This window comes from Canis aureus, chromosome 2, assembly GCF_053574225.1.
Source record: "Canis aureus isolate CA01 chromosome 2, VMU_Caureus_v.1.0, whole genome shotgun sequence".
In the NCBI taxonomy this organism is placed as follows: domain Eukaryota; kingdom Metazoa; phylum Chordata; class Mammalia; order Carnivora; family Canidae; genus Canis; species Canis aureus.
The window spans coordinates 40,367,233-40,605,408 of NC_135612.1; the positions used below are offsets into that span (position 1 = coordinate 40,367,233).

A 238,176-nucleotide genomic window follows, 5' to 3' on the forward strand; every position below is an offset into this window, starting at 1 on the left:
AAAACTAAAAGGCAACCTACAGAATGAGTGAAGATATTTTCAAATAATATATCAGATAAAGGGCTAGTATCCAAGACCTATAAAGAATTTATCAAACTCAACACCCAAAAAACAAACAATCCAGTCAAGAAATGGGCAGAAGACATGAACAGACATTTCTCCAAAGAAGACCTACACATGGCCAACAAGCACATGAAAAAATTCTCTACATCACTTGCCATCAAGGAAATACAAATCAAAACCACAATGAGATACCACCCCACACCAGTGAGAATGGTGAAAATTAACAAGACAGGAAACAACAATGTTGGTGAGGATGTGGACAAAGGGGAATCCTCTTGCACGGTTGATGGAAATGCAAACTGGTACAGCCATTCGGGAAAACAAATTACTTCTGTTTATACCATAAGAAGTACAAGAAAGAAGAACAAATTAAATTCAAAGCAGAGACCCCTGGGTGGCTCAGTGGTTGAGTGTCTGCCTTTGGCTCAGGATATTGTCCTGGAGTCTCAGGATCAAGTCCCACATTGGGCTCCCCTCGAGAAGCCTGCTTCTCCCTTTGCCTATGTCTCTGCCTCTGTGTGTATGTGTGTCTCTCATGAATAAATACATTAAAAATCGGGATCCCTGGGTGGCGCAGCGGTTTGGTGCCTGCCCTTGGCCCAGGGCGCGATCCTGGAGACCCAGGATCGAATCCCATGTTGGGCGCCCTGCATGGAGCCTGCTCCTCCCTCAGCCTGTGTCTCTGCCTCTCTCTCTCTCTCTCTGTGTGACTATCATAAATAAAAAAAAAAAAAAGAAACATTAAAAATCTTTAAAAATAATAAAATAAAAAACTAATAAACACAAAGCATAAGAAAAGAAATAATAGAGTTAAAAGTTTGATTAAATGAAATAGAGAATAGAAAAAAAAAATCAGTGAAAGCAAAATACAATCAATAGAATTGAGAATCTTCTTGCCAACAGTGTCAGGGAAAAAAGGGAGAAGATACAAATTACCAATATCAAGAATGAGAGAGGTGACATAACTACAGACTTTATAGATATTAAAAGAAAATTAGGAAATACTATTAATGATTTTATATTAATCAATTCAAAAATTTAAATGAAAAAGACAAATCTTTTGAAAGATGTAAGCTATCAAAACCCTCCCAGAGAGAAATAGATAGCTATAATAAGGAATAAAATTCTGATACATGCTACAACGTGGGTGAACCTTGAATATTTTAGGCTAGATCAGTGAGCCAAATACAAAAGGGCAAATATTGTATAATTCCACTTTTATGAGGTACCCAGAATGGACAAATTCATAGAGAGGAATAGATTACCAGGGACTGGCTGGAGGCGGGGAAAAGGGTTTTGCTGTTTAATAGGTATAGACTTTCTGTTTGGAATGATAAAAAAATATAGATGCATAGATAAACATAGATTGTGATGATTGTTAGAGAACATTGTGAATGTGCTTAATGCCACTTAATTATACACTTAGATGTTTAAAATAGTTAATGTTATGTTATGAATATTTAACACTATACAAAATTTTAAAAAGAAACAATCTGAATCTGAAACAGATCATCTGAATCATAAATACATCATCTGGCTATGAGTAGACCTATTAAAGAAATTTCATTCGTAAGTAGAAACTTTCCCCAAAAGATGACTGCAGGCCCAGATGGCTTCACTGGTATAGTCTGCCGTACATTTAAGGAAGAAATAATACCAGTTATACACAAGCTCTTCTACAAAATTGAAGGGAAGGAAATACTTCTCAAATCTTTCTATGAAGCCAGCACCACCCTGATACCAAAACCAAAAATGAAGAAGTTGCAAGAAAATAAAACTACAGAAAATTGCCCTTTATGAAAATACTTAACAAAATGCTTAACAAAAATTTAAGATACTTAACAAAATTTAGCAAACTGAATCTAAGAAAAAATTGAAATAATGCATCATTGCCAAATAGGGTTTATCCCAGGAATGCAATGTTTAACATTTGAAAATCAACCAATGTAATTCATCACATTGGCACATTTCACTAAAAGAGAAATCACATGACCATCTCAATTTATGCAAAAAGAGTATTTAACAAAATCCAACAACCATTCCTTTTTTTTTTTTTTTTAAGATTTTATTTATTTATTCATGAGAGACACAGAAAGAGACAGAGGCAGAGACAGGCAGAGGGAGAAGTAGGCTCCATGCAGGGAGCCTGACGTGGGACTCGATCCCGGGTCTCCAGGATCACGCCCTGAGCTGAAGGCGGCGCTAAACTGCTAAGCCACCAGGGCTGCCCCACAACAACCATTCCTGATAAAAACTCTCAACAAACTAGAAATAAAAGAGAATTTCCTTAATCTCATAAAGTGTATCTATGAAAAGTTTGTAATTAATATCAAACTTAATGGGAAAGCAGAGTACTTAAAATGAGATACTACTACACACCCATTGGCATCCAAATTCAAAATGCTGACAACAGCAAATGCTGACAAGAATGTAAGGTAATAAGAACTTTCATTCATTCCTGGTGGAAATGCAAAACGGTACAGCCACTTTAGAAGACATTTTGGCAGTTTCTTACAAAACTATACATTTCCCATATAATCTAGCAACTACATTCCTTGGTATTTATTTATGCAAATGAGTTGAAAAATTATGTCCACACAAAACATGCACGTGGATCTATAATAGCTTTACTCATAATTCAAAACTTGGGAGCAACCGATGTGTCAGCAATAAAAAGAAATGGCCTATCAAGCTATGAAAAATGAAACACAGGAAACTTAAATACATAGTACTAAGTGAAAGAAGCCAATCTTAAGAGGATACTTACCATGATTCCAACAATACAACATTCTGGAAAAAGCAAAACAATGGGGACAGTAAAAAGGCAGTAACAAATGTGCCATTCTGGTGCAGGATGTTGATAGTGGTCAAGGCTGTGCATGTGTGGGCACAGGAGGTATAGTGAACTATGTACTTTCCACTCATTTTTGCTGTGGACATATCACTGCCCTGAAAAACTAAAGTCTATATTAAAAAAAAGGAAAATAGGTACAATGCGAGGTTTCAGTATGATGTGTTTTCTTAGAAGACTTCACCTCACCCTTACAAACTTTCTTTGCTTTGCTTTGCTTTTTTTTAGAGAGAGAGTGTGTGAGTGTGAGTGGGGGTGGGAGGGCAGAGGGAGAGGGAGAGAATCTCCAGCCCAACATGGAGCCTGATGCAGGGCTCTATCTCATGACCCTGAGACTGTGACCTGAGCTGAAATCAAGAGTCAGATACTTAACTGACTGAGCCACCCAGGTGCCCCAAAAAGTTTCTTTGATGATTTTACTTTGTGCTTCTAATAAAATAATCTTTTAAATTAAAAAAAAAAAAAAGGAATGCTTTCCCTCTAAGGCTAGGAACAATTCAGGATGTCTGTTTTTACTACTTCTTTCTGACATTGTCCTGGAAATTATAGCCCACTTAATAAGGCAAGAAAAGGAAAAAAGCCATCCAGACTGGGGGGAAAAAAAAGGAAAAACTGTCTTCCTTTGCAGACATGATCATCTACACGAGTCTACAAAAAATCTTCATGAGTCTACAAAAAAGGTACTAGAACCACGAAGTAATTTACAAAACTGTAGGATGTAAGATCACCATACAAAGAAGTTAAATGTGTTTCCATATACCAGCAATGAATAACTAGAAATTGAAATTCCAAAAACAATACCATTTACAGTAGCACCAAGAATATAAACTATTTAGGAATAACTTTGAGAAAAGATAGGCAAGACCTTTATACTGAAGAAAACAATGCTGAGAGAAATTAAGGAAGATTGAAACAAATGGAGAGATATGCCTTGTCCTTGAATCCGAAGACTCATTATTAAGATGAAAATCTTTCCAAATTGATACGTAGATTTAAAACAATCACAATAAAAATCCCAGAAGATTATTTTGCAGATATTGATGAGCTATTTCTAAAATTTATATAGAATTGCAGAAGACCCAGAATAGCCAAAACAACTTTGAAGAGAAGAACAAAGGGCTTTCACTACCTGATTTTAAGACTCATGATATAGTTACAGTGATCAAGTAGTATAGTGTTGGTGTAAAGATAGATCAATGGAAGACAGTACAGAGTCCAGACAGAGACTCACACATACACAGGTAATTGATTTTTGAAAAGGATGCCAAGACAATTCAAGGGGGAAAGGATATCTTTTCAACAAGTGGCACTGGAACAGTTAAATACACATACGCAAAAAAAAAAAAAAAAAAAAAAAAAAAAAGGAAACCTGACCATTGGTTCATATTAGATCATAGACCTAAATATAAAATCTAAAACTACAAAGCTACATGAAGAAAACATAGGAGAAAATCTTTGTTAGCTGAGTCAGGTAGAGATTTCTCAGATAAGGCATCAAAAGCACAATCCGTATAAGAAAACACGGATCAGTGTCGCTGCATTTAAGTTAAAAATTTCTTTTTTTTTGAAAGATGTTAAGAGAGGGGCACCTGAGTGGCTCAGTGGTTGAGCATTTGCCTTTGGCTTTGGTCGTGCTCCCAGGGTCCTGGGATTGAGTCCCACATCAGGCTCCCCACAGGGAGCCTGCTTCTCCCCTGCCTATGTCTCTGCCTCTTTCTCTGTGTCTCTCATGAATAAATAAACAAAATCTTAAAAAAAAAAAAAGATGTTAAGAGAATAAATAGAAGAGCCACAGACTTGGAGAAAATATTTGGAAGTCCGTATCTGATAAAGATTTGTATCCAGAATACATACAGCGGTCTTAAAGTGTGATAATCCAAGAAACAATCCATATTTTTTAAATGGGCAAAAAACTTAAGAAGACACTTCACTAAAAATGAAATGTGTATGTGTATATATGAATATTCACATACGATAGAAAATAAGAAATATATATGCAGATAGAAAATAAGCACATAAACGATGTTTAATAGGAAATATATATTAAAATCCCTATTAGATACCAATGTACACTTTTTAGAATGGTTAATTAGAAAGTTTGATGATTCAAAATGTTGGTGAGGACAAGGGCAACTAGAATTCTCATATGCTTCTCTTGGGAATGAAAATGATACACCACTTTGGAAAACCGGCATTATTTTGACAGGGTTCCAAATGATCCCCACTCCTGGCTGTCTAGCTTCATGTAATTCCTCCTCTTAACCAGTATAATGCAACAGCATGGAAGGGATGTCACTTCCATGACCCGTGACTAGGTTATAAAAGATTGTGACTTCCAATTTGTTAACAGATTCTCTCCTTTGCTGACTTGGATAAAGCAAGTCATCATATCAAAGAGGCCTATGTGGCACGGAACTAAGAGAGGTCTCCAGCCAACAAAGAATTGAGGCCCTAAGTCCAACAATCCTCGAGAAAACTGAATCCTTCCAACAACCATATGAGTGAGTTTGAAAGCTGATCCTTTCTCAGTGAATCTTCAGATGAAACCTCAAGGCTAGCTAACACCTTGGTTGCACTCAGCTAAACTATGCTTGGATTCCTGACCCACAAACATTCTGAGATAATAAATTGTGTTGTTTTAAGCCAGAGAGTTTTGGGGTAATTGGTTATATAGCAATAGATTATGAATACTGGCAGTTCCTGAGAAAGTTAAACACACACATCTACCCTATGGTATAACCATTCTACTCTTAAGTGTTTACCCAAGAGAAATAAAAGCATATGTCCACATAAAGTCTAGTACATGAATGTTCATGGTGGCTTTATTTATAATAGCCTAAACTGGAAACAAACCAAATGTCTCTATCAGCAGGTAAATGGGTAAACAAATTGTGGTATAAGCAATATACAATGGAATACATAGAGCAATTAAGAAGAATGAACTATTGATACATAGAACATGAGTGAATCTCAGAATCATTATGCTAAATGAAAGGAGCCAAACAAAAAGAGTACATTCCTCATGATTCCATTTATATAAAGTCCTAGGAAGTGAGAACTAATCTACAGTGACAAAGAGCAGAATAGTGATTATCTGAGGATAGGATAAGGGCGTCCAAGGGGAAGGGTGAAAAGTATTACAAAAAAGCATAGGAAAAATTTTGTAAGTGATGGTATGTTTATTATATTGATTGTGATGATGATGGTTTCATGGGTATATACATATGTCAACATTTATCACAATGTACATCATAAATGTGGACAATTACATATTAATTATACTTCAATACAGCTGATAAAGGAATGTTGCTATAGAAAGGAATATTTAGAAAACAAAAATAATTTTGGAACTTAAAAATTAAAAAGAAGAAATGAAAACTTTAGTAGAAGCCTAGAAAGAAGCTGGGAAAATCTCCCAATAATTAGAACAATTACAACAAAGAAATGGAAAATAGAGGCTAAAAAGTAAAAATAAAAAAAAAAATCGGACTAGATGGGAAGTAGAAAAGTTTAAAAGTTTATCCTATTGGATAGGACTTTCAAAAATAGAGAAGAAGGAAAACAGAGCAATTTGCCAAAGAGACAATTCAAGAAAACTTCCTGGACACAAAGAACATGAATTTCTCGACCAAGGGGTTCACCAAGTGCCAGCACAATGAATAAAAACAGTCACACAAAACACATCAGTGGAAAGTTTCAAAACACTGGGGACAAAGAGAAGGTACTAAAGCTCCGAGAGAGAAAGAATAAGTCACATACAAAAGGCTTAGTATTAGTTCTGCAGTAGACTTCTCAATAGCAATTCTAAAAGCTAAATGATAATGGAGGAAGATCTTCACAATTCTTATTGAAAATGATTTCTAACTTAGAATTCTATATCCTCAGTCAAACTCTGAACATGCTGTTAGGATAGAATAAGGACTATTGGACATTTTCAGACATGTAATATCTCAAATTTTTAAAAGTTGCTCATGTTTTCTTCCTTAGGAAAGAGATTTTCTCTTCTGTTGAAAAGTTTGGGGATGGATTTGTGACAGATACATTAAAACACAAACTATGCAAATAAAAAAAATTGCAATGAAAACCAAAGAATGTGTAAGAAAGAAAAGAAATGTTTAATTATTATTTATTATCTTATTATTTAATTATTTATAGGGCTACGGCATAACTATAAATTCTAAATATTAATTTGTTCAAAAATTATGACATTCTTTTAGAAGAATAGGAAGTTAAAAAATATACTTAAGGGTATGTAACTGGAGTAAAAGAACTAGACCCTTATTGTCCATTGACTGAAGTAAGTATATTTAAAACGAAGACACACACACAAAAAAAAATATAAAATAAAAAATAAAACGAAGACACAAATCAATAAACAGCAGTTTAAGTATGCTATTTAGAAATATGAGGCAAATATCAGAAAGCTACAAGTTTTGAAAGTAGTGGCTTCTGGGAAGGAAACTGCTAACTTCACTGTAAGACTTGTGGAACTATTTAATTTTTTTAATCATGTAAATGTACAGCTATTATTAAAATGAAAAGAATGATGACATGACAGAAGAATGTTTCCCAGAACTGAAGAAAGATAGTTATTTCCGGACTAAAAGACCCTCCAAGTTCCAACTAGGTGAAGAATAAAAGAATCACGCCTTGATTCAAACTCAAATATTTCAGAACATGAAACATAAAGAGAAAATTCCTAAAGCTTTCAGAAGAAAAGAAGAGTAAAAATAATACTGGCTTCAGACAAATTATCAGGAACTTTGGATAGTAAAATTCTGAGAAATAGAATTTAATTTTTTTAAATTTTTTTAAAATTTATTTATGATAGTCACAGAGAGAGAGAGAGAGAGAGAGAGGCAGAGACACAGGCAGAGGGAGAAGCAGGCTCCATGCACCGGGAGCCCGACGTGGGATTCGATCCCAGGTCTTCAGGATCGCGCCCTGGGCCAAAGGCAGGCGCTAAACTGCTGCGCCACCCAGGGTTCCCGAGAAACAGAATTTAAAACCCAATATTCTATACCAAGAAAATTGTTATGCATGTAAGCAAATATTTTTAGATTTATAAGTACTCAGAAAATTTGTATCCAAAGCACCTTTTCTGTTATTGCAAGATATAGTCCAGCAAAAGGCTTCTGAATATAGTATGATTAAAAGGTTCATAAAAGGTTTGTAAAAGGTTTGAAGATCTAGTAAAGGTATGTTTCTTTTCTCAACAAACAAAAATTAAGGCAAATAAAAATCCCAAGAAAAACAAAAAGTTATGTGAGAAACTCATGTTTGTCTAAATATGAAGGAAGCAAAAATGTGGCATGAATTTAACAATTGGTCCTTCATGGGACTTATAGTTAATGAGACTGGACCCACAGAGAAGGAAATAAAATCCTACCGTAATGATTGACTTTGATCAAACAATACATACTAGGTCACAATAGCATAAACAATAGTTATTGCTTTTAGGTTTTTAGAACCATCCTGTGAATGAAACATGAAAGTTAATTATGTTCGTAAAATAGTACATAAAATGATGAACTCTAGCTAAGTAAAAGTTGTCGTGGTATTGGTGAGAGAAATTAATAAACTGTCTGAAAATAATAGAACAAGAAATGAGATTTAGGTGTAAGATTGAAACATACAAAGGTAACCAACAGAATAATTAAAAATAATAACTGTTAAAATTTAGAGATGCTGTAGTACAAGTCAACTAAAGCCTCATCCCTAGCAAGGGGTCCATAGCTAGTGCCTAATTGGATATCAAGATACAGATATAAATACACCATTTAGAATTAGGATGCTAACCATCAGAAAAGCCAAATGGGGGAATGGTTCATGGTGGTGGCCTCTGAGACTATATGTGGTGAAAGAGAATGGAGTGGGTGATTTTAGTTTTTCATCCCATGTCCTCTTCTACCATGCGCATATTCAGCAAAACATTTTAAAATTCTTTAAATGAATAAAATAAACATTGAATTATAAATATATCTATGTTCTGAAAACTAGGTTTAAAAAAAGGGGTTGATAGTGAAGTGTAACTTCCTAGACCATCAGGACACGAGTGTATTCTGTATCTGTCATATACTTGTCATCAGGCTCCAAGATGGTGGCCTTGCCGTAGGTAGAAGGGACAGTCTCTTCATCATTCATGAAGTATTGCTCTGATGGCCATGTATGTGTGCATACACACACGTGCACCAGGCAGATTACATGAAAAGGTGAGGTGTCCAAGTTACCAATCAAAATTGCCAACTTGGTTTTTAATATGCAACATGATTCAGAAGACCTAAAAGAAGGCTCAGCATAAATGAAAGTCCATTATTGAGACTTATCATGCTATAGACAACTGCCATCGAGGACCCACTATTCTCACAGATTTCTACATTGGCCTCTGGTCACAATGAGAGTCCCTTATGTGTTGGTCTTATGAAAGAATCATTTAAGAAAGCCTTCCTTAGTTTAAGAGATTGGGACCATCTTTCTGTTTTCTATTTCCATAACCATGTGACCACCTCTGACTATAACAGACAGACCCCTGTTGAGCTACTTCGTTGACCTTCCACTTGGTAGGTGCAAATGGCTTCCTATTCTCCCAGTTCTCCCGCCCCTTTAATTGTGGGAGGAAGTTCCTATTTTGTATGACTTCCTACACGCCAAGCAAAACCTCCCATGGGCCATGTCCAACAGTCCAGATCATGGACACAGTGTCCCGTTGACTCTGAAACTGTGGCCATACGGGCACAAGCCCCCGGAGTGATCTAACTCCCCATGATCACACCTACCACCCCAATAGGCAAGTTACATGAGGACAGTGTGGGCCACCTGGGGGACCCCTGACTCTCAGTATCAGTGAATTCTCTGGACTTTCCATCAAATCTGGTGTTTCAGAGTGATGACAAAATGCTGAAGATCACTTACATATTATACATGGAAAAATTCTCACCTGGCCGGAAATGCAGGCCATCTGACTACTAATTCCTTCAGGTTATTTTCATTGCCTTCTCTACTAACACTTAAAATTTTACTGTAATTGCATTTTTCTTTGTTTTCATGACCACTTGGGTATTCTTTCCTTTGGGACTGTGGGCTGGACCTCTTGCCTGGCATCTATAGGAAAGGACCTGAGCGAAGTGTATTTGCACGGAGGTCAATGATGCATTGCTGCATCGTGTAAAATAAGAAGCCACACTGCCTTTACATGAGGCATATAAAAGGAGTAAGAGCAGAGAGGTAAGAGCAGAATCACAACTATGTGAGAATTATTGGGGCCAGGTAGGCTATTAATACTTGATCTGAAAGGTGCTCAGACACCCACTGGCATGACACATCCTAACTACTTCTCAGGCGCTAGGAATAATCCACCCTGTCAGAATTTGGTCCGTGTCTCCAGCAATGGTCAGCAGGGAGTCTCCCCTTGCCTGCTGGAGTGCAGGTAGGGGAGAATGTCACTGCAGATGCACTTGGCTGGAAAAGCATTCAAATGATGGGCTGGTAGCAAAAATCTGTGACATTTCGATAGTTCTTTGCCTTTTTAACATTGCTCATTTGGGGTTGGCCGGGTACCTGCTTCTCTGCCTTGATTCATCATCTGGGCAGAAGCACAATATAATAGAGAATAGAAAGAATTCTGGATCCCAAGATGGCAGGTACAGCGAGATCTCTGCTAACCTGACAACACACAGATTATTCAGACCGTGTGATTAGCACATTACTGTGTACGGCAGACATGAATGACCAATTTTTAAGTAATTAGAACACAGTTCAATAAAATACTCTATCATGGATTCTATTTAACTCATGACTCAGACAGCCCTAAGACTACTTGCCACCTTGACATCGATGTCCTGAACATTGTCATTATTCTATAGGTCTTTAAAAGAGCTGGTTAATATAGAACTATAGTTAATTATCCATAACCTAAAAAGAAAAAGAAAAATTGTCCACGACCCTGCCTCTTTCCCCTTTCCTCCAACAAACTAACGTTTGGAGCTAGAAGACAGTGCGGGTGACATTTCCTCCATTGTGCTGGACTCCTCGTTGCAAAGGGCAATGTGTGTCCCCATGATGTCCTGCCTGGTGTTTAAGCTGCCCTAACAAATTGTTTCTCACATGCTAAGTGTTCTGGTGCTAAGTGTAGCACATGGGTGCTGCAGGGCAGCAAATGGCTATTCTGTCTCTATCTGCTCCATCCAAATCAAGTTCACGGAAAAGTTCTTACAGGACAGAAAGGTTGACGGACTAGGATTCCACATTGGGTTATACAGAGAGAATAAAATCAAAACCTTTGCCTGACATTTCTTTGTAAAATGTTAGCAATACATTGCTCTCCCCAATTTCAGTTGGAGCATTTGACCCCCACCTGGGGTTGCCAGATTTAGCAAATAAAGGTACAGGATGGCCAGGTAAGTTTGAAGTTTAAATGCATAACACATCACTGTATTAACATAGGTATATGCCAAAGATTGTATGGGATATATACTCAAAAAATTTTTTTCATTGTCTATCTGAAATTCCAACTTAATTGGGCATCTAGTATTTATCTGGCAACTCTGCCAATTAATCCCTCAACCATTCTGTGAAAACATTTAACGCTGCTCTCGTATACAGGAGACACATTTAGCTATATTTATTGCCTAGCAATTATCCGCATTATCTGTTCCTGATGTGCATGCCTGTCTGTTGGGATGTATGCAGGTATATCTCAGGTGGTGAGCTCCCATAGATACCCTCCTTCTGAGTGGTCCTTAATATGCTGCCCTCATAGTGGGGGTTAATGGGCAGATTGCTCTCAGAAGGTGGTGAATCCACAGGAGGGAAGGATGTGGGGTGCACACCAGCTTTGTCAGAGGCAGGGATGGGGTCCCTGGGAGCAAGATTTGGCACTGCTGATGCGGAATTCTGGATTTGTGCAGCTGGCCCTGGGAGTCCCTGGGACTTCTTCACCTTCTTGGAGGGTAAAGGAGGCCTCTCTTCAACATGTCCCACAGGTTCCCAGCCCCCGCACCCAGCCTTTTGTGAGCCCCTTCTAGTTCAGGGGGCAGACCACCTCATAGGCAGCACACCACGTATGGAAGCAGCGCTACCTGTTGGCCTATCCCACACCATCTTCCAGCCAAGGAAAGCCCAGCTCAGAGAGGCCAAAGGAGTTTCCCTCAAAGCAGGGAGTTCTGAAGAGGCCTTCTGGTCTGGAAACCTGCTTCGTTTCCACTGAACTCTGCTCTTGCTCTCTTGCTTTCTTGCTGCCTGATAGAAGGCCACAAGCATCTGTTATTTTTTCATGTCAAAAAGGACATGTGTCCTAAAGACATGAGTTGAGACTGGGCAAGGGGTCCTACGTGTGTTTTTTGGGGGGTGAGCCAGGAGAAGCAGAGTGGGGCAGCTCTGGCAGGTGACGGGCATATAATTCTGATGGTCTGCTCCCTGCAGCCTGCTGGCCTGTCAAAGGAAGAAGAGTGCAGTGACTGACAAGAGCCTTAATTTTCTCCAGTGACAGAATGGCTCATAATTTACAGCCCGCTGAGCCAGCTTGCACCACATCAGTTGAGTCTTCTTTTTGTAGGCAGTAATAAATTGTCTTATCACCGGTGCTGACATAACATGCTCTGTTTTAAGTGCATCATAATTTTTATTTTTAAGGGAATATTCATATTTGATGGCAGAGCTCATGGGCATCTGCATGCTACCCTGGAGAGAGGACTTTTTCTCTTTTTCTTTTCTTTTATTTCTATCCTTTTTTTTTTTTTTTTTTTTAAAGAAGGTATAATTCAATACTGAAATGTTATTGGCAGGGGAAGCCTTGGCTTCTCAACAGACACTGGGGGGCAGGAAGAAATTTCTAGACTCTTGATAAACAGAATGACTTATCCCTCAGCAGGGAGGTATCAAAAGGATGAAGGTAAAACACTTTTAATAGTTCAAGTTGGGGGATCCCCGAGTGGCTCAGAAGTTAAGGGTCTGCCTTCGGCCCAGGGCATGATCCTGGAGTCCTGGGATCGAGTCCTGCATCAGGCTCCCTGCGTGGAGCCTGCTTCTCCCTCTGCCCATGTCTCTGCCTCTCTGTGTCTCTCATGAATAAATAAATAAAATCTTTTTAAAAAATTCAATCACAGACATTGACTTCCAATAAAATATATATATAAAAAATAATGGTTCAAGTTGTCTTGAGTCCTGGCCCCATCAGAAAGTATTCTGAAGTTTTAGATCAAAACCTTAGCTTGGCACTTCTTTTTATTTATTTATTTATATTAAAAGATTTTATTTATTTATTCATGAGACATAGAGAGAGAGGCAGAGACACAGGCAGAGGGAGAAGCAGGCTCCATGCAGGGAGCCCGATGTGGGACTCAATCCCAGGACCCCGGGGTCATGCCCTGAGCCAAAGGCAGACACTCAACCGCTGAGCCACCCAGGCATCCCTTGGCACTTCTTTTTAAAATATCAGTGATGCATCGCCCTCTTCAATTCCAACTTGAGCACTTTGGTCCCCAGACTTAGCAAATAAAAGACAGCCAGATAAGTTTGAATTTTAGATAAATAACAAATCATTTTGTTAGTTTAAGTATATCCCATCTATAGTGTAGGATATACTTATACTGCAAAAATATTTTTAAAAATTTTGTATCTGAAATTCAAATTTAGCTGGGCACCTAGTATTTATCTGACAACCCCACCAGCTAATTCCTCAACCATTCTATGAAGTCATTTAACCCCAGACTCATAGCCAATGCATGTCCTCAGATGTGGCCATACCCCTACATCTAGAAGAGAGTGTTGGTGTATCCCTGGTCTTTCTTTTCCAAAGGGGCAGTTTTGCCACCACCCAAGGGACTTTCTCGAGTTTTCCCCGACAGGGAGGTCAGAAGGGTGACGCAGACAGCCAAAGCAGCTCCTGGGTTGGCAGCCTACCCAGCTTGTTTCTACCTCATGTGCCCTGGACTCTCTCAGGGGTTTCAGCAGCCTGGGGAGTTCAGGCACTGCTTTTCCCTCCTTCTGTATCCTCTAGGGGGTGACAGTACAGCCTCCTGATCCCCAGGGAACAGTTCTGGAGGGACTCCAGGGGGTCCCAGGTGCACAGCCCCAGGATGGCCATGCCACTGATGGTCACTGATGACCAGTGACTACCCTGGGTCTGCTCTCTATTTCAACTGACTCATGGGGAGATCAGTTCCCCTTCCCTCAAGGCTTCTTGTGCCTTGAAAATCTAAGGATTTCCCTTGCCGTTTGGCCAAAGAGATAGGGACCTCTGAGCTACTACTCGGCTTCCTGTCTTTTGCCTCCTGCCTTCACAGCTACCTCCTCAGCCTCCAATGAGAACATTTGCTAGCTCACTTAACTTCAAGGGGTGAGAGGCCTTAGGCAGGGCCCTTCTTCCCTGAGTCCTCCCTTTTTTATCTGTTAAAAAAAAAAAAGAGGAAGGATCACCACTGCACAGGGTGGGTTTTTGTTTTGCTTTGTTTGTTATTGTTGTTGTTGTTTTTGCACAGGGTGGTTTTAAAAACAAATGAGACACAGATGTACACTAAAGCCTTACAGAGGCCTCAGTAAATAAATGACAGTATGTTTCTCTTTCTGGGCCATTCCCCTCTCTCCTCTTCCTTGCCTGGATCCTCCCTTCTTATCATGCACATATCAGGAGAGGGAGCTGATGCTGTGTGCTCCTGCTAGGGCTGGGATGTGGAGCATCTCTTCTGGTGGAGATACAAGGCTAGCCCTGTGGGGCTGGCCAGCCAGCCCAGAACTCATCTGTGCTAACACAGCTGCACACACACAGACACTTCTAGCACCACCTACGTTTACAAGGAGCAATCAGTTATTGCCAAACCTCTGGTCTTATGATCATAGTTCTTACACAATGCTGTCTAGGTGCAAGGCCCAAATCAGAGCACTTTACACCGATTCATGCTAGGTGCCCATTTTATGCGCGGTTGGGAAAACTAAGGACCAGAGAGGTTAACCAATTCGCCCAAGGTCACACAACAAGGAAATGGCAGAGCTAGAATGAAAACCAAGATGGCCAGTTCAAGAATTTCTGCTCTACTCATAGTGAATGCTACCTTTCATATTCCTGCCTGGGCACCCCTACTCCATTCGGATCACTCCCTGCCTATTCCGTGGGACAGGACCCAAGCACCACCTCCTGTCACCGTGGCCTGTTGTGTGCCATGAGTCCTCCATAAGCTTTGAGAGGCACAGTTTGAACAGGAGTGAGAAGGTTCCCAAGAGTGAAGAATGAATTAGGTTTCCCTCTTAACGACAGTGGCCATCTACGACCCGTGTTGGCTACATGCTCAGGAGGAAGCACACTGCTCCATTTCACTGGTTTCTAATGCAAGATCAAGTTTATGGGATGGAGGGTAAAAGGGCTTAGAAGGAGGCAGAGAAAGAGTAAGAATAAGAGACTTGGCTTCAATCCAGAGGAAGAAGAGCCAGACACAAAATCATCCAAGCCACAGGATGTTGTTTGGTTACCAAATTCCCCACCTTTAAAAATGACAATATTGGATGGCAGAAACTTGTAGGGCCACTGGAGTTCATAGGTATGGGAGGAATGGGAGGGATGGCAGGTACCCCTGCAGTGTCAGGGTGGCCGAGCCTGTGAAGGGCAGAGGAATCCCAGGTCTCGCTCCTTGAGGAAACAGAGTCAGGGGCTTGTTGGGGCCACGGGTCACGTGGCTGCCAGTGAGCTTGGGTGGAGAGAAAACACAGTGGGAAGGATTTTGGCTGGGTTGGGGATTTGGGAAAACTGGGACTATAAATAGTGAAGAAGATGTAAAAAGCCTCAAGTGCATTTTGGAAGCCGTAAACCTACCACATAGATCCAAGCAAGATAACAGGGACCATTTAGGTTTTAGTAACATCTAAATGTAACTCGGCATGGTGCCCGACCGCCCCACGCTTCTGCTGTCACCACAACCCCTGCCAGCATCTGCCAAGCTGAGGATACACATCTTGAGGACGTTGGCTGCCAGTATGCGAGCTGCAAGGGCTGCCCTAATCTTACACGGATGTCCTCACTCACTCTCCATAAAGAGGTACCGCTTTAAGTATCGAGAAGGATGGAGGGAACCAAGGCCTGGAATCATAAGCCACCTGTCCAAAGTGACACAGCCAGCAAGAGCCAGGCTGGATTCCATGCTTCGCCCAGAGCCCACACCCCTAAACGATGCCCACCATGCCTCAGAGACTCAGTGGCAGAGGCCCACACTCAAGCAATCCCATAGGAAGTAACAGTAAAATCAGCAGAAAAATCAAAGCAGCATGTGGAAAGGAACAGAAGCCTCTGTCTTGCTTCTTGGGGTCTGTGGCCACCAGCCTTCTCTCGTCTACACAGAGCTTGTTTCACTTCCTGCGTTGACTTGTCATAAAGTCCCTCTGTGCTCCCATGGTCCCAGCTCAGCCAGCCTGAAGCCTGTCCTGGTCACAGTCTGTCTGGCACCAACCGAGACCCAGATCTTAATGCCCTTGCCCTATGTCTGCTGCCAGCTCCTGGATTAGCTACAATTGGGTCTTCTGTTCTTGACTCTTTCAGGAAAATGCTGTCACCTAATATTGAGGGAAGGATAACCTGGAAAGGGTGACATTTAGGATTATAGCTGGCTATCCCATTTGTAGAAAAAAATCTGGGGTTCTAATTGATTTTTGTTGTTGTTGTTTTTTTTTTTTTTTTTTTTAAACCTATTGGATTCCCTTCTGAGCAGCGCCTACCCTCATCAGATGAGCCAATCCCTTCCCCAAGGTGCTGGAAGAAGAAAATCCTTGGACTAGATCTGAGATCCTGTCTTGTTTAAACAAGGGTAGAGCAAGCCCACCAGGACTAAAGTTTCATCACACCAGTGAAAAGTGGGGGCAGCCCAGGGAGCCCCACAGATTGAAAAGCAGCTGCTGAGGCCCAACTCCCAGCTGGGCAGTGAGCTGGGTGTGAGAGATCCCGTCACCAGTCATTATGGTTGGGCCACAAAGCATAAGGCAATATACCCAAGGTGAGCAATTCTCCCTGGGAACAAAGATGGGGAGGGTTGGCACGTGGGAGAGGTACTTTTGGTTACAGAAAGCTTCACAGAGGAGGGGACCTGTGGTGTAGGCCTGTGAGCGTGAATCTGAGTGTGCAGGAGAGCCAAGAAAGGCATGCCTCAGGAGGAAGTGGTGAAAGTCAAGCTGCCCGGGCCTGAATGGCTAGTCCAGGTGGGAATAGTATTCAGCCTCATGGCAGGGCAGGAAGAGCAAGAAAGAGCACCTGCTGGCGAAGGCCATGAGGGCTGTGTCCCTGAGTGTAGGTGTCACCCTCTCGGCTGCAAAGACTTGAAATGGTCTAAGGAAACTGAGCCTCAGGTCAGTGCACTGGGGGGGACCACAGCCTGGGGGCAGATTCACCATGTGGGAAGTGTGAGGCATGACGACGGCCTCGGCAGGGCTGGGGATGGGAAGGAAGGAACGGGAAGAGAGATCGGAATCAGGTAGCAACTATTTGAGGTTGCTGAGAAAGTGGCACTTCTGTGAACACCTCAGGGGACCTCAAAGCCAGGGTCTGGGCAGGTTGGAAGTGAGAAAGCTGATGAAGGTCACTCTATGTTTAAGGGGCTGGAGACGGTGATGATGTTGAGGAGGAAGATAAAGATGCGGGAACCAAGGTGTGGCCCTCTGAAGACAGGAAGGCTGCATACAGATGCAGGCTTGAGAAGCACTGAGGAGAGGCTGGTTGGAGCAGTGGGTGTGTTCCTCCTCAGACTTCCACTCCTTTTGGGATCAAGTCCAAATTCTTGCCAGGGTTAACGAGGCTGTCACAGCCCAGCCTCTGGCTGTCCTTCCTGTCTCCTTTTAGTCCTTTCCCTCTGCCTTTTCTACCACACCACCTTCCTCTAGCCTCAGGCCCTTTGTACACGCTGGCCCCACTATCAGGTACACTGCAGGGAGGTGGGTAACACATCTAGGGATGGGGGAGACTTGCTAATCTCAGCTTCTCTATTGTCAGCGTCACCAATTCCCTTATTGTGAATGGTGTGGTTTCTAGCTTCCCGCTTAGACCTGACTGATGGTCCACTCCTCCGGGTATTTTCTGTTTATTTCTTTGAGCTCACCTTAGAAATCACTTCCTTCAGGAAGCCTGAGCCACCTGGTTCAATGCTCTTCTAGAACTGACAGACCCCATGGGGTGTGGTAGTGGGAGACTGTCTGAGATCTTGGGGGCTTCCTAAGGACTTTAATTTTGCTCTGCGTGAGACTGGAGGCCTTGGGAGACCTCTGAGCCAAGGAGCTGCCTATCTGACCTTCATTTTCATGTCATCCTGTGCTGAGGCTTGTTTCAAGGGGCAAGGGGCCGAATAGGGGGGCATTAGGAGGCCACTGGATTCCACCAAATGAGGGATGAGAGTGGTAGCATTGGGAGTGGTGACAAGTGGTCAGACTCTCCTCGGATTTCCTTGGTAGAAATAATCGGATTCACCGAGGCCCAGGAGCAAGTGTGAGGGGAGGGGTCAAGGAGGCCTACAGGCTTTGGAGCTGCCCTTTACGGTGACAGGGAAAAGTAGGGGTGGGGTGGGACAGGGAAGATAAGGAGCTCGGTTTTTGTGATGTGCCTTAGATATCTTGGTGGAGAAGTCATCAGCCATCTGGAGCTCAGGAGCTCAGGTCAAGCCAGCGACTCACGATGGGAACTATCAGCATGTAACAAGTACCCACAGTTACAGGAATGGTTAACATCACTGGGGAGTGAGGGGAAGGGAGAGGGAAGAAGCCCTAGAACTGGGCCTTGGGCACTCAATGCTAAGAAGGACCGGTCAATGGGGATGGGGAGGGGTAGCCACCGAGCTGGGAAGAGAAGCAGGCAGGTGGTGAGGGGTGTCCTGAGGGCCACAGGAGGAATGATTCAGGGGCAAGAGGAGCTCTGCAAGTCAAATGCTGCAGGAGGGGCTCCTAGGACCAGGACTCAGACCTGACCACTGGATTTAGCAGCTCAGGGAATGCTGGTGATGGTGACAGAGCATTGGGGTGTAGCCTGCTTGAAGTGAACTCAAGACAGGACCTTAGAGAAGCTGAGAGTGCATGAAGGCAGCTCTTTTGAGCATTTTGTTTTGCTATGAAGGGAAGAAAGGAAATTGAAGGGTAGCTTCCATGTTATTTCTAAGGTTTTTTTTTTTTTTTTAATTTTTAAAGATGGATAGAATACCAGCATGTTTGTTGTGAAATAGGGAATTTCTTTTTCTGTAACCTCTCCTGAATTCAGCAGGAGAAAGTCAGCCAAGAGAAGTGCACAGAGATAATCCAGCAATTGGTGCAGGGACCCCCTTGTGAGATAGGGTGGGGTCGGGCAAGACTAGAGTGGGTTGCTCTGAAGGAGAAGGGCGTGCCTATCTACAGCAAGCAGGGGGGGTGGGGGAGGGAAAGGCAGAACCACAGGGCAGGTGCAGGGGGGTGGGGAAGGTCTCTCCTTGGAAGGAATTAATAAGGAAGCCAGCAAGGGAGGGGGGTGGTGTGTGGGTGGGAGTTGCAGAAAGAAGGTAGATACTGCCATTGAGAACAGTGGGTTTTGGTTTTCAGTATGATTGCAGAAGTGTGTCATGAGGAATGTCAAAGGAGACCAGGGTGGGTTTGTTTCTTCTCCAACTGTGGTCTGTCGGTCGGTCGGTGGGTCAGTCAGTTGATTGATTGGCTGCCACTTCGGGTACAGCTGCTGAGTCAGGAGGGAGCTGAGTCCAGGGTGACACTCAGGTGAAGACTGAAGGGACCTTTCACAGGACCTTGCTTGTGAAGAAAGGAGGAGGGAGAGAGAGATGTTATGAATGGGCAAGGGGGTGAGGGTGCCTTTATAGGGTAAATATGCTGCGGAGGGGACAATCTGGGGAGAGGAAGAGATGACTGGGTCAGGAGTGTGGGCAACTAGCAGAATAAGATCCACAGAGGGAGGACCGCCATAGGGACCAGGCAATGGGGAGGGGCAGGAGGACAGAACAGTGGCAGTGTTGGTGCCTTCTGGCCTTTGTTTCCTTGCAGGAAGAGAGAAGCTGGAGGGTGAGATCTGCTTTCCAGGAGGGGAGCTTTCCAGGGAGAATCTAAACGGCCAATTCCCCACCCTCTGCCGCCAGGCTACTTCATTTGCGTCCCCTGGGATGCACTTTCCCCACTATTTCTACACCCAGGCTCCCAAGTCTAGAAGGGACTCGTGTTTAGCTCTTCTTCTCCTTGGCCTGTGACTGCAACCCCCCCACTCCCACCTCATCTTCTGCCTCGCTTCATTTGCCGTGCCTATGAAGGGAGCCAACTCCTAATTTATTCTCACTCAGGAGAGTACTTAGGCAATGAACCCGAAACTCATCCTGGAGTCAGAGTGATGTCTCCACACAGGAAGAAGATCTCTATCTTGCTGCTGATGTGCCAGACTTGGGTAAAATCCACCGTGATCCCGAGGGTCCACCTGGCAAGAGGGTGGGGGGGGTTTGGCTTCGGGGGCAGCCCCACCCCCTTCCTTCCATCTTTCCCTCCTTTTGATAAATATTCATTTGTAATCCTGTGTGAGCAGGATCTACAGGAAGGTGATAATAGAAACAGAGAAGGAGATGGTAGACCCGCTGGGTGCCCACCCAACAGCCTTCTTAGAGCAGCCTCTTGCTGCCAACAGATCTCTGGTTTTGCCCAATCTGGGGCAGTAACGTTTCCCCAGAAGAAAAACCAAGGCTGCTACAAACCGACCCGGGTAACACATTCACGTTGCCGATGATGACTTGGCAGATGGGGGGGTGGGCTTATGACCCAGTTCTGATCAGGAGGACCTGACGGAGATGAGCTGGGTGTCCCGCCCTTCCTTCCTTGGATTCTATCTTGAGAATCAAGTGCTCCAGTCTGAGGGAGTGGTTTAGGCACAGGAGGAGAAAGCCAGGCAAAGTACAGAGAAGCTATCTTGAGTCCTGGTATCACTGAGCTGCTGAATTAACAACTCTGGATCCATCTATCACCAAGATTCCTGTCTGTCAAATAAGCCATCCTTACTGTCCATGGTCCTTTTAGTTGGGTATTCTAGTACTTAAAACCAATGGTATTCTAACTGCTGTGGTGAGGAGGAAATAAACAATTGTGATTTTCTATGACACATGACTCTGAGTCTCCTGGAAGCCAAGGCAAAAAGGGAAACTAGATCAGTTGCAAAGCTCTCACTGTTCATCGGGACGAGCTTCACAGGGAGTTTCTACTTTTTCTGCTCCTAAGTTCCTTGTTTGACACTAAATTTCCATGTGGGAGTTTATGAAAGGAACACTAAGATACGTAATTGTGAGATAATTGTTTTGCAGGAGAAGCAGTTTTTACAAGGCTCTTTCTTAAGACAATGAGGATCTAGATATAAAGGGAAAGTCTAACCAGGGAGGCAAAGAGTGGGAGGGCGTGGAGTGGGCTTTGTGTTGCTGCATCTCCTTCCCCACCTCAGATGGTCAAACCTCCCCCTGAGCCACCTTGCCGCCCGCCCCTAAAAGTAGTAGAGTCTACCATGAATACAGAGCCTACCATCAGAGGAAGTGACAAGATATGTGGGCATTAACACAGAGTGTGAGGCAGGGCTCTGAGAAGGATGGAGAAGGGGAAGCCCCCTGACCCCACCGCTCAGAGGGAGCAGCTGTGGGTGGGACTTGGGATGGATGAAAAGGAGAGAAAAGAGAAGTGTGAAAGGGAGAAAGTGGAACCAGCTGGGGACTGCTGGTTCGTTGCAACCCGGGGAAAGGTTTCTCTGGGACTAAGGTGACAGGGTGGGAGGCAGGGAGAGGTCTGATCTTTCTGAGGCCCTCCCTTGTTGGGGATACTAACATTTGAGAAACAGGCAATGGGTAAAGGGGAGAACATTATGTGCCTGTGAATTCCCCAGAGGGACACAGTGTGCAGCCTTGTCCATTCCATCCCACTCACTCTAGGGTTCCTGGTGCCCAACAGCAGCATGGTCACCATTGTCACCACTGCTGAGTGCTTAGGAGCAGGTGCAGGACAAGGAGCTCTATATGCATCAGCTCCTGTTGGCCTCCCAGTGTGCTGCCCAGGGACAGCAGCATTACTGCCATTTCCAGCAGAAGACACTGGGAGCAGCTCTCCTGAGGTGGCACATGAATCGCAGTGAAGCTGGGCTCTGAGTGCAAGCATGTTCTTCTCCAATATCCTGAAGGTGGTGCCCATCAGACATTCTTTGAGGGATTCCACCCTGGCCCACGGAACCTAGCACATTTCCAGAATGCAATTTATCAGTACAGTGTTTATTGCTTAAATGGACACAACATTTGCATCAGATTCTGCTTCAACACACCCCAGGAGGCTATGGGAAGTCTTCCTCCATCCGTAGTCCTGGCCATACTGGGCATTTCTTGGCCCCAGCTTTGCCATCCTGTACTTGCTCTGAAGGGGATCAAGTGTGGGCATGGGGACACATAATTCAATAACAGCTTTCCAGTGATGACCCCTCCTCTTGTCCAATTTGGGAAGATTCTAGTATAAATATCACATCTTTGTATTAGCATTTCTAAAACTTCTGAAATGTGACCAGATCCCAATAATCTTTCTGGTCCATGTCTTGTCCATTTCCAGGCCATCTGGCGCTAGGGAAGCAGGATCAGCCCTCTCACCCCCATCCACCCTGGCCCCTACCCCGAGTTGTGTGACCCTTGAGGGCCATTTAGAGAGCTGGAGTCTATGTGAGTAAATCCCCTCCTGCAGGAAGACCGCCAAGTTTTATTACAGATCCTATCACAAGGCAAGGGCTGGTGATTGAACTAATCCTGTCACTGTGTAAATCAATAAGAAACCCACAAGAGGTGACTTGATTTAGGAGGTTCATTTTGGGAAGCTGGTCTCCCTATAAACATTGAAGCCAAGACAGTGCCCGGGCACTTTGGTGATAAATGCAAAATTTAGTCCAAAAGGATCAGATCTGTTAATAAAAATAAATTCAGATCCCACCAAATAAAAATTCTGATGCATTTTAGCCTCCTCAGTTCAGTGGGCTGAATCCCTTAATCTACCAAATTATTATGGAAAAACCCTTATCTCTGCCTGTCAAAATCACTGCTGTCTTGGGGGGACTCTTGGGAGGGATGAGCTGGTTCATAATAACTTAGATTATGTGCAGTGTAGCATTATCTTAAAGAGGGCCACACGCTTGAAAAAGTATAACACAAGATCTGGGACAGAGCTGAGACACAGTCCAGGTGACAGGTGTTGCCCAGATGTATTGTTGGTAGGTGACAGAGTGAGGCCTCTAATCCAGCCCCTTGACTCAGTCCAGTGCCCCTTCTCTGTGAACAGCTAGAGTGACCTTGGGAAGAGAGAGGCTGAGGGTTCTGATTATGTTTCTGCCGGATGGGGGTGGTGTACCCTCCTCTAGGGCAGCGTCGCTTACCCCAGGGCTTCCTCCTTTTTTTTTTTTTTTTTTAAAGATTTTATTTATTCATGAGACACACAGAGAGAGGCAGAGATATAGGCAGAGGGAGAAGCAGGCTCCCCACAGGGAGCCCAATGCGGGACTCTATCCTAGGACCCTGGGATCACACCCTGAGTCGAAGGCAGGTGCTCAACCACTGAACCACCCAGACATCCCTGGCCTCCTGTCTCTTAAGTTGGGGGTGGGGGTGGGGGGACAAGTGTCCAGGCAGTCTGGAAGAGGGATGCAAGGGGCCTGCATCTTGCAGTGTGGGGCAAGTCTCAAGTATCTGCCTAGGGAATAGACCCCATTTGGCCAGGGAAAGGAAGGTGGGAGAAGCTGCATCTAGTGCAAAAAAGAGAGAAACATGTAGGAACTCAGTCCTCTGATTCCAAGAGGGGCCCCTGGTAGGAGCCCTTGTGAACAAAGATTTGGCTTGTCCCTGTTGGGCCTCCCACCACACCTCGGTTCTCCCACCTCCATTCAGGGTGACTCACGCCTGCAGAAAGGATGAATCATGTGGGTTACGAAACCAGAGGGCTCCTGAGAGGGAGGCTGGAAAGGACCTGAGGACGCCACCTCCATGAATCCTGCTTTCTCCCCACCCCTCCTGCCCCTCATTGCCCAACCTCTACCTGCCAAGCCACAGACTCAAGTGAGCTCTATACAGGAATTTCTTCTAGAAACCGAACACCACATCAGTGGTTTTGCCTTCCCACCTCGAGGCATCCTCGGCCTATGTTTTGTTTCCTCTCCTGTATAAATGGGGGTAAAAGCTTGCTTTCCACAGGAGCCTGGTTGGGACCAACAGGTCTTGAAAGTAATGGGAGAAGAGATTCTAAAGGGGTCCCTGCCTCTCACCATTTGCTTGTTCACAGTATGAACATTTCTGTAATTCTCCAGGGTGCACCAAATAATTACCCAGAGCATTCTAGGTTGCTCCTGGCAATAGGGACAAGCGTGATTCAACTCACTTTCCCACTGACTCGTCCCAGCTCAGTGGGAGCTTTTAAGAGTCTACGCAGACGAACACCTACCGTGTGCAGGCCCTGAACTCGTAAAAAAACAAACGTTTATGGACAGCTTACTGCGTGGCAAGAGCTCATGTTATCCTCAAAACAGCCCTACGGGATAGATACTGTTCTCATCCCCATTTACAGGGGGAGCCCTGCTCTCAGCGAGGACAGCGAGGACAGCGAGGCGCCCGAGATCACAGCCTGCGAGGTGGGGAGGGGGGCCGCTGGGGGATTCACCTGTACCGCCTGCCTCGGGGGTGGGCCATAGCCCGGGGCTGGGCGGCAGGTTTCTCCTGCGCACTCCGCGAACCCGGCTCACCCGGCAAGTGTCTTTGCCCCACTTGACCTGCCTCTTCAATCAGGCCTCGTTGGGACGGGGCCGTGACAGCCCTTCCTTGTGGCTTCTCTCCCCGAGAGCCCAGAGCCCTTGCGAGCTCAGCACGTCACACGGAGATGAGCGGGGCCGCCCTGCCAGGAGATTAAAGCAGAGCTGGTGGCCGGGGCTTCCAGGATGCCCGACGGTGGGAGGACGTCCCCTCGGCCGCCGGTCTGGACTCACCTGAGCGGCCCCGGGCCCCGGGGGCTCCCGGGAGACCCTGCGGGGCCCGGGCCTCCCGGCCGGCCTGTGCCGAGAGCCCCCAAGGCCGGCGAGAAGTTCCCCGGTGGGGGGCGTCTGGGGCTCGCCGGGCCGGGGCCGGGGCCGGGCCCGGGTGCGGCCGCTCGAGCGCGGGCCCAGGGGCGCCACCCGGCCGCGCGGGCGGGAACGCGCCGCGGCCGCCTCCGCCTCCCTCGCTCCCGCCCGCAGCGGCGGCGGCGGCGCTTCCCCGGCGCGGAGCGGCTTTAAAAGGCGGCACCCCACCCCCCGGCGCACTCGCCGCTCGGGCGCCGCGCGAGCCTGCCGCTGCCATGCCTCCGCCCGCGCCCCCCGCGCCCGCGCCCCGGCCCCGGCCCCCGCCGCCCGCCGCCGCCCCCCCCGCCGCCCCCGCCGCCCCCGCCGCGGACGCCGCCCCGGGGGCAGCCGGCGGGCCCGGGCTCCGGCCGCCCGCGCCGCGCCCCTGGCGCTGGCTGCTGCTGCTCGCGCTGCCCGCCGCCTGCTCCGCGCCGCCGCCGCCGCGCCCCGTCTACACCAACCACTGGGCAGTGCAGGTGCGGGGCGGCCCGGCCGAGGCGGACCGCGTGGCCGCGGCGCACGGCTACCTCAACTTGGGCCAGGTGAGTGCGCCGGCCCCGCGCGCCCGAAACTTTCCCGGCCGCCGGGGGGCGCGGCGCGAGGGGCGCCTCCTTCCGGGGGCCGAGGGTCCCGGCGGGCTCGGCCAGCGCGGTCGGGGCGGCGGGCGGGGGCGGCCGGGGCGCCGGCCGGGGGGCGCGGGGCGGGACCCCCGGGGACCTTGCGGGGGCGCCCGGGGGGCAGTCGGGCGGGCCTGGGGCTCGGCGCGGGCACCTGCCGGGCGCGGCGGGGCGGGGAGGGGCGGGGCGGGAGCGGGGCTCGCCGGGCGCTGTCCTCAGTGGCCCCCAAGCTCCTCCACGCCGGACCCGCCGCCCTCCACGGACTGCGCGGGGCTCGACCCTGAGCGCGGCCCCGGACGTCCCGCGGGGGCCGGGCGGCGACAGGACCTCGGCCCGGAGTCCCGGTGTCCGCGCTTCCCGCGGTTCCCGGAGGGGAGGGAGGGCAGCCCGTGCCGGAGCCTGGAGCCTGGAGCCTGGAGCCTGGAGCCTGGAAGCAGCCCAGCCGTCGGAGGCTTTGGGGACAGCTCAGGACTCTGCAGCCGCGCGGGGCGGGGCGGGGCGGGGGGTGGCGGCTGGAGGGGGGGGGTCCTGCGTAGAAAACCCCTCCGGCAGGGGGGGAATTGGCTTTGTTTCTAGGCTTCCGATGGCAGCTCTCCGCATACTAGCCATATGACCTTAGGCAAGTCACTTCCCCATCTTCTTCGTGTGTAGCGTCGGTGCCCGCGTGTATGGGCTGCAGTTGTTGAGAAAATCCAGCATTGGCTGGCAGCAAAACCCAGGGCCAGGGCTTGACCCTGGTGGGTGAGCCCAGGGCCCTCCCATGGCCTGGGCTGTCGCTGGTACTCTGTTCATAAGAGAGGACAAGCCCTGGGCGCGAAGGTGGCATAAGTCCAAAGAACTGCTGGGGCAGGTCCCCTTTCCCTGACCCAACCCCATAGGGTGGCAATGGGGCAAGGGGTTGATTTATGGCAGGTGGAGGGGCTGCAGCAGACCCAAGTGTGCCATTCCAGCAGGGGACCTTTCAGTGTGCAGTTAACAAATCTCCTACAAAACTATATGCACTTTAGAGGATCAGGCGAAACGGCAGGGAAGCGCCAGCTCATAACTCAAACTGTAGTGTCGGGCAGTGTTAAATTTAGTTTCATCATTATCTGTGACAGAAGCCAGCAAAGTGTGATGTGGCCCTAATGTAAATGACATTTCTTCTGGATCCTGAGTCCTGCACAGATGCTGCTAATGGGAGATGTGTGGCCTCCTGGAAAAGTAAATTCTGCCGCTTGCTCTGTACTTTTACATGGTGGGTCAGAGTGTTTCTGGGAGAGTGCCGTCCTGTCTTTTGTGTATCTATAGCTATCTATATCTATATTGACAGCTCGGGTCTCTTCAAACACCCTGTGATTGAAGATTTTGCCTTTGGGGAGCACTGGCTTCGTTTCTGCCTGTGGTTCCTAAATCTCCCTGGCTGATGGTCCAGACCGGGTTCCATCCCCATTCATTGCCAGGGCCCCCGGCTCCAGCTATACTTCACTGCTCTGCCCAGGTGGCCTGGCAATTTGTCTTCCGCTAAAAGTGACTCTTAAGCTGCACGGTAAATTACAAAGTGCCTGGGTTTCTGGCTCCTATAATTAAAGAAGCAGGGGGGAACTGAAGTTGAGCTGTAAGGCTCCGGGATGTTGCCACGGGAGGCACACACAGTGATTCCCCCATCAAAGCTCTTGTCCAGCAGAATCAAACATGCCAGGGCTTTGAAGACCACTTCCGTCAGGCTCACTGAGTTGAATATCATATGCAGAGTTTTGCTGTTCTCATTTTGCCCGTTGGGGAGGTTCCTTCAGGTATGTAGCTGCCCGGACCTGGGACATTCTGGAGAGTCTCTCAATGTCTCCTCAGCTCTGTCCAGGGCTGCCAGGGTGGGCTGCACGTAGCCCTGTCGCCCAGCTTGGGAGGCAGGGCACTGGGGGAGCCACCTTGGGGATCTTTGCAAACGAAGGGATTAGTTGGTTGGGGATCCAGGGTGTGTGAGAGATTACTCAAGGAGAGCCTATTACTCTTTATTCCAAAACCAGCTTTTCTCCCTCCCTCCCTCCCCCAAGTGAACTACTAATGTGGAAAAGGCCTGGAGCATTCCAACCTCTACCTACTCTATAAGAACTCTTTAAAAACCTTATTTGCCTTTTTCAGCCAGGAGAATTTGTGACTCATAAATATGATGTAGATATTATTAGCTTTGATTTATGGACAAGTAAACCAAGGGGAAGCAAGGCGTGGAAGCCGTTTGTGTCTACGTGGTGCGTGTCGCCTCCGACAATTACGCTCTCTGCTCTTTGTTTCCTGCTACATTCTCTGGTCTGAGTGTCCTTTGTGTGACTCTTTCCCTTACCCTTAATGGGCAGTTAGTGTTTTGCCTGATACCTGCCCTGAACTCACAGCCCTCCTTTTCTCCTAGGTCTTTGCGATGCTCTAACTCCTGGATCGATTGTTTTAGTTTCTTTCATGGCAACTAAGAACCTGATTCCGTGTATTTACATACATGTACACAAAGGTAATTGAGACAGGTGGTTATTCACCTTTCTTGGACACGGTAGCCTTTCAGATTGATCAAGGCTCTGGATCTCCTGTGAAAAATATGCATTGTCAGGAAGCGGAACTATGAGCCTCATTTTTACTCCTTTATCACAATACTTGAGGTCCCATATAATGCACCACAATGTAAAAAAAAAAAAAAGAAAGGATGGAAGGAAGGAAGAAAGACAGAAAAGTTTGGAAGAGTCATGTCATTATTGGCAGATGGTACAACTAACTGTAGATAATCCAAGAAAACCCACAGGCTGTTATAACGAGTCATAGACTTGAGCAGGGTGCATGATCGACAGTAGCAACCTATTCAACAGCAATATCTGAGAAGATAAAAGAAATCATAATACACTCAAGCATAAAAGCTGTTAGATAGCTAGGAATAAATTTTTGGGGGAAAAAAAAAAGGTGAAACTTACCCAGAGAAGATTATAAAATATTTGAAAGATGTATTCATAGGTCTGAAGTAATGGAGGGATAAGCCATGTTCCTGGACAGGAGAACCGATTATCACATGCTCTCCCCCAATTAATCTCTAAATTCAGTGTAATTTAGTTGACATGCCAACAGGGTTTTATATGGGATAAGAAATCGTACAAACGAATGCTAAAATTCACATGGAAGAGTAAGTTCCCAGAATCCCTGAGACTACTCTGAGAAGGGAGGAAGGAGGAAAAGGAGGGGAGTGTGCTCTGCCAGAGAGCAGAACTTCCCATGAAGCTGGGGTGATCATGACAGTTGGACATTGGCCCAGGGATGATCCCATCCAACAGTGGAAATCACTCAAACCCAGGCACGTATGGGAACTTGTATATGCGAGCAGAAGAGTTATGTGAGCAGAAGAGTTACAAATGCACGGGGAAGGATGGGCATTTCAATTAGTGGCACTGAGACAGTTGACTCAGGAAAACAATCAGATCCTTACCTCATCCCCACACTACACAACAGTAAATTCCAGCTAGAAATAACCAGAGTGGAATACCTTTATGACATTGGGACAGGAAAGGATTTCTTAAACAAGATCTGAAAAGAACAAATAAAGGAAAAGATGGATCCGTGAAAAGTTCTGAATAACAAACACATAAACATAACAAACACGTAATCATAAAAGAATTTAAAAGCTTACAATAGACTAAAAAATGTTAATAACATATAACACACAGGTTAGTGCATCAATTATTTAAAAAGCGATAAATCAATAAGCAAAAGAGAAATGGCAGGTAGAAAAATGGAGAAGTATATGAATAGAGAATTCAGTGCCCGATGTGAAGCATCCACATCAAGTTCAGGTTGTAGTAGCCTCTGAGAAGGGAGAGAAAGAAGGAAGAGACTAGGAGATGGATGTCACGTGACCAGTAAACATGAGAAAAGCCACTTAGCCTCCCTGGGAGTTATGGGGACAACACAATATGAGGCAGTAACCAGACCACTGCACACCCTCAGATTGGCAGATGTGGGCAAGTGTTAGTATCAAGTGTTGGCAAGGATATGGAGCCATGGAACTTCCAGATGCTGCTGGTGGGAGTATAAATCGGTAGAACTACTTCAGAGAGCAATTTGGCACTTGACAGTGAGGTAGGTAGAGTTGTATCAGCAGGTTCACATCCAGGCTTCTACTAGAGAGAAGATATTGCACAAGAGCACAGGGAGCCTTGCAGGGTGACGTCACAGGGGCATTTTTTTAAATGAAGGGAAATACAACCTAAATAGCCATCGGTAGAAGAATGGAGAATTAAATCAAAATAGTCACATGATAAAATGCTATATAATAGTTAGGAATTAACCAGATATGCATCTGCATAGAGAAGTCTCAAAAATGATGTTGAGCAGAAAGGCACATTGGAGATGCACAGTGTGGTAGTACTTATGTAAATTTTAAAAAGCACACTAAGTAATTTTAAAGCTTTTTAAAAAAAATTATTTATTTATTTATTTATTTATTTATTTATTCATGAGAGACACAGAGAGAGAGGCAGAGAACACAGGCAGAGGGAGAGGGAGAAACAGGCTCCATGCAGGGAGCCCGACATGGGACTCTATCCCAGGTCTTCAGGATCAGGCCCTGCACTGAGGGCTGCGCTAACCCACTGAGCCACCCAGGCTGCCCCACACTAAGTAATTTTATGTTATGTATGAATGCTTACACATGGAGGAAGCATCCAGCTCAAGTTCAGGTTAGTAGTAGCCTCTGAGAAGGGAGGGAGAGGGGAGAGACTAGGAAAAGAATGTCAAACTTTATCTGCAGTGTTCTAATTCATAATATATATAAGTACAAATCTGTATATATAACATATAAATGATATACAAAATTGTGTCTCCGCATTTTGTGCTTTCTATCACGCGTGTATACATGTACAGACACACATGTATGTATACATGCATGCACATATATACACCTACACACACGTACATACACGTAGATGTAGATACACATGAAATGTTCAAGGGGAAAAAAAGAAAAGAAAATTGCACATCATACACACATGTCCTGGTGTTCCTGTGTTGCCTGAAGCCTGTCGGTGGGCACACAGGTGCCTGTGGGCCTGGGGTAAGAAGCCAGTGCTTTAGACTACCTCCAGAGCTGGGCCAGTCTGCTTGTGAAGCAATTGGTGGCCTGGGGAACCAGAATGCTTGGCTTAGATCATGGGGCTGTTTGGATAGAGCCAGACCTAGAGTGCTGGAACCCTCCTACTAGGCTTCTTTCTCCTTCAGAGCATCTTCTGCCCACCTGGCCCTCACTCTAACCTATGTGCATTGCAACCTTCGACAGTGATGGCTCCAAAAATAGACAGGTTGTCTGTGTGAAAAGGATGGCAACAGGAAATTCTCACAAACCAAATCATGACATCTCAGCATCTTTAGCTTTTGGAAGTGATGTTTATCTAAAAAGTGGCACTCAGACACCATACTTTCCCTTGCATTTTTGCTTTGCCTGGGGTATTGAGCTAATTTGTTGGTTCTGAATCTGAACATAAAAAGGCAGGCTGGCTGCCAGGGCCCCTAAAACATCTGAGAGCCTTAAATGATTTTGAACTTGCCTTAAATAGTTTTGCTTAAAATAGCTACCAAGTGGGACATACCTGGCCCAGAATTTCAGGTGGGCCTACATAATTCACTTGTCAGCAGAGGAAAATTGTCATGCTGCAGGCAGCTTGTTCTTACAATTTAAAAAAGAAGAAGAAAAGAAACTGAAGCTTTAGCCAGGTGTTAAAATAATGGGCCAGCATTTGTTCCACCCAGAGTGCTGGGGGCTTGAGATGGACAAGGAGAAGCCCAGACTAGCAGTCACCTGTGACCTAGTTATCTGGTTTTGATTTTCAGTTTGAGGCTGCCTTGCCTTTATGCTCTGAACCAAGAGCCATGTGCACGGCTGGCCTGGGAGCAGAAAGGAAGAGGTTCCGGGTATGAGGTGGGTGGGTACAGACATGAGTGGGATTGTGAAGCTGGAGGCCTCACACCCTCACATTTGACATCTTTCTTTAGTTTTAAGTAGGTGGACTGCCCTGGTAAGTCACCGGGGCTGTGATAGAGAGAGTTGCCTGGAGCTGAGTACCTATGCATGGAGCCAGGTGACCAGGCGAGACTCAGAGTCAGGCCAGAGCGGATGGCTCAGCTGACTGGTCCCCTGGAAGACTTTGGGTTTCCCTTGAGGCAGAGGTCAAGGATGCAAAGAGAAATAGAGCTCTTGACCAGTGGAAATCCCCATCTAAGAAGAACCTGTCCGAGGCCTCTGTCTGGCCTTGGTCTTTGGGTTGGCAAGAGGGCCACATGGGACTGTTCACATGCTGGGCAACATCCTGGGCTCTTTTGAGTCTCTGAGCCTCTGTGCAGATTTTGCCTCTACAACATACTTCTTCCGATCTTCCATAGCCCAAGCCAGGTGGCTGCTGCTGCGTCTCCCTCTCCTTCTCCTGGGGCCCAGCACATGGAGGGCTTCTGAGTAATACTTACCGTGACTGCCTCTCTCCCTTCTGGCTCTTGGATTATGGCTTTTGGCCTTGGCATTGACCAGAAGCCCGGGCACGTACTCGTGCCAGCCAGTGTTTCTTGTGTTGGGTGTTCTTGCTCATGGAGCCTTGCACCGACCCAGCAGAGAGGTGTCACCAGGCCTGCTTCACCACGAAGAGAGCTCAGGTCCAGTTAGGTTCTGACTTGTGCAGGTCACAAACCCATACCCTCCTGACCCGCCTTCCATTGTCCTCACCCTTGGCAGATGGACCTCATCACTGTTTCTCAGAGAAGGGTAAGCCACCAGGCCAGAAAGCCTTTCACTTCTCTGCTGCCATTGACAAAGAGCTTACGTGGACCCCATTAGCCAGTTTCTCCTTCTTTCCATGTGGCTCACACGCACACACACACTGCTGCATATCCACATTGTTCCATCTAGAAGAGTTGGTACTGGCTCCTTCTCATCAGTATTGAACTTACACCTCACTGGGGCTCCTGGGCAGCTCAGTTCGTTAAGCATCTGCCTTCGGCTCAGGTCATGATCCTGGGGTCCTGGGATCAAGCCCCATGTCAGGGGGCTCAGTGGAGAGTCTACTTCTCTCTTCTTCTTCTTCTGCCCCTCCCCCTCTCAAATAAATATATGAGTTAGATTTAAGAAAAAAAAAAAGAAAAAGAAACATATATCTCTCCATTTCGGAGGGGAAAAAAAACCACTCCAATTCCTCCCACTCCTTTTAGGACAGATGCTACACTCAATTGCTCGAACTCTGCACATTATCTACCAGACTAATCATTCCTTGCTGCAGACCTCCTCTCTGGGTGGTCCATGTCTACGGAAGAGATGGTCTGGCCTGGTGTCTGAGCTCAAAGCCCGGAAGTTACGGCTGCCTCCCCCTGCCTCCATGCCTCCCATCTGGTCTGTAACTCGGCTTGTCTCATTGGTCTCCTGGATGGCTCTCAGGTCCCCCTACCTTCTTGCTGCTGCTGCCCAGCACAGGCCAGGACCTCTGTCACCCCTTGCCCGTCTGTCCAGCTACAGGGCCTCTTTCCACCCTGGTTCCAGCTCCAGCTCTGCCGAGCCACTTCATGATCCTGCTTCCATTCAAGCGGCCTCACACTTCCTGCTACCCTGGAGGCCCCTCCCACCCCCTGGCTAGCCCCTCATCCCTCCCGGCCATCTGCAGGCCTGCCCAATTTCCCCAGCCCTTCTGTCAGCCCCGTTGCCCTGACATTGCCCATTGGCTTGTCTGCTTCTGCCCGTGGGCTCTGGGCTTCCTGGGTCTGTCAAGCCACAGCTGGTCCTCCAGGCTGCTCTCCAAGATCAGTCCAAGTCCTGCCATTTCACTGATGGTGGAGGGGTCACTCCAGGCCAGCGAGAGGACACGCACTCATTTACTCAGAGTTTGCCGGGTGCTCTCATTGGTGTTGGGCCCTCAGAGATAAGAGACGTGGCTCCTGCCTCGCAAGAACCTCTTGGTGGAGGAGGTGGTGAGCATTTGTGAAGGAGCAAGGTCACCTCCTAGGTCTCCACATCGGTTGGATAAGCCATCGCCACCCCCACTTTTTAAAATTTTAATCCCTTTCTTTTGGGAGTCACCCAGCCGACTGGCGTCTCCTGGGTTTGTGCTTGTGTTCGTACCTGGGGACCACCCTCCTTGTGATGCTATAGTTTGCTTCTCAGTCAGGGCAGCCACATAGAAGCAAGGCCCAGCAGTGTCCTGGAGACTACCATGGCTGCCTCAGACTTGATGGGTCCTGTCAGCCCATCTAATCCCAGATCTTCCCAATGCCCTTGTGCTTCTGCTGGTGGAGGATTTTGGAGACCCAGCAGCAGGCACAAGGCCCTCTGTCCCGCGCTGCGAAGAACAGGGATGAATAGCCATCAGCTGTTGGAAGGGAGCCTCATGCTCCACGGGATGGGATCAGCAGCTCAGGTTCCCATGGTAACAAGCCCATCAATGCCCTCAGTGTCAAGACGGTACCACTGCTGAGAGGAAGAAACAGTCTTATTGTCTCCCCTTTGGTTGCTTGGGTGCAAACCAGCTATGCTCCCCGCAGGGCCCAATAGCCTCTGGGTGTTGCCCCCCTGCAGCATCTGACCTGCTTGCAGAATTGGGGCCAGAAAGCAGCCATCCTTGGGGCCTTTGAATTGCTGTCACTGGCTGAAATCAGTCACTTACAGAGTCCTTGTTGGGTGAATCTGACTTCTCAATGGGAAGAAACAGCCCAACTGGATCAGGCTCCTGAAGCTCTGAGCGATGAGCCAGACGGCATTTGCCACAGGGGTGGATAAATCTCTGTCCAGTGGTGGCAGGCGGGGTTTTGGCAGGGCCCTTCATTTCCAGACGCTCTCCTTTTTGTTTCAGAAACTTGTGTTGATGCCTCCTGTGTTCATTCAACCAGAATCTCTTTTTTGCCCACGAGGGGAGGGGGCCCCGAGTACCCCCCATCAGTGATCTCGGCAGACTCTCCAGGGTAAACAGGGTGGAAGGGGCGGACAGAGGGGCCGGCAGGGCTACCTACTTGCCAGGTGAGGGCCTGCAGTTCTCCCTGGCTAGGAGAAGGCTCGCCCTTTCTCATCCTCTGTCCTCCAAGCTGGAAACTGGGACCAACCCACTGGCTATGGCCCTGTCCACTCTGCCTCCTGGCTTTTCCCTTCCAGCTCTGCTGGCTCCTGACACACTCACATTCCCTCCTGCAATGCCTGGGTCACTGCCTCAGTATTCTCACTGCCTCCCTTCCCAGCCACTTCCCACACCGACTGGCCAGGGCCTCAGCAGCAAAGACCTCATTCCATCCTTTCCCAGCTTTGAACCTGGCAGGTGCTCCTGCATGTCAGGGCCTCACCCTTTTGGCCCTTGGGGAGCCAACTGTCCCTCTCTCCTGTTCCAGCCTTAACCCAGAACCCTTCCCTTTTGTGTTCCAGCCACTCCTTTGCCATTCTGGAAACTTTCCCTATACTTTTTCTTTCTTTTGCCTCCACTGTTAGTTGCAGTTGTTCTCACCTGGATGCCCACTCCCTGTATGGTCACCCTGGAGAATGCTGCTCTTCAGAATTAGTCAATGTGGCATTTCCAGACCTATCTGCTGCCTGGCAGGCCCGAGCACAGTGTTCTCAGAGCTCTGTGGAAGGTCTCAGCTGGACCCCTACCACCCACCACATGCACAGACATGGCACGGGAGCATCTTGTGGTCCTCATCTCTGTTCATGTCTGCTTCCTAAGGTCCTTGTCCCACTCACTGCCCGCAACCACCTCCCGGCTGTACCTTGTGACTATGTTTCATTAGAAAGGGTTACTGAGTCACTGTGTGCTGGTACTCCCAGCATGACCACCGCCAGCAGACTCCTATAGCATTGCCCCAATGATGAAGAAGCTCTGCTCTGATCATCACCCCAGCGCCCTAGGAGTGACCCAGTTGAACAAACAGGCTCCAAGCAGCTAAGTGCCTTAGTGCAGCTTTTGTAAATTTCGGAGCAAGGCTTTCGGCTTGGACCACTTTGATTCCTGGCCTTACTCACCCACAGTCCCCGTGTCCATGTTAGGAAAGGCTACAGAGAGCCGATGACACCTGACCTGGCCACGGAGCTTGAGGTGGGGTTCTCCAACTGGTAAGTCCAGACAGATGGAGGGCTGAGGTCGACGAGGCACCCTGGGGAGGCATCTGCGAAGGCCCATCCCAAAGGAGAGTGGCTGTCCTGTAGGACCCTCACTTCTCATCAGCGCTCTGGCCTGGGGCTACACTTCAGAGGTTTATCTCCACAGGAATGAAAGCTGCCCACAATATTCTTGACTTTGAAGTCCAGGAGTCTCAAGGGCAGGGAGCTGTTCTTGGACACCCTTCCCCCAGCCTACCAGAGATCTAGGTGTTTCCCACCCTGGGAGGATAGTGGAACACTGTGGAACCAGATATCTGACAAGGAAACTGGAACCCCATGAGGAGAGAAGGGGCTTAATGAGGGCCCAAGGATACTCAGAGGGTGGCACAGCCTAGTTATTAAATTGTGTCATTACTTAAATTTTCTTAGTGCTATATAAGAGGAATGAATACACATCAGTAGAATATTTAGAAAACACAAAAAAGAACAAAACTCCAAAAATCATTTATAATCCTCCCACCCAAAGATAATCACCATTAACATTTTGGACTATGTCCTTTTATTATTTTTGGTTTTAAACTGTGTGTGCATGTGTGTGTGCATGCATATATCTGTATATGAGTGTGCACATATGTGTATATGTATGCACACACATGCTCACACATACATGAATGTCTTCTACAAATAGGAGTGTGCAATCTGGCACCTTGCACCTCCCAAGCTTGGAACTGCTTACTCTATGGTGCAATTTTTAAAAAGATTTTATTTATTTATTTATTTATTTATTTATTTATTTATTTGAGAGAAAGAGAGGGAGCGTGCACGTGCAGTGGTGGGAGGGTCCAAGGGAGAGGGAGAAGGAGACTCCCTACCAAGTAGGGAGCCCCACACAGGGCTCCATCCCAGGACCCCAGGATCATACATGACCTGAGCCGAAGGCAGGCGTGTGACTGACTGAACCACCCAGGTGCCCATCTACGGTATAACTGTTAATAGTTGCTCAGTGCATCGTTTAGTGTCTGGCCCATACTTGATTCATCTTTCCTCTGACATTTTAGGTTAGTGGATTCTTTGCGACTTGTTGGGGAATCTGGTCTGGAATGTGAGCACCATCCCGGGGGGTGAAAGGGGTTCTGTTACCGCCTTGTCTAGCGCTGACATGCCTGGCGCCCCTGGGCACAGTGGCCCGGCACATTTCCCTGTGTCTCCCCATCCAGCCCTGCGGGAGGTCCAGGACTTGATACCATTTGTTCACTTCATCCCACAAGGATTTCATTGAGCATTTTTTTCTTGTTTTATAAAGTCACACATGTATTGTATATTCTCCCATTGAAAAGGATTCAAACAGTGCAAACGTATAAGGAGCAAAAATCCAAAATCTTCCTCCTATCGCCCCATCTTCAATTCCCTTCTTCCCCCAGACGCCACTATACTTTCACATAGGAGTGTCTGTTTCAGAAACATACATGTTTGTGAAGGTTTTGTTGTTTTCTGTAAATGGGATCATGCTAAACATGTTTTTCTGCACCTAGCTTTTCTTAAGTCTAACTATATATCCTGGAAAGCTTTCTACTCTAGTACATAGAGATCTACTCCATTATTTTAAAGTCGTTTTAAACTGTTTTACAAGTGTGACATTTTGTTACATCATTAACCTATTAATGTTCATTGATTTGCCTCTGGCTTTGTTTTGTTTGTATTATAAACAACATTGTGGTGATCATCTTTATTCATGCCTTTCTTTGCACACATATGATAATTTCTGTACGGTATATAATAACAAAACCAAATAATAGTTATAATAATAAGTAATGATCACGGACATCTATCTAGCCCTTATTATGTGCCAGGTAATTTTCCAAGTGTTTTCCTGGTATTGACCCATTTAATCTTCTTAGAAACCCCATGAAATAGGTGCTGTTCTTAGGCCCATTTTACAGACGAAGGAGCCAACGCACAGAGAGGTTAAGTAACTTGTCCATGGTTACACAGCATTTAAGTGTCAGAGTCAAGATTTGAACCAAGATGATCTGGCTCCGGAGATTGGGAGGCAAAGCATATATACATGTTATGTGGTATTAGTCATCGGCAGGTGGCTCTCCAGGAGGGCGGTGCCAACTGACACTGCCCCCAGTGGTGTATGAGCAGTTCTCAACAATCTTTGGAGATGGTTCCTCCAGGTGAAAATGAGATCTCACTGTTGTTTTAATTTGCTTTTTTCTGATTCCTGTTAAATACCTTTTCATAAAGTTATTAGTCATTTTAATTCTTCTCTGAATTGCTTATTTGCATTCTTTGCCCATTTCTCAATCGGGTTGTTTTTCTTTTTATCTTAATGATTTGTAGGTGCTGTCTCTGTATTGTGGATATTAATCTCTTGTTTGTAAATACACTGCAGATATTTCTCCCATCTGTCACTTCTCTTTGAACACTGTTCAAAGGGTTTTGCTTGCTTGTTTTCTGAAGTAAAACCTGAAGTTCCATTTGTTTGCGAGGCTTTGGGCTCATCACTAGGTATAGTGCAGTGATTATAATCTGTTCATTCGGGTCCTTACTTACAACAGACAGGCACCTACGTGAGGAATAGTGAAATTAATGTAGAGATGGAAGCCAGATGCTTTAGGATAATAGAGGAGAGGAGAGCTGCTTTTCACCTGGGAAGTTCAGGGAGGGCTCTGAGCCAGACCACAGAGGGCCCACTGGACTTTTACAGAGAGAGAAGCAAGGAGTGAATGTTTCTCTGCAGGTGGATCCTGAGTGAGTGCATCAATCTGCATCCCGTTGGGGAACAGCTCACCTTGACTTGGGTAGAGACTCTCATAAGGGGCTATTTATAGAGATGTGAGTGGGGATCAGGGAACGAACAAAGGGTATTGAGGCACCTGGAGAGCAGAGCAGCGGTAGGGGAGCTATTACTCAACCTTGAACGGGAGGGACCAAGGGAAGGACCAAGAGAGAAACCTGGCTAGCAGAGCCCTGCAGGACCTGGGGCTCCAGGGGAGGCTGGCTCCTCCTGGCTCCACCCATTGGCCATCCAGAAGTGTGGTCCAGGTGGGGGTTCTTGGAGGGACACAGGGCAAGGCAGAGAAGGGACACGAACCAGCACGGTAAGGATAAAGAGAGAAAAAAATTGGGGCACAGTAAGAGCTCACCTAGCACTGTGATGTTTTTAGAGGGTAGAGGAATTCATTTGCCTCTTCTTTTATCCAGCAGGCATTTATTGGGTGCTGGCTCCAAACCTGGCCCCATGCAGGGTAGCAAGTTGCAGAGATCCGTCAGGCTGGCTTCACATCCAGGGATGTGTGCCTTAGTGCCAGTTTTAGCTTTCCACACGTCCTCTAGGAGGGTTACAGCAGAGGCGTGTGGTTTTGTTGCTGTTAGACCCCACGTACCTGGATCTGTGCCTCCTTGTTCCAGAGGGAGTTTATTTAGGTGTGTCTGTCTGAGGACAGCCTTTAACATGGAAAAATACGTCCACTTCTGGCCACCATTGCCCTCAGTCTAGTATACATCTTGATCTTCTACTGTTTTCTTAAGCTTGAACAAACAAACAAAAAACCCCTTATTTGTGTTCCTCTTAATAAAGCTAATTTCTGCAAAAAACAAAACAAAACAAAAAAACACCTTATTTCTGTCCTGCTATCAAAGTAACTGTTCATGACTGAGCTCATTAACAGTCTTTTTAACACACATCTCTTAATTTCTCATTTGCAGGAATATGACACTATTAGCCAGGAACAAGAAGCAGGATTTGTTTCAGTGGCTTAAACAAGTTTATGTACCACAACTTGCCAATTCAAGACCCTCACAACCCTTTCTTTTTAGCACAAGATGCAAAAGCCCATTTGTGAGAATGAATGCTTTCTGTTCCTGCAGAGTTTCTGTTCTTGTACAAAAGAACTTGAACTCATTAGTATTTTCTAGGATTGTTTTTGCAGGGCTGGGGTGGAGGTGGGGGTGGGTGGGATTTACTTTTACAAGGAATGTGATTTTCAACCTTCCTCTGATATTTGGCCACACCAGGAACATTGTAAAACCAAATTGATTCCTTCTCACACTAAATAGTCCTTAAATCCAAACAAAGCCCCAAAGGTAGATCTGCGAGCTCTAGATGATTCTAACCATCCTTATAAGGCTCATGTTGTGGGGGCCAGGACTAAGCACCCCACATAATGGTGAGCCATGCCTTAATGGCATTCCTAGTCTAAGTACCTATCCAAAACCTAAGTAGGATAATCTCTCTACTTTTCCCTTTTGATATTCACTCATGAAAGGTACTGGATATTATTCTCTTTTCTTCTTGGGTTGGAAGTACTGTGGCTACATAAAACTACAGAAAATCCTATCTACAAGCCAATTTCTTAGTGTTACTGACAGTTGGCTTTACTTTCCAGCAATTGGTTCCTTTCCTGAAGGGAGTCACTCACGGGGCTTTGTAGTTGGTCTGTGCTGATGGCTGTGCCAGCCTGGGCTTGTCTTCCTGCCAGGCAGCCACTCATCCTCCTACCTTGAGCTGCTCCTGCACACTGACCTGCTCAGGGGAGTCTTTCAGTGACCAGGTGCTGCCACCAAGAGATCTTTCTCCCACCAAGCCCTGGGAAACCTGTTTGTGGACTCAGCACTACTTTTCTCCTCTCAGTGTGTATGTTTTATTTGAATTGTGTGGTCAGGCTGCATGAATTAAGTTGCAAGTCTCAAGGCAGGGCTGTGTTTCTGCATGCTCTCTGGGCACAGAAGTGATGCTCAAAGATCTTAGAGATGATGGGTGCAGCTGGGTGGGAGCCTCCATCTTGTTAAACCTGACAAGTCCATTTCAAGTGGTATGTCCTTGTCCTGTGGTCTTTTGGGGAGATTCCTTAGTGTTGAGCAGTTTGATTTCTGCATCAGCTTCTGCAAAGCAGAAGATAATGCGTTACTGCTATGACCAGGCCTTCCTATGGCCAGGTAGAGCCGGTGCTGTGGCTTCTTCAGCAGGTCATGGTGCTTCAGTGAGAGAATCAAACCAACAGGTGCTTGCATTAACACAAGCGTGTCCGCAGTCTGCCTATCACCCTGTCCAGAGATTCTCTGTAATCTGGGGTGCTGTGTCTGTTGGGCTTTTTAAAATTTTATTTTTAAAAATATTTATTCATTCATGAGAGATACAGAGAGAGAGAGAGAGGCAGAGACACAGGCAGAGGGAGAAGCAGGCTCCTCAAAGGGAGCATAATGTGGGACTCGATTCCAGGACCCCAGGATCATGACCTGAGCCAAAGGTAAACGCTCATCCACTGAGCCACCCAGGTGGCCTTCTGTTGGGCTTTTTTTCCCCCCAGAGGGTTATGAGGTTCCCTGGAACATTCAGCTTGTTCTTTAGGTCCATTAATAAGAGAATAGATAAATAAATGTGGCATATTCATATAATGGGCTCTCTTTACTCAGCAATAAAGAGGAGCAAACAAACCAGTAACACCTAACAGTGACAAGCTCATAGACATGATATGGAGTAAAAGAAACCATGCACTGAAGAGCTATCTGATTCCATTTATAGTACGTTCTGGAAGAGGCAAAACCAATCTGTAGTGGAATAAAAACTAATGTGCAGGGGTGGAGATGGGCTGGGAAGGTGCATGGGGAAGCCTTCTGGGGTGCTGGCTATGTTGTACATCTTGCTAGGGCTTTGAGTTACAAGGTATAAATATCGATCAAAACTCAACAAATGTATAATGAGCGTTTGTTCATTTCATCGTATGTCAGTTTTCCTTCAAAGGGGAAAAGCCATCAGCAAATATTGAACCTTCTATAATGATATGTATGTTGAAGTATTTAGGAGAGAAGTATATTGATGCTGCAATTTACTTCAGAACACACCAGAAATAAGGTGGATGGACAGATGGAGAGAGAGACATGGATAGATGAAGAGAAATATGATAGGGTAATTGTAGTAATTATGTTAATGGTAGAATCAAGGCAGTGGGTATGTGGGTGTTTCCTGTACAATTCTTTCACCTCCGCTGTATGCTTGAAAAATTGCATGAGAAAATGTTGGGAGAAGATGATCCTTAGGGTAGTGGTGGGCATAGGATGGATTTAGGAGAAATCTACTGTCCTTGGAGACATACTTATAAATTTGTGTTTGAAGATGAGAATTAAAAGCCTAGAGATTTCATGGGGCAAATGAGGTCATCAAAGAAAGCCCCACAGGATCTGACTTGAGGCGGGTCATAGACTTTTGTAAGGTGGGTTCTGGTCACCCCGGCATCTGAAAGGATTACTGAGGCTCCCTGAGCCCCTGGCTCAGTTAGTTTTCCAGGGACCGAAAGATTCAGCCCTGGGGAGAAGCATCCCAGTAAATGTAAATGAGCGGAGTCCTGCAGTTTAAGTACCTTTCTGCAGAGGAAAGATAAGCCTGCAGCAGATACCTGTGGCACAGCCATGGTAGTCTGGGTTGCTTGCCTACTAATTATCTTCTTGTCTTGCTCTGCAGTGGTTTTCTAGTTTCAGGATTTGAATTATTGACTTTATGTACAATTTTCAGCCTCTTGTTGTCGAACTGAAGGGCAGGAGTAGCAGCCATTCTGTACACAGTCCTCCTGGTTGAGTGTCCTATGCCAGCACCTTACCCCTGTGCTCCCCAGGGGGCTGGTCCCAGACCAGGAGCATCAGAGACACAGCCATAAGACTCCTTGTAGGAGAACCTCTGAGAAGGAAGCTCCTGGTCTGCTGGTAAATTTAGGGAATTTGTGAGGAGTGGGGGTAGGGAGAGGGGAGAAGAATGAAAGCATTATTCTAAGAAGCTGCTTTTATTTATAGATTCTCCTAATTCTATTAAAATGAATGCCAGAGGGATATAAAACTTGGAACATGTAACACATAATAGAAATGAAAGGACGTTAAGCTAAAATAGGGAACAATGGTAAAATGAGAAGAGAGTCTCAGTACCGAGAGGAAGATGTGACATTTTTCCGACATAAAATCATCTTCAAGCACACAGCGCAGGGAAAGTGAATTAAAAGAAGGACTTGGTTAGGAGAGGACTTGGAAGGAAACATGAAAATATTTCATAATGAAAAGGAGAAAGTGTTAAACTGACTCAAGGGGAAAACAAAGACGGAGATTATACTAATTACATTATAGAGACAAATAAATAAAATGTCACTGTGGTAAGAAGAAATAAAACTAATTAAATACTTAACACACGTTAAGAGGAGTTGGTAAGGGATCCCTGGGTGGCGCAGTGGTTTGGCGCCTGCCTTTGGCCCAGGGCGCGATCCTGGAGACCCGGGATCGAATCCCACGTCAGGCTCCCGGTGCATGGAGCCTGCTTCTCCCTCTGCCTGTGTCTCTGCCTCTCTCTCTCTCTCTCTCTGTGACTATCATAAATAAAAAATAAAAAATTAAAAAAAAAAAAAAAAAAAGATTCTTGTAAAAAAAAAAAAAAAAAAAAAAGAGGAGTTGGTAAAATAAAATGTATCAAATTCGGTAAAGTATGTAAATAGCCATAATTTGCCAGTGCCTTATTTCCTGCGTATAAAACGAGAGATTTTTGATTCCCTGGATAACACGCAAAGTAAGGGGCCACGTACATTAGATGGGCTGGAAGCAGGCAAGCACTTTCAAAGGAACAAATTGATGAATGACTGGGGATTCCTTAAAGCAAGGAGTTGAAAAACGCGCACTCAAAAAAGCAAGAGACAGAACTACCCCCTAAAATGAAAGCTTAATGTGTTAAGGCACAATAGAAGGCCTCAGTAACTCAATCTCACTGTGCCTCAGCAATTTCTACTGAAAAAAAAAGGAAAAGTTATCAGCACCTCCAACAATCAAATGCTTAGCACAGCGCCAGGCCCAGAGTGGACTTTTGGTGCATATTAATACTAATAATATTATTATCATCATGGTGATTATTAATACCAATACCAAAAGGGAGGGAAGTAACATGTCCTTTCAATGTCAGGCATTGGAGGCAGGCTAGGAACTAAGAGCTAGCAAAAGGTGACCTGGAGGTGATTGCAAATAGGGCGCTTCTATTACCCTTCATCTTTTTAGGGGCAGGAGGTACAGGGAGAAGATTTGCTGATGTGAAAAGTTCAAGATGAGAAGAGTGGGAGGTACCGGCTAAGAAAGAGCCAATGAGCCATAGTTTACAAAGCCAGGACATGCCAGGCTGCAGGGCATGCTCACGGGCTTGCTCCTAGGGAGGTGCCTGCTCTGGGAGTCGCTGCAGCCCCGGGGAAGGTGCCCCCTCCTCAGCTCCTGGCATGCTCAGCTGGGCTCATGCCCACCACCACCGATGCAAAAGAGGGCCCTCTTGCTTGGAATTAATGAATGATCCTCTCTTGAGGATAAATAAAATAAAACTTTGGATTAAACACAACTTTCCATGTCAGTTAGCCTATGCGGGCATCTGGGAGCCACATAAAGCTTATGAAGGGATGGTCTGTTGCCTGAACGTGGCCAAATAGGGCCTGGAACAGCTCTCCACAATGTGCATTTGCCTATTAATTATAGCTGACACATGTCTGTGTCTGTCCCCAAAGGAGAACTGTGCGTCTGGAGATGCTGGATTTTTATGCATTTTTCCAAACTTTTCTTAGCCTGGATATCACTCAGGATGGATTGTACAGAACACTGACTCTCCTAATTAAATGAGCCAGAGGCATAATGGGACTCTGGAAACAAGGAGGCAGGAGATGGGTTGTTTTTTCTCCTCTTGCTCCTCACTTTGCCCCCCAATAATAGCCAAATTTCCCGATGATACATGAAGGCATGCATGCATTTCATAGGGCTATTTTGATGGTAGCTCTTGCAGACAGAGCCATTGGCAAAAACATAGACTTAGAAATTAGAAGAGACAGATTCTAATTCCAACACCTTTGACTACAAGTTGGTCAACAATTGGCAAGTCTCTTAATGTCTCTGGATGTCAAGTCCTATATTCATCTGTCAAGTATGATTGTAATGATGATTACCCAAGTCGTGTTCTCATCTAGCTGTTGGATCATAGTGTAGACTTAAGCCTCTGTGTAACTGAAGGGTCAGTTATTATTATTGTGGATGTGAAGTGACAGACACTCTGTACAGGTGCTCCAGTGTGATACCTAATGCCATCTATGCTGGGGCCACTGACCCAGGGCCCAGAGGGTGGTGGCCACCCCTATTTACTAGAACCTGCTTCTGCCCTCTCCCTCACATTTTGCCTAGGTTAGTGCTGTACTGGATTTTGGAGGTGCTGTGGAATGCTGGGTACTTGTAGGGCCCTGGAGTCACAGCCCGCCTTCTGATTGAGAGCTGAAATTTGGAACGATCAAAGTGCGGTAATCTAATTAAATCAGTAATCTATAAGCTCCCCTTCTGAGAGCGGATAGTCTGCCTTCTGCTGGGGAATAATACACCCTGTGCCACCAATTTCAGAGCAGTATCAGATGGTCACAAGGAATGCATTTAGATGCAAATCCAGAAGATGATGGCCAGGGTCCTTTTACGCAGCAGTCCTGGAAATGGGCCATTCAGGGTTGGCACTGTGCCTGGTGGTGTCTTTGTCTGCTCTGCTACACTCAGCAGGAGGTCTCTGTCCTTGTGGCCGTAGCATGGTGGTTGGGGCACCTTCAGGCCTCATGTCCAAGTTCCAGGTAGGGTTGAGGGGCAAAAGGTAGAAAAGCATAGGTCTTTCCCTTTTTGTTCAGGAAGGGTCACTCATCCAAGGATTTATGCGGACATCTCATGGGGCAGAACTATGTCTGTGGCCCTGCTAGCTGCAAGAGAGTCTGAGAAGCCAGGATTTTAGATTCTAGAACCTCTCTGGAAGGGGGTGGTGGGCAGCCGAAAAATTGTTGAAAACAGGTAGGGTCAGCCAACCACACATCTCAATGACTGTAGTATGCTCCTGCTATCTTATGGATGATCAGGAAGGAGAGAGGGAGGAGAGAGCCTTGTGTTATCACAAGAGAGAAATTACTTCCCAATGTTACTCAGGTTAAGCAACAGTTCACTGTGGGGCAGGCCCTGACCTAGTTGCTGTGGGGAATGCTGATGGGACCGAGACAGGCCAGCTCATCCCATCCCTTGCTCTGTAGCAAGGGAGGTACCTGTACCAATAACCATATAGCAGTAGAATGTGGTGAATTACCCAGTAGGGATGCAGGTGATACTGGAGGACTGGGCAGTGGGGAATCACTTCCATTTTCCAAAAGAGAAGGAGGAGGAGGAAGAGAAGGGTAAAGAGAACGATGAGGATAATGATGGTGATGAGAATGGTGAGGGTGACCATGATGATAGGGATAATGATGGTGAGGATGATGACATTGACGATGACAAGAACAGTAAACTCTTACTGGGCTAGAAATCCTCATTTGCTCCCTATAACAACCCCACAAAGTGGGTGCCCCTCCCCACCCGCCAGGTAGCAGATAAGGAAACTGAGGCATGTAGCAGTTAAGTGAATTACTCAGATTAGACATGGCAGAGCCAGAGCTGACAATACATGTATTTCTATTTCATTATCTTTAAAACATGTTATTTAATACATATAATATAGTTCCCATATGTGTTAGTTAGAAAAAGTATAATAGCAGTTGTGAAGGCACTACCCAGTCCAGAAACTAGACGATCATCAATATTACCTATATATTTCTCTTCTATCTTGCCACTGCTAAAGGTTAACTGAGGCATATTACAAATTTTAAGAATTTATTTGAGCAAAAATCTGTTTGAATCGAGCAGAACCAAACCAAAGTGGTTAGGAGCACCCTGTTGATAGGAGCAAGAGAGAAGAAGATGCCAAAGCAAGGAAGTGATTTGATTGACTGTCGCCAAAATGGTTGTCTTGTTTGGGAAAGCCTTGTTGGCTATTTGTGATTGGCTCTCCCTGGGTTTTGATTTCTTAGCCTTGAAGCATTTTCAGGCTTAGGTTTTGGTTTGCTTATGTAGGCTGCTAAGGAATTAGAGCCACCTCAGTCTAATGGCCTCCTTGTTTAATTAACACCACCCTGCCACACCTGTCCAGCTCCACAGGGTATATAACCACTGTCCAAATGGTGTGTCACAGGTTGGATGTTCTTAGACAATGCATTCATTGCTCAGTTTTGTTTTTGAGCTCTATGAAAATGATGTATGAGGGTCCTGGACTGGGACTTAACTTGGTTATCTTCCTTAACATCTTGCTTCTAAGATTTAGCCACATTGAAAAAAAAAAAAAAAAAAGATTTAGCCACATTGTAGCTACCCTGTTTAACTGTGGTTCATTTATATTCACTGTTATACAATATTCATTGGCCAACAAATTGCAATGTATCTGTCCATTCTCCTGGCGATGAGTGTTTATGATTTTTATGAAGAACAATGTTTCTGAGAATAATCTTGTACATGACTTCTGGTGCTCATATACCAGACTCTTGGGTACTTGCCTAGAATTAGGATGACTGGATTCATATATTGTGGATATCAACCCTTTGTCTATTACAAATGTAAGAAATAGCATTTTCCAGTATTTGAATGTTAAAGAAAAACTTGTGTAGGTGTTTTCTGATTAAATAGGAGAGTTAACTTTCAGGTAATTGTATTATCAATCTTTTCTCTTTTTTTTTATAACAGTTTTATTAAGTTGCAATTCACATAACATATGATTTACCTATTTAAAATACATAATCCAGTGGTTTTAGTATATTCACAGAATTGTGCAACCATCACTGCAATCAATTTTAGAGCATTTCATTATCCCAGAAAGAAACTCCATACCCATTACCAGTCTTTCCTCATTTCCGCTCCACAGCCCCAGCCCCAGGCAAATATTAGTCTACTTTCTGTCTCTATAGATTTGTCTTTCTGGACATTTCATGTAACGGAATCATACAACAGGTGGACAACAGGTCCACTTAGTGTGTTTTCAAGGTTCATTCATTTTGTAACATGTATCAGTACTTCATTCTTTTTATTTCCAAATCAAATTCCACAGCAGGGATGTACCAGTGGATGGATGCTTTGTCTATCAATCAATGGACATTGAGGTTTTTTCCACTTTTTTGACTATTATGAATTATGCTAGTGTGAAAATTCATGCACAAGTTTTTGTGAGGATATATGTTTTTACTCCTCTGGGATTATATCTGGGAGTGGAATTGCTGAGTCATATAACTCAGTGTTTGACCTATTGAGAAACTGCCAGGTTGTTTTCCAAAATGGCTCCACCATTTTACAATCTCATCAGTGGTATATGACGTGTCCAATTTCTTCACATCCTTACGAATACTTGTCATTTTGTCCTTTTTTATTATACCCATCTTAGTGCTCATTGTGGTTTTGGTTTTCATTTCCCTGATGGCTAATGTTGTTGAGCATCTTTTCATGTGCTTGTTGGCCTTTTGTATCTCTTCTTTAGCAAGCTGTTCAGATCCTTTACCCACTTGTAATTGGTTTGTCTTTTATTATATATTCTAGAGGCAAGTCCCTTTTCAAATATGTGATTTGCAAATCTCCCCCCCCCCACTTCTGTAGATTGTTGTTTTACTTTCTTGATGGTGCCCCTCGCAGCACAAAAGCTATTGTTTTTCCATCCATTCTTCCATTCTCTTTTAATTGGTGTATTTAGATCATTCACAGTTAAAGTAATTGTTGACATTAGGTTAATATCTACCATGTTTACTGTTTGCAGTTGTCCTCCCCCCACCTTTTCTACCTTCTCTGATTATAATGGAGCCTTTTAGATATTTTCATCTTATCTTCTCATTTAGCATGTCAATTATACTCATCATTGCCTCCCACCCTCCTTGCCTCTGATCTGCCACTGGCCTCTACCTCTTAGGATCCCATGGTTCCCATTGATTGTAGAGAAGGAGCCCAGGGCCATTGGAGAATCCCTTGAGCATCCACAGGATAGAGAGGGCAACCACCATGGAGCTCTTTGGGGATGATGTTGCGCCTTGCCCAGGAATCTTCTTAACTTCTTGTTGAAGGGACTATTGGTAGGGGTAGCATAGCAGATTTCACATAACACGTCTCTCCAACATTTCCATTCTCCCAATTCCCACCTGACCACCAGTGGTGGCATCATTTAGGATCACATTAGAGATGCTAGTTCTTGGACCCTGCTACATACCTACTTCCTTAGAAACTCTGGGAGCAAGTCCAGAAATGGAGGTTTAAAAAACCCTCCAGGGCATTCAGTGTTTGCTAGAGCTCCATAGGGATCAGGAAATTCCAGCAGGTTGGCCTTACCAGCTATGGTTTTTGTTCATTCTTGATGTTGGCTAGACAGTCTCATAGATGGTAAACACCTCCTAGGTATTTGAGTTACACATGAAATACTCTGATGGTGGGGAAAGCACCCATGTCCTCAAATTTGGCCAGACCTGGGCTATTACATTATATCCCCCTTCTTTGCACAGTCATCTAACTTACTCCAACACATAGTCCAGGCTCCTGCAGGACATACTAGCCCTCTTCTCTGAGAGCAGATGCTGGACCTCTAGAACCCGGCTCATTTTATGGGCCTGGAAAGTGAGGAATGTAGGCTGGGTCATGAGGAAAAAGGACAGTGGCCTAGTAGCAGCCATTGGAAGGCTTTTTCATAGAGGTCTTGTCCCTCGTATGTGGCCAAAGAGTTGATAAAGACAAAAGAGTTCAGAGTTCTCTGTTGTAGCCCATGTCTGCCTGTGTCTAATGGGCCCAGTTTTCCCCCAACTTTCCTAATTTTAAGAGACCTAGAAATGTCAAACATTTCAACACCTTTTTTGACTCTAAAACCTTAAAATCACACTCTGGGGGCTGTCGTGGGGGCCCTTTAGTTGTGAATGTGTTCTTAATTGATTGTTTTTAGCTTATTTCTCTTTTTCTCCTATATAGGCTCTGTAGGGCTACATGCAGAATCTACCTGACCTTACAACCTTTGCAGTCGCTGTTGCCACACCCGTGTTCTCCCAGTGCCTCACCCTCCTTCTGTACTTCATTCCCAGGTATCATTATGTGTAATCAAGAATGCTCTGGTTTTGCATATAATCCGAATGCTGTGGATTACTTTTATTCACACACACACCCCTGCCCTCAGCAAGGGGATGATCCCAGTGCTCTCAGAATATATGCACAACCCAATTCCAGAGTCCAAGTTTGAGGATTTATTTTAAGATTACTTCTAGTATAGGCAGCCCAGGTGGCTCAGCAGTTTAGCGCTGCCTTCGGCCCAGGACGTGATCCTGGAGACCCCGAGATCGAGTCCCGCATCAGGCTCCCTGCATGGAGCCTGCTTCTCCCTCTGCCTGTGTCTCTGCCTCTCTTTCTCTGTGTCTCTCATGAGTAAATAAATAAGATCTTAAAAAAAAAAAAAAAAGATCTAGTAACAATGAGTTTATATGTCAGGGTCTCAATAAGAAAGGAGGACACAGTCAACTTAGGGTACTTTGAGGAGGATTAGTAAGTTTTTCAAAGGTGTGGACATTGTTCCAAGAAACCACTACGGATTATTAATAGAACTTTTTCCATCCCATAGCCCCCATAGAATAAAAAGAGGAGACACTGTATTGACAAGGTGCCCTAAGAAGAGCAGTGGCCTTCAGGGAGAGATACAGCTAGTCTGACCTAACCCTGTAGGGAGGATCAGGGGAGTAAATAGGCCACCTTCACCCTCTACCCTCCCTTTGATCTTTTCCCAGGGTAGTTCATTACCAAACCCAACCCACCGCCTGAGGGCAAAGGAACCCAGTGATGAAGTCCATATTCCTGGGGCAGAGAGCCAGGTAGAGGAAGTTGATTTAAGTACTTACCCTAGCTCAAGTTTGTTTTTGTGTTTGATGAAAAGTAGGAATGTAATTTTTTTCTCCATAGGAATTTCCCAGCATCATCAGATGATAAGTCCTTCCTTTCACCCTTGGTGTTCCATTGTCAATCAAGCTCCGAATTTGCACAGGTTTTGTCACTCTCTTGTTCCATGGGTTAATTTTTTTGTCTCTGACACAATGCCTCCCAAACTTTAGTACTGTAGCTTTATAATAAGGCTTGATATCTTAGAGTAAGTATTATTCTTTTTCAGGAGTATCTAGACTATGCTTGGCCCTTTGTTCTTTCATATTAACTTTTTTTTTTAAGATTTTATTTATTTATTCATGAGAGACAGAGAGAGAGAGAGAGAGAGAGAGAGAGAGAGAGAGAGAGAGATGAAGAGACACAGGCAGAGGGAGAAGCATGCTCCATGCAGGGAGCCTGGGAACCTGACATGGGACTTGATCCCGGGTCTCCAGGATCACACCCTGGGCTGCAGGCGGCGCTAAACTGCTGTGCCACTGGGGCTGCCCCTGTCATATTAACTTTGAGACAATTTGACAAGTTCCACAAGACAAAAGCTCTGTCAGAAATTTGACTTAAATGTTATTTAATATATAAATCTATTTGATATATCTGTTATATCTTTGTGATATGAGGTCTTCATATCCATGAATATGGTATATTTATTTAAGTCTCCTCTTTAATATCTGTTAGTAAAGCTTAATAATTTACTATATATAGGACTTATACATTTTTGTTAAATGTATAGGTACCTTAAGCTTTCTAACAGTTGTTGCTAGTGATGAGGGAATAGAGGACTAACTGAGGACAAAACATGAACCTGGGGCAGTACATTGACAAGTCCTTGAAACAGGCAGAGTGACATTACTCTATGGACTGAACTGCCTCAATGTTAATACTTTGCTGAGGGCAAAAGGCAATCTTAGCCAGATCCCCAGGATTCTGTAAGCCTACTTTAAGTATACAGATTCCTTAAAAATTTTCCTTTATCTCTACCCACCAAAATACATGTTGGCAATCATCCCCCAAGTACATGGCCCACTGACATACATCTGAAGGTCTCATGGCTCAGGTTTTATTAGCCTGTAATAAGTGACCTTTTCCCAAAAATAGCTAGCCCCCTCAAGGGTCCTGGAAACCTTGCTTCCAAAATTACTTAGAGAGTACTGTATCCCCAAACCCTCCCAAACTCCCAGGTGTATAATCAGCCATTCCTCACAGGCCTGGTGCAGCCTCTCTTCCTGCCCATGGGTCCTGTCCCTGGGCTGTAATAAAACCACCATTTTGCACCAAAGACATCTCAAGAATTCTTTCTTGGTCATCAACTCTGGACTTCACCCCACCAAACTTTACCTATATTCCAAAACTGCATCACTGGTATAGAAATGCAATGGATTGTTTTTAATATTGGCTTATATCCAGCCACCCTGCTATAAACATTCTTATCTTTTCTAATAACTTGTCTATAGATGTTATGATTTCCTATATAGTCTTTTCACCGATGAATAATGTTAGCTTTATTTCTTCCTGAGCAATATTTAAGCTAATTATTTAGTTACTGCTGATGGTGCTGGTTAGGACCTTCAGTATAATCAGCAATAAAAGCATTGCTTGTAGATAACATTCTTGATTTTATAGGGAATGCTTTCAGTATTTCCCTTTTGAGATTCATATTTTCTATTTGATTTTTATATAGATAAGTCTTTAATAGGTTAATGAAATTCTCTTCTCTTTCTACCTGCTAAGAGTTTTTCACTAGATGGGCTTTTAATTTTATCAAAAACTGTTCCTATATTTCTAATTTGTTAATGTAGTTAATTACATTCATTGATTTTTCTAGTATCAAAATACCCTTGCATTTCTGGAATAAACTCAGTTTGGTCATGGTGGATTATCTTCTTTACTTACTGCTGAATTTGGTTTTCTAATATTCTAGTTAGGAGTTTTGCTTTTATATTTATGAGTAAAATGGACTTAAAATCTTTTCTTATACTGTCCTTGTCTTGTTTAATATTAAGGATAATCTGGCCTCATCAGATTTTACTGTTTCTATTCTCTGGAAGAGTTTCTGCAAGATTGGGATTATCTACACCTTGACATTTTGGTAGTTTACCTGTAAAACATGTCTAGGCCTGTTTTGTGAGAAAGAAAAAAAGATGTTCAACTAGTGCTCCAGTGTCTTTAATGGAAAGTCTGATTAATTCCATAAACATTTCTTCTTTGGTTAGTTTTCATAAATTATATTTTCCAAGGATCTGTTCATGTTGTCTAAGTTTTCAAATTTGTTAGCTTAACATCAATAGTGCTTCCTTAGTATTTTTAAATTTTCTGCTTTATCAGTAGTTGTATCTCTGTTTTTATTTTATAATATTACTTCTTTGTGTCTAATTTTTTAAATCAGTGTTGCCATGGGGCTGCCTATCTTGCTACATTTTTAAAGAACTGCTTTGGCTTTGTTTAGACTTGTTATCATAAACTTATTTTCTATTTCATAGAGTTCTCCTAACCTTATTATCTTTTTTCTTCTCTGCTTTATTTATTTATTTTACTTTTTTGTAAGACAATCTCATGAATGTTCAGCATGTCTACTCCTAATATGAACACCTAAGATTGACACTTCCCTTCTAGTTTTATGGTCATTAATGCTCATGAGTTGTCATATATAGTGTTTTCACTCATTAGGTTTTGAGTATTTTTAAATTTCCAATATGATGCTTTATTTGACCTATGAGTTATATATACATGTGTTTGTTAATTTCCAAATGTGTGAGATTTTTAAATTCCTCTTTGTATTATAGACTTCTTACTTAATCACACAATGATTGGAGACCTATGCTGTCCTGGAAACCAGTTCTTTGATACTCTGAAGAAATCGGTTATTTGCTTTTAGACCTGTCAGGTTTTTTGTTTTGTTTTGTTTTGTTTTGTTTTGACCTGTCAGGTTTTTAAAATGTCCTGTGTATCTGGAGAATAGTATCGTCCTCTGATGTTAAGTGCAGAGTTCTAAGTCTGCCAGAGGACATCTCTGGATAGAGCGACTCAGGTCTCGTTCACCACCATTGACATTTTGTCTGTGTGACCCTCTGTGCCTTATGGCCTCTGGAGTCCAAGAACTTGTTAAGGAGGAGCAGGTATTTGGGCTCCCTGGAGAATGAGAGAGACAGTAGGTGGAGGGCCTAGACAGAGGGAGTAAAATAAATACTGGTGAGAAAAGGGAGTGGCGTAGCCTCTGGGGAGAAAGCCAGAGCGTAGGGAGGTGCCTGGGGCAAAGACAGGAGACCCTAGGAAAGGCTGTTCTTTAGCAAAGAGGCAGGAGAGAATTGTCTGAGGGGTGAAGACAGAAAGGAGAAGCCTGCGTGGTTTGAGCTGTGTGATCCTGATGTGGTAATGGTATAACTGAGTGATAAGGATGTCCTCATCCATGCCTGGGGATTGGAAAAACAAAGGTGACCAAAGGTGAAGGGACAAACAATGTGGGGTTCTAATGAGAGCATGGTTGAGACAGCTACCCCAAAGGCCCAGGACCAGCTAGGGCAGGATGGACCAAGAATCCAGAGTGCTCAAGGTCATGATAAATGGGAGGGGAGAATGGTGAGGGAGGAGACTGGAGTCTAGGGGCCTACCTGGAGCCATGCTCCTGGTTGCTGGAATGGACTGGGGGCAGCAGGGAGAAGATAAGGGTACTCAGGAATTTTGAGGCCAGGGCATTAGGTAAATGACCTAATGGGTGTCAAAGTCATGTGTTGGTGGCAAAATGGTGACAAAGGAGGAGGGTGAGCTCCTGGATAATGGTAATAAGGAGTATGACAAAGGACAAGAGTGGTGATAGCAGGTGGTGTGTCGGCTTGGGAAGAAGAAACACAGGGCTTGAAAGTTTGGAGATATCCTTTCCTGGGAGGATGAGCATGGCCACAGAACTTACCATTCAGCCCAGATGTTTCTAAGAGTGAAAATAAGAGCCATAATACTTATACAGGAAAACAAGGGTGAGAAAAACTGGACACATTCTATTTATTAGGAAAAGTTATCAGATAAGAGTTTTCAACCAAGACAAGAGTGTATAAGCAAATACCAAAGGGGGTAAAAGAGTTTTATATTTGTTTGTTTGAGGCCTTTAAAAAAAAAATGCCTGTGGTAAAATACACACAGCATAAGATTTACCTCTTCACCATTATTCAGTGTACAGCTCAATGGCATTAATTACATTCACACTGTTGTGCATCCATCACCACCATCCATCTCCAGAACTCTTGATCTTGCAAAACTGAAATTTTTTATTTGGCACTAACTCTCATCACCCCAGCCTCTGGAAACCACCATTCTACTTTCTATCTCTACAGGTTTGACTACTCTAGGTGCCTCATTCAGGTGGAATCATAGTATTTGTCTTTTATGACTGGCTCATTTCACTTACGTCATGTTCTCAGAGTTCGTCCATGTTGTAGCAGATTCAGCATTTCCTTCTTTTTTAAGGCGAAATAATACTCTGTTGTATGTATATATCACATTTTGGCTATTGATTTATCTGTCAATGAACACTTGTTGCTTCCACCTTTTGCTATTGGGAATAAAGCTGCTATGAACATGGGTGTACATAGATCTCTTTGAGATCCTGCTTCCAGTTCTTTGGGGGCATATACTCAGAAGTAGAATTGCCAGATCATGTGGTAAACTTATGTTTGCCTCTTTTGAAGAACCACATTGCTGTACCATTTTATATTCCCACCAGCAGCACAGGGTTCTAGTTTCTCCACATCCTTCCCAACACATGTTTTCTGTTTTGGGGGGATAGTAGCCATCCTAAGATGTATGACATGGTATCTAACCTAATTTCCCTAATGGTTAGCAATGTTGAACATATTTTTATGGGTTTATTAGCCATCTGTATATCTTCTTTGGGGAAATATCCGTTCAAATCATTTGCCCATTTTTAGATTACTGTAGTTGTAGGAGTTCTTTATGTACTATTGATATTAACCCTTTTCAGATATATGATTTGCAAATATTTTTTCCATTCCGTTTTTACAATTTTTTAGATAATAGCAATCTCTATAGGTTCAGTGGGAGGAGCTAATAGTGGAGCTTGGTGAGGTGAGGCGATTTGGAGATGGTGGGTGGGAGAGGTGACTCACATATGGGTAGCTGGAGTGAGGGAAGTCGGGCTGTTACATTGGACGGGCAGAAGAGATGGCTGGCTGGCTGAGCACCTAGTCGGGCTGGGGGCTCCCAAGCATGCTGATATGACTTGCAGGCCAATTATGCTCTCAGATATCTGGATGCCGATAGCAAGGTAGAGACAGTTTCTTTGACTTGGATCAAGACAACCTCTCAAACAAGTTGAATTTTAGGTTTTTTTTTTTTTTTTTTCACCCATGATCTTTTCTTCTATTCCAATGCCTTTCTCCTTGGCTAGGAAAAGCCACGTACACAACTATTCTGTTGAGTATGTGGCATGCAGAACCACAGCAGCAGAACTGCCGGTAGTAAATAGCCAGGTGCATCAAAGAATTCTTGAGAAAAGATTACATGGGTTTGTCGGGGGTAATCAAATGAAATGGAAGGCAATTTGTTCTTTTTCAAGTAAGACGGAGATATAGGAATTATGTAGAAGCTGACAGAAATATACGAAAAGCAGCTAAACTTAGCCTGGGTTTGGAAAAGAAAGAGGTTAGAAAGGTGATGTGCTGCGTAATTAGACCCATCCTCGAGAAATCCGAGTGATCATTTGGCAAAGTTTGTGTCTATACTTGTCACTGGGGAGAAATAGAACAGAAGTCTTTAAAAGGAGGCTGTTGACCGTGAACTCTAGAATTTTTGGTGCTTATGAAACACACTGTGGGCTGCTGGAGTCTGTTTCTGGCAGAGCAGAGACTCTGAGGGGGGAATGGGTCATGAAATGCACAGGAGGGCATGGTCCCTGGAAATGGATGATGGTCCATAGATGGGTGAGACACCATTAGCCAGGAACCTTGCTGAGGGTGACGTTGAGGGTGCTCCAGGTCACTTGGTGATCCAGGGATAAGTAGCCCCCCGCCCCCAGGTGTATTTTATATTGACTAGAATGTTTTTAGAAAGTTGGATGGCTCTCAACATTTAAACTTTGAGAGATTTCAGATAGGAATTTGAATTTCTAGCTTCTCTTGAAAAACAGGAAGAACAGGCCCTTTCCCTACAGGGCCACAAGCAGGGCAAGGGGGAAAGTGACCACAGAGTGCTGGTGTCCTTCCTGTTGGGTTTCATGACACACATTCCCTCTGCCACACCCTAGCTCAACCTTCCAGCAACACCTGGTAGAAATAGTGTTGCGTGAAGGTAGGGGAACACAGTGGGAATTTGCCGGTCATTCACTGGGAGGTTGCGGATAGCAGCCCAGCCATGTCAGGTCTGTTCACCCAGCTCATGAAGAGTAGCCGCTAAGCCCTCTGAGAGCAGGTGTGTAGCCATTGCATTTCGAGTCACCCCCAAAATTGCTGGATCTAGTTCGACCTGTCAGGGGGATGTGTCCTCTGAGTATCTGTAGGTGAAGGTATGCATTGAAATACCAGTTCTCAGCTTTAGTAAGTGGTAACCATAAATCAGACAGAAGCTCACAGTACCTAATGAGTACATCTCTCACTTGAAGTGAATTTATCTTTGCAGACTTGGGTACATGAGTGATGATATAAGGCACGAATTCATTTTACAGAATCAGAAGTCTAGAACCTAAGAAATGTGTCAGCCCGGAATCAACCATTTATTGGCAGCTGTGTTTTATAACAGCTGAGAAGAATGAAAGAGATGACAGGAGTTAGTTTTGGGGAACTGAAAGATCCAGTGGACTGGCAGATATGGGACAGTATCACGTGCCACGACATGGTAGTAGGGGCTGCATGCGTGTGGCGTGTGGTGCTGCTTCCCCACAGGCACGCATATTCTAGAGTGCCCAGAGCACCGCTCCCAATCCCACATGCCCCCCAGGTACAGGCCTGCCAGCAAGGTGATACGATTCATGCTAGGACTGATAAAGAAGTCCACTTTTAAAAAAAAAAAATTAGAATCAAGGGGCAGATGGGATTTGTTACTGAACCAACTTTGCATTGGCTTTGTGGCAAGTGAGATGCACTCATGTTCTTTTCTTCTAGAAGTCATGTGAAAAGAGCTATCTGAATGACAGCTTGCCATGTGCTGGCCCCAGTTACCCTCCCAACAGCCATAGGGACAGAACACTTGTCCCCATTGCATGGAAAGGGAGTCAGAAGTGAAGAGAAAGTAAGGCACCTGCCTAGGACCTCTTCAGTGAAACAGAAGAGCTACAGTTCAGATCTGGGCCACCTGGCTGCAAGGCCCAAGAGGGCCACTTAGAGTCCCATCAGAGTGTCCCCTGCAGTCCATGCAAGGGGATGACTGGGGTTCCTTTGCCACCTGCTGACTTGGCCTTCCATCCTCACCTGTGGTGTCCTCCCTCTCTCTACTGGCCCCCGTCTTTCCTCGGAAGCCAGGTAGAAAATGTTTGCTCCACCAGCAGGACGCCAGCCATTCAGAATGCTGGTGCTTATTTCTATCTTATGATGCATTGCGGCAGGTCACTGCTCAGTTTGCCATCCAAGCACCAGCTGGGCAGAAAGTCTTCCTTTGGGTCTCCGCCCCGTACCCCTCGCCCGCCCCCCACCCCTTGCCATAGGGAACTCACTCCTATTGGCCTCTGTCCTGGAGGCAGGTCCTGCACTATATGTAAGAGCTGCTAGATCCCCCCACTCCCACCCCTGTGTCTAGAGTAATGCCTGGCTCAAAAAGCTGCTCAGATACTTGCTGAGAGAATGAGGGGGTGAATGGGCAGCTGCCCAGCAGCCCATGTGGGCATCACTAGCAGTAAGTATACAGCAAGGTCACTGCAGAAAAGCTGGTGACCATGGGTGGGTGGTGTGCATCCAGTCCCCTGTTCACAAGGCACTGTTGCATGCACTGTCTTAGGGAATGATGGGCCAAGGTGAGAGGGCAGCCTGGTGATGTTTTCTCTAACCTTCCTTCCAACAGTTACTCGTTGCCTGTGAATTAGCACTTCTGAAGTTTGACTTTGAATACAGAAGTTCTGTTGAAATTTTTTATTGCCAAATAGTCTATAAACCATAATGTGAGCATGAAAGGGAGAGAAAAGTGAATCCAGCCCCCCCCTTGAGTGAGGAGGAGCTGCGGCTGGTGAGGGGCCAGAGATGGGCCACCACCATCTGGGTTGCCTGATTCCTTAGCACAGTGGCTTGCTAGCTCCAGAAGCCCCAAATGCCACACTGAAAGGGCTAACCTGAAAATTATTGCACGAAGCCCTGTTTTTAGTTTACAAACCAGGATGTGCTGTGCAACCGGGAAGGGGTGTCCCTCAAGTGGTGTTTTGGTGAAATCATGACAGCTGCTTCATCAATAGCTTCTTCATTTTTAATCACTGGCTTGGGGTTGAGTCACAGAAGCCAAATGACAGAGCATGTTTCTCTTTACATCTGTTTTTAATTGGCATTATTGAGTTTGGGCACTAATGCAGTTCGACTAAAGTTTTCCATATCTTCATGTAACGTCAGCTGCCTGTCTCAGTAGGGCAGGCCCCTGAGAGGTCAGTCTAGGGGGGTTAATATGTGGCCTGCCTGGTCAGCAGACCTTCAAGGCCATCCCTTGGGCTGGACATCTGGATAAGAGGAAGCTGGGGTGATGGGGGTCAGGTGAACTTGGCCAGTCTCCAAGAGCACTGTTGTCTCCTCTCTGGTATCCTTTTGCTCTGGAAGGGAAACCACATAATGGAGAGAGACCCAGGAGGGGGATGCGCCACCTGGAGCCAAGAGTAGTTAGTAATTACAGCTGGGCTGCATAACTGGACTCTGCTGTCTGTTCTCTGCTCCTTGAGGCTGGCTGCACCTTCTCTCTGGTGCACCTCCAAATGCCTCTGTCACGGGAGCTGAGGTCCCCAGCACCCTGAGTGACATGGCAGAGGAGTCTGTTTTAGGACAGGTGGGGAGAGAATGTGCAATATTATATTTTTACTGTGGTAAAATATCCCTGGTAAAATTTGCCTTCTTCATCGTCTTTAAGTGTGAGTTTGGTGTCATTAAATGCCTTCCCAGTCATGCAATCATCACCACCATCTATCTCCAGAACTTTCTCATCCTCCCAAATTGAAACTATAGCCAGTACACACTAACTCCCCCTTCCACATCCCTCAGTCCCTGGCCATGCCCGTTCTACTTTCCATCTTTATGAACCTGACCACCCTAGGTGCCTCACCAAAGGGGAATCATACAATATTTTTTTCTTTTGCGACTGGCTTGTGTCACTAAGCATAATGTCCTCGAGGTTCGCCCATATTGCACCATGTGTCAAAATCTCCTTGCCTTTGAAACCTGAATAATATTCCATGGTATACACAGACCCCATTCATCCATTGATGGAAGCTTGGGTTGGTTCCTCCTCTTGACAATTGTGAACAGTGCTGATGTGTGCATGGGCGTGCAAATATCTATTCAAGTCCTTGCTTTCACTTCTTTGGGGTATAGGAGCTATTTATTTTTAAAGTGGAAAATTTGAAGATTAATTTCTCGAAAATCCTCCTTAATTTCCCTTAGGATAACTGCTCTCCAGTGAGAGTGTTTTAGATATTAAAGTTTGAATTTTAAACATATCTCTCATCAGGACAAAAATCCCTTTCTTTTTCCGCCCCCCCAAACCTTGCAGCCTTCTGACCTTCCTCAGTTAAGCATCCCCAAACAAGCCCAGTGCTGGCCTCTCTGGAGATATCCAGATGGACCCACTTGGTTTCCTTGGGTGCTTAGTGTCGCTTTTCTCTTGGATCTTCTGCATAACCGGCCTGCCAGATGCACTGTGCGCTATCATTGGGGCCAAAGGTCACAGTCATGCTTTACTCCATTCACAAGCTGAGATGCTTTTTGCTGAATGCAAATCTGGGCATGTCCAGACCTGCTCTTCCGTGGTGCATTTTACAGATGAGACTTTCTGAGGATAAGGCCATGGCTCATGTCTTGCATACCCAAAAAGAGAAAAGTAGGCAGCGGGCCTCCAAAGAGTGAGGGAAGTTTAAGTCTAAACCCAGTATCTGGATCCCTCCATTGCAGGGACCGTGGGTTCCCTGAGGCCTGTAGGCTTCACAGTGGTATTAACATTTTAAAATTAATTTCTACCTCCCTGCTTCCTCCCTGTCATGGGATCCCTGCCTGGGCCCTGTGGGCATCAAGGGTACCTTTAGTAACGGAGACCAAACCTGCACAGAGCACTTAGTGGGCAGCAGGGACACATGGAATGAACCTGTCCTCACTATCAGATCACCACACAGGTGGTAGGGAACAGCCTTGGGGGCTGGGGTGGGGAGCTGGGCCCTGGATACATGGAGAGCAGGCTAGGGGGCAGGGCTGGGTGGGCCTCAAGCAGCCTCTCAAACCTAGCGGTCATCTGCCCTTGAAACAAACCCCACTGGCCTCTTGTCTCTTTTGCGAAGTTGTGGGCCGGATGGGTTGTCCTTTCATGGGAGAGAGGAAGGCCTGGTCCCAAGGGCCAGCTCACCAAAAAGTCAGTTGTTGAAGTGATTCAGGTACTGTCTTCAGTTCCAGACTCTAAGTCCTTTAGGCTTTATTTGGGAAAGTGTGGAGGGGATTCTTGTTACCTGGTTGTGTTGCAATTTAAATATTCTTTTTTGAAAATAGCGTAATAATCACGAGCTTTTAAAAACAGTTGGGAGTGCAGGATACAGCTTTTTCCTCAGCCACTTGAGAGTACATCCCTGAGTTGACCTCATCACCCCTCATCCTTCTGTGAGTCTTTCTTCATAAACAGGGCCAGTCTCTACAGAGCTGTGGCAGCATGGAAACCAGGGGACTGCAGATGCTCTTGCACCATCAGATCCACACACCTCAGTCGCTGTTGCCAACTGCCAAACAGTGGTCTTCACAGGAGAGCGTCCTGTTCAGAGTCAGGTGTTACACATTGCTGTTGGGACTCTTTCGTGGGGTCAGGCTGAGGGTGAGGAGGGGGGAGGTACTCACCTGGCACAAGCCATAAGAGACAGATGCCAGAAGAAAACTCAGTAATCAAGGTAAATAACATTTTAATGCGATTTTTAAAAATTTGAAATGAATGAAATCCACAGTGACCAGAATGTCAGAAATTTAAATAAAGGTAGGCTCAGCATGATTGATTTTTCCTTGGCCTTGGGCTCCAGTATGGCTTCACACAACACCATTCCTTCCTATCGGGTTCTAGAGTGGTTCCTCAACATTCTCTTGACTTTTGTGGCCTTGACACTTGCCAGTGGCAGGCCAGCTGTATTGTGGAAGGTCCTTCCATTGGGGGTTTGTCTGCTGTTTGCTCACAGTGAGGTTCGGGTTCTGCACTTTGGGCAAGAGTCTCACAGGAGTGACACTGGGTTCTCACTGTGTCCAACCCCATGGCCCCCATTTCAACTTGCCTCATTGCTGGTGGTATGCTTGTGGATCACTTGGTTAAGGGGCTTTGTCTGCCTGTCAAGTTTCTCTTTTCCCCTTGACAAATTAGTAAATAAGGGATTATTACTTTGAGACTATGTAAAAATAATTGATTCAGGGGCACCTGAGTGGCCCAGTCAGTTACGCATCTGTCTTTGGCTCGGGTCATGATCTCAGGGTCCTGGGATCAAGGCCTGTGTCAGGCTCCATGCTCAGTGGGGAGTCTGCTTCTTCCTCTCCCTCTGCCTGCTGCTCCCCCTGCTTATAGTTTCTCACTCAAATAAATAAATAAAATCTTAAAAAAATAAAAATAAGTATAAATAGCCAATTTGTATACTGCTTGGGATTTGTTATTAAGTATACCTGTATAGACTCATGGTTTCCTATTTTATTCTTGGATTGTAACCTACCAGAGTGATTATTTATTTTGATTCTCAACTGGCCCTCTGATTTGGCCTGTGGGGGCCTTTCAAGTCTGGCTTCTGTGTATGAGTGATATGTCTCTAGAGTTCTTCGAACCGTTTCTTGCTCTCTTCCCAAACATGGTATTACAGACTCCACTTGCACTTTCCCTGCCCTAACTCTGGAGTCAGCCATTTCTCCTGGTTCCTTTTAGTAGAAATGGTATTTAGAAGCCAAGACCCAGGCTCTGGGTGGGTTCACTGTTGTTGTGTGCTGCTGCTCACAGGCCTGTCCAGTAGGGAGAGATGGGTGTGTGTGTGTGTGTGTGTGTGTGGGTGTGTGTGTGTGTCTATCTAGCTATCTATCTAGATATCTATCTTGAAAACTAAATTCACATGGCTATCCAATTCCAATCCAACACCACAGAGTTCTTTCCAGTTTTCTTCTCCCAACAGTGAGAAATTGCTCCCAGTGCCCCAGCGTGTTAATAACTATATTTGATCTTTCTCCTTGTGGGGAACCAGTATTCCATGTGTTTCTGTCTACATCTCACCGTGTGGGACATACTTCTCACCCACACTTAGGCTCTGATACCCAGACAGGGCCGCCTCCTCCCAGCGTGGACAACCTCCCCTGCCACCTGCTCTGGGCTGCTCCAGGTCTCCTTCCATGCCCTCCCCACATACCAGAAGCCATGCTGTGCCCACATGGCTTTAGGATTGAATTTTTTCAAGGAGGATGAGTCTTACTTCTTATTTTTCAGTCAAAATGAAACACAAATAAATACAAAAGGGAAGGTTGGGTTTAGAAATCTAGTAACCTGACTAATTCCAGACAGCCATAAAGAAACCTTTCAACAGTGAATGTTTTCAAAGGAAGATCTTCAAAGTCAAGATTGTTGAGTTTTCCAGATGTCTGTTTGTGGACGTTAAAGATATAGGTTGAGACCAAATATAGAAATGAAACCTCCTCATAGGAGGCCAGACCACTTGGTTTGGCAACTTCAGGGAAAAGAAGTGAAGGTTGCTAAGTCAAAATTAATGATTTTTCAGGAATTTGTAGGAAGTCAAGCAGCTTAATTGCAGACTCTGGGTGGATATGTGTTGAAGAAAGCAATTTTAGGAGACTAGGAAATTGTGCAATAATCTTAACTTGGGTCAGAATTGTAATTATTGCAGTAACAGAATGTTGCTAAGTGTATATGTGACTGAAATGGGAAACAGGGTTTTCTTTTTCTTTCTTTCTTTCTTTCTTTCTTTCTTTCTTTCTTTCTTTCTTTCTTTCTTTCTTTCTTTTTTTTTTTTTTTTCTTTAAAAAATAACAACAAAACGTCCATTCTCCCTCTCTGGACTTCCTTAATTATAAATACTAGGTAACTCAGTGCTGGCTAAATATAGGTTCACTAGCCATCTATATTTATAACTTTCTTCAGGTAGGAGTCACCAGAGCAAGACAGAATTAATTTGGTGTGTAGGTTTTTATAGGCTTTAATTAGTTATGTTTTTCTTAAGCAGACCAAGTGAGATCAGTAATATTATATAACTGAACTCTGACGTCCATGGCTTTTAAACATAGACTCTTCTCCCCAAAGCCAAAGGCCCCTGGAAGATGCCAGCCGTGAGAACCAGCAGCTCCAGAAGCAGGCATGCTGCAGCTGCAAACTGACAGAACTCGAAACATCTGTTCCAGCCAAGGGCAGGTTTTGCAAGTGATAAAGTGAAGACTTTTTTTTTTGCACAGTCAGAAGTCTCATCTACAGCCCATTCATTTCTGAGACCTTGAATTGTGACATTTCGTGGCTGCTTATCAGCTGTTCCTGTGAGGCAGATTTAACTGTGTGAGCCTGGAGAGGTGGGGTGGCATTTTTGTGCACTGACCAAAGCATGCACTTAGTCAACCCCCCAGCACCCCCTCATTCCCCGCCCCCCAGGCCAGCTTGCTGACTTGAGGGCTTAGGGAACTGACTGCACCTGCATCTGAGGTCACATTCATTGGCAGGCCGAGTGGGCGGGTGGACCTTTGGAACCCTCCGATGTCATTTGGGGTGGATTTGGCATGCTCGTCAGTGACTCTGCTGCAAATCAAATGTAATAGATTAGATGGGGCTCTTCTCCACCCTGCCTTAGGAGCTGCAAAAAGTGACAAGTCATCTTTTTCGTCAGGAAGGCAGTTTGCACCCTAGCTGCCAGCACCCACAGATCCCTCAGACCTCACACCTGCCCTATATTAGCAGGGAGGTGATTGAAAGCTGGTTGTACTCAAATTTATAGGGGGAAAAAGAAACAGGACAAGAGAGGCTCTTCCTGTAAACATCCCCAGCCCAGGCCTCTCCCCCACTACACTTGGCTCCTGCCCCTTCCTTGTTTGGCTTTGTGAGCTGTTTACACTCATCCCACCTGTAGTCCCCGAGAGGCTTCCTCTCCAAGGCCGGTAGCTTGCCATGAGTGAAGGGTGCCAGGCCACTTGGATGGAGTGCAGAGTCATGCATGGCCTTCCTTGCTCTGCCTGCACCCTTGGCTGTGGAGCTCAGAGGAGCCGCTTGGGGCCCAGCCCAGGCCACACAGCTAGTAGATGGTCTGCCTGACTCTACAGCCTCAGGACTGTCTGGGAAGGGGGCAGGGCAACAGTCACTGGGCTGGGAGTCATGGGGTCTTAGCTGGTCCCAGGGCACAATGGACAACTCTATGTAGGGGGAAAGAGGAAGATGTGTGTGTCCTTCCCATGTCATTTGAAGTCTGTTCATTTCCCTGAACATTTTTTGAGCTCCTGCCACCCTCCTTAGACTGCCAGGGCCTGAGGATTTATAGACAATTCCTGCCTTTGAGAGCTTACAGTGGAGGGAGAGGTGGGGTAGGTTGTGATAGCAACCAGGGCAGACCTGGGCCTTTGAAGTCCAGGAGGGCTTCATGGAGGCAGTGATAGCTCAGGTGATGGTTACAAACAGAGTGGGAGGTGGTCTATTGGTGTGAAGGGGCTGGCACAGGCGGGCTCTGAGGTGTGAGACAGCAAGTGACAACAGAGTCCCTCACACATAGCAGCATCGCTGGAGGACAGAGGTGACGCTAGCAGAGCCAGGCCCTTGGCCAAAGAGGTAGCATGGCCCAGTGGTGGAGATCTTTATGTGCCCTGTGAGGGGATGAGACTTCATCCCCTAAGAGGAGGCAGAGTGAGGTGGGTGTTTACACAAGAATCACAAATAAATGGCTCTGAAGTACAACTGGGCAAGTCTTTGGTTTCCTCAAGGCCAGTAGCTTGCCATGAGTGATTGGAAGCTGGTTGTACTCAAATTTACAAGGGGGGAAAAGAAACAGGACCCACTTCCAGAGGGTTTGGCAATACTGGACACACGTGGAAGATGTGGGGCCATTCACCAAGACAAGGGACTCCTTGGGAGGAGGAGCAGATCTGGAAGATGAGGGTGGCAAGAAGACACTGACATTGGGATGGCTGCTCTGGGTGTGGCAGGAGTCATCTGGGACATGCACCTTGAGGGCTGCTTCCCCCACTACCCTCTGCCAGGAACAAGGAGACAGAGTTGCAAGGGTAAGGCCTGGGCCCTGGAGGACTCAGCCTGTAACAGTACAAGTACAAGTGTGCTGGGGACCCGTGTGCGTGGGAGAGGCTTCACAGAGGAACTGGCGCTGAGCTGAGCCTGGAAGACCAGTGGGAACTGTGACTGGGCAAGGGAAGGGTACACTCAACACAGCCCCTAGATGCAGCTCCGCAATCTCCTGGGGAGAGTTTTCAGAGTCCACATGAACAGTGTCCTGGACCCTTGGAACCAGAATTTTTACCTGGGGGTAGGCCCACCCTAGGCTGGTATGCTCATGCTATCAGCTGACCCTGACCAATGTGGTGGCCACAAATCCAGAACTTCTGAATGAGGGCAATTAGCAGCGGGCTCAGGAGGTCCACTTGCATATGAAGGCTGTGGGGAAACCAAAGGCTTGCCTGGTTATGCTTCAAAACCATTTATTTGTGAATCTTGTGTAAACACCCACACACAATTATATACCTACACACATACCTGAATACATACATACTTGTATATATACGTGCACACACATTCATGTGTATGTACATACACACTCATACCTCGTTGTATATACATACCCACACGTTATCTGCATGCATACATATATGCACTCACACTTGCACATCCCTATACATACACGCATACATGTACACACATATTTGAATACATACATCTATAGGCACACTCATGCATGCATATACATACATGTATATGTGTATATAAATACATAAAACATATCCATACATACATATGACACACATATGCTTCATGGAAGAGATGCATGTGTGGAACATAATGTATGTCTCGCATGACTTCTGCTTGAAGTGAAGGAGCATGAACACTTGTGGAGCCACTTGGCCCTATGTGGGCAAACCTGCCACTGAGGATGAGAACCATGGCAACTGATGCTGTAAATGTGTCAACAGGCAGAAGGTATAATAGTCATGAATGTGAACTCTGAGCCTAAATCCTGGTGGTGCTACTTACTAAAGATGCACTTTTACTTAACCACTTGGTGCCTCAGTTTCTCCAATTACAAGATGAGGATAATCACAACATCTACCTCATCAGGCTATTGTAAGACTCAGACAGGTTCATGCATCTAACTGGGATGCAGTGAGCTCTCAGCAAGTGTCAGCTCGTGAGCCTGGAGCACCCAGTAAAAGTTGGGGATCCTCTGTGGCTGGGAGACAGGAGAAGGAGGGAGAATTGCTGTTCCTCCTGTACTGTCCATATTTTGTACCATATGCATACATTATCTAGATTTTTTAAAAATGTCTAATAGAGTACCCAGTTACGGAGAAACCACGCTCAATTATTTTCACTATGCGTTCTTTGATCTCATTCCTTCCAGTGCTCTAGCCCAGAACATTTAGTAGGGTCTTTAATGATATTTTAATGATGTTACCAATTTTATCAACTAATGTGTATAATTACATATCAGTGTTGAGTGAAGAGACATGAGCATTACATATTCAGCAGATTGTTCATTTTCTTGGATGGGGTACTAAGGGACTGGCTCTAATTAACGCATTGTGAAAATACACAGACAAGAAAGAGAAAAGGCACTTACTGAAATTTTGTGTTATGACTTACGAAAAAACATACCTTGTAGACTAGAGATCAGATTCATCAACGGAGAGCACATTGAGGTTCTGGAAGTGCTCAGAGCGGAGCAGGACTGGGAGATAGCCTGATATTCTGGGGGAAGAATTTCTTCTCCATTCTCAAGGAGGGGAAGGAAGTGGGGGCTGCCAGAGCTTTCGAGCAGCAGTAATCCCATGGAAGCCACTGTACCCTGTGTTTATAAAGGCAGACTGCTTCCATATTGGCTCAAGAGGTGGGGCCCAGAGCATGTGAGTGGTGACCACTGGGGCACAGTGAGGCCTGGCATAAAAACTGCCCTGGGATAGCAGCACAGAATGGCCAGGGCTGCCCAGCCAGGAGTAGCTCCTTAATATCAGTGCAGAAATCAAATCAAAATTAGGGTATTTCCTCTGTTAGGAAATTGCTTTAATTCAAAAAGTATTTAGGCTGCCCCTATTTTTCTGTCCATTCTTATGATTCCAGCTGTGGTCAGTTTGATTCTGAAGGTGTACCAAAAGCATTGCAGTAATCCCAAATCCTAATTTGTGTTATCTCTATGTCATGTGGTGCAGAGCTTGTCACCTGTTCATCTGTGGGCAGTGAGGGGAAATTGCTGGTTCAGGAATTGGGAAACTCAGAGGGTGACAGTTGGGCTTGACTCCCTGGGCCTGTTTTCCCATGTGTAGAAGAGGGCCATTCCCATGGTTCTTTCCTATACCCTTATCTGTAGGTCAGGGCCACGGAACAGTTAGGTGTCCTGTGAGTTTAACCAGGCCAGTGGCCATGTCCCCAGGGACTCTACTGGAGAATGGGGGCTTTCCAGGCTATCACCCTGAATATGCCCAATCTCATCTGATCTCAGAAGCTAAGCAGAGTCAGGCCTGGTTAGTACTTGGATGGGAGAATAGGGAATTCCTAGCCATCTTGTCTTCTTAGTTCATAGATGCACCCAGAGATCTTAAGGAGTAGCTCCCCGAGTTGGGAGGGGCATGACTGGGGTCGACAGTGCTGTGGCAGGCAAAGTAAGAACCAGAGAAGGACTTAGGTGGGGTGGGGGAGGAGGAGGGAGCAAGACACAGCTACGTCGTAATGCTGCATCAGCCAAGCCAAGATGACTTTCATTGGGCTGTGTTCCATGACAGCCAGGTACAGCCATCTCCTGCTCTGTCACCCCTTGATCCTTTCTGACCTCTTGCCCATGATGTAAACCTCATTCCTGACCCATGCCCTATGCCAGGGAAGAGCCATGGAAGAGGGCAGTGTAGCATGAGTCAGACTGATGGGAGTGACCTCCTGGGTCATCTGACAAGGAGGGTTCCCGGAGAAAGGACAGCTCAATGACCAAATGAGGCACTGGTGCTGGCATAACAGCTATGCCTGTTTCTAAGCAGAGCCCCTCAGTGTGTGCCCTGGTGGCCCCCAACCTTTAGAGAAGCCATGTTCATCATCAGAGACTTTTCTGGACTCCCAAAATACACCCAGCAGCAAATGCTCTGAATTATACAATGGCAAGCTCTTTTTGTAAAGTCCACATATGAAATGTTTTAGGCTTGTGGGTGGGCCAGAGGGGCTCAGTGGCAACCACACAATTCTGCCATCGTAATATGAAAGCGGCCATGGGCAGTAGGTCAGTGAATGAGTGTGACTGTGCTCCAATAAAGCTTTATTGATAAAAACATGAATTGTATATAAGGCCCAAAGCATTGAAAGTAGGGTCATGAACAGATATTTGCACACCCATGTTCATAGCAGCATTATTCACAATAGCCAAAAAGAGTAAGCAATCCATGTGTCCATTAATGGATGAACGGATAAAATGTGGTATACATATGCAAGAAAATGTTATTCAGCCATAAAAAGGGAAAATCTTGACAAATGTCATGACATGGATGAACCTTGAAGACATCATGTTTAGAGAAATAAGCCAGTCACAAAAGGGCAAATGATTCTATTCATATGAGATATCTAAAACTGTCAAGCTCACAGGGAAGAAAATAGAATGGGGGTTGTCAGGGTTGGTGCAGAGCAGAGAGGGAGAGTTAATGAAATGGGTGCAGTTTCTGTCTGGTGGTGGTGTTGGTCACACAATACTCAGTGCCATTGAACTGCAGGCACACTTAAAAATTGTTAACGTGATCAGTGTTCTATTAGTGTGTTTTACCACAAAAAAATAAGATAAATAGGAGGCAGACCAGATTTGACCCATGGGCCATAGTGTTCCAATCCCTACTGTGAACTGTTATTAACCACAGCTTTGGGAGGACAGTTGTAGCCATACTTTGGGGGCACCATGTTAATCTGTTCTGCAGACAGTGGGTGCATACTAGGGAGTTGACTCAGAGGCTTTTGTGGTATCTAGATTCCCTCCTGAAGATCTGGGCTCTTCTTCCTCCTTTTCTTATCCTCACAGTAATTCCAGTATCAGGTGACCCTTTCTGTCCCATGCTGCCCTCAGTGACACTATCTGGCCTCAAATCTTTGGTTGTGAGGAAGGAATGTGGCTGCTCCTCATGCCCTGAACCCTCCTCCATAATTACCAAGGTGGTGGAAGGAGGTACACAGAATCTCAGAGGGGACCCTTTGCTGCTTTCAGATTTATGAACAGCCAATGACTTGACCCCCTTGCCTTTCTTTTTTTGAAACACATTCCAGCTTCTTCTGCAGCCTGCTTTGTAGGGGCAAGAAGGCAGCCTTGGCTGGTATCCCCTTCTCCTGTGCTTCAGGAGTAATCAGTCCTTCCCAGACCCTCAGCCCCCATGCTGGGCTGGACATAAGTTTCTAAACATGTTTGGCATTGGTCACTGTTGCTCTGCCTGGTCAGCCCTGTGGGAGAGCATTTCTTCTTTCCATGGATTCCTCAAGGAGAAAAGCTCTTGTTAACTCAGATCCTTTGAACGGTTGCTAAGGATGGTCATGGTGGCTCAGAGGCAGGGAGGTGGATGGCCTTTGGGTTGGCTGCCAGTGGCCTGGCTTGGCTGCCCTGAGGCCAGGTGCTGCCCCGATGGCTTCCAGGGCCGCCCTGATATGGGTTTGCTTAGGGTCAGCAGCTCTGCAAGTCATTTATCCCTTTGCCAGCAAATTCGATTTACCTCTTAGTTTCTCCATGTCCCCGAATGGGAATTGACTTGAATGCCCAGAGTTAAAAGACCGGAAGTTGTGAAACATCTCTCAGGGATGGTGGCAGGGATAGAAGCAAACAGGCTGATTAAATACTGTTCCAAGTAAAGACTCCATTATTGCTTCTGGTTCTAAATCTTAGCTCTGGCACACATTAGAAGGATGCTTTGACACATACGGCAATTACCTTTGTTGAAGAAGTGAGCGAGGTGACTTATCTGTAGGAGAAATATAAGTGCTTTTGTGCAAAATAGGGCCGAAATAATGAGGTTTATGATGGTAGGAAAAATGTCTTGAGGTAGAAAATGAACTGAGAATCTTCATTGCAGAAAACCATTTATTGAGCACTTACTACCTGCTGAGCACTCTGCTAGCTCTTTCTAGATTTGTGTAATTTAAGTCTTAGAACAACCCTTCATGTAATTTAAGTCTTAGAACAACAGTAACGTAGTTACTGTTTTCACAAGGCAACTAAGAGAGGGTCTGAAGCCCAGGTCACCCCACAGGAAGGGATCAAGCTGGAATGTGGACCTAGATTTGGCCAAAATCTAAAGCACCTGGTCCCAGTGAGGGGCATGGAGGCACCGTGGAGAGGAGCCAGACAAAGAATCCCACGCAGCTCCCCACACCAACCAGTGTTTGTTGACATCCACCAGGTTCTAGCACAATACAAATGATACCTATTTAATCTTCATGACTATCCTAGTATTCAGTGTTCTATCGTTGTAAATGGCAGGAATATATGGCAGTAAACCTAAGTGAAAAAGGAGGATATTTGGGGCACCTGGGTGGCTCAGTGGTTGAGCATCTGCCTTTGGCTCAGGTTATGATCCCAGGGTTCTGGGATCGAGTCCTACATCAGGCTTCCTGCAGGAGCCTGCTTCTTCCTCTGCCTATGTCTCTGCCTCTCTCTCTGTGTCTCTCATGAATAAATAAATAAAATCTTTAAAAAAAAAGAAGAGAAAAAGGAGGATATTTATTTTAAGGACAAATGGGTATCTCCTGACACTCAGGAATAGGAGACAGCCAGGCTGCCCAGGATTGCTGGAAATGAGAAGTGCTGGAGGACTCTTGCCTTGTGGAAAGATGTGGAAGTGGCCATTCAGAGTGTCTGTCCAGTGTCTCTCCCTGGGCCTGTTAACCTTTATAGGGTCAGGTCACAGCAGACAGAATGGCTTGAGTGAGGCGGGTATAGCCAAAGGGATGGTTGTGAGTTGTGCAGACTCTATTCCTTTCTTTCTTTCTTTTTTTTTTTTTTTTAAAGATGTTACTTATTTATTCATGAGAGAGACAGAAGCAGAGACATAGGCAGAGGGAGAAGCAGGTTCCCCCCAGGACCCCGGGGATCACGACCTGAGCCAAAGGCAGACACTCAACCACTGAGTCACCCAGGTGCCCCCACTTTAGTTATTCCTAACTCCAATGGTTAGGTAGTTTTATCCCCATTTTATACGGAAGGAATCAAGATTCACAACATTGCAAATGCCCTTGCAAATGCAAATGCAAGGTCACATGGCCAGTAGTGGTGAAGGGAGAGAGCAGAGTTTGAACCAGGTTCCTATCAGAATCACCACACATGTGCCACTCTTGAGTACAAATGGTATTAAATTCACTCTTTGATCAGAAGCTGGAAGAGAAACTAGGATGGTTTAAGCTGAGACGGGTAACTTGAAAGTCTATATAATATTTGGTCCAGCCTCATTTAAAAAAACTCTGCTTTCAAGGACGGTGACCAACAAGCCAGTTTCAATAACCAGTGAAAGTCAGAACAAGAAACAGGTCTTCTGAGAACAATGTCCTGATACTCAAGGGTCACTGAGGCAGGAGGGCTGCCTGTCCTGAAGGCCACATCCATTGCTTCTCTTGGTTCTGTCCAGCCCTCAAGCTGAAATCTGTCTCGACAAACCACCCCTGGCAGAAAATTGGGACGCCCTGGGGGTTTGAATGTTCTCATCTGACCTTTTCACAATCCCCAAGCAGATGGACCCGCGTGTTTTTTTTGGCTCCCTCGTTAAGCTTGGGAGTGAATGTTCATTCTTAGATATTTCAGTTTACCCGTGGGGTGGAGAGGATGGAGTTTGTTTAGAAATGAATATTTTGGTGCAGGCCTGACTTGACACTAACTTAGCTACTTCAGGGATGCTTGACCCTAAATGAACATTAATTCTTGTCTACAAAACTTGGCCCAGAGAGTACAAATTTTAAGTGATATGAACTTACCACAAGATTTGGAGGAGCATGTGCTTCATTGGAAATACTACCCTGCCTTGTTTATCCCAAAAGGAGTATATAAATCTACCTTCATGTTTGTAAACACTAAATATGGGCCAGAGAGATGGGTAGGAAAGCATAATGGAGGGTATGTTTTCATTGGGAACAGAATGAGTCTTTCAGAGACAGGAAAGATTTTTTTGTGGGATGGAGGATTTTTGAAGCTGTCTGTAAGACTGTATTAACTAGGGGGTGCCTGGGTGGCTCAGTTTGTTAAGCATCTGCCTTCGGCTCAGGTCATTATCCTGGGGTCTGGAGATGGAGCCCCACTTCAAGCTCCCTGCTTGGCAAGGAGTCTGCTTCTTCCTCTCCCTCCACCCCTCTCCACCGCTTGTGCACTGTCACTCTCTTGCAAATAAATAAAATCTTTAAAAAACTTTAAAAAAAAGACTGTATTGACTCAAACATCCTGCTTCTTGTTTTGCAGATTGGAAACCTGGAAGATTACTACCATTTTTATCATAGCAAAACCTTTAAAAGATCGACTTGGAGTAGCAGAGGCCCTCATACCTTCCTTAGAATGGATCCCCAGGTATGGATCTCCACTCCCGGGACAGGACCCTTTCCTAAGGCCTAGAATATTGTTTGCTTTTTGTTTGGATCTGTGGTTCTAAAAATAACTGAGTCCTGATTTTAACATGATGCTACACAGTTTTTCTTATCCACTTTGAATAAAACAAGACAGATGTGCAGCAACACATCAGACCATCTGAATGCTTGAAATATTTGGTCCCTTGTCAGACTTGAGAATTTCAATTGAAGCAACAGTCAAATGAATATAGACCTGTTGATCTTTTAAATCTTTAAAAACCAGCAAAATACACAGTAATCAGAGGAGGTAACTATATGAATATTACCCACAAAAGCAAAAAGACTAGGTAATTCAAGCTAGTGATTTAATAATAATGAAATTAGATTGGGTCAATGGTTGTTTTTGTGGTTGTCATAACACATGTTCTTAATGGTTACCATGAATTTTAAAACTTGGGCCGTAAATATTACTGTTTTCCTCTTAAAAATTCATGTGATCTTTGAGATAAGAGCAATTATAATTTGTGAAGAGACTAACAATTAACATTTTCATATAATTCATGTTTATTGGATCATTAATTATACTTTCTCTCTGCATCAATTTGAGACTAGTATTTCACAAATGCCAGTCAACATACTTGGTAAGCTTAAAAATTTAAGATGGTCAAATTAGCTTTTGATGACTTCTTTCATTCAGCAAGTGATGTTGGAATACCAGCTATGGGGCAGCGCCGTTGGAGTGGGTGATCAGGCTGATAGAAATATGAAGCAGTAAGTAGAAAAATATGTGATCTGTCACAGGGTGATGAGTGCTATGAGGGAAAATGAAGTTCATGTGAAAAGCAGTAGCAACAAAGAAATGAGGCCATTGGTAAATCATAGTTTTCAAATGTGGAAATCGCCTTCTCTTAAAAAGCAATGTGCTAAATGTTAGTTTGGGCTTCCAAGCTGGCACACAGTACTATTTCTTTATTCCCACAGAATATTTACAATAAAGTTTCCATGGAGAAATGGGTTCTTGGTTTGTCCCAAGTCACCCTACTGATAGTCCCGGCTCCTTTTGTATTGGCTGAGCTGAGGGTAGGCAAGAGAGATGGATTAGGCCTGGGCACAGTACCTGAAACACCCTTCTCCAGAGTATTACTTCATGGTCTTCTGAATTCAAGCACATGAGAAAGTGGTCCTCATGCCACTCATTCATGTGATTGAGCTGTGACAAGACAGACATACCTGGGATCCCTGGGTGGCTCAGAGGTTTAGCACCTGCCTTTGGCCCAGGTCGTGATCCTGGAGTCCTGGGATCAAGTCCCACATGGGGCTCCCTACATGGAGCTGCTTCTCCCTCTGCCTGTGTCTCTGCCTCTCTCTCTGTGTGTCTCTCATGAATAGATAAATAAAATCTTTATAAAAAAAAAAAAAAAGACAGACATACCTTGTACATATTTCTGAACTGATTTTATAGATGGGTGACTAAATGGATAGGTGGATAGAAGGAAATAGATATGAAGCATTATGCTAATCCCATTATTCCTTCCTAGCAGGGAAAAGAATTCGATGTTTATTAAGAGACTACTGTGTGCTTGAGCACTTTAATGTATGTCATCTCCTCTGCTCATAGGGTGCTATGATTATCCCTACGTGTGTTCACACCACGGAATTGGAAGGAATGTTTTTCAAAGGGGCTGGTGTATTTTTTTTTCCTCCTGGAAGTGGAGTTAGATAGTAGTTGCTGATTCCCACAGAACGGGACAATTGGAGAAGGATGAGCAGACCTGATGCTTCTATCAGTGTAAAGCTGAGTGGAAGGGGTTCTCTGTGCTGGTCACCAAAGAAATGTGGATTCTTTGAAGCTGCAAGAAGTATGCCGAGATTCACAGCAGCAGCATCTCTCAAAGCATCGAGAAACTTCTGAGCTGGGAAGAGAGTTGCTGCCAGGCCGTCCACAGTTTCACTTCCAAGCGAACAATGTGCCCTGTCTTGTAAAGACAACATGCTTGTTCTTCATCGGAAGTCTTCAGAGTTATTAAATTTTTACCACACAGATAGTTACAACACAGGTCAAGCCGTTTGAATGGGGGAGCTCCCGTCTCCCAACAGAAGCATGCAATAAGAAGATAATGTGGCAGTGTACTTCCTGGCTCCTTTTCTGCAGGGCGTTCTGAGAATTAAGCTGTTTCTCAATTGTTAGAACTACAGCAGAGTTGAAATAGGACCTGAGTTTTATAGACATCCTTTTTTTTAAGTGACTAAATTTTAAAACATTTAAAAGTATCTTGGGCACCCGAGTGGCTCCATTAGTTAAGCATCCAACTCTTGATTTCAGCTCGGGCCGTGATCTCAGGGTCATGAGATAGAGTACCACATTGGGCTCTGCACTCAGCATGGAGTCCGCTTGAGATTTTTTTCCTCTGCCTCTGCCCCTACCCCTGCTTGTGTTTAGTGTCACTCACTTTCTCTCTCTCTCAAAATAAATAAATCTTAAAAAAAACAAAACAACAGGGGTGCCTGGGTGGTTCAGTTGGTTAAGCATCTGCCTTCAGCTTAGGTCTTGATCTCAAGGTGCTGGGATCAAGCCCTGCATCAGGCTCCCTGTCAGTAGGGAGTCTGCTTCTCCCTCTCCTTCTGTAGCAAATAAGTAAAAAAAAAAAAAAAAAATCTTTAAAAAAAACCAACACTCGGGGATCCCTGGGTGGCTCAGAGGTTAAGCACCTGCCTTTGTCCCAGGATGTGATCCTGGAGTCCCGGGATCAAGTCCCACATCTGGCTCCCTGCATGGAGCCTGCTTCTCTCTTTGCCTGTGTCTCTGCCATTCTCTGTCTCTGTGTGTTTCTCATGAATAAATAAAATCTTAAAAAAAAAAAAAACCACAACATTCAAAGGTATTCAACTTGACTACATTTCCCTTTCTTCCCCAAATATTAATTGTGCACCTGCTGGATACTAGGCTCTGTGCCCCAGGGGAGGCAGAGATGCCCACCCAGCTGGTGTCTGCCCTGGGTGAGCCGCCAGCAGATTAGGGCACAGGAGTTGGGCATGAGATTGTCCGATGTAGCAGAGAGGGAGCCCGGGCAGGCTTGAGTGCACCGGGTGGGAGTGTCCAGACCCACCTTCGCAGTAGCATCTATGGTGCCAGACTCATTCATATGAGGTGCATTCAGAGCCCTACATTCAGTTTGGAACTGAGGGCAAACCATTCCCAGTGATCAGCTGTGTCCTTGAAGGGAAGATTAGGAAGGATGGACTTTCTCTTAGCAAAGGCTATGGCAGTTAGGTTTTTCAAATAAAAGTCCTTTTTATACAAGAGCTTCTTAATAAGCTCCTGGCAGGGCTGCTATCAAAGTGTCTTGCCACTATAGAAGAAAGAGAAAAGGTAAACAGCCTGCACATTCCAGCCCTGCCTGCGACTTCCACGCGATTGGCTCCTGCTCTCTTGCAGCACTAATTAAATTTGTAGCCGCAGGGAAAACATAGAGACATCTGAACCAATTATGAATTCGGAATCACAAGTGAAATACTTCTGTTTAAATCAGTCTAGTTGAATACAAACCAAATCAATTAGCTGTCAGGCTGACTAACTAATATTTATTTTGCCTCATCATTCTGATTAAATATTGAGCAAAACTAGCTGTTTTACACAAGTGTTGAGTGTCACCTTTTTCTCACAGCACACCAGGATGCTTTCCTACGTCAACGAAGCGTTTCTGCGGCATCTAGGCATTTGGAGATGGTGTGATTAGTATTAGTAAGGAAAGGACAAGATGAGTTAATATTATTCAGAGACACTGGAATGCAAAGTTGCCATTGAGTTTGAATGACCGTACTGGAAATGAATGTTGCAGTGCTTTGGGTACAGTGCGATCGAATGCAGATGGTATTTTATTGTAATTAGCTTCAGTCTCTATTGTAAAAAAAAAAAAAAGCGCTTTGATAAGGGATGGAATTTACAATCCACCCCAACCTCACAAAAGAAAGCAAAACAAAACGCAAGTGGGAAAGGAGTATTTAAGACTTCTTTTCGCTGCCCATGTGCACACGCACATGTGTACATATGGACATTTATTAAGCTACTTTTTGCATGAACCCTGTACCAGAATTGTGCTGTAATTTTCTTTACATTCTTAATTACCTTTACTTGATGTTTTGTTTTGTTTTGTTTTGTTTTGTTTTGTTTTGTTTTGTTTTGTATCAACCACCCTTGAAAAGGGCCATTTTGCTCCAAGTGCTTTGTGGATCAGCCTCCTCCTTGGGAGAACAGCCTGACTGTTCTCCGCGTGCAGTATCAGTCACTGGGTTTTTCCAAGGGCTGTCATTTAAGCAAACTGAAAGCATTTGTTTTTTAACTTGTTCTTTTGCCAAAAGTCTGGAGAAGGGTGGATGCTACAGAAGCATCAGCCAATGGCTGTAAGGGCTCACAAATTTTTTTTAAATTACTTGTTCTGATTTTGTTCCAAGCTGGCTTATAGTTCGGCATGGCTGGCTGCATCTTCCAACCCTTACATTTTAGTGTGATGACTGTGGTTCAGCCCTTCCCTTCCTTTCCGTTCTCAGCCAGATTGATGACAGAAATGGAAGGATAAAGATGTTATAAGGCAGGCCCTCTGTGGCTCCTTCTGGGGCGGTGGGAGCCTTCAGTTTGAAGCTTCATTTCAGTGCTTTCAGCTCAAAAGTTGGAAATGATTTCTAGGACCAGGGTAGGCATTCTGTCTTGTAGGATGGGACTCTGCCCCCAGAGTTTAGTCAAAGCTCAGGTTTCTTTCCAGCAGTGATGCAACGTTTAGGCAGATCTTTCCATTAACCACAGATGGAATTTTATCTGAGAGTTTTGTGTGCTAGAGCCATTCAAAGTGCAAACAAAAAGTTCCTGGCAAATCCAAGCACATAGACAGTCAGTGATCAGATTGATCTCAGGGGCCAATGAACTTGAGCGGGCTGGGGGCATGGGAGGGCTGCCACCCAGGGACTGATGGATTTGTCCATCTGGCGACAGAAGAAATTTCCAGCTGTCTCTTCACATTGTCAGTATGACCTGGCCAGGTAGAGTGGAATGGCTACTATGAATGGGCAAAAATTAGAATATTAAAATATGGTTTAAAAGATGGACCTTTATTATTTTTTCACTAGCACATTCTATGCTTCTGCCTAGATGCCTCATAGATTCTCAAAGTCCACACATCCCCAACCCAACTGACCGCCTCTGACCTTGCCCCGTCTCAGAAGCGCCATCTGCATCCATAGCATGAGCAGTAACCTCCCTCACACCCACATTTGTTTTACCTCCTACACAACTCTGTGATGCCCGTATACTGTGTCACCACCTGCACCCCTGCCTTCTCTCACCTGGACCACTGCCCTGCTCTCCTCACTGGCCTGCCATGTGCTTCCTTGCCTCTCACCAGTCTGCTCTCCCTCTCCCAAGAGATCCTATAAAACACACGTGTGATGCTCCCACTGCCCCATTGGGAGGTCCTTCTTTCTCTGTCCTCCCTGTGGCCCTTGGACACCAGCTACACTGGCCTGTCCTGTCCTCCTCAGATGGCACTGGCTCTTTCTCCCTGCAGAGTTTGTACAGACTGTCTTTCCCACTGTGTCTCTTCATCATCTCATCTCAGCTTATTTTTGTCTGCCACCAGAAGTTAGCTCATCTTCTCTGACTTAACTTGCTCTTCCTACAGTTGTATGTTTATATTCTAGACTTGTGAGACTTCCTCACTGGATTCCAGAAGTGGAGGGGTCATGTCTGTTTATCCCCCTTCACTTGTCCCAGTCCAACACTCAAGCTTAGCAGTGGCAGGACCAGAGAGAGTCTTGGTGTGGGCTCTACATCCGGCATGCATTCCAAGCTGACCACCGTCACAGGAGATGCACCATCTTGAAGGGTTTAGTGGTCACACAGGTGTAGGAGAAGTGTCCCAGTACACACAAGAGCAGGAATGAAGCCTGTCTGGCTCAGCAGCTGTCGGACTTACTTGACCACGGCCTCCTCCCTTTTGTTCCTGTAAACATCTGATTCCTGGCCATTTTGGAAAGAGTGCCAAGATTGCAGGCCCAGGTGGGGAGCACACAGGAGCACACAGCAGTGTTTGGTGGAAATGATGAATGGTTTAGTGTGCTTGGGATCTGGTAATGGACAGGGACAGGGTCAGCAGGAGCCGCAGATGGTGCCCAAGGGTGCCAGGAACATGAGCCTGGGGAGAGTGTTCAGTTTTTTGGACCCCAAGGAGAGGCAATGGGAAGGTAAGCTGACCTGAGATAGACAAACTTATAGTTAGGAGCACATGAGCATATCGCTTGCCAGTGGATTATAAAGCGCTCAAGGGCCAAGGCCACATCTCAGTTTTATTCCCTTATGAGTCTAGCAGATTAATCAGTAGATAGTAGATGGATGCTTAGTAAATGTTTATTGAAACATCTCAACTTGCACAGAGTAGGTTCACATAATCAAGTTGTATCTCTTATCATCTGTTTATCCCCTTCTTTTTATGTAATGACTTTAGAAGTGACTTGTGGCCTGCCTTTGTAATATGATGACAAAAATCCTAGAAAGGGCCTGAATGAATTAATCATGTTGCATCGTGTATTGCTAAAGCCCACAATGAAGATAGGACTGACAATGCCAGCTGGACACTGGGCACGTTGACCAGGGTCTACTTGGTGAACACCAGTGGGGAGCTAAGCTCTAGCCACCTGCCCTGTTGTCTGTGAGTAGAGGCAGGTGATAACTCAGAGGTACAGGGATACCTTCTCTTTTCTTTCAGCAGAGTAAGAACTAACTGACAAATGAATGAAGAGAGTCAGTTTCCCAAAGTACTTTCACACTTCCTATTCTCTAAAACGGGCAAAATGACTATTGTCATGTCTCACCAACGTGAAACATTCGTGGCCTGTGTAATGCAGCTTGGATGGCAAGAGCTGGAGATGGTCTACATGTTGTTTCAGCCATGGCTGTGGGTGAGGAAGTGGATTTGGGGCTAGGTCCCAGTCATCTCCCCGACATAGGAGGAACAGGGTGGTGGGTTTCTACACTGATTCAGAATACCCTTTATTTTGTTCGTTCATCTTCCTTCTCTTCTCCTTCATCCAGGGCCCAGGAGCCCTGGCTCCTGGGTTTCCAGCTGAGCAACTGCCAGAGCAGCCGAGCATCCCTTACCCTACCCCAAGGTGAGACCCTCAGGGGGGCTCAGGCATCTTACTGAGACAGGCTATAAAGAGGCTGTCCAGGCATTGCTTGCTTGGGAGGTTGGTCCCTCTGCCCCTCCTCACCCCTAGAACGTAAGTGCTACTGCACTTCTCAATTCCTCACATGGAAAGCTCTGATCTACTTTCTGTGAGCCTAGCTGAATTCAGTGGCTCATACTCATTTTGGAATCACAGGCCCCTTTGAAAAGCTGATGAAAGTTCTGGATTCTTTTTCTCTCTCCAGAGGAAAGAAAAGGAAAATACATGCTCGTGTCCATACCACTTTGCCTCTAGTTTTTGGGGCTTCCTGGGACTGTCACCTGTCTTTCCATTCTTGAGGGGCCCTAGGCCCTAGAGGAAGAAAGCCCCAGCTTAGCTCCCTGCTCATATCATGTGTGCATTAACCATTGCCTGTCACAAGACCAGGGCCACCTTGCATGCTGTAGGGTAACTGACACTTGTCAAGGAGTATTCTTTTTCTTTCTTTCAATTCCCTACTCAGGGGGTTAGCTTCTTACTTAGCTCATCACCTGGTTGAAAGTTGGCCCAATGTTCGTGTTGGCCCACGGTGTTGAGAAGAGTCAGTGTTGATGGGCACCGAGTTCTAAGTATCAGAGCCTAATGGAGTGCAAAGGTGGCTCAGGAATGGGCTGATCTGACCCCCTGATTACAGATTGGCCGCTGAAGCGCAGGCAGGCTGCCTAGCCTCCTACAAGCAGAGTGAGAGGTTGATTGTCTACATTATCTCTGGTGAGCTCGCTCTCTCCTGGAGGAGGTCTTGGGATTTGGTGGCACCTGGGCCCTCGGGGGTCTGGCCTCTGACTTCTTCCATGGCTATTCCCTGGCCTGCAGTCAGGACTGGCTTACTCACAAGCTAACAGGAGAGGAATTTCCCTGTCCTTCAGCAAGTACAGAATAAGCTGCCCTTCACTTTGATGATGCTTAGGGGGAAAGAAAAAAGATTGCTGGCAGGAGCTGTCTCCCATGTTCTGGATACAATTGTGCATGGAACTCAGAACCTACGTAGAATGAACTCTCAACAAACCGAACATACCAGTGGGCACTTCATGGAAGTTTAGCAGCTTGAGTCAAATGTATGGTCTTCCCCCTGAGGCCGTAGGGCCCTCTGAGGGTGTGGGGACAAAGGATCCTGTGAAAGGCCTTTTTTGCCTTAGCTCTATCTCCAGACAAAGACTCTGGAGCCCCCCTCTAGGACTTTCCAGCTCCTACCAACTTCCTGAGGCTTCTGAAGCCATAGTGGGCCCCTATGAGCAATTGAGGGCTTTACAGCAGGGCATGGACACATGGTGGCTTCGGGTGGAACAGAGCTGGACTTTCATGCTCTCATTGGTGGCATTGGCTCATGGGAGGAAGCTACAAAACAAACCCCATTGTCACTTGTCAAGCCTATGACTGATGTGCTGGGCCAGCTTCTGGTCTGTCAGCATGCTGTGGGCCACAGGAAAGAGGACATGACCAGGGCTGCCTAAGGCATTAGTGACACTTGGACACTTTTACAGTACAGTAGCATTGATAATCCATGATACCCACAGGCATCTAGTGGAATCCTGATCATTTATGTTACCTCTTTATACCCATCTTTAAATTGTAATTACCTTATCAGGGCACCTGGATGGCTCAGTCGGTTAAGCATCTGCCTTCAGCTCAGGTCATGATCTCAGGGTCCTGGGATGAAGCCCCGCATTGGGCTCCCTACTCAGCGGGGAGTCTGCTTCTCCCTCCCCCTCTGTCCCTTCCCCATTTTGTGCTCGTGCTCTCTCTCTCTCTGTCAAATAAATAAATAAATAAATATGTTTAAAAAAAATTTTTTTTTACCTCATCTACAGAATGGCATTCACCAGATGCCTAATTTTAATTTGATTGACTTCTTGAGAAGAAAGATGGAGGGGCATGCCTGGCAAAAGAAAGCATTGCTATTCACATAACCTTGGGAAGATTTTGAAGTCTTCTGCATGACTAGAATTCTCTCCCGCAGAGCAAATAAGTTCTATGATAAATATGCTATATGTATAGCAAGCAACATAGAAAAAAAAAAAACAAAGATAAAAAGAAAAGGATCAGTGTGAGGTTCCACCTTCACAACATGACTTTGAGGAAATCAAGACATTTTATACAGGTTTGTACAGATCTGCTAAAAGAGATGATTTGTTTGGGCCAGACGTGGCATTTGACAAACCATGCTCTTGCCCCAGATCACTTTATGGTTGATGTTACACACACACACACACACACACACACACACACACACACAAATTCAGTCAAGGTCATCGGGTAGTCATTAAGGCTATCACGTTTTCTCCTCTGCAATGTGTTTTTAAAAGTCTACCTGTGGTTATATTTGTAATCTGAAATGTATCCATTTACCTTCACTCTTGCATTCAAGAAGCATGTAGTGAGCTCCTTCTGTATGCCACATGTTGCCTGGCATGCTGAAATACAGTGCTGAGCAAAACCCAGGCCCTGCCCACAGGCCCATGGGGAGTGGAGGGTCATCAGACAGACCTCCAGACACATCCAGTTATGAACTGGCCAGTGCTGGAAGAGCGAGGTGCAGGACAAGCCCTCAACTTCTGGCAGACTCACCTAAGTATGTGTTCATTCTGTGTCAGTTTTCATTTTGCCTTTTCAGTAAGAAAGAGGATGATCTATCAGTCCAGCAAATCTTTGCTGAGCAAGTACCTGTTGCAGGGCAGGTGTTTGCTGAGAGCTGGGGAAACAAGGGTGACCTCAATCATCCCTCCTCTGAAAGGAAAAAAGAGCTGTCAAATAGTGTGCACACTGTCAGATGAGGGCATGCAGGGGTGCCTGGGCCCCCCAAGGGTAACCCCTCAACAGCCAGCCTGGATGTCAGAATGGGCTTCCAGGGTGTGCGGAGGTCAAAAGATGGATACAAGGATGCCTGGGTGGCTCGGTGGTTGAGCGTCTGCCTTTGGCTAAGGTTGTGATCCCAGGATCTTGGGATTGAGTCCCACATTGGGCTCCCCATGGGGAGCCTGCTTCTCCCTCTGCCTATGTCCCTCCCTCTCTCTCTCTCTGTGTCTCGTGAATAAATAATTAAATCTTAAAAATAAAATAATAAAATAAAATATAATATAATATTGGTAAAGAGCTGCTGCCTCGAGCATCTCTCCCTGGCCCAATGCAGCCTCAGCCACCATGGCCACTTCTCTGGGGTCCTCTATGTTCTCATCACTAGCAATGAGAAGAGAGGTCTGACTGAGCTAGGGCTTCCAGATCCTCCTTTAGCAGAACAGCCTCGTGGATTCTGAAACATTTAAGAATCTCAGCCCTAATTAAGGCCACTATTTAAATCCACATTACTCTCTGAGGGCAGCTGTAACAAATGACCACACACTGGGTAGCTTAAAATAATAGAAATTTATTCTCTTACAGTCCTGAATTCTAGAATTCTGGAATCAAGGTATTAATAGGGCAGTAGCTCCTCTGAAGACTCCAGTTGAGAATGATCTCTCCTTGCCTCTTCCAGCTCCTGGTGGCCCCAGGTGTTCCTTGGCTCATGGCTGCATCCCTCCCACCTCTGCTTCTGTCTCTGTCTTCCTAAGGGCTTGTCCTTTTGCCTTCTTGTATGGGGACCCTTGTCGTTGGAATTTAGGTCACATCCAAATAATCCAGGGTGGTCTCATCTGGAGATCCATAACTTAATTACCTTTGGGAGGCCACCATCTACTTAGGTATAGTAGGTGAGAGGCCAGCTACTATAAAACCTATGGAGAGGGATCCCTGGGTGGCTCAGCGGTTTGGCGCCTGCCTTTGGCCCAAGGCGTGATCCTGGAGTCCCGAGATCGAGTCCCACATCAGGATTACTGCATGGAGCCTGCTTCTCCCTCTGCCTGTGACTCTGCCTCTCTCTCTCTCTCTCTCTCCCTCATGAATAAATAAATAAAATATTTAAAAAAAAAACCCTATGTAGAGGCGCCTGGGTGGCTCAGTTGGTTGAGCGTCTGACTCTTTGATTTTAGCTCAGGTCATGATCTCGGGGTCACAGGATCAAGTCCCACATTGGGTTCCACACTCAACGTGGAGTCTGCTTGAGATCCTCTGTCTCCCTCTGCCCTCCCCCCTGCTCATTCCCTCTCTCTTTTTCTCTCTCTAAAATAAATAAATAAATAAATAAATAAATAAATAAATAAATAAATAAATAAAAGAAATCTTTTAAAAAGCCTATGGAGAGCGAAGTAGAAGGACCAGGTACTTTCTTGTGTGCAGTATTTCTCCTTCCTTCAATCCAATGACCTGAAGGTTTGACAAGTCTTCGTAAGGAGGTTGGGCTCAATCCTTACAAGGCATACTTGGGCATTAAATGTATTTTATTATGCTCCAGGCCCACTCCCTTGCAGGCTTACTTGAGTTTAGGACTTATTTTCTGAGCTATATGTCTGTGGCCTTGAAAGGTAGATCATGTGTAGTACTGTCTCTTTCATTTTTCACCAAGAGGAAGTCTGAGTGCCTCCTCAGGAAGTTCTGAGGGAATCTGGATGGACCATGAGGGAAGCTTCAGTGAAAAGGGACAATCCAGGTAAACTTCCAGAGAAATATTATGAAAAACACTTGAAACCCCACAAAGGATCTCAGGTTGCCTTTTCTAATAAAGATAATCACATGCATCAAGGAAAATAGCCTCAGTCAGGTCTCCCTCCCAGCCATGACACCCATCATCAGGACTGTTTTGCCATATTTGTTCTCCAGTTCTGCAGAAAAATGATTCCATTTGTGACACCTCCTTGGAGATGCTAAACTATGTACCCCTTTCTCATAAATCACATCACTATTCATGAATGAAGACCCTCAGACGTGCCTGTGTGAGGGTAACCCCGTTAGCAAGGACAGGTCCAGATATTATTTGATGAGATACCTAAAGTTTCAGTCATGTGGTTTTGGGCCATTAGCACCTCTGACCTTCCTAGATAGGCCAGGTGGCTCCTAGGTTCCAACCTGAGGGGCATCTGCAGAGCCCTGTCTTTGAGTTGGAGGTGCAGGACTTTAGTACTTTGGTGCTGGATGGGACCCAGTGGTATTCAGGCATCAGACACAGAGCTAGACTCTGTCACAACTTTGTCAAGCAGACAACTGAATGAGCAACCACAAGGGCCATACCATCCAGAAATCAGGGCAGGTAGACCTAGCAGATGCCAAAATGCAGGAGTCTAGGATCCCCTTGTATTTCCCTGCAGTTGGCTGAGAAACAAGGCAATGACTGGGGCCCAGAGAAAGAAAATGGGAAGCAAGCCCAGACCAAGGGACCACTGGCCAAATCAGCCTGTGACAGTGAGGTCACCTGTGATTCTATCTGAAGAATTTGTTGTATTTGGTTCCATTGGCCTGACAGGGCCTCACTGGCAGTCAAAGACTTATAATAACCTGTTGCGGGAGAGAGGGCTGCCCCTGAGACCACACTGGAGGGAGAGCCCCAAACTGTACTGTGGACCACAAGCCATTATAGCCCACTCTCAGAACTGGGTGGTAACGTTGGATTTTTACCTAGAGTCCAGCCGTGACTTGGAGGCCAGGATGCCCACACTCTTTCATCCCACTAGAGGACTATCTTATAACTTCTGGCAACATGGTTTCTTATGTCACCTACCTGATTTGGGGAAGTCACCCACTCGGGCTTGAAAGAGGAGAGAGTTCACCTCCTCCTCTGTAACTGAAAGTGGGGCCTGGTGGCCACAGTAGCAGAAGGTGCTGGATGTTAGTAAGGTAAGTGGTGAGTCAGTGGGGCAAGATGGATGGGAACACAGTGGAGCCATTAGTGGTATACATAACACTTGATTTTGTAATTAGGATGTTGAGCAGATTAGGAAATATTGTCTCAGGTATCTTATGCCAAGCAAATCTTTTCTGGTTCAGGCAATGATATATGGGCAAGTTGCAGAATGCCATCGGAGGGTGTTCTGAAGGAAATATCTCATTGTATAGTTTTATTTTCCATGGAAGTATTTATCCATGGCACTTATAAATTATCTAGGACTTGGGGCCTAATATTAGTACCTAAGCCCAAAATTGTTTTTGAGCTGTTTATGGTATTTCTAAGGAACCTGGTCTCCTGGTGTTTCATGAACAAAGCACATTGGTGGTGGGACAGGCTGTGATACTTCTTTCTAAGCATTTTGTCTTGTTGACCAAGGTTGCCTTTCAGATCAATCCCTACCCTTAGATGTGAGGCTGTGTATGAGGCTGTTCTGCTTTTGTCCGTCAGGACAGTGTAGGGTAGTTGAGGGCAGGAGAGGTCTGAGGGAAGACATCTTGCCCCTCTGCCCTTGGGTGCCTTTATTCCTTTCAAGAGTTGTCTTGGGTGGCTCCCATGGTGGCTGTGCCAGCCTTGGGTCTGGAGCCTGGGGTCACCAGCCTTGCCTGGTCTCCAGGTCCCTCTGCGTTTCTACCACCCCCAACTTTGAGGTTCCCATCACCCACTCCTCCTCCTCCTTCTGCTTCCCTACCCTGTGCCACCTGTCCACTACTTCAGAGCCTGCATCACACTCTGGGCTGCTTGGTGCAAGACCCCACCCAGAGCACAGATTCCTGAGAGCAGAGCCCCAGTGCCCTCAGCCTGCCCATCTCTACCCCAGCCAGACTGAGCCCCAGAGGGAGCCATTACTGAATCAGGTGAGACCACAGTAGCAGGACCAAAAAAATGCTTTGCTTGAGGGCATGGGAATTCTTTTGCCCATGATCTTTTAAAAATAAAAATAAAACAGAATGAAACAAATCTCTTCTACCTTAAAAAACTCAGACACACATACACTTAAGTGAATACTATACCAGTTCATATGCCAGTGCCCCCTTAAGACAACTTGTGGTGAGACCCATTGTACAGATGAACAAACTGAGGCCATGAGATTACTGGACTGCTCTCGGTCATCCAGCTGCTGAGTATGGGACTGGGTTTTGAATCTAGGCAGCTAAGCTCCTGGATTCCTGCTCTTAAATGTCATGTGTACTCCCTCTCAAACCGTTTTCCTTGGCTGTGAAGGCAGATCATGCCAATTGAAAATTTATGAAACTGTGAAAATAATTTAGAAATTTGAAATTACCAATAATATCACCACTGAAGGGCAGCCCGGTGGTGCAGCGGTTTAGCACCGCCTGCAGCCTAGGGCATGATCCTGGAGACCCTGGATCGAGTCCCACGGCAGGCTCCCTGCATGGAGCCTGCTTCTCCCTCTGCCTGTGTCTCTGCCTCTCTCTCTGTGTCTCTATGAATAAATAAATAAATAAATAATCTTAAAAAAAAAAGTCACCACTGAATTGCTGCTATTAATATTTTGCCATATCTCTTTCTAGATTTTTTTCTGTGTGCTTATTTTGGTGCCGTGTTTCCAGTGGCTGCTGAAAATTCCAGTGAATTTACTGATTCCTGTCCTCTATTGAACATCTTGCTTCCAACTTCCAATAACCATTTGATCAGTTTCTCCCCTCTTTCCTCTTTCAGCTCTTTCCATTCTCATACATGTATTTCCTTCATATTCAGGACAAGGGTCACCAGACAATTTACTGGCAACTTCACAAGCTGTCTCTCTCTCTCTTTTTCAGTAGAATGATCTCAAAACCTCTTTTTCCTGCCACATACACAAACGAGTTCTAATGTTTAAATGTGGTCATTTTGGAGTGAAAAGGTCTCCTTGGTATTTACGATCCAAGACTTCTGTGACACGGATATTCATGAAAAAGGACACTTGTAGCACCTACCGAGAGGCTACAGACAATTATGAGACCCTCTTTAAAATAAATAGTAACTGCATTTCTCCCTGCCAGGTGCAATGGCTCCAACAACAAGAAGTGAAACGCAGGGTGAAGAGACAGGTGCGAAGCGACCCTCAGGCCCTCTATTTCAATGACCCCATTTGGTCCAACATGTGGTACATGGTGAGTAGGATGTGGGCCTCACTGCCCCTGGGGCATTTGCACTGCTGTGCTTCTGAGATAGATTAATTTCTCCCAGCAAAGCTAAATTCTCATGACAACTGGAAATTGACACACTTCCTATCAGTGTGAACCCCCTACTTCAGTGCTGTGTAGCACAAACTTTCTTGTGCAGGTTTTAAAAATGATGTGCAAGCTCCCAGGGAGAGTGGCGGGGGGTGGGAGTGGTGTTTGAGCAGGGGAGTGATTTATAAGTTTAATGAAAATGAGAGCCCCCAAAGGGAGATGGTGCCCTAGGAAAATGATAGATTGCCAGGTGTGGAAAAAGCATGGGAGCTCTTCCTATTTACTCTTCTTAGAAATGGGTGGGAGAAAGCAGTTGTCTGCTCTGTAGGGCATGGGGAAGAGTTTCCTCCTTATTGCACGCATAAGAGCATCCCTGCTGGGTTTACAGGGTATGATATATCCATCTTATTCCAAGGGATGGCCGCAAGGAGTGCCCCTGCTGGGTGGGGTGCTTTGTGTCTTCTGTGCATACAGCATTGTGGTGACAAGAACAGCCGCTGCCGATCAGAAATGAATGTCCAGGCAGCGTGGAAGAAGGGCTACACTGGGAAAAATGTGGTGGTCACCATCCTCGATGATGGCATAGAGCGGAATCACCCGGACCTGGCCCCAAACTATGTAAGTCAAGCCTAGGAATGTGCAAAGATATTCAACCATGCTAGTCAGTAAAGGAATACAAAAGATTTCCCCCTCCTACCCCATTATACTAAACAACACAGAGAGCCATGATGGGGAGGGGTGGCAAAACACGCTTCCCTGTGCTATCCTGGAGCTAGGGGTTGTACAGAAGGATTCGTTCAGATGTTTGAGGAGTCACATATGCACACATGACATGATTGAAGCCTGGGCTCTGGACCCAACTGCCTGGGTTCCTCTTCTGCCTCACAGCTTACTAGCTCTGAGGCCTTGGGCACGTTGCTTCATTTCTGGACCTCAGTGTCACCATCTGTAAAGTGGCATCTCATCAGGTAGTTGTGAGGATTGAATGTGTTTGTAAGTGTAAAGAAGAGAGCCAGGCATGGATTGCATACTTTCGCTATTCTAAGGAACCCGTATGCCTAACGACAGTTAAGTTCAACCATGTCGTGTCTGTTTGAGAGACAATTATGCAGCCCTTAAAAATGACAGTTTTGAAGTCAACAACTCGGGAGAGCTTTTCTGATGTGTTTTAAAAGGAGGATATGAAATGATATGAATACTATGATTGTGAATGTATAAGCAAAGACATGAACATTAGAAGTATAAGATGCAGGACATTCTGACACATACAACAACACAGATGAAGCTGGAGGACATTGTATGCAAGAAGCCAATCATGAAAAATCCAGATACTATATGATTGTGCTTGTAAGAAGCACCTAGAGCAGTCAAATACACAGACACAGAAAACAGAAGGGGGGTTGTCAGGAGCTGGGATAGTGGGGAGTTAGTGTCTGATGGGTGCAGGGTGTCAGTTTTGCAAGATGAAGAGGTGTGGGGATGGAGGGTGGTGATGGTTGCACAATAGTGTGAATATACTTAATGCCATTGAACTTTATACTTTAAAATGGTTAGGGTATGTTTTGTAGTGTGTATTTTACTGCAATAAAAATATATATAAGATGATAGTTATAGGAAGAGAGTACCAGGTGTATGTTTTTCTCTACTTTCTAAAAGAGGCATGAAAATAATTTAAAGCATACTGTACTATTTCTCTTCAGTCACTGATATTCCTTTCTTAGGATTCCTATGCAAGCTATGATGTCAACGGAAATGATTATGACCCATCTCCACGTTATGATGCCAGCAATGAAAATAAGTATGTTACTTTGTCTCCTCTTTCCTTGCTTCCCTGTCCTTCTCCCTGCAGAATCACTATTGAACTGTCCCCCAGGAGGGATTCTAGGAGGGTGATGGGGCTGCCTGGCTAGTATCTGGGGCTTACCCAGAAGCCAGATGTGGCACAGCCTGTCAGGCACAAGACAGTCTCTGTGGATTTTTGCCTCTTCCTTAGGTGCATCACCTCTGCTGGTCAACTAGAAATTGATGTGTGACCAACATTATTCCTATTTCCAACCTTGTCTCCATGACCAGCTGTGTTAAGACAGTGGTTTGGGGGTACCTGGGTGACTCAGATAGTTAAGCATTTGCCTTCAGCTCAAGTCTTGGGATTGAGCCCTGTGTAGGGCTCCCTGCTCAGTGGGGAGTCTGCTTCTCTCTCTCCTTTACCCCTCTGCCTCCTCCTCCCCACCACCACCACTCATGCATGTGCTGTCTCTCTCTTTCTCTCAAATGAATAAATAAACTCTTAAAAAAACAAAACAAAACAGCAGTTTGGCCTATTTGAGCACAAACGTCAGTGCCTGAGCTTTTTTTGTCTCCATCTATGACCTTGCAAGAGAGGTGGAAGGGGTGTGAATGATATTGGATAAACCTGGGTTTAAAGCCTGACTCTACAGATTCCTGGCTGTGTGGCTCCATCTTAGTCTTAGAGACTTTCCCGTGGAGATGATGCTCCTTAGCTCCTGGGGTTGTGGGATGGGTGAGCAGACAGGTGAAGGACATACACTGCGGTGGGGGGGGGGGGGGGGTCTATATAGCTGTTTTCATCACTTTGCAAATGAAGGCAGTGGGGTCTGGAGAGATTAGGTCACTTGTACGCTGTAAGTGGCAGCCCTGGGGGTAGAAACCAGTTTCACAAAACTGGTCCTGGGAGTTCATTTGCTATGTCCTGCTTATCTTTTTTTTTCTGTTAGCATTTCCCGTGCCCTGAACTCTTACCATTCCTCAAAAAATATTTAGAAGGAAAGAACAAAAGCCCTTTCTTTTATCTCCCAGCTGACATTACACTTGCCAAGGTGCGTTCTCCCTCCATATAGTATTTTGCTTTTCTGTAGATTCCATGGTGAGGTTCAAATTCTGCTGCCCATGCCGTGCTGTGCAGGGAGGCTCAGCGAAGCTGACGTGTTCTACACAACAGACTGCAGAGCTCTCCAGAGCCCGCAGAATTCCCAGCCCTGAGGGCTGCCTCCCTGCCTCAAGTCCCAAGGTCACGGCCAGAGATGCTCTTCCTGCTCAGCGGTTGACATGCCTGGGGTGCAGGGTGCCTTGATTCCCAGCCACACATCCAGGGGGCAGGGAGGATTGATCCCGACTCAAGGCAGTGACCCATGAAGGGCAGGCTTGAATCTGGATGAGGCATGGAGCTCTGTGAAAATGGTAACAGCCCTAGCCCTGGCTGTGGGGCCGCCCAAGGTCAACAGAAGGATGGATGACTCCCTTCCAGAAGGCTAGCACACAGACCTAGGACTCTTTAAACATGGTTTTAAATTTGAATCAATGATTCTCATCCCTGTGGACTCTTCTTAGAGATGTGCTGTTTAAACTTGCCCATATTTTGGTCTGCTAGAGAAATTACCTCGATGCAGCACATTGGGAAATGGGGTCATTACCAAGGAAAACAATTTGTTTTTCCGGTAATTTCCTCATAATCTCTCTGCCACTGTTGAGTGTTCCAATTTAGAGCGTTCTTCCTCAGCTCCTGCTTAAGTGACCGTGGAGGTGATGGGAAGACTGTCCCGAGGTGAGCATGGGGGCAATGGGTACACAGGGGACCCATTGGTTCCTCCTTCATCCTGTCAGCCCAGCAGTCTATACTGCACCTGTAATGTGCCAGGCAATGTTCTGTTAGTCATTTGAATGCATAGCTCCAGAGGAGGGAAGCCTGGGACCCTGGGTGCTGGAAGCAGAAGCCCCACCCTCAGTCCTAGGGTTTTGGGGAAGAGATACCCCTGAGCCAATATTCACCTTTATGGCCAGAAGGCCTCATTAGCCTGCTGATGTGGGCTGTGGCAGGGCCAGGACTGTCCCAGAGGAGCTGGCCATCAGAGGAGGGATGTTGTTGCACTGAGAGGGGAGGCAGGACGTAGGCTTTCGTGTCATATCTGGACTTAGGGCTAACTGGCTCTCTTCCTAGAAGACCTGAGCAATGCCCTGAATCCACCACAGGTTGCTGGGATGAGCCCTAACCTCGTTTTCTGCTTTGCTTCAGACATGGCACCCGTTGTGCAGGCGAGGTCGCTGCTTCGGCCAACAACTCTTACTGCATCGTGGGCATAGCATACAATGCCAAAATAGGAGGTAAGGTCTGGGAGCACAGGGCCTGGGAGCTTTGGGGCCAGTGGCAGGGGTGGCGGGATGACCCATCCTGCCAGGCTCAGCAGCTTTGCCTCTGCTGCCTCAGATGCCCAGGCCTGCAGCCACGTGCTACATATGCAGAGGAACTGCTCACTGTTTGACCTGAAAAGCCATCAGAAAAGCACCCTCTTTCTCTTTTCTGGTCCTGCTAGTCTGACTCACCCCCACTCCCCAGACCGCCCCTCCTATGAGGCCACATTGGCTCCCTCCTGCTCCCAGCCCTGCAGTGGCTCTGTGTCACTTCCATAACCTGCTGGCCCCCATCTCTTGCCCCTGCCCCCCTTTTTAGCCAGAAGACATTTATCATACTGTCTGTCCCCACACCCCCCCACCCCCCTGCCACATGTAATCTTCCCAATTTGGCCTGGGCTGGCAGCATTCCTTCCCATCACCCCAGAGCCTCCTTCTGCCTCTCCCTTTGGCTCCATGCCCACTTGACTCCTCCCTGGCTTGTTCACCACAGTGTGTAGGGGACTTGGTCTTCCAGGACCCTGTAAGGAGCAATGCCTGACCCCAGGTATTTCTGCCTTTCCTGTTCTCCATTTATGATTCAGACTTCTCTTGCTAGGTTAAGGCTTTAGAGCACAGTCACAAGTCTTCCTTCACCACCTGAGCCTGGCAGTTTGACAGTTCAAACTGGCAATCAACAAGTACTCTGAAGTATCATTTGGGAACATTTCATTGAGCTGGGAACTGAGCAGGTGCATGCCATGGGCATGAATGGCCCTTGACCATCCAGATGGCTTTGGGGCACCACTGTTCTCATTTGGGACTCTCTCAGTTTGGAGGTACTCATGCTCACTCAATGGGCATGCTAGGATGCTGCCTTCCTGTGGCACTGCTATAGCCCTTTCAGGTCTGCTATGCACTGCACAAGTAGAGAGGTTGGGCTGTGGATTCTCTGGATCCCCCTGGAGGTTTTGATGAGTGAATACTCCTAAAAAGTCTCTCCACAAACTGTAGGACCAGGGTGACCTGGATAATAATCCCATTCCCATTCCCATGACCTGCTAGCTGTGTGTCTTTGGATAACCAATGTAACTTCTCTGAGCCTTGGTTCCTTCACCTGTGGGGGAAGAATGGCAATAATTCAGCTGACTCCTGGGGTCTGTTCTGACACTGAAGTGAGATACTATGTGTGAAAGCATTGGCTCAGGGCTAAGTCTGCAGGGAGCAATAGAATCTGAGCAATTCCATTCCTCCTACTAAAACTCAAAGGGATAGACCCCACCTTTAGGATTGTCTGAGCCTTGCTCCCCAGAGACCCTGGACTGGCAGCATTGACAATGTCTGGGAGCTGTTAGAAGTGCAGCGTAGTTGCCCCTGTCCCAGACCTATTGGGTCAGGATCTACATTATAACAAAATCCCTAGAGGGTGGGACAGTGAGAAGTGCTGGTTTAGTAGTTTTTGGAGTCAGGCAGGTAGGTAACACCCACACTGTGGGCTGTGATGAGCAGCCAGTGGAGTTATGGAGGTAAAGAATCTCCAGAGAATGTGCATGTGGGTATGGTTGGTTCTCACCCTATACTCATTGCAAAATTGTATACCCCAGTTTCCCAAATTCTGAAGAGATCAAGTCTATGACCAGAGATTGGGACCAGGAATATATTCTTTAATTAATGCATTTAATACCTTTGACGATGAACTGTACATATAATATGGTGCTAGCCACTGAAGGGAAGGATAAGACAGACATAATCTGGGACCTTCTAGGAGCTCCACACATCTTTGGTATGAACAGTGTGAACATGAAAGACAGTATAAGACCAAGTCCTGAAATGATAGAGGCAGACCAGGGTTCCCAAGGGTGGCAGTGTAAGCACTTGGTGAAGGCAGAAGCATGAGAATAAGGCATGAGCTCAAACTGAGGGAATTTGTGAACAGAGAAAGTGCTGAGGGAAAAATAGGATCTGGAGCGTGGAGGCATGCTACATAGAGTTAGGGACCACAGAGTGGGACTGGCCATGGAGAGGCAAGTGTGGGGTTGGAGGCTGGCACTGGCCCAGGGAATCTGTGACAGTTGTGTCTACAAAAATGCCTGTGCACTGCTTCAACCCACCACACAGGCAGCCATCCCTTCTTCCTCCAAGCCCAGCCCTGGATAGGGCAATCTTCAGGCACCCCTAGTATAGCTTCCCTCTTTGCATGTGCTAATGTACAGCAGAGTTTTTCTGAGATGCCCATGGAGCTGATCATGAGCTAGACTCTTAAAAAAAAAATTTTTTTAGCTGTTGCCCAAGAGATTGAAGTATATATCCTAACTTCTTCCAATCTCTTTGAAATTACTATTATACAATTTCACGTATTACATATGAACAGATTATTTGAGTTCATACTCTCATGCTTTTGTTCTTATGTTTTATTTCATATGTTATAGACCCACATACATTGTTATTCTTGCTTTAAACAGTTGACTATAAAGTACTAATGGAAAGGAATATATTTGCATATTCACCATTTCCAGTCCTCATCCTTACTTTCTAGCTTTGGATTTCTATCTGGTTTCGATTTTTCTGTAGCCTGAGAATTTCTTTTCGTATCTTTTGAAGCACAAGTATAGTGGTGATAATTTATCTCAGCATTTATCTGGAAGTGTCATAATTTCATCCTCATTTTTGAAAGAAATTTTACTGAACATAGGATTCTAATGTGATCTGTTTTCCTTTCAACACTTTAGAAATGTTCTTCCATTGTCTTCTGGCATCCATTGTTTCTGATGATGTCACATAATGTGATTACTTTTTTTGTATATGCGATTTGCCTGTGACTAGAATGTCCTTTGGTGTAATTCTGTTCATGTTTATCTAGCTTGGGGTTTGCTTGGCTTCCTAGTGGCTTGTTTTTACTTTTTGGTCTAAGTCAAATGTGGAAAAAAATTGTCAGTATTTGTTTTAATTTTTTTCAAACTTATTTTCTCTCTCTTCTCTTTGAGTACCAGTTATAGTTGTTAGATTGCTTAACATACCTTACAGGTTATTGAAGCTGTGTTCATTCTTTTAAGTCCTTTTTTTCTCTGTGTGTTTCAAATGATAATGATTCTATCACTGTCTTTGGGTCCATTAATACTTTCTTTTGTTGTGTCTAATCTGTTGTTAATTCCATCCAATGATTTTTTTTTTTTTTTAACTTTCAGATCTTGTCCCATTCTGTCCTGTGATTTCCACTTGAAATTTTTTTTCTGTTTCCAGGTCTTTCCTGAGATTCTTCTTCTCTTCACCCATTATTTCTATCTTTTCTCTTAGATTCTTTACCATATTTGTAAGAGTTACTTTAAAGACTTGTACTAATTCCAGTCTAGGTCTGGGTGTTTCTAATGATTGGTTTTTCTTTTTACAGTGGGTCACACACCTCTGTTTTTTGCACATGGCTAGTACTTTTTTCCTGTGCACCAGACATTGTTGTGCTACCTTGTAGAGACTCTGGATTCTGTGATCTTTGAATGCTATTGAGTTTTGTTCTAGCAGTCTAGAGGTTTGATTATTCATTTTTTGATGGTTGATCTCTTTCTGATTTGTCCCTAGCCTTAGGGAAGATTCTTTATTCCAACCACATGGTCTTTACTTCTAGATTGTGACCCTTTGGGCATCTCAGTGGAAAGATGGAAAGGTTTACCAAGACCTCTAACTTGACAAAAGTCAAGCTCCAAATTGACTCCCCTGTGACAGGCAGCAGCTGAGATATCCACTTAGCTCATTCAACCTCCAGCTGTTCTTTTCCTCCTGAACCTCTTAGAGTCTTGCCCAAACATGTTTAGGTCAAGGTTCAGCCAAGTGTTTGAAAGGAGTTATATGTATGTCCTCTTCTGTGGCTCTCTCCTTTCTAGGATTTATCGCAATTTCCAGCTGCTCTAGCAGTCCCAAACCACATCCCCTGACTCCCCAGGAGAATTAGATTGTGCTTTCCTTCTTGAGTTAGCTTCTCTATACCAAGAGAATTGGGGAGTTCTCTCGGAAGAAAAGTTATTTAAACTTAACATCATAACCAGTATTCCCTTCTTTCAAGAACTGAATCCCCTGCCTGCCGCTGCCTTCTCCTGGTTGCTTTCTGATGCCCTTAAAAAAAAACCCTATTTCTATTTAGTAAATATTTTGTTGAGAATTTACCATTATTGTTTTTTAAAGGAGTTGGTGTGATAGAATCTACTCTGCTGATATTAGAACCAAAACTAGTGGTTTATATTTCTTTAATGAATAGATGATATATTAGGTACTATTGCTGCATGACAGTCACTGCAAAACGTTGCTCCTTAACCAACAAACATTTGTCATCAAGCAGAAACAGTGGCTCCGGGTCACTCATAAGGTTGCAGTCAAGCTATTGGCTGTGACTTTAGTCTGAATGCTTGACTCGGGCTGGAGGATCCACTTCCAAGATGGTCACTTATTTGGCTATTGGCTGGAGTCTTCCTTTCCTTGCTGACTGGTGGCAAAAGTCCTTCTTCCTTGATTCCTCACCATGTGCAGGTCTCCATAGGGTTCTTAGAGCATCGCCAGAACATGGTAGTTATCTTCTTTCATTTAAGGTGAGACAAGAGAGGCAAGAAAGAAGCAGCAATATTTTTTATAACCTAGTCTTAGAAGTTACATACCATTACTTTAGAGAAATGGACCATTATGTCTGACAAACAGTCAAGGGGAGAGAAATTAGGCCACACCTCTTTTTTTTTTTTTCCTTTTTTTTAAAATTTTTATTTATTAATGATAGTCACAGAGAGAGAAAGAGAGGCAGAGACATAGGCAGAGGGAGAAGCAGGCCCCATGCACCGGGAGCCCGATGTGGGACTCGATCCCGGGTCTCCAGGATCGCGCCCTGGGCCAAAGGCAGGCGCCAAACCGCTGCGCCACCCAGGGATCCCCAGGCCACACCTCTTGAATGGAAAAGTATCAAAGAATTTGTGGGTGTGACTTAAAATCACCACAGATGGGCTCCTAAAATTTTGGCTACATATTTATACAAATGGAGTAATTTTGTTCTACCAACTTGCTTTGTCAGATTGTGCATTTCTTATATGTTCTTTCACATAAAAATAATTAAATCAAATGAAAGAATTAGTAGAACTGTCCAACTATCTGTAAAATAATATTCTCACTAGAACATTACTAATACATGTAATGATTTATCAAAGAATGGAAGAGTACCGAGGAGAAGGTAAAATATCTAGATCCTGGTGAAAATAAGAGTTACCAGTACTTACTGAATGTTTGCTAGATAATAGGCACTGACCTAAGGTCTCTGTATTTTTTTTAATTTTATTTATTTTAGAGAGAGAGTGCACAAAAGCAGGGGGAGGGGCAGGAGAGGGAGAATCTCAAGCAGGCTCCAACTCCCTGCTCAGCAGGCCAGAGCCTCCATCTCACCACCCTGAGACGGTGGCCTAAACAGAAATCCAAAGTTGGTCGCTTAACCAACAGAGCCATCCAGGTGCCCCTATATGTATTCTTATGTAACCTATGTAAGACACTGTGTTACAAATGCTGCTGTTACCTCTATTTCAGTGATGAGGGCCAGAGAGGTTTTCTAATTTGCCCCAAGATCAAACCAACCTGGCTCCAGGTACCAGCTCTTTCTATCCACTCTTTAATAGAAATCTTTAAACCATATATACAGATGGATGGGTGAATGGCTGGCTGGATGGCTATTATTTCATTGACATTTGATCATACTATACTTGTTTTTAGTAAAATATATTAAGCTTAATTTTATGCAAACAGCATGAGAAATTAAATCAAACTGAGTAATTCCTGAACTCCAGATTTAATTTTATGTTTCAATTTATATATTTGTTTAACATTTAATTTTATGCTTAATTTGATTTATGTGAATGTAATGGAAGAAAAAGAAACTTAACTTGAAACCAAGACATTGCTGAACTTCACATAAATATTTTATTGTAATGAAATATTTTCTCAAATAGCCCTTTAAGGTTATTTAAAACAAAACAAATCTCAAGGTTGTGAAAATCTTTCAGAGGCCAAGGTTACATTTTTAATGTCTAATTTGACTTATGTGAATTTAACAGAAGAAAAACAAGCTTAAAATGAGGGAATTGCTGGGCTTCACATAAATATTTCATTATGATGAAATATTTTCTCAAATACTCCTCTAAGGTTATTTAAAAAAAAAAAAAAAGCACCCAAGACCATGAGAATCTTTAAGATTCTAGGGTTACTTTATTTTTTTGAATTATATGTTTCCCATAGTGGATAATTAGATAATTAGCACCTTTTCACCCTCACAGCTTGATTTCAGATTTTTGTCATTGTTTTTAGCTCTCAGGGTTCAATAGTAATCGTCTGTCACTATCATTCTGACAGTTAGTCTTGTTTCACCACCATCGTTTTCAGTGCAGTTTTTCCATTCCTGAGCTATTTGTTTTTGATTCATCTCTTAGTTCACTGGATTTCATCACTGAGGAATTTTCTTCAGGAAAGGCAAACAGGTGCTATATTTTCCTAGTTCTTTCATCTTTGAGAATGTCCAAAGGTTGCTTTTGCCCTTGAATTATATTTGTGTTCTCTATTCTATCCTTACAGAACCTAGCAAACATCACTTTGTTTGTCCCTGGACTCACTGTTGCTTGGAAAAGTTAGAGGTCAACCCGATTTTTTTCCCCTTATAGGACACATGACTTCATGGCTTGTGTAGAATTCTTCCTTTAGACATGAAGTCCAGTAGCTTTGCTGGGCCACCTGGGTCTGAGGATTATTCTATAGCAGCTGTTCTTGGGATTTAATATTCTTGAAAAGATCTGGGTATTTTTTTTCTTTCAGGCAACTTGTGTTATTGTTTTGACTATTTTGGGTTCCATATATGCAGTTCTATTCTTTGTGTGTACCACTTATGCATATATTGGGTTTCTGTTATCTTACTTCTGTATTTCTTTCCAATCATATTTAACTTTTTGTTTATTTCCCACTTTATCATTTTATTTATTTATTTATTTATTTATTTATTTATTTATTTATTTATTTATTATTTTTTGTTTTTCTCGAGCCTGTCCTCTATGTTTTTAGCAGTTTCACCAGTGTCTTTTTTCCTAAAGAAAACTCTAGTAAGGCTTTCATTTCTAAAATTGTTTAATGTTTTCCTTCTATTTCTGTCCTGAGGATAAAAACACTTAGGGCCTCTTTCCTTTGTCTTATCATCTCTTCATTGAACTCTTGTATATCTTTGATCTCTTGCTTCAGAGAGAAATTATATTTTCATTCAATTATGCAGAAGTGTTTGTTTATGCTTTCATTATTCTCTTGCACTTGTTATGCCCCATTTTTCCTTGTTTCTTGTAGCATTATTGTATAGATATCATGCTAGTCACTTTTTGGTTCTTATTAATGACCAGCTGGAGAGTAGATGAGGGCTTTCTCTCTAAGCCAGTAAGATGCTAAAATTTGGGGGTGAGGGGTAGGGAGGAGCAGGAGAGAGATCAAGGCTGCGGGCATCAAGGTCATGGGTCTGTGGACCTAGATCCTTCTCTTCTGCCAGTCTAATAGCTTTAAGAGCTCCTCTACCCTCATCAGTGAATTAGTGTTAGCTCATGTTATGCTTGCCACAGTGGGGATGGGGCAGAGCTGATTGTCACTTGCTTTTTATCCTCCAACAAACCATGTCACAAAAAAAATGCCTGTTCTTTTTTTTTTTTTTTTTTTTAAGATTTTATTTATTTTGAGAGAGAGAGAATGAGTGGGGAGAGGCAGAAGGAGAGAGAGAGAGGGAGAGAGAAAGGGACAAGCAGACTCCCTGCTGAGTAGGGAGTCTGATCTGGGGCTCGATCCCAGGACCCTGAGATCATGACCAAGCCAAACTCAGATATTTAACAGACCAAGCCACTCTGGTGTCCTAAAATGCCTGTTCTTGGAAAGACAACGCGTCTGTATAGTTCTTGATCAGACCGCACTGTTTCTAGAAGAATAGACTTTTCACTTTTGCTGTGAAAGCAATGCAGTGTGGCAAAGAAACAAACCCCCCTCCTAACCCCCCAGCCACCTGATGCCTGGTCACAAGGTCCTTAGGTGTATTGCCTACTTTATGGTGGAATCACAGAGCCATGTGTCATCTTCATTGTTTTCAGAGAGGAGAGTGGGGTTAACTGGGAGTCTCTTTCATTTCAGAGAAATTTTAATTTTTTTTTAAGTTGTAGAGCTGTATATTAATGATTTGTGCCTTTTTTCTATGTGTAATATTTCAATAAAAATCTGTTTAAAATTTTTTATGTTGTTAGATTAATCATTTTTGTGACTCCTGGGTTTGGAATCTTGCTTAGAAAAATCCAAGATAATAAATCAATTGTCCTATATTTCTTCTAAAAATTTAGCTTTAGAAAAATAGTTCATCCTAAAGCTTTTATGGTTTTGTCTTTTGCATTTAGCTTTTTAATCCATATGGAATTTATTTCTGTGCATGGTGTGAAGAAGAGACCTAACTTTATTTTTTCCCTGCAGGTAATATTTAGTGATCTGCACATGCCACCCTAATCCTCCATTGTCTCCTTAGTTTCATCAGCCTATTTGTTTTTAATCCTTAAATGAGACCTCACTATTAGTTATTATATAGTTTAAGCAGATTTTTTTAGATAACTTATAGGACAAATTTCCTCTTACAGTTCTTTTTCAAAAATTTCTTGGCTATTCTTGCACATTTTCTCTTTCAGATGAACTTGAGAATCTGCTTGTCAAGTTCCATAAAAAAATCCTGTTGGGATTTTGATTGGGATTGCATGGAAATTATAGATTAATTGGGGGAGAATTGACATCTTTACAATATTGAGTCTTCCCACCCAGGAACATGGTATGTTTTTCTTTATTCAGGTCTTCTTTGACATCATTTAAAAGTGTTATCACTGTCTTCATATCAATCTCCTGCATTTCGTGTTAGGTTTATATCTAGGTTGATTTTTTGAAATTTTATTTCCAATTGGTTATTGTTGAAATGGATATAGGAAACTATAGATTTTTGCATGTTGGGTTTTTGAGTCTGGCCACCTTAATGAACTCTATTGGTGTTAATTTTTTGTTCTCTTGGCTTTTCTGGACTGATATAAATAAAAGCTCTATAAATGTAATGGTGGTTTTTTATCTCTTTAATAACTCTCATTTCTTTTTCATGTCTTATTTCAATGTACAGGGACTCCTGATGATTATTAAATAGTGGCAATTTATAGGTTTTGTTGTTTTATTTCCTGCTTATACAGGAATATTCCTAGGGTTACACCATTTGTAGATATCTTTCATAGGTTTTCTGTGATTACTTTTTACTCCATTAAGGAAATTTTTATATTCCTAGATTTCTAAGAGGTTTGATGAGAAATGGATCTGTTGAATTTTATTACATGCTTTTTAAGGAGCATCTATTGAGGTAATTATATTGCTTTTCAAATGTGCTATTTAATCTGTTTATTGTGTTAAATTATAGCCATAGATTTCCTAACAGTGGAAAATTCATTCTTCTATTCTTAGAATAAGTTCTATTTGATTATGAGTATTGTTCTTTTAATATACTGCTTGCTATGTTCAATTGTTAATATGTTACATATGGTTTTGAATCTTTGTCTATTAGATAGCTTGAACTACCGTTGTTGTGTTTTGTTATGTCTGTCTCCAGTTTGGGTATCAGAATTATGCTGGATTTTTTGTAGAATGAGTTGTGAAGTTTTCCATCTTTCACTGTGCTCTGAAACAGTTTGTATACTGTGGACATTGCCTGCTTTCTTAAATGTTGGTAGGGCTGATAAATCAATCTGACCAGGCAGGGTAATTCTTTAAAGGGCTAAGTCTATTCAAGTTTTCTATTTCTCCGTGAGGAAATTTTGGTAGTTAAATTTTCTTGCAAAATTATTTATTTCTCCAGATTTTCAAGTATATGACCTATAAATCTAATATTGTATTCTTATAATTAAAAAGATATATCCTCCACATTCATACTTATAATTGTTCCTGATCTTGTTTGTGGCATCTCCTTTTTTCCTTGATCAGACTAATGAAAAATTTGCTATTTTATGAAAGTTTTTTTTTCTGAGAACAAGATTTTGATCTTTTAAAAAATTATTTGAGTTATTTTGTTTTCTAACTCATGAATTCTACTTTCCTTTGTTTATTAATTCCTTTGGCTTTTTAATTTTTAATATTGTTGGTTTTTTTCCTAGCTCCTTGAAAAGAATGCTTAGTTCTTTATTTTCAGGTTTTGATGTGCTCTAATAAGGAAATAAATGTTCTATATACTTTCCTCTCATTACCTATCTCTGGCTTAATAATACAGTGCTCTTACTGTTATTTGTTTCTGAATAATTTTTATTTCAGTTTTGATTTTTCTCTTTAACTCAGGAGTTCTTTATAAGGTATTTAAATTTTTTTCCAACTGGATAGATTTTTTTTGGCACCTCTTTTGTTGCTAATTTCTAACTTCATTGCATTGGAATCAGAAGCTGTGTTCTGTATGTTTTTTGCTTTCTGGAACTTGTTGAGTGTTTCTCTGTGGTCTAATGCATGTTCAATTTTTCTAAATATCCCAGTGGATTTTTGAAGAGTATTTCTATCCTATGCTTATTGAGTACAAAAATCTGTATAAGTTAGATCAGAGGTTGCAACTGGTAGTCCACAGGCTGCCTTGGCCTACAGATGTGTTTTGTGTGACCCACATGAGTGTTTTTTTAACACTTAAGCAAACATTTACAAATCAAGGCATCTTCTATGAAAGTAGGAGTTTCTTTCAGAAGTTCTGGCCATTTTGGCCCTCTGCTTCATGGCGACAGTTAGCTGGGGCTGCACAGTGGCTGCTCCTTCAAAGAGCAGTTCATCCATCTCCCTCACTGCCTGGTTTGGTCGACATATCCCCTTCAGCCTTTTGTCCTGACTTCCCGGTGTCCATAGGCATCCATCTGTGTCACCTGTGGGCCTGATCAAGCTCTTTCAAAAGTTTTGGCAGTCTTGTTCTATCTGCCTGGTCAGTTTCGGAGAAGGGATATTATTTCCATGATGATTGTGGACTTGGTGATTTCTCTCAATCTTTGGTATATAAATGTCATAGCTGTGTTCACACAGTGCACAAAGGTTATCATCTCTTGTTGATGTAATGACTCTTTCTTTAATCAACATAAAAATCCTCTCTATTTTATCCTTTTTTTTGCCTTTCATTGTTTTTGTTTTTGTTTTTTATCATCTATTTCCTCGTATGTTTTTCATTCCTTTATTTCTAGCCTTAGTTTTGCAAGCAACCTGTATCTGGCTTTATTTACTTATTTTTCTTGTACAATCTAAGAATTACTTCAAAGAGGAAATTTGATATGTCCACACCTGTTCTGATTTCAGATATTTCTAGATTTATGTATGTGACCATATTTTGCTTTCTCTTAATTGACTGACTTAGTTGACGGATTTATTTTTACTGTTTTTTTTCTTGTTTCTTTTACTTCCCTTGAGAGATATAGTTTCTTTTCTTTGTTTCCTTTCATTCTAATGGCTTAAAATCTTTACATTCAAACTGTCTTTCTACTCCCCCGAGGCACACGTACTTGAGTTTATGTTTTCCTACACTCTTTAGCATTACTCAGTACCTATCCCCTTTTCCATAGCAAAACAAGAATCTTACCATAGTTCCCATTCCCTCTGCCACCTCTCTTCTCCTTCATCACCTCCTCAGATTGGGGCCATCCAGAATTTTCACTCCATATTGTCATTCACAGTTTTATATTATGCAACCTCAGTATGTCACCTTAACCATAATGGTTGACCATTTTCTTTGGTCACCATTGTTTCTTTGATCTTATGGCTTCTTTATATTAAATTCTTTATTTTACAAGATTGTCTTTTTCATTAAATCATTCATTCTTCTAAAAGATATTTTTAAGTGGTCCTATACAAGTGGATAGTTATATAGGTAATTAATTTTCTGAGCACTTGTAGGCTTTATTTTCTCCCAACACATTTGGCTGTGTTGAAATTTTAGGTTCAAAATAGTTTTCACTCAGAATTTTAAAAATATTGTCCCTCTCATCTTTTGTTATCTAGTGTTGTTGATGAGGGGTCCAATAGCAATATTAATTTTTGTGCCTTTTCAGGTAACTTGTTTTTTGTTTCCAGATATTTTCAGGATTTTTCTCTTTCATTGTTCTGGGACTCAACCTCTTTGAGTCTGGATGTGAGTTTGTTTTAATTTTCCTGCCTGGCTCTTAGTGAGCCTTTAAAGACTCCATATTGTTATTAACAGTTAAACATTACACTTCAATAATTATGTGAGCTTAACTAAAAGGTAGACCAGTTTCTTTGGTCACCATTGTCTTAGGTGTTGGGAGAATCCCTAAACTCAGTATTCCAGCTCTCTGAATATCTCCTATCTATTCAGTTTGTAAATTTTGAAAGTAATCTCCCATGTCGGATTTCTAGTTGGTGTTTTCAATTAAACTTTTATTTCAAATAATTGGTAGATTCACAAGTGATCATAAGAAATAATACACAAAGATCCAATGTATCCTTTACCCAGTTTTCCATAATGGTGACATCTTGCAAAACAATAGTACAATATTACAACCAGGATATTGACACTAATATAGTCAAAATATAGAATAGTTCCATCACCAAAATAATCCTTCATGTTGCCCTTTTGTAGCACACATACCCCTTCCCTAACTCCTTCCCTAATCCCTTGGCAACCAACCATTCATCTGTTCCCACTTCTATAATTTTGTCATTTCAAGAATGATATATAAATGAAACCATATACTGTGGAGCCTTTGGAATTGGTGTTTTCACTCAGTGTGATTCTTTGGAGATTCATCCAGGTTGCTGTGTATATCAGTGGTTTGTTTCTTTTTATTAAAAGGTAGTTTTCCTGGGATCCCTGGGTGGCGCAGCGGTTTGGCGCCTGCCTTTGGCCCAGGGCGCGATCCTGGAGACCTGGGATCGAATCCCACATCGGGCTCCCGGTGCATGGAGCCTGCTTCTCCCTCTGCCTGTGTCTCTGCCTCTCTCTCTCTCTGTAACTATCATAAATAAATAAAAAAATTAAAAAAAAAAAAAAGGTAGTTTTCCGTGGTATGGATGTACTACAGTCACCCACTGAAGACATTTGGGTTATTTCTAGGTCTGGGCTATTAAAGCGCCTAGAAACATTCTTGTATAGGTTTTGTGTGAATGTAAGTCTTCATCTCTTTGGGATAAATATACAGGGGTGCAATTGCTGAGTTCTGTAGTAGTTACATGTTTATTTTTTTTAGGAAGCTGGCAAATTGTTTTCCAGAGGATCTGTACTGTTTTACAATTCCACTAGCAAAGTATGAATGATCCAGTTACTTTGCATGCTTGCCAGTAATTGGTAACATCACTTTTTAAAAATAGCCATTCTGATAAGTATATAGTGGCATTAATTTGCATTTCCCCAAGGCTAGTGATGTTGGAAATCTTTTCATGTGTTTGTTTGCCATCTATATATTCTCTTTAGTGAAATGTCTGTTCATATCTTTTGTTCATTTTCTAATTGTAATGTTGTATTTTTAATTGTTCATTGTTGAGGGTTTTTTACATATCCTACCTACTAGGTCTTTGATGATTATGTTGTTTGTGAATATTTTCTCCCATCTATAGCTTATGTCTTCATTTTCTTTAACAGGGCCTTTTGCAGAGTATAAATTTTAATTTTGATGAAATCTATTTATCAGTTTTTCCTTTTATGGATCAAGGTTTTTAGTGTCAGTCTAAGAACTCTTTGCCTTGTCTTTGATTCTGAAGTTTACCCTGTGTTTTTTTCTAAAATTTTTTTACGGGTTTAAATTTTACATTTTGAATCCCATCTTGAGAGAGAGAGATCCATTTCGAGTTGGTTTTATATAAAGTGTGAGACTTAGGTCAAGGTTTCTTGTTTTGTTTGCCTATGGATGCCAGAACCATTTGTTAAAATGCCTATCTTTCTTCCATTGAGTTGCTTTTGCATTTTTGTCAAAACTCAGGGACATTTGTGGGAGTTTATTTCTGGATTCTCTGTCTGGTTCGTTGATCTCTGGGTCTGTTTCTCTCCTAGTACAGCACAGTCTTGATTACTGTAGCAATGTGTAAGTTGTGAATCAGGGCAAACTGATTGCTCCCACTTCATTTTTCTTTTTCAAAATAATTTTAGCTGTTCTAGTTCTTTGGCTTTTCTGTACAGGTTTTATCATTATCTTGCCAATATCTACAGAAAAATCTTCTGGGCTTTTGGTAGGGATTGTGTTAATAAACCTATACACCAATTGGGATAATTGACATCTTTACTATGTGTGGAGGCTTTTAGCTCATCCACGGTGTCTCTCAATTTGTTTGAGTCTTTGGTTTCTTCTATCAGCATTGTGTAGCTTTCACTATACAAGTCCTATACACAATTGTTTAGATTTATACACTTAGGTATAAATATCACTAGATATAAATATCATTGCATTTTAAGCAATGATAAAGAGCACTGTATTTTGAATTTTGTGGGTTTTTTTTTTTTAAGATTTTATTTATATAGTTCAGAGACAGAGACAATAAGAGAGAAAGAGAGAGATCGTGAGCAGGGTAAGGGCAGAGGGAGAGAGAGAAGCAGGCTCCCCACTGAGCAGGGAGCCCAATGTGGGATTCCATTCCAGAACCCTGGGATCATGACTGAGCCCAAGACAGAGGCTTAACTGACTCAGCCACCCAGGCACCCTGTATTTTGAATTTTGATGTCTATATGTTAATTGTTAATATATAGGAATGTAATTGCTTTTTATATGTTGATCTTGTATCCAGCAATCAATCTTTCTGAACTCGCTAATTTGTTCTAAGAGAGATTCCTTGAGATTTTATACTTGATAAAGTCATCTGCAAATAGGGCTAGTTTTATTTCTTCTTTCTAATCTACATGGTTTTTATCTTTTCTTGCCATATTGCCCTGGCTAGAACCTATAACCTAGAGTAGACATCCTTATCTTGTTCCTGATCTTCGGGGGGAAACATTAACACTTTCACCATTATGTATTATAATGTCACCTACAGGTTTTTTGTAAATGCTCTTTAGGAAGTTGACAATGTTCCCTTCTATTTCTAGTTTTTTGAGAATTTTTTAAAAAATGAATGGGTATTGAATTTTGTCACTGCTTTTTTTCTCAATGAATGATATGATTATGTGATTTTTCTTTGGCTCATTAATATGGTAGGTTAAGTTGGTTGATTTTTGAATTACTGATCCAGTCTAGAATCTGTGGAATAAACTTCATACTTGGTAATGGTGTTTTCTTTTTATATTTACTAAAATCTGTTTGATTTCAACAGATTGAGGATTTTTGTATATATATTCATTAGGAGTTTTGGCCTATTTTTCTTCCTTCTCTTCCCTTCCCTTCCTTTCCCTTCCCTTCCCTCCCCTCCCATCCCTTCTCCTCCCCTCCCCTTTCCTTTCCATTTTTTTTCCCATACTATCCTTGTCTAGTTTTTTTGTATCAGGGTAATACTAGCTTTAGTAAATGAAGTGGGAAGTAGAACCTTATCTTGTATATTCTGGAGGTGATTGTGTAGAATTGGTGTTGATTCTTTAAACTTTTAGTAGAATCCGGGACACCTGGGTGGCTTGGCGCCTGCATTCAGCCCAGGGCGTGATCCTGGAGACTCCAGATCGAGTCCTGCATCAGGTTCCCCTGAGTGGAGCCTGCTTTTCTCTCTCTCTGCCTCTCTCTGTATCTCTCATGAATAAATAAATGTTTAAAAAATGTAAAAAAAAAAAAAAAAAAAAACCTTTTAGTAGAATCCTCCAGTGAAATCATACAGACCTGGAGATCTTTTGGGGAACTTTCTTTTTAAATTACAAATTCAATTTCTTGAAAAGTTACAGGATTATTCAAATTATCCATTTCATATTGGCCGAGTTGTAGCAGTTGGTATTGTTTGAGGAAGTGGTCCATTTTGTCTAAGTTGTCAAATTTATATGTGTAGAGTTGTTTGTAGTATTACCTTATATACACTTTTAATGCTTGTATAGTCTGTGATAATATCCTTTGTTTCATTCTTAATAATGGTAATTTGTGTCTTCTCTTTTTTTCTTTATAATTCTTACTAGAAGTTTATCAGTTTTATTGATCTTTTCATTAAAGTCAGCTCTTTGTTACACTTATTTTTTCCTAGTGTTTTTCATTTTCAATGTCATTGTCTTGTGCTCTTATCTATATTATTTCCTTCCTTCCTCTTGTTTTGGGATTGCTTAGCTTTTATTTTTCTAGGATCTTGAAGTGCACGCATAGGTTATTCATTTGAGGCTTTTCCTCTTTTCTAGTATAAACAATAGTGCTATAAATTTCCCTCTCAGCAATAGTTTAGCTGTGTCTCCCATGTTTTGATATGTTGTCTTTTCATTTTTGTTAAATTTAGTGTATTCTTTTTCCTTGAGATTCCCTCTTGAACCCATAGATTATGTAGAAGTATTTTGTTTTGTTTCCAAGTATTTGGAGATCTTTCTGTTATCTTTCTGTTACTGATTACTAGTTTGATTCCATTGTGGTTGGAGAACACAATTTGTGTGAGTTCAATTCTTTAAAGTCTATTGAGGTTTGTTTAATATGACACAGGATCTAATCTATTTTGATATAAGTTCTGTTGGCACTTGAAAAGAGTATTTATTCTCCTATTGTTGGATGGAGTGTTCTAAAAATGTTGATGAGAACTTTTGTTGTTGTTGAGTTCTTCCATATACTTACTGATTATCTGTCTAGTTGTTCTTTTATTTGTTGAGAGAAGAGTATTGAAGGCTTCAACTATAATTGTAGATTTGTATATTCTCCTTTTAGTCTGTTTTTTGTTCACATATATCGTAGCCCTGTTGTTTGGATTACTATATCTCTCTGGTGAATTAGCCCTTTTATTATTATAAAATGTCTCTTTCTGTCTATGGTAATTTCCTTTGCTCTATATTCTGTCTCCTATTAATATAGCTACATTGTTTTCATTTAGGTTTTGATATTAACAATATATATATTGTTCTATCCTTTATTCTCAACCTGCCTGTATTGTTATATTTGAAGTGAGTTTCTTGTAGACAGCATATATTTGGGCCATGTTTTTTAATCCACCCTGCCAATCTCTGTGTTCTAATTGCTATATTTAGACCATTTACACTTAATGTGATTACTAATATACTAGGACTTAAGTTTGTTATTTTATCTTTTTTTTTCTGTTTGTTCTTAGTTTATTTTTCTTGCCTTCCAAAGGTTATTTGAATATTTTTTAGAATCCATTTTATCTATAGCTTTTTGTTTTGAGAGAGAGAGTGCACACGTGAGAAAGAGAGCATGAGTGGTGGCAAGGGGCAGAGGGAGAGTGAGAGAGAGAGAATCCCAAGCAGGCTCCACACCCAGTGTGGAGCCCAACACAGGTCTCAATCTCATGACCCTAAAGTAATGACCTGAGCCAAAATCGAGAGTTGGACACTCAACCAAATGAGCCACCCAGGCACCCCTATCTATAACCTTTTAAAGTGTATCTTCCTATATATCTCTTTTTAGTGATTGCTCTTGGTATTAAATTATATATACATATCACAGTCTTTGGTTGTTTTCATTTTACCAGCTTGAGTGAGGTATGGAAACCTTACTTCTTAGATCTTATTACCCAGTCTTATTTGCAATTGTCTTAAAGAGATCTCTACATACATCTAGAACTGCATTAGACGGTATTATAGTTTTTGCTTCAATCATTAAATATAATTTAGAAAACTCAAAAAAAGGAAAGCCTATTGTAAGGTGAAGTTTTATGGGTCTTGCCAAATTTGGATAGAATTTAGCCATTGTATCTTCTAGTACTTTGTCAGCCCTTCCCTCTTTCTCTTCTTCTCCTGGGACTCCAGTGATAAGAATGTTAGATCTTTTGTTATAGTTCCAGCAGCCTCTCAGACTCTGTTCATTTTTATTGAGTTTTGTTGTTGTTGTTGTTCTTGTTGTTGTTTTTTCATCTGTTTTCTCTCTGTTGTCAGATTGGGCAATTTCTGTTATTCTGTCTTCCTTTTCACTCTTTCTTCTGTACACTGCATTCTGTTGTGAAACTCAGTCACTTAGTTCTTTAATTTTGACTATTGTATTTTCAATTCTAAAATTTCTACTCCTTGCATATTGATATCTTTTATTTCTTTACCGAGATATTGTTTCTTTATTGATGTTTTATATTTTTTCACTTGTTTCAAACATAGTTATAATTGCTCAGAGAAACATTTGTATCATCACTGCTTTAAAATCTATATCAAATATTTCTGGGCAGCCCAGGTGGCTCAGCGGTCTAGTGCGGCCTTTGGCCCAGGGCATGGTCCTGGAGACCTAGGATCGAGTCCCACATTGGGCTCCCTGCATGGATCCTGCTTCTCCCTCTGCCTGTGTCTCTGCCTCTCTCTCTCTCTCCCCCTGTGTCTCTCATAAATAAATAAAATCTTTAAAAAACAAAACAAACAAAAAAATACTTCTGACATCCCTGTTACCTCAGCATTGGCATCTATTGATTGTCTTTTATCATTCCTTTTGAGGTCTTGCTAGTTCTTTTTATCATGTGTGACTTTCGACTGAAACCTGTACATATTTGTATTATATTATGAAGCTCTGGATCTTTTTTGTTTTTAAGATTTTATTTATTTATTCATGAGAGACACACAGAGAGAGAGAGAGGCAAAGACACAGGCAGAGGGAAAAGCAGGCTCCCTGTGGGAAGCCTGATTTAGGACTCAACCCCAGGACCCCAGGGATCACAACCTGAGCCAAAGTCAGATGCTCAACCACTGAGCCACCCAGACATCCCACTTTGGAACTTACTTAAGCCTGTTTCAGATCGCTTTCTCTGATACTGCTAGGTGGGGGATGGGGCTCCCCTGCTTCACTGTTGCCAGGTATAGGTAGACATCCAAGTCTGCTCGCTCACCCACTGTTGGCATGGGAGAGTGGGAGGGCTTCTCATCAGTGCTGAGCAGGCTCCTCATGTGGCCTCCATCGTGGGGTCACATTCTTACTGTGGTTGATGATGAAAACCCTAACACACCACCAGGCCTCCTGATGTGACATCAGCAGGGAGGAAGAGAGACACCTTCTTAACTGCCAGGTAGGGTAGAAGACCAAGCTTCCCACAGGATCTTCACTGACACCATGGGGGTGAGCCTCTTTTTTGGTAGGCGGGGGAAAAGGCACCTAGGAGAGGTGTTGGAGTGCCTGACAAGAGTGAAAGTCTAAGTTCCCCACTTAGTCTTTGCTGCTGTGTGTAGGGATAGTGCCACAAGGTTGTCTCTGGTGTTTGGCTGGAGTGGTTATTGTGTGAAAAAGTTCTTTCTTGCTTTGTTGCCCATCGTTGGTGCTTTGCCTAGAGGGAACAGGCTTTGGGGGACTATTTTTTGGTCTGCTCCCATTGGTACTTTCAGGTTGCCAGCAGCTCCATTTCCAAGTCTGGAGATAGGAGAGACAATCCTGGGGAACTCACCATCTTGTTCCTTGGGCCCCAAGATCCCTAGATAGTCTGCTGCCTTCTCTCTACCTTTCAGGTCTTATGTTTGTTTTTTTACACAGAGTCCAGGGTTTTCGCTTTTCTTGGCAAAAAGAATGGGGCGAAGTGACTTCTAGTTGCTTCTTTTTTTTTTTTTAAGATGCAGTATTTTCTGGGATCCCTGGGTGGCGCAGCGGTTTGGCGCCTGCCTTTGGCCCAGGGCGCGATCCTGGAGACCCGGGATCGAGTCCCACGTCAGGCTCCCGGTGCATGGAGCCTGCTTCTCCCTCTGCCTGTGTCTCTGCCTCTCTCTCTCTCTCTCTCTCTGTGTGACTATCATAAATAAATAAAAAAATTTAAAAAAAAATAAGATGTAGTATTTTCTTATATCATTTGAAGGATATTAACAAATACTTACTTTAAATTTTTTTTTACCATTTGCTGCATTAACCATATCTCCTTGGGTTTATCTTATTGTCTTTTTGTTTAGCTTTTTAATTTGGTGGTTCTCTTTCTTGATGTTGGTTTTCCCCCTAATTACTGATCATTGGTTATCCATTTGTGATTGTGCTCACAGATCCTTGTTTGGCTGTGGTGGTTGTCAGGCCTGATGGCAGCAGTCTGTCTATGATGTGGGAGGGGGAGGGAACTGCTGCTAGATAATGTTGCAGAGTGGGGGTGGAGGGGGGACTCCCTAGGCCCTGGGAGGCACTGTCCCACCTCTCTGGCCTCAGGACCCTCTTACATTACCCTAGTGTTTGAATAGAGCCTGCTGCTACTCATCTGCTCTCACCCTGAAGGGGGAGGCAGTTAACCTGCTTCTTCCTTAGCTCCTCACACCTAGGCCTGCTCAGGGGCTCCTCCTGTCCTTGCACACCACACCTGGGAGCGTCAAGTACTTCTGGAATCGCTCCTACTGGCTGATCCTATCTGCTTGCTGTCTGTCCACAATTCCTCAAAAGATCTCACCTTCTGATTCATTTTCCAGGGCTGTTATGGATTTGTTGGTTTTTTTCTTCTCTTTTTTATGTTATTTCTGAGGATTTGGGCCCCAAGGAGAGATAGACTGAGTACTCAGTTTTCTGTCATGGTCCACTCTCCTTAGTGTTTTTATTGTGATGATAGTAACAGCTCTCACCACTAGCTGTTGGCATCTCATCCTCAGAACGATCCTGAGTTGGAATTATTACTGCCATTTCATACCAGGGAAAAGTGATAATCAGAGAGATCACCTACCACACCTAGGCTCACACAGCTGCTAGGAGGCAGAGCCAAGATGTGAACTCAGGCCTGCTGACTTGAAGCCTGGCTTGTCCCTTTGCAGTGGGGTCTCTCTAGTGCTGGGACATAGTGGTGATTAGATGAGGACAGCAGCCACCAAGCCCTGGGAGCAGGAACAGAAGCAAAAGGAAGTTTCCATGGCGTGCGTGTGTATTCTTTTCCTCGACCAAATTCATTTTCCTCCTAAACACAATTTTGGCCTTGTTTCCCATTCTTAGCCTAAAATATAATAAACTAGGCTTTTCGACCTTCGTCTGATGATGGAAATAACATAGGAGGGCAGAGACAAAGGATAGTGGTTATTGTTTCTAGCCTTTCTTCTCATGTAACCTTTTGTTTTGTGCCCATTTCAGCCAATTAATGCAGTCATTTGCTATAGGCCCCAGGTGAGCTTTGCATGGCCTCCTCCCCTTTCTGAACTGATGTTAGAACTGGACCAACCCCTGTGGTTCTTATTACGATTGCAACACAGCCTTCAGCAACAGATATCAGGAAACTGGAAAACATATTATTACTGACAACCTGAAAATGACACAGCACCGGGGGCCACGTAGCAAGGTCATAGGTACAGAGAGAGACTGCATGCACAGGTGGTGTGTATGGGGGAGGAGGGTCTGCTTTCTTTGGGGTGGAGGATGGGGACCTGGGGATCCATGGGCTCACTCTATTGGTGAGAGTGAAAATATAAAATACCAGAGTGGGAATTTCAAGTGCTGGGAAGAGAAAAGACAAGTGGCCCAAATGGTCAGTCATCAAAATAATCAACCAAGATCTCTAAAACAAAGGAGCCTGGATGGAGGTAGGGGGGTGGTGTGAAGGGGGAAGGTGGCCTGACCCTTTATCTACTGTGGCTGGCAATTTGTTTATTTGCCATAGATAGTCTTTGAAGTGGACTCCTCTTTATAATGGATGCCTTAAGCAAGTAAAGAAGCTTAATCTACATTTGCATTACAATAAAGAATCCAGTGCACAACCACAAAAACAAAACAAAAAACCCTGCCAGTACACCTTTCTTTACTCTTTTAAAAGATTCCTTCCTATGCAGTTTCCCCTCTTTCTCTTTTTTTTTTTTAAAGACTTTTTATTTTATTTATTCATAGAGACACAGAGAGAGAGGCAGAGACACAGGCATGGAGCCCGACACAGGATCACGCCCTGGGCCGCAGGCAGTGCTAAACCGCTGCGCCACTGGGGCTGCCCCAGTTTCCCTCTTCTCATTCTGTGTCATGCTCATCCCTCTCACCCCTTGTGCTTCCTGTTGGCGTGGGTGGTGGGCAGCTCTCAGCCTTGGCTGCCAGTGGCTCAGCAGCAAGAGCAGCTCACCTACAAGCTACCTTCTATGGGACAAAGCCTTTCCTTCTGTCCTCAGGAACATGAAGGCGTCTCCCAGGCTGTGTGCTGAGGGTCTGAGCCTGGCCACTGCATCAGGGTATTCTTGGCTTGGTGCGGGGGGAGGCATCCCAGCATCCTGTAAGGTAGGGGAGTGAAGCCCCTGCCCCTTTAACGTGAGGAGGTGCCGTGCTTTCAGCAAGCCTCCCACATGTGATGCTTAACAAGATTCAGACATCTTCCTGAGGCCAGATGAGTGTCACCTGGGACAGGTGTTTTTTGGGTACTTCACACCTGCTTCTAGCCATGGAGAAGCACCACTGTCCTGGGAAGCAGATCCCAAGGCTACTGTGGGCAGGCAGGAAGGGAGCAGGGCAGCTGGAGGCTGTGAGGACACCCCACCTTGGGCCTGGCAGGTACTTAGAAACAGAACAGCTCCCCTTCTCAGGCCGCAAGAAGTACGTGCATCTTTTCAGCATGTGTTTACGTGCATCTTTTCAGCATGTGTTTACTCTGGTTCTGGGAAGGAAAACTGAAAAAGAGCAATAGCCAAATTTCCGTTGGCCTTTTTATTCCATATTTTGATTGGGGAGCTGAATCATGTTTTTCCTTTCATAAACACAAAAATGTTAAGTACATAACAGCTAAATTAGTCCGGGCTCATAAATTAGTTAATTATGTTAATTCTGAGTCACAGAATTCTCAGTCTCATTAGCGTTTCCATTAAGCAGTTTAGGCTTGTGAGCATTTGAAGAGGATAGTTTAAGCTACAGATTAATCTTCAAGGGCTCCAAGTATATTTTCGACTGCAGTAGGATTTGAGACACATTGGGAGGTGCATGGGATTTAGTTAATGTGGGCAGCTACTGTATAGGAGCTGGGACTCCCCACCTCCCTGGTTCTCACCTCCACATTGTCATCAGAGTCTCCTGCCTGCTGGATCTGAGCATCCTAGGCTAAGCAGTAGCTGGGGGAAGGAGGAAATGGACAAGAGCAGCCATAGCTGCCTCACCCCTATGTCTCCCTGGCAGCTGTGGCCTCCCAAACCACCCTCCTGCAGTCATCCCCACAGGACAGATGAGACTGGCTCTTGGATGTCTTGGGGCACACAATCTGGGCTCTGGAGACTGCCCTCACAGACACTGGATGAGATGTTAGCTGCTTCCGGGTGTATGTGAGAAAGACAGGGAGAGATGTGCTTTCAAGTCTAAGTAACAGGCTGAGCCTCCTCCGGTGGCCTTTGTTTGTGGCCAATTTGAATGTCTTATTTCTACCACCTTCAGAGGCCAGTTCAGGGCATGTGCTCCCTTACTCTATCACAGGTGAACATCCCATCAGGGTCCCTTGCTCCCCGCATGTGCAGAGTGTATTTATGGGTGCCCCATCTGGCTCAGAAGCATGCTGTCGTGTCCAGTGGCCCAAGCCGCCAACTCTCCCTGAATATCTGGTGCCTTTAGGTGATCCACTGGTGTTCTCTGGCCCCTGTTCCTTGGTCGGGAGACCTAAGACAGCCAGTCTAGATTTCAAATCTCAAGACAGTGACTGAGCTCTTCTAGTTTTTAACCATTTTTTGAAAAATCAACAGAACCCAATTATGAAAGAGTGACCTGTTTTAAGCTATAGCTTTCATTATTGTTTAGGCCTGGGGAGGCCAACAGATCAGGAGACAATGGTCATCGAACAGAGTTTGTCACTCACAGTTCCCAAGAGAGTACTCCAAGCCATGGAGGCCTGGAGGCCAAGCATCAGGGCTGGTGGGGAGGACAGGGGGCAGGCAGAGGGAGCAAGAGAAGGCATGGGCTGAATGGTCTTTGTAGTGGTTTCTTCTGGAAGGAGTGAGCATGGCAGAGGAAGCAGAGTTGGGATTGGTTCATTTGAATAATTTCAGTGGGCTCTGAGGCTGAAGGGCTGTCCCTAGTTGTCTGGTACCTGGTCGTGGGGTGATTAGAGTAGTTGGAGGGTGATCCCAGAGCCCGAGAGCTCCATAAAGGAGGCAGTTGCAAGTGTGGGCTCTGGATTGCCTCTGAAAGGCATGCCTCTTGGGAGAGTGCTTTACTATTTTGAGGAACTGTCTAGCCCTGGGGTATGAAGGTGTCAGTCTGTCCAGAGTCAACAACAAGGCCCTAAGAGGTCAGAGCATCAGAATAACAAAATAAAAGACATGGTTGGGGGGCTTGGCTCAGTAGGGGAAGCATCTGCCTTTAGCTCAGGTCATGATCTCAGGGTCCTGGGATAGAACCCGGTGTCAGGCTCCCTGCTCAGTGCAAGTCTGCTTCTCCCTCTGCCTCTGCCTCTGCCCTTCCCCCACTTGTGTGCGTTCTCTCTCTCTCTCAAAATAAATAAAATCTTAAAAAAAAAAAAAATGACATGGTTAAAGCAAGACCCTAGCTGACATGGGCTTCATTGTCCATTGACATGGGCATTGTAAACATGCCCATGAGTTTACTGGTGGTATAGCACTGGCTACAGCTGCATTTCTTTCTGCTCTGGAAGGAGATAGCCTGGCTCTATCAGGAGATCAAGAACAGAGCAGGAGACCAAGAGAGACTTGGCTTGCTTTTCAATCAGTGGTCTCTAAGCATTTCACATAACAATGGTGAACATAGATGTGCCTTGACAACCCAGCAGACCACAGCTCCCTGGGGTTTGTAGAATAAGGCTGTCACGTGTGAGCATATTCAGAGATCGGAGAGCAGAGTGTGTTACAGTCTTAGGCAATAAGTAGAGTTGATCAAAACCTTTTAGGTTTGTAACATTTCTAAACAACTGTTGAAACCTCACTTGGCCCAGAATGGCTGCTGCTAGAACAGAATGTACTGTAATCTTGGGGGGGGGGGGGGGGAGGGGACGGAAAAAAACAACAGAAAAACCCCCAAAACCAATTCTCTGTGGATTTATTAAAATAAACTCAGGATTAATGAGCAAAATTTGTTGGGGAGGCCTATTTATCACACTCAGAAAGCTACAATCTAATTTTACTTGTTGCTGTTCATTGCTCTTGCATTGCCATTCATTTGCTAAAGGCAAAATCCATTACTTTTCAATAAACAAAAGTGGGCTCAGCATGTCCTGCTCCCCTGCCTTCCTCCAGAGATAACAACCTGGGCTGATAACTGACTACTTATGTTGTATGTGTGTGTGTGTGTGTGTTCTTCTCCTTGTTCCTCTCTCTCTCTCTCTTTTTTTTAGTTCATCAACAGAAATTTATTTTCTCTCAATTCTGGAGGCTAGAAGTGCAAGACCAAGGTGTTGGTAGGTTTGGTTTCTTGGGAGACTTATCTCCTTGGCTTGCAGATGGATGCTTCTTGCTGAGTCTTTCCATGCTGGTCACTTGGTCTGGTCTAGGTGTTGTCTGTGTCCAAATGTCCTCTTCTTATAAGGATACCAGTCACATTGGATTAGGGCCCACCCAGATGGCCTCATTTTAGCATAAACACCTCCTTAAAGAACTTATCTCTGAATCTAGGCATGCTGACCTTGCCATGCCTTTTAACATTGAGCTTCCTTGGAAAGTTCAGGGGAAAGGCTGTGTCTTGCGCTGCTTTACAGGGTCAACTGCATGTCAACTGCATGTCGATAGGCTGTAATTTCAAAAGTTGCACTATAAATTAGTAGCAGGGAGAGGAGGGGAGGAAGGACAGGTCACTCTGGAAAAAAAAAAAAAAAGTACGGCTGGTTATTTACACTTGACCAAGAGACTTGTAAAATCATTCATTTCAGCAAGTTCTCCAGGGCATGTAAAATATTATTGGGTCCAGGCGGTTTTATAGGAAAGCATATGTTGTTTAAAGTGAGGCAAGCCTGTATGGTTTGCTCTCAGATGTAGCTTCTGTGCCTTCCAGGGCTGCCTGCCTGGGTGGGGATTGAGCCCTGAGAACATTCTGATCCCAACTCATGGGATCCTGTAGCTCCTGGAAAACACCATCTTCCTTTTCCTCAGTGCTCCTCCCATAGCCTGGTCCTCAGGGCGGACCAGTGGAGCACATTTGTCCTGCTACTGTGAGCTCTGAACCCAGCACACCTGCAGTGCACCACCACCCAGAGCTAATTTGCCATACAAACAACTTGCCCCAATTTTTTTTTTTTTTGTACCTGACAGTTTATGGTAAATGGATCTTTCTTTTTTCATGAGAGAAATGATTACTGTTTTTCTTCAATTTGGCATTTCCAGAAAACCATTCACATTTAAAGCTAATATTGGAACAGCAGGTTTTCATTGAAAATATTTACCTTTTCTTTGTTGGCAAATTGTCAGTGTTGGGAAAAATAGATGCTTCATTAAAATCTAAAGACATTATGCTTTCTTCCTCACACATCAGTCACTCTTCTTCCATGATGAAAAGCAGCGTGAGAGGTGTTGAGAAATTATTCTGGTCATCTTTTTTTACTGTATTTTTGATGTCTTCTGGCCTCTTGTTCTTCTTGTTCAAAAGTAGTAGCTGAGCACTGAGTAAATGCATAGAATTGTTGAATCATTATATTGTATGCCTGAAGTGAATATAATACTGTACATTCATTATACTGAAATTTTTTTAAAAGTAGGTGTTCCGACACCTATAATTTGTATGGAGAGGTCTAGAACAGCAGGTTACATTTTGGCACTAGAACATCAGAATTGATTTTGGCTGCCTGTGTGGCTGGCAGGGTCTTCTCCTGCCCTGGCAAGCACCCGGTGGAATATAAGGGCATATAGAACAAGGCCACCGTTTCTCAAACAGCACTAGGTGTTGTGGCCTCAACATATATTTAATCCTCTCAACTACTCTGCCAGGTAATCATGGTGGAAAACAAGGGCTCAGAGAGTTTGAGCTCTTGGCCCAAGGTTAGGCAGAGCTGAGATCCCACCCCAGGACTCTCTGATCCCTGGCCCCTCCCTGCTGCTGCGAGTTGCTCTTTATCTTGCCAGAGGCCACACCTTTGCCACACCACAAGGCCAGTGTCCTGTATGGCTTATGGCCCCTCTCTTTGGGCTGGTGGCTGAGTCAGCCACACCTGGGCCTAGTGTTTCTGACATAGGAGGCCCTGGGCTCTCAGAGCAGTGACTGAAGAAAGATAACGTTTCAGGGGCATCTGGATGGCTCAGTGGTTAAGCGTCTGCCTTTGGCTCAGGTCATGATCCTGGGGTCCTGGGATTGAGTCTTACATCAGGATCCCCACAGGGAGCCTGCTTCTCCCTCTGCCTATGTCTCTGCCTCTCTCTGTGTCTCTCATGAATAAATGAATAAAATCTAAAAAAAAAGAAAAAAGATAACATTTCAGATCACCCTGATTCCTCGTGTCCACCCAGAAATCAGAAAAGAGAAGGTATAGCCTGAGATGATATGACCATGGCTCTGCCTCACCTCTAAGAGGGAGAAAGGAACCCCATAAGAGATGCCAATGAACTTGGATAAGTTTAACCCCTATCATAATTCCCTTGATCTTCAAAGGGAAGTTCTTCTTACTCCATTGAAATTAAGTATCCCTGTCTGTCAAAAGGCAGCATAATCAGTGAGAAGACAAGACCGTATCAACTGGAAGAAGATACTTATAATGTGTATAACCAACAAAGGATTGTTTCCCAGTACAAGCAAGACTAAGCCATATATATTATTCAAGGAAGCATACAATTGTGTTAAAACACTAGTTTTTTTAATTTTTTATTTCTTTTTTTTTTTTTTTGAGTTTTATACCTTTATTTGACAATCAGCGATTAGTTCTCATCCACATTAACAGTTTGTAGGCTTTTGAAAGTGGTGACAGGTACATAGGTAACCAGTGTGTAGAGCTTGTTTGGTGAATCTTCATCCTCGTTACGTTTTCTGGACAACCGCACACGGATACGGTATGGAACTTTCCTTATTCCTTTGGCCCAGACAGCTTTGTTGAGCCTGGTGTCAGTGCGCACATCTGGAGTTCCTATCTCCTTCATGGCAAATTTCCGGATCTCTTTGAGTGCCCAAGGGGCACGCTTCTTGAAACCATGGATATGTTTGTGAATGTTGATGGTGTATTCTCTGGTCACTACCTTGTTGATGGCAGAACGGCCCTTCTTCTTCTCACCACCCTTCTTTGCGGGAGCCATTCTGCCAGGCCCTAGTTGGAAAGAAACACTAGTTTTTAAAAGGCAATGAAAAGAATAATCTAAAATTTGGAGGAGTTTCCTCTGTGAAGGGCAGGGTGTGGGTAGAGACCCCAATCAGTCAGGTTTATATTTGCATTGAATGGATGGAGGGTTCATGGGTGTCAGTTATTTTTTTAGACTTTATCACTAATACATATGTAACATATGATCCTTCATACATATCAATATAATATATGTTTTTAAAATAAAGGTAAAAAGTAATTAACAACTCCTGGAAATTGATGTCTTCACTCCCATTTTTTGCAGATGGGAAAACTAAGAATTAGCAGGTTTATATTAACAACTAACATGCACATTGGGTGCTTATTGCCAGGCATTTTACCTTAATCATCTTTTTTAGTTTTTCTGGCACCTCTGTAGATACAGTAACTTTCATCACTGTGACCTACAGGAAATGGTGGCCTAGTGACATGAGGTAAATTCCCTGCATCACTAGTTGGTGGTCCCGGCAGGGCTGTCACCTGTGGCATGCCCCATCACCCTCCTGCTCCCTCCAAGGCACAGTGTGGGGGAGGGCTCTATTCCACAGGCCTCTCCTTGGCAGTGGTGAAGAGGCATCCACATCCATTTGCCATGTGGCACCATCTTTGTGCCTGCACAGTGGTGGCTTCCAGGGGCCATCCTAAGCCAGACAGCTGAGATCCTGTCTGCATCCACTTGGGCTACCATAACAAAATTCCACAGACTGGGAGCTTAAACAACAGACAGTTATTTCTTATAGTTCCGGAAGCTAGAAAGTTCAAGATCGAGATGCCAACTCATTCTCTCCCCCTGTGACGGCAGTTCAAGATCAAGATGCCAACCCATTCTCTTCCCCTGTGACGGTCCACTTCATGGCTCGAAGATGGCTACCTTCTCGGTGTCTTCATGTGGTGGAGACAGAAGAAGCAAGCTCTCTGTTGACTCTTCTCATACTGGCACTCTGCCCATCATGGGAGCACCCCCCTCAGGACTTCATCTAAATCTAATTACCGGCTAAAAATCCTACCTTCATCATACTGGAGGTTGGGGCTTCAACATGTGAATTTGAGGAGACATATTCAGTCCACTGCAGGTAGTAAAGGGAGGAAGGGAAATAGATGAGGAGCTGGAAAATAGAACAGAGAGCATTGAAGCTAAAATTTATTTCTACTTATCATTGTCAAGGCCTTCGGGCCATAAAGAGATGGTTCTTCCAATGATTCCAGCACCACCCTCTGTCACCACCTGTGCCGGTTTGGCTGACACTCCCAAATGGCTCTCGACACTGTCATTGAACTGATATCTCCCAGACCTCACTCTCACTGCTATAAATTTCTGTGATACCGATTTTGAGTACAATTTCCAGACTTTGGGAGCAGGAGTTTCTGGTTTGCTAGGGATGGCATGCCCTAAAGTGTGACTGTCTGACTCGGCCTCCCAGGGACCCTGTATAGTGCCTCTGACCTTTTTTCTCTCAGCTCACAACAGGGACCATGAGAGTTAGGGCAGGCATTAAGGAGAACACTTCAGGGCAACCTGAACCTTTCAGAACCGGGCAGCATGATAGGGTGGAAGAATTTACTGCATTTAAATCATCTTCACGTGCTCTGTAGGTAGGAAGTTCCGACTCACCCCGACAAATCACAAAGTACTTTTATTTGTTCATCTACAATCCATGTGTTACTGGCTGAGAGATTAGGCATCATTTGAAATTTATGTGTTCAGGATTTCTGCCTCTCCACTCTCCACCAAAAGTGACAGTGGAGCATCTCTACAATTACAGTTTAAAGGGTGGGACAGAAAGATTGAATTTATATAAAACATCTGTCCCTGAGCTCCTGGGGAGGGTGTCCCCTCAGAGAGTCTCCTTCCCGTGGTTCCTCCTGCCAGAGCCCTGTACCATCTCTTTTCATCCTGGGGAAAAGTCACTGTTGTGTCTTTTAAAATCATTTGTATTCAGAGTTTCTATTTTTGGCATACTGGCTATATGTGGATGCAGATTCTGGGATTCTGCACAAATAGATCCAGTCCAGGCTAGGGGAGCTAGGGGCCTCTCTGCTCAGGGAGGCAAAGCTCCACAAAACTGCATCCAGGGCTGGGGTGCAAAGGAGGGGAAGCTGCAACCATTTACAATCGTGTCTTAGAGGAGTCTTTAATGGTGCAGGGAAATGTTCTGTATGAAGTTCTGTGGTAAAAAAAGAACTTGGAGAGAAAATGCCTGCTGTGGCCAAAGAAAAGTACTGGAAGAAAATAACCAAAATATTATCACTAGTTATTTCTCTATTTTCCAAACTTTCTGCAAAGAGCATATGTGATGCTTATAATCAGAAAAATTCCTCTTTTCTGTTATGTCTTAAATAGCTCAAGATTGAAAATTCATTGGCATGGCCACTGCACACATGGAGCTTGGCCTAGTGGAGGAGGGGCTCCTTGGGGGCCTCTGAGCAGGGTGACTGGGGGTGGAGCAGTCACCTAGAGTGCTGATCCAGGGTCATTTGGCCTGGAGTTTTCTGAGTCTCCAAGAGGATTGATTTTATATATTTACTAGTGTCCAAGCAGGACATGCTGGTGGCTTTCATTATCTCTGCTTCCCAGTCATGGGCCAGCATCACTGAGACCACCTCTCTGGGTCAGGCCCAGGGACATCACACCTGCTGGATGCAGAGTGTGATCAGTAATGGAGGCAAATGTTGGGTGTGGGGTAGGCGGGGACCCTTAGCTGAGGAGGTAGGCACTGGGAGAGGCTCATGGCTCCCTCCTTCTCCTTTTAGGGTGCTCTTGAAGTGGTACTCCCCAGCATCTAAAGACCCCCCTGGGAAATATAGAACCTAAATGCACATTGAGATATAAGGTGGCTCCTCCTTGATGGGCTACAGTATGGCCTTCTGTCTTCCAGGTTAAAAACTCCTAGTTACAAATCAGAGATGATAATATTTTAAAAAGAGAGAGAGAGAGAGAGAGACATAAGAAACAGGAAAAAAAAAAACAACAAAACTATTGACAGCAGGGAAAGTTGGAAATGACTCCAGAGTTCTATTATAAAAATAATCGTCGTAATAATGATATTATGTTCCATTTTTCAATGCCAGAGTGACATCGTGCTACCAAGGAAACTGTTTAAATCCTGTATTTTCCAAACAATTCTGTTTCCTTTGTTGATGTCATGTGTTGGGGATGCCACAACATGGCCCCAGATGTCATTTGAATTCTTTCACATCGGTTGGCACACGATGGGGAGAAAGGTTTTCCAGAATGACGCTGGCAGATTCCTGAGCTGTGTGGGGCTACCCGGCCGTGCCCCTGCACCCGGGGTCCCCTGCACCCCAGGGTCACAGTGTGTGCGGCCCTGAAAAGTACAGAGCAGGTGTGCACGGAGCCCCCTTGTGTGCTTTCAGGCATCCGCATGCTGGACGGCGACGTGACGGATGTGGTTGAGGCCAAGTCGCTGGGCATCAGACCCAACTACATCGACATTTACAGCGCGAGCTGGGGGCCAGACGACGACGGGAAGACGGTGGATGGGCCTGGCCGACTGGCTAAACAGGCCTTCGAGTATGGCATTAAAAAGGTGTGAGTCATCCGGGCTACGGTGGATCTCTCAGGGGTGGGGGGAATAGTAAAAAAAATTTTAACAATAAAAAAATTAGAGCGACACAGGCCAGAGTCCTAAAGTGGGACTAGGAAGGCTCTGCTGTGCCTCAACCAGTGTGATAGAGGAGTCATTTCGGGGCTCAGGGAAGTGGCTCTCTACCAAACTATTGGTAGAGAATATGGCTATTCCAGCAAGTGCCAGCTGGTCACCCACCAAGCCCAGGACTCTGTGCCTTGAAGCCTGACAGCCCCCAACTAAGGGGTGTGTGCAGGTGGGCAGTAGGGGTCTTAGTCTAACTACCTGGCCTGTTACCTGAACTGTGTAGGTAGAAGGAGTGTCCTGGGCCTTGAACCACCTGCCCAGAGAAACACCCAGCCATGGAGCTTCCTGTGTCCATCATGGACTGTGCACTAACCCAACATCCCACCCCTGCCACTGAACAGGAAGTCTTGGCCTTATTGACCTCACTGCCAGCACACAGCCTAACATGTTTAGGATTTCTTGGGTAGTGCCTCACCAAGGACTAAACAGAGCAAACATCCAAGCATGGGTTCTCCACTGACTGACTGAGGGGAAGCAGAGGACGCTGGCAGGCTTCTCCTCTTCTGGCCAGGAGGCCTACCCACAGTCACTCTGTGATCATTAGTTCTGGATCCTTGGGAGTCAAAATTGCAGGGGAAGGGGAGAGAGGGATCTGGAGATGACCCAGTTCTTATAAGCCAAGTGGTGAGGCAGATTTCTGGGTGAGGACAGCTTCTTGGAGCAGACAGACAGAGCTGCGGTCAGTGGCTGGGTAGCCCTGGGTGGCCCAACAAGCTCCAGCCCAGAGTTTAAGGTATGGCCTGGTCATGCTGGTGGGGCTTTGGGCAGGAAGTCCAAGCATCCCTGGGCCATCATTCATACTTCCAACTTCTCTTACGGGAGATGGGACAGTATGGCTGTAAAGGGGAGTGGCTCCAGTCCCTTTTATTATTTATGCTTTAAAACTTTTTTTATGATGAGACGAGCACTGGGTGTTATATTCTATGTTGGCAAATTGAATTTAAAATATAAGAAAAATTTTTTAAAACATTTGTTAAAATACTTAAAATACTGAGGTCCTTATTTTATTATAACCTGTGTACCGTGATTAAAAGGTGATTAATAAATATTTAATGAACAAATCAAATATTATCAGACGATTATATTAAAAGCAGCCTTTCTTTGTCTCCCCTGCCCATCCCCTAGTCCTACCCCGTAGAGGAGCAATCTTTTTTTTTTTAACTCTGTTCATTTTTTTCCCTTTCTTCTAAATAATATGATTTTATTGCTTTTCTGGATGTATTGATTTTGATCATTTTCTGTGACTTTTTTATGAGGTTTGACTCTTTATCTCTTAGAATGTCTCCAGCCTGGCATTTGACCTCATGGTCATGCTTGGTATACCATATATCTTCTCTTGTCTGCCATGATTCTAAGAAAATGCAAAGGCTGCTTCCGTCAGGTTGCTGAGCACCTGAGCTGTGCCAGGTGCTGGCTCAGGAATGCTGGAAGGGTCAAGTGTGACCAAGTCACCTGCTGCCTACAAGGGACTGCCAAGTAAAAATATCTTATCTTTCCAGTGCTCAGCTTCTACTACCTACTAGATCACATGGATCTCACTCTTGATGACAAGTGGAACACCCTAAAAGTGAAGCTTAATTTAAGCTGTAGATTAGAGATCACATTTTCTGTGTGGAAGATACTGCTTTGAACAGTATCAATCCTAAACCTGTGTCATGCTATAAGATGATATCGAAAGATTTGAAGTCTTAGGACAGGACCCCGCATTTCCTGGAGAGGTCAGTGATGGTTTTCAAATGATTGTTAGGTATCTCAACTCCACTTAGTTTTGTGTAGACTGAATCTGCACAGGACTTTGGAAAGTATGGAGCCTCAGTGAGGGGCTCTTTGCATTTCAGATTCCAAGTAGCATTGGCTTTATCAGGCTGTCAGGGTAGTGAGGAAGTTGCAGAGGGAACCATGTGGCTCCTCGTCATTCTTGTCACAATTTCTTGAAATACTGAGGTCATTTCATTTTTTCCCCAGTCATTCTGAAGTAAAATATGTCATATAGGGAGCCTTAAATCGTAGCTGTCTGAAGTTGTCACTGAAAATCTCCTAGAAATGTGATGATCTCAAACCAATCCACATTCCCCCATCTGTTTTTCCTCCTCGATGCCCCATTTGTCAGCTACAATCTTTTTCTGTCAAGTCAAACTTCATCTCTGGTAGGTGATGTGGTTTGGTGGTAGGAGACTTCAGAGGCCATAATTTGGCATAGAAGTGAGTCTGACTCCTCACGTGGCTTGTCATCCCCCAGCGGAGAGGCAGCCTCGCTGAGGCTGGAAACACTGGCCTTGTCCAGATGCCGGGCATTTGCAACCCCTCAGGAACCGTGCTTTGGAGTTCACAGATGACCCCTTCACCTCCCGGGGAAGGCACTGAAATATGTTTTGATTGGGTTGAGGTTGTAACTTTCCTAAACAGAAACACAAGTTCATGGCCAGGGTTGAACTGTCCTCTATAGCTTCTGGCCCGTGGCTTCCAAGACCTGGGAAGTAAAAATATAAAATGCTCAGAGACAGCTAAAACATCTCCTCAGACCTCTGATTCAGGTGTTTCCTCCACCTCATCCTTATGTCCTCTTTAGGAAAATTTGCAGGAGGAAGAGAGGTGTTCTGAGGCCTTGACACTTGTGAGAATGGATTGGTCAAGGAATAACTGTGCAGCGTGAGGTGGAAGATGCGGTCCTTTGGCATTTTCAGCCCTTTAGTTATTCAAAGTGGGGTCCAGAAGCAACCACATGGGCATCACCTGGGAGCTCAATAGAAATGCAGGATCTCTGCGCCCCCACCCCAGACCTGCCGAGTCTAAGCCTGCCATGTAGCAAGACTCCCAGTGACCTGCGTGCATGCTCAAGTAGAAGGAGTACTGTCTGGGGGCCCTACTTTGCAAAGTGACAGCCTTTCATTAATAATTTGGAGTGGAGTGGGAAGCATCTTACAGATGATTCTCATGGAATAAAGATAGGCTCTGATGGGTTAAATACCTTTCTCTTTTTTAAAAAAAAGATTTTGTTTATTTTGAGAGAGAGAGAAAGTGAGAGGGAAGAAGCATGAGCAGGTTGGGGAGAGGCAGAGGGAGAAGCAAGCTCCCCACTGAGCAGGGAGCCCAATGCAGGGCTCGATCCCAGAACTCTGAGATCATGACCTGAACTGAAGACACACGCTTCACTGACTCAGCCACCTAGGCACCCTAATATCTTTCCATTTTGATTTTAATTTATTTGAACTAGCTTATTAATCTTTCCATATAGGGAATTATATGCCCAGACACACCACACCCATTTCTATAGTACTTTGTGCTTTCTTCCAGAAGGTTGACCTTTTTTGCTAAATATGAGTAACCTTTCTGTTGAGCTCTTGGCCATGTGGACAGATCCACCTGGGAGACATGGAAAGCAGAATGAGCAAGGCAGTTTTGAGCAGCGAGCCTAAGGGATCTTCCATGAGGTCTATTGAGAGCCTCTGGTTAGAAACTGAAGGAAATGTCAGAGTCATGACAAATAGGCACAAAAAGGCCAGAATCTTTTTCTACTTGGTCTACAAAGTGGAGGAACATGAGGCTTTCAGAGCAGGTGGGTCTGCTCAGCCCAGGGTGGATTTGTGTTTTTGTTTTTTTTTTTTAAGATTTTATTTATTCATGAGAGACACAGAAAGAGAGAGAGAGAGACAGAGACCGAGACCCAGGCAGAGAGGGAGAAGCAGGCTCTATGCAGGGAGCCCAATGTGGGACTCGATCCCTGGTCTCCAGGATCAGGCCCTGGGCCAAAGGCAGGCGCTAAACCGCTGAGCTGCTCAGGGATCCCCCCAAGGTGGATTTGAACTCTGGGTGAGTGTGATGCATCCAGTCGACAGCAAAACTTGAGTTGAACTCTGTGGAGATCGCAGGATTTTGTTGCAAGTTTTCTTTAAATTGGCCAGTTGTTGAGCAGAAGTATCAATTTCCTTCCACATGTTTGGGGAGGAGGGTGCTTGCAAGGACACCAAAGTTATCAGCCCTTGTGGGTCCAGTTTCACAGAGATGGGTGTTGGCACTGATCTCTGGGGCTGGGTGTGTACCACCAACAGGTCCAGCCACTCAGAATGGGTCAGTTCCATCTTGGATTAGTTCATCTTTAACTAGTGTTTGTGACTGGGACAGGCACTTGGTTGGGTCAGAAATCATTGATTCTATGAGTGTGGGATAAAACAGCTGCCAGAACCAAGCCACTATCTTTCAAAGATTCGCTTTCACTTATATGTTCTTATAAATGAAAACTTGCACACAGGTGAGGCTGCTGGCCTTGGCTGGCATTGACCATCTGACTACTATTTTTTTTAAATGTTTAATTTATTTATTTGAGAGAGAGAGAGAGTGCACAAGCAGGGGGAGGGGCTGAGAGAGAGGGAGAAGCAGGCTCCCTGCTGAGCAGGAACTCAATCCCAAGATGCCTGGATCATTACCTGAGCCCAAGGCAGACAACCTACTGAGCCACCTAGGTACCTCATCTGACTACTTTAATGACTACCCATGGCAGAGACTCTGGGGAGCTCTCACAGGGTGGCCGCAAGAGGCTGTGGCATTATGGACCATGACCCATTTTACCTGTTTATCCTTCACCCAGAATTTACTGTCCCATCCCTTCTTTTCAAAATCTTGCCTGTTCCCCAAGACTTGTGCTTCTTCTTCTGTTTTTTTTTTAGGAAAATTCGCCCTCTGCCCCACAGGACCAGCTCTTTCATTGCCCATAGGACCAGCCCTTTCAATCTCGAAAAAAATTAATGTTATAAATTTGGCAGCAACTTTCATCTCCGTAATACTTGGGGCACTGCTTGCTCTTTGTGATGATAGGTCATTATGATGGAAATCACAGGCATGGCTCTGGGACAGAATATCTCTTTGAGGGCCCTTGCTTTTCCCATGAGGAACAGAGATGTCTTTCTGGGCCACCTTCTCAGTGCCATGCTGTGATTCAGCAGTGCTCCATTAATAAAAACGAGCCCACAGAACCATGTGGCATCCAAATAGTCTGAACACATCCTTCTCCAACCCTTTGGAAGGGACATTTGGAAGGAAGGACTTTCTGCTGGTGCGAGACCCAACCTGCAAGGTTCTGACTACCAGGCCTGACACCTTCTCCTTCTTCCTGTCTAGGGTCGGCAGGGCCTGGGCTCCATTTTCGTCTGGGCATCAGGGAATGGCGGGAGAGAGGGGGACCACTGCTCCTGTGATGGCTACACCAACAGCATCTACACCATCTCCGTGAGCAGCACCACGGAAAATGGCTACAAGCCATGGTACCTGGAGGAGTGTGCATCCACCTTGGCCACCACCTATAGCAGCGGCGCATTTTATGAGCGGAAAATCGTGAGTGCTCTTAACCAAGACAGAGCTTAGGATGCACGCCTTCCACCCCTTTGGGGGAAGTTTCTTTCCCTCTTTGCAAAAAGATGAGCCAGGTTGAGGCCAGTTTGAACCAGATCCCAGAGTACCGACCTCACCCATCAGTGAGCTGATTGTCCTGGAGGGAAACCCCAGTCCTTTGGCAACCATCCTCAGACCCTGCCTTTCTAATTTTTGCACTAAATACCAATTAAAACCCTCTCTGGCTTTAGGGATCTAAAAATAGCATTTAAGAATGGGGTGTATTCTCTGTGCCATGTCTCCTTTTAGCTCTCTAAATTTCTGTGGTCACACTGCTTGGGATCCAAGTGACCAGTTCAGTGTCAGTGTGCCAAATAGAGTTAAGAGAAAGTCTTGATTTTATACTGAAACATTTTAGAGATCCAAGTGTTCTTCTGGGCAATTCTTTCTCCCCAACAAAAGGACTTTCCCTGGACACTTCAAACTGTGCCATGGTTTCTGTCTGTTTCGCTCACTTCAGTGAACATCAAGTGTGATTTATCTTTTAAAAAGTGACTGTTTTCTTTTAGTAGATGGGTGGAATTGGTGCTTCCTCCTTCCCTGCAGGGTCTCCTACCTTAAGCAAAGTAAGAAGGGGGAGGATTTTTGAGCCGAAATTAATGCAGAATTCAAATGCACAGTCATTAAGTTGGTTTTTAGACATTTAAAAAAATGAGACCGGGGAGCTGGCCAGACATGGTTTAATTTTCAGGCAAGCTCACTAGCATCTTTTTATTTCTCCTGCTGCCAAGCCACATCTCTAGAAATTATTTGCAAATTTATTTTTACATCTTTCTGTGGGAGCATATAGGCTCCCTGTTTTCCACTTTGCTCCGTACCAGTTGAAGGGTCGGCCACGGCTGCCGGGCCGCCAGCCTGGTAGCAGCCTGGGCTAGTTAACTAAGGTATTAATTTATTTTCCTTTTCTACTGAAGCATGCACCCGAGACAGGCAGCTGAGCTTCTGAACGGTGTCCTGTTCATTTAGGCATCTAGCTCATTTGAACACGGACTTGCTGGAGTCTTGTTAAACAGGCCTGCTGGCTGGAGGTGTATGGGGTGGAGATTGTGTCATCGAACACTTTGTACTAGAGGCTTCATGCTGGGACGACTGTGTCTCCCATTCCTGGGAGCAGGGCTTGCAGCTTTATCTGCTTAATTAATCATACTGCGTGAGCAGGCATCTTAGGCATAAAATGCCTTAATTCTTTTCTTTTCTTTCTTTCTTTCTTTCTTTCTTTCTTTCTTTCTTTCTTTCTTTCTTTCTCTTCTCTGAGCAATACCATATGGGTCAGAAGGGTATAGTGGAGAGGAGGATTAAAGAGAAAAATCACTTAGTTGTACCTGCCGTGCTAGGCTTTGGGATTCTTTGAGTGTGGATGGTATTTTTGTCAAGTTTGTTGTTGCTGATGTCATTTTCAGCTCAACCAGAGCCAAGATTTTGCTCCGAGTCCCTTCAGAGAACCCACAAGGGGATAGGTAACTGCTCTGGATGGTTGGCAGCTTGCAATCTCTTTGGTTCAGGCAGGTGTCAGCTGGAAATCCAGGATCTGTCCCACCCATGTTCTCCTTTCCTCTCTGTCCAGCAAATGCCAGTGTTCGCTTGGGGGAAGGGATTGCCCAATGCTGACACATGACTCTTAATGAAAGGAACAACACCTAGCAGAGCATCTCTCATTCATGCCTTGGCTCTTTCTTTCATTCACTAAACTTGAGCAGAGTTCCAAATGCATGACGTTGGGTCTCAGGAAGTGGGGGCTGCCCCACCTTGGTTGAGCCATTCCCTCCCTTCAGATGGGCCCCTCTGCTTGCTTCCTCGTAGCCTTTTCTTAGAGGCTGGCCTCCTAACCCAGACACCCTCAGTGTCCCTCCCTGGGCAGCACTTACTGAATGCCAGTATGTCTCAGGTACCAGCTGTGACTCTTACCAGAAGTCTTGTGAGGGACGTATCATGACGCCTGTTTGCAGATGAAGATCCCAGGGTCAGAAGATGCATCCTTGTCCCAACTTCCCTGCCCTAAGCTGCCCCTCCTCAGGGAGAGGAGGAGGCAGGTCTCTGCCAGGGTTTCTGTGGGATCTTCCCAGTATATGTGTGTGAGACAGGCTGGGTCCTGTCTCACTGGGTGATTGTCAGCCCAACCGACCTGTGAGGATGGAAGATGCTCTGCTAGAAAGAGGATCTAGATTGTTATGACTGGGGAAATTCATTCTCCAGGGCTATGCAGCTCGGCTACTGGAGTCTTGCATTTAGTGTGGATCTTGCTTCCTATGCTCTTGTAACAAATTATCCTAAATTTAGCAGCTTAAAACAGCACAGAATTCTCATCTCACAGTTCAGGAAGCCAAGCAGTGCAGCAGCCTTGACTGAATCTGTATTCTGAGTCTCCAGAGGCTGAAATCCATGTGACAGCTGGGCCGGGTTCTTTTCTAGAGGCTCTCGTGGAGAATTCGTTCTGTGCTCATTCAGGTTGTTGGCAGACTTTAGTTCCTCGAGGTTATAGGACTGAGCTCGGGTTTCCTTGTGGGCTGTCTGCTAAGGGCTGTTTTCAGCATTTTCGGCCGCCCACATTCTTTGTCTTCCATTCCCCCATCTCTCCCTTCTAAGCTGGCAAAAATGGTTTGGGTCCCCCTTCTGCCTCAGCTCTTTGACACACTTTTCTGCCTCCTTCCATTTTCCAGGGCCCTACAATTACATCAGGCCCCCTGGATAATCCAGGATATTCCCACTGATTTAAGGTCTGCTGGTTAACTACCTTAATTCCACCTGCAGAGCGCACAGGAGTAGCTGAGGGCCAGAATCTCATCTGGCACACGTGAACCCACATGTGGTGATTCCACAGTGCTGCTTCTCCACTTCAGTTCACGGCAAGGTACAAATCAGTCTGTGCACTAGAGAGGTCCAGAATCAATATCCCCACCCAGCTGGGAGCCTATGCCCCAGAGGAAGGCCTGCAGAGCTTCCCCAGTGTGCAATCAGCTCTTTCCAAGGAGAGTGGCCAGCCTTGTCATCTCCCACAGCAGGCCCTGTGAAGGTAGAGAACACTCCAGGTTTCTCTGCTGCTGCAGATGGAACTGGGTGCTTTGGGACACTGTCAACTATCTGAGGAGGATGTCCTGGTGGGGAGTGATCTGTAACTTTCTGTGACTGGTCTCTGATCTGGCAGAGATGGTCTCTGGGTCACTTGCGCAACACCCCCCCCCCCCCCGCCATGTTTCCAGCTGCTCTGATGTCAAAGGTGACTTGGGGGTTGTTAACATGGGCTACGGCAGGTGGTCTTGCCTTGGGGACTCTGCCACAGAGGACCCCTCTTTGCTTCATTCTGTCTTATCTTTGTGTCTTAGCCCACACTCTGCAGCAGTGAGGTTATATGGCTTCCTGCTGCTCATCTTCTCTCTGCCTTGTCTCCCTGTTCCCACCCTGTGATTAGCTCACCCCTGCAGCAGTTCCGTGTTCTATGAATAAGAGCAAAGTGGATGAGCAGGGAGGAGCAGACACAAACCTTGATTGTAGAGATACATCTGTGTAACACCTTTTCCGACTAGGGGCCACACCTGTCCAGGCATAGCATCTTGAGCAGCCTCTGACATCTTCTGAGAGCTAACTTCACCTCTTGCTGCCCTGTCACCCAGGTCACCACGGATCTGCGGCAGCGCTGCACGGACGGCCACACAGGGACCTCAGTTTCAGCCCCCATGGTGGCGGGCATCATCGCCTTGGCTTTAGAAGCAAAGTAAGTTCCCACTTCCCTCCCCCTCTTTTCTTTTGTTTTCTCTTTGCTTTTATTGCAGTAAAATACACATAACATCAAAGTTACCATTTTAACCATTTTTTAAATGGACATTTCATCAAGCACATTCACCTTGCATAACTATCACCGTCGTTCATCTATGGAACGTTTTCATCATCCTAAACCCATTAAGCAGCATCTGCCTGCACTGGTCAGCTAGGATGTCATAACAAAATACCACAGACTGGGAGGTTTAGACAAAAGAAATAAATGATCTACCAGTTCTGGCGGATATAAGTCTAAGATCAAGGTGCCCAGCGGTGTTGGTTTCCTCTGAGGCCTCTCTCCTTGGCTTGTAGATGACCACCTTCCCCTTGAGTCCTGACACGGTCTTCCATCCATGTGTGTGTCTAGATCCTTTTATAAGGACACCAGTCATAGTGGCTTAGGGCCCACTCTAAAGATCCCATTTTACCTTAATTACCTCTTTAAAGACCCTGTCTCCAAATAAAGTCACATTCTGAAGGACTGGGGGTGAGGGCTTCAAAATATAAGTTTGGGAGGACACAGTTCAGCCTACAACACTCCCTGTGAACCCTTCTCCAGGCACTAGCAATCACCATTCCACCTTTTGTCTTTAAGAGTTTGTGCTAAACACCTCACGTAAGTGGAATCATACAGGATTTGTGTTTTATGACTGGCTCACGTAACAGTGTCCTCAAGGTTTATCCATGATGTAGAGTGGGTCAGGATTTCTTTCCTTTTTATGACCACCCTTAATGGATATGAAGAGATTCCTTTCCTTCTTTTTCCTTTTTTTTTATTTTTTATTTTATTTATTTATTTATTTATTTATTTATTTATTTTTTTTTTTTTTTTAATGTTTTAATTTATTTATTTATGATAGTCACATAGAGAGAGAGAGAGGCAGAGACATAGGCAGAGGGAGAAGCAGGCTCCATGCACCGGGAGCCTGACGTGGGATTTGATCCCGGGTCTCCAGGATCGCGCCCTGGGCCAAAGGCAGGCGCTAAACCGCTGCGCCACCCAGGGATCCCTATTTTTTATTTTTTTTAAGATTTTATTTATTCATGAGAAACACAGAGAGAGAAGCATAGACACAGGCAGAAGGAAAAGCAGGCTCCATGCAGGGAGCCTGATGTGGGACTCGATCCCAGGACTCCAAGATCACGCCCTGGGCTGAAGGCGGTGCTAAACCACTGAGCCACCTGGGCTACCCCCTCTTTTTCCTTTTTAAAGCTCACCATCTCCACAGATTGCTGAGTGGGCCAGAACCCCAAGCCTACCTCCCATTCTGTGTCACAGACCAAATTTCCACTTCGGGCTGCTACAGGTGCTCTTTATAAACTTTAGTTAATAAAACTGAGAATGCAGTGGTGACATTTTATCTGTCACAAGCCAAATAAAAACTCTAGAATTTTAGTGTCTGGATGATCAGAAAGAAGAGAGAGTTTACTACACATACAATCATGGTGTCAAAAACAAATTTAGATTGGACATCAAAACTAGCTCAGAACAACCCTGCCATTTGAGATAGTCAGTTGTTGTCGAGATTTTAAATGATTCAGAAAATCATATTTGGGTTACTTAAATCCTGACAGTTATGAATGTTTACATCTTGGTTTGTCCAAGGCGAAGAGCATACAACTCAAATGCTATCAGTTTAACAAAGGAATAGCTAAATGTGTTTTATTTTTAGGCCAAAATGTTAGCTTCTGTGTCCTGAGGCTCTTTAAGAAAAAAAAAAAAAATGAAATAATTACTTACTTGTGTGGAAAGTGGCATTCACAAACTTAGCAATTCACTGTTTTATATTTCCTTCCATTCCATATTAGAAACATGCAAGGAATTTTGTTAGTCAAAACTAAATAGAAAATAAGCTTCATTTCATGCCAGCCTGTCCCATTAAACTTGGCCTATGGACACATGAAAACTCTGGTAGTCATCTTCCTCACCCTTTTAGCTCCTCCTCAGAAATTTCCAGGTAGCTTGTGAAGCAAACTTCATGCTAGTCAAGAAAACAGCTTCAGCTCAGAGCATTTAAACCTGCAGAACTGGTCAAGGAAGGGACAGGTTATAACAAGGGACCCTGCAGACCCGAGGTGAGGAGATTGGAGACCAGGATAGCTCAGATGTCCAGAGAGTAGGCCTGCTCTCACGTTCCTGGCATTGCCTTCAAATTCTGCTCACTTCTACTGTAGAAGGCATCAGGACCAAGCCAAATATTCCTGAGTGGAGAAGGTCTCAGGGGGTCAGGGAGGGCCTGTGGACAGCATGTAACAAAAATGAAGAAAAACCCTCATGGGTAAGAATGGTGCAAAGGTCATCCTGGTTTGTGGCCATCTTGGTACTTCTCATCAGTCCCATCTTCATTGAAAAACATTTTCAATACCATGTCTTAGCTTTGTTGTTCATACAACTATATATACTTATTTATAGTATTTTATTTATTTTTTATTTATTTGAGAGTGAGAATACAAGTAGAGTACAGGGGAGTGGTAGAGGGAGAGGGAGAAGCAAACTCCCCCTTGGGCAAGAAGCCCAATGTGGGGCTCGATCCCAGGCCCTGAGATCATGACCTGAGCCAAAGGCCAGATGCTTAACCAACTGAACCATCCAGGGCCCCCTACAACTGTATGTTTTTTTATTATTAGAGTCCAAAATAAAATGGACGTCCTCATAATGAGACGATTTCTAACATTCTCCCTTTCTGCACCCATTCTGTCCTGAACTCTGAAGCTCATGCTGCCTGACATCTGTTGCTGAACTCCTAGGTAGACTGGCTGTAGCCATCCTTGAAAGGCCCTGTTGACAGGAGCAGTAATTTGCCAGGTCACACAGGTAACAAGGAGCACAGCCCCATCGGCTCTGGCTGAACTCTAAAGCCTATGCCTGTATGCAAGGGTGAGAGGCTCTGGGCCATGTGGGGCCTCAGAATCCCCCCTGAATGATGAGGTTGGCCATGAGCCCTCAGGAGAGGCAGTAGGTAAAGGGAGAAAGCCAAGCAAGGGCCTGGAAACTTCACTGATAGACATCATTGCGGGGAGGTGGCTAGGAGGCCAGTGAGGCCCTCTTACAGTGGCAGGAGCATGCTGGAGAAATCAAAGAAGACTGAGGCTAGCAACTGCAGAGTGAGCCCCAAGAGAGGATGCATGTGTGCTCCAAGACTCAAACCACAGTGAGGTCCCAAGGGACAACAGGCAAAGAGGTAGAAATGTAAAATGGTGCAGCCACTGTAGAATCCAGTGTGGGGATTCCTCAAAAGCTTAAACAAAGAATTACCATGTGATCCTATAATTCCACTTGTGGGTATATACCCAAAAGAATTGAAAGCAGATACTTAAAGAGCTCTGTGTACACTACGTTCATAGCAGCATTACTCACAGTAGCCAAAAGGACGAGGTATCTGGAGTACCTGTTGAGAGATGAACGGATACACAAAATGTGGTCCATACAAGCCTTCAAAAGGAAGGGAATTCTGACACCTGCTACATACAACATGGATGGACCTGGAGGATGTTATGCTGAGTGAAATGAGCCACTCACAGCAGGACCCATACTGTGTGGTTCCATTTATATGAGGTTCCTAGAGTCATCACATTCATAGACACAAAGCAGAATGGTGTGGCCAAGGAAGGGGCTGGGGGCAGAAGGAAATGGGCAGAGATGGCATAGAGTTCCACTTGGGGAAGATGAGATGGGTGGTTTTTTTGGACGTAAAACAATGTACAGGTACTAATTGGCTCTGCACTCTGCCCAGAAAAATGGTTAAGGTGGTCACTATTATGTTATGTATATTTTTAAACACACACAAAGAGTAGGTGACAGGAAAGATAGTTGTGGCCACTGTGGGTGAGGGCAGGCCCTAGTCAAGAGGAGCAGGTGCAGGCTGCACAGAGGGTACTTCAGCCTCTGTCTGGGACCTGGTCTTGATGCTGTGGGCTAAGGGGGTGATGACAGAGTCTCATCGTAAGTTGGATCCTGGTTTCCTGTGGTGTTAAAAAGGCAAGACAATGTTTCATAGACTCAAAAAACTCTGATAGTGGGCATGTGTTCTTTCTATGAAACATTTCCCCTTTGCACCAAAACAAATGCTTAAGAAATTTAGAATTACTAACATCTCAAATGATAATCAGTAGCAGGTGGATCTACACAGGGTGGGGCTGGGCAGATGATGACTTAAGTGTGCTCTCATGCACCGTGGAGTTTGCTTGTCCTGGTGAAGAGTAGCCCCCAGTAGAGACATCAGGATGTCCCTCTCCCTGCTACAATTTCTTCTGTAGCCCTTGTTCACACTCAGGTACACCTTGGCAGCAGGGCTGGAGTTTTAGTGCTATGGATCTGAGGTCACCCACTGTACTATTTTGTCTTAGAATTTAATCCCTGGAAACCATTCTTTACATAGAGGTTATGTAAAAATGAACCCTTGCTGAGGAATGGATCTTCTGGGCTTCCTCAAGTCCCAACTTGGGGCTGGCTCCCGATGCACCACCACTGATGGGCCTGGGTGGCCGTCCTTTTGACATGTGTGGGCTTCACTGGTCTGTCATTGTGTTTGCAGTAACCAGTTAACCTGGAGGGATGTCCAGCACCTGCTGGTGAAGACATCTAGGCCAGCACACCTGAAAGCCAATGATTGGAAAGTCAACGGTGCTGGTCATAAAGGTGCGGTGGTAGCTCCCACTGGGCTGGGCTGGGTGGGGATCGGCAGCCCATCCTGGAGAGCCCACTGGGTGACTTGCTGGAATCTCTATTAAAGGGATGACAGAAAAAAAAAAAAAGGGATGACAGGAGCTTTTCAGAAAGAATTCCCAAATGGTATTGATTGTGTGTCACAAGAGTGAGAATTATATAGCTAGAGGTTTAAGAGAAGTATCCTGGAACCTCCCACTGACATTAGGGAAAAAAAACCTAAGATCAGTAGAATTCAATGTCCCCTCAATGTCACGATTTTGGCCACATCCAGACACCACCTGAACCAGGGTTGAAGTAATAGTTCTCTTTACCCTGACTTGCATTTTTTTTTTAACGTAATGACATACATTTTAAAAGGAAACTCTATTACATCCAGATAATCACACAGGTTTGATGTCTATTTTTATTTTTTTTAATGCACATCAAAACAAATCCATGACCATTAAGATAAATAATGTTTATTTGTGTGAAGCCTAAGGGCATCTTGCACTATTAGTCCTGAGTAGCTCCATGATTTTGAAACTGGCCCTCCGTTTCCTTACCTGTACAATGAGGACACTGTGACAGTTACGTAAGTTACTTTCTAACTATAAAACTTCTGTCTGTGTTATAGAAGTAACTCATAGAACAGCAAGGAAAGAATTCCCCAACCCAGCCTGGTACAGACTTAGGTTGCATGAAATCAACCCATGATCAGGGCTTGTAACCCAGATATTTGGAGCCTCGCTGGCAGATAATTATAGGACTGTGCCATTGGCTTTGTTTGTCTGGCTTTTTACCAGAGATACTTGAAAAAGATTTACATTCAGCTAGGGTATATTAGGGAGGACTTCTTTTTCCTTTTCTGAAGCTCAGGCCCAACTATTTTGACACTGAGCCTGATATTACTATCTGTAAAATATAGGGCAAGTGTTGTCACTGTAAGTTCCAAGGGACATTCCTTTTTAATAAGAAAGCCATTGACCAGGCCTAATGCATCTTTGTTTTGCAAGAATGGTGGTGGTGGTGGTGTGCTGTAACAAGAGCTGACCTACATTTCAATGTTGGCCTAATTAAATAGGAAAATAGATTGTATCTAGTTCTTGACCTTGCCTCTTAAATTAACTTTGGAACTCTCCTGCCATGGCCAAATTAAACACTGGATCAGGCCAACTCACAAGCACTCATGGTCTGTGTTCTGTGCAATGCCACTTTCCCAGAATGCCCTGGGAATTTAGCAGGGAAAAAAAAATAATGATAAAAAAGATGTACCTGGCCTTGCTTTCTTGTTTATTACACATCATGGTCATGTGAACCAAGGGGTTTAAAGCTTTGTTTCTCTTGTCTGGTTTATGATTCGAGGAGCTCAGATGCCAACAAGTGCCTTCAGTGTACATAAACCCATCCCTGTCTCACACAAAGAAAGTGGCTACACTCTCTCAATACTTCCTTTTCCTACTCTGCACTAAAATGGGCCACATTTCCTGGCCTGCACTCCTGACCTGAAGGAGTATAGTTCAGGGAGAATTAGGGAAAGCAGCTGGGATTTTGGAGCTGTCCTCAGAGGGGCTGGTCCCGCAGCTCAGGGCTTCCAGGCGATGGCTCATGTTCTTGCCACCCATGAGTGAAACGAGTGGTCTGTCCCAGGACCGTGGCAGTTGCGGATGAGGTGCCCTGCATGGGAGCCAAGCAGAGTGTGAGAGCCAGGCCTTGCTTCATTCCTGGGGTGGGGGTATGTGTGATTCTGAAGGCTCTGTCTTTTCAGTCAGCCATCTCTATGGATTTGGCCTGGTGGATGCGGAAGCCCTCGTCATGGAGGCAAAGAAGTGGACAGCAGTGCCCACGCAGCACATGTGTGTTGCCACCACAGACAAGAGGCCCAGGTGAGGCTCAGCTCAGGTTCCAGGTGGCTTTTCAGGAATGTCAGTGAGAACCGAACTCTCCTGTAAGGTACCGCGGAGGAGGTGTTCACACATACATTTCTAGTGCACATCTGTAGACACACGTGTGTGTTGGGGGATGCATGGTTGTATACCTATAGATGTGCCTGTGTTTTCTCTTATGGATTCTGGAGCTGTAAAAGAATCACTCATTTTTTAAAAATTTTTTTTAAAGATTTTATTTATTTATTTGAGAGAGGGAGAGAGCACAGAGAGAAAGAAACAGACTCCCTGCTGAGCAGAGAGCCCTACATAGGGCTCATGAGCCAGAGGCAGACACTTAACCCACTGAGCCACCGAGGCACCCCTAAGCCTGGGCTTTTTTTTTTTTTTTTTTTACCAAGCCTAAGTTATGTGCTGTAGGACCCTGGTTCATCTTTCTTCCATGATTAGGACACTCCCAGCATCACCCTTTGTAGTAGTTGTTCTAAATCAGGTACATTTGTTCATTGAAATTTTTGTTTAAAAAACAAAAACAGCTACAAAGTAAATCGATAGCAAGGACCCTACTCCATTAGGAGAAGAGATCAGATCATTCCTCTGAATTCTGCCTTTGTCTCTATAGTGTTTAAAAAGGAGAATGGTGTTTCTCTAGGCCTCCAAATCTGATAAACAACAGAATGCTTTTTTCCCCCATAGGTGTCACTATTTATTACGTTCGGGAAAATGTGCGTTTGGAAAAAGAAATTTTGGAGTGATTAAAAGTGACCCTTTCTTTATCAACAAATGCAGCTTACTCCCTTTGATACTGCCTCTTCTTTGAAAGCACCTACCTCTTATAATATGTTCCTTTGCTATAAAATGCTGAGAAAAATGTTTCTCGCTGCTGCCCGGCCTACAGTAGGAATTCAGAAAGTGTTTGTTGCCTGAGTAGCCGTGGAAGGTGCTTTTGAAAAACTAAGTTTGCATCCTGCTGCCAGTTGTGAAGACTGAGTGCTGGGTGAGCCCTCCCAGGCCTGACAAGCCAGTCGGCCAGCAGCAGATCTCAATCTTTACATTTTCAAGCATCATTTTCTCTGGAGAGCCTGAGCCTATCAATTCAGAAGAAAGTGGGAGGAGGTTCTCTGAGATAAAGAAGGTTTTGCTTTCTTTTGTTTTGCTTGTTGGAAAATGCCCTATGCATGGAGAATCAAACTCCAGGTAAGGGGATGCTGGGCTCCTGGGAGCTGGGTCCTGCCCCGAAAGGCCGCCACGTCCAGGCCCACTTCCTTCCCTCTGGTCTCCCCATCAGGGCGACTCCTGAATGAAGCATTCTTCTCCTGCCAGAAATAGTTTTAAGATGATAGAGTGGTGCCTAGATGGCGAAGGGTTGTTTTTATTTTTATTTAATTTTGTTTTTTAAGTGAAAGCACACAGAGTCTAGACAGCACAGGTCGAGGGAACCAGCCGTAACATACAGTATAACATTGTTCCTGTCCTTTGAGGGAAGAAAGAACTCTGCAAATTCTAAGAGGGGAAGAATCAGACTTCTGTTTCGGAAGAAAAATCATCTTTACATTTAGCGGTTTAAGGCTCTTTCTAGAATATTCAGCTAACTTGCTATCCCAGAGCACTTGCTTCACTGCACACTCAATTGCTCCCAAGGACATAAGGGCCTCCAGATAGAGAGAGGGAGAGGCAGAGGCCTCTATGTGGAAAGTAGAGGCCTCGTTTGTACCTTTGGGCTTTGTCTTCTGGCAGAGAGCTCCAGCCTACCTGTCAGGGTCTTTTGAACCAGGGCTGCTGAGCACCCCCAATGATTATGGCCAGTTTCTTTCATCAGAGTTGTTGTCTAACTTTGCCCAAGCTGCTGGAGTCATTTGGCTTAAACATGAAAAGGTAGTATTCCCACACATCTGTTTTTTTCCTCTCCTCACTGCCTTTCTCTGTGGTCCAGCTGTCTACTCTTATAGCCTCATTTTGGTTTCTGCTTCTCATGGTGGAACCCCAGGTCTCTCTGAATGTCCCAGACCTGACTTCAGCTGCTTCCGATGGAAAAGAGAGTGTGGGGGGAGCTTCCTTATCTGGCCATCCTGTGTGTACCTGTGTGTGTAACCAGAGATACGTTGACCTCTTTCCTCTTGGGTAGAAGAGAAAGGCCACCCTGATGTGATGAAGGTCAAGGAACTGTGTTCATTGAGCATCAAGTATAGACAGCCTAGAGGAGGTTGTGGCCACATCTGCCATTTGTGCAGTAATGTCCCACAGGGTGCTGAGTCAGAAGGCCTGGGTGTTGATGGTCACATGCCAGGGTGGGAATGAAGAATGGTGACCTCTCCACCCTCTTCTGCCCTTCAGCCTCAACTTGGCCTTCCTCTCCTGGGAAATGTCACAGCTCAGGGAGATAGTCCTCGTGGCCCCTGTGGGAGGAATCAATGGGCCATCCTCTCTGCAGAGCCCCCCAACCTGTGCTCAGACACTAACAGTGCACCCACTGGGCCCCAAATGACCACCCAGGCCCCTGTTGGTATTCCTCTGCTGGACTGCTCTGTCCAGTGCCACCCCGAATCGCACTCAGGCTGAAAGAAGCCAAAAGGCCAACAACAGCATAGCATAGGAGAGACCATGATGGAAGGAAGCTGGGCTGCCACTGCAGGCACAAGAGAAGAGCCCTATCAGGAAGCAACTGTTAAAAAAAAAAAAAAAAAAAAAAAAAAGAGGAAGCAACTGTTACTGATTTTCTTTAATTTAAAGAAAAGCCAAGCAATATGTCAACATTTCTAGTCTGGACACTGTACATCTAGGGACTCTGGAGTTTAGCCTGTCTCTGTCTAGATCCCCCTCCTGAGAGAGAATTAAAAGTCTCATGGAGCATGGAGAAGGTCAGGAACCAGCGGTAACATACAATATAACATTGTTCCTGTCCCTGCCTACCCCTGCCTACACCTCTTGCAGAAAGAGAGGGAACTGCAGGGGTTGGGGGTGGTGAGGAAGGAGAGGGGCCAGGCCTCCTGCTCCAGCACACCAGCCAGATCTCGCTGAGCCATCTCTTTACGGCCTGACAATCCCCCTTCCCCCCAAACAGACTGAGTCCCCCAAAACAGAGGCCATGGTATCTGGCCCAGCTCTCTAGCACCCACAGTGCATCCCAGGAGCTGTCCATGAATGCTAAATCTAAAAGCAATGGCAAGGGGAAAATCACTGCAACTCGACAGGTATTTTGCAAAAGAGAATGCCTTGTAAACATTCCAACACGTGTAGGAGAGTTCCTTTCCTAGTCTTAGGCACAAACAGGTTTTCATCTACTTAGAACCTTTCTTCAGTTAGAGGAGGGTACCTGGGATCAAGACCCATGACATTGCCTGTGCAAAACTGTCTGTCAGAGTAGGATAAGAAGGATGCTTTTATAACCTTTCTAAAACTGAAAATGAGAATCAAGTTTAGTATCATTAATATGAGTGAAAAAAAAAAAAAAGCCCAGCTATTAAATATCTTTTTTGACCCTTAGGATGTTTCTAGCCAACACTTCCCTTGTGTCTTTAAAAATCCAGGCTCCAGTGAAACATTTTCTGACAGCCCTCTCTACTCCCTACTGGAAAAGCAGCAGCAACAGCAGGGGCTCTTCAAGCAATAAGACCTTATCTAGTTCTCTTTAGTTTTTAGTAGATTTGGCAGGTTACCACCCAGACAGAGTTTATGGTTTAGTGTGGGTTGTCTTTTACTTAAAGGACTCACACCACCCCAAAAATATACTTAGGTCCTAACGGCTTTGAATATTAAGAATTCTTTGTAGGCTGGACCATACATTTATAGATGTTCAAGAATTCACTGTGGATTAACTATATACTACTTACTCTTCTGGGATTTCCTTAAACCAGACCACATGCGATGGTGACTTTCTAACAACTCTACTTGGAAATATGTAGGTAGGCATAATGGATAATGATTATCAGGTGCTTACTGTGTGCCAGGCATTGTTCCCAGTGCTTTCTGTATACTCACACATTTGAAACAGCCAGCAAGGGTGTGTGAAGTTTGGGAACGGTTTTATTCCCCTTTTATATAGTGAGGAAACTGAAGCACAGAGAGGTGGCAGCGCTGAGCTGCTACCCCGGGCTGCCTGTCTCTGGAACCCATCTTGCCTCCCCTGGGAAAGAGCTCATCATGGGAACTCAGGAGTGACCTGCAACATCAGAGTTGTTGTCTGTCCTGAGTCTCCAGGAGACACCTTCCCTCCCTCCCTTCTGTGCCCCCAGCCAGCTGGGCCCTGAGGATGGGAAACACATTGGCTCTGGCTGCTTGCAGATTCCTCCAGCTCTGACCAGCTATCAGCACCCCAGAGGCCAGGCCAGGCATCTTGTCTGCAGCTTAGCTAGGCAAGCGGGAAAGGCCACATGGCTACCACGTCCTGCTGGGAAAGTACCTACATGGCCAGGACCCACAACAACCCAGCTTCAGGATCCTGCCGTGCTGTGGCACACAGCCTGGTTTAGCATCTTTTTAAAAAGAGCCCCTCTCACATTTGGGCTCTGTCTGTACTGTGCGGGTTGACTCCACACCCCACCTGGCACCTCTCTCTGGGACATCTCACTGTGAGCACTCCTGGATACCATAGGAGGCCCTTGCTTCTGGCTTCTAACACCATGTCATTTTGTCACGAGGCATGGCAGGGTGTCCTAAGAAAATCTGTGCTCTGCTGTCCTGCCCCCAGGGGTGGTGGTGGTGGTGGTGACCATACCTGGGTCCTGATATTTGTCCTACTTTCAGCCCCCTTGGAAACACTGGGTAACATTAGTAAGCTGCCTCTTTTCCTATAGCCCTTGCCCTGCCAGGCTTATCTTTTGCTGCAAATCTGCTCCCCCCAAATTATAAATGCAACTTCACTAAAAAATTAGTATTTGAATTTGAATAATGCAGCTAGTTTTCATTATACACAGTAGTTATGTTCTATGAAATTACCACAAACACTGAATTTGCAAATACAGAGCCATCGCTCCTACAGGACATACAGGGTTAGGTTCCTATGAGCCTCTGGTCACAACATTTTCATCAACTGATCCATACATAACTTTGTCTTATGTGTTTTTGTTTAAAAACATTTAATTTAATATATATTACTGATTCATTAGTATTGCCTATAAGGCCAATAGCTATAACTCCTGTCTGAACGAAGCTCATCCAGCATATGTGTTTTCTCTAGAAGGTGCATCTCAGCCTTCCAGCACCTAGGAACCAGACGGCACCCCAGCAGTATGTGTGAAACCACCAACAAAAGAAACGAAAATGTGAAAAACGTAGCATTAAAAATAGATCACAAGAAGGATACTTGTTCACAGCATGAGAGCAAAAACCAAAAGCCAGAGTGTCACCTTGCTTGGCCTCACCTGTGCCCAGGTGAATAATGAGAATTGACTATATATCTAATTGTCTTTTTCAACTCTGCATCAGATAGAATCTTAGAGCTGGAAGAAATCTTTACAGCCAGCACTTATTTCATACAGAAGAAAAATAAACGCTATAAATTTAAACACTGTATATTAAAACACCTTACAACTTAATGATGAGCAGCACGTCTAAATTAATGTACTGGATTCACCTCTTTTTCTTTTTTAAATTTTATTTCCAGCCTAAATGATGTGCTGTGGTTTCATAATCAAAAGTAATTTCATCTAAGGAAAATCCTAAACGTCAGTTAATATGAATAAGAAGTATATGGAATCTGTCTATCTCAGACTCTATGACCATTCTGTCAAGAATGCTCATCCTAGAACATAGGTCTAAGAAAGTGACTCTGAAGCTTCTTAATGTCCCCATTCAGATCACTCTGTGCCCTCCAACAGACCAAGTTGGTTTTGTACAGTTTTATTTAACAAGTGCCCCAATTAACCCCTCTCCACTCTACTCATTACCCATTAGAAGGTCTGTGAAAGCGTCTTCTGGTTGATCTTCTGCTTCTTCCCACTATAATTGTCCTCAGTTCCGCAGCAACCTCATCTCTCCAAGACAAATACCAAATACAATGGGGGAGGGTGTCCCTGCTTTCTGCTTTGGCGGGGTTTGGAGGGGGTATCTTCACACACAGCATGATCTCAGAATTATCTGATGAGGAACTGGACCAAGCCTGCTCTTGCCCCTGCCCTGCAGCTTGGTAAGACATCATTGCCCTGGAAATGCTCTGTGCCAAAGCACAGATCTGCCCTTATAGATGAGCTGGAAAGAGGTCTTTAGGGTGGGAGTGAGAAATACTATCTTGTAGTGGGTTCCCAGCCAGGACAGAAAGACAAGTGGAACAATGGAGGATTCCTACTGGTAGCTACCAATCCCCCTCCCTCCTTGCTTTCCCTGGCCACTTGTTTGTAAGTAGCCTTACACCACTTTGCTTCAATGAAAGTCTTAGTACCTTTAGTATCTAGAAGAAATCCAAAGAGGATTTCTGCTTTTACCAAAAAAAAAAGGACAGAAAGCAAAAATAGCGTTCAGCATTGGTTTTGCAGTGAGCTGTGATAAAGGCAGTGCACGCCCTGAGCAGCGAGAGTGGCCCTGCCAAACTCCTTCCCCAGGAACAACACCCAGCATCTCAGCATCAAGCCGCTGGAGCTTTGAACAGTGTCCATGAGCATCTGTGCTTTATCTCCATTTATTTTGTGCATCTATTAGCAGGATGTTTTTAAGGTATCAGAAAAACCTCAGAGAGGTTATTTTTTGGGTCTGGGAATGCTCCCACATTTTTTTTCCATACAAATTAATGGTAACTGCTTCCTTGCTTTACGCCTTTGCTCTCAGCTTGAGAAAGGTTTCACAGGAATGCTCTGCTTTCACATAGCAGCGAAAACCTGTCCTTGAAAATATGTATCTTTGGCTCTGGATTTCACTCGGATGCCAGAAGAGTCTAAGCATAGTGATTTGGTGAGTGCCTTGAATTGAGTGAATCAGGATCTTGTTTCTGTACATTTATGAGATACTAGATGTAGGAGAGAAGTAGGAGGTCAAAGGAGTCATGGTCTGGAGGTACAAGGAAGTTCTTGTCAAGGCTGCTTGTTGTTGGTAACCCTCCACCCCCTCAGGAGAACGGAGCTGTTTAAGAGACTTCAGGATGAAAGAAGAACATCTGGAGTATCAGTAATTAAGTCTGAAATGTGGTTCAACAGGAAGTGACAAGTCTGTCCTCAGAGATCATTTCAAAGTAGGGCAGTCTCCATAGTTTAAATATCGCTGGGTCTGGAGATAGGTCTTGTGGGATTTTTTTTAACTCCTTGGGTGCCTTTAGGGCACTTGGAGGATGGCCATGTGTACACACAACAATTACAGAATTTAATCACAATGGGATATTTTTAGTTACCTTAGGAACTTGAAGATCTTTCTAGATCAATTTTCGTGGTTAAAGGACAATTTAGCCGTGTTCTCGTGACAAAAATAAACCCTGAGCGTTGCTTTAACTGAAAAATAAACGGCTTTGCAGTTGACTTACATGTTCTGTGTTCTCTCTCAAATAACTGTAGGATGGGGAAAAATCCCCTCCCCCCCCATATAGGTTTCACCTTCTGCCTAAGAGTTCATTCTTACACAGTGATGGCTTTTGCTATTTGGCTTCCCCACTTCTACTTGGGGTTTCTATCTGAAATACAGAAAAATCTCAGCTCGACTATTCTGAAACATTTTAACATCTCTCCCCTCCACTTTTTTTTTTTAAAGGAAATTTAAAAGCTCCTGATTTGGAATATTAAGTTATTTGTTCCAATGGGAGCAGAAATAAAATGTGGGGAAGGCTGACTGCCGGTAAGGAGATGTAACAACTCGCTGTCCTTGGGTGGCTGTCCTGGGCTCCCCACCCTCCTCTAGAACTTGCGCAAATGTGGAGGGCTGGTGGCCTGTAACTGTGTTGTATCATAAAAACTAATTGTTATAATTAGCCTTGTTCCCTGGAGGAAGGGACTCCTAACCCCCCAGGTGAGGGTAATGTCTTAGTTTTGAAAATCTAACCAGGCTAGGCCCTAACACCCAAAGGAGTTGCAGGCCACCCCCACCCCCGGCAGCCACCCCACTGGCAGCTGCCAAGTGGCCCCTGTCCATTAGACCAACCAAGCTTTCTGACCTCAGGGGTGACCTCACAGCTAGAATCCCTTAGCAAGGATAAAAGTGTCAAATGCAAGAAGCTTTTAATAATCTCACGGAATATTTAATAGTCCTCGAGATTTTTATTTTTCTCTAGATGTCGACACTGGACAGGGCACAGGAGGTGGGCAGGGGAGGCATGGGGTTGGGTTGCAATTTCTTTACCCTGTTCCTATTCTCTGAAATCCTGTGCTTACTCCTTTAGGATTAAGGATTCCTCGGTGGGATTTCAGGTCTATTTCCAGGTCAGAGTGATTGTTCCTCCCCATTGGTCAAGCGTTAGAGGGATGGGGCAGGTTTTTATTTTTATTTTAAAGATTTTATTTATTCATGAGAGACACGGGAGAGAGAGAGGGGAGAGAGAGAGAGAGAGAGGCAGAGACACAGGCAGAGGGAGAAGCAGGTTCCACACAGGGAGCCTGACGTGGGACTCGATCCCAGGTCTCCAGGATCAGGCCCTGTGCTAAAGGCAGTGCTAAACCGCTCTGAGCCACCCAGGCTGCCCTGGGGCAGGTTTTTGAAACGTTGTTATGGCTTTTGTTTTTGCTTTAACTTGATCATCCTCTTGGGCCCAGAAAAGGTTTTGCCTCTGCCACAGTGGGGGGCCTGCTGACCTGTAAACACAGACAGGAAAATTTGGGAGAAGGCTGTGAAAGAAGTCAGCATCTCTAAATCAATTTATGATGCGTGCAAATCATGTTTTCAAATATTTACAGAGTCTCTGAGGGAATTACATCACTGTTTATAGATGTTTTGATTGTTTTTTATGATTCAGGCCCCGTAGAGCCAAGCAATGTAATTCCTGAGAGATGCTGAGCCTACGCTTCGAGCCTCCCCTCCTGAGCGGAGAGTCGGGGTATAATGAGCAAAGCGCTCCCCGTAATAAACTGAGCACTGGCTGAGCAGTGGGGAGTTGTTAATGTGCTGCAGGGTGACTGGAGAACTTTCCTCAGTTTACAAGAGGTAGGGGCGAGCCATGGTAGCCCAGAATAGGCGGGAGCTGCATGCAGGTATATGCTTTGTATTGCTTTGTATCTCCCTCCTCTGGGGAGTGTTAGAAGATTCTAGTGGAACTAACTCGTGAATGATTGGGACCTGATGTTTGTTCTTAGATTCCATCTCATATGGTAAAACTGCCTTGACTTAATTAAGAGAATTGTCATCCATTCCCATGAGGGGACCAGAGAGGGAGGGGACCCCAGTTTCTCCACACATGACAGTAGGAACTAGACCAGCTCCTGTCCGTCCTCCATGACTCTGGTCCAGTCGCTATGGCTTTGACCAGTGCATTTAGCACAAGAGCCCAGCTCTGGCCCTGGGGGCCTTGTCCATCTCCTCTTCCTTGGTATCTTGAACACAAGCATAGGTTGACACCAGCATCCTTGTGAGACAGTGTGCTGCACAGGTGGAGGCAGTGAACTTGAGCCTGGTATCCCAGCTCTGCTTCTCAGTAGCTGTGTGACCTTGAGCATGATCCTTGACCTCTTTCTAAACTGGATCCTCGTGAATTCTCAGACTAGTGCCATGTCTAGTGCCAGGCATACAGTCAGCTCAGGAAATGTTTGCTGTTATTACTCAGCATCGTGTCTTCTATTAGCAAGGCCAGTCTTTGCCACAAAGCAGTAGCGGTTTAGAGCCTTGGTGACTCCCAGCATTTGATGCAATGTGTTGGCCAAAGGCTACTTGGAGAGAAGCCAGCTCCTGGGCACTGAGGGCTGATCACTGGGTATGTTAGCTGAGTCTGTATGAGAAGCCATTCTTTAAATCTCTAAGCAAGTTCCAGAACAGCAAACATCTTCTGGATTGGCAAGATAGCTTCAATGGGAGCATCCAAGAGTAGGACATCCAAGAGGGGCTGGAGGTCCCTGAGGGTCCTTGGGAAGGCCTGAATCCACTGCCTTCCTGCGGGCCTTGGAGCTTCTGGTGCGAGCCCTTAGCCCCTCCCCTCTCTCCTAGGAGCATCCCTGTGGTGCAGACGCTTCGGACCACTGCCCTGACCACTGCCTGTGCAGACCACTCAGACCAGCGCGTGGGCTACCTGGAACACGTGGTGGCTCGCATCACTATTTCCCACCCACGTCGAGGAGACCTCCAGATCCACCTCATTTCTCCTTCAGGAACCAAGTCTCAACTATTGGCAAAAAGGTAAGACCAGGCCGGCCTAGCGGGGCTGGCACAGGGGCTGGAGCTTATCAGGAGAGCCCACCCAGACTGAGGTCACAGCATCCCTGCGGGACTCCCTCACCCTCCACCCTTCCACCCCAGGCAGGTGGGTTCTTCCAAAAGCTTCCTCTTGAGGACATTCACACACAGACCCCGCTCACCTGAAACCTGGCCTTCAAAACCATCCTGGAAAACTTTCATCTCCAGGCAGTAGTGACAAGGGTTTTGTTGTTGCTTTGTTTAATGGAAAGATTTCTGGAATTCTGGCGATGATTTAATTGCTCTTAGAAGTGCACTGAAGATCATTTTTATCCTATCATTTGGGATCTGAGGTGAGCATATGTGTCGGAGGAGGACTGCCTTGCCTCCTAAACCTTCTGCATGGCCCTGCGTCATGTGTGGTGCTGTTGAACTTGTGTGGACCAGAACTCTGCTCTGTGGGAGACATGGCTTTTACGGGGCGCTCAGAGACTTCCCTCTGCAGGGTTCTCACACATGTACCTGAGAGGGCCCTTGTTTAGCTGAAGGCCTGAGAAACAGGCTCTGAATTCTGGGGCTTCACATACAGTTCATGGAAAGCTATGGAGCCATTTCTTCCACAAGGTCAGAGACAAGGAGGAGGGCTTTGATGCATTTGTGTCGCTCGGAGGTAACTGGGGTGAAGGGATTTATGGGAGCTTGGGGGAGGAGGGGAGAGGCACTGGGGCTTCTTTTCAGCACCTTAGCTAAGAGACAGAAGGAAGAGAAAGGTTTCAGGATAAGCCAGCATTTCTGGCTTTTCTTGAAAAATAGAACTGGCAACCGAACTCCACCACCTGCAACTGCCCATCCCCTGGGCGGTGGCCCACTCCCTGCTTGCCCACGCTGGGCTTGCTTGACTCCTTTGGGTCCCCTGCCGGGGGCGGCAGCCAAATTTGGAGGATAGGATTCAGAGATGGCGATTGAGCAAATGCCTCTTTTCAGGACTGGATAGGAGTTGCCCTTTTTCTTAGCCCCCTTCTACCTCACCCCTACTTAGCAGAAGACTGAGAGATTGGCCTGCTGCAAGGACAGGCAGATGTGGGCCTTTGTCTGAAGAAGTGGGGAGCCATGCCCCGTTTACCACACCCGTGCCTGGTGGCTCTGCCACTGGGCGAGCACTGAGTTTGTTGGTGGTGCCCTAGAACCAGCCCTGAGACCAGATCCTGGCTTCAGTGATTTCCAGGGCTTGGCCATCGGGCTTGGTCCCTACCAGGTTAGGCTTCACTCTTGTAACACAAGAGCGTCAGGGGGCATCTTTCCCTCCTGAGGGTAGGCCTGGACCACACTCTGCCTCTGCCTGTAGAAGGCAGCCAAGGCATGAGCAGTCTGGGAGTACCAGCTGGGGAGCCAAAGCATTATGCTCTTTTGCAATCAGAGTTGTTGTTATTGTTATTGTTATTATTATTATTATTACTGGAACTTCAAGAGATCTCATCTAAAGGCCAGGTTTCTAGCACTTCTTGAAGGATTGGAAGTTTGCTGATAATGGGCCCTCATTGCCTGTGGGAACACCAGACTGGGCAGGTCTGCTTCAGGCTCCCTAGGCCAGGTACAGGCTCTACTTTTCTGTGCTCTCCTGAGGTCACCTCCCTGGAACCCTATTTGCTCCAGGCTGGATACCAGGAAACATCAGAGGTAGTGAGCCCTGACTTCAAGGTAGGACCTGGGTATGGGCACCAACTGGTGACTTGGGTTGACCAAGAGGACAGTGAGGCTTAAGAAGTTGTGACAGCAGTCTGTAGGCCAGTGGGCCAGCAATGAACTGCAAGGACCAATGGCGAGATGGCCTTTGGAGCCCAGAGACTCATGCTTCTACCCATGCTCCTTCACTTCCCAGATGGGCACCCAGGAGATGGCCATCTCTCCTCTCTCTATTCCTCCCCTCTAGAAATGTCATTTTACTCCTGTCACAACCAGGATTGCTACAAGAACTGCATATGATGATACAGATGAAAATGCCTGGTGCAGGCAGCTGGCTTCCCATCCTGTCCTGCTTCCATCCATCTACCTGACCTGGAAGAACTTTCTAGCACCCCAGCATCCCTCCTGATTTCCTTGCAATCAGTTTTTCCTCCCCTTCTAACCTCCATCCTGCTCAGGCCTAGTATGAGCCACTCACAGGAGAGAGAGCGGGTCCTGCCAAGTTCCTTTGGTTCACGATAACCTGTTTGCTAGGAAGTGTGGTTCCTGGGCCATCAAGCAATTTAAACCTGCCTTGCAGCCACTTGGCACTCTCCTGAGTCTTGGCAATTGGGTTTTTTTTTTCCTGCCCCCCAGGCACAGATTTTGTGATTCTATCAAGAGTTTGTATTCGGGGATCTATTACCTCCTACCTTACTTCATATCTTGCTCAATTTGGCAGCTTTTTCAGGTTGCCAGATTCTTTTCACTGAGAGTTAAGTTGATATTCATGAAGTATTTCAACCCTTAAGGGACAGTTTTGTCTTTGTTCAGAATGCGTTGCATTTGGCATGGTATCGTGTGTGAAAATCAGCCTTGACCTTCACACGGCTGTACCGTGTGAAGGGACAGGGTGTACCTCTCCCCCTCACTCTTCTCCATGCCCAGAACGTTCTCTCCATAAGCATGTCTATACATTCATTGGACATTTGGAGAACACCCAGATCAGGACTCCAGTCTTATATCACACAAAACATGTCTATGAACTTCTGATGGGCAATAAAGAGCCCCTTGGATTAAGACACTGTCCCCATTGGGCACCTGGGTGGCTCAGTGGTTGAGCATCTGCCTTTGGCTCATGTCGTGGCCCAGGGTCCTGGGATCAAGTCCCATATTGGGCTCCCCTCAGGGAGCCTCCTTCTCCCTCTGCCTAGGTCTCTGCCTCTCTCTGTGGCTCTCATGAATAAATAAATAAAATCTTAAAAAAAAAAAAAAAAAAAAAAAGACACTATCCCCAAATAGAGATGTAGTTAGATGGGGAAGGAAGAGAGAAGAACCTGAGATTGTTCCTTCCAAGGACAAGAGACCAAACAGGGCATGGGGGTATTGGAAGAAAGAGGGCGCCCGTGAGCCACTTCCTGTTTCCTGCTCAAGTCAAATAAGAGAAAAAGGATCTGAGTTGAAGTCCTAGTCTGGAAAGATCTTGGGGTATGGAAGGACCAAGAGAGGCTCATCAGAACCCTCGAGGGGAGGCTGGCAGAGGGGAGGGGCCTCCCGCACACACTGAAAAACAACCAGACTGGTCAGTTATGTCATCTCCCCCCAGATGCACCTGCTGAAGCTTGTTAAGCCCTAGAGAGTTACATGTTTTGCCTTCTTTGTATCTTTTGGAGAACAGCACACAAGAGCTAGCTAGCTCCATGAAAATGTAAAGGTTTCATGATTCCACAGGCCAGCATTTTAGAAAGGCCTCCTATGTGATGCCCCTGGGGCTTCCGTGGAAGAGTTGTGTGTGGCCTGTCCTCTGTCTGCTTTTGTGCCCTCAGGCATTGGTATATGGGCTCTGTAGGATCACTGCTGGGGTAGGGAGGAACCACACAGCTTCTGAAGGAACGTTTTGGGGGATTAGGTTTGAAGGCCTTCCTTGGTTACCTCTTAAACATTTCCTTATGCTGGAAAGAATAAAGACAGGAGTCAGTATGCAGATACAGTATGCAGATAAGTCCCAGCTCAGCCAGGTATAGGCTTTTGGACCTGCTACTCATCACTACACTTGGGATCTCTCCATCTGTAAGTCCATACATGAGGATGGCAGGAGGGAGACCATCACTCTCTTTTGTTGGGCACCTGTAAGTCCTGCTGGCCAGCTTGCCTCTCAGAATGTTTCGGGGACCCAGTGTGATAATGGAGGTGAAGCTGCTGGCCAGGGCTGTGTCATCATGCAAGGGTTTGAAAGCAGTCACCTGCTTTTACCTGCATTTTGGCCTCAGCTGAGGGCCAAGCCTCTTTCCCTTCCATTCTCAAAGCTGCTGCCTTTGAGGTGCTGTTTGGTGGGATTGTACCATCACTTGAGTAATTCCAAGGTGGGAAAGAGCCCTCTCAGACCTGGCTCCCTACTCACTGCTCCTTTCTGGACCCTTGTGTTCTTACCCCGAGTCTCCAATTGCAGATTGCTGGATCATTCCAATGAAGGGTTTACAAACTGGGAGTTCATGACCGTGCACTGCTGGGGAGAAAAGGCCGAGGGGGAATGGACCTTGGAAATCCAAGACATGCCATCCCAGGTCCGCAACCCAGAGAAACAAGGTCAGTGGCTCTCGGGAATTTCACACACCACTTTATATCTCAACCCTTTTGTTTACTCCAGACATTTATTTGACTGTAGTGTCTCTGATAATTCTTTTTTTTTTAATTGTTTTCAATGGAGATACAATTCGCCATTAATCCTTTTCAAGTATGTAACTAAGTGGCTTTCAGTACATTCACAGTGTTGTGCAACAATCCCCACTTACCCAATTTCAGAACTTTGTCATCATTCCCATTGAGTAGAGACACTCCCCATTCTCCCAGCTCCCAGCAACCTCTAATCTGTTTTCTGTCTCTGTGGATTTGCCTCTTCTGGACATTTCATGCAAATGGAATCATACAACATGTCACCCTTCACGATTGGCTTCTTCCAGTTAGCATGCTGTTTCCAAGGTTCATCCATGTTGTAATAGGTATCCATACTTCATTCCCTTTCACCATTAACATGATTTAATTGTACAGATTTGATTATCTAGAACATTTTGTTCATCCCTCCATGAGTTGATGGACAGTTGGGTTGTTTCTACTTAATGGCTGTTTTGAATCACACTGCTTTGAGCATCCATGTTTTTCTGTGGGTGTATGTTTCCAGTTCTCTTGGTTGTATGGTAATGCTATGTGACTGGTTGAGGAGCCATCAAACTGGTGTTCACAGTGGCTGTACCATTTTACCTTCCTACCAGCACAATATGAAGATTTAATTCCTTCCCGTCATCATCAACACTTGTTTTATTATTTTCATTTTCTTCTCATTATAGCCATCCCAGTGGGTGTGAAGTATATCTCACTGTGGTTTTGATTTGCACTAATTTGGCGGTTCCATGGTGTAATGGTTAGCACTCTGGACTCTGATTTGCACTAATTTCCCTAATGACTAATAATGTTGAGCATCTTTTCATGGGCTTATTGGACACTTTTACATCTTCTTTGGAGAAATGTCTATTTGGCCCTTTTGCCCATTTTAAAAACTGGGTTGTTTGTCTTTTATTACTGGGTTGTAAATGTTCTTTAAATATTCTGGATACTGGGGCAGCCCCGGTGGCGCAGCGATTTAGCACCTGCCTTCAGTCCAGGGCATGATCCTGGAGACCCAGAATCGAGTCCCACGTCGGGTTCCCTGAATAGAGCCTGCTTCTCCCTCTGCCTGTGCCTCTGCCTTGCTCTCTCTCTCTCTGTCTCTCATGAATAAATAAATAAAATCTTTAAAAATAAATAAATAAATATATATATATATGTGTGTGTGTGTGTGTGTGTGTGTGTATATATATATATTCTGGATACTTGATCTGGGCCAGATATCTGATTTGTAAATTTTCTCTCCCATTCTATGGGCTGTTCTTTTACTTTATTGATTGTGCCCTTTGGTGCACTAAAGTTTTCCATGTTGATGAAATTCAGTTTATTTTTTCTTTTATAGCTTGCACTTTTAGTGTCATATTTGAGAAACTATCACCTGATCTAAGGTCAAGATTAAAATCTGTATTCTTCTGAGAGTTTTGTAGTTTTAACTCTTACATTTAACTCTTACTTTGATCTATTTTGAATTAATTTTCTGTATAGTATAAGTAAAAGTACAGATTCATTCTTCTGCATATGGCTATTCAGTTGTCCCAGCACCATTTATTAAAAAAATGAAAAAAACAAAACAAAACAAAAAAATGCCCTGTTGTGTCCTCCATTGGATGACTTTGGCACCCTTGTTGAAAATTTATTGGCCATAGATGTATGAATTTATTTCTGGACTCTTTGGTCTATTCCACTGGTCTGTTCACCACTGCCTATGCCTATGCCAGTACCACACTGTTTTGATGACCATAGCTTTTGTAGTAAGTTGCAAAATTGGGAACTATGAATTCTCCAGCTTTGTTCTTCTGTTTCAAGATTGTTTGGGCTCTTCTGGGGCCCTTGCAATTCCATATGAATGATAGGATCATCTTGTCGATTTATTTATTTATTTATTTATTCATTCATTCATTCATTCATTCATTCATTCATGAGAAACAGAGAGAGAGGCAGAGATACAGGCAAAGGGAGAAGCAGGCTCCATGCAGGGAGCCCGACACAGGACTGGATCCTGGGACCCCAGAATCACACCCTGGGCCGAAGGTGGCACTAAACCACTGAGCCACCAGGGATCCCCCATCTTGTCTATTTCTGGGGGAAAAAAAGGTAGTTGGAATTTTGGTAGAGATGTCACTGAATCTAGTTCAATTTGGGGAATATTTTCATCTTAACAATATTGAGTTTATAATCCATGGATGAGAATGCCTTTCTGTTTATTTCCATCCTATTTCATTTCTTTCAACATTGTTTTATGGTTTTCATTCCACATGTCTCTTACTTCCTTGGTGAATTTGTTTTTGAGTATTTTGCTCTTTCTGACACTATTGTAAATGGAATGGTTTCCTTAATTTTGCTTTTAGATTATTTTTTACTCGGGGAAGGTAGCCTTTCATGACTCTCCTTTTGGTTCATAACCATCTCTTGAACTGACTATTATTGAATTCCTACTTTGGGCTAGACACCGACGGAAGTGGTGGAGCTACACCAGGAGAGAGAACAAGAATAATCTTTATGTCTTCTGCTGTAGTCACTGACAGCGATCTCTGACATCTTCGTATCTCTCAGTTAGATTTGGACTCATAGTAAAGGACAGGGATGACTCTCCAGTCTTGCTTCTCTTTGGAGACATTTCCCTGAGGTTTGCTTTCACTTCTGTTGTTCCCAGGGGCTTGCTTCTTGATCACTCTAGAATCTTCCTCTGCCCTGGTCCTTTTCTGAATTTTCATGAAGCACAGTTTTGGGAGGTTTTTGTTTGTTTGTATTGAACCGAAGAGAAGAGCATTGACTTGCCTTATGTAGAAAACTGACTTTAAAAAAAAAAAAAAAAAAAAAAGAAAACTGACTTTAAATGATCAAGTCATCTATAAGGTTCCCCCGGTCCCCCCTTTAAAAAAATAACTTTCAGGGATCCCTGGGTGGCACAGCAGTTTGGCGCCTGCCTCTGGCCCAGGGCGCGATCCTGGAGACCCGGGATCAAATCCCACGTCGGGCTCCCAGTGCATGGAGCCTGCTTCTCCCTCTGCCTATGTCTCTGCCTCTCTCTCTCTCTCTGTGTGACTATCATAAATAAATAAAAATTAAAAAAAAAGAGATTCTCTTAAAAAAAGAATAACTTTCAGCCTTGAGGATAATAAGTAACTATTTTGAAAAGACATTACTATAACAAAACCTAAAAATACAAAAATGCTGAGGTGCCTGGGTGGCTCAGTCAGTTAAGTGTCTGCCTTCAGCTCAGGTCATGTTCCCGGGGTCCTGGGATTTAGCCCCAGGTCGGGCTCCCTGCTCAGCAGGGCATCTTCTTCTCCCTCCCCTGCTCCCGCTCATTTTTTCTTTCTCTCTTTCTCTCAAATAAATAAAAATACAAAAATGCAAAATTTTAAGTCACTTGAAATTCATATATTTTAAGAGCAGAAACTCCTGTATTCGTTTTTAAAGCCCCAAAGTGCACTGGCCTGCTGGTAACAGGTAAGGATCAACATCTCATGCCACCTCCATCCTCAAGCCTTCCTTGCCCCACAGGCACAAGGCAGAGTCCCAGCACCCATCGGCATCTCTGCTTGCCCAGGAGGCCAGTACTGTGGACGCAGCTGTGGAGCTGTGTGTTCACGCAGCACAACTTGTCTGTCTGATGTATATACGTGGACATCAGGGCAGAGGTCTGGAAATGCAAGTGTTTAAGTGTTGTCAGCAAGTAGCTCTGGTAATGAAAGCCACAGTGTGGATAAGCTCTCCCGGGGGGCAAACGGGGATACCCAGGGGTCTTCCAGGGGTGGGCACTGGGAGGAGATCTGTTTATGTCATGATGATTCTCACAAGTACAGGTACTGCACTTGAGGGTTGCTGTGGTACCCAGCACAGAACTACATGCCACACACCTCCCCAAGCCTTCCCACCGCCTCCTGCCCACATGGCACTCACCAGCTCTGACTTCATTTTCCATGCTAATCTCTGTCTGGCCCTTGTCTTCTGGCTCCTGCCATGTTCCCAGTACCTCCTGCTGTGGGGCTCATCACAGATCACAGTGGTCATTTGGTGAATGAGTGAGGACAATTGGAACGTTTTGTGATCATCACAATACCAGACGTTCTGTGTACTACAAGGGATGCCGGCTAAGCAATGCAGGGGATACCTCCCGAGGGTGGCCCTGCATTAAGTCCCAGAACAGGCCAGTGTCCATCTTTGGGCATGATTAGAACATAGATCTTTTGGCTGGGTGGGACAGGACCAGAATAGGCTCTTTTAGCTCTGCTCTTCTGTGGCTTATTGGAATAGAGGGGATCAGGACACACTGTCACAGAGTGCACTTTTCTGCAGCTGTTCCTGCAACGTTGCATGCACACCCACTTTACACTGGCGGGGTGCTGCTCCTGAGCTGCCCTTTGCAGGAACAAGCAGGCAAATGGTCCTGCCACTGAGACCATACTGCAAGCCCTGTTTTCTGTGCACAAGGAGGATGGATGCCTCTCTCTGGGCTACATGCTCGGCACATCCAGGCATTAGCACCTCCTCCCTTTGCAAATGGTGGCCTTGGTCTTGCTTCCAACAGTATCTCTCCAGAGTGAGGGGGGCGGGTAAAAAAAAAAGCAAGAATGATCTTTTAGCCTTTCTGCCTTTCAAAGCAGGGCTGTCCTCAACACTGACATGTTCATATGGGGACCTCAGCTACAGAAAGTGACACCAGTTGACCAAAGTTTCTCACCAACTCCAGCTTTCCAGGGCCCAGGTGAAATGCGGACTTGGGAGCTGTCTGTCACTGTTGGTACCCCGGGGAAGATTGATCCCAAAGCACATGTCTTTCCCTCCCCGCTTATTGGGTCTGGGTGGCTCCTTGGTACCAGGTCACTGCCAGCCTCATGGCAAGAATAATGCAGCAAACACAAAGAGACAGCCTGGTTAGAAAGAGCAGCACCTATCTCATTTCTCTACAGTGCCTCTGACATCCCGTTTTGGGAGTGAGGTGCTGGTTCCTGCATTGTTCACTTCAATATCCTTCACATATCTGCAACTGACTTAATAACTTAAAAAAAAAAAAAAAAAACAAAACAAGAAAACAAAACCCTAACAAATCAACTCAGCTCCAATGGCATGCTATGGAATAGTACTTGAAAATCTCAGTTAAGACCAGGGTTCCAGGGCAATATACACATTTAATGCAATCCCTATCAAAATACCATGGACTTTCTTCAGAGAGTTAGAACAAATTATTTTAAGATTTGTGTGGAATCAGAAAAGACCCTGAATAGCCAGGGGAATTTTAAAAAAGAAAACCATATCTGGGGGCATCACAATGCCAGATTTCAGGTTGTACTACAAAGCTGTGGTCATCAAGACAGTGTGGTACTGGCACAAAAACAGACACATAGATCAGTGGAACAGAATAGAGAACCCAGAAGTGGACCCTGAACTTTATGGTCTACTAATATTCGATAAAGGAGGAAAGACTATCCATTGGAAGAAAGACAGTCTCTTCAATAAATGGTGCTGGGAAAATGGACATCCACATGCAGAAGAATGAAACTAGACCACTCTCTTGCACCATACACAAAGATAAACTCAAAATGGATGAAAGATCTAAATGTGAGACAAGATTCCATCAAAATCCTAGAGGAGAACACAGGCAACACCCTTTTTGAACTTGGCCACAGTAACTTCTTGCAAGATAAATCCACGAAGGCAAAAGAAACAAAAGCAAAAATGAACTATTGGGGCTTCATCAAGATAAGAAGCTTTTGCACAGCAAAGGATACAGTCAACAAAACTCAAAGACAACCTACAGAATGGGAGAAGATATTTGCAAATGACGTATCAGATAAAGGGCTAGTTTCCAAGATCTATAAAGAACTTATTAAACTCAACACCAAAAGAAACAAACAATCCAATCATGAAATGGGCAAAAGACATGAACAGAAATCTCACAGAGGAAGACACAGACATGGCCAACATGCACATGAGAAAATGCTCTGCATCACTTGCCATCAGGGAAATACAAATCCAAACCACAATGAGATACCACCTCACACCAGTGAGAATGGGGCAAATTAACAAGGCAGGAAACAACAAATGTTGGAGAGGATGCGGAGAAAAGGGAACCCTCTTACACTGTTGGTGGGAATGTGAACTGGTACAGCCACTCTGGAAAACTGTGTGGAGGTTCCTCAAACAGTTAAAAATATACCTGCCCTATGACCCAGCAATTGCACTGTTGGGGATTTACCCCAAAGATACAGATGCAATGAAACGCCGGGACACCTGCACCCCAATGTTTATAGCAGCAATGTCCACAATAGCCAAACTGTGGAAGGAGCCTCGGTGTCCATCGAAAGATGAATGGATAAAGAAGATGTGGTCTATGTATACAATGGAATATTACTCAGCTATTAGAAATGACAAATACCCACCATTTGCTTCAACGTGGATGGAACTGGAGGGTATCATGCTGAGTGAAGTAAGTCAATCGGAGAAGGACAAACATTATATGTTCTCATTCATTTGGGGAATATAAATAATAGTGAAAGGGAATATAAGGGAAGGGAGAAGAAATGTGTGGGAAATATCAGAAAGGGAGACAGAACGTAAAGACTGCTAACTCTGGGAAACGAACTAGGGGTGGTGGAAGGGGAGAAGGGCGGGGGTGGGAGTGAATGGGTGACGGGCACTGGGGGTTATTCTGTATGTTAGTAAATTGAACACCAATAAAAAATAAATTAAAAAAAATAAATTTATCAAAAGCAAAAAAAAAAAAAAAAAAAGACCAGGGTTTATTAAGTAACCAAGTCTCCTGAGTATGCTAGCTCAGACAATACTCACCTCCTGTCAGATTGAACCTGATTGATGTAATTTGTTTTAAAACTAGTTTTTGAAAACCAAGTAGCAAATGAGTCATGCATGTTCCTCTTCAGTTCCTGGGCCAAGGGAGGGGTGTGTCTGCTCCCAGGATCACTCTCCTTCTCGGGGAGAAAGCAAGGAATGGAAAGGAGTGCACATCCTGATTCATAGCTGCATTGTGTTTACCAGAGGCTTCTCGTTCATTCTTGCATTCAGCACACCTCTATTCCACTCACCTGAGTTCGGATCCGGGTGCCCTGGGACCTCACTTTTCACCAGGGAAGCAGCTGCAGGCCCAGGGGTTGGGAACATGGGCTCCACAGGGAGCCTGGCATGCAGGACTGGTGTGCGAGTCCAGTGCCCCACAGACCACCTCTGGGCCAGGTTGCTGGTGACATTGTGACCAGAGCAAAGGTCCCACCTTGCAGAACATCTTCTGGGGATACATTTTAGAAGGTTTCCACCTAGGGCCCCTGGGCAGCGTAGTCATTAAGCATCTGCCTTCAGCCTAGGTCATGATCCCAGCATCCTAGGATTGAGCCTCGCTTTGGGCTCTCTGCTCAGGGCCTGTCTCTCCCTCTGCCTGCTGCTCCCTCTGCTTATTCTCTCTCTCTCTCTCTGTCAAGTAAATAAATAAAACAAAATAAGTAAAAATAAAATGTTTAAAATAAATAAATAGAAGTTTTCCACCTAGAATGCTCAAAATTTTAAGTTTGGGTCTTTCTGAATGCAGGAAGTGTCAGTTGTCTGGAACCCCTATCTGCCTCATTCCCCTGTATCTTGTTTGAAATAGGCCTGGGATCCATCAGATCCTCCTGCCTCCACTTTTCCCAAATCTCTGATGTCTTAGTCCATTCCAGCTGCTATACCAAAGTACTGCTGATGAGGTAGCATATCAATAGCATAAGTTCATTTCTCAGAGTTCTGAGAATTTCGAGATCAGGCTGTCAGAGTGGGCGGGTTCCCAGGAGGGCTTTCTTTTTTTTTTTATTATTTATTTATTATTATTTTTTTTTCCAGGAGGGCTTTCTTATGCGTTACAGGTGTCCACCTTGTCCTTGTCTCTTCGCATGGCAGAAGGTTGGCAAGTGAGCTTTTTGAGCCATTTTTAGTAGGACAATAACCCCATTCATGAGGGCTCTACCCTCCTGACCTAATCACCTTCCTAAGGCCCACTACCTAATACCATCACAATGGGGGCAGGTTTCAACATATGAATTTGGGGGCAGGGGGTGGTGCCTGGGCTGCTCAGTTGGTTAAGCATCTGCCTTCAACTCAGGTCTTGGTCTTGGGGCCCTGGGATTCAGCCCCAGCATCGGGCTCCCTGCTCAGGGGGGAGTCTGCTTCTTCCTCTCTCTCTGCTCCTCCCCCCACCACACACACACTCTCTCAAATAAATTTTTTAAAAAATATTTTTTAAAGAGCTTTTTTATTCATGAGACACACACAGGAGAGAGAAAGGCAGAGACACAGGCAGAAGGAGAAGCAGGCTCCATGCAGGGAGCCTGACGTGGGACTCGATCCCGGGTCTCCAGGATCATGCCCTGGGCTGAAGGCGGCGCTAAACCACTGAGCCACCCAGACTGCCCAATAAATAAATAAAATCTTTAAAAAAAAAAATATGACCTTGAGGGAATATAAGGATTCAGTCCAGAATGATACCTTGCCTTGGTGCTGTGCCTTTTCTCCCATAAGATGAGGATGAGCACACTTGGCTAAGGATTTGGGTAGAAGGTGCTGACCCAGGCCAAGAAACTTAGGATCACTCCCCCACCACCCCCCTTCCCCATCCTGCCCTCACCTCAGAGCCCACATTGGTGGTCACCTGCCCGGCACAAGGCAAAGTGTATGCACCTGCACCACTCCAACCAGCCTTCCTGCCCAGGCCCCTGGGGCTCCTGCAAGCACCCTGATGCATGTGGCAAAATGGGTCCTCTCCTGTTTGGCTGGAAGCGAGTTTGGCCTTGGGCAGCATCCAGGATATCTTTGCTCCATTCTTCTCCCATTCACTCAGCATGCACTTACTTAGACTGCATGTGGGCCACATACCAGATCTGCTGGACAGGTGCAAGTGGAAGCATGCTTCTTCATTCTTCATCTCTGTACCCCATTCTGCGCCTGAGGGTTCAGTTTGGTGCCGGGCACAGAGAGCTCCGTCAGGGCTATGGTGTGTCTTCTGTACCCAGATCACACTTCCTTCATGACCATGAGCCTGCCTGAAGCTCTTGGGCACCTCCACCATCTTCCCCTCTGAGTGGAGCTGTGAGACATCAACTTTAAACAGAAAATATCCTCAAGCAGGCTTCCCAATCTTCTGTCATCAACACCATGTATCTTATTCTAGGACTCCAATGGGTTCGTTTCACATACTTGGTATTCACATAGTAATAAATAGACTGTCTGAGACAATTGATGGCACTTTTAAAACTTCTATGTCATTTCTCTTGAATGCAGAGAATTCACTTTTTCTTCTTGATTGAAATTTCTTTTTTTTTTTCCCTCTAGTTTTGCCTCTGATTCCAAAAGAGCAGCAGACCACATGGGGCAGGTTTTTCTTGATCTCACCAGCATTTCCAAATTCCCACTGATCTAGGGGAGCAGTAACATTTATCAAAGAGAGGAATGGGCTGATAGTCAGTGCTTAGGTATTCTCCATCAGGTACTGATGTCATCTGATCTCATTGATAAAAGTCAGTATAGAAGTAGGGCATCTTAAACAGTCCTAGATGATGATAAGGAATTAAGGTTTATGGAAAAGAAGTTCTTATTGATAGTGATACATACAACAGTAGTTACGAGTGAAGTATTAATGAGATCTAGGACTTACTTTAAAAAACTTAAGGAGAGAGGCTCCTGGCTGGATTAGTCAGTAGAGCATGCAACTTGATCTTGGAGTCAAAGCCCCATGTTGAGGGTAGAGCTTACCTAAAAAAATTTAAAAAATAAAAAATAAATACTTTGGGGGACATGAGGTGGAGGAGCAAGGAAGGAGTAAACAGGGGAAAATAGGCAGAACATTGATGATTATTGGTACTGTGTGATGGGAACATGGGAACCCATTGTATTGTTTTCTCTATGTTGTCTTCACTTGAAAATTTCCATCATGAAATTGAAAAAAAAAATTCACATGGGGGACATTTCTTCCCAAGAGGTCAAAATGAAAGGCTGTCCTAGAGATTTAGATTGCATGGTTAAATAAATTAACAACAATGAAGTTGCCTGGGAGCAAATATAATTCCCCATATACGTGTGAGGAACAGAAAGGTTCAGTATGCCATGGAAGAGCTAGTTTCTTTGAACTAGGTTATTTGGACTTTCTTTATCCTTAAATCTGTATAGGAATAAGGCAAGGCACCAAACTGTGTGTGTGTGTGTACATGGATTAGAGTGGGATCATGTGTGTATATATGTGTGCATGGGAGTATGTATGTATCTGTATATATATGTGCACGGAAGTATGTACGTTTGCATGAATGTATGTACTATGTGGGTATGTATATATTCATGAGTGTATATATGTACTATGTCTGTGGGGTGTGGGTATAGGTAGGTACGTATATATGTATGAGTGTGTGTGTGTTTGCTTGTTTTTAAAGAACCCAGCTTACCAGAGGTTGAGCTTCAGATCCACATTCTGCCACTTGCCAGCAGTGGCCCCTGGACAAGCCATTACCATTCTCTGAGCCTCGGTCCCTCTTCTGCATCGGGCTGTTGGAGGGATTTGATTTACAAGTCCGTGCCAAGTGTTTGGTGTTATATTATTAACATGACTCCTCGTGGCAATCTTATTGTTGAGTGTTTTAATCCTCATTTTGTGGGAGAGGAAGCTAATTCCAAGCTCCACCTAGGATCCTGACCAAGCTCACGCACCCTAAGGGCAGAGCCTGGACTCACTGTGCCTCTTCTGACCACAGGCAGCCTTTAGTTGATGTTTCTCTTTTTAGCTCTGTGGTTTTCCTATATCTGGCGTTAGGATATTTTTTGTTTTTTTATTTTATTTTATTTTAAGTGTCATAATTATAAAGATCAATCAAATATTGAAGTCTAACAGGTGTCTTGTACTAGGAACATCTGCTCTGTACTATGGTCATGACTTTTAGAAAGTGTTTCTCTTGAGAGGTTGCTTCACCTGGACGGAGAGTTGAGAGAGCCCAAATCTTTATTTTTTTGACCTACCAGAGGACTTGAAATACAACAGGCACTTAGAAGAGATGGTTATTGATGTTTAAAGGGTTTTCCTCTGTATTGTATTTCAGGCTTTAATATCACTGAGGTGGCCATTGTTCATGAGTCTACCATTTGAAGACAACCTCAATCAATATTACCATGAAACTAAGGGGGTAGGAAGAACCTAACTAAATGATTATAAAGCTTATCTGTAAGAGTAAACACAGAGAATAGTGAGAGAACTTCCAAAAACTTAAATGCAGGTATTCAAACATACAGTTGACCCTTGAACAACACAGGGGTTAGGGATGCCATCCCACCACACAGTCAAAAATCCACATATAACTTCTGCCTCCCAGGGCCTGGGTAGCTCCATTGATTAAGCATCTGACCCTTGGTTTTGGTTCAGTTCATGATCTCAGGGTCATGAGATTAAGCCCCACATGGGGCTCTGCGCTGAGTGTGGAGGCTGCTTAAGATCCTCTCCCTCTCTCTTTGCCCCCCTCCCCCTGCATTCTCTCTCTTTCTCTCTCAAATAAATAAATAAATAAATAAATTTTTAAAAGATTTTATTTATTTATTAATGAGAGACACACAGAGAGGCAGAGACATAGAGGGAGAAGCAGGCTCCTTGTGGGGAGCCCGATGTGGGACTCGATCCCTGGGACCCCAGGATCATGACCTGAGCCGAAGGTAGACACACTCAACCTTTGAGCCACCCAGGCGTCCCTAAATAAATAAATCTTTAGTATATGTGCTGCCTAAGCAAGCAAAATAAATAAAATCTTAAAAAAAAATAAAACCAGGGACTCCTGGGTAGCTCACTGGTTGAGCATCTGCCTTTGGCTCAGGACGTGATCCCGGAGTCCGGGAGTCCCGGGAATGAGTCCCACATCCAGCTCCACGCAGGAAGCCTGCTTCTCCCTCTGCCTATGTCTTGGCCTCTCTGTGTCTCTCATGAATAAATAAATAAAATCTTTTAAAAAAAATAATAACCCCCAAATTTCTGACTCCCCCAAAACTTAACTACTAATAGCCTACTGTTGACCATAAGCCCTACGGACAATATAAACAATTAACACATACTAGTATATGTTTTATATACTATATTCTTACAGTAAAGTATGTTCAAGAAAAGAAAATGTCATTAAGAGTATCATAAGGAAGAGAAAATACTTTTACAGTACTGTACTGTTTGTATCGAAAAAAATCTATGTGTAAGTGATCTGTGCAGTTCACACCTGTGTTATTCAAAGCTCAACTGTATTTTTAAACTAAAATAATTAAAACAGTATGACCCTGCTGCTGGTATAGAGAGGTAAGTCAGGGGGAACAGAAAAGAGAGAGTCCACAAGTAGAGATACACTAAGTGTAGCATTTCAAATTGGTGGCGAAAGAATGAGGTATTGAATAAAAGCTCTCAACAACTGGCTAACCATTTGGAGAGAGCATTATTTTGGTAGATTAATACGCATAAAATTAGAAACTTCTACTTGGCAAAAAAAATGCCATAAAATTAAAATTCGAAAAATATTTATAAAATATTTTGGATGAACTCAGAGTAATCCACAAGTGGTCTTTTTCACTTCACTCAAGTCTGATGCTTTAAAAAAAGTCTGATGCTGTTTTGTTTTTTGTTTTTTTTTGCTTTTTTTTTCTTTTTCTATAAAGGGCCAGATAATAAATGTATTAGACTTTTCAGGTGTCTGTGACAGCTCCTCAGCACTGCCATTACAATATGAAAACAGCCATAGAAAATAAGTAAATGTATGCATATGATGTGTTTTAACATAACTATACAAAATCAGGTGGTGGGTGGTGGGCCCTAGTTTGTTGCTCTGTGCTCTAGCCTATTTACAAATTGCCTTTGAATGGAGTACTCTGTTACCTTGTAATTAAGAGGCCTGCTTATTTGGGTGTTATTTGAGGCCTCTCATCCTGTCCCCATTTACCCACCCATGGACCCCCCACTGTCCTAGTAAATACTTAACAACTAGCACTCCAGGGGGCAAGTGTGTATGTAGAAATGTATATAAAATTATTTATGTGTGTATGCAATATTATAAATTTTACTGATACAAAGTATGTGTAGCACAGTTTGCAAATAATAAGAAACTACACTGTTCACATTGTAAATTGCATATAGTCCATTGATTCTAAGAGAACCCGTTCATTGATTTTTGCCAGACTCTAATATCTATAGTCGATCTGTGGTTGCAGTTGATGAACAACTGTCCTTTGGCATAAATACAAGTTGGAACTTATTTGTCAGTGATATGGGCAACCTCATTGCTGAATTGGATGATGGTTTTCAAACACTAGAAGAATGTATTCCCTCAGTTTTTTAATGCTGTTGCTGATATAATGGCTACAGATATAATTCACTTTTAAGTTTAACCTGCATTATGAATATTTCCTCCTCCATCACTTTCTCAAATCAAAAAAATCAACAGCAAATCAAGCCCTTTTTTGTAGTGTTTATCAATTTCCGTGTGTAAATGCTCCCACCACAGCTGATTTCAAACCACCAATGAGATGTCACTGAAAGTAGAGTTGAGAAGAGTACACAGTAGCCACTGATAGTATTTCTACTCTATAGATAGGATAGATATAAATAACCCCCAAAGCATGGATTATGTCAAAATACAGTAAAATGATTAGAAAGTGATGATTTTTGAGTATTTGTTACCTTTGTTTTCAATATAATTTATTAATTATGTTTATATTATTTAATTTTTAATAATGGCTATGTTTATCAATCAGTTCACAAATTCCTGAAAATGTTAACAATCAGTAAATCGATGCAAAGTGGCCCTAGCACACCACTGCTTATTGGGAATCATATAGGTAAAGGACTATTTTTTGAGATGGGTATCCTTTAAGAGGAATGCATTCAATGCAGGGCCAAGGCTCAGATCTTGTAATGTGCTCTGTTCCCCAACCTCCACCTCCTCATTATCCTAACAGAGCCAGCCCATCTCTGAGTAGAGCCTTGGTCCCTCCCTCAGGACTAGACATCACAACCAGGGGCTCTTATTTTATTGGTTTATTTCTTCTCAAGGCCCATTCAGAAGAGTGAAGGTCTAATTGCCATTGGTTTAACTGCTTACTTAACAAGTCAAATTATTTTTCAGCCTAAATATTCCTGATCAGCAAACAGTTATCATTTGATTTTTCAATGTGCTAAACAGTCCTCCTTGCAAGACAGGAAGTTAAGAACAATATTTGTCATAAAAAAAATTACAATACACAGGCAGATACCTTCTTTATCTCTAGCATCTTGACCACTATAGCTAGATGATGGCAAACAAAGCTTTATACTATCATAGCCTTTATATATAAAGAGTGCTTACAAATCACCAAGAAATACACAAAGCACCCCGGGAGAAAAATCAGCAAAAGAGCCCAAAAAGACAGTTCATAAAGAAAAAAATATAAATAATCAGTGAACAAAAGATTGTCTTTGTCGTAATTGAAGAAAACATAAATGAAAACACAGAAGAGTAAATATAGTGATAGGAAGCCAACAAGTAGAAGTTCTAGGGATTGCAGAACAAATACCAGAGCATCCGTGGTATTCTGTACTGGGATCACAGTGTGATTTGGTGAAAAGAAAATGAATGTGGAAGTAGGAAGGCCTGGAACCCCGTACTGGCTCTACCAGCTACTGTCTGGGGGACCTTGGGAGTAATAATTCTCTCCTAGCATGTTCTGAGCACCTGATGGGAGCAAACTTTTCTAGCACAACCTGGCATATGGTGGGTTGTTCTGGAAACTCAGGTCCCTGAGGCTGCCCTCACTTGCTACAAGCATAGGCTCTAACCACAGCCTTTAGGAAATGGTCTTTTTGCCCTCTGGATAAGTTCCAGCCCAGAGGTAACTGGCAGAGACCTGTCTCAGTGCCTTTGAGGGAGATTAAGCTGGCTCTGCTTTTCTGGAGAACCCAGGAATTTGGAAACAACAGAATCCAGGCTTGCTGTGCTGAGGGCACCCTGGATCACCCTTTAGTCAACAGACCCAATGAGAAACTCTTTCAAGTCTTGAACTCAGCAGGTACATTTCTCTTCTTTCTTCTTCTTAAGCAATGCTTTTTTTTCCCAACAAAAGAAACCAAAACTTGCTAACCAACAGCTTGGTTTCGAAACTGCTGTGAGGAGATACTACCCCACAAACTGATTGGCTTTTCAGTGGCCTTTGTGTGTGTGTGTGGTGCGTCCCCAGGGCCCGAGCCATTTAAGAGTTCTCACACATCTTGGCTTTCTTTGGAGCTCAGCCCAGTACACCCAAGTCCACCTGCTCACGTCTGTGGAATCCCATCTCTGCCTCTCTCCTTAGCACAAACGTGAAAGTTGAAGCCAGGGTGAGATCAAAGAAGTCCAGGAAGAATTTAAGTGCATTTGCCAAAACCTGCAGAATAAGCTATAGGGTTACAGACAAGCTATGAATATCAGACCCCATCCACAGTCCAGTTGACTTGACTATGACCAGGTGGGCAGTGTGAGGAAGGCCAGGCTGCCACATAATTTGGATTCGGGTGTTGGGACCTGTTTTGGAGTGAGCCCAGAACAGAGGGTCTGGCAGGTGTGTGGTCTGAGTTCCAAGAGGGCCACTTGCTGGCTTGGTCACGGAACCTCTCTCGGTCTCCATTACTGCATATGTGTGATAGGAATAAGAGTACTTATTAATATTATAGTAGTATTATTTCATGGGCCTGGTTGAGATTCAAATGTAGGAAAATTTTATATGAAACAAATACCTCATGAGGATTTTTAAAAAGTTTTGATCAGTGTTTGACCATAGTGCCTGAAATATTAAGATCACCAACACATATTTCTCGGTGGTAAGTGTGTGTCATGTGCACCCAATTCTACAAGTCTGCCTTTTACCATTATACAGTGTCTTACAAAGGTGCTATGCTCACTTGAATGGAAGACCAGAGAAAGCCTAGGGAAAAAGATTCTTTTCAAATATTGCTCATGATAGTTTGTGCCTTCTACCTCCAAGCACATGTAATGATTGCATTTTACTCCATAAATGGCACACTGGACCTCTTACGTGTCTCTCCAGATTGGCTCCATCAGCCCCTCTGTGCAGTGGAGAGGTCTGGCCCCCAGTTTATCTCCTCATTGCGTGAACACCTGCGTCCTAGCCCAGGTGAAGGTTAGGCTAGTGCACAGGTATTTGCACACAGGTAGAAGCTGCAATGGTCCTAGGGAGTCAGGTCCGTCCCACCCAGCAAGACATGGGGAAGCTGTGACTTTTTTTTCCACTTCTAGAGAAGGTGTGGCATCTGGGCTCCCCAGTATCTGGCTGCCTGGAGGGGACAGGTGATAGACCAGGAAATGCGCAATGAGAGACAGGAGATCAGCTCTTCCCCTGGCCAAGTGCCCTGCTGTTTTGTTGTGAAGCTGGAGCCAGCTTGGTGTCCCCACCCCCCTTCCCTGCCAAAGACCTTTCAGCCTCACTCTTGCTGCCCTGGGATTATGCCTCCCCATAAAGCCTCAGCCCCATAGGCTTGGCCTCCCATTTTCTAGGGAACCTAGGCTAAAGCACATACATATTCAGGTGGCAGATCAAACATGAGTTTCAATAATCTGTAGGAAATATTGGAGAGGGAGAGAGGATCAATTTAGAACGGGTCAAGTGTGATTGGGCAAAGTTTGCCTTTGGAAGTGCCGCACTAGGGCTTTTGTCTCCTCCCGCCCCAGCCCGAGTGCTGAGCACAGTCAACGACTATTTGTTGAGTGAATGTGCGTGCATCCATGAATCTTGTTTAAATCAAGAGCTCATATAATTTTAATCAACTCTGTTTTTGTCTGTGCACACTCAGTGAAACATTTAATAATCGGTTAAAAGTGGAAGAAATTAGTCTCTTTTGTGTGACTGTTTTTTTCCTTTTTTTTTTTAATCATAAAAAGTTCCATGGTTTTTTTTTTTAATTTCCTTTCAGTTAGCTCTTTCATGCATTGCTTTTTTCCTGAGAGCAGAGCTGTTCTCATTTTATTGTTATTTAATGACTCCTCTTTAATTGACATCTGTTTTGAGCTCATCTCCGTTTGCAAGATGAGTTGAAATTTTGCAATCTGTGATCAATGGCTCAATCTATCTTGCACTGGCGGCTAGAAAGGAAGTAAGATTGAAATCACGTGCCTTCTGTGCCAGCTTTCAAGTTTGTGACTGAACTCTCTCATTTCTGGAAAGTGCAATTAGAGTATCACTCCTGCTTCTCTTGAAATGGGACCAAAGAGCTCAGTAAGGTTTCCAAACAGTCAGCATATGCACCACTCTCCAAAAGTCTCACTTCTAACCCCTTTTGCTTCACTAGGGCTCAGTGTTCCAGCTGGTCTTTTTGCTTTCTTTCCTTTTGTCCAAGGGACTGCAAAGAGCAAGCGGCATCATTCCCCAGGTCTCCTAGTTTAAGCAAAAAAGTATAGATTCCCACTTATGTAGGTGACAGTACAACCCAACCGCTGCTGTGTGTGGTTATGGATCATGGCATTGGCCACTTGGTTCTGTGTCTCCTGATAGTGAACATAACACAAAGATGAGAGTTTTATTTAATATTTCACAGTTGCAAATAAAATTCTAAATGTGCTGAAAATGAAAAATGAAGTGATGTGAGGAGAGAAAGAGGCCTCCTGAAACCCCTTTTTCAGATTCCTCCAGATGGCGTCAGCACTTAGTACAAAGACTTAGCTTGAGGGAAGCTGGGGTGGCTCAGTGGTTTAGCGCCGCCTTTGGCCCAGGGCATGATCCTGGAGACCCAGGATCGAGTCCCAAGTCAGGCTCCCTGCATGGAGCCTGCTTCTCCTTCTGCCTGTGTCTCTGCCTCTCTCTCTCCTCTCTGTGTATTCTTATGAATAAATAAATAAAATCTTAAAAAAAAAAAAAAGACATAGTTTGAGGTTCATGCTGTCTATGCTGCCCAACATTCTGGCAACAAGATCTACTATCAAATATATAAATGCATTTAGTTTTTGAACACTTAACTTTATTACTTTTTTCAGCAACATGTCATATTCAAAAGTATATCTATAATTTTTACTTGTTTTTTTCCTGACATTTTACAGAGTTCAGAGAGTGCTGCATTCCTAACTTTGTATTTCTTTTTTGTTACTTGCATATCAAGCACTTTTTAATGTCATATATCCTTTGTAAGCAGCATTTTGTATTTTTTAAATAAAACTTCACCGGGCAGCCTGGGTGGCTCAGCGGTTTAGCGCCTGCCTTCGGCCCAGGGCCTAATCCTGGAGACCTGGGATCGAGTCCCATGTCGGGCTCCCAGCATGGAGCGTGCTTCTTCCTCTGCCTGTGTCTCTGCCTCTCTCTCTCTGTGTCTCTCATAAATAAATAAAGTATTAAAAAAAGCCACATTAAATAAATAAATAAAACTTCACCAAGTAGAAATGCTTTAATTTATTTAAGCTATACATCTATTGTTGGACATACAGGCTGTTTTCCTTTTTTTCTCTTATAAATAGACAGCTTCGTGCAGAAAGCTTCTCCTAAATTTAAAATTATTTTCTGGAGGACAGCCCTGGTGGCGCAGCGGTTTAACGCCGGCTGCAGCCCAGGGCGTGATCCTGGAGACCCTGGATCAAGTCCCATGTCGGGCTCTGCATGATGCCTGCTTCTCCCTCTGCCTGTGTCTCTGCCTCTCTCTCTGTGTGTCTCTATGAATAAATAGATTTAAAAACCTTAAAAAAATTATTTTCTGGAGATCATTCACCAGAAGTAAGACACTGGGACAAATTAGAGATGGAAGCATATTTACTTTTTGATGGGTATCACTAATTTGCTTTTCAAAATAATTGAACCAATTTACAATCTCACCAGGCATACTCACTGGCCAGCTCTAGAGGAAATAAATGATATCTTTCCTTAATTTGCACTGTGATAATTACTAGTGAGGATGAATACCTTTTCAAATGTTTGTGTACAAAGTATATTTTTTCTTCAGAAAATTGCCATTTTTGTTTCTGTCCCAAGAGGTCTCAGTACTATCATTATTAAGCTAAAAAGTACTCCAAGTAAACCACAGATGTAATAACCATGGTGTGAGATAGTTCCTATAAATATTTTTTCTGGTATGCTATTTGACCTTTAATTCTTTACAGATAATCTTAAATTTTTCCTCCAGAGTTCTGATAATTCTTTTTTTTTTTTTCATTCCCAGTTTGTTTTGGATTTGATTTTCTCCATAATGTTTGGATTTTTTTTTTTTTTTTAGTGTAAGGTAAATGGTTTTTCTAAATTGCTGACAAATTACCCCAAATCAAAGACAGAACCGAAATGTTAAAAGATGTTATAGAACTCTACCTCCAACAATACGAAGACCGAGTATCTTGCCTGCCCACAGAAAAAAATTTTAAATGCTGATTGAAATGTTGACAGAGAGGCCAATGGAGTAATAATGGTGGCTTGTGCCCTAGGGTATTTGCTGGATCTGGGAAGTTGCATCTGCATAAATCTGGGACCTCAGAGGCACAGAAAGTTAAAAAAAAAAAAAAAGAAAAAAAAGAAAAGAAAAGAAAAGAAAGAAAGAAAGAAGAAAGAAAGAAAGAAAGAAAGAAAGAAAGAAAGAAAGAAAGAAAGAAAGAAGCCAATGGCAGAACACACAAAAGAAGTGGTTCAAAATGAGTCCAATTGTCAATAGTTTCAGTGAAGGTAAATAGACCAATGACTTTGTTTTAGAAGACAAAAATTATCATATTAGATTTTTAAAAAGTATATTTGCTGTTGCATCAAGTGTGTTTCCCATGCCCACCAGCTCCATTCTCTATTCTTCTCCACCCTACTCTGCATAAGGAGGCTGGCCTAATCACAGACTCTGCCTGTGGCTTAATGTTGAGTTCAGCCGAGGGGAAACACCACAGGAGAATGGAGGGAAGGAATTATTTATGAGGTTTTGTGGGTTTTTGTTTTTGTTTTTGTTTTTGTTTTTTTTGCCCTTCAGCTGCCCTCAGCAGCCAGCATCCCTCTCAGGGTCACAGCCCTGCCCTCCCTTTGCCACAGTATAGTACACCTAAGGGCTTAACACACATTCTGTTACTAGCCCCAGAGAACTCCACGATCCAAAGTTGTGGCTTTATTTTGTTCTGCTCACACCTTTGTAAATAGCCTCTTTATTGAAGCCTCTGTAGATTATCCCAGTTTAATTATGCTGTCTGGTTCCTGCTGGGACTGACCCATAGAACTCTAAGGAATGGTATCTAAAACAGAAAAAAAAAAAGTTCAAAGTAAAGCAGATGGGAAAAGACATGGCAAGCAAATACCAACCAAAAGAAAGCTGGTGTAGTTATATTAATATCAGATGAGCAGAAATGTCAGGACGATAGGCATCGTTAGAACTAAAGAGTATTACTACACGTTGATAAAAGATTTGTTTCACTTCTGACATGGCCTCAAAATATAGGAAGCAAAAAGCTGTTAAAACTACAAAGAGGAAAAAAAACTCACATAAACAAACTCACACACAAGGTAGGAGATTTAATATGCTTCAAATATATTTGATGAGTAAAACAGCAATCCTGTAAGAATACAGGATTTGAACATCACAACTGACATCCAAGGTCTAATGGGTCTGTTGGTGTGTTGTATCCACCAACTGAAGAATAGGATTTCTTTTCAAGCATAAATGGAATATTCATGAAAATTGGCCACATAGTGGGCTATTTGGCAAGCTTTAGCATATTTCTAAGGATTGGTAGTATATAAAACCTGTCCTCTGATATTATACTTAAGTTAAAAATCAAAATAAAAAGATAACTAGGAAAAGCTCATGCACTTGGAAATTGAAAAACACTTCTGAATAACAAGTGTCGGGCTCCTGAGTGGGTCAGTCAGTTAAGTGTGTGCCTTCGGCTTGGGTCATGATCTTGGAGTGGGGGGAGTCCTGGGATAGAGCTCCACATCAGGCTTCCCGCTGAGCAGGGAGCCTGCATCTCCACCCCATCACCCACTGTGCCCCTGCTGCTTCTGTGCTCTCTTTCTCTTGTGTGCTCTCTTGCTGCTCTCAAATAAAATCTTAAAAATAAATAATTCATCTGTCTAAGGAAAAAGACTATAATTTAAATTAGAAAATATGTAGAACTACATGATGATAAAAATAGTACATATGCAAACAAGTGGGATGCCAATAAAGCAGTGGAGAGAGAAATTTATTGCTCTAACTGCATGTATTAGGAAGGAGGAAAGGCTGGAAATTAATTTACTAAGCATCTCAACTTACGGTGGTAGAGAAAGACCAACAACATCAATGCAAAGAAAGCAAAAAGAAGGAAAAAAAATTTTTTGAAGGAAAAATTTTTTAAGAGCAGAAATTAATAAAATAGAAAACAAAGATATGGAAGAGAGAATCAAAGAAACCACAAACCGGTTCTTTGAAGAAATACATAAAATTGATAAGCCTCTAGGAAGACCAATCAAGGGAAAAAACTGAGAATATATTATTTTGGGAACGAAAATGAGGAACATTATTACAAATCCTGTATACATTAAAGCTATTGTAAGAAGGTATTATAAACAACTTTGTGACAAAAGAAAGAAAAGCAAGGAAAGAAAGAAAGAAATTTTAAGTAAAATGAGCAAATTCCAAGAAAAAAATACAACTTGGTAAAATTGACACAAGAAAAAAAATAAAGACTAAAATTATCCTCAGAAATTGTTTCTGTAATTTAAAAGAAACTCCAAGGCTGGATAGATGAACTGGCAAATTCCACTAAACATTCAAATGGAAGAAATAACACCAATATTCCATAAACTCTTTCACACAGTGGAAAAAAGGGAAACAGTCCCCAGTAGTTGAATGAAGCCTGTGTATCCTTGGTGCCAAATCCCAACAGCACGTTATGGAGAACTTTCAGCCAGTCTCACTCAAGAACATAAATATGAAAATTTCACATTCAACGTTAAGCAAAAAGGTTTCTCTTCGAGGCGCCGGGTGGCTCAGTTGGTTGAGCGTCTGACCTTTGATTTCAACTCAGGTTGTGATCTCAGTGTTGTGAGATCGAATCCCAGGTCCAGCTCCGAGCTGAGCGCAGAGTCAGCTTAAGATTTTCTCTCCCTGGGCAGCCCTGGTGGCTCAGTGGTTTAGCACCGCCTTCAGCCTGGGGTGTGCTCCTGGAGACCCGGGATCGAGTCCCATGTTGGGCTCCCTGCTTGGGGCCTGCTTCTCCCTCTGCCTGTGTCTCTGCCTCTATCTCTCTCTCTCTGTCTCTCATGAATAAATAAATAAAAGCTTAAAAAAAAAAAAAGATTTTCTCTCCCTATCCTTTGGCCCCTCCCTTAAAAAAATGGTTTCTCTTTTTCTGCCTTTTGGGAGGGTATTAAATAATTTTGAATATTACACTTATTTATTTTATTGTCCTTTTAGCCATATTTGTGTGGTCACTCTAAGGATTACAATAGGTATCCTCATTACATTACAGTTTATTTAGAATTGATATCACATGACTTCACAGTTTATAAATGTAAGAACCTAACTACAGTTTTTCTGTTCCCCTCTACTCCCAACTTTCTGCTATGATTGTGTCATATATTTCACCTCTGTATGTATTACCAACTCTATTTTATAGTGATATTTTTACTTTAGGAGGCTTTGTCTTTTAAAGAAAGTAAGAGAAGGAAAAAAGTGGCTCTTTTTTTTAATTTATTCATGTATTTCCATTTCTGGTGCTCTTTATTCTTTCCTAGAGATCCAGTTTTTTATCTGGTATCAATTTCCATCTGCTTAAAGCATTGCCTTTATCATTTCTTATCATGTTGGCCTGGTGGCCATGAGTTTGCTTAGCTTGGATTTATTTCAAAATGTCTTTATTTAAACCAATTTTATTTGTTTGTTTTAAAAAATGTGTATATTCATTTGTTGATACATTGACTTTGACTGTGGTTTGAATAAACCCTCATGATGTTTCCATGACTCTACCCAGTTTTTTTTTTTAATTTTTTTTTTTATTTATTTATGATAGTCATACAGAGAGAAAGAGAGAGAGGCAGAAACACAGGCAGAGGCAGAAGCAGGCTCCATGCACTGGGAGCCTGACGTGGGACTCGATCCCGGGTCTCCAGGATCACACCCTGGGCCAAAGGCAGGTGCCAAACCGCTGCACCACCCAGGGATCCCTCTACCCAGTTTTGAATGCTATTTTTACCAGATATGGAGTTTTGGGTTGGCAGTATTTTTTAAAACTATTTTTAAATATTTTATTTATTTATGTATTTGAAGAGACAGAGAATGGGGGAGGTGTAGAGTTGAGAGGAGAGAGAGAATCTCAAGCAGACTCCACACTGAGTGCGGAGCCCAACCCAGGGCTCAATCTCATGACCCTGAGACCATGACATGAGCCAAAATCAAGAGTCAGAGGCTCAACCTACGCATCCCAGGGTTGGCAGTATTTTGTTTTGTTTTGTTTTGTTTATTCATGAGAGATACAGAGAGAGGCAGACACATAGGCAGAGGGAGAAGCAGGCTCCCCACTGAGCAGGGGGACTTGATCCCACCCAGGACCCTGGTATCACAACTCGAGCCAAAGGCAGATGCTCAACCACTCAGGTGCTCCAGCAGTATTTTTTTTTAATTTCAGATTTCAGCACAATAAAGATATTACATTTTCCTCTGACCTCCATTGTTCTGATGGGAAGTATTTACATATACTATGTAAGCATTGTTTATATCTGAGCCACCTTATACACTATGATAACATTTTTTTTCTCATATTGTACAAGCTAGCAAGTTTGCTATATACAAAATGAATGAACAAACAAAAACGTGTGTTTCCATATTCTAACACACAGAGCTTCCAGTCAGCTTTTTAGTACCTTACTACCGAATATGAAAAGACCACCTCAGGGACCACCAGACTTTTGAGGAAATTACCCAACGGTAAACTAGAAACAAACCCTAGCAGAGAAGAAGCTTGGAGGGGAAAGAGCAAGTCGGCAGCGAAAGAAAACTTTAGAAAAACTATTATTGCTAGTATAAAATAGAAAATTTTAGTTATTCCTCCCCTGAATAGGGAAAACTTCAGTTATTTCCTACTGTGTTTTTCTCCTGTATATCTCCTTTACTATTCACACAGAACATTTCACCTCTGATACTTCTAGTCACCAAGTGTGTGGTTTTTCCCACAACAAACAATTCTTAGTCACGCCCATTGGGTGTCCTATAATTTAACTCAATTCTGATACCATCTACCCAGAGATAGCATCAGATCTCACAGCTTAAGGGCTCAGTCCCACAAGACTGCCTACCACACCTACACACTCATATACACTTCAGATGCCAATAACAAGTTCAGGTTACCACCGGTGATTTTGACCTACTGTAGATTGGTGTAGATTGGTGTTCTAAAGAACTCCTCTTGGGAGTCCGTTGATTTGCTAGGACAGCTCACAAAATGTCGGGAAGCATTTACTTACACTTCCCCAGTTTATTAAAGGAAGTAATAAAGGATACAGATGAATAGACTGATGAAGAGATACACAGGAAGGGTGAGGTCTGGGAGGGTCCCAAGAGCAGGAGCTTCTGTCCCTGCAGAGTTAGGGTGTGTCACCCTCCTGGTATGGATGTGTTTGCCCACCTAGAATCTCACCATACCACATACTATTGAGATTTTAAGGAGGCTTCCTCATGTAGGTATGATCAGTAACTGACTTTATTTTTCTCCCCTCTCTAGAGAAGTAGGGGACAGGGCTGAAAATTCCAAGTTTCTAATCGTAGCTTGGTCCTTTTGGTGACCAGCCCCCATCCAGGAGCCCACCCCAAGTCCCCTTCGTAGAACAAAGGATGTTCCTAGTGCTCTTATCACTTAGGAATTTACAAGGATGTTAGTACTGAGTCAGGAACAGGGTCAAAGGCAAATATTATAACAAAAGATCCTCCTATTGCTCTTCCCAATCAGGAAATGACAAGGTTCTCAGGAGCTCTGTGCCAAGAACTAAAACAGAGACCAGGATATAAATTCTGTTATCTCCTAGGTGTCCTCAGGGAAGATAAAAGAAAATATTTCATCTATAAAACAAGAACAGATTTATTCATTTTGAGAAAAGAACATTGGAAGAACCAGATCAATGCCTTGAAAAATTTAAACATGAGGCAAAAATTAGAAAGTCAATTGATAGGTTAGAAGACCTATCACAAAATGAAATGAGAGTGGGGTGGGGAAGACACTAAATGCTGACCCATTAGCGCCTGCCTTTGGCCCAGGGCGCGATCCTGGAGACCCGGGATCGAATCCCACGTCGGGCTCCCGGTGCATGGAGCCTGCTTCTCCCTCTGCCTATGTCTCTCTGCCTCTCTCTCTCTCTCTGTGGGACTATCATAAATAAATAAAAAATTTAAAAAAAAATGCTGACCCAGTAAGAAATGGTGTTAACAGAGTGTTGGCGATTTGGAGAGGACATGAGTGTGTGAGGGATGGTGTGAGAGTGGGGCTTCTCCATGTCTTAGGTAGGTTGTCACTGGATGGTGTCTAAAACTGAGAAACTAGGATATAGCATATGAACATTTAATCAAGCAATGTGGTACTAAATGCTAGAACACATGCTCAAAGTATGAAAAGATGCTGTGTTGAGGGATGGACTCAGAGAGGTAGGGGCGAGTGACATGAAGGACTTCTGTCTTTGGTCTAAACCACGTAGCTTAAAAAAAAAACTATGTAGCTTACTTGACTTGGCAAACTATTAATTCATTACTTTGAAAAAAAGTAAAAAATATGAAAAAGATGGTATTTGAGCATTTCCTATCTAACCTTATTGGTGCCATTAAGGAAAATGCGATTTTGGGGATCCCTCGGTGGCTCTGCGCTTTAGCGCCTGCCTTTGGCCCAGGGTGCGATCCTGGAGACCCGGAATCGAGTCCCTCATGGGGCTCCCGGCATGGAACCTGCTTCTCCCTCCTCCTGTGTCTCTGCCTCTCTCTCTCTCTATGTCTATCATAAATAAATAAATAAATCTTTTAAAAAATTGTTAAAAAAAAAGAAGAAAATGCGATTTTGTACATTGCTGTACAGGACAATTATTCTTCACCAAATGTGTATTTGTTTCTACCCTTCACTTACTTATTTATTTATTTATTTATTTATTTATTTATTTAAAGATCTTGTTTATTCTTGAGAGACACAGAGAGAGGCAGAGACCTAGGCAGAGGGAGAAGCAGGCTTCCTGCAGGGAGCCTGATGCCAGGCTCAATCCCTCATGACTTGGGCTGAAGACAGGTTCTTAACTGACTAAGCCACCCAGGAGCCCTCTACCCTTCATTTAAATGAACACTGGAAACTAGGATTCTTAGATCCTTTTCCTGGTACTGAAAATATCATCTTTAATGGTTTTTATGACTACAGGATCATCTACCCTGTCTTACATTGGGCTCTGAGGGTGAGCACACACAGGTGTACACTCTTCCTTGTCCTTTCCAGATCATTTCCTATATTCCCTTTATTTTCCTCCCTTTTAGTTGCCATAATGTGGGTCTAAAGTGCATTTTTAATGATGTGTTAAATTTATTGAGTGAATGTTGGGTTTCTCTCTGTGTATGTATAATAGACTCATGTGTGTGTATAAATATATATATTCACAGTATTTCATATAATAGCTTTATTGAAGTATAGTGAAATATAATCCACATACCATAAATTCCCCCCTTTAAAGTGTTCTTGTATATTTTTATAAACAGAGGGTGGTAAGCTTTCTTTATTCCTTTCACCAAATCCTCTTCATTAAACTTCATAAACTTTGCAAATCAGGTTCTTTGGCCCTCACAAAAAAACTTCCACTAGGGGGTGAAACTGAAAAGTATTTCGTGATTTTTTTTTTTTTTTTCCAGACATCTCTTTCTTTACTATGTTTTGACTAAAGAATTGCTCCCTGCATATTTTCTTTTCTTTTTTTTTTCTTTTTTTGCATATTTTCAATATAAGGGTGGGGGGAGGATTAATAAATTCTTTATTGTTAAAACTTCTTATGGCCAAAGAAAACCCAAGAATTCTAAAGTATTAGCTCAGAGTCCTTAGCCTAACAAAACCTTTCCCCCACTTCTACCCTCTTTGTCTCCAATTGTAAATTCCCCTCTCAAGGATTTTTAATGCTTCATTCAAAATGCCGGACAGAGAAAAGCTTCATTACTGCTGGTACTTTCCTATTGGTGAATTCAACCTTAGTCTCCCCTTAATGCTGGTTCTTCCTTTGAATAATAGGAATAATCCTGTTTGTTCATTACCAATTCAATTCATCGAGGGGAAACGCTGCACTGAAGATAGTGAATGATGATAAAGCCATTTATTGGCATCAGCCAGGATTACCGTCTGCCTCTCACACAATTCTTGTTGCCTGGGCTTGCTGGTGACATTTGGAGGCAGAATCCTGGTGGTGCCGGCCCCAAGTGGTTAAGCAGGTGGATTTGTCATTCTTTCTTCTACAGTCTCAGGAATCTGATGGGAAGAAAAACCAAAGAATTTGGATATCTTTTAAGACCCCTTCTCCTGGAAATTAAGGAATTAATGGTAGCGGTTGAGTTTTTGTCAGGGTAAACTTGAACAAGCATGCATAGTATCTTGAATGGTGAAGAATATTTTCTGGTTAAATGCTGTCAAAAGCAAGCCAATATTTTGAAATCCTCCTGCAGTTCTGTTGAGGATGGATGCAGTCCCTGGTTTGGCATAGCCCCCCCCCCCCCCCCATTATGATCTCCTATTTTTCTGTGTTTTTTTCTATGCCTATATGTCTCGTCTCCCCAAAGCGAGGGCAGACTCTGGCGATGGTGAGCATGGAAGGAGCTGGGACTGGGAACCTGGTCACACACTGGAACTTCTATCTTTTTCTACCTCTTTCTCCCTCCCTGGATCCCTCCTCTTGTGACCAAGGTTATAGCACTGTTTGGGCTTTGTTTTGTTTGTTTGTTTGTTTGTTTGTTTTAAGATTATTTATTTATTTGAGAGAGAGAGTGAGCAGGAGCAGAGGGAGGGGCAACGGGAGAGGGAGAAGCAGGCTCCCTGCTGAACAGCAGTGAGGGACTTGATCCCAGGACAGGGAGATCGTGATCTGAGCCAAGGCATTTAATGAAGGAGCCACCCGGGCGCCCCACAGCACTGTTTGTAATTGCAAATTAAAAACAAACTAACTGCCCATCAGTTGGGACCATTAAGCAAATGGCTCAACATCTCTCTGATGCAGTGATGAGAAGGTCACCAATATGTATTGTTCACAGAAAAAGCAAGGTGCAGAAGGTTCTACGCAGTGTGTTAATAAAGGGAAGGGGGGGATATATGCACATATGCTCATACTTGCTTGGTAAAGAATAAAATGCCTCCGGAAGGATGCATAAGAACGAGTAAGTGCATCACCTGTGGTAAGAGAGATGGTGGCCAAAAGACGGGGCTGGAGGGAGACTCTGCTGTTTCCCCTTTTACACCTTTGGACTTTGAGCTATTCGTATGTATTACTTATTCAGAAACATAAACCAAAAGCCCTGAATACTACAGTTTTTTAAATGTTTTTTCTATGACTCTACAACCACTTTTTTTTCCTTAAACTAAATTTCTTCTTAAATTATATATGCTGTGGCTTAAAAAAAATAAAACAGTCCCCAAGGGAATACAGTAAAAATGAAGTCTCTTTTCTCTTCCTGAACCCTAAACTCCCCTTCAAGGCAGCTCCTACTGCTAGTTTCTTAAATTTCTTTTCCTTTTTTCCTTTCGGTTTTATTGAGATATGACTGACACTCAGCACTGCACAAGTTTTTGGTGTACAGAATAATGACCTGGTTTATATAAATTGTGAAGCAGTTACCACAATAAGTTTGGTTACTATCCATCATCTCATATAGATGTACATCCACACACACATGCAAAAGGAAAAAAAAATCTTTGATTCTTTTTTTTTCCTTGTGATGAGAAATCTTAGGATCTACAGTCTTGGTTTCTTGTAATTCCTTCTGCGCTCCCTCCCTCTATGGGGTGGGGTGCTGATCCTGAGCTCAGAGTGGCCTCTCTTTTTTTGTCCTACCCAAACTGTTTCTGAAAATATGAACCTAATTTCAGTGGCAACACCCTTTGGTGGGTGTTTTTAGAGACATGATACAGGGTGGAAACAGATCTTGACTCAAATGACAGCTTACAGAGCTTTGCTCCCTGTCGTTGGTCCTCATGCTTCTGCCTCCATCAGCTCCTTGCCCTGCAGTTAATGTGCCCAGGCTCCTTTGTGGTTTTGAAATGTGTCTCTAATTTGGTCTTCAGAGGTTGAGAACAGATGATAATTCGTAACCAGGGACTGTGTTTTCTGCACTTGTACCCTTGCAAAGTACTTCTCATGGTGCCATCAACTGTGTGGTCCATGTTAGGCATGTGTTCAGGAAATGGCCTTGGAGTGTCTAGAAGAACCAGGCCCTTTGGAAGTCTGTGTACTAGCAAGTAGCTCAGGAATGTTTTTGCAAATTGAAGGACCTGCATCATCCTGCTCTGGCCAGGCTGGGAGAGGCCCATGTGATGCAGGGCCTGACTTGGGAAGTTGGAGGGCTGCAGGCTTTGAGGGGTTTAGGACCTTGGTTAGCTAGAGTGTGGTATGTGCCATGTTGTGTAACTGAATCAACATCAGACACCACTTAGAGCAGCACCAGAGTGTGGCCTAGTATGTGCAGTCCTGCCTCTGTCCTCCACGTAGCACCTCCACGTAGCACCTCCAGTATGGATTACTGCTCAGAGGTTCCTGGAGTATGTGGACAAGCGGGAGCCTCCTGTTCTAGGATTTAGGGAGAGTATGATATTCCTGGGATTCAAACAAAGTATCAAGTTATACCAGCAGAACCATCCACATTGCAAAAATAGTGTATAGGCAGATATCTAATGGCAGATGGCCTGCCATTCAGAGCAAAGAAGTAGAGTAATATGAGCAGAAGTGACAATAAAAGCATAAATCAATAGTTAAGAATGAGAGCACTAATTTCCCTCACCTAAAGCATTCTGATTGCCAATAAAACCAATGATGGAAAATGAAGAGGAAGACAGAGATTTGTCCCAGCTGACACAGATATGAAGCTGGCAAAGACACTGTTCCCAGCTTGGGTCCCGGTGGCTGGTCACAAGGGTTCATTGAAGTGGCTCACAGCTAGATGATTGTGTGTGGGCCTGAAGCTACAGTGAGTCCATGAGCGTGAGGAGTGTGTCCCCTGCTGGTCACACTGGACCTTGGCCCCTCTTTTGCACTAGAAGGACAGCAGTGGTGACCTCCTCAACGTGGTCTCACTGCTCTGAATGCTCAGGGACATGATCTTAAGGAAGAGATGCCCAGACCTGTGGTCTGCACCGGGGTCGGTCCACATGCATGTCTACTAAAGATTTTATTTATTTATTTGACAGACAGAGCATGAGCAGGGCAAGCAGCAGGCACAGGGAGAAGGAGAAGCAGGCTCCCTGCTTAGCAGGGAGCCTGATATGGGGCTCCATCCCAGGACCCTGGGATCATGACCTGAGCAGAAGGCAGACACTCAACCACTGAGCCACCCAGGGGCCCCTGAAGTGTTTTTTGTTTTGTTTTGTTTTAATTTATTTATTTATGATAGTCACAGAGAGAGAGAGAGAGAGAGAGAGAGAGAGGCAGAGACACAGGCAGAGGGAGAAACAGGCTCCATGCACCGGGAGCCCGATGTGGGACTCGATCCTGGGTCTCCAGGATCGCGCCCTGGGCCAAAGGCAGGTGTTAAACCGCTGCGCCACCCAGGGATCCCCTGTTTTGTTTTGTTTTTTAACATCACAGATTTCACCTGCAAATTGCGGGCCAGGTTTCCCACTTCTCTTTACCCCTGGGAAAACCTAGCAGCATGGGGCATCATTCCCACATGAAGGTCGATGGCAGGGGGTGGGTCTCTTCCACCCACTTTCTCTTTGCTCCACCCCGAGCATGGCTGGGTATGCTCCTGCCCTCCGCATACCTCTCACGCCCCCCACCCCCACATAGTCAGGCATCTGTGCCATTCATCTTGCCATTCTTAAGGACATCCTCCCTGCACCCACCCTCTAGGGACATTTGGGTTTGCACAACCACTGTCACCTCATCACACTTCCCTGCACACCCATGCTGGCTACACAGGAAGGAGCCCAAGACCAGTCTTCCTGTGGTCTGGGTGATTGATCCAAATAGCAGGACTCCTTGGTGTAACCCAGCTGTCCCATTTGGAAGCAGATGGGGCAAGGCTTGGGGCCAGGCCCCAGATCCACTCTATGGATATTCCAAGAAGGGGAAGAGAGCCAGTTGGGGGAGCTGCAGTGAGACAGGGTGGGGGTGGGGGTACAGAGAACAAGGCCCTGGTCCTTGGGTGACTGGGAAGGGAGGTAGTGGGGGCGGAGCTCTCCAGTGGGACCCCTGTGCCTGGCACTTCTGTGAGTGCGGGAGGCCTTGGGCCAAGGACCTCAGGAGCTTTCCGTGGGAGGTTTCATGACTGGCCAGTGACCCTGGGCTTGGTATCTTTCAGGGAAATTGAAAGAATGGAGCCTCATCTTGTATGGCACAGCAGAGCATCCTTACACCACCTTCAGCTCCCATCAGTCACGCTCTCGGATGCTGGAACTCTCAGCCCCGGTGCTGGAGTCCCCCAAGTCTGCTCTGTCACTGCCCCAGACCGAGGTTCCTGAGGATGAAGAGGACTACACAGGTAATGAACATGTAGCCAGAGTTGATGGCCAGCCTCTGAGTTTTGGTTTTCCACCGTGGCTCTTAAATGTGGCCATTCCTGGCCAAAGGTGGGGATTATGATAGTGGGTCTTCCTTCTTTTCTGGAAGTTGTAATAATGATGGTAATTTGCACTCACACAGCTCTTTCCACCCACGGCTCTCCTAGTATCTTACAGACCAGTAAGTATGCTTCAAACCAGTAAGTATTCTCTAACATTTCCAGGCGGAGAAACAGAGGTTCTATATGCCCAACCAGAACTGGGACTCGCCACATGGCAAGTGAGCCTCCTCCTGGGTCCCCCCCTCTTACCCTCAAAGTCCCTCATCTTTGGCCTCAGCCTCTTGACCCTCTCAAGTCCATCCACTTTCTGTGCCTGTAGCCAGAAGGTGGGAAGGATGTGGGTCCTAATGGGCCCAGGAAGGTTGGGTTGAATGAACATAGCCAGGAAAGGCACTAGCAGTAGAGGTCTTGATCACCCTTGAGGGCTGAGATGAAGACCCAGGGCAAGATCTCAAGACCTTATGTAGATACTGATGTCACCAAAACCAGGTTAAGCATCTCACAGGAAGTAAATATGCCTTACATGAATCCCTCTTCTCCAGCTGTACCATTGTCAGGGTTGGGGAGAGGGCCTGGTCCTGGCCTTTCAGCCCCCTGCACAGAGATGGCAGTCTGGAGAAGGCTTCAGATATTTCCAGCCACTGGGCCAGGCACAGTCATGATTAGCATGTTAGGTTCCTTTTTCTCTGAACCATCCCACAGTGATTTGTGAGAAACCAAGTGTTTCTGGTTGGGCATATTTTCCTTAGCCAAATATTACAGCTGCTTGATAAATGATGGCTGATATCTAAGGATATTGATGTTTTGAGTTATCTAATAGCTTCTGAAAAAAGAAAAGTAACAAAACAGAATTCCACCAATACATATTGAACATAAATTATGGTTGATTCAATTTTAAATTTCTTCTACAGTTCCTTTAAAATGGAGCATTGAATTATGTATGGACTAATCTGCTCTGTTTCCCCCTGTGATTTATAAGTGATGGCAAGACTCAGTAATTATTAATAAAGGACTGATTTTTTTTTCACCTAAAATCTGCTACTGACTCTAACCTTACACTGTCCTGGAATCTCACTAATAGACTGCCCTGCAGCCCAAGTGACTTAGTCTCCCCCAAGTATGGCCTAGATGGATACAGGGTGTCTCTGTGGGAATAGGATGTGTTCCTGACTCTCAGGGAAGGTCCTACAGTCTTGGGGCAAGTGGGACGGGTAGACCAGTAATAGCAGGAAGAGCCAGAGACAGGGGAAGAGCAAGAGAGGCATGAGATTAGGAAGGTGCGTGGTATGGAGTGCAGTGGGAGAGAAGAAGAAGAGGAGAAGAAGGAGAAAGAAGGGAGGGAGCGAGGGGGAGGAGGAGGAAGCAACCATGTTAGATTCCACGGTCAAGGGCTTGTGGGATGGAGTTCCTCATCTCATGCCTCTTGTAGGAGAAGCTCAGTCCCAGATAAACCCCAGTGCAGAAGCTCAGGGAAAGAGAGGGTGATTTTGAAGTGGGCCTATGATTATTATCAGCAGTTTTAGCAGAAGTAAGATGGGTTGAAGCAGGAATTTGCAGGGGTGGTTACATGGGGGAGAAGATTCTCAAGAATTCAGAGAGCTGGCCATGGACAGAGGTACATGGGGATGATGAGCACAGCCTGGTGTGCTCTCCACCTAGGGCCTGTGCATCAGGAAAGGGTGGGGGAGTCTGATGGAGCAGTGGTCCCAGGGGCAGCAAACTGGGGGCCCCAGGACAGCACTGCAATGAGGGCAGAGATGGGGGGGGGCAGCTCTCCCAGGGACAAGAGGTAAAGGGGAAGAGGTGAGCAAGGGGCAGAGACGGAGTTCAGCAACCCAGACAGTCGGCAAGGATCCCAGGGTGGTAGCGGGCAAACCATCTACCAAGAAGGAACAGGACTCCTGTGCGGGGTGTTGGGTGCCTCCCCAGCGCTGGTGGGAAAGCTGCCCAGGCAGAGGTTAGCCATGATGCAGATGGGCAGCAGTCATATTCTCAGCCAGCATTGCTCCTGGAAATGGGGACAGAGGAGGTGGCCACAGTTATGCCCCCAGGGCCATAGCTAGTGGAAGTCCATGGTAGTGGTGAATTCTGGGTTTCCTGAGGTAAAAGAGCATGTGGAAATCCAACGTAGGAAGGAGTAGGGCTGGGAGATTGGGAGGCTGGCGGGTCCAGCAGGAAGGAAGTGCGGTAGCTGCATGGCCGTGGAGGGTGCCAGGGAAACATGAGTGGCTGAGGTACTTAAAGTTGGAGAGCCTGTGGCGATGGCCTGCATGCTGGGACAGAGCCGCCTGGGGTCTGAGGAATAGCTAGAGCCCCTGGAGAGCACTGGGCATGGCAGTGAGTGAGGCCACCCCAGTAACCCACACATCCTAGAGGCAGATTCAGCAGGTCTGGGGGTGCTTGGAGGCCATGCTAGGTGATTCCAGGTAGGGGGGCTGGGGAATGAGGATGGTAGCAGGCCCCGGGGAGGTGCTTAGGCTGCTATAAAAGAGTGGCCTCGAGGGAAGGACTGGTAATGAAGAAGAAGGGAAGCCCAAGCTTCAGGAAGGCAGGGTGCATGGGCCGAGGATAGCTGGGGACAGTGTGGTCAGCCACACAGGACTGAGGGGAGCCAAGAGCCCCTGCAGCCTTTGCCTGGACACATTCCAGGACAGCTCAACAGGCACAGGGGAGTTAATATGCAGGACACGTAACATGTCCAGTACAGTACCGTGTCGGGTCATAGACATAGTCATCAGCCCTTGCCCAGGAGCATTGAGGCCCAGGTTACAGGCTGTCAGGAGGGAGACCAGACCTGTAGTGAAGTTTGGCATTCTCATCCACAACTCTTTTTTTTTTTTTTTTTTTAAGATTTTATTTATTTATTCCTGAAAGAGAGAGAGGCAGAGACACAGGCAGAGGGAGAAACAGGCTCCCTGCGGGGAGCCTGATGTGGGACTCGATCCCTGGACTCCAGGATCATGCCTTGGGCCGAAGGCAGGCCCTAAACCGCCAAGCCACCCAGGGATCCCTCTGAGCCACCCAGGGATCCCCTCATCCACAACTCTTGTGTGCAGTCAAGCACCTCTGCCCCTGCAATCGGCTTCATGTCTAACGTTTTGCCCGTGAGGTTCTAGCCCACTTTTCCTGGAATGTCAGGGGAAAGATCATGATACTTAGTAAGTCCTTCTGTTCCTCCAGACACTGGCCGAAGCACCACCTAATGACAAAGGCCTTCTAGAACACCCAAGCTGCTTTCTAACATTTGTTTGTAAGGTTTTCTCACTCCTGGGTTTTCTTCATGAAATATTTAAGGTAGAGGTTTCAAATGAGCCTGTGATGTTCTAACACCATGTAGATGGGGGGTCAACAGCTAGTCAGTGCATGAATCATGGCTCCCCTCATATCTGGAGCTCTGGGAATAGATGCTTACCCCAGGAATGCGTTACAGCATTTGGGAAAAAAAAAAAAAAAAAAAGACTCATAATCTTAGGAATGATGGAGTGAGTGGGTTAAGACAGCCAGCTGAGTAGATTGAATCCGAGAACACTTCATTAAGAGGTGAATCTTGACACTGGGCTTTTTGAGACAACTCACGTAGATGGCCGAACTAGAGGGTGCTTATAGATACTCATCTGAGCCTATTCACTGGGGGCTGCACCCAGCCAGTTAGCTAGACGCCCAATGCCAGGTCGAGGTTTTGCTGCCTTCAATGTTGGGTGGACCCCAGCCTTGAACAGGACTCCCCTGAGGTTATTAACTAAACTCTCCACCACAGAGAGGCCTCAGGAGGGAGGAAGAGGGCAAAGTCCAGTCCAAATACCATGAACTAGGCCTTCCCTAACACTATCCTTCTCTTGGGACATTCTAGAACCTTCTATTTGTGGATGTTCCCCAATTTCCACCCACTCTTCTTTCATCCATTCTATCACCCTTGAGCCGGGCACCTGCCCTATGCCAAATGCCTTTCTAGGTGCTGGGAATGTAGCAGTAAACACCCTAGTCCAGATCCTGTCTTGTGGAGCTCCTGGGTCCGGTGCCAGGAAAGAGTGGGGGAAATTGGTCTGTCTCCTCCCTGTTCCTGCCAGATTTCCTTTATTTTATCAAACAAGACAGACCTGCTGCTTCCCTTGGTCTTTAGGAGAAATCAGTACAGAAGGCAGCTGGTCCTTAACGTGGTGTATCCTCAGGGCCGCTGTAGGAGGAGCAGGGTGGGAAGGCCCAGTAGTCTAACTCATATGTCTTCAGCGTGGCAGACAGCAAAATAGCCCAACAGTCTGGAGCTGGGGAAAGGGGTGGGGGTGGGGGTGGGTTCGGTGATAAGCTCTGGGCACATCGGGCCCTGTGCTTGAACTGAGACTTGAGGCACCAACTCCAGAGCCCTCCCTACCCCAGCCCAGCATGCTCCTGGGGATGAACACAGCTTTGAAAGGGGTTCACAGTGGGACCCACAATGAAAACTTTGGAAATATCAACAGCCGTAAACCTTCAGGGAGGGAAGCAAAATAAACCGGGTCTAACACTAGGAAGGTCTGCAGGCCCTTTAAGGAGGAATGAAGAGGGCTTTGTGCATCTCAGCAAAGACCCATTGTGAGCAGCAGAGAATGGGGACTTTTGTCTTTGCCTGCATCCCCGTGAAATGCTGGTGGCCAGCAGATCACCTCTTCTTTTGCTTCTGAACTCGCTTCCCACCCCTTCCAACAACTCTAACCTTACAGAAGGCTTTTTTTTTCTTCTGAAGACCCAAAAGCCCTCATAACACCCCACTGGGCCCCTCCCCACACGGGGAGGTTTTCTGAAGCCATTGCCCAGAGGTTAAGGCAGGCAGGGGTCTCACTGCAGTGGTGTTCCTCAGCGTGCTGTGGTCACGTTCTTTAGGCCCGGTGAAGGGGATACCTGTGGACCTGCCCCACCCAGGCATGGGACACCAGGCATTTCTAACTGGGCTTCTCTGTGTGGCATGCCTGCAAGAGTGAGTCTTGCTGGAGTCCACCCAGCTCCCCGTATTTCTCTCCATTGCTGGTCCAACAACACACAGGCCCCTGGGTCAGAATTTAGGGATCACAGGGGACTTGGAAGAAGACAGGGTGGCCTATTGTGGACGCCAAGTGGGAGGGAAGCCCAAAAGGTTTGCAGGAAAGGGCCCAGTCCATGTGTGAGGCCAGCCCTGCCCATCCTCTCTCCACCGGGGAACTGCAGCTCCCGGTGGCCTTGAGCTTGCAAATCCATCCTGTTCCCACCAATGCATGTAGGGCATCCTCTCCTCCACTTTTCCTGCTTAATTCCTGTCAGGTCATCACTGCTTGGCAGCAGCTTGCCTGATATGCTCAATGCCCCATACTGAGTTGCCTGGTCCTTCACCTTGGAAATCAAGAGAATTGGCTGGTCCCAAGATCACGACCTCCAATGCAGGGTTTTGCCCTGAAGAAGGGTGTTCTGGACCTCTCTCCTGGTATCTCACACTGCTCATCTCCTTGTGCATCCGGGTCCCCACCTACACCTAGCTCTTTTCCTTTCTCTCGCACTGCCATTTGAGTCATCAGAACCTCTGACACTGGGTCAGAGTGTCAGAGCTGAGTTAGGGTCAGCTCTCAGCATAGCCAGGTTGCTGTGGGGGTGGGCACTGCGTGCAGCTGAGTGTCTGGTCGTGCAGCCTCAGTGGCCCCACCATTCCCCAGGAAAGCTTCTCTTGCCCCTCTAAGGCTGGGAGACCCAGACACAGGGTCTTAGGGGACTGCATTTGATGGATAAAGCATCTCTATGGGTGAAAGGAATGCTTGTTTCTTTAAGGTATGTGCCATCCGGAGTGTGGTGACAAGGGCTGTGATGGCCCCAAAGCAGACCAGTGCCTGAACTGTGTCCACTTCAGCTTGGGGAACGTCAAGACCAGCAGGTAAAGTGCTGGGGCTTCTGACTGCATGTCCTGGAGCCCCTCAGAGGGGTGCTAAGGTGACCTATTTCCAGCTGTGTTCTTAGCACCCCACAGCCTGGTGCCCTAATTATGAATTAATGTAATACCCCCCTGAAAAGGAAATTCCACTGAGATTTACTGCTTTGGGGTTGTATAAGTTTGAGTTCCTTTTTTTTTTTTTTTTTTAAGATTTTATTTATTTATTTATTTATGAGAGACACAGAGAGTGAGAGGGAGAGACACAGGCAGAGGGAGAAGCAGGCTCCATGCAGGGAGCCTGATGTGGGACTCGATCCTGGGTCTCCAGGATCAGGCCCTGGGCTGAAGGCAGTGCTAAACCGCTGAGCCACCCAGGTTGCCCAAGTTTGAGTACCTTTTTGTCCTCATCATATGAGTAATTCATGCCTGTGAGAGAGAAATCAAAAGCTGTGGCAGTGTGGTATCTGTGCTTATAAAATGTTTTCTAGCCATTTGGTTAAACAAAAATGGGTCATCCTGAGTATGCCAAGGCTGGCCACTTGGGACCTATAGACAAATGTCACAGTAGAGGTCAGGACTGTTCTAAAAGCCCATCGGGCCCAGCCTGGGGGGGGCTCCCATCCCTGAATGCCCAGTTGGTGGTGTGGCCACACATGGTGACACAAGGCCGGGCATGACTTTCCTGCCATCCCAGAGCTCCCAAACACAGCCACACTCACCCTCGTCTTATGAAGGTAGCCAGCCTGCTGCTTTTACTCACTGCCAGTGAGACTAGCTCCCCAGGGGCATCAGCCGCGAGGCTTTACCAGAGGTAAATATTCCAAAAGTCAAATATCATCATCCAGGTGCCACCGAGCACCTCCTCTGGGGAGACTTTAAAAGGCAACTCTTCCCTGAATCTTATGCAAGTCTGGGACCCTCTCCTATGTACTTAGGAATCTCTCCATGTGTTCCCCATGACAAGGGGCATCAGTGATTTAACCTTCACCCTTGGGGCCTTTGCTTCCCTCCGAGTTTTGCTGACCAGGGGTGGGGAGGGGTGGGGATTTGCAGAGGCCAGCTAGAATTTCCTCTCCAGCTAGCTGCCCTGCCCCCCAGGTCCCGGCTTTGCTGCGGGCTTTAAGGGTAGTGGTGGGGGTGATTTGGAAAGGTCCTCTTGTGGCTCCTGCTCCCACAGGAAATGCGTGAGTGTGTGCCCTCTGGGCTATTTTGGGGACACGGCAGCAAGACGCTGTCGCCGGTGCTACAAGGGGTGTGAGACCTGCTCGGGCAGGAGCCCAACCCAGTGCCTGTCCTGCCGCCGCGGGTTCTATCACCATCAGGAGATGAACACCTGTGTGACGTTCTGTCCTGCTGGATTTTATGCTGACGAAAGTAAGTGCATGTCTGTGTGGGTAGGAATGATGAGTCAGCCCCCCTCTCTCTCGGAGCTGGGATCAGAGAGGGAATCTGGCACCAGCTTATGGACCTGGTAGTCGAAATTGGGAGAAGGCCCTTCCTAGGAAGAGCTGCAGAGCTGAACTCGGGAATCGAGTACGGGCAGAAGGTTTTCAGTTCTCCAAAAACAAAAAGGAGCCTACTGGCCAGAGTTAATTAGGCTCAGAAGAGATGCATTGATCTTTGTGGCACATTTTACAGGTAGCGACCACACCCCTATGAGGTGGGTGATGCTTTCCTGGTCTTACAGATGGGGAAACGAAGCTGAGAGGTGGCAGAGGGCCCCTAACTAGTAATGGCACGGGTGGAACTTGAACTCAGAGCAGCAAAGCCAGGTGTGCCAGGTGTCCTGCCATTCCACCAGGCCCAGGAAGGTGGGTGGATGGGTGGGACTCTGGGGCCCAGGACCCATGCCCGCATTTCACCGAAGCCACAGAAGAGGGCTTCAGCCACAGGGTCTGGGTTAAACAGATGGAGGCTAGTTCTCAAGTTCAAAGAAGCTACTGTTTTGACGTTGGTGATTTGTGTAGGTCACAGCCTTCCCACAGAGGCCCTTGCTGTGCAGGAGGGATCATTGATCCAGCCTATGACGTTACAGTTCCTCCTATAGAGAAGGAGCCAGGAAGTCTTTAAAGACATACAAAGCCACCAAATAACCGGAATGTCTTTAGAGGAAAAAAACCCAATCATCTGGCAAGATGCATTTCACAGCCTTTGTAAACACCTGCCCTAGGCTGCCAGCCAGACCTGTTTTCCGGGTTGAGGTTCCTTCATCCCCACCCTGCTCCCAAAGCAAGAATCAGCCACCTTCAGTGATCCAGTGTCCTGCCTGAACACCTGCTGCGTGTGTGTCATGCCACCTATGGGGGCCCTAGGAGGGGACCCAGAGGGGTAGCAAGCAGCCCTTCGCTTCCAGGCCCAGACACAAGGTGGCGTCAATGAGGTGCCAGAAGGAAAGACCAGATAATAACAGGCAAAATTCTCCCAGCATTAACCTAGGTGTGATGGGCGTCCTTTATGTCTGTGTTTGTAACTACCAAGTCTTCAGTAAAGTCCCCTGTGAAGGCACCAGCGGAGAGCTGTGAGGCCTCTGCAGGCTGCACCCAGTCACTTTTTTTTTCTTATGAAGACTTACACCTGATTAATCTCTGCTCCATCAGCCAGGAACTGGTTTCGTTCCCGGTTGAAATAAACAGAAGCAGAGCGTGTCTTCTCTGGAAAGGGCCCACCTCCAAAGCCTCGAGGTTGTGTAAGGGCTTTAATTTACTCCAGAAAGGAGAGGAGAGACACCTGTGATCCCACACGTGGGCCTGCGGTCTGGCCATGACCTCTGGCTGTTTTATTACTCCATCGTCCTGCCTGGAGGCAGACACCGGTGACAAGCTGTTCTATCAACGCTGCTTTGAAATGCCAGTCTTCCTTGCCCAGAATGGATTCACATCTCTTCTTCCCCCTTCTCTCCTCCTCATCTTCTTTTTCCTCCAGGTCAGAAAAATTGCCTTAAATGCCACCCAAGCTGTAAAAAGTGTGTTGATGAACCAGAAAGATGTATTGTCTGTAAAGAAGGATTCAGGTAAAACCCTGCCTTCAGACCCGAAGAAGAATAGCAGAGTGTCTGTGGTGTTTGTTTGTTTGTTTCTATCACTGTTTTACGAAGTTTTGGCGACTTTTTCCTAAAAGATCAAAGCAAAGGCCCAAAGCCCTTCAGGGTAAAGAGTCCGAGTCTGTAGAAACCAGAGTTCCACTTGGAGATCGATGTTTAAAATTGAAAGTTAGAGGAAAGGCAAAATCTCTACCACTTATGCAGAACTTGGGGAATGTTGAAAGCAAGAAGCAACCCTATCATATAAAGCAGGGTGGCTGCTGGAAAGGTGAAGATTCTAACGGAGCTCCCGTTTTTAAGCACCAGTAATGGCACGCCCTCCTGTGCCCCTTCCAGTCTGCCCCATTGCAAAGCCCCTCGCCCCCTCTCCATTTTCTGCCTTCACTATCTTTTTTTCCTGGCTCTGGTATCTCCTTCCCGCTCTGGGAGCTCGCTCCCTCGGGATGCTTTTTAGATTCCTGGTTTTCCCTCTTCCACCAAGCTCATCACACGTCTACTTTAAAAACATTTTACTGGGTTAATGATTTTTGTTGGAAGATTTTGAAATGTTTGCTTAGCCCATTTAATGCAACCAAAGATATACTACCTCTGCCTCCAAGTTACTGTCTAGAGTTTAGAAAACATACTATTCAAAACTATGCCATGAACACACCCAGAGTCCAGGGACTAGAACCAGGAAAGAAAGGGAAGGGTCACGGAGAGCAGTGCCCTCCCCTCCCCACCCCCGCCCCTACAAGTGCATGCAAAGAATCACCAGGGCTCTTGTTAAAATGCAGATTCTGCTCCAGCAGCTCTGAGCAGAGCCTGCCACTCTGCATGTCTAACAGGTTCCCAGGTGATGAGGATGCTGACTGAGCTGGAATTCACCAGCAAAGCTGAATGTTTTTGGACTAAGTAGGGATGAGAAAAATTTTACCAGTACTTATTCCAGGTGCTGTCATCAATACTGCCTCATTTAAATCTTCACAGCAACCTAGGACTTTGAAATCATTTTTTTTTAAATTTTATTTATTTGAGAAAGAGCAAAGGAGTGTGCATAAAGAGGGGGAGGGGGAGGGAAAGACTCCCCGCAGAGCAGGGAGCCTGACATGGGGCTCTGTCCCAGGACTCTGAGATCAAGACCTGAGCAGAAGGCAGATTCTTAACCTGCTGCCTAGGCACCCTGCAATGTTGATCATACTGCTCCCATTGTAGTCACTGGGGAGAGAGACTTTCTGAGGAAGTGTAATGACGCTGCCTTCATGGGGTTCCCCTTAGCCTGCCCTTACTCCTCCAGGTCACAGAGAAGATCAGAAGAGGGTCCATGGCCCAAGCTTCCAGGAGTCAGGGGAGAGGAAAGGGAAGCAGGACCCCCCCCCCCCCCCAGAGTCTCACATCATGCCTGTGGTCATGTAAACTCGCTAGCTGGACAAGGCAGGATTAATAGGAGGAGGATGAAGCAATCAAGGAAGGAGGTCTCCAAAGGGAACAGTGGCATTGAGCTGGTGGCCACAGCTGGTGGCCTGGAACAGGCAGCTGTGATGGCACCCCCCACCCCGGGCTCCCAAACCCCAAGCAGGTGTCGGGGGTGGTGGGGAAGCTTTGTGGGTCCAACCCACTGGAACTTGCTCTCTGCCTTGGGAGCGCTGGGGAGTCCCAGGAGCTGTTTTCTGGGTTCTGTGGGTCCTGTAGGGGAAAGGAGGTCAGCTGCTCAGGTCAGGAAGAGTGTCACAGACCAAAAATGCCTGCCAAAGAGTAGTCACACGGACTGGTGCAGCCGTTCCAGCCATGACAGGCATTCAGAGAGGCACGCAAACTCTGAAAACATCGTCAGCCATAATCCACAGAAAGCTTCCTTTTATTGCCCAATATCCTTTTAAGCTGTGGCTTCAAATCATCGCTGTCACGTTAAAGCAGTGAGAGCAGCCGAGCTGCTGAGTCGCGGCCATCCATCTCTTTAGGGGGATAAATGTGGGAAGGGTTTGAAGGGAAACATCACTTACTAAAGACTGGATTAAACTGCCAGTCTCAGGGGCCCCTGGAGCCCTGAGCGGGCATCCACCATCGATGCCTAGAGGCTTTCAGACCCCCTGACATCTCACCACTAACACAGAATTCTCTGGATCTTGCTAACACCCCAGAGCACTTGTCCCCTGGTGTCTAATGGCAGACAGCTTCCTACATGTGTATCAAACACTGGGTAATCTTGCACCAGGACCAAGGCCCCAGGGAATTTCCAAGGTCACCTGGACTCCGAAGAGGTTCTGCTTTCAGGTCTGGGGCATTCCTTCTTGCTGGGCCTCCAGCTGGCTTCAGGACCACTTTTCCCCTGCTTTCATGAGCTTGGAACCTCAACTAACACAAAGAACCATGCTTTAGCGACTTTCCTTTCCTCTCATGAAAGGCGATTGCAGGCAAATTGTAATTTAATTAGAATTTGGGAAGGGATATGAAAACATGCCTTTTTTTTTTTTTTTTTTTTTTTTTTCCCTTTTCAACAGCCTTGCACGGGGCAGCTGCATTCCAGACTGTGAACCGGGCACCTACTTTGATTCTGAGCTAATCAAATGTGGGGAATGCCATCACACCTGCCAAACCTGTGTGGGTGAGTTCATCGCCTGGAGGGGCCTTGCTTTCATTATGCCAGACGGTTGGGACCTGGGTCACGGACTCTAGGCCAACTGTCCTGAAGCCAGGAAAGCCCTAGGATTCCAAGGGCTTCGCTGGGTATTGCAACATTAAATCATAGGGGCCCTTCCAGGAGACTCGGTGGGGGAGGGGGAAATTAGTGTTTATGGGTATAGAGTTTCAGTTTGGGGAGATGAAAAAGTTTTGAAGATGAATGGTGGTGATGGTTGCCTGACAGCATGGATGTATTTCATGCCACTGAACTGTACACTTAAAAATGGTTAATATGGCAAATTTGATGTTCTGTTCCTTTCATCACAATTTAAAAAATTCAAAATAAAGGAAAATCGTTAAGACCCTTTAATGAGCCAGCCCCGGTTTCCAGGCATTAGAAACCCAGCCAGGAGACGGATGCTTGGGGGCCACATAAGGAAGCTGAACCGCTCAGGAGCTGCTTTGCCTGAAGTTCAGCCCTCTCTGCAGAAAGACACTGCCTCGGATGCAAGACTATAAAGATTCAGAGAAATGGGGGCAGATCCTGGTGGTGAAGTGAAGGAACCTTTTTAAAAACATAGTCTTTCTTCTTTGTACCTAACTTCACTTATTTGGAACATTTTATTCAAAGAGGAAAAGACTTCTATAAACAGTTTTATGTGTATTATAATTTCCTACAAAGATTATAGCACAGATGTCTCCCAGGCACCGTTTTTATGCAGAAGAGCAGAGAATGTGTTCGTTTTATGGGGTTTCCTGTTTGCAGAGTTATTTGCATTAGATGTTGAAGTGCATTATGAGTTTGTGGGCTTGGATACATTTTAGGTGAAGTCTTCTCTTGACCCTCCCTCTTGATCCAGCACTTGGCAGGAGTGGCACAGCCTCCCCCACCTGCCCCCCCACCCCCACCCCATCCCCTGTGGCCACGTGAGCCCCCTGTGGGCAGGCTGTGCTTCCTAGGCATGGCCGTGCCAGAGGAAGTGGGGCTGTGGCAAAGGCCAGTGCCCCCAAAGCCTACAGGAGCTGTGCCTTCCTGTGATGCCCTCCTGGGACAAGCCCACGGGAGCAGGAGCTCTGTATTTGGAAGCATTCTCAGCCACCAGCAGTTCAGTTGTTTTTCCTAGCCCTTTGCCCTCTTACTCTTTTGCTCTCGTTTTTATTCTTTGTTTCCTTTGTCTTCTTGTTTACCCCAGGTTGATTAAGGAGCATGGCTAATGTTACTTATTTAAATTTCATAGTCACTCAAATCCTTAAAATTCAGAAATGTGCCTTTACAATGCTTTTGATTTCAATAATTCAATTTTCGTTTACCACATCCCCAGACAGCCTGTTGCAAACAGCTTTACAGAGTTGCTCAGTTTCTCTCATCTCAACCCAGTGGCTGCTCTGTCACTTCAGGCATTTAATTCAATGGTGTGCAGGTCTAAGGCTGTCTTGGCAGGAGGGGGTGGGGTGGCCCTCTCTTCCTCCCTGTGCCTGCCTGCCTGGCTTCTTCCTAAGCTCCTGAGTTGCATGCGTCCACCCCCCACTTCTCAGCTCTGAGTTGCCTGGAGGTTTTTGCTCCACATCAGATGTTTGTGTCTGAAGTAGCTGTTGTCAGCATTCCACCCCCTTAAGGGCCTCGCCCACTGAGCCTTCCCCTCCCTGCCCCCAGTCAGTGATTACTGCTGCCCATCCCTAGGACAGGGGCCTGGACATGGTCATGGGCAGGGTTGTGGTCGGGTACAAGTGTAGAGTGGGCCTGGTGGCATGTCTCCATCCGGGACTGGCAGTGCCCCAGGGCATTTGGTGGGCGACTGGCTGGAAATAAGCATCTTGCCAATTTCCTGGTCCACATACCCAGCGTCTTGGTACAGAGGATGTGACTCGTTGGAGTTGCCTGATAGCTGTGGGTTGCTGTAAAGGACCTTTGGGACAGAGAGGTACCTGGTTCAACTTGTCCCCAGCTGGGGCATGGCACATTGGTCAGCACTGAGCAGCGGATAAAGCATATGCCTGATGAGCTGAGGGGTGGCACCCCATGTCGTTGTGAGGGTCGGCCCTTACCTTGGGCATCCCTTCCTCAGGCCTCTGCCCAAGGGAGAAAGGCTTGAAATAGCAGATAAAAGCATCACAACAGAGCAGCCCCGGTGGCGCAGCGGTTTAGTGCCGCCTGCAGCCCAGGGCGTGATCCTGGTAGACCCTGGATCGAGTCCCACATCAGGCTCTCTGTATGATGCCTGCTTCTCCCTCTGCCTCTCTCTCTCTGTCTCTATGAATAAATAAATAAAATATTTTAAAAAAATAAAAAATAAAATAAAAGCATCATGACAGCTGCATAGAGAGATTGCAGAAGCAAGGAAAGCATGTTATATCAGTACCCTTTATGGCACATTCTTCTGCCTTTTGAGCAAGTACCCCTCATGTTCACTTTGCAGTCAGCCCCACAAATGATGTATCGAGTCCCGAATAAGCAAAACCCATCCTGCTGTTAAAGTTAGGATCTATGGGTGCTGTTCAAGTGTCTGAAGCCTGTAAAGACTTGGGATTTGCCAGAATCCTTAAGAGACTGTGGGTTATAAAGTTCATAGTTTTTGGTAATTGTGAAAATAGTTTGTCCAGAAAAATGTGTGTGTGTGTGTGTGTGTGTGTGTTTTTAAAAAAGATTTTATTTATTTATTCATGAGAGACCCAGAGAGAGAGAGAGAGAGGCTGAGACACAGGCAGAGGGAGGAGCAGGCGTGGGACTTGACCCCAGGTCTCCGGGATCACGCCCTGGACTGAAGGTGGCGCTAAACCGCTGAGCCACCGGGGCTGCCCGAAAATTTGTGTTTAATTAGGTTTTTTTAATTGCAGCAAAATATCCATAAACATCAAGTTTTACCAGATTAACCGTTTTTAAGTGTACACGTCAGTGGCATTAAGTACATTTGCGTTGCACCTCACCACCATCTGTTTACAGAACTTTTTTCCTCTTCCCCAGCTGAATATGATTCATTGCTTTACAGTTTAATACGTTGAACTTCTAACTAAGTACAATTGACCCTTGAACAATGTGGGTTTGACCTGCATGGGTCCACTTATATGTTGATTTTTTTTCGATAAATACAGTATGGTAAATGTATTTTCTCTTCTTATTATTTTCTAAATAACATTTTCTTTCCTCCAGCTGACTTTATTGTAAGAATGCAGGCTGTACTACACATAACATACACAATATGTGGTAATTGACTCTTAATATTATCGGAAAGGCTTCTGGTCAACAGTAGGCTATTAGTAGTTAAGTTTTGGGGGAATCCAAAATTATATGTAGATTTTCAACATCATGGAGGGGTTAGTGCCCCAACCTGTGTGTTGGGTCAAGGGTCAACTGTACAAATACGAACTAGTATTCTTTCCTAGACATTGAGGACCCTAGTGGCCAAGGCAGGGCAATGTGAGTAACAGGATTCAGCAGGGAAGGCCCCAGTGGAGACGGCCACAGGGACCACACAGCCCCTGAGGCCCTGGGTTTCCAAAGGCCAAATGGCCAATCCTGGATGCTGTCTGGAGATAAATGATGGAGGGGTGGCCAAAGCACAGGAGCGATCTTGCATCTAGAACAACATAAACTGGACAGAAACCCTACACATTTGTGGGGCATCACAGTGAAGGAAGGAGGACATCCCATATGGAGGCTATGGGTGGGTGGGCAGCTGTTCATTACAGAGGCTCCATGACCCCTAAGGGTTCCTGCTTCTGCATCCCACTCACAATGCTAGATGAGCTCAGAATTCCCTTGCAAGCCTAACATTGTGGTTCTGAGAGATAAAACCAGCCTCCAGAGCACCGAGCATTGGGGCTGGTGAAACCACTTTGCAGACAGACCCCTGTCTGCAAGGGAATCTTCCCTTGACACAGCCAAGAGGCCCCTGCCAAGTCCAGAAGCTATTCCAGGAAGAGAGCCAGATATCACTGCCTTAGCTGCCAGGCCTCAGCCAAGACCATAGCGAAATTAGAGGAAGAAGTTTAGCAAGGGACTGTGATCACCTAAGCATCTAAGATGACTTCTTCCCCCTATTCAACCCCCTAAGCTATCAGCCAGCGGCCACATCGCTGCTCTCTCTGATGTCCCATTGGGTGCTCCTCAGAGTAGAGGAGAAGAGGAGTCTATACAGAGTAGACACCAGCGCTTACTTGCTGTTAAATGAATGAATGAACAAATGGACAGGTAGGCAAGCAGACAGCACAGTTTCTTCATTCTAGACCAATGTCTGCCTCAGGCTGATGAGAACCACGTGGTTCTCCCTCTTGACTCTTGGGCCTTCATTTGGAGGTTTTGTCTCTTTGAGTTGCTACCCCCACTCCGTAAGCCCTTAGTTGTTTGTTATCTGTCGTCCTGGTTATCCACACCAACTACTTGTCAACACCATCCCCCCCCAAATCCCTTCTGTCACTTTTCCCACATCCTACAGTGGTGATCTGCCCAAAAGAAATATGCAAACTGCCAATGTAAGCCACTGATACAACTGTAAATTTCCTACAGAAATAGACAGAAATAAGTATAATAACATCTTATTTAATCCAGTGTACCTAAAATACTATCATTTCAACATATAGTCAACATAAAAAATAAACAAGCAGTTTTCTATCCTGTTTCTACACTGTTTGGAATCCAGTATGTATATATTCTGTGCTTGCACGATGTCTCAGTTTGGTGCAGCCGTATTTTAACTGTTCCGAGCCACACATGGTTGCCTCTAGCAAAAAGAAGTGGGCAAGGAAGCATTTGGAATCAGGGCCATCAGACGTGGCACAGGCAGTGGGAAGCAGGCTCAGCTTGGCTCACACCTCTGTATCCCTCCCTATGGAATGGGGATGTGGGCAAGGATGGCCCAGTGCAGGCATAGGGTGGACACCTGGGACCCCTAGCTATAGTGGTGGACATGGGGTGTCTGAAGCATACCCCAGATCCCCAGGGCACTGTGGCAGGCTCGGAGCGTGTTAACAGGTGGATGGTCCCTGACATCTGCTTCTACCCCTGAACCCCCCAGGGCCCAGCAGAGAAGAATGTATACACTGTGCGGCAAACTTCCACTTCCAAGACTGGAAATGTGTGCCGGCCTGTGGTGAAGGTTTCTACCCAGAGGAGATGCCGGGCTTGCCCCACAAAGTGTGCCGAAGGTATGTAATCCTTTCAGATGGTCTTCCTGGCTCGGACCAAGATTGCTGGGAAATGGATGGGGCGCCTGGGTGGCTCAGTTGGTGAAGCATCCAATTCTTGATTTAAGCTCAGGTCATGGTCTCAGGGTTGTGACACTGAGTCTCATGCTCAGCAGGGAGTCTGCTTGAGATCCTCTCTCTCCCTCTCCCTCTGTCCCCCCCCCTCATGCTCTCTCTTTCTCTCCCTTTTTCTCAAATAAATGAATAAATCTTTAAAAATAAAAGTTGCCAGACAATGGTGGTTGCCTCTGCCAGCAAAGGAACAGCCAGAGGGCCAAGTCTGATGGCCTCTTCCCTGGGGCTGGGGGAGGGTGCCACATCACGCCACAGCAGAGGTTGCAGCAGGTACGGTGGGGGTACTGGGACCCATTTATGACGGAGGAGACCTCTGCAGTTGGTGATGGCCAAGGTCACAATTTGTTGGTGGCTTTCATTCCTTTGTTCATTTAATAAGTTTTGAGTGCCAGGCATGGGACAGGAAGCAGAAACACAGGTGCCTTCCTGGCGGTACTTGCACCCTCATAGCCAAGTCCACAGGAGCTCTCTGTGCCACAGCCCAGGAACCCTTCACACTGGTGGTTATTAAGGAAACCATGTGTTGTTGTTGTTGTTTTCTTTTTTTTATTTTACATTAGATAGAGAAAATTTAGGTTCAGATGATGTCCTCATTCTAAAATTATTCCCTGTGCAGCCAGTGAACATACACTGTAACTCCTCTCTCCTTTCCCATATGTGTCTGCGTCGTGCACCATTCTTGTGTGGTGGTTTCCAACCCTGTGGCATTCCTTCCCTTTCTCATTGGACGTGAGCAGTGAAAAGAAGAAGCCATTTGTTTGGGGGTGTCCTCTTGTCTTGCTGAATATTTATTGCCTTACCTCGGGACTTCATAACCTAAATCCCAGGACAGGCAGGGCAGCCTGTCTCGTTCAGGGTAAGAGCAATAATGAGATGTTGCAAGGTGGCCTTGATGATAATGATTGTGGGGCTGGGGGAGGGGCCTTCCTTCTGAAACAGATTCAAAACAAGGGAGCCCTGGAGGCACATATTACAACAGGGCTAGGGAGACCTTGCCCTGTCTTCCTCTTGGCTGGGGACCGGTGGTGGGGTTGCCTCCCCAGGCTGTTTGAGACCTGCTCTGGGTTCCAATTTATTCTCTTAAGACAAAAACAAGCAAACAAACAAACAATACCCCATAGTCAGCCCATGAGAGACCAAATCCTGGCACTTTTTTGACTCACAAAAGAAGGTCCTGAGGGATTTACGTACCTGTGCAGGCATCAGCCCCCTCTTTTGAGCTGATTTGAAATAGGAAACTTGCCACCTTCACCCAGCCTTGCTGAGTCCTGCATAGGGTCCTCGGCATGTGTGTCTGAAGTAAGTGTTTCATTTTAACCAGCCCCACTGGTTCAAGGGTAATTGTACTAAGAACAGCAGCCCAGGAAGAGTGTGGAATGAAAGTGATAATCACTTTCGTTTGTCAGACGCCCAGGTTCCCACAGGATGTTGGGCATCCCCATGAACGTGGCCCCCAGCCCCCTGCGGGGTACCTAGACACTATGGCCTCCCTAGCCTAGAAGGCAGGAGGTAGGCAGCCCCCCAAGCTCCTCCTGGACATCAGAGGACAGCAGCTTCCTGGGTGCTTACCTCCACAGGAGGAAAAGCTTTCAGTTAGAGAGGGGAGGCCAGTACTGGGGCTATACCCAGGAGGAGCCCTGCCCAAGGCCCTGAGGTGGTAAAATGTCAGCCTTTAGGAAGCTTCTGTCTTTAGAGTCCCCTGGCTCCGAAGACCCCTTCTGTGTGGATTCCTCCTTTAGGAAGAATAGTCTTGGTCTGCTTGGTTTTGCAGGGCCTCTCCCCACTCAGACAGCAGCAGCTTTTGGGTTTGGCCTCCTCCGGGCCTTAGGATGCTGAGTAGTGCCGTGGCAAGCCCCTGCTGGCAGGCCTGGGGCAGCTCTGTGGAAAAGCCAGGCTGGGACTCAGGCCTGCTGGGTCGGCAACCAGGATGCCTAGAAGACTGGTGGAGCTGAGGCCCAAAGTGTAAAACAGTCCATGACAAAGATCTCAAAAGAGGCACTGGAGACCCCCAAAGCTTAGTAAGAGGACCCAGAAGAGGGAGCAAGGACCTCTCTGAAGACAGCAATTCGGTGGGGCACTTGCCTGAGGGGTAAGCTAGCCTCTCATTCCCCCGGTCCTCCCCACTATTCTCTGCTCTCTCCACCCCTCCCAGGTGATCACCAGGGCAGAGACTTCAGGCATGCCTTCTGCTTTATTCTGTGCCCAGACTGAAATGTGACAAGACTTGCTGTCTGTCACCCAGAACAGCAGGAAGGCAAAAAGAAAGAAGAGGACATGGTCCTTGCCATGGAAGAGGGGCTGCAGTGGGCATGCCTGTCCTTCCAGATTTTGGCAGGGCAAAGTTGCCATGGTGTTTTGTGGGGGATGTAGGTACCATAGAAAGTGACAGAACCAGAGATGTTTGGAAAGCCCCCTCCCTGCCTTTCTGCAGGGCAGAAAGGAGCCAAGAGGGTCTTTCAGAGAAGCAAGGACCTCAAGGCAATTGTGGGCAGGGGGGGGCGGGGTGTCACCTGGAGGGGTATCATTCCTCCCTGGGAGCAGCATAATGCTGGATTCTTCCAATTCTTCCCCTGAGCTGGGGCCTCCACATCCAAGGCCAGGCCAAGCTGACTCCTTGACCTGGGCCTCATAAGACCCTGAGCAGGGAGCTACTCAGAGCCTGCCCAGGGCTCTGCCTGTCGAACTGGAAGATCCTGAATGGTGTTTGTGTTAAGCTGCCAGGTTTGTGTTAGTGTGTTACACAGCCATATAAAACTGACATACCTGCATTCCCACTTGGGGCTAGAAGGGAGCCCCCCGAGCTTGGTGAGCTTATATTTGGAGAAGGTAAGCCGTATGCAGGTGGTCCTCTACCTTGGCGTGCTCCACTCAGTGTTGCATCGAAGCAGCCCGTGGCCACGGCCTGGAAGTACTGGCCCCCAGGCTTTGGGATGACTGACCCCCACCTCCTCCCATTGAATAGTTAGGCTAGGCCCTAGTTCTGGTCCTACAGGGGTGATCTGTAAAAGAAGCCAGGGATCCCCAAGGGAAGTCATCCCTTGTGCTGTGGCACCAGGGATCTGTGGCTGGGCCACCAGAAGGTACAGCAGGATGGACCAGACCCTAGTGGTTTCCCCAAAGTGCACAGAACCAGGGTCCCAACACAGCAGGCCCCACCCTCCCCTCCAGGTTATATGGGGGTAGTGGCCAGGCTCTCGCTATAGGAGAAAGACATGAGAAGGACAAGTTTGCCCGTGGGATTTACCCATTTATGAGTATAGACTATGGGCCTGAACTCGTTTGGGGGCACCCTGCACTAGTAGAATAAAACCCCCCTCTCATCCAGGCCGAGGGCGTGACCCACCAGGTACTCCACACAGGCAGAATCACAGGTGAAATCAGAACCCAGCAGAAGGCTGCTTTGAGGAGAAGTCTACAGGAGCCTTGTTGATGACATTTAGTCACTGACTAGGCAGGTGGCATATGTCCTGTGCAAAGAACTGGCCACACAAGGCAGATGCAGGAGTCCTCAGAGCCAGGTTTCTGCTCCAGATGCACCTCCCACCCTGTGTGAGCGCCACCTCCAGGGCCTGCTCTGGCCGCAGCTGGCATGGGGGGCGGGGGAAAGGTGGATGGCTGGCTAGGGCCCGGTGAGACCCAGTCACCAGGAGCTGGACTCCGAAAAGGCAGCAGGTACAGCCCACCAGAGGGGGTGAGGTGAAGATGCAAGCCCTGAGGCAGAGATGGCAAAAGCTCTCTCTGTAGAGGGCTTGGTGGTAAGTAGTCTGGGCGTGGCAGGCCTTGTGGTCTCCATCATGACTATTCAGTTCTGCCATCATAGGAGCAGCCACAGATGATATATAGTTGAGCAAGTCACTGTTCCAGTAAAACTGCTGGATGTAGCTTGCCGGCTTGTGTGCCGACCCTCCCCTGAGGTCACAGTACTCTTCATTAGAAAGAGCCCTGGGTCCCATTTCTGGGGCAGGAACTGGAAAAGCCTCACCCTGCCCACCTGCCCTGTGGGGAGACTGGTATCACTGTGAAGGATGCTCAGCCTGATGGGCAACAGCAGTCCCCCAGGCCAACTTCAGGATCAAGTCTGCCCCACCCGATCCCTGAGTCCCAACCTTGTAGCCATCAGAGCTGGGCAGCTGTCCAAGGGTGCATGTGCTGGTACTGCTTGAGGAACCACCTGTGGAGTGGGTGCCACAGTGTCCCAAGAAGGTGTCCTGGTGAGCCACAGGGAGCCACAGGAAGCCACAGGGACCTGGGCCTGCCTGCTGCCCTTGGGCATGTTCCTGCTGAAGGGCCCTGATGGTCTTCACCCTCCCAGGGCAATAGTGCATTCAGACGGGAGGAAGGATGTGCAGACGCTTGGCTGGGGTCTCAAGCCATCACGATGGATGCAGTTGCAGGGCGGGTGCAATGCAGGAGGGCAGGGAGGCTCCAGGAGGGGTGCCCGGAGCAGTCAGTCAGGCCCCTTCCCCAAGTAGCAGCTGTTGAACCTCTGTCCTCCCACAGGTGTGACGAGAGCTGCCTGAGCTGTGAAGGCTCCAGCAGGAAGTGTAGCAGGTGTAAGGTGGGCTTCACATTGTTGGGGAACACTTGCATCACCAACCACACGTGCAGCAACGGTGAGCACCGTGGGGGAGGCAGGGCGGGCCAGGGGATGCACCTGGGTTGACCTTGGGGCTGTCCTTGGAGGTGCTCAGCTCACTGGCTTCTGGCTCAAAGAGAAAGGAAAAGGAGATGCAGGGACAGCAGTCCCTCTGAACGGGTGTGCTGGCCACTCCTCTGGGTGACCATCGGGGACACCTCTCATCTTCCTCCTGTCCCTTTACGCCTCTCACGTTGACCAGGGAGGCATCCTGGCCACCAAGCTACTGCTGGTCTATTTGTTGGGTGACTCAGAAGACTGATTTTGTTCTTATACTGTTCCCACTCATTCCATAAGCCCTTGTGGTCTGGGCATGTGAGTTCTTTTAGGGGAGGCCGGGGCAGCCCGGGTGGCTCGGCGGTTTGGCTCTGCCTTCAGCCCAGGGCCTGATCTGGAGTCCCGGGATCGAGTCTCAACGTCGGGCTCCCTGCATGGAAGCCTGTGTCTCTCTACCTGTGTCTCTGCCTCTCTCTCTCTGTGTGTCTCTCATGAATGAATAAATAAAATCTTTAAAATAATAATAATAATAATAATAATAATAATAATAATAATAATAATAATAATAGGAGAGGCCCAACCTTGGGGATCAAAGCCAGGAGGAGGCCTGAGGGGTCTCAGACTCAGAGCCCAGAGTCGAGGCCCCCACATCCCACAGGGAAGCCCAACATCAGTGCTGTGGATGAGCCCTGGTTCCCTAGGTCCACTGGAGACCAGGAAGGGCTGCGAGGACATGAACTCCTGAGGGAGACCAGAGACCAGGTTGGCAGCTCCAGGCAGAGGGCTCTGGCCTGGACAGCGGGGTGGGAGCTGTGAGCAGCCATGCTGTGGCAGGAAGACTCCGTGCTCAGCAAGGCGCTGGGAGGAACAGGGCAGGCCGGCTCTGGGCATTGTGAGCTTACACGCAGGAGAGAAAGCAGGCGGTCCCGTGGAGCTGTCGCTGGCCCGGCCTGGCAGCGCACAAACCCAGCATGCCCCAGAGGCCTCAGTGTGGCCTCCTTGCCTTGCTGTTTGGTCATTTCTTTTTGGTTTGCAGAATTGTGTGCTCTCAAAGGCTAGGAAGCTCCCTCTTTAGGATGACACCTACTCAGGTTATCTAGCCAGCCCAAAAAAGTGGGGGTGGTCACAGGAGGGTCTCCCAGGTCCCATCATCAATGCCAGGGCATCTTCAAATGCCAGCAGCCAGGTGGGATGGGCTGGCCTCCATCCCTCTTCCCCTCCTCTTTTGCATTAACCTTGACAACTCTTTTCCTCCTATCTCATTAGGTTTGGGGTTCTTCTGGGACACAGGAGCAGCCTCCATGCCTGTCCCTTCCATGCCTGCCCTCCTACCCTCCCCCGGCCCCAGAGTTTTTCTCCTAAGTTTGCCACCACCACAGTTATCTGGAAAGACAGATGCGCAGGAGCACTGAGGCCAGGCTGGTGTAGCCACCTCCACCCTCCATGCTGCCTCGAGTCCCCCCTTGTCCATAGCCGGGGCCCCTCTGCCAAACCAGGCTACACATGTCATGGGAGGACGGCGAGGGCCACCCTGGCTGCTGCCCCTACCTTCTCTGGGAACCCCCACCCAGCCCACCTTAGGGGGCTCAGTGAAATGGGCTGGTTGGAACAATCTTAACAAGCCCCGAAGTCTGACCTGTCCCTCCTCTCTCTTTCCTGGGGGAACCCCAGCTGACGAGACGTTCTGCGAGATGGTGAAGTCCAACCGGCTCTGTGAACGGAAGCTGTTCATTCAGTTCTGCTGCCGCACGTGCCTCCTGGCGGGGTAGGAGTCCCCCAGCCGACTGCAGAGGGCAGGGCCCCTCCTGTCCATCTGTTCACCCGCCTTTTCTCCAGACTGTCAGCCAGAGCCTGTTTCAGGGGGACCCTGCATCTGACAGCTTGATCTCCCTGCAAGCAAAGTCCTTCTGAGGCATCTCCCAGCACCCGGTCTGGGTGGGGGGTGGGCCTTAAGGAGATGCCCCTCAAACAGCGATAGCCTCTCGAACTCTGCTTGCTGGCTCTGTTCTTCTGGCAAACCCCAAATAGGAACGACGTGAATTCCAGGAATCCACAGCTCCAGCTCTGGAGCAGCGTCTGGGACCGTAAGTTTATTGAATCTTCAAGACCAAAGCAGAAAGGCAAGATGCTTGGCTTCACACATCACTCTCCTCCCCGTGCTTTTGTACAGCCTCCGTGAATCTCCCCTGCCAGGCCAGGGCAGTCCCCACACGGGGTGCCCTGGGCAAGCGTGCATCTGCTCCCCACCCACCCCCTCCTGCCACAGAGGGGCCTGGGGATGGTTTGGTCAGACTGTAAATAGAATAGACTGGGGGGCGTAAAATACATGACCACTGAGGATGGAGCATCTATTTCTACATAGTCAGCAACTTCTGGAATTGCAGCGATGTCTTAGAATATCTGATTCCAAACCTGGATGGGAAGAGCCTTCCTTTCTCCACCGCACTGTCCCGCCAAGTGCCCGTTGTCACCACGTTCTGTCATGTTTCCAGGGGTCTCCTGGTCCAAATGATCACCTCTACCTGATGCAAAACCTTCTGAGGAGGGCCCCAGGGGCATCCTGGGGGCCAGCCAAAAGGAGCCCCAGTGACTTAAGCAATTCCTCTTACCAAAATAGAACCCCAGCCCTTGAATCATTAATCTGATCACTGCCCATTTTGTGGAATTGCTTTTGAAATATGCTCGGCCTCTGCTCACCGGGAGACTTGCTCTTAAGGTGGATGGTCCTGTGTCTGTATGTACTATGAGCCTAATGACACAGTTGGGTCTATTTCTGCCAAACCTGTGTAGGCATTTTATAAGCTACATGTTCTAATTTTTACCGATGTTAATTATTTTGACAAATATTTCATATATTTTCATTGAAATGCAGACCTGCTTGATCAGTTCCCTTGACTATGGGAGTGACATTTGCCTTAAATTTTTTCAAGCTTGTTCTCCATTTTGTCCTGCTCCCCTCTATGACTGTAATGCATTTGCCTTGTCCCCTAGGAGCTGAGGAAGCCCAGCTGTTGTTTATTGAATCCACAACTTCAAAAGAGAAATCCACAAAGCAAATACAATGTTAACCCTGTTAATAAAAGAGTTAACATCCCATGACAAAGAAGCCCGTATTTCTTTCCAAGGCATAACAATTAAACAATTAATAAACGTGGGTGTTGACCAAAGTGTGAAATGGCTTTTTTTATGGTTTTGGATCTCTTTGATGCCATTAAGCCGAAGAGCTTTAGCTCATGTTAGCGAATGTTCATGTGATGAAGTCAGGGGGGAAATCCCAGAGCTCCAGCCCCAGGGAATCTTTTGGTAACCGGCCTTCTTCAGGCCACCAAAGCCTGGTTGGGTGGAGGGGCTGGAGACAGAGATGCCCTTCATTGTCAAGGGGTCGTCCTCCACAGCCCCTACCACATGCCTCTTCAGCTCTGCTAAGTGGGACTTAATTAGGACACATCTTGTCTTTTGCATAGTGACTGAAATCCCTGTACCCATGGGTTCTGTGCTGCATGGGATTTTTACCATGGCTGCTCTTTGAGGTCAGAAGCTTGTATTTGCTGGGAATCCAGCAAATTTTTGGTTTTTATTTGCAGCCTTTATGGCTACAAATAAAGGAAATGCACTCACTGGAACTGACTTAGGAAAAAAAAACAAAAGTGGGAAAGGGCATTGTTTTAGGAATCCAGGGTTAACTTAGAATTCAGGAAGGGTGCAGCTGGGCCTTGGGGCTCCTGGGACCGGCATTAAAGGTAACAGTGTTATAGCCTGTCCTCCTCACCTCCCCAGCTGATCGGACAAATAACGAGTCCACTGACACCTCCCAAATGAAACTGGTACAAATCAAACTCCCGAAGCAAACTTTCTGCATCTGCTTGGCCATGGTTACCCTGCTTCGCGTTAGTGTTCACCCAGCCCCCATCGACTGTGGCCACAAGGACGGTTTGTACAGCAGAACATGGCAGCAGGGAGCTTTCCAGAGACCTCAGAGCTGGAAGAAGGGAGCAACATGCAGTTCTCAGCAAGTGGGGTAGGCCACACAAGCTGACAGCTGCCCCCACGAGTGTGAATCGGCTGGAGCTGCCAGTGTGAGGCAGTGATGGAATGAGTGTGTTCGGACCTGGGCAGAATACTGGTAAGGGTTCAACTTTCCCCATGAACCAATTGAATTAAAACCAGCAATGCTAAGTACCTCTGGTGCAGGGACACCATTTCAGCCCCTGGAGCTCTTTTCCCATTGAGAGCAATGGTCTCTCTCACATTATGGGCACTGAGTCAGAAGCAAATTCCTTTTATTCCCAAAGGATCCCAACTATGAGAAGCCAACCAGGCTGCCTCAGAGTGCATGTCCCCTTGCTGCTGTGGCTGGCCAGCTGGTCCTGGGGCTGTGGAGGGTGGTGGCAAGCTGAGAAGCTGTCCACAAAATCCTAGGGACTGGGACACCTGGGTGGTTCAGTGGTTGAGCATCTGCCTTCAGCTCAGGTCGTGATCCCAGGGTCCCGTAATCCAGTCCCCGCCCCCCATTGGGCTCTCCGCAGGAAGCTTGCTTCTCCCTCTGCCTATGTCTCTGCCTCTCTCTGTGTGTCTCTCATGTATAAATAAGTAAAATCTTTAAAAAAAAAAAAAAAGTTGTAGGGACAAAACACCACCTTTTTAAAAAGGAGTGACCGCATAAAGTGCCTGTTTGCAGATGGCCCGACTTTAAGGATATTTGGACTCAGTGGGGGTGAGGCACGTTTATGGATTTTGTTTTATAGGATAAAGTCAGGGATCATCTCTAAATCTGTTGTTTTGTAGACTGAGGCTCATAGAGGTAAAGGGACTTGCACTGGGCCACACACTGGCAAGGTGGCTCCCTTGCTGTCTTTAGAGAGAGGGAGGCTGGCTCTGTGTGTGTGTTGGGCGGGGGGGGGGGTGAGTTAATTCTACGGTTGGCCAAATCCAGCCAGGATGCATTTATTTTAAACTGGCTTTATTTGCAGGAGATGATAGTTTTCTGACCTTGTCTCCATGTGTGCATCTCCATCCCTCCCAGGCCACTGCTGACTTTATATTTTGTAACTCTTGAAAGGTTTGGGGGAAGTTGCACTTTTTAAAGAAGATATACCTATAACAGAAAGGGAGGAATTGAACTTGAAAAAAACAGAAGGTTTCTATAAACCTCTATGGCCAGTCATAGAGAGCACTTGAACTTGGGGGAGACTGCTGTCCACTGCATTTGACTCACCATAATAGGGCTGAAGAGGGCTGTAAGTTTGAATGCTTGAAGTATGCTGGGACCCCTGGGAGCAGGTGAGGGGAGCAAGGGAGGTCCAGATCTGAGGATGGAAAGGGAAGGGGGTGGAGAAGTGAAACAGAAAGGACATTTTATTTTATTTTATTTTATTTTATTTTATTTTATTATTATTATTTTTCAAAGATTGATTCATTCATGAAAGACACAGAGACACAGGCAGAGGGAGACACACAGGGAGCCCAACGTGGGACCGGATCCCCAGACCCCAGGATCACACCCTGGGCTGAAGGCAGGCACCCAACCACTGAGCCACTCAGGGATCCCCAGAAAGGACATTTTAATAAGAACAAAGAGGGATGATGGAAACCAAGGCCATCCTCCAGCATCTTAAGGTTCTTCCCATTAAGCTGGGAGGCATCTGGGTTCTGGCAGCTGTGGGAAAGGGGTCTGTGTCCTACTCAGCCAGCTTTTTCTGCTGCTTTCTTTCCTTGAACCCAGGACTTATCCTTCCTGGCTGCTTGTCCAAGGCTTTTCCTGACACTCCAGGCTCTGTGGTTTGTGCACAGACCAGAATCCCTACGTGATACAGCACTGAGCACCTGCCAGAACCCCAGGTCCTGGGGTTCAGTTCCCACCACCCAAAGCTTCCCCCTTTACTGACAGACAGACAGACAAACACACACACACATACACACACTATGTACCAGCCATACTAGGAGTGATCAGATACCTCTAGGCTATCTGTTGAGCAAAGAGGAAACTAAATGCTCAGAGCAGAGAACATTCTGTTGCCAGAAACGGTGGTTCTCAACCTGTTGGTGATTTCCTCCTCCTAGGGGATATTTGTCAATGTTTGGAGACATTTTTGGTGGTCACACATTTTGGTGGATGTATGTACAGCATCTAGTGAGCAGAAGCCAGGGATAGTGTTAAACATCCTTCAGAGCACAGGACAGCCCCACAAAAAATAATTATCTAGCCTCAAAGTGTCAACCTCTCAAATGAGGTTGAGAAACCCCACCCAAAGGAAATGAAACTTAAAAAGGTAATCTCAACTTCATAGGGATGTCGTACAATGAATAAAACCACCTATAGTTTGACTTATGTCCCTCTCTGTTTGCTGAAGTGAGGGAAACTCCTACAATTTCCCTTTAAACCCCCTTTAACCAGAAAGAGTGGCCAAGTAAAACTAGCTCCCTGCTCTAAGGACTCCACCTGGTGGCTCTCTCTGGAATGAAGCGTTCTGGATTATTTTAACTTTTATTTTGAGACAATCTCAAAGTAAAATTACAGAAAAGTTGGCAATAGAGTACAAAGAAATGTTTTCCTGAACGATTTGAGAGTAAGTTACTGATATGATACCCTCTTCCTCCAAAGAACTTTATTTTCCTATAGGCAAAGACCTTCTCCTACATAGCCACCAGGATCAGGAACTTAACACTGATGTATTATTACTACCATCGAATCTTCTGACTGGATTCAAGTTTTGTGAATTGTCCCAAAAATGCCCTTAATAAAAGGATCCGCTTTAGATCATTCTTTGCATGCTCTAGGTTCTTTCAACCTAGAACAATTCATCAGTTCCCTGACTTTCATAACCTGGAAACTTTGAGACCATCGGCCTGTTACTTGTAGGCTGTCCCTCAGTTTGTATTTATCTGAGGTTTCCTCACATTTCCATTCAGATCATGCATCTTGGACAGGAATCTCCCAGAAGTGATGCTGTGTTCTTCCAATCCCATTCTAGTAAGTGAATCATTTTTTTTTCTTTTTTTTTCTTTTTTTTAGTAAGTGAATCATGATTTTGATATGTTCCCATTATCGGTGATACTAACACTGATCACTTGATTAGGGTTCTCCTCCCCACCTCTCCTCACCCCAGCCTGTTAAGGATGTCTGCTTCTAGCATTGCCCACAACATCATGCTGAAGATCCCAGCCAGTGAAACTACACAAAAAATAAAGAAAAGACTGATATAGGGCAGCCTGGGTGGCTCAGCGGTTTAGCGCCACCTTCAGCCCAGGGCATGATCCTGGAGATCCAGGATCGAGTTCCATGTCGGGCTCCCTGTACGGAGTCGGCTTCTCCCTCTGCCTGTGTCTCTGCCTCTCTTTTTCTGTGTGTGTCTCTCATGAAAAATAAATAAAATCTTAAAAAAAGAAAAGACTAATATAAAAATTGGAAAGAAATAAAACTATCATTATTCTCAGCATGGTATGTACACAGAAAACCCAAAAGAATGGTTATGAATCATTAGAATTAATATGTGAGTTTAGTAAAATTGCTGGATACAATGTTAGTATTAACTGTATTTCAACTAGAAATTGTTGAAATTGTATTTCAGTGTCTCACATTGAATAATTAGAACATGGGATTTGTTTTTTTGTTTGTTTGTTTGTTTTGTTTTGTTTTTTTAGTTTCTGGTGCTTCTTTAGCTTTTTGATGTTTATAACAGCAGCAAAAACTATTATATACCTAGGTCTAATAAAAGATGGATAAGACCTCTACATACACACAAAAAAACTATAAAACACTATAAGAAATTAAAATCTAAATTCATGTAACGTTATACCATGTTCATGGATTGGAATACTCAATACTGTAAAGATATTAATTCTCCAAACTTATCTACAAATCCAATATAATATAAATCAAAGCATGTGTTCTTTCCTGGATGCAAAATTGACCTAAAATGTATACTAAAAAGCAAAGGACAAGAACAACCAAGACTTGAGGATCTTTAAAAAAAAAAGGTGTAAGCCTTTTTAAAGGCAAATATCAAGTTTGTTTTTTTTTTTTAAAGATTTTATGTATTTATTCATGAGAGACACACAGAGAGAGGCAGAGATACAGGCAGAGGGAGAAACAGGCTCCCTGCAAGGAGCCCGATGTGGGACTTGATCCTGGATCCCAGGATCATGCCCTGAGCCAAAGGCAGATGCTCAACTGCTGAGCCACCCAGGTGTCCCAAATACCAAGTTTTTAAGTGACAGTACGATATTATGCCAGAATAAGCAACCAAACCCATGGACTAGAATAGCTAGTCCAGAAGCAGACCTTCACATATTTGGACACTTAATTTTTGAAAAAAGTTACTGCAGAACAGTGGGTAAGGGTTGGTCTTTTCAATAAATGATACTGAATCAAATGAATATCCATATGGGGAAAAAATATATCTTGATCCCTACCCCAGACCATACACAAATGTCTATTCCAGACATACTGCAAATCCAAATGTGAAAGGTGAAACAACAAAACTTTTAGAAGAAAATATTCATGAGTTGGGGGTGGGCAAATTTCTTAAAGAGGACTAAAAAGAACATGAACTACATAAGGAAAAGTTCATAAATTATACATTAAAATTAAGAACTTCCAGGAATGCCTGGGTGGCTCAGTCAAAGCATCTGCCTTTGACTCTGGTCATGATCCCAGGACCCAGGGATCAAGCCCCATGTTGGACTCCCTGCTCAGAGGGGAGCCTGCTTCTCCTCCTCCCTCTGCCGCTCCCCCTGTTTGTGCTCTCTCCTTCTGTTAAGTAAATAAAGAATTTAAAAAAAAAATTAAGAACTTCTGTTCATCAAAAGACACCATTAAGAAAAGGCAAGTCACAGAGAGGGGGAACATATTCACTACACATATATCTTACGAGAACTCATATCCAAAAAATATAAAAATCTGCAAATCAGCAAAAAAGAACAGCCCAATAGAAAAATGTGCAAAACACTTAAACAGACATTTCAAATAGCAGTGATCTAAATGGACAATATTTTTTTTTAAAGTTCTCAATTGTGTTAGTACTTAAGAAAATACAATTAAAACCACAATGCAATACCATTGCTGACCCACCAGAATAGCCAAAATTAAAAAGACAGACACTATCAAATGTTAATGAGTGTAAATTAGTACAACCACTTAGGATAACTAGTAAGAATCAACTTAAGGTGAATGTAAGTTAACCCTATGATCCAGCAAATCCATTTCCATGTATGTATTAGCATATGTATTCATAGGTGCTGTATTCATAGGTGCACTATTATAATAGGTGTACTATTTTTAATTGTTCAAACTGGAAATTACCCAAATGTTCATCAACAGCAGAATGGATAAATTGGAATATTCACACAACAAAATACTATATAACAATGAAAATAAATTAACTACAACTAACACAATGTTAAGCAAGAGATACATAAGGCACAATTTTATTTGCATAAATATAAAATTAAGCAAAACCAATCTATGCAAGACGTGGTTACCACTAGGGCAAGAGTGTGACTAAAAGGACAAGAAGGGAGTTTCTCAAATGTGGCAATGTCCTGTTCTTGATCCGGATGCCAGTTACTTGGGTGTGCTTGGTTTGCCTTCTGCTGTGAGTATATCATAATTCAATAAAAATTTCAAAAGGAATGAATTCTGGGGGATGGTAGAGCTACGTGTGAAAGGTAAAACAATTAAGCCTCCAGTAGACAACAGCAACAAAATATTTGGGGGCACATGCACAGACATACAACCCTCTAACCAGAAAGGAAAAGATGAATTGAATTACATAAAAATTAGAAACTTCCAGTCATCAAACAATACCATTAAGAGTGGAAAGGCCAGGCAGCCTGGGGTGGCTCAGAGGTTTAGCGCCGCCTTCAGCCCAGGACCTGATCCTGGAGTCGCAGGATCGAGTCCCACGTCGGGCTCCCTGCACGGAGTCTGCTTCTCCCTCTGCCTGTGTCTCTGCCTCTCTCTGTCTCTCTCTAGGTCTCTCATGAATAAATAAATAAAATCTTAAAAAAAAAAAAAAGAGTGGAAAGGCCTGTAAGCAGAAAAATTTTTTCTGTCCCAGACTACATGACCACAGTGAAACTTTGTCCCAACAAAAGAGGACAAAAGATAGTCAATGCGTAGGGCTTTCTGAGCTAAGCTTTTCCTCTGAGAACTCTTGAACTGGACCATTTGAAACCTTGTTCTCACTGCAAAATGGGTTGAGGAAGCTACTTTAGTAGCCTTTTGATTTGAATTGCAGCCAGATTATGATTTGGTGATCTAGGGAATAGGATGTTATCCTAAACAGAACATAATGGACTATAATTTGTGTTTGCTGCATTGATGACTTGTACAAGGACAGTATTTCTGGTCTCTGCAAATTCTTTTGTATTTAAGCAGTTTTAACCAAAAGAAAAAAAAAAATGCAAAAGGAGGCCTCAGAGTGTGCTCACATCCAGCATACATAAAGAAATCCCATTAATCAATAAAAAAAATGTCAGACAATCCAGTAAGAAAAGAAAACGGACCACAGACTTGAATGGGCACTTTGCAAAAGATACCTGAATAGACACCATACATGACAAGGTCCTCAACTTCATTAGTTATTAGAGACAAGCTAATCAAAACAATAGTGCAACACATCCATAAGAATCCCCATAATTATTTTTTATACTAATATTATTTGTTTTTATTATTATTATTTTATTTTTTAAAGACTTTATTTATTCATGAGAGACACACACACAGAGAGGCAGAGACACAGGCAGAGGGAGAAGCAGGCTCCATTCAGGGAGCCTGATGTGGGACCTGATCCTGGGTCTCCAGGATCTCGCCCTGGGCTGAAGGCGGCGCTAAACCGCTGAGCCACCAGGGCTGCCCCACTATTATTTGAAAGAGAATTTGCATGCACAGGGAGGAGCAGAAGGAGAGGGAGAGAGAATCCCAAGCAGGCTCCTGGCTGAGCCCAATGGTCGTGCTCCATTCCACTACCCGAGATCATGACCTGAGCAGAAATCCAGAGTCCCACGCTTAGCCAACTGGGCCACCCATGCACCCCAGTCCCCACAGTTATACTGGCAATACTAAAGGGGCTGAGGTTGGAAGTGATGGAAACCCTCTTGCACACAGCTAGAGTATGTATATTAGTATTATTTCAGCCTCTTGGCCTGTTAGGCATTACTTATTGATGATAGTATACCCTATGCCCAGAAGCTCTACTCCTGGAGAAACTTGGACACGTGTGCATTGGATCCACGTACAACAAAAATGCATAGCGGTATTCGGAACAGCCCCACGACAAAACGATCCTAATGTCCATCAACAGCAGAATGGCTAAATTGTGGTCTGAGATATACCATGGGATTCTGCACAGCAGCGAAAAGTAAACAAACCATTGCTGGATGCAACCTGGGACGGATTCCAGTTATAACACAAAACCAAAGACACCAGGCACGGGAGCACGCTGCGTGACTCTATTTGTATCAAAAGCAAGCAAAAACTAATCTGTGGTGTTGGGATTCCTGGTTGCCTTTGGGAAGGGATGGAGGCTTTCGGAAAAGTGTTCTTTTTTCTGGACCCGGAGGCAGCAACGCAGGTGCGCTCCCTCTGCGGGTATTCTTCACGTTGCAGATTCCTGGTTTGCGCACTCTTCTGTATCCCGTGCTTCTGTTAAATATTTAAATACCTGGAGGTCACAAGCCTAACCGAAAACTGAACTGTGCGCGGGGCAGGGTCGGGCGCGCTAGGTGGTAAGACGATCCCAGCGGGGCGGGCTGTGATCGACCCTGCCCTGGTGGGGCGGGAATCCTGAAGTCCTGAACCTTTCACTGGATCCCCCGGGTGCCCGTCCCTCCTGGGTGGGGCGAGGGCAGACACAGCGTTTCCTCCCGCCTCAAAATGCATTGATGCATGAGAAAGTTCTATTCGGGTGCGATTACATTTTGCTTAACTTGCGGACAAGAGCATCATCAGGAATCAGGGGCCCTCCTTCAAGCACGCCCCAAGGAAAAACCCAGAACCCGAGACACGTTCCGCGCGCTCCAGCAGCTCCGCAGACGACGAGATCGTGGGCGTGGCTCACGATCGATTACTTCGGCCTGGGTGCCGAGCGGCGCGCGCATGCGCCGGCTGCGATTGGTGAGGCCTGGCGGCGGGGCGCGGGGTACGCCGGGAAGTCTGGCGGGCGGGAGGCGGCGGGAAGCAGCCGGTGGGCCGCGGCACCGGCAGCGGCAGCGGGAGGCAGCAGGATGGTGAAGCTGACGGCGGAGCTGATCGAGCAGGCGGCTCAGTACACCAACGCCGTGCGGGACCGCGAGCTGGATCTCCGGGGTGAGTCTCGAGGAGTGGGTGGGCCTTCGCGCCCAGCCGCGTGCTCGGAGGGCCGGCGCTTGGCCCGCGGGCCTGCCTTGTGGGCGCCGAGCCGGACTGTGGCAGCACCGCCCGGGGCTGCGTCTTCCCGGTGCTGCCAGAGACCATCCCTAGGCCCTTCTGAGCCTTGGGTTACCCTCGTTCCTACTCACACGCCCAGCCAGTAGATCGCTTCTTGGTCCACAGCCGAGGGCCTCAGGCAGGCCTTGCTTGGCGTAGTTCTCAGTCTCAACTATTTGAGAGCTGGCAAGTTGTTCGTGCTGGTAACGCTAGTGCGCAGCGGCTCGTTGGTTCTTCGTAAATACGTTCAGGTGTTACTGTGGGACGAGCGTAGGTAAGAGAACGTGTTACCTGTAATTTGCGAGGGAGGAAATGACGTCGGAGAACAAAAGCGATTGCTTCCGCAAGATTTCTTCCCTCTTCCCTTGAGTTGTCCCATATTTCTCTTTTATCAAAGCATTTGAGGGGCACCTGGGTGGTTCGGTCGGTTAAGTGTCTTTGATCCCCAGGGGTCCTAGGATCCAGCCCCGCATTGGGCTCCCTGCTCCGAGGGGAGCCTGCTTCTCCCTCTTTCTCTGCCCGCTGCTCTCCCTGCTTGTGCCGTCTCTCTCTCTCTCTCTCTCTCTCTCTCTGAAATCAATAAGTAAAATACTGAAAGAAAAAAAAAAGGTTTTAAAGAGGCTTGCAGTACAAGTTCCCTGTGTAAGGCGGTAGAAGCTCTGAACTATTCAAATTCACGTAGCCATTTCAACCTTAGTAAAGGCTTGGTGGGAAATTGGGAGTGCAGCTGTCTAATCAGCATTTCAAGGAAATGACTCTAGGAATGATGTGAAGAGCAGTTTCTCTGGGAATACAATTTGGGCCTGAGATTTGGCTCCACAGAAGAACACCGTCTGAGGTGCAGCACTGTTGTGGGCTTTGCCTTAACCTTGGATTCCTTGCTGACAAAGCCAGACTGCTTTCATTTTGTTGAAATTAAGTGTCGCTCTCTTGGCGAAGATTGATCTTTAACCATCTAAGCGTGAAGTGCATCGAGTGTTGAGGATACTTGTTTTGATACAGCGTTTGCTTTGCTACAACCCTTGTTGCTCTGAATTATGTACTTTAACCTTGGCTTGGATTCGTTTCTTTCTTCCGCCAGCACCTAGCACAGTAGTTATGCCCATTTAAGACAAACTCGTGAGGGTTTGGTGAATTGTTCACAGGGTGATGTATTATTGTGTATAAACTGTTGACCTTCAACTCTGAATTGGAGCTGGGGGAAGTGTACAGTAAGGGAGAACTGTCATGAGATCACAAGGATATCCTGGTAAGTTTTATGAATCTGGCCTGTGGGAATGCAAACAGAGTCAAGAGCTGTTGTCCACAATGTATGAACAAGACTTGGACGCTGACAAAAAAGCAGCTTACAATGTAAATTCTCATTATGCCATTTACCTGTTTCTGGAGCTTTGGTTATAACAGCGTGAGGGACCTTAAAAAATACTCCTGCAAATGTTAGCTACCAATATTACTATCAATAAGTGTCGGGTGTTGTCATGACTGACTTCATGTCCACTCCTAGACTGTGGCAGTGGGCCATCTGATCCTTGTTCCTCATTTTATGTGCCAGATACTTGCACAGTGTTTGGCACAGCACAGGTACCAGGTAAACACTTTCTAAATAAATGGAAGCTTTGAGTCAAATTACCATGAAGTACTGCTAAGGTTTTAAGGTATCGTTTAGCCATATCAATACTTGTGTATTTTTTTTTTTCCTTCTACTTTGCAGGGTATAAAATTCCTGTCATTGAAAATCTGGGTGCTACCTTAGACCAGTTTGATGCTATTGATTTTTCTGACAATGAAATCAGGAAACTGGATGGTTTTCCTTTGTTGAGAAGGCTGAAAACATTATTAGTGAACAACAATAGAATATGGTAAGTGTCTGCTAGTGGAGAGTAATTCTCCCCCCGCCCCCCAGAGTAAATATTGCAGCATTCCCTGAAGAAGCCATAGTACATATACTGCCAGTTGAGCCTACGTATTCTTATTTATTTATTTATTTATTTATTAAGATTTTATTTACTTATTCAAGAGAGACATGGAGAGAGAGGCAGAGACACAACACAGGCAGAGGGAGAAGCAGGCTCCATGCAGGGAGCCCCATGCAGGACTCCATCACGGGTCTCCAGGATCACACCCTGGGCTGTAGGCAGCGCTAAACTGCTGGGCCAGTGGGGCTGACCTATGTATGTCTTTTTTTTTTTTTTTTTTAATGTATTTCTTTTTAAAATGAGAAACAAGCTACACTTTTGCCATATAGGCCCATAGATTAACTTGGTAATGGTCTTGTTTTTATTTGCATTTGTTCAGAAATACTTATATATTCATGGTAATAGATATTTAAATTGCAAATATTCTGTTTTGTGCATATTTTGGCTTCTAAAACTAATTGTAATTATCAGAGGGATTATATTTAGAAGATATGTAAAGTTGAACAATTTTATATAGATAGATAGACTGATTTATTTTAGGGAATGAAAGCCCATGCCTGAGAGCAGGGAGTGGTGCAAAGAGAGAGAAATCCTCAAGCAGCTTCCCCACTGAGTGTAAACCTCCTTGTGGGGCTCTGTTGCAGCACCCTGAGATCGAGACCTGGGCCGAAATCAAGAGTCAGGCGCTTAACTGACTGAGCCACCCTGGCACCCCCAACAGTTATATTTTTGGCTGAATGAATGTCTCTAACTCACACCCTCTGCCATTTGTTTTTCTTTACAACTGATGTTTAGAATTTTACATATATATATATATATATATATATATATATATATATATATTTAAGATTTTTATTTATTTATTTATTCATAGACACAGAGAGAGAGAGAGGCACAGGCAGAGGGAGAGGCAAGGCTCCTCACCGGGAGCCTGACATGGGACTCGATCCCGGGACTCCAGGATTGCGCCCTGAGCCAAAGGCAGGCGCTAAACCGCTGAGCCACCCAGGGATCCCCAATCTCTGAGTAAATTCTATCAAAAAAAGTTGTTGAAAGTCAATAGACAATGTTTTTAAGAAGTATTAGGTAGTGACTTTCTTATTTTTTTATTTTTAAAGATTATTTATTTTAGAGAGAGCACACACATGCTCAGATGCAAGTGGAGGGAGGGAGGGACAAAAGGGGAGAATCCAAAGCTGACTCTCCAGTGAGCATGGAGCCTGGCACAGGGCTCCCTACCAAGACCCTGAGATCACAACCTGAGCCAAAATCAGGAGTCAGACACTCAACTGACTGAGGCACCTCAATGACTTGCTTTTTAAAAATGTCGTATTTCAGGGGTACCTGGGTGTCTCAGTGGTTGAGCATCTGCCTTTGGCTCAGGTCGTGATCCCAGGGTTCTGGGATCAAGTCCTATATCCAGCTCCCCACAGGGAGCCTGCTTCTCCCCCTGCCTGTGTCTTGGACTCTCTCTCTGTCTCTCATGAATAAATAAAATCTTTAAAAAAATTTTTTCTTATGGATTTAACCATTCCCTGATGTAGTTGTTGTTTGTTGTGTACCTGAGGTGTGAATGCAGAGTCACTTGTACTTCTGTGCTACCTGCACAAAAGTTCTACACGGGAGTTTCTTCTTCTCTTAGCTTTCACTAGATAGTGTGGTGATGGAAGGAACCCCAGGCAACCCTTGGGAGGCGTAGGTTCTAAAATCACCCCACTTCTGCCACTAACCTTGTGACCCCAGACAAGGTTTTCCCTTTCATGCTTCATTTTCCCTGTCAAATAGGGTGGTGGAACAAAGATCTCTAAAGTTCTTTCACCTTTAGAGTCTGAAATCTTCTGTTCAAGGATTTAGATAAAATGGTTAGCTTACCTACTTTTTTTTTCACTTTTACAGAAGTCTTTTATTTTCATTTTAGCCGTATAGGTGAGGGACTTGATCAGGCTCTACCCTGTCTGACAGAACTCATTCTCACCAACAATAGTCTTGTGGAACTGGTAAGTCCAACCGGGTGCGGGGGGTGTATTTGGGGGAGGAATTAAAGGTGCTACTTGCCTCTTACAACTTAGAAAGTCCAGAAAGTTTTTTCATCATCCATCATCCTTTATCTTCTTAATTCAAGATCAGGGCCTCGTTCAGTTAAATAGCCTTTTCCACTCTGTAGCTCATCTTTTTTTTTTTTTTTCCTTTTTTTTTTTTTTTTTTTTTATGATTTTATTTATTCATGGAGACAGAGGCAGACACAGGCAGAGGGAGAAGCAGGCTCCATGCAGGGAGCCCTATGTGGGACTCGATCCTGGGTCTCCGGGATCCCGCCCTGGGCTGAAGGTGGTGCTAAACCACTGAGCCACCCAGGCTGCCCTTCCTTCGGATTCTTAAAGGAGTACTTAACTCCAAAAGTAAGAGAGCACTGACTGGTCAGGCTGTCTTTTCTAAAATATACCAGATTTTCAACCCAAAATGCACATTCAAAGGAAATGTGTGCCAGGATAGAGGCTGTATTTTTATGTATATTGTATTTATATTTAAAGCTGTTTGTAAAGATGAAGGCTGAGTTTGTGCTATCAGTTACTGGAAAAGGTGTGTTAAAGTCTCATACATTGGGACGCCTGGGTGGCTTGGCGGTTAAGTATCTGCCTTTGGCCCAGGGCATGATTCTGGAGTCCCGGGATCGAGTCCCATATTGGGCTCCCTGCATGGAGTCTGCTTCTCCCTCTGCCTGTATCTCTGCTTATCTCTGTGTCTCTCATGAGTAAATAAATAAAATCTTAAAAAAAAAAAAAAAATCTCATACATCTTCCTGGATTTGACAGGGAGTTGTATTTTAGTAATGTATTTTGAAGTTCTCTTAGTTGATATACACAAATTTTAAATTGTTAATACCTTCCTGGTAAACTAACCTTTTTAATATTGTGTCGTGCTCCTCTTTATCTTTTTTAGTGATATTTTACCCTGTTTATTTTATCTGCTATAATTACGCCCAAACAAGCTTTCTTTTATTTAGTATTTGTATATTTTTTTCTATCCGAAATTAACTTCAGGCTTTACTGTAACTTATGTTTTAGATTTATCTCTTGAAAACAGCGAATGATAAGATTGTTTTGTGAAATCCAGTGTGAAGTCTTTCTTTTAAATGAAGTATTTGGTCTGCTTACATTTAATTTAATTACTGGTGTATTTGAGTTTGTCTTCTCACTTTTTCTGGAGGTTATTGTTTGACCCACTCATCATTCATTTCTTTTTCTCTCTTTTACTGTGTTCACTCTGTGTGTGTGTGTGTGTGTCTGTGTGTGTCTCTCTGTCATTCTTTTCCTAAGAGTGTAGGAATTACTCATTCCTATTCTTAGTATTCTAGGAACTAAAATACGTATTTATTACAGTTTTGAGTTAACCAATACCTCTAGTTTCTTAAACAATAGTGACCTTAAACATTTCAAACCCCCCACATATTATTTACTTAATTCTGTCTTTAAGAAACCCATCAAGACACTTTTCCACAGTTTCTGTGTCTCTGTGTAACAAAAGTTGCCATTCGTTGTTCCTTTTTGTTTTGTTTTTTTGCAGCTTTACTGAAGTTTGAGTGATAAATAAAAATTGTATGTATTTAAGATGCAAAGTGTGATTTTGATAGATGTATAGTTTTGAAGTGGTCACTGTTACCAAACTCACATATTCATTACTCAAGTATTTACTTTTTTATTTGTAGGGTAAGAGTACTTGAGATCTATTATCAGCGAATTTCAAGTATACAGTAGTAAATAGTCCCCATGTCAAACAGAACTTACTTGTCTTATAACTGAAAGTTTGTACTCTGATCAGTAGCTCATTTCCCCTCCTCCCCCACACTTCAGCCTCTAGTAACCATTCTTTTTTTTTTTTAATTTTTTAAAATTTTTATTTATTTATGATAGTCACACGAGAGAGAGAGAGAAAGAGAGAGGCAGAGACATAGGCAGAGGGAGAAGCAGGCTCCATGCACCAGGAGCCCGACAGTGGGATTTGATCCCGGGTCTCCAGGATGACGCCCTGGGCCAAAGGCAGGCACGCTAAATCACTGCGCCACCCAGGGTTCCCAGTAACCACCATTCAACTCCGTGTTGCTGAGAGTTGTTCGTTTTTCTTTAATTATTAGATTACACATACGAGTGAGATCATTCGATGTTTGTCTTTGTCTTCTTTTAGGTCATCTTGTGTATCCCTTTTAGGGGTGACATGCCAGTAGCATGCTCTAGAGCTCCCTCTGATGGTTGATTGTGAAGCCTTTAAAAATAGCAACCAGGGGCAGCCTTGGTGGCCCAGTAGTTTGGCGCTGCCTTCAGCCCAGGGTATGATCCTGGAGATTCTGCATCGGGCTCCCTGCATGGAGCCTGCTTCTCCCTCTGCCTGTGTCTCCGCCTCTTTCTCTCTCTCTCTCTCTCTCTCTCTCTCTCATGAATGAATAAATAAAATCTTAAAAAAAATAAAATAAAAATGGCAGACTATTTTCTGAACTCCTACTCTGTACCCCTGTACTTTTCTCTCATTATTCCTTTTGCCTTGTCCTCAATTTCAGTCTGGTCCTACCAGTCTATCCTCACTGTAGGGCTTTGTCCTGGAAAGGATACCATTTGTGTTTAGTACGAAGAATGAGGGCCAGAATTGCCCAGCTGCTTCAGGACTTAATGTACTCCTTATTGGAAGATACATAGCTATTGGCTGCTGTTCTCAGACTGAACTCTTGGTCATTTTGGGGTATTCACATTTGTCACAAGCCTTTCTGCTGTCCTGCTGTTGCTTCCTGTACAAATGCTGGCTCCCAAGCCAGTCTTGCAGCTCTCACAATGGTCTGTCTCTACCTGCTAGGATTCTTGCCAGAATGCCTTTTCGTCTAGGTTAATTGTAGTTGTTGACCATAGGCTTTGGTTTTGCTATCCTTGTTGAGCTATATCTTATGCTATATGTTTTGCTATGCTTGTTGAGCTATATCTTATGCTTTGCTATCCTTGTTGAGCTATATCTTATGTGATAATTTGGAAAGAATCAAAAACTAACTTGCCTTTATCCCATAATTGTGTCCTTTTTCTTCCCCCTATACTCCTTGTCCTTGAATAATTATCTAAAGCAGTTTGAGGGAACCTTGAATAAAGGTGCCAGGCCTCAACGATGATATGCCTGTGTCACCACCAGGCATGTCCAGGTACTAGTGGTAAAAACCGCCTTACCCCAAGATCCAGTTTGAGGTTCCTTGTGTGAATAATTTGCTCTGAAGTCACATAAACTTTAATATATTTCTTTTCTAAATAATTCCTTTAAAGTCTAGCCCTTTTGAGCTTGCTACAGGACATATAATTTTTTTGAGGGGGAGGGGTCTCTTAATATTGAGACAGAAGCTGTTATGGCTAGGATTTTCAGTTTAAGAAGTTCAAATCTACTTAACAGTTTAGTCAGTAATTTACTAAGCATCGGTGATGTGCTAGTATTGTGCTAGGTGCTAGGGCATTAAAGAAATAAAAGATAGGAGTCCCTGTTCCAAAGGCATCTGCCATATCAGAGTATCAGAATAGCCTATGGTATTCATATTCTTACCTCTGGCCATTTCTTTTACAGGGTGACCTAGATCCTTTGGCATCTCTCAAATCACTGACTTACCTAAGGTATGGAAATGATCTGTGGTGGTGACAGTTAAGTCCTTTATAATAGCACCATTACCAGCCTTGATCTTAGAGCAAACAGTTAGTAAGAAGGACCTTTGAAAAACAAGGACTGAAAATGTGAAACCTCCCCAATGTGAATTTAATAACTCTGCAACATGACAAAATTGACTCATCTGATTCCATTAAAATGGACCTGTTGAATGCTGCACTGTGAGTAAGATTGGCATTATGTTATTCCTTTTCTTGTAGTATTCTGAGAAATCCTGTAACAAACAAGAAGCATTATAGACTGTATGTAATTTATAAAGTTCCGCAAGTCAGAGTACTGGATTTCCAGAAAGTGAAACTAAAAGTAAGTATTGTTCTGTGGGTTATAAGTCATTGTAGATTCGTGTGTTTCATTTTATACTTTTGTTACTGATTTTTTTTTAATTGCCTAATGAGTTTTCCTATTGGTTTGTAATAAAAATGTGGGAAGGAAAATGTTAAGTCCTTTATTTTTCATAGCAGAGTTTATATAGCAGGACTTTGAGTTAAAGCTATCTTACATGGTAGTGTTGGTCATTCAGAGGTAGTACAATATCAGAGCAACCATGAGCACCATCAACAACAGATCGTTTAGATCCACTCCCCTGTGGGGACCTTAGTATAATCCATTTTTCAGCAGCTGTAATTGTTAGAATGATTTTCTCTTTACTAGGTGTGTTTTTGGTTTGTGTGTGGTTTGTGTTTTTTGTTTTTTCTTTTTAAACATTCTAGTTCCTCCAGACCCCCTCCTCGAAACTAGGAGGGGGAACTTTCTTCAGGGAGCTTTCACCAGAGAAGGCAAGGCCATTTGTCTCCTTTTAATTTGAAATTGGCTTTTTGGTATTTTTACCAGCCCCGAGTGTTTCAGGAGAGTTTCCTTCCATGTTTTCTGAGGAATGCATTTAAATGCATGTGGTATTCCTATTTCCATTAACTCTGTGTGTGGTGTTGCTGTAGGAGCGTCAGGAAGCAGAGAAAATGTTCAAGGGCAAACGGGGTGCACAACTTGCAAAGGATATTGCCAGGAGAAGCAAAACGTAAGATACAGATAATCCAACTTCACTCCACTTCACCTTCAGAAACACTATCTGTCTGGCTTTTTGCCCTCCTACAGAATTAAACAAAACACCTGTGACTAACACAGTATTGAATTCGTGTGATGATAGCCCCGTGACCATCACTGGTCCACACATCACATGAGATTTCCATCAGGTTAGCAAATACTTCCATGTTCAGTCTTAATGCGACATTGTATACTTCCTGCTTCTTCTCTATAGGAAGATGAACTGGGTGGTGTTTCTGAAGGAGGGAGTTTCTTGTATCAGTTTGTTAACAAAGATAAGATACTACACTGGTTGAATTACTTTCAAAAGCTTTTTTTTGAAAGTAAAAGAGAAGCAGTTTCCCTTGTCTGGATTTAACAGTTGCATTCTTCCCTCTCCTTTCCCCTCCCAAGTTTCAATCCAGGTGCTGGTTTGCCAACTGACAAAAAGAAAGGTGGGCCATCTCCAGGGGATGTAGAAGCAATCAAGGTAATAACGGGTTAGGACTCTTGGACTGGAAAGAGTTGCCGTGGGTTTTAGGACATGAAATATGTAATTGACCAAATTCTAAACATTGTAGTGTCTTCCCCCACCCCACCCCACCCCACAACCCCACAAGAATTAGGTTCCTGCTATGTTCCGTGTAAGGAAGGAACTAGCTTAAAGTTACTACCTGATTTTGACTTGAATTATTTACATGAGCCAGTCAAAGCAGAGGCAGCTCTGGTTCTTTGTCATTTTCCCAGGATCTATTTTTTTTTTTTAAATAGTTAAATTACCTTAGCATGTTGTCTCAGTGTTTGCCTTAGCTTTTCAAAGATTTGCTGTCTGAAAGATCTGTTAGTTAATCATGGGAAATCCTAATTTCATAATACTGCTTCCTAGATTATCCAGTAACATAGTTCCAAAAAGGTGCTTTAATTCACTAAATTGTTAGGACATGTGCAATGATTATTTTCTCTCTTGTAAGAGGGTCCACATCCATCTACCAATTTGGGGAATTTATGATTTGGTTTGATTTCAACATGACGATAAAATTCTTACCCCAGCACAACTGTATAATAGTCCACCTCACAGAGTTGCCGTGGACTTCTGTAGGGTTTTCTGTGTGATTGACACTTAGATGCAATAAACTGGTCATGTCCATTGTTTTCTGTCCTCCAGAATGCTATAGCAAATGCGTCAACCCTGGCTGAGGTGGAGCGGCTGAAGGGCTTGCTACAGTCTGGTCAGATACCTGGCAGAGAACGCAGATCAGGTCAGGACATGACTTCCAAATAAATTAATGTTATACTTGAAGTGATTCCAAAACAGTTCAGATGCTATGACCCCAGAAATGCTTGCATCAACGTACATGAAATCCCTCTATATGCTCTTCAAAGAGAAGTTGTTTGATGTAGAATATTATGATATAGGACTCTGAGAGTTTTTGATGTAAAAGTTGAAACATACATTATTCCCCAGCCATGCAGTGAAACCGAACACTAGAGTAACCTTGTAGATTTGGACCCGTGTGTATGTGTGTCTGTGTGTGTAGGATAGATACCTTACTACTTGGAAACACAAGCTTCGGGGGCAAACAGCATGAAGCTCAGATCTTAGCCTCACCGGCTCTATCTTTAGGTGAATTTCTTCATCCTCACTTAATTTTAAGTCCATATCTTCATTTTAAATTTTGAAGTAACATATAGTAACAACTTCAAAAGGTTTTTGGGAGGATAAGTAAGACAGTTCATAGATAGCACTTACAACATTAGCCTAAATTTTCGGTAAGCGTTGGCTATTCTGATATTTGAAGGCCAACTTTGTGACAGGATGTTGGAGGTGTAAAGTAAAAACTACTCAACATAACACATAGTATAAGTTTTGATATGGATGTAACTGAGGGCTTCTACCTCGCCTGGCAACTCAGGGAAGGTTCCCTTGAGCAAATCATGTTTGAACGGAAGCAAAAAAATGAGTAAGACATTAATTAGACCAGTGGTTCCCACTATGTAGCTCTTGAGCCTGCAGGCATCTCAGAGGTGAGAACTTTGTATAATGACACTAGTGTGTTACTTGCTTTTTCCCCCATTACTGACATTTGCAATGCTGGTGCAGGAGTAGTGGTGGGTAAAATTGCTGGTGTCTTGGCACAGGTCAAAGCAGTGGCCCAAAGGATATTAGTAGTCATCATTCTAAACTACTGTGGACTCTCAGTAAGATAACTGCTTCCCTTGTGAAGCAGAGAGATAAATGTTATCAAATATCACCTTTTAAGTGCACATCTTTTGATATTCTGGGTTGCAAGAGGGGGGTGTGCATGAGCACATGCCTAAGTTGGACGGTTGTCTCCTTGCACTCATGCAGTGGTTTTAATTGAGAGGCAGGCATCTTCTTGAACACGAAGTAAACTCGTCACTTTAAGGAAAATGAGATACATCTATGGATTTTCAAGTAAGAGTATGGAAAGTTTATTGATAAGGTTTCAGGCTCCATCTTGTACACTAACCCTTCAGAAACTACCACTTTTGTCAAGTTTTAGCATATACTCGGAAAACCCACAATTGTCCTCAAAGACTGTTAGAATACTCCTTCCTTTCCTAGCTGCACATCTGGGTGAGGCCGATTTTCTTCATATCCTTCAGTGAAAACAATGTATTGCAGCAGTGGATTGATGAAGCCAGTACCTACCAGGGTCCAGCTGGCTGCTCTTCATCAGACATTCCAGAGATAGGCAAAAAAATAAAATAAAATAATACTAAGCTTCTCACTTAATATTTTTGTTTTGGAAAATGTTCTTTTTTTATAAAAACATAAAAGTTAATGTGTAGCAGAGACTTTTTTTTAACGAATTACTGTTTTTTAAAATACTGTTTTAATGTCTAATACAGTGTTGGTGAATTTAATACTGTATTGATAAATGTACATAAACAAAAGCTCTTTGTGTCCTAAAACTAAGGTGTTTGTGAATTGCTGAACTAAACAAAAGCAGAGTGGCATTCTAGTGGCAAAGTGGGTGGGGGAAGGGCACAGACAAAAGCACCTATGGCAAATAGGAGCCTTGCACACTTTTACTGAAAGAGGCCAGTATGAGTGAAGTTCAAGGCACAGGGAGAACGTGGTGAGATGAGCCAACGGAGAAAGCATGCAGTAGGCCACACAGGTACCTGCAGACTGTAACAGATGCGATCTTCTGAGAGCATTGGAAGTCTGTCAAAGGTTTTCAAGGCTCAGTGGTTTCAGGTTGCTTATTGTGATTGTCATATGACAGAAATATTGAGTTTATTTGTTTTCCCTAATATGTTTCATTTGGGCCTTTAGGATCTCTTGGAATTTTCACTGTGATCTGGAAGTTAACTGGGGAGAGGAAGGTGGACATGGTTCAGGGTACTCTGTAGATTTCAGTGGGCCTAGGCTTCTGAGTTTGCCAAAACTTGACTGACATTCTTATCTTGGTAGTTTGGTATCAAGAAAACTGATGTTGGGGCTAACTGTAGAAGCAGTGGGCTTAAACAAGACTAATTTTTCCAAACCGTGACAGAGTTAAAACATTTCCTTTTTCAGGATACATTGGCCAGAGTGTCTGTCATAAATTGATGAGCAAATATAAGACTTTGGTTGTTGCCAAATTTTCTCTAATTTAGAGACCCTAAAGGCACTGAGTATTCCCATTTTCTTTGCCATTTTATGGTAATGGTAAGAACAAAACAAAGTAAGCTTCACAAAAAATGAATTATCAACCCAAAATGGGTTATTAGAATGTCAGGCAGGGAGTTTGACTTTTATAAAGCACCTTTGTGGCCCATTCCCTAGGAATTGACCATCCCTTCCCATACCTGCCAAAGATGGGTAGTCTCTGGACTATAAGGTCTTTGAGGGCAGGTGTTGTTGGGTTTTTGTACCTAGTGGAGGAACTAGCAGGCAGTAGCTTCACAGAATGGCCACTCGCATATGGAGTAAGCACATGCTCTACAATCAATATGACATCTGGCTTTGTGTTTTTCTTTAGGCCCCACTGATGATGGTGAAGAGGAGATGGAAGAAGACACAGTCACAAATGGGTCCTGAGCAGTGTGGCCCAAGTATCTGCAGGATGCGTAATATGCCTACTTGGGACAAGTCCTGTTTTTTTGAACTTGGAATAATAACCTTGTTTGAGTCAGCAAAGTGGAGCTTATAGGCATTGTTGAAATGCTTAAGACTGCTGCCCGTAATTTTGTAATACTATAAATTTTGAAATCTAAATGCCAGTTTTCTACAAATAGTAAAAATGTGACATTCACTGTGCTGCCAAGCTGTCTGTCATCGGGCGGGGGTGGGTGGGTGTGCAGTGCTGTGAGGTATGGACATGTGGAGGTTGGAAATGACAGAAGTCAATGTTTCTAGATAGGCTTCCCAGGCCTCTCTAAAATGTTTAGATTTTTAAGTTCTTAATAAAACTCAAGATAATTTGCTGCCCGTGGTTATCAGTAAGACTGTGCAGTCTCTGGTGCATTTTTTTCCCCATAGAAAGAATAACAACAGCTTCATTAAAGGCGGCAGCCAGTCTTTAATTACTGATTGGAATAATTATAGGGGAATTCAACTTCTGCTTTTTGGAATCTGAGCAGAGACAGCAGGCAGGACATGGTTGGGGGTGGGGGTGGGGTGTCTTGGCCTAGTAAGCAGTATACAAATACACTTTGTTATATTTCTCACACCCTGTTTAGGCTAATCTCAGGAACAAGGTGGTGGAGGTGAGCACCTTCATCCATGTTTTCATCTGATGTTCTGGGTTTTTCTTAAAGCTCCCTGGGAGATTCAAAATGTGAGAAACACTCCTCTTAGACCCCTGAACGGTTGTGAGTGATTGCTCATGGGCTGATTGGCTGTTCTTATAAAGTGTGCACAAGATGGATAAGACAAGAAAGAGTTTGATTTTCAAGGAGCTGACAAGACGGGCTGGGAAGATGGGACCGTGGGCCACTGTGGGGCTAAACCCCCATGCAGTAGCAACTACAAGAAAAGAAGAGGGTAGAGCGTTCAGAAGGGAAATGGAACTTGGGTATCAGGAAACCTTGGCCATTAGATTTCCTCAGTATGACCCTAAATCAGTGCTTTACAACTCCAGTGTGCTGTGAACTTCAGGGCACCTTTTAAATGGCAAGATCCCGTGGGGCCTGGGGCTGCACTTCCAGTATGTTCCCAGTTGCTGTCCATCAGGACAATGCTCCCCAGAGGATTTCCAGCCTTAACCTCTCACCACTTCCTTAAAATCTACCTGGCGCCTGTCAACTCTTTCAAGAACAGTCTGCTGTAATCCACTTACTGATGCTCAAACCAGAGTGGATTGCTGTGTTCTTGTTTTATTCTCACCTTAGCAGATTTGGAGTTTGATGTTTCTTAATGATTGCCTGAGGCCTGGGGCATTTAGGCACCCAGGAACTAACCCAAATACACAGTAGATGGATTTATAAACTGGAATTTGATTTGAGAGGAAGATAACTGCAATTCATGCTCTGCTGTGCCCCTCACCCAGATGCCCTTTGGGATTAGAGAATGTTACTAGGTGTACATGGGATCAGAACAGAAAGATGTGGGGTGGGGTTGGGGGTGGTCTTAGAGATCTTCCTGGGCTGGATTAGAATTTAGCTTCTACAGCACCTTTCATGACCTAAGTGGCCATGAGGCTGCCTTCTCTACTTTCACAGAGCCTTTCTGTAAATGCACATTTACCCAACACTTCTGTTTCTGATAGGACAACTAAAACAAGTCCATTTTTCTTCTCCACACTTAAGATCCAGGGAAGCTGTTGCCATGCTAGTCAGGAGGCTCCCTGCTCTCATCATTTATAAGCCACCTATTAAGGGGATTCTGAAGCCTCTGGTCACTAGCCTCAGTCATAACATTGGTTGCAGTTCACCTCCCTCCAGTCACGTTCCTTATTTACCTCTTAAGTAGCTTACTGTGGTCCTGGCTTTGACTGTGGGCAGTACTTAGCAATAATACAAGACGTGCCATCCCCTGAATGGATCTGGACTAAACAGGATTACTTTGGTACTAAACAGTTTAATGACTCGTGGTTAATGATTTGAGAGCTGCTAAGAAAAAACAGGAGACCTTGCTACTGTATGCCATGGTCCCAAGTGAGGATTTTTCAAAAATTGATGAGATGAAAGCGAGAGCTCCTTGGCTCAGAGCTCAACCAACATCTTTGTGTCTCAGGACCAGAAAAATGAGTTTTGCCTTCACCCAGTTTTTCCCAGAAGCCCTATGTTTTCAGTGTGCAATTTTGCAGAACATAAGGTTTGGTCAAAGATACCTTCTATCATGTTATAGTAGCAACTTGTACCAGTGGCATAGTCCTGCAACACTCAGATTTATTTCTGTGTAACTACATTAAGATGTTGATTTGATTATTAGTAGTTTTATAGTATTGATGAAGGATAGTTGAAGAGAGGCAGGGCAGGACAAGGGGCCCCACCCTAAGGGGAAACAACCCTTAAAACGATTTTACACCACTCTGGAAGGAGCCCTCTACCCTTTCCCATGTGACAGATGACAAAAGTCCGATTGGATGACAGGTGCAGGGAGGGTTAATCAGATTAAAACAGCCCTCCAACAAGTCCATAAAACTCTAGACTTAGAAACTCCAATGGCAGCCCTCTTGGGTCCCCTTCTTCGGGAGTTTTGTACTATCACTTTACTATGGCTCAATAAACTTTTGCTGCCCACCATTGTTCTCCTGGTCTATAGATCTCTTCATTCTTTGAAATGGTGTGACCAAGAACCATGGGCACCAAAGGAGAAGGAAATCCTGTAACTGCATTTGTATGTGATTAGGTTTTGAGGTTCAAAGAACTATACATTTAGGAAATGTATATAATTACATATACATAAATATATAGTTTTATATATGTAGATATTTAACCTAATTATTTTTTAAAGATCTTATTTATTCATGAGAGACAGGCAGAGACACAGGCAGAGGGAGAAGCAGGCTCCATGCAGGGAGCCCAATGTGGGACTCAATCCCTGGGCAGAAGGTGGCACTAAACCGCCGAGCCACTGGGGCTGCCCGATATTTAACCTAATTTAAATGCTGCAGTAGGGGGCGCCTGGGTGGCTCCGTCAATTAAGCACGTGCCTTCAGCTCAGGTCAGGATTCAGGGTCTTGGGATGGAGCCCCGAGCCCAGCTCCCTCCTCAGTGGGGAGTCTGCTCCCTCTGCCCTTCTCCCTCCTCCTCCCCTGTTCTCACTCTTTTTTTCTGTCTCAAAACCTTTAAATGTTACAGTAGGAATCTATAAGAATGTCATTGAAAGGGTCATTCGAGTTTGAGAAACACTATTGTTTGACTGCCATCTCTGTAATCTCCCTTAGCTACCAACACCTTTAATCCTGTCTTGTTTTATACTTTTGTTAAAAGGTGAAGTGTTAGGCAATTTATCAGTTAGCTATTGCCACAATGATGCTGCATAACAAACCACTCCAAAACTCAGGCTTTTAAGTGGCAACCACCATTTAGTCTCACACCTGGCTCTGCTTTTCCTTGCAGGTCCATGGGTTAACTAGCATGACTCAGCTTTACATATCTCATTTTCCTTGGGCAAGTCAGCTAACTGGACAGTGACACAAGGAGAAAACACTAAAATCTTAAGACCTATACTCAAAACTGACACACTGTTAAATCTGCCTACTTGCCATTAACCTAAGCAAGCCACCTGGCCAAGTTCAAAGTCAAAGGATGGGCAAATAATACTCCTACCTTGAGGCTATTGCAAGGATGTGGTTGTAAGAAGGAATGATGAATTGGGGACATTTAGTCTACAATGGTCTGACTGGTTGGGAGTTCTGGTTACTACTTTTGTTCTGTTTTTCCAAATAACCTGTGAGCAGTTGTATCGAACAAGGTGTGTGCTGAAATAACTTTATGGTTCTAAATAAGCTAGGTGAGATACTTCCTGATTAAAGGGACAAAGGTAACAACACATCAGCCTGGCTAGGAAGAATAACTTCCATCAGTGGGAACTTAAGAACAGCAATGTGCTAAGGAACTAAAGCAAACTCTCTTTATCCATTGCATCCTAGCAAATCAAAACCTATTAGATTTTAGTTGAATATACTATTCATCATACTGCGAGTACATATGTAAACACAGAGACGCTAGTTCATAATAGTATGCAAAAGCACTTTACTCTTGGTGTTTAAAAATGTGCGCAATTTTCATTACTGTTGTGCTGGTTTCTTTTTTCTACAAAATCTTGAGTGACAGGAATTATTCATTCTTTTTGTTTAAATGATAGAAACGAAATGTTAAATTTATTCTATCTTCATCCCTGCAGACGCTGCAGGGAAGGGTAGGTAAACAAGGCAAATAAACTCTTCTACATCATTTAACCAGATGCAACATTTTGGCATTTTTAGGATTTGCAGGTTGACTTAATTCACTGACTTGGTTTGAAAGCTGGCACCAGTAAGGTAGGATCTCTGCAAGGTCAGATCTTTCTCCATAGCTACTCCAAATACCGTAATTCCTGGGCTACACTGTGAGCTCTGAAATGATGTTTACTGCAACATGCTTGATGCCTTCATATCTTAACCTGATGCCTTTTGTCGGGGCAGGGAACTATCTGTTAAAAACTTTCTAAGCTACCAGCAGTCTTAACCACTAAGTGACTGTAAAGAAAAAAAAATGAACATAACAAGCATGAATCAAAACCTGTCCCAGATCCTTTTCCAGGACATTAATGCTCCGAGAAAAGAGAGAGGTCCTCATCAATGGCTTCCATGAGCAGTGACTCCTACAGTATAGTTAGTGTATCAGGTCCAGTTGGGCAACCCCAACCTCTTGACTAGTTTATCACTATTTACACACAAGGCATGTTTAAAGCGGATCCTCAATCAAGTATTGCAGTCATAATCCCAAGGAATAGTCCAGTTTTAGCACATCGAGTTCCTGCAAGATGCCAGATCAAGTGGGAAACCACCTCAAAGAGTGATGGCACATCACCTTTTACAAGCGAGAGGGAAACATCAAGAAGGGAATAACCTTTCTCCCTCCTAAGCTCATCAGATCAGTGGCTGACAAAGTCCAGAGTCCTCCATTTCCCCGTTTCAAGAGCCCATTGTCCAGGTGAAGAGCTTTGACGTTATCCCCTGCTCGCTGTCTTTCCACGACTGTTTTCCTGATTCTCAACCCTCCTCTCGAGACACGGCTAGGCGTGTTCACCTCAAAGCCTGCTCCAAAAATCACTCAAGTTTTCAAGTTTCAAGTAGGGAGAATGAAGGCTTCAGAGCAGAGGGAAGGCGATGGAGGAAGTCTTTGCAGGCCGAGGGAGCCGCCAGGCATCTATTATAAACAACTGACACCGCCTGGTGACACCTAGGAGGATTCAATACGTGCTGGAGCCACTGCTTTAACTCTCCGGAGCCGA

The 238,176-nt window shown here is 44.9% G+C and overlaps 2 protein-coding genes, 1 long non-coding RNA gene and 1 pseudogene across 5 annotated transcripts; 2 read left to right on the top strand and 2 right to left on the bottom strand.

Annotated features, from left to right (window-relative positions):
- Window positions 1-25,213: 25,213 nt before the first annotated feature.
- Window positions 25,214-210,922, top strand: PCSK6 (proprotein convertase subtilisin/kexin type 6). Of its 3 annotated transcripts, XM_077869348.1 has the most exons (22): window positions 25,214-25,519; window positions 73,198-73,302; window positions 88,272-88,382; window positions 88,920-89,063; window positions 90,167-90,243; window positions 92,476-92,564; window positions 124,134-124,306; window positions 129,548-129,760; window positions 133,426-133,526; window positions 138,106-138,209; window positions 139,984-140,101; window positions 150,146-150,334; window positions 154,443-154,579; window positions 186,096-186,275; window positions 186,437-186,475; window positions 192,126-192,228; window positions 193,403-193,599; window positions 195,148-195,235; window positions 197,746-197,849; window positions 202,879-203,008; window positions 207,623-207,735; window positions 209,427-210,922. In XM_077869348.1, the coding sequence occupies exons 1-22, from the start codon at window positions 25,214-25,216 to the stop codon at window positions 209,522-209,524; spliced, it is 2,919 nt and encodes a 972-aa protein (XP_077725474.1). In that variant the 3' UTR covers window positions 209,525-210,922. The 3 variants fall into 3 exon arrangements, with proteins under 3 accessions (XP_077725474.1, XP_077725482.1, XP_077725492.1); XM_077869356.1 differs by lacking the exon at window positions 186,437-186,475; XM_077869366.1 differs by lacking the exons at window positions 154,443-154,579; window positions 186,096-186,275; window positions 186,437-186,475; ... (5 more) ...; window positions 207,623-207,735; window positions 209,427-210,922 and adding an exon at window positions 145,278-145,471 and having other exon boundaries at window positions 150,146-150,328.
- On the bottom strand, window positions 120,322-120,726 carry LOC144290534 (large ribosomal subunit protein eL31 pseudogene; annotated as a pseudogene).
- Window positions 210,923-217,153: 6,231 nt separating the features above from the next.
- On the bottom strand, window positions 217,154-221,272 carry LOC144296306 (uncharacterized). Its single transcript, XR_013363475.1, has 2 exons — window positions 219,672-221,272; window positions 217,154-219,399 (listed from the first exon to the last, which is right to left on the bottom strand). It is a non-coding gene; the product is annotated as an uncharacterized LOC144296306 (long non-coding RNA).
- On the top strand, window positions 219,887-233,235 carry SNRPA1 (small nuclear ribonucleoprotein polypeptide A'). The gene is made up of 9 exons (XM_077869382.1): window positions 219,887-220,062; window positions 221,873-222,020; window positions 223,996-224,074; window positions 227,664-227,710; window positions 227,960-228,062; window positions 228,695-228,774; window positions 229,194-229,269; window positions 229,945-230,038; window positions 232,772-233,235. The coding sequence occupies exons 1-9, from the start codon at window positions 219,981-219,983 to the stop codon at window positions 232,828-232,830; spliced, it is 768 nt and encodes a 255-aa protein (XP_077725508.1). The 5' UTR covers window positions 219,887-219,980; the 3' UTR covers window positions 232,831-233,235.
- Window positions 233,236-238,176: the final 4,941 nt, after the last annotated feature.

Excerpts from the sequence above, each read along its gene's own strand:
- SNRPA1 (XM_077869382.1), top strand. The coding sequence starts at position 219,981 with ATGGTGAAGCTGACGGCGGAGCTGATCGAGCAGGCGGCTCAGTACACC. Across the intron at positions 222,021-223,995 it reads GTGAACAACAATAGAATATG|CCGTATAGGTGAGGGACTTG; the intron begins GTAAGTGTCTGC and ends TTTTCATTTTAG. Across the intron at positions 227,711-227,959 it reads AAATCACTGACTTACCTAAG|TATTCTGAGAAATCCTGTAA; the intron begins GTATGGAAATGA and ends CTTTTCTTGTAG.
- PCSK6 (XM_077869348.1), top strand. The coding sequence starts at position 25,214 with ATGCCTCCGCCCGCGCCCCCCGCGCCCGCGCCCCGGCCCCGGCCCCCG. Across the intron at positions 73,303-88,271 it reads TCCTTAGAATGGATCCCCAG|GTGCAATGGCTCCAACAACA; the intron begins GTATGGATCTCC and ends TCTCCCTGCCAG. Across the intron at positions 186,476-192,125 it reads TCCTAGTATCTTACAGACCA|GTATGTGCCATCCGGAGTGT; the intron begins GTAAGTATGCTT and ends TGTTTCTTTAAG.